This window comes from Argopecten irradians, chromosome 5, assembly GCF_041381155.1.
Source record: "Argopecten irradians isolate NY chromosome 5, Ai_NY, whole genome shotgun sequence".
In the NCBI taxonomy this organism is placed as follows: domain Eukaryota; kingdom Metazoa; phylum Mollusca; class Bivalvia; order Pectinida; family Pectinidae; genus Argopecten; species Argopecten irradians.
The window spans coordinates 43,638,913-43,927,270 of NC_091138.1; the positions used below are offsets into that span (position 1 = coordinate 43,638,913).

The following is a 288,358-nucleotide window of genomic DNA, read 5'->3' on the forward strand; positions in this document are numbered from 1 at the left end:
AACACCTTATGTTGTATAGATTGTGTTTGTTGGTAAACTAACACTGGGAAACATAACACATGAAAGAATTTTACCAGACAGACAGGGAAGCACTGGATATTTTTCTATATGACAACCGTATCAATTTTTTTTCAAATGCCCCTAAAAAATGACATGAAATCGATGATAAAAATTGCCTCGATTTCATACCTCCTTCTTGTGTTTAATGATTATTTTTATCAAGAAAATTAAATTACCGGATACGAGCAATTGGCTTTCTTTTTGGCATGTATGTGAGTGTAAACACTGGGCTACCAATGTTTCAATTAATGGCACGTATATCCAATACTTGTGCATTTATAGATGAAATATGAATGTGGTAAATGTATAAAATTAAGTTACTTTATCCAGACAGCAACCGCCAGTTTACAATCGAGACGTGCGATGACAAGTGTTATAGCTAATATGAAGTCTTTGTAGAATTTATACCTAACATGCAAAGTTGACAAATTTGCATTCAACAAGATACCTATAGCGATAATCTATGTTAGGTTACAAAAGTACGTCATGTTCACGTTGGAATTTTGAAGGCAACAGCATATCGTGTGTCGAGTAAACCCTGTATACATCATGGATTCTAAGAGCCCTGAAACAGAAACACATTGAAACAATTACTAGGTTTTCGTGTTAGTCCTCAACCATACATTTAAAAGTGTTTATTCGATAATGCTCACAAATTATAGGGGCGCGTTCGATAGGACAACCACATTTTGTCGCTTGACGAATTATCTCAATTGCGCTAGCAATGTGTTGGTGTGAATCGAATAAACGTATGGAACACGTAATACTCTGATCCTGTGTTTAAGTACGAGTGATTTCTCAAGGAAAACGACTGAATAAATCGCTAACATGTCCCCTAAACATCAGTTTACTGCTTTTTGTAATCAAACGAAGCCCATTCAATTAAACATGGAATAGAAATTCCATCATTTATCCTTTTTATATCCTTCCCGATACTTTTCCAATGCTTTATAGATAAAAACATTTTCCCTTTTCTCCACCGAAATCCCCTCAAGCACGTTTGTATTTGTTTTCGCCGCTGGCTTAATCATACGGCGAAGAAGTAAACTAGCTCTCTAATGAATTGACAAACACATTTTCAAATGTTGTTTTGTGCAGAGATTAAGGAACATTATCGACTGGGAACAGAGTTACATGCAAATCTGCAAAATTATCCAACCTTGTTAATCTAATATTGAACGTAAAACCACGCTAATTGATTACATGCTGAAACTATTCAAGTGAGCGTCATTACAAATTGTCAGGCAAAATTTCGCTACGGACTTCCTTGTGCAACACATGCTATTTACTTGTAGTGTTATTGGTGTGAAACCGTAGGAGATTTTATCATTAAATCTATTCATTTCACCAGAATAATCGCATGGCGTAGCCATTTGCTTTTTATCAGATCTCTTAAAAGATGCACGGAGATGCAGCAACTCGTTTCTGAAGGGCTCAAGATAAATCGGACACTGAAAATGTATTATATTAAAAAAAGTAAAATGCAATGGAATGATGGTTTTGATATCAATATCATTACTAATGCATGATTTTTTTCTCTTATGTGAATAATTTTCTTTTAAAATGGACATTAAGAAGTGGCGTGTAAGCTCTCGTGTAGAATTCGAAAGATTTAATGCAGCGTGTTATTTTATGCGTCTTCAAAGTGTTTCTCTCTCTGTCTCTCTACACAATAATCTCATTCAAAAAGATATAATGACTACTCGTTTAGGCGGTAAAGAATAAAAGATAATGACAAAGTCTGTCATGTTCCATCCTACCCTCTTCTCTTTCCCTGATATTGCCTTAGTTTTACTTAAGCATCCACCAACATGATATGGACTGCGTTTATTCACAATACTTTTGTTTTATTTTTCGTAAATAATTTGGCGCCAACGGGCTTCGTTATAATCACTTTATGGCTTTTATATTTCACTTCCCATTTTCTCATTACATGTTCATGAGGTCTCAGTGACCAAGTAGTTGAGGAGTTCAGACACACTACCAATGGTCAAACCTCTGGGTCACGAGTTTAAAACAAGGGTGTCATGGGGCAGTTATTTGGATCTGACCATAGGTCGACTTTTATTTATTTGTACTCCGTCTTTCCTCAATCACCCAATCTGACACGTTCTTAAATATATGTGGCTGAAAAAAAGAAGAAAATAAAAAATATTTCCCTACATTCCAAAATTTTTTAAGTATAATTCACAAACAAAAATTTAACTAGAAAGTATAGTTTTTCTTCCAGTTAATTAATCAATAATTATTCAACCAATCAATCAACAAGTCAAGCATCTAATTAATTAATCAATCAGTCTATCAACAAGAGAAGACATTCTCAGAAAACAGAACAATTAGAGATCAAGACATTTCCTCTTTCTAATGTGATACAGATGGTTTGGTAAACATTAAGGCTTGATCGATGAAAACAACAGCTTAAAGAGCTGTATTGCTTATTGAATGCACGTACATATGTAGTTAAGTATCATTAGGGGTGTAAACGCACAAGAACCTGACTCTAATGAGAAAGAGACTCGCCAAGTCTCGATCATTTGGAATTATTGATGGATTCATTGTTATTGAATGTTAGTCTCAAATCTGATCACGACACCGGATGACATATAACAAATGTATACACAAGGCGTACAAGAGCACGTGATCTGGGTAGGTAATTGGAAATCAATCTGCCCACTTCCGGTCGTCTGCGATTCAGTGGATAAATCGACAAAAACGTATTTGTTAGGTTTTTTCCCCCTTATCTTTCTAAAATCTTTATACAATCTTAGCCCTCGGTGTTTAGGGGCGCCTCCTTTTACTACCAATCAATGAGCTTCCTCTCATTTAAGGGTCCGGTAATCTCGTTATCAGACACGATATTTCAGGAATGAACGGGACATAAATTGGCTTCAATGTCGTAAAATCCGTCATCATCTTTATCTACAAAAATGTTCCGATTCGTCAAGTCCATAAACTCGTTTGTGATAGATTGTATCGGAGGGTATTGATTTTCTTCCGGCTCGGCGCATGCGTCTGATTTCAAATTTAGCAACAGGAATTAGATGACCAATCCATGCGGGAACTTCTAAACGGATCTCATTACCAGAGATATTACAGCATCCCCTTCAGAATACGCGCGTTAACGCCGAGTTAACTAGTGTTTTTAATCAGTCACTGCGTTCAGATGGGCCGAAAATAGCAAACACTGATATTGCTTGTCAAGACCGCATGCATGCTGTAATTAACTTATATTATATAATTCATAATCGCTTTTCTTATATGGATTACATTTTTGTGCATCCGAGCATGCATGTTTGCAAATTTGAAAATATCAAGTTAATTTGTGGTCTTCTAACGTATGTAATGACAATATCCATGAACGTCATAAAAGTTTGGTGAATTTATTTTCATATCTCAAAACGGTATTTTGTCTGAATGAATCAGCAACGAGCTCAATATCACACATTGGTAATCGGAACTTGATATCACTGGTTGATTTCGTAGACATTTCGGAATACCCTCGGGACGTACCATACTGGATTGTGTGACTTGATCTGTTTATTTCACACTGCTAGTTTGCGGCATGGCGGCAAATTAGAATTTCATTTCGGAATTGGAAAACAAATTGAGTTAAGGATACTGCTGAAAAAGCGTCATTACTATCACAGAAAAGCAAATGACAGACAACACTTTTATACAGTAATGGGCTCATGTTGGCGGGGCTTCATTTCCATTTCCAACGAAAGTTTAGTAATTGGCGGGAAACATTAGGGTTTACTTTAAGAGTCAACGGTAAAATGTACAATGATTCGTTTTGATAATAAAAAAATCTTTGCGCTTTATTTACTTATGAAGAATACTATACAGTAGTAAAGTAATTTTTAGTAGATAATTCTTTTTTTTTTTAATTTTTCTCGAATTTCCCCTTTGTTGACCCCTTATATAGTTGTTTATTTGTATAAACCAACATTGCATGAGACCATCTGAGGGCTAACGCATTAACGCAATGGGCACGAGATTCCGGATTTTTTCCCCAGAGAGACAGAACATAAACCACCGAAGACATAACGTACAGGACGACTTGTTCTCCCGTTGTCAGTATAATGTGACCGGGTGGGATGTGTTGCTTGATGCCTTCGGCAGTATATGCTTCAGTGATATAGCACTATAAAATGGGCAAGAGTTCCACTATATAAGAAGACACAACAGTAGCATACTGCAGTCTTCCAAAACACACACGCTACACACTGCATACCTGGGAGGCCGTCCTAACATTGACCTGGCTGCTATTATGACGTTTCCATAGGAAATTAAACTTCGTTAGCATTAATAGAAATTGAGAAAGCATTTTAATATCAAAGACCAAAAAGGTTCCAGCTAATTCTGACGACCTGAAACGAACCAAGAGCCCACAACATTAAAAAGAACCCACAAAATAGTGCGATTCGTCTGGATTTGCTTATTCAGATTGATGGCCCTGCAGGGAGTAGGACGACTGGTTCGCCCGTTGCAACAGTTCCACTATACAAGATGACACAACAAGGAGACACTACACTCCGCATACATCAGACGCATTATCTTGGCTGTTCATAGGACGTTAATTAATCAAAACAAACAAAAATTATTCAAATTGGAAAAAAAACCACCAGGCAATCCATGTGCAGACGAAACCTCCCCAACAAAGATACGTCATACACAGATCAGCGTCCCTTCGACTTGTTCAGATCTAAAAACTTCATCCAATACGTCGACTAATTTATGGTTGATGCTAAGCTTCCCAAGAAAGATACGTCAGGCCCAAATTAGTGTGTTCCTTTATCGATTAGAAAGCATGTTCTTGTCTATTCATTGCCAAGAAAATCGTGAAGACTTGATAAGAGGAAATGAAATTGAAAGTCTTCTTAACTGAAGCTAAACATATCGTTGTATACAGTGATTGTTCGGTACGGAACGACACTTATCGGGTATCTTTCTACAAACAACTTATAAATCGCTAGAATTACGCCTCGTAATCTAGTATGTAAATCTTTCTTGCTTCACAAAAGTGTCCCCTTATTCTTCATCTTTAATCTCTTAATCTTTACTTTATTTATGTGAAAGAACGCTGATCGATTGGTTAGCTTTAAATCATAAATCATTGTGTTCATAACCATGTTAGAGCCATCATTTGATTTTTTTATAATTATCTACAGAGGCATTATTGTCTTGGCCATTAACCACAGGATTAAATTCAAAGATGAGTAAAAGTTGATTTATTATTTCCTGCGCAGCACAAATTCTTATCAAAATTCCCAATTAATCATGCGTCTCTCCTGAATGCATCGTGCTTGCAAGTGTTGGGCGCTTGCTTACTTCGGGAGAGAATAGTTCTCTTAAAGATACTCCATCGCCGATATAGCATAAACGATATCCATTATTTGAAAAATAACAGATGTTTAATCATGTAAATATGTGTCTAATCAACATAAGAAATACATATAAAATAGTTTGTTTTGCTTTTGTTGTTTCGCGTATTCATTCCATTTATAGCATAGTGCCATGGATTTTTTTCGGAACTTATTTTTATATCTAAAATAACACAAGAAGCTCAAATTTTTCATTGTTGGTAATGGTGTAAAGTAAGTAACTTTTGTGACTGATGAAAAATACTAATTTGTCTGCTCCTGTTGTCCTAGAGAAAAATGCCATTCGTCAGCGCTGGAGCATATTTAAGGAAAAATAGGACAGGGTAACCTTTCTACAAGTTATATCCGTGAAATAATATATTCCATTTATATGGTAACTTGGCAAACTTTATAAAATATACTTAATTGGTTTTCATATCCCGATACTTGTAAATGATAAATACTGTAATGAAACACTTTAAGGCAAAAATTTACAGAAACTACGCAGTGAAGCAAACCCAATTGTAACGTCGTGTAGGACAAAACACAGTGCCCTAGAATACGATGGTTGTCTTTGTTCCTGTTTTTTTTTATTATTCCCAAATATTTGTCAGATGAAAAGGTTGTCTTGTTTAAGGTTGATAATATTAGATGTTACACAATGCAAATAACAAAAAAGTAATCTTTACAAACCTTAGTCCAAAATCGATAACACACAAAGAAAAACTAAGCAGACACCATACCCCAGAGAAAGTATATTCAGGTCTGTGGGTTACACGAAGAAATTCCATAAGCCCTAGTTTATTATCAACTCCCCATTATTTGTACATTTTTTATAACATCTTTTCAGACATCAGACAAGATACTATTCCCGGAGCTCAAATCCTTCCATTCTCTCTATAAAACGGATCAGGTTGCCAAGGAGAAATATGACGCTAAAGCAGATACAATTCAACACGGCTTGTTACGTTGTAGCTAAACTGGAATATAGGAAATTGCTAAGCACTGTGATTCTGACACGTTTCTACATTTTATGTTGTATTGATGCTTTTTTAACCCAAGACTTGTGAACATAGATAATACCGGCATTGATTTTAGATATTTCTAGATCAAGAATTCCAATCCGCTACTATATACAGTGCAAGAAAGCGTTATTTGGTAATGCTTACATACCATCTTACACAAAATGTCCGCTATAAAAGCTGTGATTTGTTAATAATCTTGTTGTGTACATTTACTTCTATTAACATCATTTAAGGATGGCCTCCCGAGTGTGCAGTGGGTTGTGTTGGAGACTGCGTTATATTCACGCTTTGTCTTGTAATCGAGGAATTAAAGATGCTGCATCGCTGAAAGAGCATAAACGAAACCCATCATTTGCACAATAACTGATGTTTAATCGAGTATGCAAGTGTCTAATTAACACAAAATACATATAAAAATTATTTTGATACATGCGCAATCAGTACTTCATTCCATATAGGGCATTATTCGGTTTGTTTGTTTAATTAATTAACACAAAACCTTAATATTTTTCCTGTCAATAATTTGTTTTATGTGCTTGACAAATCTTAAAATCAATACTGAAAAGCTAGCTAGAAATAACTGTATTTGTTTGATTAATTAACGTCCTATTAACAGCTATGGTCATGTAAGGATGGCCTCCCATGTATACAGTGTGTTGCGTGTATGTTGTGCGAGGTGCATGTTTTGGGAGACCGTGGTATATTCATGTTGTGTCTTCTTGTGGAACTGTTGCCCTTTTTATAGTGCTATATCACTGAAGCATGCCGCCGAAGACATCGGTACCGACGGAGTGAATAGAAGGGATATATCAGAATGATAAGTCTGAAAAGGAATTTTCTATATCCTAAAATTAATATCATTCATTTTTCTTGCTTTCACAGTAAATCGGTTTTTTCTGATTGGCAAATTCTTTTTTCCATACCACTTAAAATCTGAAAATGGCGCGAAAATCCGCCGTTATCGTGATGTCACAATAGAAACATTGACGTTGCGTATTGATTTCGAAAAATAATCAACGGAATCGTATATGGTATATGTATTTTATCTTTAAAGGGACAATTCAGTCTAAGAGAACATTAAAATTTGTACATATATCGGAAAAACCAGTTCTTATGGAAATTAAATCATCAGTCGGTTTTACTGTGATATGCCTGAAAAGCCCATGGCTGTGACATGTGTGTAGATGTTCAAACTCGCTCGCTGTCCGCCATTACACATTGTGGTCAAACTTCTTGTATGCCGAACCCTGTCCCTTGCTCGTAGAGTAATGCAACTTTTGTCTTGAACTGCTCAAATCGCTCAAACAGTAGTGTGTTTACCTTATTAGGTGAATTGTCTTGCCTAAAAATCATTTTATCACCTTCTAAGTGGTTATGTAGTTTATTTGTTTAACGTGCGTGACTTTGGCTCGGGTATGGGTACAGCGTCCATGTTGTACCTGCTTAATGGTATTGATCAACGATTTGATATTTCAACGATATTAATTAAAATACTAAACAATGACGTGAAGTTTGTCAATATTTTATGTTATATGTTTCATAAGAAATGTAGAACAAATATATTTATGCCATATTTTGCTTCTTGGTTATGTAAAAGTGTATTTTATCTTTAATAATAAAATATGGAAAATTAAGTATAAGCATTGATACCACTCATTTTTTAAAATTAACACAGTTTGTAAACACAATCTTATTCACACCCGATGAAATTAAAAAATAGTGACATCAATGCTTAAATATGTGTGCGTAATCTCTGTTTCTCGAACAGTTGGTATAGTCATACCGTGGCCTATAGACAGAATAAAGCTATTTCTAAAGTAATCATCCCTTAATCAGGATGAAACCGCATTGGATATTTTTCTCGTTAAATGGAAATGTTTAGTTGACTGGAAGCTAACTTATGTAACTGATTTTGTTGCACTAACACTGATTGGATGTAACAGAAAGAAATATTTATTCTGGTGTCAAATTATTGAGGTCTTCCGAAATGTTGCTCCGAGAGAATTCTCATTATCATGCCCCATGTAATGATAACACCTAAGAAATAAGTAAATAATTAACGGCAGGGAAAAAGTCGTCTGATTTCGATCATGCTGACAGTATTCCGTCTTTTTTCAAGGTTATACAATTGCTAAAATGGATTTCGCCTAAATCTCTCACAAATTGTATCAAGAAGCGAGGCTGAATAGATTAATGGAAAACGCTTTGTTTCTTTCAGGTGTACATTGATTAACAACATTTTCACTTTCGCGATAATTTTGCTACAGAAACTAAACCACGAGTTTGCCTGTTCAATTTAAAGATTTATAAAATGTCGTCAATAAGTCCAAGTATGTTCATGCATTTGAATAAAATTCACATTTTTTTTTAGATTTTCGCATATGAACATAGTCATCCAAAATTTTATAGCTGATAAAATCTGGAAACGATAACCTTTGAATGCAATGACTCCCATTTGCAGTGTTTACATTAACACATAGACTGCAGGCGCTTGGATGCCCTCAAAGGACACACCGTCTAGACAAAGGGTACTTATAATGTAGATGACCAGGGATACTTGTCAAATTTGTCCGTGATCGAGTAGTCTGTGTCAAGGACATCATCATATTTGTTCGGACATTATATCTCGCACCGGGCACAAAGGCATTATTACTGTGTTAAATTCTGATCGTGGCGATTTTATCTATCCATACTGTGATGTATTCGTCAAATACACTTTGGTTTGATTTGCCATTAGAGCTAAGGCGATTTCAAACATCTATATATGCAGCCGTTTTGTGTATTTAGTATGTATGTCTGGCTTAAATATTTGTTCATTGTTTCCATCTATGTACCAATACGATTCAGTTAATCCAAATTAACCCATTCAGTTGTTGTTTTAAAGAACAAAAACCGATATTCCATATTGAATTTATAGCAACCTAAAATAGCTGTACTTGGTGTCATCATCAATTTGAAACGAAAAACATCGGTGAAGATTTCGGTTGTTTTGTCTTGTACGGCTTCTCATAATTACACACTGTCTTCTGTAATAAGCAGAGAGCTCTCTGTTAATGCTGATACAAACCTGGTTCTTTTGCTTGAGTGGGATTTCTTCAGTTTTGTTTAAAACTCTTCCAGTATTGCATTTCTGAATAAAACTTCTCATTTGGTACAAGTACATGTCATGAACAAATGAGCAAATGTATTTGAAACTTACGTGATACACAGCGTCTTGTAGGCTTAATCTCCTAAGACTTGAAATTTTATTTACCCCCGGTAATATATTACCATCGTTGTCGTCTGACTACATTCAGTTTGGTATATGCAGACATCAATTACCGATTCCAATGTTCCTGTTTTCGTAAACAACTAATACAAGTACATTGAACTAAGGTCAAGCGTCCCCATGACCCAAGTAACGGTACACGCAAAACCTGTCCATGTACGTTAATTATACTCATTATATAACCACGAGAAACGGATTTAATTAATCAAACTGAAAGCGTCCGTCACATCTACTTCGGGATCGATTTATTACTCCGGATTAGGTATAAAACCCAACAAACCATTTTCTTGCTGCGCGGCTGGCCTGATCAGCTCCAATTCTTATCACGAATAAACCGGAAATGACTCAATTTGAAATTTTATTATTCGATTTTAACGAAATGGCGGTCTCATCGATTAAACGTCAGTCCTGATTTCCCATGGTACCGCTGTCACCATTTATGGCGAGGACATGAGCAGACCTGCGATTAGGGAGATTGGCTTGTTTTTATACTATTTTTTTGGGGAACAAATACACCTAATTATTTTGATTAACATTTTTTTTCAGAGACATTGTTGTGGACTGTCATAAATGATACAACAAATACATACAACACAGAACATCTTTAATGAACATAAATATGTTTCGGTATAAGCTAGGTCTCTGAAAAGGGAAAACAACGGTCAAAATGTGGAATGACAGAGAGCCTCAGAGGGCAGGAAATAATAAGGCAAATACAAATTGAGAAAACTGCTTGGTTTGATTACAATGGTATGATATGGATATTGAGGTTGGTTGGATATGGCATTTATTTCACGCGAATAAGTTATGGTTTGAAAGTTACAAAAGAAACAAGCTTTAAGTTTAAAAGAACTTGCTAGTGTGAAATAATCTGATATCAATTATTACACACATTGTTTAGAACATCCCTGAAACAAATGTACGTCAATTTCATGATGTCAATAGCGTAGAACTACATTTGACGTCGTTTTCAATGATGTCAGCCATACACGTAGATATTTTGTTGACATCGTCTGCTGGTGGTAATTACACCGTCATTTTCAACATGTTAAAATGGATAAACCAACAGGGCTAGCGGATACGGAGCTTAATGGAATTTTAGCTTTCTTTGAATTTTCTTCCGGCGACGTTTCTCCAAGAAAAGCTAAATAAGAAATGGATATGGAATTGAAAGACTTCAACTTTCAGTTCCAGGGTCTATCGAAATGTTTTTTTTCAAAACAATAATTCAGTTTTACAAGATATAGAACAAAACAGACAGGTCGAGGCAACAAAAGAAAAATACTGATGAGAGTTTTTCAAGGTAATTGTTGTAATATTTCAACATTTCCAATTAAAATTTATCAAATTTAAAAGAAAATTCCGATAGCATGATTTGAATACACTGATCAGGAATCAAACCTGGATCCCTCGGACATTATGATCGAGAACTCTGCCTTGAGCTATCTGTGTATGAATTCAAATATAAACACTCGAAATTTCTAAAGAACGTTTTAATGCATGGAAAAATCTATTCTAGGCAAAAATCTTAAAAATCTTTCTGTATGTTTTTTTTAATTTATTCTTTTTTAAAAGCGTGGAGCATCAAGATGTACATTTTGTATGACGAAGAAACGAATTTCGGCATGAAATTTAGACAGTAGTGCTTTAAACGAGAAAATGAGGGTATCATATATGCAGGAGCAACGCCTAAAATCCATAGAAACAAGAAAAAGAAATGAGACCTGTTCATGCCAAGGAGTACCATAAAAATAAGAGCATAAGAGGAAACCTTGACAGATACATGGAAGATTTAAAAAGGGATGTAGACATTGTACCTGAAATATTCTGCAAACGGTCGACAAACAACATAATGGAAAATCAAAACAAAATGTAGTCGCATAATACGCAACATCAAACCATTATCGACAATCGCAACATTATTAACATTGCCACTTAACTTCATCATTATCTTGATCCTTAGATATTGAATGTGGTGCGACCTATGGGTTATAGAATTTTATTTGCAGATAACCTTGAAGTCTTTCCAATTCCACAATGATGTATAATTAAATGAATATTTGAATCTTGTTTTATGAAGTTGTTATATAGTGGATCGTAGAGTTGTCGTTGAAATGATGATTGACTCTGATGTTTATGTCGACAGTTTATACTTTAGTACTTTATATGTTACAGAGTCATGGTTGACATGTGGCCCAAAATGGGACCACACACAAGGTGTGCTCCAGGATAGCTCCCTCTCTCTTTAGCCCTGTCTAGCTGTCTCCCCGTGATATATCACTGGTCAGCTCTATTTATAATAGTTAGTACATGTAACAAGATCTAGAGAGCAGGTAGGTTTACACATCAGTATTTGGCCATGATATCTAATACCTGATATCTACTACCGCAACAGCCCACACAATGTATCCATTCCGTGTTATACAAGACTAATCAGGGATTATGATATGACCAACATGTGTGCAGATAACTGACCGTATACATGTACATACACGAGTAGCTTTAAGTCTGACACTGGCTGAATAGCCTATTTTATGAATTCAAATAAAACTTATTACATGTATATTATATTTCGTCCCCTTGTTAATAATTATTTAAAATTAGTTATAATTTGAAATAATAATAATAAATTTAAAATAAAACTTATTATATTCTGCCATGTTTCTAACACACAAACTGAATTGATACGTAAAATTGATATAAACTTAATAATTATAGATAATGTACAATGTAAATTGACTTGAAGAACGTACAGAAACTTATTCTGTATTGGAAGCTGGAGTTTGTATTGGTAAAATATAAAATAACAATTGACATGACTGCGATATATTCATGATTATGCTGTTGTTCTATAATTTTTCATATGGAAGTTCTTTTTACATTTAATATTGTGACATTAATACACATGATATTCATATATACTTAAACATGTAATGTAAGATATACATTTAACTATAATAATGTGGGGAATGCCCAATGCAGTTTTATGCTGGGTTCACATAAGTTGAAATATATTCCTCTTGCGTTATTTACACTACTTTGCTACATTTGTAACTTTCACAACAACAAAGAACTTCCTGTGCATTGTATCATCACATCAATTTTTTATCAGTCTTAGTCTAATTTAAGACGAGGCATCGTGCTAGTGTTTTAAAACGATATGACGTTGACGTCGCATTTAATTTGCTTTCATGTTCATTTTTATTCTTTTAACAGCATACCTCTCATGAATATATCGCAGTCATGTCAATTTTTATTTTATATTTTACCAATACAAACTCCAGCTTCCAATACAAATATAATATAATAAGTTTTATTTGAATTCATAAAATAAAACTTCTTATATTATAGATGTTCAGATGTTTACGACCATGGATATGACATTGTTGCGTGAAACCAAACACAAACACCGCCAGGGTGGTCCATCTAGTGATGATTCAACAACCGATGAAAGATGTATGCAACAATACATGTCCACAGGTACACAAAAAAAACACAATTTATCTTCAAAAATGCCTGTTGTTCTGATACGTTCACCGCCCATAGTTTACCAGCCATTTCAAACCCAGAGAAGGTTACGTTAAACTTCGTCATATAAGGTATAATATTGGTCACCGGAACGAAAGCTCGATCAGAAGCTACAGTCAAGAATTTCCACAATCCAAAAAAGTACATTCACCAATACTTTGTCATCAATAATCGATTCGGTGATTGAAGAAAACCATCCTCTCTAAAGTACATAATAACATGAAAAGCGTTGGCCATAGATTGCCACCCTGAAGAGCTCAAGATTAGGGCAATTCAGTTAAAAAAATATATTAACTCTATATTGTTTCTAAAAATGGAAACACCGAGTTAATATGCTATATATTGAACGTCACGTGACCATGTATCAGTCATTGTGAAATCAGAGATTATCTGATGTATACAATTTTGTTTGTTTGTTTGTTTGATTAATTAACGTCCTATTAACAGTCAGGGTCATGTAAGGACGGCCTCCCATGTATGCTGTGTGTTGCGTGTATGTTGTGCGAGGTGCGTGTTTTGGGAGACTGCGGTATATTCATGTAGTGTCTTCTTGTATAGTGGAACTTTTGCCCTTTTTAGAGTGCTATATCACTGAAGCATGCCGCCGAAGACACCAAGCAACACACCCCACCCGGTCACATTATACTGACAACGGGCGAACCAGTCGTCCCACTCCCTGTATGCTGAACGCTAAGCGGGAGCAGAAACTACCACTTTTATAGACTTTGGTGTGTCTCGGCCAGGGGACAGAATCCAGAGCCTTCCTCACAGGGGCGAACGCTCAACTCTAGGCCAAATGTGAGGCGGTGCCAAGGGAGGCATTAGGAAAGATAAAGTCGGTTAGGAAGAAGCGAAAAGATAAGATCCTAAATTTAGTCGCCTTTTACGATCATGCAATAGGGGCAGCAGGTACAATTCTAACGCCCTACCTGCAGGGCCACAGATGTATACAAATAAGCTGTAGTGATATATCCTACGCAAAAAAGCGTTCACTAATATCCAAATCTCTTCATTGCATAAAATGTATTAATAACAAATCATTTTAATTACATGCATTCCTCCTTACTGAGCGTCTGTTGGAATCTTTTTGATTTATATAGGTACTTGAACAATAACTTTATTGTTGTTGAAAGACATGCGGACATGCATGTTTACGGCAAAGTGAAATCTACTGCAATTTCCATCAAATAATCATCAACCATTGTAACCAAGTTCAAGCCCGACCTACATATTGTAGGTGCGTTAATGCTACCAAAATATTCAGAGCGGTAGTCTTTACGTAAAATATACCACTAACTAAAAGATAATAATGATTTTTAAAGTTTGTTTAGGCTTCCAACGAGAAAAAACATGAAGGATTCCGACGCCGTCACACATCCGGTTTTAAAAGCATGACGTCATTCGATTATTAATGACTAACAATTGGCGACGTGACAATAAGAAAACTAGTTTGGATAAACCTTTAAAATCTAAACCAATCAAAAGACCGGAAGGTGGAATATCAATATCTTTTATCTAACACCCATCACGTTTATGCAATGGTCTGCGAGTGGAATAACACGACGTATTGTGATACAAATTTTGTAACACAAATTGTACATAGACGTGTATACTTTATATATTTATATGAATGCATTTTGTTTACACCGGATACCTGGGTTCAATTCCTGGTCATGGCACTCGACAAGAGTATTTTCCCTGTTCTCCTACATGTTCTTTAACCGACCTGATTGTCAGTTGCTCTTATATTGTGATAATTAAAAGATCGATATTGAACAGACAGGTATATGACATAGTGAATGTCATTGTGTCATCGGTTTGTTGTCTGATAAACCATTGCAGAAGTTTGATTTGTTTTCCCTCTGGAAACTATACAGAATTTCCATTAGTTTTAGCATATCCCTCTCGAGTTATAATCAAATAGATGTAACGTCGATCGCATGTATTTTCATTCTGATTTCACTCAGAATTGCCATGACAGCGATACGTGACCACACAATTCTGATAGACAATTTCTCGCGAAGACACAGCATGTTGCTTAGCCAGGTCATTAAATGATATTTTCATTCAATGGAAGCCACAACAATAGCCGGCGCCATCAATCCCATAGCCGCACAGCATGCTGGGAAATATCATTTCCGGTTCTGTCATTTCCTCGTCAATGCTTCAATGGAGTTCTTCCAAAAGTTCAAAAGCGTCACGTCCCTGTCGTCTGCTTATTGAGTCTTGTAAACGAAGTGGCGTTGTATGCTACATAGAGGTATGACAATGTACTTTATTAACCCATAACATGACTGACTATTAGATTGGAAGTACAGATACATGTATATCTGAAAGATGACCAGGGTGTGTATACATGATGCGACATCAAGCAAGCATTAGAGATTTCAGAGATGTTTAACTTCTACTTCCATGCAAAAAAAAGCCATCATGGTGTTTTAGAAGACGATTAAACTTAGATTCCACCATTTGTCTGCTTCATAATAATAATGATATATAGTATATAAAATATGCTTACAAAGAATTATTTGCTGTAACGGTTGACCTACTCATACTCCATCATTGGTGTGCAATATGTGTACTGCGAAATGTTTATAATGGAGTATTTTTGTTGATCCCCAGACGTTCATTATAACCTTTGTTTTACAAGTTAAGTACTAATTATCCTTCTCCTAACGTCTTTTTTGAAAGCGCCATTACTTTGACCTTGTTTGTGTGTTTCATTAATTAACGTCCTATTAACAGCTATGGTAATGTAAGGACGGCCTCCCATGTATGCTGTGTGTTGCGTGTATGTTGTGCAATGTGCATGTTTTAGGAGACTGCGGTATATTCATGTGTATCTTCTTGTATGGTGGAACTATTGCCCCTTTTATAGTGCTATATCACTGAAGAATGCCGCCGAAGATACCAAGAAATACACTCCATCCGTTCACATTATACTGACGACGGGCGAACCAGTCGTCCCACTCCCTGTATGCTGAGTGCTAAGCAGGAGCAGAAACTACCACTTTTATAGACTTTGTGTCTCGGCCAGGTGACAGAACCCAGAGGTTTCCTCACAGTGGCGAATGCTCAACTCGAGGCCAAAACTGAGGTGGTGCCAAGGGAGACATTAGGGAGATAAAATATGTTAAGGAGAAGAGAAAAGATAAGATCCTAAATTTAGTCGCCTTTTACGATCATGAAATAGGGGCAGCAGGTATAATTCTAACGTCCTACCTGCAGGGCAGATATTTTTGGCCATAATTTGTCAAAGAGTGTTTTTCGAGGTGATTTGTATTTAGCAATCCTTGTGGAGATTCCAACATTTTGCAGTTGTATGAACTTTTATCGTAATCGATTGCGGTAGTTTCTGTTAGATGTCTATCGGAGAAATTCATTAGAGAACGAGTTTTGTTAATATACCGCACTCTAACAAAATACATACACTCGACATTGCTCAGTGTCCTCTTTCCACTACAAAACTGTCCTCTATTTACATGTCTTCATTCAAGGTATTTATCTGTTATTTTTATGAACGTTAATCATGTTTTTATTCTTGTTCATTAAATATCCCCGCTAAATTGAAAGAAAGTATGCAAGTAACTTTCTGTAGTTTGTGAAGGAACCAATCAATGATAGGATGTCTCCCCTCTTACTGGAAATCTTTTGCAGCAGCAATTGTTTTAATATGTTTTTCAGTGATCATAAGATTCTGTCTTCAGATTAACACAAGTATTTATGAAATAGTTTTTTCCTTTAGATAGGCGAGTTTTAATGTGATCAAAGATGGAGCTAAAACTTTTAAAACATATGGCGTCTCGACCAGTGGACAGAACCCATAGCCGTCATTTCATTGGCGGAAGCTGATCTCTTAGGAAGAGATTTTAGGAAATGTCGCCGTTAATGATCATGCAACGCACAATAACTGGTACAAATATAACGTTCAACAGAGCATTAACATTGTCTTACGAGAAAATTGATATACATGTATATGTTATCTTACTTGAGTGTTCCTTTCATGAGATTTCATACAACGAGTCTTAAGAAGTTATAATAATTTTTTTTGTGAACCCCGGCGAGCGAAATTCCAAACATTTTGACGAGTTTTATAAAACATCCTAAGAAATAAAGGTTTCCAAAAACACGTTCCTATAAAGCAACTACAATAATTTGCAATTTGAAAACAATGTTGCCATATTGTAATATGTATATGATAAAATAGATATTGAAATACAATATCAAAGCGGACGTAGATGATGATGCGACTCCTTGCTTATGCGTTCTAACTGATCTAAAGGGGTTATGTGACTCATGCTCGTGATGACTGCTTCCAAAATTAGTGTATATGACTTTTTCAAGTGTATATTACTTAGATGAAATTGACACCAGAAATAATTTTCTCCATAATGACGGTTTTGTTTTGGGTATACTATAGTAATCCGACTTGTCGACTAATTAGTTCAAAATTACCATTTTTGCTGCTTGAATCACATGAACTTTGCGTTACCAGTTGTTGTCTTGTCTGTGTATAGTAATTGAACTAATTAACAATTGCTGTAACATTGTATAGCTACTTCTTATTCATTCGCCGCCGGCGTTGTCGCGGCTATGAATCAACTTCTCAGATGGCACTCAAAACAAGTTCAGTATATCTCAGTTTCTTATGTCTTATATCAACAATATTTAATAGTACATTTTTTTTCCGTTTTTCGCCAAAACAATTTTTTAGTAAAAACACGCGATGGAATCTCTTTTTTAAATAAAAATGTGCTAGAAAACTATTCAATTAATTAAATTATAATTAGAGTGTTTCGATGACCATATTGTTCGTGATATTCACCCAACCTCTGTTTTACTACAGCCGTTCTAAACACGGATTTGGAAATGCAAATTTCGAAATTGTATTGGATTTGCATTTAAGACAGTGCACTTAATGCCTAGAGCTGTCAATTACAAAGCATATCTCTCTCACAAATTACTGTCCCGCTGGGTTGCTGTTTGTCGAGGCGTTGAATAAGGACACGTTCAGACAATTCTGGAACGTGACAGGACTTAAAAGTGTGTCTGGTTAGCTTAACGTCGGAATATCTCACAATTAATTTGCAAGATCTCGCAAGAAAGACGTAAGCGATGGTACCTAAACTTAGTTTACTTTGAAATTGACATTTTTATACTATGTAAAGACTCTCAGTTGATCACTTTATATTCCTTAAAACACCTATTAGCATGCAGGTTTCTCAAACATTTGTGCTAAAGTGTTTGATCTGTTACTCTGGTTTGCGTAGTATCAACAGCTGTCATTTGATTTAATTAATCCATTGCAAGAATTTAGTACGTGTGTTTTGGAATACTGCTTTTGTGAGTCTGAATTTTGTTCATTTTATGTTTAAATGTCCCAATAGTATCATTTCAACCTTAATAACGGAGTTTTGTGTGTGAGTGTCGTTATTTGTAAGGGACTGTCATATGAAAAATAACATTAAAACAGAAATTACATATACTTTTATGATTCCGTAAAATTATGCTCTACATTTCTTTAATGTACATTAATAGCTTATTAAACACAAATTCTGTACTGTAAAAAAATCCATTGGAGAATTTTAACTTTTCATAAGAGTATATTCTTGCCTGTAGAACCAAATCTCATCAAAGAGACAATGCGTATATACTTGTACCGTAGTTTCATAAAACATAGAAAATCACACACGCAAACAGGGGAGGATTTTGCTCAGTTTTCTGGACTAGAATGATAGTAATCCTTACTCCTAGACAAATCTCAGTATTCTGGACTGGGGCTACTAGTCGAAGTGATATGTCCCTCTCAGGACTTTTATGGCCTAAAACGAATGTGTTTGGCACTTCCAAGGTCAACGTTGTTAATTCAAAGCAGAAAATCTCAGAAAGGTATCTCTTATAAAGTTTTTAAAGGTTTGGTGTCACTTACTCAATACGAAATCTACTGAACGGGATAAAATTTTGGTATTGAGTGCGAATTTTGTTGGAATTTGCTCATAACGGAAGTACATAAAAGCCACACCGATAAGGAAAATATTAGTGCACGAGTACGCTAGCACTGAAAAGGATCCGTCTGGAATCGACATATAATGGATAGTATAAAAAGGAATCATCTTTAAATCATAGTGTTGCTTGGTGTCTTCGGCGGCATGCTTCAGTGATATAGCACTATAAAAAGGGCAATAGTTCCACTATACAAGAAGACACAACATGAATATACCACAGTCTCCCCAAACACTCAACTCGCACTACATACACGCAACACACCGCATACATGGGAGGTCGTCCTTACATGATCATAGCTGTTAATAGGACGTTAATAAATCAAACAAACAAAAAATAAATGATAATTTCGGTTAATATCGTAAAAGACAAAAATTCAGGAATGAATATCGGCGGTATTCTCATGTGGATATTTAACTGATGTAAAGTAGATAACTTGTTATTATGAAAAGCAATCAATAACAGCCCACTGTTATTTTTACCCATTTAACCATGACGTCATGGACAATTTCAGGAACAGTTGATGGATAGGATGGCGTACCTTTTGTTATTTTGTTATACCAGCACGGTATATGGTCATTTAGCGGCTAGAATGTGCCAGGCACGGTCATTTATCCTACCTAAACAGTTTTTACAGACGTGACGGCTAGTGCTTCCACCGGCTAATTAGGTCTGCTGTCTGAAGCAAGGATCATATGAATCAACATAATGCTGATTAAAATGTAGTTTTGTCTGTATGTAACGATGTATGCAATATGTTAGGGGAAACGAAGGATTTGTATAGTTATGTCAGTGGTATACTTGAAAAGGCGGCCAAATTTGGGCAACATTTTATCCCTACACTGTGACCTGGTTCAAGGTCGTTTAATTCAATAAATTTTGTAGAGCTTCTCACAAGCATAATGCTGTACCAATTTCATGTCTCTGTTAATGGCTGTTGCGAAGACGGCGAAAATTACAGTTCTGTAAAATAGTCTATAAAAGTGGTAGATTCCGCTCCTGCTTCGCGCTCAGCATAAACTTCAAATGCCTCTGAAGAAAAGAGGCTTCCGTCAAATGAAAGGACTTTGCAGCTACTTGGAGCAGGGACATTTGTGAAATTTATTGTGTTGTCAGAGGAGGCATTGGATACACTTGTCACTATCGTCAGGAACAAATAAGCTAGACATCTGCAATAAGAATGTTCCCCTTTCAAAATTAACGTCCTATTAACAGTCAGGGTCATGTAAGAGCAGCCTATCATGTATGCAGTTTATTGCTTGTATGAAGAGCATAGTGAGTGTTTATGGAGACTGCAGTATATTTGTGTTGTGTCTTCTGTTATAGTGGAGCTCTTACCAATGTAAAGTGTTATATTACTAAAACAAGCTTCCGAAGACACTAAGCAACAAACTCCACCCGGTTACATACTGACAACGGGCGAACAGTCGTCCAACATCTGGTATGCTGAGGGCTAAGCAGGAGCAGAAACTACAAAAATTTTATCTGGTCTGATTTGTTTTGAAGTTCGAATCACAATTTTTACTTTAACAACATAGTAACTGTTTTGTAAATATTTGGACATCAATAGCTCAATCTAAACTACTATACATTCAGAATAATGGCATTTTCAGATACCAGCTATATTCCACTGATATGGAGACAAGAGTTTATCAGACTGAATTTATTGCATAATCGTTGCGATGGAGAAAATATTTTGTTTGCGTATGACAAAATGAGTATATGTATGTTACATAACAAATTGTAGATTGATTGTGATTACATTCATGATTCGTGAGATAAATTCTACATCCAATCAATACAAAAACCGAAATAGAATCAGAGGTTTATGTTTCAGCCAGACGTCGCTTCCTTAGTTTATATTTCATTTACGACCTTTTTACAACTCTAATCCTCTGGGTTAATTAAAAGACATCGTGTAATTTGGGGTTATTGAAATATCATTAATCGTAGTGCTTCTAATTAATTACTTGACATCCATTTATTTTGAAAGGTTTCTCAAATTTAATTAAAATAAGATATTAGTAAATTGATCGGAAGTACCGTCCGACGCCACTTTGACTGTTACAAGTTTAACTATGCGAGGTTAATGTCGAGTGTATAGTCTGTTAATGTGGATTGATAAAATTATTAGAGAAGAATATTCAAATACTTAATATTTAAATGGGTGTTCAATTTCAAATTCCGAATGTTTTATTGACAAAAAAGATGTTAAAGGGACAATTCAGTCTAAGAGAACATTAAAATTTGTACATATATCAGAAAAAATCCAGTTCTAATGGAAATCAGATCAGTCAGTTTTACTGTGATATGCCAGAAAAGCCCATGGTGGTAAAATGCGTGTGAAATGTTCAAACACGCTCGCTGTCCGCCATTACACATTGTGGTCAAACATCTTGTATGCCGATCCCTGTCCCTTGCTCGTAGAGTAATGCTACTTTTGTCTAGAACTGCTCAAATCGCTCTGACAGTAGTGTGTTTACCGTGTTAGGTTTATTGTCTTGCCTAAAAATAATTTATCAGCTCCACAGTGGTTATGTAGTCCATTCGTTTAACGTGCGTGACTTTGGCTCGGATATGGGTACAGCGTACATATTGTACCTGCTTAATCGTATTGATCAACGATTTGTGATTACAACGGTATCAATTATAATACTTAACAAAGACGTGGAATTTGTCAATATTTTGTGTTATATGTTTCATAAGAAATATAGAACAATACATTTATGCAATATTTTGCTTCTTGGTTATGTAAAAGAATTAGTCGAAGTGAATTGTCCCTTTAAGTGTCAACAGGATTAGATATCAGGTATAACCTGTCTTAGTCTTCTCCTGAAATTGGTGGTACAAACAAACAATTATGTTAAACATATATACATGGTGAGGTTTATGGAGATAAGGGGAGGTAACTCCTTGATGAAGAACGATCTAATTGTTAATCATATTTATTATCACAACATAAATAAGCATATTTTAATTTTGATTTTTAAAGTAATAACCTAAATTATTGTGACATGATTCTAAATATACTTGATAGTATGTCTATTTGGTGATATTGTTTCTATGTATTGGTGTATAGCTTGCATTTTGTTATTCAATGTAACAGTATCAAATGACAAATAATACTGAAACATAATACAATTAACAAATAGTAGGAACAAAAATATTAAGTGAACCTGAAGGAGGATAGGCAAAATAATGTAGAGAAAAATGAAGACAAACCAAAAATTTGGTCTGCTCAATTTTAATTATTAATGAGGGCTTTCTATGAATGCGCGATAAATCTGTGTATTCTGAAAGTGTAGTTTCACTTGTTATTCATAGTCTGATTTATCCACTTATGCTTTTTGTTTGTTTGTTTGATTCAATTTACGCCCTATTAACAGCCAGGGTCAGGTATAGATGGCCTCCCCATGTATCCATATTTTTTTGTGTTGCGTATATAAATTACGTGGTGCGTGTTTGGGAGACTGCGGTATGTTCGTGTTGTGTCTTGTACAGTGAAACTCTTGTCCTTTCCAGGGTCATGCATGGATGGCCTCCCATGGTCAAGTGTGTTGCGTATATAAGTTATATTTTTGTTTGTTTGTTTGATTAATTAACGTCCTACTTTAACAGCTATGGTCATGTAAGGACGGGCCTCCCATTTGTAATGCGTGTGTGTTGCGTGTATGTTGTGCTAGGTGCGTGTTTTGGGAGACTGCGGTATATTCGTGTTGTGTCTTCTTGTATAGGTGGAAAACTGTTGCCCTTTTTATAGTGCTATATCACTGAAGCATGCCGCCGAAGACACGCAGGCAACACACCCCACCCGGTCATATAATACTGGACAACGGGCGAACCAGTCGTCCCACTCCCTGTGGTGCTGAACGCTAAGCACAGGAGTAACAGAGAACTACCGCACTTTTATAGACCTTTGGTGTGTCTCGGCCAGGGACAGAACCCAGAGCCTTCCTCACAGGGCGAACGCTCACTCAAGGCCAAAAGTGAGGCTGTGCCAAAGGTTAGGCATTAGGAAAGATAAAGTCAGTTAGGAAGAAGAGAAAAGATTAAGATCCTAAATTTAGTCGCCTTTTTCGATCATGCAATAGGGGCAGCAGGTACAATATCTAACGCCCTACCTGCATGAGGCTATAGTTTTATATGATGTGTGTTTTGGGATACTGCGGTATGTTCGTGTTGTGTCTTCTTGTACAGTGGAACTCTTGTCCTTTTTAGAGAACGATATCACTGAAGCATACTTAGTTAAAATAAATCCAACATCATCATATACTTACAACGGTCAAATCAGCATATACGCACGAGATACGATTGTTTAAATGATGGACAGGGGTCAGTATCCAGACATTCCACTCAGCTTAAATCTTGTTAAGAATAAAAATAGTCGCCTTTAACTATATGGTACAATACACAGTTTTAATATGCAGAACTTCGGTTTGTTATACTTGCATCCAATAAATAGCTCCCAAAAAGGTGGACGTAATACGAAGTTACCGAATATAATATGCCCCCTTTCCCCCATAAAAAGGTTATCAATAATTGAATAATTTCCTTGCATGCAATATTTTTTCTAACAATGTGAATATGAAACATTGATTGGATGTAAATGCAGTAAATCTAGGGAAACACTGCACTTTTTTACATTAAATTAAGATGACGTAATATTCATCTTAACTTCAGGTACTTTAAATTTTCCTAACGACATTAAGACATGTTATATATTTATTAACAGCCATGGCCATTTAAGCACGGTCTCCCGTATGTTTTGGGAGACTGCGTAAAATTCGTATAAAAATATTGAGTTTTTTATAACAAGAAAGAACATTGACCTGTGATGACGTTTTTATTCTAAATCCTCATTTTTCAGCATTGATTTGAATTCTTTCTGTAATGTGAGGCTCATTGAGAACACGGACCATATATGTTGTTGATGGAATTATACATCGTCCGTACTTCAATTGTGCTAATACGATCAATTTAGGGGTTTAATGTTCATGTCGCCATTTCATTACTGGCCATCCTTCCTAGAACTTTTGATTGGCAGTCGCTACTTCATTATATTATCCCCAAGGTCAAGCTTCTACAATAGCTTTGTCCTCAAGTAGACCCTTCCACTTATGGACTATTTCCTTGGTATTAACACATGGCCATGATAATGGATGGTGATCTGACTTTGTTTTTACGTCAATAATAACTTCGTATTGTTTTGTCCTTGGTATAAGTGTTTGAATTTACCGATGTCACAATATATTTTTGTCAGTTTCCATTAATTTTCAAGTTGTACAAATTCTGTAACATTTTAGTATTGGCAAAAATTAAAGTCGTCCTGGCATATTCCTTTCCGAGACATATAGCCAAACCGTCAAATATGAAAAAAACCATTTAAAGTAATGCTTCAATTCCTGATCCCTGTCTAACCCTACAACTTTAAGATGCAAGGATTCAGAGAATTTTTTCCCCAAAATATTATAGATACTATGAAGCAATGATAGTGCTTTCAAATGTTTGTTAAGATTTTGCTAGTTTGTTTGATTAATTAATTAATGTCCTATTAACAGTCAGGGCCATTTAAGGAAGGCCTCCCATGTATGTGGTGTGTAGCGTGCATAAAGTGCCAGTGTGTGTTTAGGGAGACTGCAGTATTGTTCATATTGTGTGTCGTTCTTGTTGTAGTAGAACCGTTTTATTAATTATAGGCCTGTACTGACGCATATCACTGTTAATTAATGCCGCTGTTAATACTGTTCCTCGACATGCCATAGTTTTTAATCATACGCTAATCTCTGTAAGTTCATGTTATCCACTTTTTATAATAAGATGGTCAGTACGCCCCAATTGGGGTACATATGATTTCAATGAATGAGCTACAGATCAATCTTATCTGACCCTTCCAGATCCATGTCGAAAAGGGATTTAAGAATGTATTGGTATTATATCTTGTACATATTTTATCCATAACTGAATCATACTAGGCCAGAGTTGTACCAACTTTTGTTTAGTTTTGCTTATATAGGGAATTACAACCTACGTTACAAAGTCTATAATGTCCTATTAGCGTGTATAAAGGGACAAGTACTATCTCACTGACGGTCATTCACTGTACGTGTCTTCCCACTCTTTGTAAGTTATACACGGCTTCACCGGGTGTATAAGCCCCAAATCATGCGAAAAAACCGACTCATCTCTTCCAGAAGGCAAGAACTAAATCATCTAAATTATTGTTTGTTTTGCTTGATTAATAATGTCCTGTATGAAGTGCGTATGGTGCGAGGTGTTTTCGGGAGACTACGGTATGTTCGAAGTTGTGTCTTCTTGTATATTGGAACTGTATGGCCCTTTTTATATTGCTATATCACTGAAGCATGCCGCCGAATACACCAATCGACACACCCCACCGGGGTAACATTATAACGACACCGGGCGAATCAGTCGTCATACTCCCCTGTATGCTGAGCGTTACAGAAGCAGGAGCAGAAACTTCCACTTTTATAGACTTTGGTGCGTCTCGGCCAGGGGGGACAGAACCCAGAGCCTGCCTCACATGGGCGATCGCTTCACAACAGGCCAAAAGTGAGGAGGAGTGTAAAGGGAGACGTTTAGGAAGAATAAAATCAGTTAGGAAGAAGAGAAAAAGATCCTAAATTTTAGTCGCCTTTTACAATCATGCAATTAGGGGCAGCAGGTACAATTCTAACGCCCTACCCGCAGGGCTGAATTTATAGTGCCTTATCACTGAAGCTTGCTACTGTGACACCAAGCAACACATCCCACCCGGTTACATTATACCCCGACAACCCGCCCTAAACCAGTCCGTCCTCACTTTCTCCCTTGTATGCCGATAGACAAACACTGACTGACGAACACTAAAGTTCTAATCTGCTAACTCTTAATAGTGCAGGAGACCAGTTCGAGAAATAAATTGTCAAACTAAAAAACATTTTTTATAAGATATGAAACTAATTGGTGTTTTACCATTTACATACATTGTATTAATGTCACAGACCAGGCTTGCGTAATCTTATTTACGGCCTATGTAAATCTCGCAACATCGGTAGACATATCACTGATTATTTAATCACCCTGGCTCAGTCGGCTTCTTTTCCTGTTTCATCAAGGACGACACTGGTAGATTCGCCCTGATTGGTCCTCGACATTTTATATGTTGGTGTTGTTTTGTTTCTGTTATATGGCAGTGAGTTCACTTGTAGACAGCTTAACGTCCTGATGTACTAACGTATCGTGTATACCTTGAGAGAATTAATCGTCGCGTTAGTAAAACTGTTATCCTGGATTTAATGGGCTATCACCACGATGCCACATGTGAAGGGAAACACATGACCAATTTGACATACGTTGTGATGTATCTATAGAATTATCTTCTTAGTAGTTCATGCGGCGGGGACTCATGCCCTTTCAAAATCTTCGAGGTTCAATATAGAATTGTAGAATAAAATCGTTACTGCCACTCAAATGTTTTAAAATTCAACAAAATCAATTATCAAGTAATATATATTACAGTATGTTTGAAAATTCCAACAAAGTTGTTATTACATATATATATATTGCGCAGCAAAAGTAAACAAACAAACAAATCCTGGCAATAAATAACATTAGTTTTCTTTTTTATGTATTATATATACATGTATACATTAACAGCCATATAAGAAATTTCACCTTCATACTAAGATTTGTAATGTGTTGCATTAATAGCACGTCCACGAAAGTGGGATACTCCTGACTGACCACACGACTATACCATCGTGTTTCAAATCATGTCAAACCGATTCCTAGCTGTACTTTCAAAATGAACAATTACAGAAAACGACGACTTCATACAATTACGTTACAGCAGCGAGGAGTAGTGCTAGAAATATGAATTTACACTCAAGGACAGAGAAATGTGTGACCACCACCACCAATTCATCAATGCCGCCTGACAGACCAACCGTTGGAGAGACCTCGAGTGGGAACGGCGTTTTCCTCTTTAATTGCTGTTTGCTAAAATGATTTTAATTTGCACGCCGAGTTGTCAATATTGCAGTTCGGTTATTGAAGTCCAAGTATCATATACGTGGAATAACAAGACAGCTATACACAGATACATTAAAGGCATAAATAAAAGCGTACTAACTGTTTGCCTCAATTTACACCACTCACGTTAACGGTGTGATCTTAATGGACTAGTCGGTGTTTATAGCCGGGTGAATCGCTGTTTATGGGTCGTACATTTTTCGTCGCTGTGTGCGTAAGACTACCACAGACTTTTGCCTTCACGTCTTATTTCCATGTCTCAACCATCTCTCACATCTTTATGGCTTAGAATGCGATCAGTAATATCCATTTAACTGTTCTATAAGAAGGAAGTTTCGAAATGCTTTTGTATTTACTTCTTTAAAAAGCTCTGAGATATTGTGATTTTACGTCAGCATTAGTAACATAAGGAAAAGTTTAAAAGGTTACGAAAGCAGCCTGAAATGGTCGATGTTTTCATTAATCGTTCACATTCATTTCTTAAAATGTACAAGCGAATTGGAGGGCGGTTTGTGGGCATATAACACTTGAAAAGTAATATTTCAGATATTAATTATTTAATTTATTTTTTTCATTAAAACATCGTTTGACCAAATTATCAAATTACATTAAATTTTTTTATTTTGCCATTTATAAATACGAAAACTTTGCGGCTAATATTATTATACTGACTGCGTAAACAAACCATTGGCGACCGAAAAGTAAAAGCATGTTTTAAGTATATCCAACCATCGTGAACTAAACATTTATACGTTACGTTATTTAATTTATTTAAACATAATTGAAATGTAAATGCCTTAAGTAATTTGTTTTAGTTGAATGATTTTTTATGGTGACAATTTGGAGTTAGAAATCCACGACTGCAGAAACGATCTGCATCAATGACGAATATCTTTGCCGATTCATGTAAAAAATGACAAGCTAGTACGAAGCACTAAAACGTTTCAACGTGTTGATGTGAAATTGTTCATTATCATCCCATAAATTAAATCGCCCGTGAATTAACTTGAATTTAAATTGCGAAAAATACAGGTTACACGGGGTTATACAATAGGTAAGTGAATAATCAAAACAGTCCAGCAAAAATATTACCCTGACTGACCGGTAGACAGAACGACCGGTGGGCTGACCGACTGGTATACTGACTGACCGGTTCAGAATCTCCAAGTGCTATAGGGGTGCTTTAAATAATTAAATGTTTCTGTTGACAGTTTAGACATTTCTAAAATAACAGTGAGATTCACTCCGTACTGTGAAAATTCAAACTTATGAAAATCTACCCCTGTTGAATTTTGTACTTTTGCATTTTTCTTGTTGGTAAATTAACGGTGCCAAAAATGTCATGTGGTGATTTTGTGGTCAGGGTTGACTGATCGTGATACTTACTGAACAAAAGTACTTTTGCAGTTTAAGCAAAGTTTGTTTTGGAGATTAAGTCCTTCTATATATACAATTTTATAATGGGAATTCACCTGAAAAAGATTTGAAATGATAATGTGTTCTATTATGGTATGTTTTCTCTGATTAAATAATCGAGTTGATATATGGAGTGCTCTGATATTAGAATATTACATTCGATAGTTGAAACATTGTTGCTTATAATATTCCCTGTAAATACTTCTCCACATAATTGATATTTATTTATTCATTTATTTATTTATTTATTATTTATTTATTTATTTGAACACTTTTGTGACCAAGATTTATTCCCTGTACATACATCTCCACATAATTGATTATTTATTTATTTATTTATTTATTTATTTATTTATTTATTTGAACACTTTTGTGACCAAGATTTATTCCCTGTAAATACTTCTCCACATAATTGATATTTATTTATTTATTTATTTATTTATTTAAACACTTTTGTGACCAAGATTTATTCCCTGTACATACATCTCCACATAATTGATATTTATTTATTTATTTATTTATTTATTTATTTAAACACTTTTGTGACCAAGATTTATTCCCTGTAAATACTTCTCCTTATATTTATTTATTTAGTTATTTATTTATTTATTTATTTATTTATTTATTTATTTAAACACTTTTGTGACCAAGATTTATTCCCTGTATATACGTCAACATGTAATTAGGGCCCCGCATCGAGATGCGGGTGCCCTATAGTAATCAGGTTGTCCGTCTGTCTGTCCGTCCGTCCGTCTGTCCGTTTTTTTTTCTTTTGCACATTAATGATGGAAGGGAGTGGAGTATTTTCCCCATATTTTACATGATGATTCCCCATCCATCCTAGATCTGCTTGGTAATTTTTCAGGCTGAAATTAAATTAAAAAATCGGCCATCTTGGATTTTAACATTTAAAAAAAATCACAATGTTGTTGCTCTTAACCGATAAACATTTTGTTATAACATTATGATGCAAAGTTGTTCAGAATTAAACAAGAGTTGACTGCTGCCAAAGGTATAGGTCATTGGGCCAAGGTTAATAAGTCAAAGGTCAAGTGACAAAGATTTATTCTTGTAAATACTTCTCCATATTTACATATGTAATTGAAATTTACAAATAATTAGAATTTGTGGCTTTGTGACTAAGATTTTTGTCAGCAGACGGTAGCGGGGCCCTTTCTGACGTGTCAGTGTTCTAGTTGATATTTATTTATTATTTTGCAATATAGCTAGTCAAAGATTTTATTCTTGTTAAATACTTCTCCAAGACGGTCATTTTGACTAAGATTTCATATATATAGCTAGATTCCATTTACATGTAATCAAGGACTTCTAGATAAGATCATATCTGTATGAAATGGAGTTTACATTAGAGACCACTTTGCTTGTATTTGTTGGCTCCTGATGGTTTTAGAGTATTATGTATGTTTAGACCCTGAGGAAGGAACGTAAACGTTTGAAGATGAGTGCAGCCTCAGGCTGTTGTCTTCTGTAAAATTGTGTCTTATGTTAACGTGAAAATAGATAGAGAGATGATATGGATCTTACTATATCTCAAACTTTTATATAACAAATGAAACAGATAATGCTGTCATTCTGAATTGACTTAGGGTCAAGGGTCATTAGCTTGTCATGACCTCATTTCTTAATATTCCCTTATTTGATCATGAGGAAATCCAATAATTGAAATCTTAATTAACAAAATTATGTTACTTGATATTTTGGTATTGTATAATTATTCAAAGGTAATTAAAACATTATTTTTCATTACATATGTGAATGATTTAATGATTAAACTGTTCTGTGTAATTTTGGTAAACTATAAGATTTTGTTTTCATTATGATTAAATTGAATGTATTTTGAGTAAAATATTGTGATTTTATGGAATTTAAATGATCATTTCATTAAAGTGATTTCATTGAATTTGAATTGGATCTGGGATTTCATTAAATTAGACACTTCATTGAATTTGTGATATTTAGTTAATTTGGAATCTGTTATTTCATTGTATAAGAAATTTGATTGAATTTATGATTTGCTAGTTTTGATGAATTTGAGATTTGATTGACATACTTTACTTAATTGAATTCAAGATTACAATTAATGAATCTGTTATTTCATTGAATTTGAAATTCCATATAACAAATCATTTTTAACAAATGATTTTATTTACATGTTATTTAATGAGCTTATATTAATAGTTTTTCTCCCTGAAAATTTCATTTTTCATTGTAATTTTATTTCTTGTGTGATATCAAGTTCTCGATGACTTCAACAAAGTTAAATTTCAAGAAAATTTGCAAATTTGCATGACTTTTCAGTCTTCAATGATTTTTATTTGGTACATTTGGGGCTGAATAAAGGAGAAATTTTGCTGTATTTTCCCAATTTTATCTAAATATTTTCCCAAATAAGGAGAATTACTCTAAAATAAACATATTTCAAGAAACATATGCAATATAAAAGTGTTTTCCCATATGAAAAGGTACAGGCCCCTGAAATTAACGATTAAGAAAATCAATTCTCTTTCGAGTATACATATTTTCAGCAAATAATGAAATACTTTTAAAACATAATTAAAGCAAACCAAGAACAAAATTGTTTTAAAACAAAATTCTTTTGAAGCTAATTTACAAAATATTCTCACAATTGAATACTTGCCTTTAAAAAAAAATGTAAAACCTATCTTAGCAATGATGGCCACTTCTGTATATTTATGACCAGCTGCTTTGTGAGACCAGATAATTTTAGTATAAAGGGGCTGGAGGTAGGACCTTACTCCTGTTTTTTTCATGAGTTTAGTATATCTAAACACATTAAAATTGTACAAATGTACATGAGGATAAAGACTTTTGTTTGTCGTTTGCCACCATTTGTTTCATGTCCGTATTGTTATCAGATGTTCTTTTCTATTTGGTTACAGGAACCCTCCAGGATTTGCGTTTCTCGTGTATAAATATTCCGACGATGCTGAAAGAGCTGTAAGAAAACTGCATGGCAGGTTGGTGCTTAAGCTTTTCAGTTGATTTGCTTTCATTATAAGTCTCGGGGAACATATTTGCTCTGACACCAACGAATGAGCAGGTTTAAAGTAACTTATATTTAATAAGACTTATTCTGTCTTTGCATATTACAGAGTTAGCTCCCTTGCGGGTAGGTATCAGTTGTTACGTACGTCATTATTTTGTGAACGCAATTCACGTCATTTTCTCCTAAATGTATGATGTTACGCTCACAAACACATGACGTCACAATCAATACCTACCTGCAAGGGCAGATAACTCTGTAATATGCAAATACAGAATATTGCATAGTGTGAAAATCATCCCACCCTGAACAGTTCGAAACCGACTTATATCATTCACATGTAAAAATTTATTTAGAGGAAACTATTCACATATAAACAATTTGGTTTCATTTGTCCCATTAACATGCAGCCACTAGGCCATTTAAGGATGTGCCCGGAGAAAAACCACAGACCCGCGGTCAGTTGGCCACTGCTCCACATGGGATTCAAACTTGTGACCCAAAGTGGTAACATGCCGGAACACCTTAACCACTTAGCCACGGTGGCCTTTCCACATTACAGTAACTCTGATGATATATCTTGAGGAGATGAAAATATATTTTATAAAAATTTCATTATCAAACATTTTACTTAATATATGAAAATATGTGATAGATAAAGAAAGAGAAACATATTAAATCAATGACTCATTCATTAACTTGATTAGATACAGTCTGATATTGTTTTACCTTTTAAGTAAAAAATCGGGATCAACTGTAAGAAACTGTTTGACTCAATAGATTTGATTTTTCTTTAAATTCAAAGTGACATTCCACATATTGTGTTTGTATACATGTATAAAAGTATAATTTGCTGCACATCTGGAAACAAAAAATAGTGATGCCTGATATATCCAGAAATTGATTAATTAGACTGCTGGTCATATCGCCAGACCTTGTGCAACAGCTGAACGGATCCTTAACAAGGATGATACCTTAAATCTTGATCAGCAAATGTTTGTGGTCGTGTTAATATTAGTCCTATACCATCGCATCCTGTTTGAACACCAGGTTGGCTGCCATGTTTGTTCTTTGCCTCTGGTATCTAAATATTGGCTACAAACAAAACAACAAAACACTCAAAGTCAAAGGAAGCTTTAGAAGATTGTTGACTATCCCCTCCTGAAGATTATAACATTAAATGTATTGTCATCAAAATGTGTGTAACTCACGTAAAATCGTTGTCTATATTGACTAAAGAAAGGTTTGTATTTCGACAGCTTGGACAGTAATGTCTTCTTCAATAGGACGGTTTGGTGACTTTCCCTTAGATATTTTGTAAAAAGGTTTCAAACAAGGTTGAAGATTAATTGGCGGGATTGAGTTAACGTAGTTCTTTTAGGAGGAGAATAATCAAATCTATTGTATGATACCTGATGTCGCAGCAGATTCAGTATTAATATGACGTCACCAGTTTAATGGCCGGTGTCCTGACAAACACTCGTATTGATGTCCTGAAAATAATTTTCCATTGTATCGAATCAGCCTCCTCATGCATTAATATGCAAGGTCAACAGAAGATATAACAAAAGTGAATGAATGAGAGAGAAATAATCATCCATACCCATACATAGTGATTAAAGGGACAATTCAGTCTAAGAGATCATTAAAATCTGTACATATATCGGGGAAAAAACCCAGTTCTAATGGAAATTAGATCAGTCGGTTTTACTGTGATATATGCCAAAAAAGCTCATGGTGGTGAAATGCGTGTGAAATGTTCAAACTCGCACGCTGTCCGTCATTACACATTGTGGTCAAACATCTTGTATGCCGAACCCTGTCCCTTGCTCGTAGAGTAAAGCATCTTTTGTCTAGAACTGCTCAAATTGCTCTGATAGTAGTGTGTTTACCTTATTAGGTGAACGGTCTTGCCTAAAAAATCATTTTATCACCTTCTCAGTGGTTATGTAGTTCATTTGTTTAACATGCGTGACTTTGGCTCGGGTACAACATACATATTTTACCTGCTTAATTGTATTGATCAACGATTTGTAATTACAACGGTACCGATTAAAATACTAAACAATGACGTGGAATTCATCAATATTTTATGTTATATGTTACATAAGAAATGTAAAACAATACATTTATGCCAATTTTGCTTCGTGTTTTAGTGAACTTTTAAAAAACCCTTTGGACAAAAATAGGTTCTGTTTCAGTATATATATAATTAAAAGCTATAGGTTTTGAACAAGAGTCATTATAGTTTTCGTTCATACACTAAATGAGGGGAAAATATTGCACCATATCATCATAATATGTTTTATTCATTCACCCCTAAAATTTCATAATAGACTGGTCTAGTCTTTGATTTAGAAGAGTCTAAATGTGTCTTAAGGGGTGTATGTGTTAAATGACCACTAAAATATTACAAATTTGAAATCTGTGATATTCATAACTTGTACAGAAATTTTTTTCTAGATGATTTCATTTCAAGAAATAATTTTTTGATTAAAACAGTGTAATCTTTTATTTTCTTACTGTTTGAGAAAGGTTGAAGCTGGTTTACTCCAGATCGATTTTGTCCTGAAGACGTACGTTAGTGTTCAGGGTTTCATCCGGTAGAGTGACTTTTACAACTTGAATAACCATGATTGATCTCTATGATGAGATCAATATACTTATTAAAGGCCAGTGTTGATTCGGTTTTCACAAATACTGTATACACAAGAACATTACAACCAGGGTCATAAATCAATATTAGGGTTTCCCAGCAAATTCCACTTGTGTAATTTATATGTTTTCTGCAAAAAGTCTTCGCGTGTACTTACATGCGACTAAATTTTTTATGAGCACGGTAGTAAAGAATCCACGGTTCAAAGTACGGCTCTGATGAGTTTGGGCTCCCTAGATACACATGATAATGAACAATTTCCATGATATTCATCGTGTGTTGTATGTGGAGCTAAATAAAAAGTAGCTACGCTGATGACTTTGCCATTTATGCTATCTGTATTTTACCACACCTTAACGAGATATTGAAAAGGTGCAAAAGAAAGATCTATGTATTATTTATTATCCAATATATCTGGGTAATGATGATGTACTATACATTCACTAGGTAACTAGGTCTATACGAATACACAGCAGGTGTGTGTATCATTTCCTTACAAGAACATTTGACCTTTGTCTATTTCTACAAATGGTTTTATATTTGATGCGTAGCATATAAGGGCAAAAACATTATTTATCCAATTTGTACATTTCATGCATTGTTAAAACATTTAATTTGAGAACATTTATATTTCATTTGCCCTTTCACCTAACTATTTCACTATATTTAAATACCGTTGAAATATACCACAGGCTTATTGTACTAACCGTATTCAACCCAATAATCGCCCATGCCCCTATAAGCTCTCCTCCCTTTTTTGGGGCTTCATTCATTTCAATTGCCCGGGCATAATACCCAAACTATCAAAACTGTATAGGTTTGCAATAATTTTTGTCTTATTAAGCAACTTTTCATTTTTTCAATATTTTCAAAGCCCTGGGCATTTTTGGGTCAAATACGGTACTTAGGTTTCCTGAAACTGATAGATGAATACAAAATGTAAAATTTTTTTTTTTACTTTATTTCATCTGAAATAAAAGTCCAAGCCATATATCAATTAAGTTGTTCAGAAATGTCACATGCAATATAACTTAATTATTGCAAGAAAATGCCATTATTTCTCTGCATGTGTGTGGAAATTTAATTACTTCATTAAATTTATTGAAAATTAGTCAAAATGCATAAAATTTATTGCAGGGAAATCAAGCATTTAAATACACATGTGTCATGCATTAAGATTTAACGTCCTCTAATAAGGTATATTAGATCGTCGACTCGAATTTCAAAGATTTGTCATCACATGGCTACGTGACAACAAGCTGACCATAGAATTGCACACCAATTTACTCACAGATCATTGATAATATCGATAGAGTCATTTGGATATGAATTCTTTTCCTGTTTACATTTTATCAGGAGACAATCTTGTCCATATATAGTTAGATGTATTACTGGTACTGGTATATGAAGGTGATATGTTAATTACGATTGTTTGGCACACTCTGTTTGTATTAATTGGTTATTTGAGCTTAACGAGTCTTTGTATAAATCAAAACAAAGTACGTTACCTGCATTTATCACATAACTCTCACCCATTTAACCATAGATGTCAGGATGTATCAAATTTTGTCATTTAGTATTCCGTAATTAAAAACATGTGTAATAGTATTAATTATGACATCACAGTAGGTATTTGCATGTTGCATGTGAACATCTTAATAAAAAAAAAAAAAAAAAATTAAAAATATTTTATCACCCTGACAATATCAATATGAGTTTCCTCTGACCCTCACATCATGTTAAGACATTCTAATCCTACATGGTGATGATTTTGAGGTAAAATTTAAGTGATGAAATTTATAAATGATTAAATTGATAATTTTTTATATTATATGATAATTGGTTAAAAGATATGGATTGCTATTATAGAATTAAGTAGAGTACCAGGCATAATGGAAAAATTCCAAAATCTTAAGTTCTATCTTACCTGGTTTATTATTAGAATAGCTGTACTATCCAAACACTGCATTGACCTTGATTATGTATAAGGACTATCGTACACTTGAATAATGTTGACTTCAAGTAAAGGGAATAGACGAAATATGAGTTTCATTTTGGGTTTGTTCAACAAAATTATGTTTCTGAATATTTGCAACAAATCTACAATAACAATCTGTTTCAATGGAAATTTTCAGATGTTAAATCAGTCATCAAATTGACTTTTGGTCGATTTAATCGTTATTTCGGATTATCTTTACACCATTCTATAATATTCATTTGACTGCTGATAAAGGTATTTTGCATATGAGAAAATTAGAAGAAATAGATAATTTGGTTATTCAAAAAGGTGAATAGTCAGGCAAAGAAAACCAGTATAAATGTGTTAATTGGCCTACCAAAAGTCCTTACAAATTATCAAAACATCGGTCAAATTCTGCTTACTTTGCTCTGTTTTGACATATGAAATGGTGGAGAATCCCTGTGTAAATTTAACACAGCTCTAAAATCAAATTTATCTAACTCTTTGAGAATGAGGCTGCGTGGAAATGTCAACACGTACATATATAGCCAGCTGGGAAGACGTTTTAGGATTCCTATAGTATAGATAAATTTCCTTGCATGCAGAGTGATTTTAAGGGAATTATGATTTTTCTATTTCATTAGAAATCATACTGGATATATTTATACCATTTTTACCAAATTTAGCCTGCCATTGCCAGACTATATTCATTTTAAACTTAAGATGTATTTTCCCTCGAGCTGTTCTAATGAATATATAGTAACAAAATGTAAATATCTATCATCTAATTTATCAAATTTAAGTCCCACTACCTTTCCGGAGCAAAAAATAAAGGTTTCTCAAAAGCATTATTAACATCAGAAAATATACATTAATGGATAAAGATGAGGTTACAACACTGAACATATGCAAGATTTCCAGGATATTCAAGATAAGTGAAAATAGTGGAGAGTCATTTCGCTGTTTTGTCATCTTGTGCAGTGATAGTGGACTACCGAGGAGTACTTAGGATGACAGCGGAAACCATAAGACAACCCGCGTTATGAAAATTAATATTTTATTTATTTTAATTAAATTGTTCAGAAGGTGATGATAAATGTAGTATTAACGTTAAGTTAATAACTTTTGCAACTCAATAAACAGAAAGTATCGATCTCGTTTTACATTCACATTTAAAAAAAATAATGGCCGTTTCAGAAAGGTAGTGTACATGTGCCTTTAAAAAAGATAACGCTTCAAATTGTATATGGTAATTTGGCTATGAAGAGTTTATTTTTTCAAATAGTCTGTTTTCACATTGACAGTAATTTCAAATTTGTATGTAGTTACATAACCTAATAAAACTGCATTAAGTTAGCAAGTTTATAGGCCATGCATGCTGTCACTGAAAATTTCAGTTTTTATGTGTAAATTACATCATTCCCATCACCAAACTTTACAAAGAAATCATATCATCTGCAACAATTGTGTAAGAATTCTCGAGAATTTGTCGACAACAAAAAAAATATTATGGAAATCCCGTAGAGATAGTGACTGACTGAAGTCTGGATGCATGATCATGATTGTATAATCTTTTTCACAAGCAGTATCTAAATTTTACATATTTAATGTAAAAATTATACCTGTGTGTGTCAATTAAGAAAATGCTTGCTTATGGAACAAATGTTTGTGAAGGCGATTTGCATATCATTAAATTAAATTGGATACAAGAGGAAAGTACTCTTATACATATATAAAAATATTATCTTTAATTTATGTTCTCATGTGGTATATATATATAGTCAACTGTAAAAGAATGGGTTATTGTGGCTTAGTGGTTAGGCTGTCACAACGTATCCGGCTTAAATTTTAAACCTTAGCGGATTCTCAAATTTTTTGCAAACATAATTTCTTTCATATCTTGATGAAATTAAAAAAGAAGTGACATCAATATGCTTAAATGATTGCCACCGACTTATGATTGCCATTGACTTATGATTGCTACTGACTTATGATTGTCTCTGACTTATGATTATCACTGTCTTATGATTGCTGCCGATTTATGATTGCCACCCACTTATGATTGCCACCCACTTATGATTGCCACCAATTTATGATAACCACTGATTTATGATTGCCAAACTAAATGCAACAAAAACCTTTTGTACTGTCACCATCTCAAGATCCACCTCAATAGACAATTTGAATCATCACCTGTCTTTTGATATCATATATTTATGTTCAAGACTATCTTTTGACATCAGTAATATAGCATAGCTGTCTCTAGGATACCTACACATACATGTTTGAGATCCACATTAATGATCTAAAGTACAAAACTGGGTCATACTAGCAAAGTCACTCCGGCGTAGGGAAGTGATAGCATAACGAGAAACATCAGATAGAAATCTTCTGCAATCGTATTGCCAACTGTAAGATAAATCCTAATCTTTATTATTGGAAGGTTTTTATCAAACTGGTCAATTTGAAAAGGGATATGTGTGAAAAAATGTTTTGGCAGGATATATAGATATATTAGAAGATACTATTATAATGGCTACCAACACTATCTTAAACTTTTACATATGGAAAAATTTGAAACATATACCTGTACAATCGTATAAATACATAACTATTTGTGGTCTGTTATATTTTTTATGGGTTTATGTTGGCTCTAGTGATAATACAGTGTCTGGCGTAAGTTTGGTCAACAGTCCTATAGATGGTATACCTCTGACGAATGGTATTATTTCCCTATTTAAAACAGTAGCAGACAGATTCTTATCTTTCTTCTGTATTATTTCCCTGTTTAAAACAGTAGCAGACAGATTCGTATCTTTCTTCTGTATTATTTCCCTGTTTAAAACAGTAGCAGACAGATTCGTATCTTTCTTCTGTTACAAAAATTACTTTCTTTACACCATTAAAAAGCTTCTTATTTTACTTCAAGATAAAAATTTAAAAAACAAATAATTGCGTCCCAAAAAAAATCCATGGTATTATGTCCTATATGGAATAAAGTACGGATTGCGGATCCACCAAAAGCAAGGCAAGTTATTTTATATTATTTTTGGTGTTAATAGACATTCCTTTACATGTGTAAACACATTGTTCAGAAGACGAGTATTGTTTATGCTCTGTCAGTGCTGGAGCACTTTAATTAAGGATATTTAAAAATTTTACATGGAGACACAACATTATCATGAAACAGCTTACCAGGGGAGGCGGTCCTTAAATGACTGACTTTTTTAAAACAAAATGTTAAACTAATCCAAAGCTACCCGAATTCCTAAACAAAATTTTGCAATTATTGTGAAAGAATTAAAATATTAAGGAAACTATCCTATATTCTGTATTGTATAATGCTTTCCTATAGACGTTGAGTCTTGATGTTCTTGGTACAAATGTACTCACCTGTACATAGCGGGCCAAGTTGACCTTTTTTGGTAAATGATCGAAGATCAGCTATATATCACCATTTCCTTTACCAGCTTGTTCTTCTCAATCAAACCATGTTGGTTTCTTCTAATTAAATGACAATTATTGTGTTGTTTACTCATTTACCCCTAAAGACACATTTAGACTCTTCTAAATCAAAGACTAGATCGGTCCATTATGAAATTTCAGAGGGTGAATGAGTTAATTGGATGTAAACAATAAACAAAACAATCAAAACCGATCAAATTTTTATTATGTGTATGATTTCTACAGTCAAATCTGTCTATAAAGACCACCCAAGAGACAGAAAAAATGGTCATTATAGGCAGGTGGTCTTTATACACAGGTTGAATTGTGTTGAAATTGTTCATTTGGGACCCAAGAAAAGTTGTCTTAATAAGCAGGTGGTCTGTGTACAGAGGTGGTTGCTTAGATAGGTTTTATGGTTTATATTTTGATCTACAAATTTGTTTCTACAATATTAAGATTATGGTCAAGTTTAAAAAAAAAAAAATTTGTCATATTATTAACACAAATAATTAATTTTCAACAGGCTAGTTTGTGGGCGGAGAGTGCGAGTGGAGCATGCGATTCCCTACGAAGAAAGAGCCGCAGCACAAGCCATGCGTATCAGTAGACACAGCGGTAACTACCGACACAACAGGTGAGTATTTCTATTCCGCACTTATTTAGGGTTGCATCTTTCATCGACAGTTATCTGCCCTTATGACACTGGTGACGCCAGGGTGTTGTGAGTAAAAAATATGAGCTAGTTTTACTAAAATGCACTGGATGTAAAGTGCATTAATTTTAAGCTTTAAACTTTCTTCCTATGGAATATATGGTCTATATGGCACATTATGAAATGATTGTCTTTAAAACTCTGGCATCTATATATAGACCATTGAGAGATTCCATAAAAAGGTAGTTTAATGCTTTTATATTTACATTATCAACTCATTTTGGGTCTCTGCATTAAGATTGTTGAAGTTAGACTAAGATAACTGTTTATATACTTCACAAGATAGAACAGGCATTTGGAAGGTGATGGTTGATGTTACTATGTCAACACTAGTAAGGTCATAATGGTCACGTTTTGGGTGTCACTTACAAGTGAATGCAAATATTTACAGAGAAAAAAAAAGACATTTCAACTTATGATACCAGACATATCCATATTATATGGTTGTTTAGTTTATCCTGTTAACAGCCAGGGTCATTTAAGGACATGTCAGGTTTGTTGGTGGAGAAAAACCAGAGTACCCGGAAAAAACCCACCAACCAGCAGTCATTAACTGGCAACTACCACACATGGGATTCAAACTTATGATCCAAAGGTGGAGGGCTTGTGATAACATGTTAGACATCTTAACCACTGCTGCCCCTATAAATGTTAAAACAGCCATAACCAACGTTAACCCCTAAGGACCGACAGAATTAATTCATTAAAAGCAAATTTTGTTATAGAGACATATAACAAAAAGGAAATAGGACCTTGGTGGGGAATGAAAATGTTTTGTTGCAAATTGTTATAACCATGTTCATCATAAACATGTTTTACTTGATATGCTTCTTTTTATGATAAAAAAGGGGGGCGGGTTGGGGGGCGAGTGGTGAACATGTCCCAACATATCACCATATTTAGACATTAGAATCCTACGTGGATGAGAATAAGATGACTTTGAGGTAAAATTTAAGTGAATCTGTTAAATTGATAATTGGTACATTATATGATTATTGGATAATAGGGGCTGCGGTTTCCGATTGGTTAAGATGTCTTGAACTATTACAACAAGCCAGCCACCTTTAGGTCGCAAGTCCTATTCCCATGTGGGGCAGTTGCCAGGTACTGACCCCTGGTTGGTGGTTTTACCCTAAATACTCAGGCCTTCCTCCACCAACAATCTTGGCATGTCCTTATATGACCCTGGCAGTCAATAGGACGTCAAAACAAATAAAAAATTAAAATTTATGATAATGACGATTTCAGTTGATAGTATTATCGTAATTTCAGGTTGAGTAAAATTGACATTATTTGCATGTAGGAATTTAGTCAAATTGACCTTGATATCAAAATGTTAAATACTTGAACCAGCAACTATATATTCAGTCTATTACACCCACTTCAAATGCTAAAACCATTTACACATATACCATCTTATTATATATATAATTGTCAATATGTGTAAAACAAATCTTAATTATTTGACGTTCATCACAAATCATAAATGTAGATATAGTGGAAAAATATATATATATATTTTATGTAGAGATTATAACACATTTTGTTCTTTAAAAGTGATTCAACTTTATTATAGAATAAAAGATTTAGAAAAATAACACCTATCGATGAAAGACGCTACTTAACAATGACAAAGTATTTCGCAATATATCCCTCTATCATATTGTAATGTGTTGTGTACGTGAGTGTGTGTGTGTGTGTGGAATTTCCATTTTTTTCCATAGTGGTTTTATGTCACGAAGTGTACCCCTTGAAAGCCTGTAATTATTTAACAAGGCCACACCTTTGACTATCAAATGATCTTGGCTCTGCACCTTCGTATAAAGAGGGATTTGTTTTTATAGACGGGCGCATAAAAGCCTAAAACAGTATGGTGATGCCTTTGTTCGAACAAACCTAAAAACGTGTGGGCTCAGAGTCCCAGAGCGGGTTTTAACGACCTGTTCTCCGTAAATACCTTTTGTTGACTCTCCATCTATGTCAACAGGTACCTATAGTGGGTTTATCAATCCTGAGAACTAATGATTTAAAAAAAAACCCAACCTGACAAGGTGATCAACCTTATTCTACCGTTTGTATAAATTTATAAAGAAATGAGTTTTGATTGAAAATCATGAATGGACATCTGAGCCGCGTCGGAATACCCGGTAATAATGATATATCACTCTTACTGTGCACGGCTGGTGAGAGAGCGCGACTATAAAGTGCATATAATGGAATTGTTTAATACTGGATGTCAGTTCTGGAAGACAAAGTTCAGCATTTAGAGATATTTGCTTACATAAGAATGTACTAATTGGCTTCCACAGAGATATGATTATTCAGTGCTGTGATACTGTTATCACACATTTTAGTGGTAAAATAACCTTAGTGCTTGTTATATATGTCGTTAGATTACCGTAATACCTACCGTAATACCTACCGTAATACCTACTGGGGTTTAGCCCACTGGAATTTTCTATGAATTTGTTAAGTACATTCTAGATACCCAGCAATTTCAGATTGCCCGTGGGTTATTATATCCATTGATACAATCCTTGATTTGCAACAGAATTTTTTTTATCTGAAATTCGAATATTTAGAAGAAAAAAAAAATACAGTTAACCAGAGACAGAATTTATTTTACCTCATCCCTGCAACAAAGTTCTAATGGATTGTCCGTCTGTCCATCCCTCTGTAGATCTAGACACAACGATTGGCCAACTACTTTACCTGAACTACTGGAGGGATTTCAATAAAATTTGTTGGCAATATTAGTGAATCTTTACGCAATGTAGTTATGCATAATTTATGTTTGAACATGATACATTCAATTTTGTCAGTTTTATTACTAAAAGATTGAACTGCTACTACTCCTAAACTTTTAAAGGGATTTCAATAAAACTTGATGGCAATATTAGTGAATCTTTATGCAGTGTAGTTATTCATGATTTATGTTTGAACAAGATACCTTCACTTTTGTCAGAGTTATGCCTTTCTTACAAAAAGATTGAACTTCTACTCCTCCTAAACTACCAAAGGGATTTCAATAAAACTTGGTGGCAATAATCCTTATATAATGAAGATGTAGGTAATATATATTTGAATAGTACGAGGGAGGAATTATGAGTTGACTTCTGGATGACACTTCTATTTTAAGTGTCCTATGCTCGTTAAAATAACCAGAACAAGGATGTTAATCTCCATCGAATCGATCTATAAATCTGGTTTGTTATTTCATCTATCATCCCCAGCAGCAAGCATACAGCGTATTGTACGACGGACATTATAACACAAGCTGTCGACATTCATACATGGCTAAACAAGTTTGTCCAACAACATCTGTGTTAAGCCAAGTATGCATTAAAAGCTTTAAATCAATCAAAAATAAATTCAACAATGCGTCCACAGGATTAGCGTTGTTCATACACAACGACAAAACAAGGGGTTAAGTTGTTCAACACAATATTTACATCAATGTTTTACTATGGGTTTAGTACCTAGACCCCGTAAAACTTTCATCCTCGAAGTCATTTCAGAATCCATTAGTCTATGACGGCTGTCAAATTATATATTTTATTTTAAATGCTTGCTGATCATTTAAAAGTGATATGTATCTGGAAATGGGAAGAAACATATATATCAAAAAGTTTATCTCTGATATTAATGTAAGCTCGGAAAATGCAATTGACCGTAAAAAAATCTCGACTCTATAGATGAAACATGCCAGGATATGAATTAACTCTACTTAGCAAGGACTTAAAAGGAGGTGAACCCTAGTTAGCAGAGACCTAGATTTGGAGATGAAGACTATCATTATTTGATAAATCTTATACATTTTTGCTGGAGTATTGATATATACATAGTACAGTATAGTGCCTTAAGAAATTAAGGTGTTTGCTTCCATGAATGAATAAATATAAAGAAGTTTAGTTGGATCGCTTCCATCAATGGATATAAATTGAAGTACTCAGATGTCGATCTTGGAAAGCGTTCCACCCCCGCAGTGTCCTGAAAGTATCATTAGTTAACATGAAATAATGACTGACTTTTTATTGGTGCGAATGTACCATTCCCTTGGTATCTTTGAGAATTTGATTAAACATGTACATAAAATTTAAAGTAAGAAAAGCTTGTGTCGCTGCAATTTTGCAGTTAAATATAAAAAAATAACACTTTTGTTGAGGTTCCCATGGTTATGAAATAAAGAGACTCTTATTGTCATGGTGATAGAATTAAGAGAGACTCTGGTTGTCATGGTGATAGAATTTAGAGAGACTCTGGCTCCCATGGTGATAGAATTAAGAAAGACTGGTTGTCATGGTGATAGAATTTAGAGACTGGTTACCATGGTGATAGAATTAAGAGAGACTGGTTGCCTTGGTGATAGAATTTAAGAAAGACTGGCTGCCATGGTGATAGAATTTAGAGAGACTCTGGTTACCATGGTGATATAATTTAGATAGATTTTGCATGGTTACCATGGTACCATAACTACATATATATCATAAAATTTTCTTTGTTCTTTCAGACACTCCTATTCCAAATCTCGTTCAAAATCACGGTCCAGACATCGTTCATCGTCACGGAAACGAAGGCGACGCTCACGCTCACTTTCTAAAGAAAACAGGTATGGATGGAGCGAACAGATATTGTTTTATATTCATTTTAGAAATTGTGTCTGTTTTTTTAATTGCCCACTACAATCAGGCAGTTATGTGTCTCTCTATAGAGACTCTGAGACTTACTCGTTAGGTTCATAGGTCAAAGGTCAGCTATATAAGTCAAAGGTCAAAGTCATCGTTGCTGAAAGTAGAAAAATACATTTTGTGAAATAACCTGTGTTACCTAATGATCCAAAGTTGTGGATGAAAAATGTCAACCATAATTTAATTCTTTCTGTTCTCATGGTATATTAATCTGTTACAATAAACATGCATAGGTCTTTTATCCATTGAGACACATTATTATGTTGTGATTCATATGTGAAAGATTCTCAAGTTCAATATATATTGGATACAAAGCTGATGATAGAGGCATCACATGTAATAAAACATCGTTAAATCCATGGGATATGGCTGTTTCTACAACTTCACCTCCCTCTGTTGATAAGGGGAGGGGCTCTAATTACGGTGAATATGGAAATATAATCACCTTATTGAACATTGATGTGTATACAGTCAAACCTGCTCTAACGACCGCCTGTCAATAACGACCGGTTTTTAGACTCCCCGTGCATTTTTACTATATAATGGCACTGTGCATAACGACCACCTGTCTAATGTGGCTAACGACCGGTCGTTTTAGCCCCGTCAAAGTTGTATAACGACTGGTCGCTGAGATTGACTTTTTGAGTACCGAGTACAGTGTGTGTGTAGTAGCGTCCCTTTGACCTACTTCCGGTAATTAACTCCCTTTGTAAGCAAATGGCAGCCATTACTGAAGCCCAAGCTATGAATTGTTTATACAGTACTGTTTGATTTATAACCTAGCAGTCGTAACATTTGAGGTACAAATATGGTTGCCAACTTAAGGATAGAAGTTTTAACGACAGTTTATGCCTATCAAAGACTGAAATTATGTTTGGTCGCGAACACCATGTGCACGAAAAGATCACACTCGTAAAGCATGATTTTGAAGCCACAACTCGGATGATACGGTAGACAAAATAAAACATGCTGATTTATTTAATGTGTTCCGTTATTCATTGTCGATATTTAGCATTGTTTTATTACTAAGAAATGGCTGTACTTAAGCTATTTCAAATTAGGCCTATAAATTTACGTTCTTCTTTACGATTAGAGTCAGTCGGATTATCGCCCGATGTAACCCGGGTATTCTCGATGTGTTTATAAATAAAATACGGTCCCATTTCTTGGTAGAAATGTTACTGAAAGTTAATATGTGTACCTGCATTGTGATTTTAATAGTTTTGAAGCTGTATATTGTGAGAAAACACCTCCAAATCGATCTTTTATGTTTCGAGATTAGTCCATCAATACTAGTTACACGACAACATTACATACGACTTGCCAGCGAGAATGTGTTGTGAAAAAATATTACAAGCATACATTGTCTGAAAATAATCGTTCATAGATAATTCAAGGCCATGTGAAGTCAGTAATTAGGTAATGATTATGTTCATAGCTAAAAAAATCTACTATGTAACAAAACGAGGTGATTTTGTTATGATCGAAATTTCCGATTGCATCAAAATAAAACGAACACAAATCACGGAAATATATTGACACAATTATTTCTTAAATAATGCACGGCAATAAATATATAAACATCCAGTAGCAGGTCTGTTTTGTATTAATACAATTCTGTTTTATTTACTGGCTCGTTGGTTGGCACGAAAGACCCAACCTGTCTATAAAGGCAACCTGTCTATAGTGACCATTTTTTCTGTCTCCCCTTCAGTGGTCATTATAGACAGGTTTGACTGTATTTATATATTTACGGCTGCTCTTCAGCGGTATATATATATGTGTATACATAACATTCACCGACTTTTATTGAATGACCGAGTATATATCAAATCGATATAAAAAATGACTATTTAATGTATTTTACCCTTTTGGATGCCAGCAAAGTTCATTTAACTGATTTGTTTTCAGATAGATTTTGTAATTGACTTTAACACTACGGCTGAATGAGCACAGACTGGATTAAGTGTTTGCCTAAAGAATTACTTGTGGTTGTTGACAAATGGTCGTAGTCATTTTAAACTGATACCAGCTTAAAATTTACATTCATTGAAGATCATCAATGGTAAACTCAAGCTAATGCCTATTTCTAAAAATCTGTATGACTCGGTTAATATAGTCTAAGGAGCTAGCTGTGACCGACATTTTGAACTGCAGGTGGTCAGACAAAATGAGGTGTTAATCCCGACGTATATATTTGGACACTTGAATTTAACCCCTCAGGCTGTGATTTTATAGATACACCCTCAAGAAAGAGAGAGAATTGGTTGCCATGGTAACAAAATGGAGGCTTCTGATTTGTTGGAACTTTGAAATTTTTGATGAAAATCGGCATACAGGGATAACATAAGGGATTACAAACACTATGATATGAAGGTGTGCTTGTTTGGGCATTTGCAATACTTCCCATTATAATCAGTACTAATGTTATAACCAGTCTTTTGCTACATTGCCTTCTTACCAACTAATCATGGCATATTGAAAATAAGTATCCCATATCAGGGATTTATCCCTATTTATACCCATATAAGGGATTTATACCCATAAAAGGGATATATACCCATATCAGGGATTTATATCCATAAAAGGAATATATACCATTTATACCCATATAAGGGATTTATACCATTTATACCCATATAAGGGATTTATACCATTTACACCCATATAAGGTATTTATACCTATTTATACTCATATTAAGAAATATACCATTTATACCCATATAAGGAATTAATACCTTTTTATATCCATATAAGGGATTTATACCATTTATACCCATATAAGGAATTCATACCTATTTATACCCATATAAGGAATTTACACAATTTCTACCCATATAAGGGATTAACACCCATGTCAGGGCTTTTTATCATTTATACCCATATAAGGGATTTATAAACACTACAATAAGACACTACCAGACAAAAAAATATATTTAAAAAAAAAAATCAATATTTTATGGAGTACAAACCTATAGACTGTGGAGTGGTTATGAAAATCTTGGCCCAGTTTAACGAACATTCGTTAACTTAAAAGATACTCTTTCACCGACAGAGCATAAATAATTTCCATCATTTGCATCATAATCTATGTATAATCTTGTATACATATGTCTAATTAACACAAAAATACATAAAATCATTTGTTTTGCTTTTGTTGTCTGTTGTCAATTAGTACAGGGCATAGTGTCATGGACGGGATGCAATTAATTATTTTAAATACTTTTTTGTTGAAGTAAATTAAGAAGCTTTTCAAACTTTTCAATGGTGGTAATGATGTTAAGCAAGTAACTTTTGTAACAGAAGAAAAATACTAATTCATCTGCTCCTGTTTTGATAGGTGAAAAAATACCATTCGTCGGCAACGTAGCATCTTTATGCCATAACTTAGAATTGAAATATCACATAGGAAAGCATTACAGAAGTTAAACCGGCGAGGAAACATTACAATTTTTCTCATGTGAATCAATCATGATGTAATAATGCAAAACATCGTCTGATTTTTTGTTTTCGTCAACGTGTAAGTCTCACTGGTGTATTAGTCGCACTCACAATTTTCAGGGTAAAAAGTAGCGACTTACATATACTCCAGAAAATACCCTAATGAAAATCATAAATTTATGAGCCTTCCTTTTAAAAAATCAATAATGATTTTCTGTCTGGAGCATTTTAAAAGTTAAGGAATTCATTAAAGTTAAGAATTGTTTGTGAGACTGGGGCCTGATCCAGTTTGTTTTTTTGTTTGCAGGTATAAAAGGAGCAGAAAGTCAAGGTCATACTCAAGGTCACATTCAAGGTCAAGGTAATTAAGTGCTTCTAGCTTGTTGGGTATTTTTAAAAGTTTTGATCTATACATTGTATATACAAATAATTCTCTTTAATAAACCACATTGGTGTTAATTTATTTTTATTTGAATTTTTATTTGATTTTTCTTTTTGTTTCATTTTTTCATAATATTAAATCATTATTATCAAAGTTTAATGATTTTTGGTTGAAATGATGCATTTTGTTACGACATTTTGAACCAGAATAGTGAAATTAATATTTTATAAAGGGAGAAATTAATTTCTGAGTTTAGGTAAAAGGAGTTTGTTGCTACTTTAATCATATTTAATCATGTTAACTTTTGGTAAGGTTAACATATTCAGAATCGTATTTAATCTTATAACATCTTTTATCCAAAAACATATGTTCAAGCTTTGGAACGATTGCTTATCTTGGAATTTGATAATTGAAGTTTCTGATCACTTTTTGCACTGAAACTACCGAGGGAAATTTCTGTCAAACATTTTAGGTTCCCCTAGTGCCCTCTAAGCATATTACATTTTTAGACCAAATTTAGATTTAAATGGCCTACAGGCAACCATCATGGATTTTGACAATTAAAGTTTGTTAATGCTATTTTTCAAACAGTTGTAGGTTTCCTTTGGTGCCTATAGTTTTGTGGCCTGTATGTTTTTAGCTGACCTAGCAACGTCTGTCATCCGTTGTCCGTCGTCAGTTGTCTGTCGCCCGTCCGTCAGCATTTCCTTTAAATCGCTACTAGTCCTAGAGTTCTGCATGGATTGTAACAAAATTTGGCCATAAACATCTTTGGGGGAAGGGGAACAGAACTTGTATAAATTTTGGCTCTGACCCCCGGAGGCAGGAGGGGTGGGGCCCAATAGGGGAATAAGAGGTAAATCTTATAAATTGCTACTTGTTCTAGAGTTCTGCATGGATTGTAACCAAATTTGGCCACAAACATCCATTAGGAAAGAAGAACAGAACTTGTATAAATTTTGGCTCTGACGCCCTGGAGGCAGGAGGGGTGGGGCCCAGTAGGGGAATTAGAGGTAATTATTCAAATTCCTTCAGAAAAGAAACAATGAGCCTGTATTCAGAAAATATTGCTTGGTATTGCAAACCAGGTGAGTGATACAGGCCCTCTGGGCCTCTCGTTTTTATTAACTCATAATTCATCATGAAAGTATGAATATAAATTTTTAAGACCTACCTTATGTTACACAGAAACTTATAATTAAGCAATTAACATTCTAACGAAGAAATATTTTTCTGAAATTATATAATGCTCGAATCACTCTGTACAAGTAAGCACTATTTGTGTTGAATAATATCACCAAAGTGGAGAGATATATGGAAATACTACTGTGCCTCAAATTGTATAATATCTACTCTGCACATCTCTGTGTTGGTGAGAAAAATGTGTAGGTACAGCTCATAAATGACTTCATCGTTAGGTATTTAACGATTTACTTTGTCTGTGTAGTGATATAAAGACATAATTAACAACAGTGCATTGATGGGTTCTGAAAGATAATTATGTAATTGGCCCATATGCTACAGAAAGTCCAAGGTATTTAAACGTGAACTAACAAATGCCAGTCTTATTGTCGGACTGTATCTATACTATAAGTTCCCCATGCTTATTTCATGTGTTGAAAACGTGTTGATTAAAAATGCCTTTTTTGTGTAGTAAGATTTCGTAGGGGAATAACAGCGAGCTGTATTCATTTCTGCATTTAAATGTAAGGGGTAATTCAAAAGTGATCACTCAACCTAAAAATTTAATAAACTCCAACCAGCTAGTCATGAAAATATCCCAGCATGTTTCACCCTGGGATAATTTTTCAGTATCTCGTAAAATATATAAGATATAAAACTCTAAACAAGCTACAGATAAAGTATCGGTTTGACCTGGTTAAGTCTCTCTAATCTGTTGATAATGCATTGTGTTTGGCCAAATGATAGAGATTTTCTATCACACTGGTATTAGTTTGATGTGTTTGACTAAATTAAAAAGACTTTCTCTCACACTTCTGACCTAGTTATACAGATTTTCTCTCACTCTGATGTCCTAGTTATACAGACATTCTCTCACACTGATGACCTAGTTACACAGACATTCTCTCACACTGATGACCTAGTTATACAGACATTCTCTCACACTGATGACCTAGTTATACAGACATTCTCTCACACTGATAACTTAGTTATACAGACATTCTCTCACACTGATGACCTAGTTACACAGACATTCTCTCACACTGATGACCTAGTTATGCAGACATTCTCTCACACTGATGACCTAGTTATGCTGACTTTCTCTTACACTGATGACCTAGTTGATTATGCATGCAGACGTTCTTTTACTCTGATGACCTAGTTATACAGACATTCTCTTACACTGATGACCTAGTTATACAGACATTCTCTCATGCTTGTGACCTAGTTTTACAGACATTCTTTCCACCAGTCCAATATCTTTAACTAGACTGTAACTCCAGAGCCATTTAACTTAGCTTCAAAATACCTTCTGTATATTGCTTTTTAGTATATAGTGCCCTAGTTGTGCTTTTTTCTATTTCAGACTTTTTTGTATTTTTGTTCTATTACCATGGACACAAGTACCAAATAACTGTTTATATTCTTTTCAAAACTTTTCAGTTCAACTCCAAGAAAATCTGTCAATATATAATAAGTCAGTGTCCTTATTCTGGCTATAATTATCAGCAAAATTGAAATTCTTAAGTTTCACTGTTGTCATGGAAATTCAATTATTATCTACAAAATGGTTTTTTAACTACTCTGGGGAGTGGAAATATTACGATGCTTTATTTTGATTGGTAACTGCTAATTATCCTTTGAAAATTTGAAGGTATATTTCTTTCTTTGCTGGTAATTTGTACTTCGCTGGTTCAAAGAAATACCCTCTCACAAACTGTAAAATTAAGAAGTATATAGGTGCTCATTTAATCTTGTAGATAATTCTTTGTGTTACCTGATATGTTCTTTGAAGAACATTAAACAGTTCTCTTATGAAATTTTAGCATTTAAAAGGATTTGGCATCAATAGAGAATGTATATAGAGGCCGTTCAGTTTTGTAAGGAAAACCTTCATGAGAATTAAGTTTACAAAGCTGTGTATTTAAAATACCTTTATATTGGACAAGATGTGTGCAGGTGTGTATACTTATTTACATTTTGTGATTTATACCGAATTTAAACCGTCATGAAAGATGTATAACTAGCTTCTTGGTTTTATTATTGAACCTTTTTAAGAATTTAGACATGATCATTCCAAAGAGAAATTAAATTATGCCATACAAAACTGAACGACCTCAATATATAGAATCTTACTTTTCCAAAACAATCAGGAAAAAAGACCCAGTTGTGCTTTATTATGACATGTTAATTTAGAATAACAACCCATAAATTGGTACCAAATTATAATGTCTTATGTCTAGCCCAAGAAAGAAAGATTTCTGAATAACCTGGTCTGTGACATGCGAGGTCAAAAACGGGGGTCATATCAGATAAAATAAATTGCCTGGTAAATTATTTCTTCTAGATTTTTTAGATGCCAGTCGAGACCTGTGCTATTGAGCACAATTACAAATATCACTAAACTGTTTTTAACAAAAAAGAAGGATTTTACCTCATTCACCACTTAAATTTCATTTGAACTGGTCTAATCTTTGATTTAGAAGACACTAAGTGTATTTTCAGGGGGAAGGAGTTTTAAAATATGGCAAAGAGTGAAATAGTGAATTTTTTGAAGATGTAAATTTTATTGATATGCTAAATCTGGCTTAATGGTAGCATGTAAGCTGATTCCCCGACTAGATTTGTTGTATAACATCTTACAATAATTAGATTCAGCGACCATCATGGATTTCAACAACAAAAAAATGATGTTTGGTAGCTAACTGACAAACATTATGTGATACATTTGTTACATTAAACAAACAAAAAAGGATTTGACTGAAAGGGATCAAGTTTAAGGTCATAGGTTACTTGTGGTGGGTTGACCATCAGTCATAAACATGTAATGGGCCCTCCCTGACTTGTGGTAGAGTCTGATACCCTGATGGGTCGGTTATTTAGTGGGGCCCTCCCTGACTTGTGGTAGAGTCTGATACCCTGGTAGGTCGGTTATTTAGTGGGGTCCTCCCTGACTTGTGGTAGAGTCTGATACCCTGGTGGCGTGGCCCTTTCTGACTTATGGTAGAGTCTGATACCCTGGTGGGTCAATCATATAGCGTGGCCCTTTCTGACTTGTGGTAGAGTCTGATACCCTGGTGGGTCAATCATATAGCGTTATAGCGTGGCCCTTTCTGACTTGTGGTAGAGTCTGATACCCTGGTGGGTCAATCATATAGCGTGGCCCTTTCTGACTTGTGGTAGAGTCTGATACCCTGGTGGGTCGGTTATTTAGTGGGGCCCTCCCTGACTTGTGGTAGAGTCTGATACCCTGGTGGGTCAGTTATATAGTGGGGCCAATTCTGAAAGTGTTCCAGTTGTCCCATCATTTTGTTTTCTGCTCTTTCATTAAAATCTATATCTAAATCTATATCTGTTTGATCTACTTAGTTTTAATAATCTCAGGTAGGATTAACATATTAAACATCAGTCGGCAAGTTTATGTCATTAAACGAACATTAAACTTTTATTTAAAGCAACAAGAGATATATCTTACAGGATCTATGTCATGTTCCGGGTAATTTAGGATATAATTAGGGAACTTTTTGCACTTACAAAGAAATGCATTGTGTAATCTGTAGATTTTATGTATGCGGAAAACTTGTATGTTTTAGGTCCCCCATGAGTAAGAGATCCAAGAACAGAAAGAGGTTGTCATCACACACAAGAAAACACAAGTAGGTTAATACTATCACACATTAACATCCACAAATATTAACCTGGTATACAATGATTAAGCTGAATTATATAAGCTCATGCAAGATTTATATGACACCACCATAGATTGGGGTGGAGGGGGGTATGTGAGAGGGGGCAGGTTGTGATGAGAGGAGGGGGAAAGGGTGTAGTAAGAGAGGGGAACAGTGAGAGGGAGCAGGTTGTGGTTAGAGGGGATGAGGTTATGGTGAGAAGTGGGAGTAGTTAAAGGGTAAGGAAGGTTGTGGTTAGAGGGGGAGGATGTGGTTAGAGGGGGAGGATGTGGTTAGAGGGGGAGAATGTGGTTAGAGGGGGAGGATGTGGTGAGAGGGGGAGGTTGTGGTGAGAGGGGGAGGATGAGGTGAGAGGGGGATGTTGTTGTGTGAGGGGAGGATGTAGTGAGAGGGGGAGGTTGTGGTGAGAGGGAGAGGATGTGGGTGAGAGGGGGAGGTTGTTGTGTGAGGGGAGGATGTAGTGAGAGGGGGAGGTTGTGGTGGTGAGAGGGAGAGGATGTGGTGAGAGGGGGAGGTTGTTGTGTGAGGGGGGAGGATGTGGTGAGAGGGGGAGGTTGTTGTGTGAGGGGGGAGGATGAGGTGAGAGGGGGAGGTTGTTGTGTGAGGGGAGGATGTAGTGAGAGGGGGAGGTTGTGGTGAGAGGGAGAGGATGTGGTGAGAGGGGGAGGTTGTGGTGAGAGGGAGAGGATGTGGTGAGAGGGGGAGGTTGTGGTGAGAGGGAGAGGATGTGGTGAGAGGGGGAGGTTGTTGTGTGAGGGGAGGATGTAGTGAGAGGGGGAGGTTGTTGTGAGAGGGGGGAGGTTGTGGTGAGAGGGAGAGGATGTGGTGAGAGGGGGAGGTTGTTGTGTGAGGGGGGGAGGATGTGGTGAGAGGGGGAGGTTGTTGTGAGAGGGGGAGGTTGTTGTGAGAGGGGGAGGTTGTGAGAGGGGGAGGTTGTTGTGTGAGGGGGAAGGATGTGGTGAGAGGGGGAGGTTGTGGTGAGAGGTGGAGAGTTTGTGGTGAGAGGGGGGAGGATGTGGTGAGAGGTTAGTGTAGTGAGAGAGGGAAATTTGTAGTGAGAGGGGGGAGGTTGTGGTGAGAGGGGGGGAGGTTGTGGTGAGAGGGGAGAGGATTTGGTGAAAGGGGGAGGTTGTGGTTAGAGGAGGGGATGTTGTGGTGAGAGGGGGGAGGATGTAGCTAGAGGGGGGAGGACGTGATGAGAGGGGGGTTATTGTGGTGTGAGAGGGAGGTTGTGGTGAGAGGGGGAGGATGTGGTGAAAGGAAGGAGGATGTGGTGAGAGGCTAGTGTAGTGAAGGAGGGAAATTTGTAGTGAGAGGGGGGAGGATGTGGTGAGAGGGGGGGAGGTTGTGGTGAGAGGTGGGAGGATGTGATGAGAGGTTAGTGTAGTGAGAGAGGGAAATTTGTAGTGAGAGGGGGAGGATGTGGTGAGGGGGGGGAGGTTGTGGTGAGAGGGGGAGGTTGTGGTTAGAGGAGGGGAGGTTGAGGTGAGAGGGGGGGAGGATGTGGCTAGAGGGGGAGGACGTGATGAGAGGGGGGAGGATGTGGTAAGAGGGGAGGTTGTGGTGAGAGAGGGGAGGATGTGAAGAGAGGGGGAGGATGTGGTGAGAGGGGGGAGGATGTGGTGAGAGGGGGGAGGATGTGGTGAGAGGGGGGAGGATGTGGTTTGAGGCTAGTGTAGTGAAGGAGGGAAATTTGTAATGAGAGGGGGGAGGATGTGGTGAGAGGGGGAGGTTGTTGTGAGAGGGGGGAGGATGTGGTAAGAGGGGAGGTTGTGGTGAGAGGGGGGAGTTTGTGGTGGAGAAAGGGATGTTGTGGTGTGAGAGGGAGGTTGTGGTGAGAGGGGGAAGATGTGATGAGAGGGGGGAGGATGTGGTGAGGGGGGGATGCTGTGGTGTGAGAGGGAGGTTGTGGTGAAAAGGGGAGGATATGGTGAGAGGGGGAGAGGAGGTAAGAGGAGGGGGAGGTTGTGGTGAGAGGGGGGAGGATGTGGTGAGAGGGGGATGCTGTGGTGTGAGAGGGAGGTTGTGGTGAGAGGGGGAAGATGTGGTGAGAGGGGGGGTTATGGTGAGAGGGGGAGGTAGTGGTGAGAGGGTGGAGGATGTGGTGAGAGGGGGAGGATGTGGTGAGAGGTTAGTGTTGTGAGAGGGAAATTTGTAGTGAGAGGCGGGAGGATGTGTTGAGAGGGGGGAGGTTGTAGTGAGAGGGGTAAGGTTGTGGTGAGAGGGGTGAGGTTGTGGTGAGAGGTGGGAGGATGTTGTGAGAGAGGGGAGGTTGTGGTGAGAGGGGTGAGGTTGTGATGAGAGGTGGAGGATGTGGTGAGAGGTGGAGGATGTGTGGTGAGAGGGGGGAGGTTGTGGTGAGAGGGGGGAAGTTGTGAGAGGGGGGAGGATGTGGTGAGAGGGGGAGAATGTTGTGAGAGGGGGGAGGTTGTGGTGAGAGGGGGAGGTTGTGGTGAGACATGGTTCGTACAGAAGATGAAAAGTCTTGGAATTTGGGGACAGTGCTGGAAAAGTGCTTGAATTTTGGGTCAGTGCTGGAAAAGTGCTGGAATTTTTCTTTAAATCCTTGAAAAGTGCTGGAATTGAAACTTCATGCTCCCAGAACACTGACAAAAGCTCTGTTGTCAATCAATTTATCATAATTTCAGTAATCAGACATTACTTGGGATGACTTTGTTGTTTGATAAGAATGTGTAATTGAATCTAATTACTCTGACAAAATTGTACTAACAAATTGCTTGCAAAATTGTAGGCATGTTTTCTGAAAATTCTGATTTCGAGTCCAATGTAGAAGAAAAAGGTAGTGCTTGAAAATCTAGAAAAGGTGCTGGAAAAGTGCTTGAAAAGTGCTGGAATTTTGGTTTGAAAATCTGTACGAACCATGTGAGAGGGGGGAGGATGTGGTGAGAGGGGGGAGGTTGTGGTGAGAGGGGGAGGTTGTGGTGAGAGGGGGAGGACGTGGTTAGAGGAGGGGGGTTGTGGTGAGAGGGGGGAGGATATGGCTAGAGGGGGAGGTTGTGGTGAGAGGGGGAGGATGTGGTGAGGGGGAGGATGTGGTGAGGGGGGAGGATGTGGTGAGAGGGGGATTGTATGAGAAGGGGAGGTTTTGGCGAGATTGGGATGGTTGTAGTGAAAGGTTAGTGTAATAAGAGAGGGAAGGTTGTGGTGAGAGGGGGGGGATGTGATGAGAGGGGGAGGATGTGATGAGAGGGGGGAGGATGTGGTGAGAGGGAATGGTTGTAGTGAGAGGTTAGTGTAGTAAGAGAGGAAAGGTGTAGTAGAGGGGGGGGATGATGTGGTGAGAGGGGGGAGGATGTGATGAGAGGGGGGAGGATGTGATGAGAGGGGGGAGGAGGTGTGGTGAGAGGGGGAGGATGTGATGAGAGGGGGGAGGATGTGGTAAGAGGCTAGTGTATTGAAGGAGGGAAATTTGTAGTGAGAGGGGGAGGATGTGGTGAGAGGGGGGGATCTGGAGAGAGGGGGGATGTGGTGAGAGGGGGTGAGGTTGTGAGAGGGGGATTGTATTGAGAGGGGGAGGTTTTGGTGAGATTGGGATGGTTGTAGTGAAAGGTTAGTGTAATAAGAGAGGGAAAGTTGTGGTGAGAGGGGGGAGGATGTGATGAGAGGGGGAGGATGTGATGAGAGGGGGGAGGATGTGGTGAGAGGGGAATGGTTGTATGTGAGAGGTTAGTGTAGTAAGAGAGGGAAAGTTGTAGTAAGAGGGGGGAGGATGTGGTGAGAGGGGGGAGGATGTGATGAGAGGGGGGGGAGGTGTGATGAGAGGGGGGAGGATGTGGTGAGAGGGGGGAGGATGTGATGAGAGGGGGGAGGATGTGGTAAGAGGCTAGTGTATTGAAGGAGGGAAATTTGTAGTGAGAGGGGGAGGATGTGGTGAGAGGGGGGGGATCTGGAGAGAGGGGGGATGTGGTGAGAGGGGTGAGGTTGTGAGAGGGGGATTGTATTGAGAGGGGGAGGTTTTGGTGAGATTGGGATGGTTGTAGTGAAAGGTTAGTGTAGTAAGAGAGGGAAAGTTGTAGTGAGAGGGGGAGGATGTGATGAGAGGGGGGAGGATGTGGTGAGAGGTGAGTTTAGTGAGAGAGGGAAAGTTGTAGTAGAGGGGGGGGATGTGGTGAGAGGGGGGAGGATGTGGTTGAGAGGGGGGAGGATGTGGTGAGAGGTGAGTTTAGTGAGAGAGGGAAAGTTGTAGTAAGAGGGGGGGATGTGGTGAGAGGGGGGAGGATATGGTGAGAGGGGGGGAGGATGTGATGATGAGAGGGGGGAGGATGTGGTAAGAGGGGGAGGATGTGGTAAGAGAGAGGGGTTGTAGTGAGAGAGGGGGGGTTGTAGTGAGAGAGGGAGAGCGGAGATTGTGGTGAGAGGGGGGGAGGTTGTGGTGAGACAGGGGGGGAGGTTGTGGTGAGAGAGGGGGGAGGTTGTGGTGAGAGGGGGGGAGGTTGTGTGGTGAGAGAGAGGGGGAGGTTGTGGTGAGAGGGGGGCGGAGCTTTGTGGTGACAGGGGGGGGGGAAGGATATGGTGAGAGGGGGTGTTTTGGAAGTTGTGTTCAGAGTTGGGGGTACGTATATCCATCCCTGCATATTTCAGTTTCATATAGATGTGAAAGCATTCATGTCTTGTAGATATTTTAAAGCTCCAGTCACCTATAGCACCAGATACCTGTGGAATTGATGATTATTATCTTTGCATATCGTATTTGACCTAATATTATAAGTAACCCCAACACCACTCCCCCCAGCCCCACCCCAAATGCCCCTTGTGCCCCTTTTCAATCCTTTTTCCTCCAGTACCTTGGATTTAAATCTTTAATATATTCAAACCAAAAATACAAATATTTCATATTTCATGGGATAATGTTAATGATAGTTCTATCAGGAATTATTTTTGTTCTGGTTTTAAATTGTTCGTTTGATTTTTTTTTTTTTTCAATTTTTCCCTCCGCATAGAGGACTTCATTTGACTTTCACAACTACAGCATCAATATCAAGAACATGCAGTTTTGGTACCTAAACCATCATTTTTATAACCAAGAATTTATTCAGTGACTCCAGGCTTCTTGAATACAAATTTTCTGTCTTTTCATTAAATGGGTATATACCTTCATATGTAGCTAAAAAAATTGCATACTTAAAGCGAACTGTAAGCAAATTTATTATTATTCCTAGTTGTATGCGTATAATGCTGTCACGGCACATTACTCTATTTATTATTGCACATTATCTAAAGGTTTGGGGTTAGAGGCCGAACATTACATGTTTAAATGGAGTTTTTATCAAGGTCAAGGTGATATTATAGCAATAATTTCAAGATGTGAAACCATTGGCGAAGGATTTCATAAAGCACCTTGTAGATGTGTTGGTGATCATTTTGAATAGCACTTGTATCGCGTTACAACATTCTCATACCTAATGTAATCTAAGCATTGATATCATTTTTTTTTCATTTCATCAGGTAATGAAATAAATTTTGTTTAAAAACTTTTTTGAGAATCCGCTATCCAGATTCACACAGTTTGCAATGAAATTTCTTTCATTCTCCGATGAAATGGAAAAAATAGTGACATCAATGGTTATGATTAATTTGCCAGATGACTTAATTTTCAAATTTCTTACACAATTCGCTGTTTCTCTTCCCATCAGCTTAATGAATAAATACTTGTACAGCATCTATCTATCACGACTACTAAATTTCCTGATTTTTCATTTCAAAACAAGATTTCAAAGATTTCTACTAGTAGATTTTAAAATTGAATGGAAATTCATAACATTTTAAAGGATGTTGTTTCAATTTCGCAGAGATAACCTTTTGCAAATCTACATGAATGGGCGACGATCACAATTTCCTAGAATATAACATTGTACGTGAAAGTTTTCTGATAATTAGTAATAAGGAATAGAAATATTTTAGGAATTTAAAAAAAAAAATATTTAGCTGTTTACTTAAGGTATATTTCTTTGATAAAACATTAAAAGTATGTATTGTGCATTTAAAGGATCAAATTTATAGTACATTAAATTGATTAATGAACCTTATTTCAGAATATTTTATTGTCTTATGATTTGACAACTGGTACTCAGTTAAACGGAATCTTCCTTTTTTATCACCTTTTTGACTCAAAGATGGTTTTAGTACCATTTGTATATGAAGGAAAGTTGAAATATACTGGTATATAAAGTTGCATGAGACTTAGACTAGCCACCAGTCTCTAGAATATTGACCCAATCACCCCTGAAGACATATTTGGGCTTTTCTGCATCAAAGGCTGGAATAGGTCATTATGAATTTGCAGGGGTGGATCTGTTAAAACATCCCTGAAATTTGGCTAGATGATTTATGTCTGGTTAAATTTCAAACTTGGGGGAGATAATCTAGTTTTAGAATTCTGCTGAGAAAATTTTGCCGCAATGGCGGAGTGTTGAAGATGTCACGGCATGTTCATGTTTGAATCCCATATGGAGCAGTTGCCAGAAACTGACTGCTAGTCGGTGGTTTTTTCTGGATACTCCGGCTTTCCTCCACCAACAAACCTGGCACATCCTTACATGACCCTGGCTGTTAATAGGACGTTAAACTATTAAAACCAAAATCTAACCAAAACTAATCAACAACTTATCGTCTGGTGGCTAGCCTTCAACAATTGAGACTCCACAATTGGTTTTTTGAATTGGAGGTCACTGTTTTGAACATTATGCTTATTTCAGTTATAAGATATTACCTCATTTACCCTGGAAACACATTTAGGCTCTCCTATATCAAAGGCTGGACCATTCCATTATGAAATTTCAGGGGTGTGAGAACAGTACCTTTAGCTAGAATCCATCATCTACTCTTTTTAGCCCACCATCATCAGATGGTGGGCTATTCAAATCGCCTTTCGTCCGTGGTCCGTCGTCCGTCCGTCCGTCCTTCCGTCCGTCCGTCCGTCCGTTCCGTCCGTCCGTCCGTCCGTTAACAATTCTTGTTACCGCTATTTCTCAGAAAGTACTGAAGGGATCTTTCTCAAATTTGATATGTAGGTTCCCCTAGGACCCTAGTTGTGCATATTGCATTTTGCGACCGATCGGTCAACAAGATGGCCGACAGGCGGCCATCTTGGATTTTGATAGTTAAAGGTTGTTACCGCTATTTCTCAAAAAGTGCTGAAGGGATCTTTCTCAAATTTCATATGTAGGTGCCCCTAGGACCCTAGTTGTGCATATTGCATTTCGGGACCAATCGGTCAACAAGATGGCCGACAGGCGGCCATCTTGGATTTTGTTAGTTAAAGGTTGTTACCGCTATTTCTCAAAAAGTACTGAAGGGATCTTTCTCAAATTTCATATACAGGTTCCCCCAGGACCCTAGTTGTGCATATTGCATTTTTGGACCGATCAGTCAACAAGATGGCCGACAGGCGGCCATCTTGGATTTTGATAGTTAAAAGTTTGTTACCGCTATTTCTCAAAAAGAACTGAAGGGATCTTTCTCAAATTTCATATGTAGGTTCACCTAGGACCCTAGTTGTGCATATTGCATTTTGGGACCGATCAGTCAACAAGATGGCCGACAGGCGGCCATCTTGGATTTTGATAGTTAAAGTTTGTTACAGCTATTTCTCAAAAAGAACTGAAGGGATCTTTCTCAAATTTCATATGTAGGTTCACCTAGGACTCTAGTTGTGCATATTGCATTTTGGGACGACATCGGTGAACAAGATGGCCGACAGGCGGCCATCTTGGATTTTGATAGTTTAAGTTTGTTACTGCTATTTCTCAAAAAGTACTGAAGAGATCTTTCTCAAATTTCATATATAGGTTCCCTAGGGCCCTAGTTGTGTATGTTGCATTTTGGGACCGATCGGTGAACAAAATGGCCGACAGGCGGCCATCTTGGATTTTGATAGTTTAAGTTTGTTACCGCTATTTCTCAAAAAGTACTGAAGGGATCTTTCTCAAATTTCATATGTAGGTTCCCCTAGAACCCTAGTTGTGCATATTGCATTTAAGGACTGCTCCATAATGCTTTTTGGGACTGATCGGTAAAAAAAAAAGGCCAACCGGCCGCCATCTTAGATTTCATTGTTGAAGTTTGTTACCACTTTTTCTTAGAAAGTACTATAGCGATCTGTCTCAAATTTTATATGTAGTGTGTTTGAAAAAGTTTGAAAAGCAGGGAAAAGATCCTCTTTCCATTGTCAGACATAAATCATTCTTTGGTGGGCGCCAAGATCCCTCTGGGATCTCTTGTTTTTATAGTCAGTAGTTGTCTTGAGAAAGTTAAGACCTTTGACCTACTTCTGCCTTATGACTATTTAACCAGAGTGTTCAATGGTGTATGTTATACATGATGTAGTTTACATAGCTATGAATCGTGTTTCTGTAACTCACCGCATCAACATCGTGAATCTATAACTCATATTTTTGTAAGAGATATCACCTGTAGTGGAAATACGAGAAGAAGATCGTGCGTAGGATTATAACATTATTTAGCACGTAGGTTTTCGTATCAATGGAAATTTAAACAACAGCATGAGACGACAGATTTTTAAAGTTTTGTAATTTAATCATTTCTTCATCACATGCGTTCAAACAAACTGTTTTTATCATTAAATCTTAATTTACATATCACAGCTGTAAGATACCAGAGCCATGCAGTTACAAATCTATAATCAAATACATCAATACTGTTATGGGTCAGTGGTGGCCAAGTTGTTAAAATATCCTGACATATTTATTTCTACCAGCCTTATTCACAAGTTTGAATCCCATGTGGGGCCGTTATCAGGTACTGAACGTTGGTCCGATGTGTTTTCTTTGGGTACTCTGGCTTTCCTTTGCAATCTTAACCTGTAACGTCCTTAAATGACCCTAACTGTTCAAAGGACATAAAAACTAATCAGGCCATACCAGACAGACTCAGGGGAATTTGAAGCCATTTATTTGCAAAATAGATTTAACAAAACCTACGTATAATTGTACAAGATAATTGTTTGATCGTGGCACAAATCGATGGATTAATTGTCGTAGGTTTTCAAAAATTTCTACAGACAATGATACAGATACCCATTGTATACACAGATGAAGCTTATAATGTCCATTTAAAGTGTAAATTTAATCCTTATTTGATCTGAAAACACCCCGGTATGTCGTCTGGATGTGTTTGAACAACTGGTTACCTGATTGTCCTTTTAAATTTGATAATTTTTATTGCAATACGTTAACTCTACTTCTTTACACAAAAGTCTATCGCTTTTAAGGCCAATCTTGAAAAAGCTGCTTCTATGCCAATATCTTCCAATTTTGTAACATATTAGATTTGAAAAATTGGCTTTGGCGAAGCCGGAATATTTACAAAACATTTTATCTTGAAAATCAACAGCAACCCAAATAGCTTATCGATATTGTTTTGATTTTATTGTAAATGGTTCTCTGCTATTACAAAATGTACTACCAGTTTTCAGGTGTAAATCTGATTTTTTATCAATCTAGCACAGGTTTTCCATGATGCAAGTTTTAAAGGACGCCTAAGATAAATTATTGGTGTCTCGAGGAAAAGTATTTAAAATGCAAATTTAATTTACTTGCAAATCAATTGAACTACAAGCATTTCAATCATCATTTTAACCACCCCACCACCCCCCCACCCCAAATGATATAACGCCATTATAACTGCAAAAGATACACAAATCCAAATTTTAGGAGTCCCGGGGATCACAAAAATCCAAACAAGAGGGAAAACGCTGAATCTAGTAATTTTGATATTATGCCTGACAGGTTAATCTGCATCTAAACATCATACTGATTTTACATGAGTTAAACAAGACCAAAAATAAGTATTAAATCTGAATAGATAACAATCTGTTTTTCTTGATATGTACATATGAAGATTAGAAATATTTCAGTGAATTTAGAAACTCCTTCAATATCGTTACAGGTCCAGGTCATATTCAAAGTCAAGGTCAAGGTCAAGTTCGGTGTCAAGGTCATACAAAAGAAAGAAAAGCAGACGGTCAAGCAGTTCCTCTCGAGAAAGAAAGAAACCATGTGTAAGGTATGTCTTGACGCAATTGCTGCTTTGCAAACGTTTATATTTAATGTCAACAAGATGTCGACACAAACATTTTAAAACTTAACTACCGTATTCGACCCAATAAATATTTATGCATGGGCAATTAAAATTCAAAAAAGGGGAGGGGCGCTCATAGGGACATGGGGGCTTATTGGGTCGAATACGGTAAGTTAAATAATCAACAATCTGAGTAAAAAGTAAAGTATTCAAGATGGAGCTAACAAGGCTCAACTGCACATTGTTTTGAAAACTTTTTTGTTCTTTTTATTCTGTTTTTGATTGTTCAAATCATTTGAATTTGAGGAAGTTTACATTTTCACAGTTTATTCAAAGAAGCTTGTTGGCTTTATTGTGTTCAGAAAATAAACGTGAATTAATTTGAAGTCGTTTCACTGAATAGATAAATATTAGATGTTGTTGTTAAATCTTTCTATTCTAATGTTAAATATGCCAGTGTTAAATGTCTGTGTTTGGTTTATTTGTTGTCAAAATCCCCAAATAGAAAATTACAAGATCAAAGCTAAATGTCTAAAAAGGATGAGAAAATTATACTAAATGCCAGACTACTCGTTGGTATTTGTTTGTAGATTTAACTCCTAATTACTTCACCGTGTAAATAATAAAGATAAACAAGTTATTGATAGCACAGGTGTATAACATGCTCCTAGAGCGTGCTTCAGTTTGGCTATTCATGTGTGAATCGACGATGCATATCTTTATGCGAATTCTATACATACAAACGCCCTTATTATGTCTCCTCATTGATGCGTAAAATGAACACTTCAAAACCTTCGTTTGCAATCAGAAAATCAACAACTAAATAACTTCTGGTATATCTTAAGTGTGTCTGCTTTTCAGTAGTTTTCTTTCAAAATGATGAATAAAACATATGATAATTTTGTCAAACAGTCTGGTGACTATATGGAAAGCTTATTAACTTATTTTGATTTAAAAACAAAAAAATTAAAATCTGTTTTACATAGTATTATTAATTTTATAATTTTCAGGTCTGGGTCTAGACAGAAAACACATTCCCGATCTAAATCTCCTGTTCAACTAGTGAATGGCAAATCCCTTTCCCGACAGAATTCTTCAAAGTCGCAAGAAAGCAACCCCAAAGACAGGGACTCACGGTCTCCTTCACTACCACGGAAGTCCGAGGGCCGGACTAAAGATTCCAAGGCCAGATCCTTGTCACCACGGAGACAAAGGGAGGAAATGTCTCCAGAGAAACCATCAAAGTCCTGTAAGGATGAATTGACCTCATCACCAAGGCAACCACATTCCAATGAAAGGTCACCACAGAGGTCAACTAAGTCATATGAGAATCGGCAGATATCATCACCAAGGAGAGAGCATGACAACGAAAGATCACATCAAAGGTCACCAAAACCGTCTGAAGACCAATCCTTATCACCAGGAAAGCAGCATCACGATGGAAATTCCCCGCAGAGGTCATCCAGGTCGTTTGATGACCGACCGTTGTCACCTAGGGAACAGCGTCAAAATTCACCCAACTCTAGTCAGCAAGAATCGGTGCTAGATATTAGTCACACAGACTCGAGGTCAGATTCAAGGTCAAGGTCAAGGTCAAGATCAAGGTCGTTTTCTCCTGTCACTTTAAAGCATGACAACTTGATGAATGACACTGGTTCCGACTCCTTGGGATTTCAGTCATGTAACGACCAATTAAAGTAAGGAATTGGTACTGTGATGTCAATAATGTGTTGTAATTATCTAGGCTATGACATAAATCTTAAGCTTATTATTTTCACCTGTCATCATTTTTGACACCTGTCGTTATAACAAGATTGCATACATGGTATAAAGCAACCTTTAAAAAATTGATGCAAACAATAGTAGTATTAGGGGTGCACCTTTTAAAAGTCTATCTTTATAACTAAAAAGGCATGAAATATTTTTTAAGAATTTAAAAGTCCTTTCTCTTCTCTGATAATCACCAGTCTTTTTCCTGGTTGGATCTAGACAAACACCGTTATTACATTACATTAGGTGCATGTATATGAAGTCATGCAGAAGAAAAAAGGTTGAAAATTTCAAATTCTTACCGAAACACAGATTTGTTTCCCTTATTAGTAAAAAAATGAGAAATATAACCAAAACAACTATTTTATTTTTTAGTGTTTGAAATATTCCATGTATAAGGTACAACAGAGATTATTCTAAACTCTAGTGTGATGTTCATGAAAAAAGGGAAGGATGTAAGGGCAGATAACCTATATTTTTGATATCGCTGTTGTAAGGGGAGATAACTATAACTCTAGCGTAATGTGAAGGATGTAAGGGCAGATAACCGATATTCTGATATCGCTGTTGTAAGGGGAGATAACTATAACTCTAGTGTGATGTTAATGATAAAAGGGCAGATAACCTATATTCTGATATTGATGTTGTAAGGGGAGATAACTATAACTGTAGCGTAATGTGAATGATGTAAGGGGAAATAACTATAACTCTAGCGTAATGTGAAGGATGTAAGGGCAGATAACCTATATTTTGATATTAATGTTGTAAGGGGAGATAAATAAAAAACTCTAGTTTCATGTTTATGATAGAAGGGGAGATAACTTTAAATGTTAGTGTGATGTGAATGATGTAAGGGGAGATTACTATAACTCTAGTGTGATGTTAATGACGAAAGGGGAGATAATTCATATTGTGATATTAATGTTGTAAGGGGAGTTAACTATAAACTCAGGTTTGATGCAAGGGGAGATAACCATAAACTCTAGTTTGTTGTTAATGGTGTACGGGTAGATAACTTAAATCGCGATATTAATGTCATAAGGGGAGATAACTGTAAACCCTAGTGTGGTGTAAGGGGGAATAATTAGTGAAAAACCAAAGAAACTGGAAATAGTCAGCATATATACAAATGCATATATATATTGGATTTAGATATTTTTTGTATAGATTTTGAAAGCCCTTGATATTGTCTGTTATTTGTACTTATTTTGTACTTATTTTGTACTTACAGGCACAGTGTCCCACCAGAAGAAGCTCGATACGACAGCGACGACAGGTAACTGTTTGGTGATAGTGTTATACAGGGCTGGAATTTCACTCATTCATCCCTGAAAATTCATAATGAACCATTCCAACCTTTGAAACAGAAGAGTCCAAATGGTTTTTTCAGGGGAGAATGAGTTAAAGAAAGATAGGTTCCTGCGTCTTTGCATTCAATTCATGTTCTTGGTAAACATGATTTATTTATTTGTGCATTTTCTGCGTTGTATAATTTATAAGCATATCGTTAATGCCAAAGTTGTAAAGTAACTTTCAGTATAAGTAATTAACTATTTTGTATTAATTACAGCTTTTTTGCAAAAATTCTTAGTAAGAATATATAAGAGTATATCTTTTATTTTAAGTTACTAGATATATATTTAGTTTTAAATAATAGCTTATAACTTATACGCCAATGCAAAATACAAAGAAATGAAATGTGTTTTCAATGAAAGAAAATTGAGATCAAATATGCAGGGACTTCTCCTTTATAGATGGTCATCAAAGTTTGTAATATAGATAAGATAGCAGGGATAGTACACAAAGCGAGATCACTGGTAGTGATGCCGGTATACAGAGGGTATCTGTATGTGTATAGAGGTAACTATTTAGTCGGTATACAGAGGTTGTCAATATATAGAGCTAAATGTTGTACTATCACAGCATGATCAATACTGCTTGTTGAGAAAAAAAAATGCAAATTGATTTTGTGTTTGTAATTTTTGCTTATATTTCTAATATATATGCAATTTGCAAATTTACAAACACAAGACCATGAATAAGTAGCTACTGAAACACTTCATGTCAAATCTTTAGTACAATTTTTGGCGAAGATGTGCTTGTATGCTCATGCTTAGGTAACTGATATTGTAGAGAAATGGTGTGGGCAAGCTAGAGTTATCTACCTTGTTGTGTTTTTTTTGTCCCTTGTCACCACTCCCCTCCTCACATCCATGTTTTGTGTTGTCGAAATCTAGTGACATACCATGGAAAAGAAAATCTTGATATAACACAAACTACCAACCACTCAAAAGGATGAAACACAGAGAACATCTCTCAACTACTCAAACAGCTGCTACACAGCAAGAGATGTTAATCAACTACCAATACATCAACTACACACAAGGGAGACAACTCCAACAACTAAAAATATGTCACCTACTCAATAGAAACAGTCACAGCACCAAAGTGATAAGGGGAGATAATAACCAAGGGAGATAACTCACCTACTGAAGATAGCCATCATCCACTCAGGGGAGATAACTCAGACTGTTGGTCAACTCGGAAGATACCAATTAAGCCACCAGCTACTACTTAAACACTCAATCTCCCAAACCTGTGCTTGGCTGCTTATCCACTACATGTAGGTCACTGCAGTGGTCACTATGACCGTCCCGAATCGGTCACTCACGAACCCAGTTGATGAACTTTGAGGAAGTGAGTAAAATTGTAACATAAAAAGAAAATCTAACCATTATCTTGTTACCGTGCACATTAACCTTGCAACAAATACTAAACTTTGGTCCTTTTTATATCTGGTTTTTTTTTTCAAAAAAGAAAAATATTAAGTTCTTATGGGATTACAAAGGTATATGGAATTAAAGCCCTATTGGCATATTATAGGTTCATTTTCATATAAGCATAAGGATATGAAAAAAATTTGTTTGTAAACTTTGTGAATCCTCACAATAGTTTGTTTGTTATTAAAAGATAGTGACATCAATTCTTACATAATTTTTTAGATTATTTGATAAAATGAAAAATGTTTTAATGTACGATTTCATTGGTTTTTGAAGGGATTCTTTTTCCAAATCAATATGCAACATCATTGTTTCTATTGTGACATCACAATAACGTCAGGTTTTCATGTCATTTTCAAAAAATTTTTCATAGTGCTATGCAAAAAAAGAAAAATCATAATAATTGGCCAATCAAAAAGCCAGATTTAGTATGAAAACTAAGAAAAAATAATCATTAATATGTATACTATTATTTAGCATGTCCATTCTGTGAAGTAACACCAAATCACTTGATATTTCTGTACTTTGTTGTTTTGTTGATTTCAGCGCACCTGCTTCACAAATAAACAAAAAAATAAACAAAAAAATAAACAAACTTAGGTCAATTTAGGTCAATGAAGGGGGGGGGGCTGATTTTTTTGGGTCTGATAATTAGATTAGTTTACCATTCTATTAACAGCCATAGTCATTTAAGGACGTGGTAGGTTTAGGAGGTGGAGGAGAAAAGTCTGAGTACTCGGAGAAAAAAACACCCACCTACATTCAGTTCCTGGCAACTGCCCCAAACTTACTACCCAAAGATAGCGGGTTTGTGATAATTGATGTATTGCCAGCTGTAAATCGGGCCGGCCAGGTACCGCATGTGACTTTGCATTTTGTACTTTGTATCTTACATTTGCTACGACATTGAATAGGTACATGTGCATTAGTGAGCATGAGTCGGGACTAAGTACTCCTTGGTAATCAGTCTATAATATTGAGACATCTTAACAACCCTGCCACCGAGACCCAAATCGGTGGAAAAAAATGAATGAAATATTGTTTTAGGTTTTTCGAATTGGTACACCAGGGTCACATCTCGTAATTATTTATCTTTTGTCGTAATTTTATCTTGTCCTTTCATCATATTAATCATTATAAAAATTAAGGGGCCATATTGTAATAGATAGGTTGGCTGGTGGTTTGAAAGTCTAAAAAAAAAAGAGAGTTCAAAATAATTTTTCTTTTAATACAATTTCAAATTTGATTTCAAATACATATCAATTAATTTGTGTAAAATACAAGAAATGTTTGAACTGGAATTTTCATTGCTGCATGTGGTTCTAAATAACTATTGTTGGTAAGCATAACACACTTATTCGTTTTACCTACACAAAAACATTTTATACATTTTACTCCTTATCTGTTACCTCGCCTTGTTTGGAAGATTTTCGTCACGGATATTTGGCCTGATATTTCACCCATAGCTTCACTGGTCGCGGATCTTAACAGATTGGGATCTATATGAAAAATCTGTGTACTACAATTTTTTTGTAGATCTTGTATATATATATACACCTATGGACCATCACAAACCCAGGATAAAAATTTCCTGTCAGCCACCGTACCTTCAGGAATACTGCATTTATATGGTTGAGATTGCTTCCACAAAGAAGAGCACAACCTCTCTATCAGGATTGCAGCTTGGATATATTCAGCAGATTTTTCTGTGGTTTACGATATATAAATACAACTCATCTGTAAGGTTGGAATCTTATAATTGCCATAGAAACCATCAAAATTATGTTATACCTAGGTTTTAACTCATTCATTCCTGAAATTTCATAATGGACTGGTCTAGACTTTGATTTAGATGAGTCGATATGCGTCTTCAGGGGTGAATATGTTAAATCAAGCATTTTTGATTCACCTATAAAGCATATATATATATATATATATATATACAGGTATTTTGGTTAAAGTATGATTTTCAATAGTCGAATATTTCTCTGTTAAAGATGAAACCTGATAAAAATAGAAAAATTCAAATCATTTTTGGGTTTGTTACCAATATTTAAGCAAAAAGTTTGATACAGCGAGAAATTTGATTCATCGAAGTTTGAACCATAGAAGTTTGTCTGTGTGTAATTTAACAATGTATTAACTATTGTATCTGTATTGTAAATATCATTATTAAATAACAAAGAAAACTTCTAATGAAAAGATAATATAAAGGGTACAATAAATTTTCAGCCAGTCTGTATTAGCGAAGACATTTTTACCATCTTGTTATACATTTTTAGCAAATCATTAGATGAGATGCTATTCATATTAATACTATATTTGCACAGTGGAAGTTTACAACATAGATTATTCATCTAAATCTTTGTAGCTTATCAGACGTGCTTTCAATTGTAGAAAATATATCAGAACATCTGTCTGTTGTATGTGAAGGGACTCTGGTTCAAGGAAGCATCCCATTTTTCCATGTTATGTACACAACAAACATCATGCGGCTGATCATGGGGGGGGGGGGGATATTTTCTGCCAGTTTTTATTAGTGAAGACATTTTTTTTGACCATCTTGTTGTACATTTTTAGCAAATCATTAGATGAGATGCTATTATTTTTGTATCTACGTGTACATGTACATATAAATACTATATTTGCACAGTGGAAGTTTTTCATGATAGCTTATTGATCTAAATCTTTGTAGCTTATCAGACGTGCTTTCAATTGTAGAAAAAAAAAGTTAAAAAAAGGATATTTTATTTCACTGTGAACCTACATTCCAGTAAGTTGTTAACTGTTAACATTTTCTCATTTACCGTTAAATAAACATTACGTTTTTGCAGACACAGTCACAGGTTAATCATATCGTAAGTCATTGTATAATTGTTCCTTGAATGAGGTCAAACGTGGTTTTAAATTTGACATGACATAGAAAATAACTTGAAATAACGGCATGAATTTTTCACGTTTTAATACATTTCAAATTAGGATTAAATAGCAGCAGGTCTTACTATAGAATAATGCTCTGACTGTAGAGAAATGATTTGAATATAAGAAAGGTCTTCCAGTATATTTAATCTGAACATCACTTGAACAAAACTCGAGAATGAAATGGATTTTAAACGTAATTTGCCCTACAGCGGAGATTGCCGAAATGAACTGTCAACACGCAATATTTAATCCTCTTGTTCATGTTCGCTGAACACTGTGACCATGTCATGACCATGTGTGTATGTCCACCCACTTGGCCCTAAATGACCATAGTTGTCGATGGGCCGTAAAACTCGAACAAACAAAAGTATGTCCCATCTCTGGGGTGTGGGGCTTTGTTGTTTTTACCAGTCCATGCTTTTGATTGTTTTGTGTTTTTATGTTTAATCTGTTGCCATGGTAATCCTTCTTACATAGTGAATTGGTTGTGGAATGAACTTTTTCCAATGGTGACATGTTGAACCCTTGCTTATACCAAATTAATACCTGATATAAAATTTTTGTCAGTAAATTACTGTATTTGACGCAATAAGCACTCATGTCCCTATAAGCACCCCTTCCCTTTTTAACATGTGGTACTAGAGAGCCACATGTGGTACCATGGCTACTGGATGATGTAGATGCTATCCTTACGAAAAAGCCTTTGTCTATTGGCTCAATTAATTATATATGTGATGATCTTCATTTCAGTTGCCTGGGCATAAGACCAAAATTATCAAAACTGTATATATAGTTTTCCAATAATTTCATCTTATTAAACATTTTATTCATTTTTTTTTCAATTTTTTTAAATGCCCGGGATGCTTATTGGATCAAATACAGTAATTAAAAGTTGATTTGCTATTGAGTGTAGATATCACAGTCACTTAAAGATAAAATACATTATTTGACAAATACCAAATGTAGATGGCAACCATTTAGCTCATTCAGTAGAGCAATGGACTAATATTCAGTGGTTCTAGGTTTGAATCCATGTTTTAATGTGCCTCGCTCCGTCTTCAGGTGTACTGTGATGTAGAGTTTAACATAAACTGGATGGAAATAATATACAGAGCCACATGTGGTACTAGAGAGCCACATGTGGTACTATGGCACCGCTACTGGATTGATCTTGGCTAATTAAGAGTGATTTGACATAGAACAATAGTATATGAATAGTTTCAATATTCATTCAATGGACTTTAAGTCGATAAATGGAGACATATCTAAACTTACCACTATTATTCTATAGCCATACAAAATCCTTCTATAAAGACAGGACATTTAAAAGTCATCTCTTAAGCATCAGATCTAATTCTTATTTACTTAACTTAATTGAATATACTTGTAAAAATCTCTGAAGTGGAAACATGTGACTAATAATCAGATTTGAATTTGCTTGTAAAAATCTCTTGATTGAATACACTTCTTTTGTAAAAATCTCTTGATTGAATACACTTCTTTTGTAAAAATCTCTTGATTGAATACACTTCTTTTGTAAAAATCTCTTGATTGAATACACTTCTTTTGTAAAAATCTTTTGATTGAATACACTTCTTTTGTAAAAATCTCTTGATTGAATACACTTCTTTTGTAAAAATCTCTTGATTGAATACACTTCTTTTGTAAAAATCTCTTGATTGAATACACTTCTTTTGTAAAAATTTCTGAATTGAATACACTTGTTTATAATGATATCTAAATTGAATGCACTTGTATTAATCTCTTGACAGAATACACTTGTAATAATCTTCTGAATTGATACCCCAGAACTCTTAATTGAAATACTTGTGTAATAATCTTATTTGAATTTACTTGTAATAATGTCAAAATTGAAATCACTTGTCTCAAAATTGAAATCACTTGTAATATTCTCTTGTAATGATCTCTAAATTGAAATCACTTGTAATAATCTTTTGTTATAATCTCTTAATTGAAATCACTTGTAATATTCTCTTGTAGTAATCTCTAAATTGAAATCACTCGTAATAATCTCTAAATTGAAATCACCTCTAAATTAATCTCTAATAATTCATACATTAGCTACATAATGTTATACCAATAGGATGAAGTTGTACACAATTAATGTCTATATTACTTTTGAAAACCTTAAAAAAAGTTTCAGTACTCTTGTTGATAACTTACGTTCAAGACATTCTTGATGCTCCGGGGGTTTTGATCCAACATTTTAGTTTTTAAAAGATTGAATGTGTTATCTTAACTGCTGAAGTATGTAGGATGCTTTCACGGTTATAGGGTACAAACTTTTTTGAAAAGTATTTCTCCATAACCCTTAATAGATCGGGTATTCATGACCTGGACATTTTTCTCTTTCAAGGTGTCATGGAGACGACGCTGTCAACACAACATCGGGGTCCTTCGATTCCACGACAAATTCTTCAGTCAGCGACGTAAACTCCAGCAACATCACCAAAGAATCCATAAATCTTACGAAGGAATCCATCAACGTTACAGGCACCTCCAGTGATATTACAAATGATGCCATTAACTTGACCGGTGACTCCATCAGCTTGACCAATGGCTCCATTAATTTGACCGGTGACTGTAGCATGCTGGATGTTGAAGGATGAGAAAGAAACTTGTTGCTAAGGAAGCTTTCCTCAAATACAGGAGGTTGCTATGGAAATCTGCCTCAATCCGATATTCTGAAAATTCTTGATGCAAATTGAAAATTTTATATATTTTTGTTGAAAATTAATTTATTGTAATACATGTATTATGAAATTTTAAAGAATTTTATTGATTGATTATTATATACGAGTTGAAATGATGTCTTCAGAGTCTATATTGTATTCTATATTTATGTTATATATTTGTTAGTAGCAATTTTGCTTTCAGGTAATTAATTACTATGATGTGGTGAATTATTTATCTATGATATTTGAACAGGGAGAAACATTTTTTAGTAAAAAAAAAATTGATATTTGTTAAAGATCACAGGGGTCAGACTAAACGGGGTTTTTGAGATCCCAAAACAAGGTGGGTAAAGTATGATTTAATGTTGATTACATAGTCCCACCTTCCGACGATTATTCAAACATGAATTTAATGATATCATTGTGGGATCTTGAAACCCCCACATATTGGATCGAAATACAGATCCTTATTTTCACTCCATTTTTATAGAGGATCTGACAACATCCATTTTGAGGTTACAATCTGGTGACCTTCGGATTGTCCAATCAAATAAGTGCCTCAGGAATCTTGAGAGAAATAATCTGAGATGACAAAATAATTTCCACTGTTTGCAGGAGTCTTTGTCAATCATTACACTTACTGGAAAGTGATAATAACTAGATACATGTTCATCTGAATCTTGTGATGAAGTTACGTTTTAAAAGTTGTGTAGTCAGAACTGAAAATAAAGGTAACCAGAATATCACCTCAAGTAAGAATGGTTTTCAGATCCTATAGGTAACGAAATGAGAAGAAGATTCTGAATTTTAATAAGGTTTAGTGGTCAAATACATTAATTAAAATATATTCAAATGACTCAAAATAATTCCGGTGAATAGCAAACATTATACCTTCAGTTTAAATTGGGCATTAAAAATCAATGCTAGTTACCAAGTTAATGTTGAACCAAGTTGGTTATTTTCATTATTAATTAAGAGTTACTTGACTTTATTTTACTGACGAAGGGAAACAAAGGGAAGTAAATCTAATAGATCTTATTGTATTATGATTTATCTTACCCGGTCAGCACAAAATGTCCGCTTGCCTAAGATCACCCAGTGAGTTTAGATACTTGTTTTTGTAACTTACATTCCTGTTACTGGAGTAGGGTCCAAATTTATTCTTGTTGGTACTGCAATCCAACTTATTTTCATGTACAACTGAATTTTGTGGTTTTCGTGAGTTATTAGAAATTTTCGAAATAGGTTAATAAAATAAGTTAAAATTGTGATATTAAACCCAATGAAAAGCCATTAGGCATAAAAACGAGAAATTTAAGTCACTCTAAAAAAAAGTTGGTTTAATGTAAATTGTCTCTTTAATAAGTTTGCTTATGGTCTAGCTTTCAAATTATTATAGCCTTTTATTTTCACAAGGATAATATTTCACGCAATTTCGCAGCAAATCGCTGTGATCGCAAAAATTTCATCCATGAGTAATTGAAAAGTGGTCCACCCATAATTTACCCTGAAAGCTGGATCACAAAAAATTTAATACAGATATAATATATAAATTTTCTTGTTTTTACATAAAATGAAGAAAAATTTTACCCCTGTAAATAACGGCTATGAAATAATTCCCTATAGATAGTGCTGCATGGCTGTTTTTCCTCACGAATTATTAGTGGTGCCTATTTCAGTCAGTGTTTAACTTATGAATTTAGAATCATGATTTATTTATCATTTTGTCTTAGACCCAATAAGCGCTCAGGAAATTGAGGGATCAAATTTAAAGACTTTTTACAGAATTATTGCATAAGGTTAACCACTAATCATTTGGCAAAAGAAACAAAGTGAAAAGTACTATTCCGTCTTTGCATATTACAGAGTTATCTCCCATGCGGGTAGGTATCGATTGTTCTCTCATTATTTTGTGAGTGCAATTCACATTGTTTTCTCCAAAAAGCATGACGTTACGCTCGCAAACACATGACATCACAATTAATACCTACCTGCATGGGCAGATAACTCTGTATGTACTTATTTCCACTCCCATCCAATAAAGATTATGAAATTCAAGGTAGATTTACTCAAGGCCTCAAAAAACAAGAGGGCGCTTATTGGGTCAAATACAGTTAATGATTGGCAACATCCTAGTCTATATGTAGATATACGGATTTGTTTGTTTCTATTGTTTTGTTATTGTCTGTAGGTTTGCTTGTTAACTTTAATATGTAGTTGGCTTATAAGTGTAGAAACTGATGTGCTTTAACTTATAACCTAATTTGTTATGCGAGGAGAAATCAATATCATGTGTTTTAATCAAGTTGATTCTTGAAGATTGTAATTAGATTCAGATCTTTCTCTAAATACCGTAATGCTGTATCCTATGAGGAATTTAAAGTAAAAAAGTAATTTCCTTTTTAAGATGGGAAACGTCTGCGAAACTGGGCCTCCGCAGATTAGAGTATAGAGTCGGGCATTCGTCTCTCAGAATGTCAGAACCTGGCAGGAGGGTCAGAGGAAACTGGGCTTACAGCATGCTTGTTAATGATTTGTTTAGTCATGCAGAATTAGCAGAGTTAATTAGTCATTTACATGATATCGTAGAATTGTGTATAAACATGTCATTGTTTTTAATGATCTCTTATCAGCAATATTTGTGACTATGCAATAATCATTTAATGAAATGTTTCATTGATTTTCATTGTAACATTATTCTTCATTGTGATGTTCTTAAAAGAAATTTGAGTTAACTTAAGATTAAATTTTATTAAATTTGATCAAACTTCTTTAACTCTAAGACTAGTAGTTAAGTAATTAAGGCATACTTGGTGAACAAGTTTACCAAGACCAACAAACTTTCAATAAAAAGTTTAAGTCAATATTTAACAGTTTAAATGTTATACCCAGTTTTAGCTTTGTTTAAACAGCAGATTTTTTGATAACTAGCAGCACAGGGACATGTAAAAAATTTCCAACCAAAGATATATATAATTTATATTATATATGTATCTATCATATACTGTAGGTTGGAAAGTTATGCCAAATCCCTGTGATCAGATAAGCAGAGAATGTGATTTTTGGTAAGACACTTCTTTTGATGAAATGTGCATTCTAATTATTGGATTTTTAAAGGAAAATCAAATACTGTATTAAGGAGGTTACTATTTGCGGGTTAATTTTTTTTTCAAATTCTCTCTGACAGTGCCTTAGCCATGGATAGACAGTTACAAGGGAGATAACTCATTAGTAACTTTTCACAAATATTGATAAACTTTGTGTTATTTAAAAACTGTGCTTTAATTATCAGCAAATGGATTTCATGTTTCTCTAGTAATCAGTGTCTGATACAACTATCATTTTGTTTATTGCAATTGGTCTTATGAATTTTTGATTTCTTTGATTTAGAAATAAATAGAGATTTACAATTGATGCTTATGTGTTGTGATATTTTTTTCACAAAAAAAAAAAAAAAAAAAAATATATTGAAATTTAAAGAAGATCTTCTGGTAAATCTGAATAACCTAGTCCATATTTTCATGGTTGTTTGAACGAAGTTATGTGGGGTTCCTAAAACAAGTATTGATAAGTGGGCGTTTATCCACAGGCGATTGACTCTATAAACATTTCCTTTCTATATATATAATACATGTACTTTCCTAGGTTGGGTAAATGGATGGTATTAACTGTTAAGTTTATTTTATACCAAACTTCATTCTTATGAAGCTGAAGTACAGTGGTTTTTGAGCTACCCATTAGAGTCCTGGTGTGTTTATCAGGACACCACAGAGTCCGACCAGTTGAACTCTGTTTTCCGATGTTTCTGGATACCTAGTGACATTGATATCTCATGATATATATTGTATTGTATACCTAATTAAAGATAAATTATCTGGCTTTCGATTGAAAGTATTCCCATTGTCACATCTTATACATTTTGTTAATAATCATACTTTTTCTGAAATAAGGTAGTGTTATATAGCCGACCGAGTTATAGACCTTGACACAGTATTACATATATATAGAGAGAAAAATGTCCTTAGAGCAAAACAGTTGTGGTTGGCCAAAGGGAAGTAACTCTGATAGATAAGAATGCAAGATGCATTACACTTACAGTAAAACATGGTTTTAATATAAACTCTTGACAACAAATTTGTGGTTATAATGTAATATTTTTCAATCATTATAAATGTTTCCTATCACTTATTTGTAATATGCGCACTAAACCATCCTTGAACCCAAAAGATTTAGTTAAGGGTGCAATTGAATTTTCAACACCTTAACAAATATGAATGGATTACTGGTAATTATATATAATAGCACAATTGATTTAGACACCAAAATACTTCATAAAAGAAATGATGTAATGAAAATTTTGTCGGTACGTGTGATCATTATTTTTTGTAAATCAACTTTCTTTTGCATGCTATTTACTTTCATGAAATATGCGATCAAAATAAATTTGTGAATCTTCCCGTTGAAATGACATTCACGCAGGATATCATCTTTTTTGATGTCATTCCATTGCCAATAGAAACAATAGTCGTGCACAAACATTATCTGGTATCATGTGGTACGTGAATTAGTCCTATTCAATAATAACATACACATAATTTCAGTTGACATTTTAATTTCCATATAATAGGAAGAAAATAATCATCATTAGCTCATGATGAAGATCATCGTTTAAAACACATTTACAACGACTTCGGAATGTAACATCTATTCATGGACAAAATTTGCTGCAAAATGCAACTGTACTCATTAATTCCCAAAACAATTAGACAATTTAAACCTAATTACTGTATAATTAATTTTAGATATTTTCATAATATATCCGACTTTCTGATTGGCAGATTCTTTAATTTTTCTTCATATACTATGAAGAAAAAATCAGAGAATGGGGCGAAAACTTGACGTTATCATGACGTCACAATAGAGACGTTGACGTTGCCTATTGATTTATACAAAATATTCGATTGGAAAATCAAAGGAATCGTACGTTTAAACTTATTTCATATTATCAAATATTCTGGAAAATTAATTATAAGCATTGATGTAACTATTTTATAACTTCATCGGGTTATGAAATAAATTTTGTTTGCAAACTTTTGTGAGAATCCGCGTAACGCATTCACACAGTTTGCAAACAAAATTTCTTTCAAAACCTGATGAAGTTAAAAAATAGTTACATCAATGCTAATTAATAACATCAGAATGAGCAGCTTTGTTTTTTCTTTCCAATAATTGAAATTTGCTTTGTAAATAAAATGACAGTAAAGATCCAAAAGTATAATTTTACAATTTAATTTTTATCATTTACAGGATACTTCAAACGGTCCATTGAATTGATATTGGTTTGAATCCACATTCTTAGATGAGATATTGAAATTTCTAGAATTAATTAGAGACAACGTTTTAACCTTAAAAAGCCATGTTCTCTCTATTTCACCATGAACTACACTATGGACATGGCACAACTTGATTACATTTGAGTAAAACTTTAAATAATGCACTTGCCGGGTATTACTTAAATAAATAAAAACTCAAATATTAAAAAAAGTCTTGAATTTATGAACTATTTTGTTTCACACAGATGAATAAAAAATGGATATAAATGCTCAAAGCAGCTGCCAACAGAAATATACATTCTTTGTAATAAAATGAAGAAAATTATTGGAATTCATATCAAGGCACAAAGGGATTTCATTGCAAGGAAAGGGGAGATTACTATGACGAGGCAGTAAATCTACTCAACACCAGACCCAAAACCATTGCACTATAGTATTGAGACCTTGGGGTGTCCTGGATAATAAATAATTATGTACAAATATGATACATTACCAACTGTATCGTAACTACTGGCATTCACATTTAACTTTCTACATTCTCAAACATACATTTTAACATACACAACTCAAATAAAATTAAAATTGTCTTAACTTTTGATAAAGAATATTTCCAATAAGCCATTACCAAAATTGATTAAAGGGAGACAACCCCTGTTATTGTTGATCATGAAGTCTTTGGAAAGGGGAAGAACTCTGTAGGGCTACTAAGACTCTTAATGAATGTGGTAATAGCCATCAGTATGGTGTCGGAGGTCTTTGGAATATTATGCCAAAACTTAGTAAGTATATTTTTGAACATTTGATAAAATGATAATAATAAAATCTGTGCCACTGATGTAGTACGATGTAATCATTCCAGGTTTAAATAAAACACACATGACATTGTCAATCACTTACATACAGACACACACCACTGGTTAAAACTGCCTATACCACACCCACCACTTGGTAATCGCCGTCAAACTGGAAGCTAAACGGCACTGGCGACTTCTCGCCGAGCCGCACTGCTTCATTCGCCAGCACGGTGTGGTTAGACGGATAAAATGGCGACTGGTTCTTTACCCGATCGGTGAGCAGGTTCTGGTCTCGGTGAACGTCCTTCATATTATTTAGCACTATTAGGTCAGATCGCTCGTAAAGGGAAGGATCTTTTAGACGACACTTGGCCATGTCCTGCACCGGGTGAAACTGTTTGGGGTTCCTGTCCCCAGACGACGAACTCTGATATTCCTCACTTCTCGCTGTATCTGCAATCCTGTTATTGTTTTGTTTTAAACCGTCATTGTATCCCGGTGAGCTAAAACCACTGTCACCTAGGTTTATATTTTTCGTCTGATCACACAGGTCTGTGATGCGTTTGTTGTTCCGGGTACGCGAGTCGATCACTGTGTCATAACTTTGTTCGCTTTCCTCGATAAAACTGTCGACATCGCCATCCATACCCTCATCCTCTTCCTGAACACTATACTGCACATATTCGTCAGGGGGAGAAACTTCTTCCGCTGGAGTTATCTCCCTTGCCTCGGGCGGCATACAGCTATTTATTTCTGCTACACACACGATTTCATTATTGACATTACTGTGTTTTTTCTCAGACGGTTTCCCATCCGAGTTATTTTGTTTTGGGTTACTCTTCTGCTTCCGTCCCTCAGAATGGCCTCTTTTAGAAACAAATTCTATTGGTGTTGAGCACCTGTCCTTGTCGTAACCTTTAGATTTTGTTTGACCTTGACCTAAGCCTATACAGTTCACACCACTGTCCCTAGACAAGGCCTTAATAGAGCTTTTCTTTGGTAGTTTTCCGTGGTATTCATAGCTGATATCATTCTTTGGGTAGTTACTGGGGAAAGCGATACTATGGCGATGTCTATGTCGACTAGATTTACTGGATTTTCTACTCCTGTGCCAACGTTCCGGTAACTTTTCGTTAAACAGTTCATCGACAGTGTTATTATGAACGGTCTCCCCCGGGTCTTTCTGAAGTCCCCGAGGTGTAGAACTGTAAAGTGGGTCACTTATGCCACGTTGAGAATGATATGGAAACGACGGCTGATTTAACGGAATTGTCTCGCCACTTTCGTGACTGTTACTATAGCACTGATCAGCCTGTACTAACAACTGTTTCCTGTCTCCTGAGTGACGACGAACTCTGGCCCTGTCACCAACCTCGTGTCGTCGGCGGTGACCATGACTCTCGGAATGCCTCCTGTGGATGTGATGGTTCTCTTCTGTATTTTGAGGTATCTGCACTTGCAATGTGGCTGCCTTGGAGGAATGTTTCTGACATCCTGGATTTAGTTCACTTTTCCTGTTCATACAGTTTCCGTCGTAATACCCTTCAGGCGGAAGTGTAGATGTACGAAGATTTCGTAAACTTTCCTCAAATCTTGGATCTATCTGACAGTAATGTTCCTCATCATGCTCAACAAAGGGACTTAGCTTTGATGGATTCGCCATCTTCTGGTGGCGTCGTGCAGCTTCGTACACCTGTTGCCGTGGAAACAGTTGCTGGGGAGATATATAATCGGAGGAACTTGACCCTTCCTGTTTGATAACCTCTGGATATGGTTGTCTCTGCTGATTCAGCCAGGAGTTTGTTCTCTCTTGTTTTTCTATCTGTTCCTGATACCATTGCCATTCAGGGGGCGGGAACTGAGCCGAGAATGTGGCGTACTCCCCACTATTAACTGTCGTTGCTTCCGGTGTTTCTGCCTTCCTTTCTTCTTGTTGCTGTTGTTTCTGTTGTTTCTCCGGCTTCTTTTTCTTTTTACGACCAAATAATTTTGACAGCAAAGACTTCTTCTCCCCTGCAAATTAGAAATGTAAAATAAGATCACAAAATCTGATCAAGAACTAGCTCACTTCTCATCCATACTATTCAAATCTTTCATGAAACCACTGATCAAGACTAGGTTAAGATTTAATTCACAGAAAAAGAAGACATACAATTTGAATAGCCTGTCTGTAAAGACAACCTATTCAGGATAACGAAAATTTATAGCAAAGTGGGTCAAAATATGCTGAAATAGGACCTCTTATTACAGTCTGGTCTTTATACAAAGCTATATGTGGCAGGTTTTATTGTAACATTAGGATATTGTGGAATCAGTTTGCCCAGGATTTCATAAATATATAAGCATTTTTCAAACATTGATTCTATTCATAACCAAAAACAAGATGACTCAAGATTCAGTACTATGACTGTTGTTGCCATTAACCTACCTTTGTCCTTGACCTTGTTTATGTTACTATTAGCAAGGTTAAGGTCACGATTTTCTCCATCTCGGCAGCCCCGCTCACCCCTCATCGATGAACACCTGCTGATTGACTTAGCACTGCCTCGTTCATCCTTATTTGTTTTTTCCTTAGCATGTCTCGCACTTGAACTACGACTGAGACGGGGCTTTTCATTGGCTACAGAATTAAGTACATCTATTCCATCTGAGTAGATCTCCTCCCGTGGTTTGGAAACCTCCGTCGGTGTGGAGGGTTGGATTTGAGTAGGTGGCGCCTGTGTCTGCAAACCTTGCGGAACATTTTGCGGCTGGTTCACTAAGCTGACTTGACAGGATATTGAGCGAGTCAGTAGGGATTTTTGTTGGTTTTGCAGGACCGGAATGTACATCGGATTATAATGCATCCAGCTTACGGGGTAGGTCTGCTGAGGATCGTCTGTCGGCAAGCGATAGGTATCCGGGGTCACCACAAAGTATCCGCTCCCTACAAAATATAAAACATCAAAATATTAATAGTTAATTCCAAAATAAATGTAGTAACATCACCTGCTGTTGGACTTAAAATATTTCAGGTATTTGCATTCTGATCTGTCAGAGTTACTTCCCTTCATTTTACTCTGTCACTGGTGGACTGAAACAAAGGGAAGTAACTCTGATGATCTTACATGATGATGTTAACTAAAATATCACAAATGTGATAAATCAATCTATAACTTGAGTGAGTTATTTATTAATTCCCATTGAGACAATTGATTGGAAATCCAAATCATGAATGGAAATCATTATCACTAACTTTTTGCTAAATAATAATTTCTGAAAAATTTCTCATTTAGTTTTACATTATCTATTAATTCTTTATAGGATTTTTGTCATAAAAAGCACCAAACTTTATCCTTGAGAACCTAATAATTTACTGAGGTCTAAAAATATTCAAGTCCCTGTGTTCTCATCTGTATTTAGATAAGGAAGATGTTGCACCATATCCCTGAGCCCTGGGAAGTTTATGTTACAAATTTACCTGTACCTGAGCCCGTAAGAGGATGTAGTTTGTCTAACATGCCTACCACTCTGGGAAGTCTTCAGATACCAGCGAATACCTGGGAGTAGATCCCCATCGTACACTCACTGACTCAGTCTGTGACTAATTGTCTGTTTGTCTGTATTTGATGTATACAGGTGGCTGTTTATATATATAGACTGTTCATTCGATTCATCTTCTCAGACTCATAACTTAAACTTTTAAATTACAGTAGGTTTTTTCTAAACAGGAATTCCGTAATTGACCCAATAAACTCTAGGATATAAGTCAAAGGTTTAGTCTGATACTGATCTACATCTTATTCACAGCTTATTTAGGCCATATTTTTGGACCCCTAAAAAAATATGTGTGGTGAATGTAAGAGTCCACAACTTAGATTTTGTTTCCCTAATAAGCACCATCTTCGTTACAATTTTTAAGTGCCCTGGGTGCTTATTATGGCAAATACATTCTCTGTGTGGTGAATTTATATGCAGAATGTTTGTACAATGGGATTATTGTGCTCAAGTATCATTAATTTACATTATGGTAATAATAAAGGATGTGGGAAGGTATATAATTAATTCATTATAATCAGAGTTAAGAGACATGTGCACATTTATGGACAAATATGGTAAACTTGTTGATCGTATATACAAAAAATAGATAAAACAAAAAAATTTTATTTAAGATTATAGTTTATAGGTGATTTTAAATCTAAACATTTTTTTTCCAAACTTGTCACAGCTTTAAAATCTAGGACCACACTTGGAGGTAGGGCAACTGAACACCTAGCTGTACAGGTGGTAGTTTGGTTATGTGACATTTATACAAATTGTATAAGAGGCTAGGCACAAGAATCTTTTATTGTTCACGTACATGTCATTACTATGCTACTATAGAATATGTAGATTAATTACTTGTTATTCCCAGAGAAATGCATCGTCACAGTAATTAAATCAGCTACATAATGCAAATGCTAATGAGGCTTTATTAATTAATACCAATATACATGCAGAAGAATACATTGTGCCTTGAAGGTCAGGTTCTTGTATAATTTACAACTTATGAATTATTTGACTTATGCATGGTACATAAAGAAACGGTATTATGTGAGTTTTTCATGAAATCTGTCAAAAATTGGTATATCATACCTCAATCAATTAACATAGAGTTTAACTACCTGGTACATATAAACATATTTCATCTTTTTCATGAAGTTTTTATAGTTAAGTATGTTTGTTGACTTTCTTTTACAATTCGGAATTAAAAAAAAAAAGTCTTTTATTATGTCATTTCTTTTATTTCTTTTCCCCCGGATCCTGAAAGTTTGCCCCTTTTCCGTGTGTAGTTGTTTACAGTGTAGTAAAATGCTATCTTTGCTATGTATCTCCTACATGTTGTGTAATTTAACGCCCTGCCTGTCAACAGCAATAAACTGCTCAGGTACATTAACTCAGTAAAATACCCGCTATCCATAAAACATGAGATCACATGTAAATATCGGTGTAAATTACAATCCGAGATAATCTATGATGTGGAGAAAAAAATAATTTTTAAACATAAATGCATAAGTATGTGTCACATGCAGAATTTTTTTTTTTTTAACGTAAATGCATAGGAAAGCGTCCTCATCGCTATGGAAACCGCATGTAGAACATTAAAAGTTTATTTTTATTGATGTACGATATAACATTTGAAATACCCAGATCAACTTAAAACGGTTGACAAAACAAACATCAGGTAATATCTATGAGTTATTCATCAGGGATAAAAAGTTAGTTTTATGATAAAACTTGTCAGCTGTAATAGTGTTCTATCTCTATATTGCTAACACACCGGGTATCTACGGTTTACATGTATATAAGTAACAAGTATATATCTATCAACATATAGGCCACACATGCATGTAGGTTTTAAGGCACCTGTGGTTAAAGGTAACAAACAAGATACGATAGTGTTATCAACAAACCTTTTTCAAATTCATTCACAAAACATTAATGAAATTTTCTGGTTTGGCTCATTGCCGGACATTGAAACGAAATGGTGTCCTGAGTGCCACGTAATACCTTAAGTCAAGTCCTATAATCAGGAACATTAATGCCAATTAAATGTAACAGAATAAAATGCCAGTACCTTTTGGCAAACATTTAGAAAAATCAACTGCACTACATGTAACAGTGTTTTGGGCTGTTTTTAAATTTTCTCAAAATTCATCTTACGCTGTCAAGTAAAGTGTATTATATAAAGTCAAGCCTGCCAATTTAAATTATCAAAGAAAATATGGTCTTTCATATATATATCCAAGAGGTCTTAAATATACATGCATTGAAATGGGCAATTTTGAACCCTGAGACAGTGAAACCTGCCTTAGTGACCACCTCTGTATAGAGAGCACCTGCTTATTACGACCAATTCCATAGGGTCCAAAATGGCCATTTATAACACAATTTGACAACTTTGCTGTATAGACCACTTCCCCTTGTTCTTTACAGAAAGGTTTGAATATATACATCGACACTGGTAGTAGATAATTGTCTGCATGTAAAACCCGAAAGTGTTCTCTGCTTAATGTATTCTCCCCCCCCCCCTAATTTTCATAATGAACTTGTCTCACCTTTGATTTAGAAGAGCCTAAATGTGTCTTTAGGGGTGAATGAGTTATTATACTTGAAAACCTAGAGAATTATCAAATTAACAGGACTGATATCATCAATTTTATCTTCCGTGTGTCCTGGCCAGGAGCGATGTTCTGATGACCCAGCCCTTCATGTTAATCCCGAACCATTTATACCCCTGGTTAAAACAGCGTAACATCAGTAATTATAGGTATAATCAATATAGGTATGATATAGATAAGGTCAGCTAGCCCAGGGTTACATGTCACGTCATTATAGAGACATGAGGTCATTATGATATCCAGGCTAGTCTAGGACTTCTACATCTAGAGAACCCCCCGCCGTAAGCTATAGATTGGATGTATTCACCATGTCAATACCAAAATAATTATCTATATAGGAATTTCATAGAAAACTTTGCTTGACATCATAGCTAAAGCAAGCATTATGAATTAAATCTTGATGAAATAGGTTTGTTTTGGGCAACTTCAATTTTGTAAGTTTAAAAATTAAAAAAAATTTGCTGAAGCGAAAATACACCTTTATTGAAAACTACATATGCAAATTGTGTAGATGAAATAAAAGGCCAGAAATTCCAAAAACAAACCATCTAAAACCCATCAAATAATATATAGCTGGTAAAATATAATAAGATACTGGTATCAGCCAGGGAGCAGCCTTATTCCTTCTTCACATATTACAGAGTTATCTCCCTTGTGGGTAGGTATATCTATTATGATATATAATTTTTTTTTTCCTGACATCAAAATTTTGCAAGCAAAAATCTTGTCTTTTTTTTCTTGAAACTCTGATGTTACATTTCCAAACATATCATATCGTATATCAGACAATAGCTACCTGTAAGGGCAGATAACTCTAATATGCAAATACAGAATATCAAAACCCTTCATTGCTGGTAATTACAATGAGATATTGGTATCAGGGTACAGTCTGATAGCAAACCCTTCAATGCTGGTAAGGTATATTGGTAAAAGTGAAGTGAAAGTCAAACACTTTAACTATTTACTATCTATAATCAATAATAATTCACCATAACGCGCCTATTAAGGGCCGTCTCAATACCAGAACAAATATAATTACGATGGATTCGGATAATATATTCACAAAGCCACAATCAAACATCAGTTTTATTCCATACAAGCAGTGAATTTGTACTTTACATGTGGGTTAAAATGAGAACAAAATTAATCTATATCAAACATCAGGAGACTGCAACAGGAAATGTGTAATAGTGCAGGAACTGGAGGGAAAAATTAATTCCTTGATATGAAATGTAAACCATAATATCTTGTAATTAGTTCATCATGTTCTTTTTCATTCAAACTGCAAGTTGACAGTGATAGAATTTTTAATGAAATTAATGCAAATGTTTTCTTCCAAAAGTATTTGTCAGGAACGACACCTGACCATCAAATGCAGTTAAAATTTCAAACACTTTAACTCATTCATCCCTGAAATTCCATAATGGACTGGTCTAGTCTTTGATTTAGAAGAGCCTAAATGTGTCTTCAGGGGTGAGTCATGAGTTGAAGTCCAACTACAGAGTTGAGGAATACCAAATGTTTTTAAAACGCCCTAAATGTCCTAGAGGTTCAACAATCTTTACCATAGACACCTTTAATACCTATATTTAAAGTTCCCTACAAAGACCCAAGGACTTAATCTAGCCCCTATCAGTTTGACCACAAAGTCTAGCTGACCATTGTGACCACTAAGTCACACCTGATTGTTGTCTATATCACCATGGTTACCGAGCTGGTATCAATAACCAAGGCCTTCAGCTATATTTCTCACTTAATTCATGTGCATATAAAAACCACAATTTATGCAAAACAGTGTAGTACTGCCGTCAAAAACACCCTCCCCTTGAAAGTGTTCTCTCTTTATTACTCGGGGCAAATCCACAATTATTCAATGAATACTGAAAAACATTATTATATTTTCCCTAAACTGGGAAAAACCAAATCGTCTAGTTACCATGAACACAATTAAATATTCACAATTATGTATTTATGTGACCGCGCAAACTCTGTAAATGTGGAAATCTCTGAAATTGTCTGATAATTTGTCTCATTTTGAGGTAGTATTTGCATCTAGAGAGTTCAGCAACAACAAAAAATATTAGAGAGTTCAGCAAAAAAAAAGAGCCAAAGGGTACTGGCCATCCATCACTATTAACTTTTTCACCCCTGAAATTTCAAAATGGACTGGTCTAGTCTTTGATTTAGAAGTGTCTAAATGTGTCTTCATGGGTGAATGAGTAAATGAATTCAGCAGACATCATTCCTAATTTGATAATTTACAGTAAAGTAGATGAAAATAACCCTTGTTAACTCATGTAAATTTTGAATGAAACCTTGTATATGTCAAAAGCAATTTTTTTAGATATCAATTTCTATTTTCCTAACATTTCATTGGCCATATGCATATCAATATTTAATAGGCATGATTCTGTATAACATAAAACATTAATTTGTAATTTTGGTTTGGAGTTTGTTCTTTAACCATTTTGCAGATAGAAATATTTGTGATATTAGCATAGAGCTGATCGATGCATGATATCCTATATAAACAAAATTTGGTGTATTTATATTCATGTTTTCACAGCAACCACGAAAACAACAAACATTTTTACACAATCAACATTTCATATTATACACTACAGTATACAAACACAATCAGATAGCTCGACTTAGACTTTTGTACATGTATATGTAACCATTTACCGTAAATCCAACATCAATGTTGAACTATAAAAACTGTTATATATGTAAAATGAAAATAACATGTTTATGAACACATCTGAAGAAACATGTCTTTAGTTTGGAAGTCTTTAAACTGTTTATGGTAAAGTACAGGGTCTATTGCATCAACAAGGACCGTTAATCCTGGCTGCAAAGATGTGTAAATTATTCTTTATATGTCTAGACCATCAACAACCACATTGGCTTTCAATAGCCGAGGATTCTATTGAAAGCTCCTTCCATTTGAAACCTATATAAAATACATTTCCACCACAGTGAACAGGGTACAAGCCATACTAAATACCTCATCATTGTGTTTTCATGCAAATGAAATTGACTTTTAATGACCTCCGGTTGTAAAGGACCTGAACTTTGATAGACTGACCATTCATCAAAGTCAGAGCCAACACTAAATAGTATAAATACCCACTCAGCTTCATTCAACTGCAACTCAAGTCAAATATATAAATATTTGAGGGTTTTGCTATACAATGTCAACCTGTTAACCCCGCGTTTGACCAAACTTGTCCAATCTGTTACGACCAAGGCCTCTATCCTGCCATTCGCTGGCTCATTTATAACCCCATATTGTCAAATTTTGTCTGAGGGTTCAATTGACCACAGAGGTACAGGTATTTGCCCCAGTGATTTTTGAATTGTCCTAAATATTACCACTCCCATGTAAACGCTTCTCTTCACACCCAATTAATCCTGTCATAGAGGGGCCAGTAGATAATACCCTAATGGTGGAGGACAAATTGTTGCCTTTTTCACACTCTCCTGGTATTTTCCTTTGGGATATCCTCCGAAATGACAGATGGAATCTACAAATGTTTTCACAGTTTTATAATGATCAATTTCTGACTTTCATTCTGGTGTAATCGCATGATCCCAAGGTCAAGGTCATTAATGTAATCAAAGGTCTCTTGGACCCCCTCTTACTTTTTTTTCTTTTAATATTTTCAAAGCATCATTTTTTTTTTTTTTTTTTCAAAGCATCATTTTTTTTTTTTGGCAAAATTCTTTTTTTATATTGAAGGTCAATGGTTTGTGTAGATCAACTTAATTTAAATTTATGTAAGGAAATACTTCCATAAAATTAATTTTTGAAGTATAATATTACAGAAAGCTCTATCTAACATTACAAATTGCCAAGCTATGCATTACCAAATGGATTAGCCTACACTAGATATATTATATCGTAATTATTTACCAACAAGTACCTATGTACCGCAGCTGTTGCAGAAATAGAATAACACAGAAATCATACAAAAAGCAGAACTATTCCCCGGTAACAGACACAGCTGGTAAATGTGCACTGGGATCCAATTTACTGGCTGCATTGTATGACTACAGTTTTGGTTTCATGTTTGTAATTGTTATTTTTGGCTTTCCATTGCAACAGGCTAAGCTATTCAAATACAAAATTGTAAAGAGAAATTGGGATCATGACAGGATGGGAAGGAGATGGTAACATTATGTATGTACGCTGTCCCTCCATTTCATGGCATGACAATTAAATAAAATGGACAGACAATATAAACAAACAGATCATTGATGTATTGAATATTTGACAGATGAATAGATCTAATTTTCTAGTTTTCTATAGGAAAAACAATTAAAACATTATTAATTATAAGGTACCAGTAATAAATTTATATTCGAAGAGTACAGTACTGAGAACCGCTTTATTTTTTAATAAAATTTTGTATCTTCAATATTTTCAACATATTTGCGGCATACATAACTTTTCCAAGACTTTTGAATTTGCACTTGAGCTTTCTTGCAAAATTACACTGAAATTTGTACCTCTTTTGCGATAATGAAGGGGTTTGCAGTAGTGTGACAAGATAGGCAAGCTAGCACACACTTTTATTTAGGAAGTGATAATACTGAAATCTCTATTATAGAAATAAAAGGTTCAGTCGTCTAAATAACTATAAAAGCTACCTGATAAACCACCTTTAAACTTAGTGACTTAATACCAAGACTTATTACTAAAGGCTTCACAATGCTACATTATGAAACATTGCATCAACCTTTTCACTACTTATCATACAGATATTGATGTAGAATTCACCCCTGGAGACATATTTAGACTCTTCTAAATCAAAGATTAGACCAGTCTATTATGAAATTTCAGGGGTGGATAAATTAAAGCTTTTATAACACCTGTCATCACCATTGGTCACTAAACCTTAACACTTGGATGTGGTATCATATACGACTGGGTTATAACACTACCTAAATGTGTCTGACAACTCAACAAAGAATATCTGTCCCTGCTATCTGCCATTGGGGAACCTTCAATGAAAGGGTCCCTGGTCCCGACACCTTTCACAAAACATCACTGTAGGCCTATCAGTCTGGTCAGTGTGGTCAAAACTGACCATTACCCACATAGCAAATGGTCAATAAGTGTCCAGTTGTCCGGAGCTGTGATGGATGGGTCTAAATTAGGTCTAAGGTGGTAACTCTCAGTCCATTAACATCATCAATACACCAATCCAAACAAAGATGGTACATATGGCTGGACTGACCACTGGTCATTTTATATCATTAGGTACAACACTACATAGTAGGATATGTCACAAGCATCATCTATTCTATACACTACTTGTACTATCTGGCTTGACCAGTTGGCTGGCCACCAGTCTCTGTAGAATATCAAAATTGTGATAAAAATTCTCTCAAGACATGAATCTGAAAATCGCCTTGGTGATCAGTGATATTTATATATATTCAAGGTTTCAATTTTCAAATTTGAACCGAGTCAGAAAACTCAAACTCAATATTTACAGCAACACATAGTAACACCGACATAGTAACGAATAGCTCGCTTGAACATCACAACCCGTAGCATTAATCTGATTTATACAAATAGTCAACTGGGCCATTGGTTAAAATCATGAATAATAGAATAAAAATGACACCTTTTGTCCAATTATAATGCTCATTAAAATGACGCCAAATATACAAATACTGAAATCGCTTCAGAATAATGCTTAACATTTAGCCGAGAGGAGAAAACAGTCATTTAGAAACCATCAATGCCATTTAAAACCTTGATAAATTGTATAGGAAGTGCCAGTTGGAAATTTAATCCGTTAAATTTTCACAAATCTTAAAAACATGGGAGTGCAACACAATAGGATCTGCCAGATTATCACCGTCAATGTTAATGGTGCACAATCAAATCTACAAATTGACTTGCAAGTGTACAAGAACTTGACAAAAGCTGTCTCCCCCGCTATACAAAACTTTGATACCCTCACCCTGAATGGACAAAAACAATTCCTCGACACTTCAATGTATTTGTCAGGTGACAATACCGAGAGACAAGAGACGATCGAGACACCTGAAATGAATCTGCCCGGAAATTAATGCGGAATTAAATACCCACTATTTGTTTATCTGATCGTTGTCTTTGTCGTGCTTTCACAATTTTGATCAGTTTAACTTTCATTATGACATCATATACTCGGCACTCTCCTTTGAAATCTTTCGTCTGTGCTATCTGTTTGTATTTGTGGGTTACTGGGTGGAAGGGCCCTTTAAACTTGTCAGATAAACGGCCATCTCCAGTTACATTGTATGTAATTTCCACCCAAATAAAGCTCCTGCCCTGTGCCCCTTTCCCTTCCAAACACGAGATACCCTCTATAATTTTCTTCTATAAACTATTACCAGGTCCTGGTACATTATAACTCATCAAACCAATTTTCCTGACTTAATCCAATAACAAGAAATTCATGAAATATCATATATCACAATTTGTTCAAAATATAACAGACTTTTGATCATGAGAGTTATTTAATTTTCAATAAACATAATTGCTGAAAGTACATTATGGTTACACACATGCATATAGACTCAGGTGTTATTTATAATTTTGAAAATCCATTCATTAACACATAACAATGGTTTTCAGGAGTATCTCAAATTAACTATAGGACCAGTTCATTTGTACTTGCTTTATTGATTATATATTAGGGTCTGAATAAAAGAGCTGTGCTCCATTTTCACTTTTCACTATATGGACGTCTTGTATTTGGCATTTTACCTGTAAAAAGGGTTTCAAGAATATATTTGGGAACATTATTAACACTTTATATATATATACTTACCTATAATGGAACATCTTGAATTTGAATATATAGGGGTAAAAGTTTTTGTATAGCATTCCAGTCTGGTACTTACCATTGTGAAAGACCTTGCGTTGGCGTATGAGAATACCGAGGGTATCATATAGAACTTGTACTCCGGGAGACTCAAGGTCGTTGAAACACTGAGTGAGGCGCGTGTGTATGACGTCAAGCGTGGCCACGACTTGTTTACTGTTCAAGTCGAGGATGACGAGACACAGAATCTCCGGGAGAGGAATAAACTGGGTTTGTGGGATCACTTGCATCTTAATGCTGCCGATATCACCTGAAAATACAACATGATAGGTTAGATTTTCATGTACATGTATCTTATCATAGAGATCCTCTAATGCTAAAAACACATCTTAACCATAGTGGTGACTTCTTGGTAAAAAATGTCGTGTATTAATTTTTGCTGCATGGAGGCTATTTGTTCTTTGAAATAAATTGTGAATATAGTGGAACCCCGATTATACGGGCGCTGATAGTCTGGAAAACTCGCAGTCCACAGTAAGGCAGAAACATACGGGAACTGATTACCATAATGCATGTTACAAATTAACTTATCAGAGAATTCAGAAATCCAGAAAATTTGTAATCCGGATGGTTTAAATTTGGATTGAAGTTTTCTTGATTATCGAGGGTTTAAATTCATTGTATAGCCAAATTTATACCCCGGCCCTCACCCCCAAAAAAAGGTCATTTCACAACTATATACATCTGCCATATATATTCTTCAATAAAAGATATCATATGATGCTGACGACTATAAATCTTATTAAGTTTAAATCATTCACCCCTAAAGACACATTTAGACTCTTCTAAATCAAAGACTAGACCAGTCCATTAGGAAATTTCAGGGGGTGAATGGAAGAATACAAAGTTTTGTGGTGGAAGAATACAAAGTTTATTGGTCCATTAAAACTGAACCCTGGCGTTGACAGCCTCAGTTTTTATGATCCTCTCATGACATTTCCCCAAGTTTATCTGTTATAGATCAGATACCCCTAATTATATACAATCAATCAAACATTAACTATAGGGAAGCAGGTAACATGAAACAGTAAAATTTGACCCTGTATCAAAATTTCAAACACACTTTTGAAAGCATTTAAAATCAATTAATGAACCATGAATATTGCTCTATGAACAGGTGTGTGTTCCATTTTTGTAATTATCAGTCTGACATACTAATAACCAACTGAAGTTCCAATTCAGTTGCTTATAATAATTATAGTTGTATCAATATCATAACGACCGACCCTTGTAAAAACCTAGTAGCTCGATTTCTGTATCTACTGTCATCAAAATATGAAAATGTATTTTTCACCATTCATCAGACGACTCAAAAGCAGAGATACATCAATAGATGTTTTTATCTTATTAATCAGCACTTTAATATTTTCATATCGCCGCAGAATAAAATTTAATTACTTTCTTTGAACATTATTGAATTTCTAGCCACGAGGTGAATATTATTGTTTGTACACTGCCGCCAAGCATGGAAGGGATGAAACGTGTCAGGACGGCTTTAAAACCATCAGACAGTTAGAGGAGAGGAAAATCAAATTACAACATTACAACCTATAATACAAATCAATACTGGAGATTTTATCAGATTTTTACTTTCAATATAGCCGACACAATTTATCAGGAAATTTTCTACACATTCCTGTAAGTTTTTTTTGGTATGCAAGTTAGAACCCTAAAGTGATTCAGGTTAGGGGTCGGGTTACCTGGCTCACCTCAGGTAAGGATAAAGATAAGTCAGTCTTACTCCAATCCAATTACCCCACAAATACCACAATACCTCTAACTAATTTCACGATAATGAAATTCATAATAGGAGATTTTAAAATCTATTATTCTTTTAAGTCCACCTGGCTTGGCGCTTTCCTATTTGTTCCCTCTGACAGATTAAACAGTCAGGTACCACCGCTTACTGATTGACGAGTCAAATTTTCACACACGGCTTTACTAGCTCGGTATATCTTTAATAGAAGGAGATTTTGATGCATTAAAGCCCGATATCAAATATTCAGTATGTGTAAGATTACATACTTCAGCTGGTTAAATCCCGGTAATCCTCTGATTTAAGTCTGGGTTACAGGAAATACCATGTCGCCTTGATACTGTCAAATAAGGATCGTATTATCGTGGCCCAATTTGTTTTTGTGTGAACCTTGACAGAGTTTTGTGTGGAGTTGGTGAATATTTATGGAGTACTTCAGTCTCATGATGTAATGTTTATGAAATACTTATACTGCAGAATATTTACCCAGTAGATGTTTTATATACACTTGTACCCAAACTGGTCCATGAATGTCGTTAGCGAAAGTCATTAAATAGTTTGGATTTTATTTTGTCTATTAAATCAAACACAGCAAACTTCTAAAGGCAAAAAATACTTTTTTTCATTGATCTTGTGCATAGAAGTTTTATTTGAAGATACTTGAATAAACTAGACATTTGTTTTGATAATAAAAATCTCCATATTTTGGTTTGAATAATGTATGACTAAAGGTATCACCTTGGCATCCATCCGACTTTGGTTGTTTGAAAGAATCAAATTAAAACATCATGATGAGAAATGATAACCTCTAAACTTCTAGTTTAAGTTTAATGTAAATGGAGTAAATGCTAATTAGTTAATTACAATGTATAATTTACTGGATAAATTAGGTATATAAATTTAAATATTTTCATGAAAATGTCTTATACAAACAGTTTTATCGAAGGAAACTGCAACCCTTTGCCTATTTTATATATACAAGTAACCTAAATGCCATACTTTATGAATGCACATTAATTAGCATATATATATATATATGCATTATGTAAGTGGTTCATGAAAACAGCCCAAACGATATTTTTAACAATTAATATTAAAATCTAGAGGGGACATTGAACAATAAAAACATTATACAATAATTGCCTGTCATGTTTTTTGTCCAGTTCAGCTATCTCTTTCGAATAGCATAATAAAAAGAACAAGAGTTACTCATCAGAATATTACAAGATGACACATTTGCAACACGATTATACCTCAGGCTCCCAAAACATGCACTGTAATCTCTTCATATATGCAACAAACTGCAATACATGGGAACTGGAGGCCACCCTTACATAAATTCAAAAAATATTCTTCGAAGGAGCTTTGAAATGTATGCTGTATTCTCTTTCTTTTCTCTTTTAATTCACAAGAGATATTCATTTTCTAATCACTTTTAAATTTGATACAAATTACTAACATAAGGAATGATCAATTAGCTTTAGGGGAAAGAGAAACTGACCTGCAGGATCGTTTATAGTGAGATATTGCCAACAACGATGTGTGTATCATTTCAGATTGTGTACACTTGACAGGACATGTATACAATTCAATACACTGTCCATAAATCAATGTATATTTTTGTATATGTATTTGTTGAATTCCCAATATAATCCTTATCAGAGTGCAGACTGTCAGTCAAGATGGGCCCAGATAGGATTGTATATGGACAGCGGTAAGATTGACTACATAAAAAAGATCAGTCCCTGATATCAACACCTGGTTTATACCTAGCTTAATGGCAAAACAGCTTAACGGTTCATAAACCTAAATATTCCATTTACATGTTTACAAACGGTAATTAAACAAATACCGAGATTCAATCGAAAATGATACAACTTTGATATTTTTGTACAGACTCCATATTTTCTTAGTTTTGTTCAGTTACTTTTTAATTTCTAAATTCTTCATGATCAGTTAAGGATATATCATGACTGACATGTTACATTTCGGTAGTGGAGAAAAGTTGGAGTACCCAGAGAAAAACCACTGCCAGTCACACACAATCTTTATTAGCTTGCACTACCCCGGGTCGGAGCCATTAGGTGGCTGAGTGATTTAGATGTTGATAGAATCTCATGTGGGTCTGAAGTTGCCAGGCATTGATCATTGTTCACAGTGATCCATGGTTTTTTTTTCTCTGAGTTCTCTGTCTTTTATTTCGCCTCCTAAACCGAAGGCGTCACCGGAGGCGTCTAAAATATTAAAATGATCATGACCTGGCTGTTATTTAGTAATACATATAGATTTCATTCGGATGCTACATTTATCGAACCAAATTTAAACCAAACCTTTGCTGAAGAGAATCTCATGTGGGTCAGAGAATGGATGCTAAAATTATGACGTTTGACCTCCACTTTGCAACAGTAGACTTGAAAGATATAATAAAGTTTCTTTCACATGCAATTTACTTTTGATGAATTTTGCAATCAAAGTAATTTTGCAAAAGTATATTCTTGTGAATTAATATTGATTATAACCAAGTATACATTGAAAGGTATTTTACATATCCGCGATATTGGTTACATGTGATATATATACCTTGAACACTGGTAGCAGGTACATATAGGTATTTTTAAAGTTACTGAAATGTGTTCGTTCTTACTGGGGGTATAACAATACCAAAGTCACCATCTGTCACACTGTCTTATTGACAGTATATTACAGGGGGATCAGTGGGAGGGACAAGATGTCAAGATTACTGTAACACTCTGATCTCTTAAATCAATCGATATCAAAATCATGGCAATTACCTTTATTTTCAGAATTTTTTTGTTTGTATTTAACATTCTTATAACAGCTTTGGTCATGATCAACTTGATTTACAATTATAGTTACAAAGCCGGAGTACTTGGAGAAAATCACCAACAATGAAAACCTGGCAAATGCAATACATGCATACATAATCCTTGAATATCAGATGTATATAAAAAAAGACTTTTAAGAAAGCGATAATGTGCATGCATTGCACTTGGCCACTATACAATAACATAATGGCAAACTTCATTTAGTTTGGTTAATTGTTTTGATATAGGTTTAACGTCCTATTGACAGACAGATGCCTCCCAGCACATTTTCAATACGTGGATCAATGTCTGTATGTTTTTGGAGGCTGCAGAACAAATTTTCATGTTCATTTAGAGGAATTCAAAGAGGTTTGCTGAGTGGAAAAGCAGTTTGTTCAATCTCTTTGAAATTGTTTTTGAAAACAAAAATATTACTCACAGAGAGTGAAGAAACTTAGTGATACAAACAGTTATGTTTTGATTCCACCATGACTTCGGACTATCAAAATATTTTCTTTACGGTAACCAAAGCTTGACTCAGTTCATGTCAGTGACTGCATTCCATGTGACTGGATTGGTTGCATGAGAGTCGTCAAGACATATCGTAAATGATTCATTTGAACTTCATTGCAGACATACTTGAGTTGTTTGGTTTTGTATTGTTTTAAGACAAATATTTATTTGATTTTTGTATGTACAAGAAGACTATTGGGATTTAAGAGCTGTACACTTGAATTTTTATGTTGGATCAGCTTGAACTCATGAAATTGTACAGCTTAGTATAATGTTATTACATTTCAAAAAACTTATTAGAAAAAGAAATTTGATCCTATATTAGACATTTTGTAAAAATTAAAGCAACTGTCTTTCTCATACATGCAAAATTACTTATTATTACATAAAACAAACACTTCGTGTAGACGATATATACATATATATTATCTGTCTATATAAGAATCAACATACTCATTTTTCAAAGCTTCGTTGCAAAAATTTAAGCTTGTACATGAAATATGTAGACTGCAGGTAGCTATAGGTTTGCACCTGTAAGATAGAAAGTTCATCGGAGGAAACTTTCACTAAAAGCATGTAAATGAGATGTATACACATTAACTCTCGATATTTACCAGCACAGATCAAACAACTCGAGATGACGCGACGACAAAGGTAAGGTTTGACGCGACGACAAAGGTAAGGTATGACGGACCCTACGATTGAATGTTTTTTATTACACATTACCAATATGTGTTGTCAGGGGACATCCGGCCCATATTTGAAATAGCAAAACAACAATATATAACCGGATAACTGTAGAGTTAATTTCAGTCGTCTGTATGGAATACAATGATGTATGATGAAGATTAAGCTGATGGCCACAAATTCAAATCTATATAGATTTAGACCAGTTGTCAGTACATCATCAAATCATAATAAAGTGCTTATAGGAATTTTTTTTTTCTCAGAGTGGGGGTTACGGTAGGAATCTTCCCATGAAAGTCTATAATTTAATACTATATACATATACATGTAATTCTTAAGAACATGCAGATATTATGAAGGAAAGAAAACTGCAATTCAGCTAGTATAGATGTCTTGACTCAATCGCTGCACAGAATTTTGTTATATTTGTCACTTTTCTATTTGTTCTTCACAGCTTGGTACTTTGGATTATAGCCCACCATAAGCCAGCTAACAGGACACAGCTGTCACATGCTAGGGTCTTTATACGACCTGGCACCAACATGTAGCGGACAGGAAGTACAGTAAAACGAAGGATTAAATCAAATTCACGCAGGAATAAAAGTAACGTGGACAAATATGACAATAAATTATATGGTCTTGTCCAGGTTTTGAAGTAGAACTTTATATGGCTGCCATGAATAATAATAAGAGCTAGTGAGTAATATTGGTTAAAGTGGTCTGTATCTAAATTAAATATAAGGAACTTGAAACCAATAAAAAAAAAGTGTTTAAAACATCAAATAAAACATGTATACCTTTATAGTTTATATCTTTGCTGAAATTTATATCTGTGCTAATAAATTATAATTTTTATTTTTTCAAATTTGCACTAAAATTTGACTTAAGTCATGCTAAAATAAGTAGATTGTCCATGGATATGTTTACAACACAAAAGCTTTCATTGATGAGGTTTTATTTGGTTTGATAATTTTAACGTTAACGATCAGTGTCACTAAAGACGTGCCAGGTTTATTGGTGGAAGAATCTAGCCGAAGTCCATGCGCCAACCAAAATATGTCGTAACTGGTTAATATTGGATTTGAACTCTTGGCGCAAAGCTGAAGGTGGAGGGTTTGCAATGGTGGTAATATCTTGGAACAGCTTACACTATAACCACTTGATCTGGCACCGAAGCCCAAAGATGATTATATTGATTCCCAACCTCCGTTGTTAAAAACAGGACAATATGACTTATTATTTTCTAACCAGGTTCAAATCAGACTTATGGAAGAAAATGTTTTACAAACTAGAAATCGTCCCAAAACAATTATATAGCAGAGGTATGAAATAAAAAGTCAATATATTAAGATTAATGCAAATATATAATGCACACCTCCAATAAATGTGTCCTTGAACAAGCCATATTGAAATTTTACAATGCTTTGAAGTAGCCTGGTCAATAATTTGATAATCAAAATAAAACAGCTAGACTTTGAAGAAGTCCATATTGGAGTTTTGTATGAAACAGTCTGTTAAATGTTTTTGTATATTGATTGACCGAATGACTGTAAGTATGACTATAAGCATGTTTTAGCCTGCATATACTGACCCTAACAATATTGATGGTAGCTAGATTTAACCTCTGAGTAATCTTTCTCATTCACAAACTGTTTACAACCCCCGAGAATAAAGGAATTCTTTTATGTGGAGTTTAATACTCCGGGGTTATCATAAAGGCTGGGAATCTATTTTACAATGTTGTTTATATTTGTGTTTATAGGTAAGCCCAACATTTTATCTGTATTCCTGAAAGAATAAGGATTTTTTTTTTTTTGAAAAATTTATGAAAGCATCTAGGGTCAATTATATTGTAGACTATAATTATTTTGTTTTTAAATTAGGCTTATTGAATCAAATTAATCATAACAAAAAAATTATACATACTTTATAACTGAATGGCACTTCAGTTTCCTCAAATCCGCTTAGAGAAATTAATACCGCGCTTGTCTTCAGACGTTTTATATTATAAAGCCACCTTAGTGAAATATACCAAAGACGTACCTATAATCCTGTAGGTATATAAATAGAAAGGACAGGTGTTCCGAGCAGGTGAAAACCTTCACTGTTCTCCAAGTTAGTTTTGATGAATGAATCACATAAGTAAAGTAAAAGACATAAAAATATACATCATACAATAGATGTTGTCACTTTTCTAAAATTCACCTGTTTCATTGGAATGTGCAAACGTCATATATACATATATGTGTTATATCCATACAAGAGGTATATATATGGATAGAACCAGACATAATTCGATGATAATTTTGAAGTCCTGTCCTTCAATCATCAAAAGCTCTTGGTTAACTTAACCCAAGTGGTGATGGCTTCCCGCCTGTTTTATATATATATGGTTTCACCCATGCATGGCCACCTGCCACTCCCCCTCCCCCCCCCCCCCCCCCACTAGCCCCAGTTTAATGGCTTCAGTGTGCTAAGGTATAAACATAGGTGACCATGTCTTCTAGCAAAAATTACCATATACAAATGTACTTATATCCCACCTATAAGCTTATAAAATATCTTATACAAATGATCATTGGAATATATAATCTCGGATCAACCCAAATGTCCCTATTTTCCTGACCTCCCCCCTCCAGGACCCCATAGAACAAAGACCTTTCATTTAATTATATCATCACCATCCCTTTAATTACATATGAACATGAATATATATATATAATCTTTTTATCCATTGATATTCACCAATCCTCCATCTTTACAAACAAATGTGAAATTATATAGAACTATATATATAAGCACATCAGAAATAGTGAGCACCCTGTCCATAGCGGACACCTGTCAATAACGGACAAATCTTTAATGTAGATTACTGGTATATAAATGTACATACCCTACTCTATAGTAATTAGAATGCATACACCTGGTTAAAAATACCAATACACCCGACAGCATTTAAAATTTGATACCTATACTTCTGTTATCAAGTGGACAAGACCACAAAGTTTTAAACCAAATCATATGCTTCAGAAGCTCAGAGTGCTTCAGTTGGGTTTTTTTTCTATAAGAAAGGTTATAACCTTGAAGACCATATTTCAATACTAGGCGATAAGGATCTCAAAATTTTAAATCCAAAGACTGGTATTTGTGGGTGGCAATATATTTTCTTATATACCAGCGTTTGGTGGTGTTTGGTGAGTGAACCAGACTTCACACCCATTTGATCTGATGATAGATCAACTGTATCAGAAATAAAAAGATCTTTTAAGATAATCTTTTAAGCCGACCTGAAGATACTCGTCACAAAGACTTCATCTAAACACCAAAAAATGCTCTGACATTGATTAATTAAATTCTTACCAAAAATAACTTTTCAAGTTAACGTTGTTAGCTTGAGATTGGTACAAAATTCTAATGTTTGGGAATTTTTTTTTTAGCTTGAATACTTGTAAGTGAATGGGTAAAATTTATTGCTTTCATAATAGACCATACACTATGTTAAAAGTTATCAAAATTGTTGGGTCAATAGGAGAAAAATTGAGTCGGAATATGAAGTGTATGTGAATTTTAGAGGTGATTGAGTAGGACCAATTTGCATAGTGGGGAATAAATAATTGAGACTTTATTGAAGAAGTGAGTTTTTTGTGGAGCCATTGGTCTCAACTCTATTGCATTCTACATGAAAGAACCTTGTAGTACATTGGGAATAAAACAGGTTGGTTGGCCACCAGACCCTAAGTTGTTTATAAGACTTTCTAAGCAGTTCTTTACTAGATTATCTCCCCCTAGTTAGAAACTTAGGCAGGCATGTAGTAGAGACAAAAATAATCAAGCCAAATTTCAGTGATTTTTTTTTTAAATATTCTAGAGACTGGTGGCCAGTCTAGCAATAATAAAGTGGTCATGGCATCAACATAGATTTTGCTTTTAAGCTTGAAAATTAGATACCAAATTACTATACGTAGTCAACTAATATGATAATATAAAATCAGGGGCGATATAAAACTCCATAAAATGTGAGAATGTGGAATGACTTAAAACTAGCTATACATATAATAGTTCCCAAAGTTTTCAATTATAATGTACTTCAAGCTTTATAATGATTTTTAATGCAGCTTTTAATTTGCTGAATCTTTATATCAACAAATTATTTACATACCAAATTATACTTTTAATATATAACATTCATGAATATATTGTTAATGTATAATGTTGATGTTTGTTGAGTACATCTATAGTACAAGTGTCTAAACAAATTTCCTTAAATGTAAGGAAAAGTGATTGCAATACATACATACATTTTGCAAATTTACATTACAAACATATGTACTGAAAGTTATTTAACATTAACACACATTCCGAAAAAATCTTTATACAAATACAATAGCTGTATAAATAAACACACTTTTTGTTTGTATATGTCAAAGCTTGAGATGACAGGAGTGTCATTAAAAAAGGAAAGCATGTGCTCAGTCTAACAGAGATTTGTAAGGCTAATGTAAACAAGAGATGTGTTGATAGTCCTGGCTGATATTCATTGGTGTCGTGGACATTCAGAGAGAGGCGTGCCATATATACACCCTTAAGTGAAGCATGTCATAAAGACTCATAATACGATATAACACCTACCATTAATGCCTATTACACCAGGCATTACCAAAGGTGCTGACATATATCACTATAAATTGTTGTTAAAACTTGCTTTATAGCTTGGGTAAATTAAAGGGAAACTAAGCGTATTTATAAATAATATTACAAGTGTTTAAATCTTACCGTTTTTGTTATGTAATTTTTTATCCTTTTTAATTTGTGTCAATAACTAGATCATATCTTATATATGACAATTACTTTGAAGAATATATTTAATAAATTATTAAGGGAAAAAATAATCACAAGCATATCTGATTATTTAATATTTTCCTAGTCATGATTTTTATCTGAATGTTTAAGAAATAAATATTTTGTATCTGATCTGTTTTATATATGAAAATTGATATCAATTGATTGAATATCCAGACAAATATTTACATGTTCTTGATTTTACAGACAACTTATTCATTATAATATATCTTTTAGACAAATAAACGATGGAATCAATATCTCTATTACTTAATTCATAGATCTAAAAGCATTCTTCTGATGCATATTTGTATGATTCACATATTGGAATTACGATCATTTATGTAAGCAACAACCCTGCATATTTGGTGTACATTCTTTCCATTCATAACAGGAATTAATCAAACTTGATATTCATCATTTTCTCCTTAATTTTATAATTAGAAACCATTTGAATTACAAACATCAAAAGTTCCATATGTAATAATGAATATGCATACATTGATTATATCCCTAGCTATGTACTCTGGTAAATTAACATAAACTGTGACAATATCATCTACATCTATACATGTAGTTAGCCTAGGGTGACAAGCCATGATCAGGAGATAGAGTAAGTATATAGATAAGGCTAATCATGACTGACCACTGGTCACTAATTACAGACTAGGAGTGACCACAAGCCAATGTCCAGTTAATTACATAATTAGAAGGTGTGTGTGTCTGGCCAGTGGCTATGCTACTGTAATGAGGGTGGGAGGGGGGTCCTTGCCCCATAATGAGGGTGGGAGGGGGGGTCCTCACCTCATAATGACAGTGGGAGGGGCAGTACATTGAAAGCTGACCTTGGCATATCTCCTATCAACCATGATCAATGACAGTTTTACAGTCACTGATCACCTCTCAATTCTATGGCAGATTTCATGATCTGATCAGCTACATTTACACATCTGGGCTGTCACTTACATTGACATTTGTTGGTTTTAAGTTTGTTTATTTAGTTGGTGTACAAACAAACAAAGAAATAGACAGGTGTCTTACAAAAACAACCAATATATCAATGTAAAACCCATGTTTTCTTCAGGTAAATGGTTACAATATCCATATATCTTTTTAATTTGATCACTTCAAAATTGAAATGAATTATCTACTTGGTAGAACAGGGTCATTTATATATGTTGTCCAACAATGACTAAGGTATTATTTAATTTCATAAATGATTGACCTACATATTTTTTACATTTTTGGCAAAAAAAAATATATTATTCAATGATATTTTAAAGTAAATAACTGATATACAATAACAAAATATTAATAGTTGTCTTTAAAATGTTCCATCTCTCTGAATGGTATTATTTATATCTGACTGTATACTTTAATTTCCTTGAGAAGAAAAGTAAACCAATTATCTATCTATTTTGTATTCAAATATTTCACCAATTTTGTCAAAACTTTCCTAATTGTTCACCAAATATTTATGTAAGAAATGAAGCTTTATTTACTTAATAAATCAAGTGATATGAAACATCAAAAGTTGAAAGATATACAGTCTGTCCAAACCTGTTGGACAGTCACTTAGGAAGATAAGAGGTGGTCAAGATCAAAAAACTAATTAAGCAGGTAATTGTACAAGTTGTTATATCCTGGGGCCGTACAGGTAGAACATGACAGGTGAACTGTACAGGTGAGCTTCAAAGGAGATGATCTTGTCATCGTCTCGTCAATTAATTCTCCAAACAGACAGAGGTAAATTATAAACAAAACAGGAAATGTGAGAGGTGTGTAAATCTTCAATAATGACAGATAGATTTCTTTATCTATCAATGTTTCTTTCAACAAATTCACAGGATGTTTAATTGAGGTTTACCTAGAAAATGGGGGCCTGGTTCAAATTCTTCAATTTTTGATCAAGACGAGAAATAATTGATGCCTTTGGATAGGCTAGAGAAACCATATTTGTAGTTATTTTGTAAAGCATAGCAGAGACATAGTATTTATATTAATTATCTATGTCTCTGTGCATAGAAAGAAAATAAAATTCTATTTTCATTGTAACATATTCTAGATTCAATTGCCAGGTTGAAATAATATATAGCTTAGTAAATATTTTAGCAACATTGTATATATACTGCAACAATGTATATATACAATGTATATAGCTCAATGTGACACTTTTGAAATAATATCTGAAAAAAGGGCTAACCAGTCGTGCAGTCAGCTCTCATGTTATGGGAGCACATTAACTACTGCAATTTATTTGATGTGGAAGCGACAGATCAATAAAATATTATGTTTTAAAAAATCTCAAAGTCTTATTTAAAACATTATAAGACTTGCTGTGCATCTTCTAGCATTCCTCTAAACATCAAATGTTCTCCATTGTATATTTAATGCGTCTTTGATTAGTAAACCTTGACTTTAATTAGTATTTTTTTTTTAAATCAATTTGATTTTTTTCCCCAAAGAAATAAGGCAAGATGTTTTCTACTTTAAATTCCTCTCACACAAATTAATTAAACTATTTGAAAATTCTTAGCGTCAAATGATACCCCAAACAATATGGACAGTTCAGGAAATAATTGCCCAAGGTTTTATGAATAAATTTTATGACAGGTACAGGAAATAAGTTGCCCAAGGTTTTTATAATTCTCACTTTCCCTTTAAATCCATCTTGATTTTTTAATTTGTTTTTTAGTAGAGTCACCGCCGACTGATTGTCAAATGCCAAGAAGGATAAATTTTTTTTAGATATCATAAACCCTTCAAGGCTATAAATACTGAACGAAATCAAACATGACTCATGTTAAACTTTCGCGTCGACAGTGGATTACAATTCTTTTTCACCTGAACAATATAATAGAAAGTGCATCGTGGCCATCAAATTTAAACCACCAAAGTCATTTAACTCGACTTAATTCTTATCATCTGATATGTTAGAAGTTCAATATTCGAAATTTTTACTACAATAAAAAAAATGTATTTTATTATAGGAACCTATAAATTTATGTTTACTATCTAAATCTCTCTGTTATATCATGACAATTAAATTTGGTGTTACCTATTCTCAACTCTTCTACTGTTTTACTTCTTAATTTTCATATGGTGACACATGCAACCCATCCAACGTTGTAAATATCCAATGTTACCCATTTTAAAAAGGTATACCGATTCATATTCAAACGGTTTATGGTTTTTTTTACGAAAGAAAGCTAACAATGCTTACCGATCTTTGTGATTCTGAAGTGAGCTGGGTCGTTTAGCACGCGTCTCCCCCAAGCAGTTCGCAGGTTTTCAAGATGTATTTCTTCCCCTCCAACGAGTAATGTATCCGGTTCAACGTATCCTTGATATTCCAAGTTTTGAATACTTTCCACAAGTGCCGGATTCCAATAACACGTTTTATTCCGAAGTTTGAAATCGTCCAATATCACTTTCCCCGATAAATCCGGCGGAGTCTTTCCAGACTCAGCTTCATCTGGCGATAACACAATAGCTAGACATTTTGGAGTCACAGATAACTTTTTTTGTGATTTTGAATCCACACGTTTACTGATTTTCGTTGACATTCTGAATATTAATAATTCACCGGTCGGTCCGCGCCGCCAAATTCAAACTCGCCCCGACGTTAGCATTTTGAACACTGTTGTCAATATCGCATTTGGCTCAGCGAGCACCTGTTGGTCTGCAGTGTCGATCCTAGCGGCGGGTTAGAGATAAGGGGAGACTACTCGCTAGCAGACGATTTCACCGGTTAACACTTGTACTATCCAAGATAAATAATTCCAGGTAATAATTTCTACAATTATTTTTTATATGATATTAATTAAACAGTTGGGGAACCGAACTGTTTGACCTAATCAATTATTTGATTAGACCAAGCTCATCAAGTCAATATTTAGTTAAAATACCAGCATAAAATCAAGGATTATAAGTTCGTCCTTATTAAAATATACAGCATTATATATTTTGATCATTATGTAAGCATCAATGTCTGAAATTATAAGCTGTCAATATATTTGCTTTCTGTTCTGAGCCAAAAATACAGCTTATAAATATTTTTAGACACTATAACTATGTACATTAGGTACATAATTTTATCAAAAAACATTCTGTGAATCATAACCTTTTTTTATGCAGACTTTTAATTGTATACTGCACCTATTAAATTCTAAATACAGTATACATATCCCTAACACAGGGACATGGCACATATTTTTTTAACCAACAGTATACATAAATATGTTATATAGTATCTTGATACTATATAATATATATATATGTATACTGATGGTTAAAACATTTGGTGCCAGGTCCCTGTGGTCCCTAACATGGGATGCTATTTATTCACACTTTGTATTCAAAGGTTTTCAACCCTTTTCTTCTAATTTGTCTTAAATTCGCAAGTTCCAATGACTTGCTTGCGATTCTTTAATCTTCCTTAATTCATTTTCACAATACTTTCAAGATATAAGCACTCAGGGGGGTGGAGGCGCAACATCATAGGATGTAGTCCGCTAAACCTGCCTATATTATTAGGCTTTTTAAAAAAAAATTTTGCCTAATATATATTAGGCAAAAAAAAAAAAAAAAAAAAGCCTAATAATATAGGCAGGTTTAGCGGACTACATAGGATGTTGAAGTCATAGACATTCTCCATAGAACCGGTCGTAGATCCAGGCGAACACCGAGGCCTCACTAAGAATCCAGGTATAAATCGTAAAGGAGCGAGTCCAAAACGACGGTTCTGTTCAAAAGGCCGAAACATGTAAACAACTCTCCTATCATCATTAAATCATCAGCTTTTTGAACAGAATCTTCATTTTGGACTCACTCCTTTACAATTTAATCCTTTCAAGAGTTTTTAACCATTGTTATATAACCATGATAAAAACATCAGCATGATAGTTTATAGTTTTGTTGCAGCATTCAGAATAATAATATTGTTGTCAACTTGTCAGGTCTTTGAATGTTATCTAATCGAAGAATAAATAGAAACTTGAAAATATCCAGTATTCTTAAGATTCATAAATGCTGATGATTTCTGCTAAGTGGTTGTAGTCAAACACTGGTAAAATTGGACACCCATCAGAAATTAGGTCCCTTAGCAGCAATACATGTAATTGTGACACACTTGCTTAAATTCTACTTGGTAAAGGTTCATCAATGAATTCCAAATTAAAGGAAAGCAAGGCTCCAACACCATAGAAAGTATCCTTTCTTTTTTCCTTCTGCAAACATCTACTAACTTGCTCAAAATCAATTTTGTGCGCAAAATGACTCCCACCAAATAAGATTTTTTTACAGTATGTTGAATATTTTTTATGAATAATAAAAACACAAACGAGAAGTCTGATGAAGTCATAATTGAATTTTTCATTTAGATTGACAGGCATACATATCACAAGTAATTTTCTGTACCTATGGGTACGACATCAATAACAGTATACATTTTCTCTCACATTCACCGCGGGAAGTCTTTGAGTGGGTAGGTCAATTTGGTAGGTCTTAATGCAAATCTCATAACAATTTTGACAGAACTTAACACATTTGAAATAAATTTCCATAAAGGAAACATCAACAGATGAAATTGACTTACTGGAATTGTTACTGTAAAGTACATCTTTTCGTAGTGTGAAAATTTACGCTTAATTTCGAATTTATAGAATCTCTGCGAATATACATATAGCATCTATCCACACGAAAACAATATCATCAAGTTTTAATTTTTTCATATGAACAATTTCACTATCAATGCATAGCATGAGAATTGTCACATTGCAAACAGATTCAAGGCTAAGTTAGCGTAAAAAATCCACATTTAAAGTACATTTGTATTTGAAAAGTTGCAGATGGACCAAAAAACTATAACTACGGTATGTTTAATGACAGGGAAAATCGCAACACTTCTACTTCATAAAGACATTGGTCCCCATGGAAACATATATAACAAACTCATTCCACGTTCCACACCAAACATTCTTAACATATAACAGCCATTTTACTAATAAAGCATCAAGCAATTACAAATTAAAATATAACTTACTATGTACATTTTTATACACAATACTGAAAATAATGACAATATTTTAGTGTATCAATCTCGCAGCCATTCAAATCTATTTATAAATCAAGTATATATTCATGTCAATAATGCATGCAGTGTAGATCATTGTATACTTCAATATCATGCTTTTATTAAATATCAATGATATTTTATTTATTTTCCATTTGCAATAATGGTTTAACATGTAGAATGATCAGAAAATTCTCAAAAGACACATTGCCCAAAATTGTTGTATGTTGACATACCATAACCGTACTTATGGGTCTAACAAGGCTGTATAGAACATCCCTACCGTACATTAAGAGAATAGAAGAATACCCTATAAATATTCTCATTTATCTAATGATCAAAATAAATATTCATTTTGTTTTCAATTTAATCAATAAATTCAATTCTGCACAAATTTTTTTGTCCATGCATGAAGTTCAGCTTCCTTATTAGATTATTAATAAAGAATTCATGCACAATGATTGACCTATTATATATCTAAGTAACTTTTGTCTGCATATTTTATCAACCTAAACAAAAACAGGACAGACTTATATTATCATCAAACTTTCATGGTTGAATAAACTTAAATGTCTAGAAAGAATTATGCTAATTAGATAGAGCACATTCAAAATGTTATGACAATTTTTCCATTGAAGCTTGACTGTAACAAAAACTCCCAGAGTACAAATAACGAATACTGACACTTGTCATATCCTGTATGTCACTTATAGTCTAGCTCACAATGACAAACAAAAAGACGTCATCAACTGAATTTTTTAAGGACATTTTTTTTTATAAAATACTGGGTTAGAAAATAAATAATTTGTTTCAATCACCAGTGTATTCTTAACCTACACCAAAATGTGAATAACAAAATACTGGACACAAATAATTCTCCTGATAAAATCATTTATCATACAATAAATTTTAACAAATGAACTGAAATTTGAAATGATTGATTACATAATGAACTGATGCAGAATATTGAAATTGAGATACATATAGAGTTTAATATTGAAATTCAAATTATCAGGTATACAACTGGATTTATTTTCATTGACCATCATGAAATTTCATCAGAGCTTAGTTAATTGAGAAATTTACACTAAATTGATGTATAGAGTGGCTTACTGTAACAAAGTTGTCACGATAGTTATGGAATATATATAGACAACTGAACAAACATATCTTAAATCTAAACTAATTGATCAATAATTTGTAATTGAAATGAAAAATGATATACAACAACCTAGACCAGTACTTTTATTTTGCATGGAACAATACAGTAACATTGACCATAAACTTTGTTTTGATAAATCCCCCAAAAATATTTTCCAATCATTTTATATTTTAAAGACAAATTGCAATAGTAATGCATGCATAAATATGTTCAGCAAATACAAATTGAATCAAGGGCGATAACTCTGTGCAGTACATGAGACAGGCTTTATATATAACAAAGATAACAAAGTGTAAGATGCCATGTATATTAAGATCTCCGATAATATAGAAGCAGTTAACACATGTTCAAAGATCAATAAAGTGCAGAAATTCTAATTAATTTAGAAAAGTGAATTTTTAGTGCACATACACTCTCTAACATATCAAAAGGCGCATTATATTAAATATTAAAGTTGCAGACATGTTTAAAACAGAGTGGAGAACTATGATAAAATGAGGATATACCCCTTTAATGCATGAAGATCATATGGTAATTTTCACTTATTTGCACTAAAATGCAGAATAATTTATTAATAAAGAGTATTCAATTCATTTTTAATGATAAATGATTTTTGTGAAACATTGAAAGTCATTTATTTGGGTACAAGCATAAAGTTAGTTCAATGTGCCATTTCTAGGACCACATTCTAGGACTGTGGCCCTTACTTTTCTTTGGTAGATTCCTCAGAAAATTGCACTGTATTGGAGCATCTTATAGAAATTCCTGTACTTGAACACCGATAATAAAATCTATCAATTGTGCTAGAATTAAGCCATGAAGAAATTTCCTTCCCAATTCGAAGTAAAATGTTCTTTCAGCAACGAATAATGATTAAATATCACACACACATCCTTGAGGCTGAATTAATTGTGTCTATTTTCACGTTTCAATTGGAGTAAACTATTTCTGTAGTCTATGCAGAGAAATCATCATTGGGCTTGCACGTACACCTGCATCTGCATGGCTGACTGAAGTAACATTTTAAGTCCAGGCATAAAGCTACTGATTTCAGAGAAGTTCCCCTGACTGACCATCTGTGTGTAAACCTGAATTCCAGCGTTGTAGTCGTACTGTTGTATCGCCTGGACGATCTGGTGCAGACCGAGTAGCACATTCTGGGATAACTGTAACAGAATTATCTCCCTTAGTTACATGGTAACAATTGGCAGAAATAGCCATAAACACTGTCATCTCAAAGTTAGTGGGTTTCAGTTATCCAAATATTGAAAATAGTTTGGATCAAACAGGTTCTTACATAATTGTCAGACATTTGATTATTTCAAACATATCTTACCACAAGTCATTACCAATCCATTAAATTTTGCATATTTTGTGGAACAAGTAGACGCTGTGAAAATAAATTGCCGCAACAAAGTGTCAGTCAAAAGGAACAATAGAATGTTAAGTATCTTAGCATAAAAAACCCCAAAATTAAGTCCCCTCGAAGACAAGTTAATTTTCAGTAGTCAGATATTTTTAATTGACTTACCATTTCAGCACGAAGTCTGTCATAAAGAATTTCTAATTTTTTGTTAACATCTTCTAATTTTCTCTTCATAGGCTGTGAAAAAAACAAGAGAGAACAACATATGACAAAGATCAGGAATGGATCATTACAGCAAGAAAACAAGGATTCACTGGAGAAAGAAAACACAGTATTTCTGGTCTTGCCTGAATATGTCTTCATCAAAATTCAAGACAAGTCTTCCTTGATAAGGATAAAAAAAAAAAAAACAATCAAAGGGTATTCTAAATCAACATTATAATAACATCATCTTTTGATATCAACTTTATCTGGAACATGCCTAATCAGAAATATGTGGCATATTTCGATTCTGCTACGCTTTTAAATAACATTTGGATGTGTTTTTATCAACATAAACAAAGACTAGATACATTAAGTTTAAAGTTTTATATGATTTACATACAATTTCAACCAGAGTTTTGTTGATATGTTTTTGATACTTACAGCGTTTGAGGCGACAGATGTACAATTTTTGACTAGAGAACCAAATATATCCTGCAGCACTTGGTGTTCCGAGGGGATAGGTTGTTTAGCTACTGGCTGAACTGGCTCAGGGACACTCGCACTTGGAGGAGGAGCCTAAAAAAACAAGAGGCCCATGGGCCTTAACGGTCACCTGAGTTAGAATATATAATGAAACAAATAATGAAATAAATTAAAGACATATAAACTCTATATGCTGGGCCTTGAAGTTGGTCAGTGATTTATAAATTTGACCTTTTTAGACTATGAAGAGTATTTGCTTCCATCAAACCTGTGAACTTAGAGGTATTTTTGAAATTTTAATCAATTCGACCCTGTTTGGTCCTGCCCCTCTGGTCCCCCAGGGGGTCATCGAGGACAGATATGGATGTTAAAATGCTATATCTTCGGCTAATAATTCTAATCAAGTTTGACTAATTTCCTACGAAAATTGGGCAAATAATGTTCACAAATATGTTTTTCCTATATAAACTAAAGTAAACTTGACCCCCCCCAGGGGGTAACGTGAGACCCCAAGATCATATAATTCACAGTTTTTATAAAACACCTGAAGACCTTTCCATCTATAATTATTTGATTCTACTATAGCCAGAATTTTAGAAGATTTTTGAAGTTTTAGCCTATTTGACCCTTTTTTAGCCCCCCCCCCCCCCCCCCCCTGCCCCCAGGGGGTCGGCCAGGACCAATGTGGATATGATATTAAAATGCTATCTCAGGCTAATAATTCTAACCAAGTTTGACTCATTTCCTATGAAAATTGAGCAAAAAATGCTCATTAATGTGCTTTTCCTATATAAACTATAGTAAACTTGACCCCCTCCCCAAGGGGAAACAGGAGACCCCAGGGTCATATAATTTACAATTTTTATAAACAAACTTTAAGACCTTTTCATATCTATAAAGTGTATTTGATTATACCATTTCCAGAATTTTAAAAGAATATTTTTGAAGTTTTAGCCTATTTGACCTTTTTTGGCCCCGCCCCTCTGCCCCCAGGGGGTCGGCCTGGACCAATATGGATATGATATTAAAATGCTATCTCAGGCTAATAATTCTAACCAAGTTTGACTCGTTTCCAATGAAAATTGAGCAAAAAATGCTCATGAATGTATTTTCCCTATATAAACTATAGTAAACTTGACCCCCTCCCCAAGGGGAAACAGGAGACCCCAGGGTCATATAATTTACAATTTTTATAAACAAACTTTAAGACCTTTTCATATCTATAAAGTGTATTTGATTATACCATTTCCAGAATTTTAAAAGAATATTTTTGAAGTTTTAGCCTATTTGACCTTTTTTGGCCCCGCCCCTCTGCCCCCAGGGGGTCGGCCTGGACCAATATGGATATGATATTAAAATGCTATCTCAGGCTAATAATTCTAACCAAGTTTGACTCGTTTCCAATGAAAATTGAGCAAAAAATGCTCATAAATGTGTTTTCCCTATATAAACTATAGTAAACTTGACCCCCTCCCCAAGGGGAAACAGGAGACCCCAGGGTCATATAATTCACAATTTTTGTAAAGGACCTTAAGACCTTTCTATTTATGAAAAGTATTTGATTCTACCATATCCAGAATTTCAGAAGATTTTTGAAGTTTTAGCCTATTTGACCCCTTTTGACCCCGCCTCTAAGGCCCCTGGGGGTCAGTTATAGAAAATTTGTTAATAGGATTAAATGGCCATCTCATACTGATAATTCTGACAACATTTGACTCATTTCCTATTACAAATGACCAAATAATGCGCAAAAATGTGTTTTCTCAATATAAAGTATAGTAAACTTAACCCCCTCCCCAGGGGGAAACTAGAGACCCCAGGGTCATGTAATTCACAATTTTTGTAAAGGACCTTAAGACCTTTCTATCTATGAAGAGTATTTGATTCTACCACATCTGTGAGTAGAGAAGAAGATTTTTGAAATTTTACTCAATTTTACCCCTTTTGGCCCCTCCCACTTGGAGGAGGAGCCTGAAATAAAATAATCTTATTCTTACAAACAATATTACAAAAACATTGGTAGGAAACAAAATTTTCTAAAGGTAAATATTTTCCTTTCATATGTAACCAAAATTACTGCATGCCAGCATTACTGATCGACCTTTGCAATGGATTGTGCTTTCATGATTTTAGTTCTTGCTTTACATTAGAAAAATGATTGTGTAGACAGATGGATATCTCCAATCATACCATATTCATCCAGAGACCACACCTAGAGAAAATTATCATATTAAACTATATATTGGTGTATCCCAATATGCATCTGTATCAGAGCTGAGGTCCAGAGTTCAATTCCTGGCAGAGACAGTGATTTTAATGAAATTTTTTACACAAATTATGCTTTACTGTGGTGAATTTATTCCACTGCCTACCCTTAGATCACACCCAAGACCTCTGACTTAATAGCCCAACACCCAACACATCCAGTTAAAGATCTTTCCAAGCAAAATTAATTGTTAATTTATTATTTTATTAATATATTGCGTCTCATATTCTGACACCATTAATTTATCTTATTACGGGGCTTTCTGTCCGCTTACCTGAACCTCTGGCTGGTGCTGTTGAGGATTGTAGAGGTTGGAGTAGTTCATTGGTGCCCCTGGGGGACCCTGATCTGACGGCATGGCGGGCTGGTTGTTGGCCTCCGGTGTCATGCCGTACAGAGGGGAGGTAAGCGGGGCCTGACTGTGGCTTTCTGACTGCAAAATTCAAATCGTTTGAAAAATATTAATTTAGTAACATGACAAAGATAGGTTATCAAAATTGATGATTTAAATAAAGATTTTTTTTTATATGATGAATGATCCAGAAGGCAAATTAGCAAAAATTCTCTGAGCTGTATCAAAAACAGCTGTTTCCAACCTGACCATTTCAAAAATTCATTAACATCTTTTTCAAGTAGACAGCTTTGTAAACACTCTGTATGGCCTTCATTTAAACTCACATCACCAAAAGGTTGAAAGCATAGTTGCCATGGAATTGATTCTCTGATAAATTTTTTTATGGAATTCTTTTTATGTTCCTCATTTAAATTAATATCACCAAAACACTGGAAGCATATATAGTTGCCTGTGAAATGATTTTTTTGAGAAAACTTTTTGTGTAGTTTAGAAGTTCTACCTTTGGTTTCCTGTCTTTGACCAGTGGCGGGTCGTTCCAGGCTGTGGCTGGTTTGTGGTCCATAAAGGAGGACTGGGATGGTAGCGTGCTACTAGCTCCTACATGCTGAGGTGTGCCTATTGATAGAAAACCACTGTTTAGTGATGTCATCATTTAATGGTATTCTTTTCAAAATTAAAATATCTCAGATTTTATAAATATAATGCAGAAAATCTGATATCAAATTAAAGAAAACATATGAAATAATACTTTACAGACTCAGAAAAGGTTTCAAAAACACCTTCAAAACTATGATTATAAACTCAGCATCACACAAAAACCATAATTCATAGATACATTATCTATTACCATTATGTAATTTCAAAATGATAAGTCAATTTGTTTTCGAGACAATCTCTGGATTGTCAGACCATCACAATGATTACTAGTCAGTTTTTCGCCTACATCTCTAGTGCCCTTCAGATGTGGGGTCCTAATTTAGAACGATTTTATGAATGTTTCTCTCAACATAGAGAATATTAATAAACTGAGTTATTCTATAACCATAAAATTATTTTCTCTCTTCTACGTCGCCACAACAGTGATGTTGTTTCCAAGGTGACCAACATTCGTGATTAGGAACCGGAGAACCAGTGTATACATACTCGTCATGGCATTGTTGGATGGGTTATAGATGTTGGAAGGCTGTGGTGCTACCATCTGTGACCCCGCTGGGTTTGCCCCCGAATCTCTGTAATGTAACAAGAATTAAACAATCAGAACTGCTTTTAACACCTCACTTGAGGACATTCTTAATTGCATATTACAGAGTTATCTGCCCTTGCGGCCGGGTAGGTATTGATTATAACGTCATCCTTTTCGGAGAAAATGTCATGAATTGCGCTCACAAAATAATGACAGAACAATCGATTCCTACCCACAAGGAAGCTAACTCTGTTTTATGCAAAAACGGAATACTGCAAACCACTATTTTCGCGTACACAATTTTCCCCAATCTTCATTATAATTGTTCTGGTATCTTGAAACCAATGTATCTTAGGAAGGACATTGTTTTAGACTGATTCAGCCCATCAACCTCCTAATACCTAGTTGAGGATCTGTGAAGGACAGTCTTACCCGTAGTAGTTGACATTTGATGGTACCGACTGGTTACCGTAACCAGGTGTTTGGTACGGCTGCTGACCATAGCTGCCAGATCCATACTGATTGGAGTCATAGCTAGGCTGTGGGTACGAGGGATACTTGTGTGACAGGGGACCTGAAATACAAACAAATGTCAAAACTTTTAGTGACAACATTGATAAAACGCAAAAACGCAACAATGTGCAACAGTTTTTCACATTTTCAACTGTTTTGCATATTAATAAATCATGATAATGGAATCTTTAGTACCAAAACCTCAGATGATGTTCTACCTACCCTTGGATGGAGCACTGGCCCCTGACGCAGCAGTTGATCCAGTTGCAGATGACATTGCGTTAGGGTTGTAGAACTGTCCTCCGTAAATCTGACCTTGTCCCTGTCCGGGCGTGGTAGAAGCCTGGCCGTTCATCGCCCCGTAGGGAGTAGTTGAGGGGTACTGGTTAGGGGCCTGATAACCTTTGCTGCCTGTCGTAGTGGTGTTGAAGGTTGTACCTGCCTGTGCCTGGTACATACGTGAGGGGTTCTGTGGCTGGACCGATGGGGCCGTTCTGTGAGTGGGGCTCTGTACGGGGGTCACCCCCTGGGGTACTACATTCACCTTGTTGAAGGGGAAGGGAGGGGCCTGAACGCCGTAACTGCTTTGTCCCAGGGCATGGAACAAACGGTCCTTTAATATGGCTAAGTTTACCTGAAATGAAGTTAAATGCTTTAAATATGACTTCCACTAAAATGAATTCTCAGTTTTATTTTCATGATAATTTTCAGTATTTCAGAATTCAGTTTTTTTCTTACCATAAAATTCCGTGGAAACATTCTTCATGCTGACTTTTAAAGAATTTCTAGCTAATACAAATCAAGAAATATCTTTGACTATCAAAAAACAAACGTTACTAAAACTATTTTCAAAAGAATAGTTCATGTACTTCAAGGGATCTGGTGTAGTTTCCCGAGTATGACTGACCTCTGTTGAATTGCCGAGGTATCTCATGGCCGTATCCATGCTTCCTTGAGCGGCGAGCAGATTGGCGTAGCCGTTGAGTTTATTGGCTAGTAGTCCACTACTGACATCCTCTTCTTGACCACGTGACAAAGCTACAGCCTTCCTCAGTACCATCACTTTCTCTACCAAGTCCTGTGGGCATTTTATATGTAAGCATTATTATATGACATTATCATTGCCTTCAATTTTTGTCATTACATGTAAACTTGCCCTTTGTTCTAATCTGAAGAATGTTTTTTACTATTGACAACATTTTAATGATAAAGGAATATTCATTTCTGTGAACTCCTTTTTCAAAATTCATTGATTCATGAAACTTTCCCAACTTGATAGATAGAGTAAAACGATGCCTGACGTCCTATATGGTTCACTCAAGGCCCCATGGAAAACTTGTTTGGTACAGTGTGTTCCAGGGTGGATTCAGTACCATAAAAGTACTATTAACCTGTGTCTGTAACCCTCCTACCTAAAACTATATATAGTAACGTACCTGGAGTCCCATTGGAGTATTATTAGCCTGTGTGTTGCGGTGCCAGTTTTCCACCAGTTTGTCGACGTTCCCGGAGCAGATGTAACAAAGGCTAGCATACATTGACAGGTTACCGCCTTGCTCTGATTCCAAGCGAGTCGCCAGGGTATCTGTCCAAAAGGTTTACAATATGTTAGTGATCCAATTAGACCTGCATTGTCTGGCATCTAAGCAAATTAACCATCAAAATAAATTTCTGTATCTAGAAATTATTCAAGGAATTCAATGGAAATTAAATTTGCTCTGAAATTTTCCAAGCTGAATCATAATATCTTAATAAATTTATTATTGTTGTTTTCTTTGAATTTTCATTTGCATTGAAGTAAACTATATCTATATATAATTTTTTTTTAAACAAACATCTTTGAATGTAAAACATGTTTTTGTATAGTTTTGAAATATTGTCTAAAAGTCTTTATAAATACTCACCACATAGAGAAACAAATTCGTCCTGAGATGCGTAGGTGAGTATGAGAGCTAATGCCTCCTTCCAATTGTCGAGATTACACGTCTGAACAATGTGTGACCAGTTGTGCGTGACCACTGAGGATATTAACTGTAACCAGGACAATAGTTCTATCATTATTTTACTCTTTGGTCCTACAAATTACTGTATGGTTGCTAATATTTGTGAGGTTTTTAATTTTGCTAATTTCACAGTTAAACACTAACTCACTAAAAATTTAAAAATCTTGCGCAATTGCTCAGAAATCATAGTTTTTTTTATATATATCACATCATATCAAGTGAATGACTCTTTCAAATTTAAGGCTACAACGGTAATTCGTGATAATAAACAACTGCAAATGATTGGAAACCGTAAACCATGAAATTTTATATCCACGAAATTTAAAAACTATACAATAAACCAGGTTCTTATATCGGTATGCCACATAAAAATTTCGACTGCTTTTTGGTAAAAATTACTCTTTATAGCGATGATGCATGAAACAGTTAATACTGAATTTATACTTATGTCTTCTCAAAAAACAACAAAAATTGTAACCAATATTTTATAAGAATTTTCTAAAATCCATTTTTAAGAATCCTGAATTAATTTCATTTAAGAATTTGAATAATTGTGAAATATATCAAACAAGAAACTGGTGATCACCAAATGTTGTTGTAGAATAACTAAACAAATTAATATAAATACATACTCTGCCTAGACTGCTTTTATTTTTCCTGAAGTACGTTTTCTGTGTACGACTGAGAAGATCTGGACCACCAGCGATAGCCAGGAGAATGGCCTCGGCCATCTTGTCTTCACTCAGACAGATGTCTACTGCGGCTTCAAAGTTTCCCATCAGTAGCGCCTGACTCAGCAGACCATCTGCATCTAGAATCCAAGTCATTTACACGTTTAAAATAAATTTCAGGACATAAAAGGTTCAATATGTATAATGCTGATCTAATATTCTGTAAATTTACTACAAGTTTGTTTCAGATGTTTTCCTGTTAGCAGAAATAGCTAGAGTTGGAGAACGTGCATTGCCATAACCACATAGAAAGTGCGTACTGTTTTATTAAGTTTAAGGTGTGTTAAAGACTTGACTACCAAAGTAATTGTAAAAATTAATAAACGTAGTAAGTTAAAACTTTGATATAAACTTGCTAGTCAAGTCTTAATACCTACAGAGCTGAGCTGCCATATCGCAAGTCTGAGACATTCACATAGACCAATGGGACTAAATCATGTACCACACGATACCCCATGAAGTTTGTGTGGGACTAGTATCTACAGTACTAGTGATAATGGAACAGAAGTCTATGAAATCTTGCCACTGAAATGATGGACTATAATCTTTAGCATCATTCCATCACCAATAGAAACAATAGCCTCACACAAACCTGATCAGGTATTATGTGTCATGCGAATTAGTCTCATTATTTGGATTAAATCATTTTAATGCACATCTTAAAACATAAAGTTCATCTATTCTAATTCTAAAGTGAATGTAATCTACATAACTATAAATCCAATGTAATCTCCCCTACTAGATTTAATGTTGACTTACCTTCATCTGTAGGTATACTAAGTGGTGACTGTGGTCGCTCCTTCGCCTTTTGCTGTGCAGCTATATCATCAAAGGCAGACAACTCATCTACACTGCCTGGAGTCTGATCAACGGAAAGAATTAAAACCTTATTTTAACCTTATACATTCATCGAAAAAAATTGAACATGTAATGCAAATACATGAAAAGATTTTCTTGAAAATTTCTCAATAGAATCTGAAACATTGCTTGATATTTCCCTTATCTTATTATTGAAATGCCAAAATTAATGTAAATAATTGAAACATGTATTTAAATTTGCTATCCAAACTGAAAAGTCGTTTTGAATTTTAAAGCATGTTCAGTGTATTCCAAAGACAATTAAAATCTATCATAAAATTTTCTTATTCTTTTTCCTATCAAAAACTGACATTTGTTTGAAGAAACCGTTTTTTTAACAACAGCATATACACTAATAAAGAGGTGCAGATATTTAATATAAATATTTGAAGACATGCAAGCACAGTGAGGATTAAATGTACATACAAAAGCTCATGCAATCACCACCATATACAAGCTAAAGATTTAAACCTTAAACTACTGTTCAACAGCAAAAGCCACACTCAGTAACAGAGTTAGTATTTCTGGAGACTTTTTTTTTAAATGAATAACCCTTTTTCAGATTTTTGATCCTAACAAGAAATGATACCGAAAGAAAAATTTCCACTGAAATTGAAAGAATGTTACCAGTGCTCTGACCCACCTTCTTATATAGGGCCGCTATGTCATCAAATACTGAGGATGCTGACGAGTTGAACTCATCTCTACTAATGGGTGTCTACATCGCAGAAATAAAATAGTATGTAGCTAAATAATCACTATTTACTACAACAAAACTAAAACCAAGCTATTACAGGAAGAACAGTTAAAGTGTTTTCTATTTGTGTATATCAGTCATGCATGTAGGTACACGTATATAAGGATTACAGAATACATGATACTGTAAGACATGAAATGTTTGCTGCATTATTTTTTTATATCAATGTTTCTTTAAAATTTTTAAAATAAATTACTACGTAAATACATATGTATTATATTTCATTTGTAAAATGAGGTCAATACGACATGTATACTGCCTTAATGGTCCGACATTTTTGAGAGCGAAGTCTTATATTTCATTTGTAAAAAGAGGCCATGGGATCCAACTTATTTCTCGAGTTCCAACCCTATGACCCTTTTGGTTCTCCCCATTCAACACTGGGAGAGCCAGTTGTAATTAGGATCAAGCAGTATGAGTGGACTCTAAGCGAACCACCAGATACTGATATTTAACTCTTTCATCCCTATGTAACTTTAGTAGACTTTACCATCCATTGACCTGGATGAGTCCATTATGGCCTACAGTGGTGAAAGGGTTAACTCATTCACCCCTGAAGACACATTTGAACTGTTCCATTACAACTGATGGAACAGTTCATTATGAAGTTTTAGGGATAAATCAGTTAATTAAAAAGAGTGCAGTAGGATAGGTTCAAAATGATCAAAGTAGATGAAATATTTGTTTTCTTGTATCAAATTTTTGTCCTTGTATATATGTATGTTATATCCTTTTCACTGTCCATTCCTGAGTATTCATCTCTAATCATTTAAGCATTGATGTCACTATTTTTTTAACTTCATGGGGTTATTCAAAGGTGTCAATAATGTTCAAATTGTGATTTTCCTACGAGTACTAGTCAACTAAAATATCTAGGTAACCAACAAAACCACAAACATGTCATGTTTTATAGTATCATTAGTTAAGAATTAGGATTTTAAACAATTCCGACACCACATAAAAACATATCTGAGCATAACCAGCATATGGTATATAGTGTATAACAAGCATATTATATTCAGCATCACAACAATCACATAACATTCAGGAAATTATAAATCATATGATTAAGAAATATATATTTTCATTTCTGAATTAAAATAATAATTGGTTGAATTTCTCACAAGGATAATTCATTGAAGATTTGTTTTTTTCCACAATTTTCAATTGAATATTGATTTTCTTGCCTGAATACAAGTGCTGTACATTGTTAATGGCAGAAGGTGCAAACCATATAACACTAATAAATACACTTGTGGGTTAGCAGTCGTACAATTTTTATCAGCCTTTTTTTTTTTTTTAAACAGCTGTAATAAGAATAAATTCATGGAAATCATGAAAATAATGTTACTTTAAAGAAATTGTATAACCCATTGTTTGTTAAATCTACCACAACCAACTAGCTAATGTATAGCACAAACACACACAATCACTTAGGCTATACTCAGTACAGTAACTATATAGTAACCTACCTTAGAGCCAACACTTGGGGATGCCTGCCCAGAACCTGATATGCTTCTCTGTAAATCCTGTAACAAAGAAATTGAATAATATCTACCTCTTCTTCTTCTTCTTCTTTATTTTTGAAAACTAGAAATGTCTGAAAGATAGAGATTACCATTCCACAATACATCAAAGCATGTCATGTTGTGAAGGAACAGTATATATGTTCCTTGGCTTACCCATTGGGGGTAATGAAAATGCTACTAGAAAGCAGTGATAGCAAACATTAAAAATAATACTAGGTTGCAATTTAAGCTATTTTAATTTCTAAATGTTTTACTGACAAAAATATCCTACTAATTTATATGTAGTTGACAGACTTACCACAGTATCTAGTAAAGACATTTTTTGTGCCAGCTCTGTAGCATCAACACCTTGTCCAACACTCTGATCTTCACCAGACGCATGTTGTGCAACCTATCCAAGAAAAAGTTACATTTACTGTAAAATTATGACAATTCTGAATACCATAAGAACAAACTATTACAAGTTGTTTCTGTTTATTTTTTTGTGAAATTGGACTGCACCTAGCTTAAAATGTCATAGTCCATTTCCCATTTTGAAATTAGTGTTTGCTTACAAGTTGGTTTGCTCAAATTACCGTCCTAACAGCCAGGACTCATTTAAAGATGGCCTCCTATGTATGTGTTGTGTAGCTAGTGAGTGGAGCAGATTTTGAAATGTATCTAAATCTACTTTTTGAAAGAAAAAGAATTTGTTGAAACTGAAAAATGACAAATGATTACTGAAGAAAATATTCAAGCTTTACAAAATATAATCATATTACTTATTTACCCAAGAAAGAAAAATAAAGTTTCAAGAATTTAGCCTCCACAAAGTGTACCTTTTTAGCCAGGTCTGTTTTGTCGTATCCTAGCAACTGGATGTAGTGTTCCCGTGGTTCTTTTTCAAAATTCACCTGAAATATGAGAAAATATTTATGAAGCCAGGGAAGAAATAATATATCTTGTAATTCAACAAAGATATTCAAAATTTCAGTAAAGGAGATATAAAAAAGTTTTGCAAATGCAAAAACATTTGTATTAAATAATATCTTTTAAACTTTAGAAGATAAATAAAAGCAGATACAAACCCTTAAAAAGTTCCATATACTTTCTTGCATGGTATCTTGACAGTTTGCGGCCTTCATGGCACAGAATTCAACATACTGGCCATTCATCAGGGCCTGTTCTAGCTGTGACGAGGATGTAATCAGATCTGTTTCCGTGACGACTTGGCTGATATTCACCTCCCTTGGTGATGCTGGCTGCTGCGGCATGGTCTTGGCTCCCTCAAACGACACCAGTTTGCCACCAAACTGCAGAAACAAAAGAAAATACTCTCTAGTTCGAAAATTAAATAACAAGGAACTATTGTACTAACCATATGAAAACTAATAGTATTTCTAGTGTTGATCTAACAGTGAAGTAAGCATCTGTTTTTATCATAATATCAAAAACATCAAAATGTGAATCTTTTTTGATGCGTAGGTTTCGAAATCCCAAAACCATGCGGGCAAAGTATGATTTATCTTCATTTAGTCCGACCTCAAGGTGATCATGACGTCATATTTTGATGTAATTTTGTGACATCACAATTAATCGAAAGTTTTACTAAATTACACTTTACCCACATCGTTTTAGGTACTAGAAACTGACATTTTGATATGTACTTAATCTTATCAATAAATTGCCAACTGTCGTGAAAAATAACATCACATTATATACTTACAGCAAACGATGCTCCACAAGGCCTCCTGAGCCATTTTGGAGGTTTTTGTAATGGCATCACATCTCCTTGTTGCGACTGCTGACTGGCAGCTCCTTGGGCAAATGGGTCATTTGTATTGAAAGAATCAGCCACCTAAAAAATCAAACAACACATTAATATAAAAAACAACTTTAAAATTGTGCTTTTAACCAGGTCATTGATCAAAAGACCATTTTCTCGATTATTTCGACCAAAATTATTGAAATCTTCAAAATTTGTTTATGTTACAAAATAAGTAGAATTCTGAATTTCTAAATTCATGTCAAAATGTGTGACTGAACACAATTTACTGAATATGCAACTGATTGACTAATGACTATAGATGTCATTACTCTCTGATATTATTGATCTCTGTCAATCTCTGAATTTATAATAGATAATAATAGATAAAGACCTGAACAAAATAAACCTATCATTGATAATTAAACTGGTCCAATTTCTAAAAACAAAAAATACTGACGTTACTGCCAACTTGTGTCAAGATTTTTTACTTAAAGATGCGCCGACAGATCATAAATGATACTCATCATTTGAAAAATATGTGATGTTTGATCGTGTATAATTCACACAAAAGTACATATAAAATTATTTCTTTTGCTCTTAGTGCATCTGCAATCAGTACTTCATTCCATATGCTATGGATTTTTGTTCAGATGCAATTACCATATTCGACCCAATAAGCGCCCATGTCCCTATAAGCGCCCCTCCCCCTTTTTGAGGCCTCAATTTCAATTGCCCAGGCATAAATAAGGACCAAAACTACATAAAACGGTATAAATTTGCAATAATTTTGACTTTATTAGCACCTTTTCATTTTTATCCATTTTTTAAGCGCCCTGGGCGCTTATTGGGTCGAATACGGTAATTATTTTTGATATTTTTGCCTTAAAGGAAAATAAGAAGCTCAAACTTTTCGATGGTGTAGAGTAAGAAACTATTGTAACTGAAGAAAAATACTAATTCTTCTACTCTTGTTTTTGATAGCGAAAAATTACCCTTCGTCAGCGCTGTAGCATCGTTAAGTGCATTTTCACTTAAGTTTGTTTAGAGAAAGCAGGGCCTGAAGCTACAGCCAATAGTAAACCTTGATACAGACCTTGTTACATTGATGTACTGGATGACCTCCACCCATCAGGGAGTACATGGTCACATGACCGTCGAAGGATGAACTGGATATAATGCCTGGATTCCTAGGGCACCATTGGACGTCAAAACTCCACTGAGTACTTGTTGGTACCTCGTATACAACCTATAGCCAAGAATAACAAAGTGTTAAAAGAAGATATAGACAGTTTCATTTTCTGGAGAGTAGGGTAAGTGCTGATAAATATGTAGATACAATAAGTGTTCAATCTGAGCAATCAGTCTGTTTACCACATTAGTCTTTATTTTCAGGAGATATAAATGTCGCGTACTTTCGCTGGAGAGCTTGAATCGCAATTCAAATGTTTTGCGAATAATTGTAAAAACTTTTTAGATTGTGATTATGTATTTGCAAATATGTTGAAAACAGTGGAGGTGCAAAATAGCTGACTACTCATGTTACTACTACATATATTGTAAAAGCTGCTCTTTGAATAATTAATCAAAAGTTTTAACAAGAGATCCCAGAGGGATCTTGGCGCCCACCAAAGAATGATCTATGACTGACAATGGAAAGAGGGATCTTTTCCCTGCTTTTCAAACTTTTTCAAACACACTACATATAAAATTTGAGACAGATCGCTATAGTACTTTCTAAGAAATAGTGGTAACAATCTTCAACAATGAAATCTAAGATGGCGACCGGTTGGCCATCTTGTTTACCGATCAGTCCCGAAAGGCATTATGGATCAGTCCTTAAAGGTACTATGCACAACTAGGGTACAAGGGGAACTATGCATGGAATTTAAGAAAGATCCCTTCAGTACTTTCTGAGAAATAGCGATAACAAACTTTAACTATCAAAATCCAAGATGGCGGTCGGTCGGTCATCTTGTTTACCGATCGGTCCCAAAATACAATATGCACAACTAGGGTCCTAGGGGAACCTACATATGAAATTTGAGAAAGATCCCTTCAGTACTTTTGAGAAATAGTGGTAACAAACTTTAACTATCAAAATCCAAGATGGCCGCCTGTCAGCCATCTTATTTACCGATCGGTCCCAAAATGCAACATGCACAACAAGTGGCCCTAGAAGAACCTATATATGAAATTTGAGAGATACCTTCAGTACTTTTTAGAAATAGCGGTAAAAACTTTAACTATCAAAATCCAAGATGGCCTGACCGATCGGTATCATGCACAACAGGCCCTCTTATATATTAGAGATATCTTCAGTCTTTTGACCGTAACAAACTTAACTATCAAAATCCAAGGCCTCTATCGCCATCCCAATCGTCCCAAAATGCAATATGCACAACTAGAGTCCTAGGGGAACCTGTATATGAAATTTGAGAAAGATTCCTTCAGCACTTTTTGAGAAATAGCGGTAACAAACTTTAACTATCAAAATCCAAGATGGCTGCCTGTCGGCCATCTTGTTGACCGATCGGTCCCAAAATGCAATATGCACAACTAGGGTCCTAGGGGAACCGACATATGAAATTTGAGAAAGATCCCTTCAGTACTTTCTGAGAAATAGCGGTAACAAGAATTGTTAACAGACGGACGGACGGAAGGACGACGAACCACTGACGAAAGGCGATTTGAATAGCCCACCATCATCAGATGGTGGGCTAAAAATTTGCATATTACAGAATTATCTGCCCCTGCCAGTAGGTATTGATTGTGATGTCAAGTGTTAGTGAGCAAATGTAGTGTCTCACTGTTAAAAGAAAATGATGTGAACTTCACTATAAAATAATGACGTCACAGTGGATACCTACCCGCAAGGGAGGCAACTCTATAACATGCAACGACGGAATAATTAATCAGGAATTAATGTTAATCAGAATATCAGCACACCAACCTCTCCATCTGGTTTGCTACTGTTAGGATTCCAACAGAGAATTCTGTTATCTTTGCCACAGCTGAGAAGTAGGTCGGAATCCTGGGCGCACCATGCAATATCTAACACACCACTGAAAATTAAATTAGGTCAACTCAAATCATATTGCTTTATGAAAATCAATTTGTCTCAATGTTGTACATGTACATCAATCAAACTACAAGAAACTTTACTGTGAATCCATAAAGAAACGTTGTAATCTTCAAAATTAGTATCTATAAGGTCATGGAAAGACTTTAAGTTAAAGATTTCTAGTAAACAGAGAATGTTTACCATCACGTGATTTACATAACTGTATCACCCTCTTTCACAATATGTTTATACATACCGTTTGTGATTCTCTAATACTTTGACAGGAGATGTGGCGTAACGGAGATCCCACAGCTGTATAACGGGCGTATGGTCGTCCTCCGAGGACAGACACAGTTGTGTGGCTACTTCTGGGTGCCAAGCTACTGACTTACTCTTCATCTACAACAAAAAGACATTGGTATTGTATATATTACCGCGCTACAACTTAGTAACTTAATAATTATTAACTAAGTAATTAGTGTGACTATCAAAACATATCAACAAAGGGCAAATCACTTATCTTTATTTGATGAATCTATAATTGACCGATCACCAAGCAGAACTCGTGCTCGTAAATGCATGTGTTCCTATTCAATATCATAACCTACAGAATACATAGCACAAAATCATGACATTTTGATTGACAGCTGGTGATCTGTCAAATATTCACAATACTCCAAAATCTATGGATTATTTTTCACTAATAAAACCATAGAAAGACCTACCCTAGACATGCTTTCACTGATCTTGATGATAGGCTCATTTTTACGTAGGTCCCAGACAACACAGCGGGCTGTGAATGTAGAGGCAAGAATGTGTTGTACTTGTTGGTTCCAGGCTACACAGGCCACCTCCTCTGGGGGCTGAAACAAATATACAAATTCATAATCAAGTACCGATACAAATCCTTGATTAACTAAACAGGCTTCTTACTGTTTTCAATAAGGTTCTACCAATTGACTAAATTTTAAAAGTTGTTCTTAAAATCAAGCAAGTAATATATGTGATAATCGTTCAAATGATTTATACTAATATATATGTGTTTTACATCATTTTCAATTTCATTTTAGATTCATGTTTGAAAACATCAGAAATATATTCAACTTTTTTTTTTGTATTCTTTGAATTCACAGACATGTTTCTTTCAGTTCAAACCAAAGATTGTTCTATTGAAATTATTGTATTTGTATTTTGTTTGTTGATTGTTTGTTAAAGTTACACAGAGATTGCTCACCACAACTTTTTATCATGTTGTTTATTTTTAATATTTCATTATTTGATTAGTTTTGTGTATTTTGTAAAAATGTAATATTTACTACTCCCCAATTTCTCCAACTTTCCATTCACCTTGCGCCCTAGCTACCACGATCCTCATGGAATTCAATCACCAAATATAAAGAGGTGCTCTTTTCTTTTTAGTTTGATCATTATTACCCAATGTAGTATAATCATTTAGAAATAATCAAGGGCAATTAACTCTTTAAACAACTAATATATACCATATAGCCAGTTATTTTCATGATTAAAAACTTTTTCCCCATATATGAAAAATAGAACATTTTTCGAGATTTGGTAAACGGGAAAACCCAAATTTTATCAGTTTTAAATTTTCACCATATGACTTTGAGGGTATATGATGCAACCATTTCTTAACATCAGGCAGAACAAATTTTCGCGATCATAGCAATGTTTCGTGAAATAGTGAAAATTGAATTCCCACAACAATAACCGACTATACAGTACATGTATAAAAATATGAAGTCCACAAATAGTAATTGATAGTATGTCCAGGCTTGACCAGTTCTTTGTAAAGTTGAATAAATAACTAGCACTACTGCTAATATATCATTAACATTTATATTCTTTCTCCCGATATCAAATTTGATATGCATGTTGTTGTACATATTTTCATATTTCAATAATATGATGTCAATAGCTTGCATAGTATTAACAATGCTACATTGGATTATACTGTTTAAATTCCATATTCATATCCCCATAAATTTACAGTGACAAAACATTATTCTCTTTCAAGTTTATATGTCTTTGACAGCTGTTCAGCTTTATTTCATCGTTTCACACAACAGCTTGCAAGTGTTTTTTTTTATTTTTTATTTGTACTAGGTACACTACCATATATGTTAAATGTGCAAAGTACACACCACTCAAAAATATTTCAAAGTTTTTTGTTAAAATGGTTTAAAATCAAAGTCCAATCCTGATAATTAAACAAAAAAGATATAATGATATATATACAACATATTCTCCATATCTCTGCTTCGAGACAAATACACAAAGATCTAGCGATAATAAAGCCAGTCAGCAAAAACCCTCCACAATCATGCACCATCGGCCAAAGCTACTCACCGTCGTCAAATCTAACTCACTGGCCTATACCAAAGAGGAATTTTATCATACAGGCATGTCATAACAACCTAGGCATCGTTACACAAACTTAATACTACGGGTACATACATTATTTATATTAGCATTTAAGATATCTTTAAAATCACATTTATAAGGCTTATTCACTATATTTGACCCAATAACCACCCCTATTCCTTAAAGTGGCCCATCCCCTCATCGAGGTCTCAATTTCTTTTCTCTCAGATTGAAATCTTTTTTAAATTATTAAATGCCGACTGAAAATATGAATTATGGAGTTAATCTTTATTTCATATTAACCTTGTAGCTTAAATACAGCTATTTTCTGCATTCCACATCTGATCACAGAATCTCATGAAAGTAAATATTACTTTCCAGCTTATTTACTGAAAGGCCTAGGTAAATTTAATCTGATTTTCATCCCCTAAGCTTTCTCCGTTTTCAAAGCATCTTGGGCATTTATTGGGTCAAATACATTACATATAAACAATACAGGGCTATCAAAATATAAATACTAATTTATGTAACTTTTCCATCAACTTTCCATGGCATAATGCGCTTCCAAGATATTTACTTTTTTCATGAATGTGAATCAGATCTAGAACAACCAATATTCTGAACTTCTCCGTAAATACTGTAATTATCTATCATTCTCTATACAGATTTAGTCAATGAAAGGTAAAACCTTTGCTACTTCCCGCTACATGAGTATATTAGATATAAGAGGCAATAAATAATTCCAAGCAAAAACTGTCTATGTAAGCTTTTGTAAAAAGACAGCGCCATGCATCTAGTCTGAGATTTGATAGCAAGAAGGAATGCCAAACACTCACTCCCCCCTGTTAGTAATTAGTGTTACTTTAAAAAAAAACACCTGTTCATTAACATGAAACATATTAACGAGCTAATAAGTAACTTACCTGTGATTTAGCACCTGGCGTCATTGGGCTGTCAGGTTTGTTTAAATCCCAAATGTGGATCTCCGAATCTGAGGCACCTGTAGCTAACAAGTTTGTCTGCAAATAGAATTTTCATTCTTCTTATGTGAATAGAAGAAACAAGCATATCAATTCAATGTAAAGCATGTTCATAATTAGATTTCCATCATGCTTGCATGAAATGTCTAATTCTAATATTATTCATGAAATTAAATGCCTAACATCAGGTATAATTTGTCATTTCATATTGGTGTCACTGTAAAGGATACATTGGACTGTATTCCTACTTTTCCCCGCCTAATTTTCTTGAGAATGAAGCACAGATGATTTAAAAGTTATCTAAATGTGGCTCCCTATATGAGATGTTGTGTAAGATTCTCTATGCATCGAAATAAGAAAATACTGTAGGTTAAATCATATTTTCATACAAATCAGCATCAGAAATATGTAACTAAAAGTAGATGTATTAGATAAAATAACTTAAAACATAAAAATAATCATGGAGGCTTTAAAAACCATTTTGCACTAACAAAATTCACTTTTTAAAGATTTTGGAAGAGTAATCAATGAAAAGTTCAATAAAGTTGGTACAGAAATCTCAGAAGAAAGTTGCACAGTACCTGAAATGGGTTGAAATCGAGAGCTTTGACAGCTCCTGTGTGTTTGTCCTGTTTGAACTGAAGACAATCTTTATCTCCTTTTATCATCTTACTGGCGTTGTAGCAGTAAATTCCTCCGTTATCTGTTCCGCCGACGATAAACCCCGAACCTCCAGCCTCTGTGGACATGCCATGGGAACCCCAAACAAGCTTGTGAAATCTGAAAATTAACACATAGTATCATAATTCTATAGGCTGTTTATAAAGCATATTGAATTATTTCGTCAATATCGTCATAATACCAAACTGATGATGCATGTAAGTAATTTCCCAAAATCACACGCAAAGAAAATGATTTTTAAATATAATGATTTTTTTTCAATAATGAGGAAAATCCATACTTAGAAATAAACAATTTGGGCATTCTATTAGCCCTGATATTTTAATGATCTTTTTTTGTGAGCTTTGTGTTTTCCCTACATACCTATACGCTAGATCCTAGACTAAATGGGCTTTTATTGGGTTTGCACTTGATTATCTATAAATTTCTCTCTCAAATATTATGAGGTACTTTACCTGCAGTCGGATGGGATAGTAGATACCAGTGGCATATTGAGTGTGGGATCAGCCAAGTTGAGACTGTACACCTCCAAAGCTGCAGATGTGCTGTATTAAATAATTTATATCATGAATTAAAAAGCGTCTAAGACATTGATGCATATGTGATTTTTAGCATACATTCAAAGTTTGAAATCATTTGAAGAATGTTTATGTCATTTTCAAATGAACCAGATTTGTAATAAAACTATCAATTCAATGATTTTAATAGAATGAACATATGTTAAGAACATTTTGATTTTCAGAATTTGTAGTTTTTTTCTCTTTCTGCATAATACCCAAACATAAATATTACCTGAATGTGGCATCAAGCTGCTGTGCCGCCGTCCCGGCCACCATGTAGATAGGGTACTGTGTGGTAGGCGACCATGCCACATTGGCCGTCCGCTCTATCTCTTTTACTCTCATCCTGGATGTCTATCACCTTTGTAAATGATCCCAGACGTTTGTTTTTTGGTACACCTGAAAGTCAATAACTTTTTATTATTTCCATAACCACTTCTTGGCAAGCAGGGTACAAATCACATATGCAATAGTCTGTTGAAGACCATATTGTTTGATCCCAGGACCTCCAAACACTAGCCAGACACTCTATTGATATTTACAACTGAACCTTCCAGCTGGTAACTGCACATGTTAATTAACCCGATCTTCTGGTTTACTACATGCCTCTATCAAAATTGATGCCCTAAAAGATAAACACTATACCATCACTACAGGTATTTATGCTTATATTAATTATCTTGTTTTTTTCCAATCTATAACAGGTGAGGAAATAATGAAGCAGACAAGCGTTTAAATCCGGGACTTAATTAATCATATTATATTACTCTACCAAATTTGATATGGAGATAATAAAATGACATGAATAAAAGTACAATTAACTGTCAATACCAGGGATTCGAGATCCCAAAACCACATGGTTAAGTACAATTTGTTCAATAAGTCCCCCTTCTGGTGATAACGATGTCAAAATATTAGTCAAATGATGACGTCATAATTACTGGACGGTGGAAATAATCAACAGTAAAATGTACTCTACCCCTGTCATTTTGCGATCTCAAAACCCTGTATATGTATTAGTCCCACGTACTCCCATAACATGAGAGTCGACTGGTCAGCCGTTTTTTTATCGGACGTTACTATGCTGACTGTCGACTCTCATTTTCGAAGGCCTTTTTCTTTGATGCAGCTCAGACGTCGGAAGGAAAAATGCAATCATATCAATATTTATAGCTCTAGCAGATCAAGCGTTTTGGGGACCTTGCGATTCGTTTTTTCTATTTACCGGCCGGATTGCTATCAACATGAAGTCTTGTCTGGGTAATATAATGAAAGTTTACGTTAGAAGATGTAAATATTTGTTTTGGATTGATTTTCCGGTTTATTTTGTCAAAATACTTGTTAATCTATGAAAAAGAGGTAGGTGTTTAACATTGATGACTATTTAAATATGATTTAAACGTTTTATATCTTCACAATCCAAACTTTGAAAATGTTACCCCTAACATCGGGTAAATAGCCTATCGGCCTGACATCACATGTGAGACTATAGCTTATCAACAGTGAATTATACTTTTACCCACATTACATCATTTTAGTATCTCGAAACCCCGTATTGAGCTATCAGCATGGTCACAAGTCACCACCGCAGTTTAGTCACAAGTGCATAGCTAATCAAAGACCAGTTTGAAACAGGCTACCTATGATGATTTTTTTGTTTTTTGCAATCAATTCATTTTACTTAGCGAGATTATAACAATATAGCATTCAATAGTAAGAGTGTATCACAACTGAACGGAAATCTTGCGGGTGAACGTTACTGAACGGAGACCTAACGTTAAAGACAGATTTCTTGATGTGCAGATTTAAAACAACACCCCCCCCCCCCCCCCCCCCTCACTTCTATCCATACATTAAAATAGACAACACGACGTCTATTAGTATTAACTATTGCTCACGTAATATCTGTAAACATTATATACATTACCTCAATCAATATATATTGTATGCAATAAGTTTTAGCGTCTCTTTGCAGCGAAAATGCGTTGTCTATTCACAGTTTTGACATTTGTCGGCCATGATGAATTCGGTCTGTCGAAGATAATGCCGGTATTTGCGGCGTAAAGGAAGCCGTTCTAATAAAACCATTCAATCTTCGAATTAAAAAATGTTAAGAGTAAGCAGATCTTTATACCTATGATATATTTGGTTGATACTTGGGACTTACCACGTAGCCAATTCCACAAATAAATCTTCCACGTTTTCCTTTGCTCAACGTGGCATAACTTCTCGACTTCCGGTTTACGGGAATTCGACCTTGACCGCCAGACTGCAACATTATTTTCCAAAGGCGGGAGAATTTGAACTCGCTTGCTCCTTAGGATATTTAAAATCGGGATGGAGCTACCTTACGTAAAGGCTCGAGGCAAAGGACTTGAGCGACAAAAAGAAGATATCAATCGGTCTGAGTCTCATAATAATAGAACTATACACTATTAATCTTAGATAGAGCAGAAACATATATTAGAGAGATTGGCAACTCCGCCATTTTCACGACCGGCAGATGTAGTTACCCCAGTAGTTGCTCAGGGGTTTTTAGATAAACTCTCGGCAAACATGCCTTTCCCTCCCTTTTCGCCGACTGAAATGTTCTAAAATGCACATTTGAAAGAAAAAAGGGTCCTCCTGCACATTTTTAGTACTTCATTTTAGAAAATTTTCCACTGCGCATCGCTTTTCCTAAAACGTTCATGAATGCACATAATGTTCAAACCTTTAACAGTAAAAATTTAATACACAGAACTAGACTAAAATGTCAATCAAGGGATTCCACGTACTATTTAAAAAAATCTCTTTTAATTAAAAGATCAATTTTTTTATATGTCCAAGGATTTATAAGTCCTTATACGTCCTTGATATGTCTTAGCAAGACAATTAATTCATTATTTTTTTAATATGGTGTGAAGCCGATGTGTTCAGATAGAGCAGAGCTGCATAATGATATGACGACATTAACAATTATCATTTCTAAATGCAGGTAACTTTGAATAAAACAATTACCATGTTAATACCGCTTTAAAATCGTTTAATTACATTGTAAAACTCATCTCAGCCATTCTAAATCGTAATATTTTTACCCGTGGGAGACCCCCGGACCCCTCAAACATCAAATTCTCGCGCCTTCGGCGCTCGCAAATTCATCAAAATGCATCGTAAAACTCATTTCAGCTATTCTAAATCGAAATATTAGAGGAGAACCGAGACATCAAAAACTTGCGCCTTCTGCGCTCGCAAGGCAATTTGCGTATTCATTAATTTTCTTTTAGCAAAGCCACTGTCTATAAATGTGTACAAGGATTATATTGAATGATATATGAAAAAGTTTATAGAGTATATATGGTTGTGTGTTGAATTAAATCATTAATATCCTCCTTTGGGTGCGGGACGAGAGGGGTTACAAAATATTGAGGACCTTTTAACACACACACACACACACACCTCCCCCAATACGTGTCATCTTCCTACGCCACTGATGTTCCGAACTTTGCGTTCGAGCAGAGCATTTTCAATATGGACGCCATCGTACAGGCTGTTTTATTGGGAGAGATAGCAGATGATTCAGATATAACTTGGACGAGGTCGTTCCTCATTATTCCGGAATAGAGTTTAGAAACTATTTCCGTATGACATTTAGTCATTTTATTTTTTATTTTTTTTTATTAATTAACGTCCTATTAACAGCTTTGGTAATGTAAAGACAGCCTCCCATGTATGCGGTGTGTTGCGTGTATTATGCGCTAGGTGTGTGTTTTGGGAGACTGCGGTATATTCATGTTATGTCTTCTTGAGTGCTATATCACTGAAGCATACCGCCGAAGATACCAAGCAACACACCCCACCCGGTCACATTATACTGACATCGGGAGAACCAGTCGTCCGACTCCCTGTATGCTGAGCGCTAAGCTGGAGCAGAAACTACCACTTTTATAGACTTTGGTGTGTCTCGGCCAGGGGATAGAACCTAGAGCATTCCTCACAGGCGCGAACGCTCAACTCAACGCCAAAAGTAAGATGGTGCCAAGGGAGGCATTAGGAAAGATAAAGTGGGTTAGGAAGAAGAGAAAAGATAAGATCCTTTTAGTCGCCTTTTACGATCATGCAATAGGGGCAGCAGGTACAATTTTAACGCCCTACCTGCAGGGCAGACATTTAGTCATCATTTGAGGTACGTATAATTATAATATATAGTCTACGTAAACTTTGATATTTACATAATGATTTCCTATATGTAGGTTAGGCCTCTATTTGTGTTATGATGTTAAATGTTATACACATTGACTCAAAACAATGCATTTACGTCACGAATTCTTGATGTGATGTCACTCCGGTCAAACAGCACATTTTAACAGTCGCTCGACGGAACATTTCATTTATTGGCATTTTTGCCAATAGAGTTTATATAGAAACGATTGTATAGGGGGTATAACAACATCGTGTGATGGTAACCTTCGATTAAACTAAGTCATCGTAATGTATTGTATTACTCTGAGCATAATGAATAAATGGGGAATGCACGTGCTAGCCTGCTGATATCCGTCGGGATAAAGATAATTGCTATTTCTATGCATATGGAATTCCATGGAATACTTTCCTAGTGAAACAATAGAACGTTTGGAACATAAAAGCAATGATCTTGTTTTCACTTCTTGTTATTTTACTTTTATATCACAGATTCATTGATTATGGTCATCATCTGAAACTGTAGCTAACTCTCAAATCAAAATAAAGGATATAGACAAAAATGAATCTGTACTGATAAGAGCCACGAAAAGTCTACAAAGCATGAAAGAACTAACATACCAAGAACGACTATAGAAACTGAAATTGCCAACTGTAACATATCATTATTTGCATATTACAGAGTTATCTGCACTTTCGGGTAGGTATTGATTGTGACGTCATGTGTTTGCGAGCGCAGCGTCATACTTTTCGGAGAAAACGACGTGAAGTTGGGCTCACAAAATAATGACGTAACAATCGATACCTACCCGGAAGGGAGCTAACTCTGTAATATGCAAAAACGGAATAGGAGGATTCTAGGAGACATGCTAGAACTGTTTAAAACCACAAATAGCCTTTATGACAATTTTTTCATGCAATTTTTTGAAACTTTGGAAGGATGTTGAATGCAGACAGTACGGTCGAGGTCACACCAAAATGATCTTCCCACAACACTACAAGACCAACAGAAGAGGAAACAGATTTAAAATACGAACTGTCAAATGGTGGAATAGGTCAACAGATGACATTGTATCAGCTCCAAAAATGAACACATTTAAAAACAGACTTGATAAATTCTTGTGTAAACATGATGTTATATATATATATATATATATATATTCAGATCAACCATACCATAACCGGAAAATGATCTATAATGTAATTAACTGCAATTTTATTGAGTCCAGTGTAGAGGAACATAATGTGTTCCTGTACTGGAAAACAACTATACTATACCATACTATAAGTCAAGATTTTCCAGTTAATGCAAGTCAACCTGTAGTCGGTATTCTCAGACCCTGGGCCCGTATTCATGAAACCGTTCTTATGCTCATACTCAACTTTTATACTCATGCCCAAAACTGTGCTCCGGTGAGAACGTACTCAAAACTCTTATTCACGAAACTTTCTGAGAACGTTCTCAGTGGAGAACGGTAACTAAGAGAACTCTCTAATGTTTGGGGTTCGATTTTTTAAATTACGCGCCAATCCGCGCACCGTAAACAAGAGGCCCAGAGGGCCTGTATCGCTCACCTGGTTTTTTTTGTTAGTAATTATTACAAGACTCTGACAATTAGAAAAAATAAGCAAAATGACTCCCAAAGTTTAATTTTGAATCACAACCATACAATGGTGCTATTGATACCATACAAATATGCTATCCAATACATAGGTTCAGAGACAAAGTAATTAATATGAAAGTAGTAGCCTAATTGACCTTTTTGACCTCGCATCTATTGCCGTCTAAGGCCCCGGGGGGTCAGCCCTATCATTTGTACAATTTCAAATCCCAACTCTATAAGGATGCTACCATTGCATCATATAAGTGCTCTTTCGTAATCGTTTATATGGAAATAGCTAAATTAACCCCTTTTGACCCCACCCTTCAGGCCCCCGGGGGGTCAGCCCCATCATTTGCAAAATTTTGAATCCAAACCCTATAAGGATGTAACCATTGCATTATGAGCGTAATCCCATGTTAAGTTGCAGAGAAAAAGTCATTTATATGGAAATTGACCACTTTTTGACCCCGCCCCTCAGGCCCCCGGGGTCAGCCCTATCATTTGCACAATAATGGAATCCCCACCCTATAAGGATGCTACCATTGCATTATGGGTGCTATACCATGCTTAGTTTCAGAGAAGAAGTCGTTTATATGGAAATAGCCAAATTGGCCCCTTTTTGACCCCGCCCCTCAGGCCCCCGGGAAGTCAGCCCCATCATTTGTACAATTTTGAATCCACACCCTATAAGGATGCTACCATTGCATTATGGGTGCTATCCCATGCTTGGTTTCAGAGAAGAAGTCGTTTATATGGAAATAGCCAAATTGACCCCTTTTGACCCCCCCCCCCCTCAGGCCCCCGGGGGTCAGCCCCATCATTTGTACAATTTTGAATCCCAACCCTATAACGATACTACCATTGCATTATGAGTGCAATCTCTTGCTTAGTTTCAGAGAAGAAGTCGTTTTTATGGAAATAGCCAAATTGACCCCGCCCCTCAGGCCCCCCGGAGGTCAGCCCCATCAATTTGTACAATTTTGAATCACCACCCTATAAGGATGCTACCATTGCATTATGGGTGCTATCCCATGCTTGGTTTCAGAGAAGAAGTCGTTTATATGGAAATAGCCAAATTGACCCCTTTTGGCCCCGCCCATCAGGCCCCCTGGGGATCAGCCCCATCATTTGTACAAATTTCAGTAAGTAGCTCATAAGGATGCTACCAGTCAAATTTTGTTGAAATCCGACCTGCGGTTATGGAGAAGAAGTCGATTGTTGACGGATGACGGACGCCGGACGCTGCGGTATCCCATAAGCTCACCTCGGTCCTTCGGACCATGTGAGCTAATAAGCAGACGACAAAATATGGCTGACAACAACAGACAAGGCTGCCAGGAACGAAAGAAAAAGACTGTGTGGACTGCGGAGGATTTGTTTGTTTGTTTGATTATTTTAACGTCCTATTAACAGCTATGGTCATGTAAGGACGGCCTCCCATGTATGCGGTGTGTTGCGTGTATGTTGTGCGAGGTGAGTGTACTGGGAGACTGCGGTATGTTCGTGATGTGTCTTCTGGTATAGTGGAACTGTTGCCCTTTTTATAGTGCTATATCACTGAAGCATGCCGCCGAAGACACAGCCAAGCAACACACCCCACCCGGTCACATTATACTGACAACGGGCGAACCAGTCGTCCCCCACTCCCCTGTATGCTGAACGCAAAGCAGGAGCAGAAACTACCACTTTTATAGACTTTGGTGTGTCTCGGCCAGGGGACAGAACCCAGAGCCTTCCTCACGAGGGCGGAGGAGAGGCAGCCCTTGATCCAAGCAGTACATTCTAACGAAAATGCACTGTTTGGATCATGTCTGGGCCCGGCAGTACCAAATTTAAAACAGCTAAGAGAAAAGAGACATGGGACAACATCACCCAGGTCCTAATTGAGAACGTGCTCAAGATTCTGAGCATAGATTTTTTCATGAATATGACCTGAGCATGAGTACGAAAACGGTGAGTACAATATTTGAATTTGGAGCACAAAATCTTGAGTTTGAGCATGAGAACGGTTTCATGAATACGGGCCCTGTACTTGTGTCCTCGTGACGACGTGATGGTCCCCGATACGTGTGTAAATGGTAGCACTAATACTGTACATCCTTTCACGGATTCATCGATCTTTTTTTTGACATTCATCTTTCGAACAACGCTTGTAGAATACCTACGTGAACGGCACTCATGGATGTTAATGCCTTCCTTCAAGAAAGAAAAACTCAACTGCAAGTTGCAGCGGACGGACACTCTTTACTACATGTATTTGGCAATCCACTCAGAACTAAACATACTGTGACGAATGTCGTCCCTTGTCCAGCCAGTCGTCAAAGGTAACGTTGTTTTCGTCAATGTAGTCACAGACAAACTACAACCTAGAGTGTCGTCACCTTGCTCATAGGTCATAGGTCTAAGCCTTGCAAACCTGTGTCCAAAATTTTCAGAACTTTCTACCCGAGAGACTATTGCTTCTCAATAGTTTCTTAAGTAGCTCGAGACGAACAAGAATAAAGTGCAATGCATATAATTTAATATATGTTAAATTGATTGTTTGTTTGTTTGATTAATTAACGTGTTCCTATTAAAGCTATGGTCATGTAAGGACGGCCTCCCAATGCATGCGGTGTTATGCGTGTATGTTGTGCGAGGTGAGTGTACTGGGAGACTGCGGTATTAAATTGATACAAAGCGAGTTTACAAAGTACGCACAGAATCATATAAGTCTCCATTATTATAACACTTGGAAAGTGATCTGGCACCGATTTCTCGAAACAAACTTAAGTCAAAACTGACTTAAGTCTAAAGTTTTCATATAAGTTACATAAGGAGAAAAAAGTTCAATTTTGACTTTAGTCTGCACTTTCGTTTCGAGAAATCGGAGCCAGAACCCGAAAGAATGTGTATTTTCTATCGCCTTTTAATAATAAAGAAACAAACAGTATTTATTATCTTGTGGTTTGTAATGAAACTTAGTAACTAGAGAAATCTAGAATAAAATAATTTGATAATTCAATATCAAACCAAATGATTCTTTTTCGGATACACTAGATTAACTTATATAACATAATCCGCCTGATATCCAGTGATTTAGCCCGTGTAATATTTTTGCGTTTGACACTAATGACCTGGAGCGAAATTCATTGTGACGTCAGACAGAAACAATAAAGTCAGGAAAAACTATGTGACGTCAGAATTACGATAACGGCGGACAAAATGGCGGTCTCTGCTAGATTTTCGGATTACATTTTGACATGAAATTCTTTGTTATGTAGGTACACAAGTGTATTTGTAGTTATGTGATAAAAAGTATCTTAAATTTTTGTTCATTTCATATGAGACTTTATGAAACATGAGTCTAAATTTTTATTTTTGCGAGCCTTAAAACCTCGTATGAAATGAACATTCATGAAAGATCCTATATGCAAGTAAATAGACACGATTTGCATGCGCGACCGCCTTTTCAAAAACAATCACTTTGGCGTCATATATAAAGGGGAAGGGGCACTATGTATTAACAATCGTCATGACTTAATATTTTGTTATACCCCTATATAAGAATAGTTTCTATATAAACTCTATTGACAAAATTGCCAACAAATGAATTGTTCCGTCGAGTGGTCCTTTGTTTGATTAATTAACGTCCTATTAACAACTATGGTCATGTAAAGACGGCCTCCCATGCCAGCGGTGTGTTGCGTGTATGTTGTGCCAGGTGCGCGTTTTGGGAGACTGCGGTATATTCATATTGTGTCTTCTTGTATAGTGGAACTATTGCCCCGTTTATAGTGCTATATCACTGAAGAATGCCGCCGAAGACACCAAGCAACACACCCCACCTGGTCACATTATACTGACAACGAGCGAACCAGTCGTCCCACTCCGTGTATGCTGAGCGCTAAGCAGGAGCAGAAACTATCACTTTTATAGACTTTGTGGTGTCTCGGTCAGGGGACAGAACCCAGAGCCTTCCTCACAGGTGCGAACGCTCAACTGAAGGCCTAAAGGTAGGCTTTCAGGAAAGAAAAAGTCAGTTAGGGAAAATAGAAAAGATAAGATCCTAAACTTAGCCGCCTTTTTTAGGTAGGACGTAAGCATTGTACCTGCTGCGCCTATTGCATGATCGTTACAGGCAAATTTGGTTGAAATTGGAAAGGATCCGTCTGTATTGACGATTTTAAAGTCCCGTAACTTTTGCAAATATTTACAGATTTTGACCAATATATCGAACTCATCCGAGATCTCATTGATATAAAATAACATAAAATTTGGTTGAAATTGGACAATAAATATGAAACTTATCGAGCGGAAACCATGGATTTATCTGTTAATAGGACGTTAATTAATCAAACAAACAAACAAACAAACATTATCTGTTTTGACGATACTAAGGTCCCATAACTCTTGCAAATATTAACTGATTTTGACCATTATCGAACTCAACCGATATTTCATTGATATAAAGCAATATACCAAATTTGGTTGAAATCCGACAATAAATATTTAAGTTATCACACGGAAACTTTTTCCTGGACGCCGACGACACCATAGTGATACTTTAGTGTTGCCCTTACGGTGCAGGGGACACAAAAACGATTTTTACCTCGTCGCCAAAATGCCTTTTACGAGTTTCCAAGTTTCTGTATGAGCGGAGAATGTCAGATAGACTGACATCGTCATTGACGTCTATATATCTTGATGCCTTCTTCGCAGTGAGGTTACACGTACCAGACCACAACCAAATTACTAGAGACCACAGAACCAAATGACTTCCCTATATACGATATGTTAAGGTTTGCCACTATCTAGGTTAAATGGAGTTTTTAAAGTCTGGTCAACTGTCACTAATTTTGAAGAAAGGCATCTCGCACACATGTGAATAAATGAAATTAAGACCTACAACCTTGCTAAACTTTAGCTGTAAATAGGACGTTAATTAATCAAACAAACAAACAAACAAATGTGGGGGTGCCATCTTCTGTTGAATTCCGCACCAAAAATTGACCAAAATATTTATGAAATTCTAATATTGATTTCCTCCCCCTGTCAAAAACACACTTGACAGAATTTTAAAATTTCTTTATTACATATTTTACATCTATATGTATTGCCCAACCCATACATTAATCATTTGAAACTGATGCATCCTGCATACCCAATCAGCAGGCTCCGAAACATTCACCTCTCTATGAAATCTTGTGCCCAAAAGGAGATTTCAAGGAATCTATTTTTGGTTTGATTCTGCGGTTCCTATAAGTTTACTGGGTCGTGTTTTCTGACGATGTCATCGAGTCATCCTACTACGTGTTCCACAATTTGTGGTTTTTCCTGGGTGAATGGTATATACAATAGATTTCTCGATTGATGAGGTGGTTTTTTCCCCAAACTTCACAGGGATATCCTGTGGTTGCTAGGGAAAAGGCATCTCTATCTTACACAGTTGGGTGTAAGACCACACGCGCTAGACAATAACGTGATGTCAGCAATACATGCGGCGTAACTGTGGCGTCATCAATTTTGACTCATAACGACGTTCCTGCGATAAAGGCGCGATGAAAGAGCTGGAAACCAAGTGGAATTATCATATTTTCTAAGAAAAGATATTAATCGCTATGAGGCTAGTCACAAGACACAAGCAGTGAAGATTTATTTTTTCTCTTCAAAATTCAAATCATCAGGATAAGATGTATTACATGTTTTTTTTATTCAATTGACGTCCTATTAACACCTAGGGTCACGTAAGGACTACCTCCTATGTATGCCGTTTATGTAACTGTTTGTTTGTTTGTTTGATTAATTAACAGCTATGGTCATGTCAGGACGGCCTCCCCGTGTATGCGGTGTGTTGTATAGTGCTATATCACTGAAGCATGCCGCCGAAGACACCAAGCAACACACCCCACCCGCTCATATTATACTGACAACGGGCGAACCAGTCGTCCCACTCCCGTTTTGCTTTGACATTTGATATGTGTAATAAACCAAATCAATTTTACAAAGTTGTCGATCTTTCCATCCACCTCGCAAAGCTACAAAAGTAAAAATACAACAATTGGTGGCAGCGGAAACTATTATTTATTTTTATCGGATATTTTTACTAGAGAGTATACATTGTAGTTAAATTTTTGTAAAAAGGCAGTCAAATTTATTCGGAAAATTTTTGATATTTGGAAAACGTCTAGAGTTGATTTTGGTAAATTTTTATTGGTGTTAGTATTTCAAACTTGAAAGGATGCATCTTAGGTAAATGGGAGGGGAGATGTGGCTTTTCGTAGAGGGGCAAACGAATCCGATTCCTCGCGAAGCAATGCGTTACATGAATCTCCAAGGCCGAGCGTCATAGGGGAGGCACTCCTCCTAGTAGATATGAAGTTCAAGAGGACAGGGATGTTACCAGGTCGTCACCAGATAACCAAAACCACTGTCGTCGGAGTCTTGCTGATGAATTTCAGAATACAACAGTTGGTGCCAGGTCTAGACACGGGTCAAGCGGGACAACTCGTACTGAAAGGTAAACATTTTACCGGTAGATTTTTCATTAGGGATTTTATGTATAACCGTTACAATGGTCCTGAATTGGATAGTGTACGGAAAATAGAGATTTTGTTTTTTTGTTTGATTTATTAACGTCCTATTAACAGCTATGGTCATGTAAGGACGGCCTCCCGCGTATGTGTTGTGTTGCGTGTATGTTGTGCGAGGTGAGTGTACTGGGAGACTGCGGCATGTTCGTGTTGTGTCTACTTGTATAGTGGAACTGTTGCCCTGCTGCCCCTATTGCATGATCGTAAAAGGCGACTAAATTTAGGATCTTATCTTTTCTCTTCTTCCTAACTGACTTTATCTTTCCTAATGCCTCCCTTGGCACCGCCTCACTTTTGGCCTTGAGTTGAGCGTTCGCCCCTGTGAGGAAGGCTCTGGGTTCTGTCCCCTGGCCGAGACACACCAAAGTCTATAAAAGTGGTAGTTTCTGCTCCTGCTTAGCGTTCAGCATACAGGGAGTGGGACGACTGGTTCGCCCGTTGTCAGTATAATGTGACCGGGTGGGGTGTGTTGCTTGGTGTCTTCGGCGGCATGCTTCAGTGATATAGCACTATAAAAAGGGCAACAGTTCCACTATACAAGAAGACACAACACGAACATACCGCAGTCTCCCAGTACACTCACCTTGCACAACATACACGCAACACACCGCATACATGGGAGGCCGTCCTTACATGACCATAGCTGTTAATAGGACGTTAATAAATCAAACAAACAAACAAAAATATCACTGAAGAATGCCGCCGAAGACACCAAGCAACATACCCCACCCAATAATCATATTTATAACCTGTGTCGGATCTTGAATAAGATTGTCACAGGATAACATTTGTATTGCATTAGGGCTTAGTATAAATAATTCATTATAACCTGTGTCGACCGTGAATTCGGTGAGCAGAAAACTTTCAACGCATAGGGTTTTGTATAAATAAATGTAAGCGTTAAGCTATTTATTTTGCTGTTAACGTTAAATTGTTGCTTTTATCTTATTTGTTGTCTAGCTAATGTAATTAGTCAGACCTCCTGTAATATCATAAATTACGGGCCAACTCCTAACTTTGGTGATACATATTGACTTGCTGAAACTATTGACGCTACTATTTGTTGTTTTATTCAGCGGTTTAAACGATTTATTAATTGTATTGTTCACCGTTTCTGTAATATATAATTCATATGTGATAAAATATGATGTATCTTATACATGTTGTTTAGTTAAAACCTAACACCAAAGTATCGTGGAAACACGAAACGAGTATTTTATAACACTGGTTAAAACGAACAGAGGATGAAAAGTATTTTTTAGAAGCAAGAACACCTTACATAATCAAAATAGGGAAAGACGAAGCGTCAGATATACAGATAGTGGAAGTTGAGAGCAAGAGCCAGGGAGAGCCAAAGACAGGAAGAGTAACGGAGACAGAGACGAAACTGAAGAGGAAGAGAGCAAGAGAGAACGAAAGATTTGGGAAGTATATAGAGAGATTGGAGAGGAAGGTGGAGCCCAAGAGTGAGTGTGTATTGTATTGGTTTGATGATATGTGGAACGAGTTTGAGAGAAAGTAATTTTATGGGAAAGGGGGAGGTTTCATTATTAAGTTATCTATATCCAAGTTGTTTTCTTGAGAAGTTACTGAATTGGTATAGACCAGAATCAGTTCTATTGTACAATTTTTAAATACAAAATAATTGTGATTCTTATATCTGATAAATGTTATCAGAGTGGTTCTTTTCCAGTGTAGAATGATCATTATAATTGTTTCAATTAACGTTACTCATGTGAATGAATTTCAGAGGGAATTCAGTTTTGTCAGAATTACCATATGAGATGTATATAGACACATTTATATATAGCTAAGACTTATATATATCTAGTTGAATAGTTTATTGAATAATATGGAAAGCTTTGTTGTACCTTTCGGGGACGAAAGGGTCCAGAGGGGGGAATGTGTGGTGAAAATGGATTTCACTAGGCTTTGTTAATTTGTAATTGTTATGTAAAATGCTAGACTAATTACGTCTGTTTACGTGTGAATATTATCAGTTACAAGCTAGACTTACGTCAGTGTACGTGTGTATACTGGACAGATTATACATTGTAAATTTCATCAGTTATAATTATATGTAAACTAGATTAATATATGTAATAATAGTATTATCGTGTATTTGGAATTTCTAGATATTGTCTTCATTATGTGAGGATGGCTATCGTACGCGATTACGTTTGTTAAACATTCCCGTAAACTGTTGTCAGTTTGTATATTTACTTGATGACGTCATACTTCCGGTTGTTATCGGGAGTTATTTTTAGTATTATAAGTTGCTAAGGATTGTGCTTTTGTAAATAGTAGTTATTTTGGAAATGGTAAATTATTACATAGGAATATGTACAGTTAAATCTTTATATTGCATTTGTTGTTGTTGCTATTGTGGCACGTGAATTCTACTATAACAAGAGGCCCATGGGCCTTAACGGTCACCTGAGTTAGAATATATAATGAAACAAATTAAAGACATATAAACACTATATGCTGGCCTTGAAGTTGGTCAGTGATTTATAAATTTGACCTTTTTAGACTATGAAGAGTATTTGCTTCCATCAAACCTGTGAACTTAGAGGTATTTTTGAAATTTTAATCAATTTGACCCTGTTTGGTCCTGCCCCTCTGGTCCCCTAGGGGGTCATCGAGGACGGATATGGATGTTAAAATGCTATATCTTCGGCTAATAATTCTAATCAAGTTTGACTAATTTTCCTACGAAAATTGGGCAAATAATGTTCACAAATATGTTTTTCCTATATAAACTAAACTTGACCCCTCCCCAGGGGGTAACGTGAGACCCCAAGATCATATAATTCACAGTTTTTATAAAACACCTGAAGACCTTTCCATCTATAATTATTTGATTCTACTATATCCAGAATTTTAGAAGATTTTTGAAGTTTTAGCCTATTTGACCCTTTTTTAGCCCCCCCCCCCCCTGCCCCCAGGGGGTCGGCCAGAACCGATGTGGATATGATATTAAAATGCTATCTCAGGCTAATAATTCTAACCAAGTTTGACTCATTTCCTATGAAAATTGAGCAAAAAATGCTCATTAATGTGTTTTTCCTATATAAACTATAGTAAACTTGACCCCCTCCCCAAGGGGAAACAGGTGACCCCAGGGTCATATAATTCACAATTTTTGTAAAGGACCTTAAGACCTTTCTATTTATGAAAAGTATTTGTTTCTACCATTTCCAGAATTTCAGAAGAAGATTTTTTGAAGTTTTAGCCTATTTGACCCCTTTTTTAGCCCCGCCCCTCTGCCTCCAGGGGGTCGGCCAGAACCAATGTGGATATGATATTAAAATGCTATCTCAGGCTAATAATTCTAACCAAGTTTGACTCGTTTCCAATGAAAATTGAGCAAAAAATGCTCATAAATGTGTTTTCCCTATATAAACTATAGTAAACTTGACCCCCTCCCCAGGGGGAAACGTGAGACCCCAGGGTCCATATAATTCACAATTTTCGTAAAGGACCTTACAGATCATTCCTATTTGATGAAAAGTATTTGATTCTACCATATCCAGAAATTTCAGAAGGAAGATTTTTGAAGTTTTACGCCTTTTTTGAACGCCCGCTCTAAGGCCCCTGGGAGGGTCAGTTATTAGAAAAATTGTTAATAGGAATTAAATGGCCATCTCATACTGATAATTCTGACAACAATTGACTCATTACCTATTTACAAATGGACCAAATAATAGCGCAAAAATGTGTTTTCCTCCTATATAATCGTATAGTAAAACTTTAACCCCCGTGCCTCCCCAGGAGGAAACTAGGAGACACCAGGGTCATATAATTCACGAATTTTTTGGTAAAGGACCTTAAGGACCTTTCTATCTATGAAGAGTGATTTGATTCTACCACATCTGTGAGTAGAGAAGAAGATTTTTGAAATTTTACTCAATTTTTACCCCTTTTGGCCCCTCCCACAGCCCCCTGGGGGGTGGGGACCATATAATTCACAATTTTTTGATTGGCCTTATGCCTTAGAAGGTTTGTGCAAAAATTTCATTGAAATTGCTTCAGCAGTTTTGGAGAAGAAGTCGAAAAATGTAAATTGTTTACGGACATACGACGGACGACGCACGACACAACGACGCACGACGACGGACAAAAGGCGATTAGAATAGGTCACTTGAGACTTCGTCTCAGGTGACCTAAAAAGCAGATGTAAAGGTTTTCGAGGTTCAGAACAGCATACAGCGTAAGAAAGGTAACTTTAGGCATTTTTTCATAAGTACTTCGGTACAATTTTATTAGTATATTTCGAGTTGCTGATTAGTTAATAAGCTTTAAGCATTTGTTAGAAATCATTAGATATATATTTAGGTTTAATTTAGCTAGGATAAATGTGTGAAATACGAAAGGTATAAGCACATATGATAGTTTTCGGATAGGTTAGGAATATAGGAGCGCTCAACAGAAGGCCAAAAGTGAGGCGTGTCAAGGAAGATGTTAGGAAGAATAAAGTCAATTAGGAAGAAGAGAAAAGTTTAGTCGCCTGTTACGATCACATGCAATAAGGAGAGCAGGTAGGCCTACAGTTCTAACTCCCTACCTGCAGAACCTACGTATTTTCGATCCAAAAAGTACACTCTATTTAATCAACCAAACGAATAAATTGACGTATTTTCGATTCAAAAAGTATATGGAGGGTAAGGCATAGTCTGGAAAGATTGAAAGAATGAGTGGGTGAATTTACATTAATTTACCAGAATGACATCATACGATATCGAAGACCTATATTGCGGTGTCGTCTTTTTCTTGGCTCATGACAAAGGTGTGCATTGTGAATAATTCCTTGTTGGGGTCAGATGGTAGTATCATTATATCAAGTACATTCATCGGACACCGTTTTATTGGGACACAAAGATCAAATAATGAAAGCCCAGTCTCAATAGGCCATACAGTAAAAAATGACGCAAATTTGTATACTTGGTTATACAAAAGTATATACATTGTGATGTCACGTTATCACGTTATTTGTGACGTCATTGACTTATTCTTTAAAAAATTAAGCATTTCTGAAGAGCCATAAAGACATGGCGGCGAAAGCACAAGTTTGTTTGTTTGATTAAGTAACGTCCTATTAACAGCAAAGGTCATGTAAGGACGGCCTCCCATGCATGCAGAGTGTAGCGCGTATGAAGTGCGTGGTGCGTGTTTTGGGAGACCGCAGTATGTTCGTGTTGTGTCTTCTTTTGTATAATGGAACTGTTGCCCTTTTATAGTGCTATAACACTGAAGCATGCCGCCGAAGACACCAAGCAACACACCCCACCCGGTCACATTATACTGACAACGGGCGAACCAGTCGTCCCACTCCCTGTATGCTGAGCGCTAAGCTGGAACAGAAACTACCACTTTTATAGACTTTGGTGTGTCTCGGCCAGGGACAGAACCCAGTGCCTTCATCACAAGGGCGAACGCTCAACTCAAGACCAAAAGAGAGGCGGTGCCAAGGGAGGCATTAGGAAAGATAAAGTCAGTTAGGAAGAAGAGAAAAGATAAGATCCTAAATTTAGTCGCCTTTTACGATCATGCAATAGGGGCAGCAATTCTAACGCCCTACCTGCAGGGCATGGCGCAAATTGATATACTTGGTTATACAAAAGTATATACATTGTGATATCACGTTGTCACTTTATTTGTGACGTCATTGACTTGTTCTTTAAAAAATAAAGCTTTTCTAAAGAGCCATGAAGACATGGCGAAAGCACAAGTTTGTTTGTTTGATTAAGTAAGGTCCTTTTATCAGAAAAGATCATGTAAGGACGGACTCCCATTCATACGGAGTGTAGCGCGTATGAAGTGCTAGGTGCGTGTTTTGGGAGACTGGTATGTTCGTGTTGTGTCTTTTGTATAGTGGAACTGTTGCCCTTTTTATAGTGCTATATCACTGAAGCATGTCGCCGAAGACACCAAGCAACACACCCCAGGAGTTGGAGCAGAAACTACCACTTTTATAGACTTTGGTTTGTCTCGGCCAGGGGACAGAACCCGTAGCCTTCCTCATAGGGGCGAACGCTCAACTCAAGGCCAAAGTGAGGCGGTGCCAATGAAAGCATTAGGAAAGACGATAATATTCTAAATTTAGTCGCCTTTTACGATCATGCAATCGGGGCAGCAGGTACAATTCTAATGGAACGCGTCTAGTATAGCGGACCCCATTTTTTCCTTGAGTTTATTGACGGCGACCTGTAATAGTGTATACCGCGTGAGCGCGCGGTCAAAAAAAAAAAAATATGTGTTTTTATGCAAAAAATGTTAAAATTTGAGCTTACCGTGTCCTTTTTTGGTTAAAAACTGAAGTTTTCAACAAAGTTTTTAACTAGGGATCATGCGGAAAAACATTGTAGACTGTACGAGAAAAAAAAATCGGGATTTCGTTTTGGTTGTTAGCCGAGCACGCGCTGAACATACGCAATAAAATATTTTACGGACTTCGATTTTATTTGTAAACACAAGTACACACAAGTGTAGTTTACGATGGTGGCGATTCGAATGAAAGATATATGACAAAAATAAAAAAATAAAAACGTGGAAATATCCATCCACTGGCTTATTGAAATTGAATCATTATTCAGTTGTCAGGTAAGTATTGCTCAAAAGAAGAAAATTTGGCGTGGAAAAGACAGCGACTCAGTGTTCACATGTGCTGGCCATGGTCCAAACATTATCGAAGATCACACTGAGGCCAAAGTTCCTTTCAAACGTCCTAGAATTGTTTTTAAATATTTCAAATGCTACAAAAACAGGTAAGATGAGTTACAGATGTAAAATTGAGTTGTTTTTATTTTTCTCGGGGGTTTTACCCTCCCCCGTCGGCTCTTCGAAGCGGTGATTCAAAATGGCGGCATGTTTACATGACCCGTTGCAACCTCTGACATGCGCACTGATTATGTTTCTAAACTTCCGGGGTCCGCTATACTAGAAACTTCCCATTCTAATGCCCTACCTGCAGGGCTGAAAAATAGTTGGCGCCCCGCGAATATTCATGAGATTGATTTAACTCCTCTTTGGAGACAGTGAATCTCACTACTCCTCTACGTATACCAATTTACTCAACTACAAGTATGAATGTAGATGAAGAGGTTAAGGACTAAATACTTGGCATTTTTACGTCATTTGACCCGAAGGGTCAGGATGACCTATAGTCGTCATGTTTCGTCCGTCGTCGTCCGCCGAGCGCCGTCCATTAACTTTTCACATTTTGAACTTCTCAAGTTCAACGAGAGCGATTAAGCTGAAACTCACATGAAATGATCCTGACATATTCCCGAAAAAATGGTGTTAATTTTTCGGGTCGATCGGAAATCGAAGAGTGCCGCCTCAACCGCCATCTTGAAAACACATTTTGAACTTCTTCTCAAGTTTTACCGCTGCAATTTGGCTGAAACTTGCATGAAATGATACTGACATGGTCCCGACAAAGTTTTGTTATTTTTCGAGTCGATCCGAAATTTGTCCTGCAGGTAGGCGTTAAAATTGTACCTGCTGCCCCTATTGCATGATTGTAAAAGGCGACTGAATTTAGTATCTTATCTTTTCTCTTCTTCCTAACTGACTTTATCCTTCCTAATGCCTCCCTTGGCACCGCCTCACTTTTGGCCTTGAGTTGAGCGTTCGCCCCTGTGCGGAAGGCTCTGGGTTCTGTCCTCTGGCCGAGACACATCAAAGTCTATAAAAGTGATAGTTTCTGCTCCTGCTTAGTGCTCAGCAAACAGGGAGTGGGGCGACTAGTTCGCCCGTTGTCGATATAATGTGATCGGGTGGGGTGTGTTGCTTGGTGTCTTCGGCGGCATGCATCAGTGATATAGCATTATAAAAAGGGCAACAGTTCCACTATACAAGAAGACACGAACATACCGCAGTCTCCCAAGACACGCACCTCGCACAACATACACGCAGCACACCGCATACATGGGAGGCCGTCCTTACATGACCATAGCTGTTAATAGGACGTTAATTAATCAAACAAACAAACAAAATCGATCCGAAATCCAAGATGGCCGGCCACAGTCCCCATCTTGAAAACATATTTTGAACTTCTTCTCAAGTTCTACCGGTGTCATTTGGCTGAAATTTGCAAGAAATGATCCTTACATGGTCCCAACAAAGTGTTGTTACATCTCTGGTTGATCCCAAATCGAAGATTGCTACCATGCCTCTATGATTATTGCCAAGGTAGTGAGATGACCGTTAAGGTCATCGGGCCTCTTGTTGTAAAAGATGTGTTTGTTTGTTTGATTAATTTACGTCCTAATAACAGCAAGGGTCATGTAAGGACGGCCTCCCATGTATGCTGTAGGTTGCGCGTATAAGTGCGGGTATGTGTTTTGGAAGACGGCGGTATATTCTTGTTGTGTCTTCTAGTATAGTTGGAATCTTGCCTTTTTTTACAGTGGTATATCACTGAAGCATGCCACAAAAAGCATCAAGCAACACACCTCACGAGGTCATATCATTCTGGCAAAAGGGCGAAACAGACCCACAGTTTGTTTGTTTGTTTGAGTGATTAATTAATGTCCTATTAACAGCTAACAGGACGGCCTGCCATGTATGTGGTGTGTTGCGTATATTGTTGTGCGAGGTGCACGGGCGAAAACTCCCTGCAGAGCTAAGCAGGAGCAGAAATACCACTTTATACACTTTTTGTAATCCACAGGGACAGAACCAGAGCCTTCCCCACAGAAAAGATTTATATAATACTACACATCATCATGAAATTGCGTTCAAATGTTTATAAGTAATCTTGCTGATGAGTGATGAAAATTTATACACAAATAAGTCAATCGTGTAAATTTAATATACATTGTTTTATTATAAAAGGTTATAACTGTAATTATCTAAAACAACAAAGCTTTGATTATTTAACGACATAATAACAGTCAGGGTCATATCAGATCCGTCTCCAATAGATGCAGTGTGTAGCATGTGTGTAGTTTTGGGAGACAGGGAAATATTCGTGTTGTGAAATGAATGTTAGTAATATATCGACCGCACAAGTAAATGTATGACAAGCGCCACCTATGCGGAATGAGAACGCCTATGTGTAGCGGTTAACGTTGAAGCCGCCTCGCTGTTCAAGTTAAAGTAGACAATATCCGGTTGGTTTTACTTGTCACCAGCAGTCAGTTATTATCATCGGTTGATAGTAGTGTTGTGTCCTTTTGCCTTATTTAGTTCTATATCACTGAAGCATGCCGTCGAAGATAACAAGCAACACATTCCCATCCGGTCACATTTTACTGACAACGGCCGAACCAGTCTTCATTCTCCCGGTATGCTGAGCGCTAAGCAGGAGGAAAAACTACAGGCCTGTTTACACGATGTGTTTTTTTTTTGTCATATGTGGTCAAATCAGATATGCATTGACCACATGTGGCAAGAGTGTTTATATGGTGTGCAAACTTATATATGCATTATCACTATGTGTACATTTCTAAGCCCTTACTAATAAGTAAAATAAAAGAGACATGAAAGATTAATTTATAAGTTACTTGATAAAAGGAAATGATGAGCGTTTTGATTAAATCTTAATATAGACTGCAAAATAGTATGGTAAAAAATCTAAAATTAAGAAATAAAAATGCGACCATAAAGCTCATCAAACATTTTTTTATTTTTTTTTTTTTGGCATGATTTTGAAATAATAATTTCTCTAGATGGATGGTTAGATGTACTTATTTGTTATTTTAAAAATAAAATGGAAAAAAAATTGTACAAATAAAGTAATTATATATATGCATGTATATTGTATAAATCATTATGATGTAAATAGTGGGTGTTCAACAAAATAAAAATGTTCGGTTGTTTGTTTGATTAATTAACGTCCTATTAACAGCCAGGGTCTTGTAAGGACGGCCTCCCATGTATGCGATGTGTTGCGTGTATGCGTTTGTTTGTTTGTTTGATTTATTAACGTCCTATTAACAGCTATGGTCATGTAAGGACGGCCTCCCATGTATGCGGTGTGTTGCGTGTATGTTGTGCGAGGTGAGTGTACATGTAGACTGCGGTATGTTAGTGTTGTATCTTCTTGTATAGTGGAACTAATAGAACTAATAACTTTAGTACTAGGTTATTAGAGAAGAAACTATACGACGCTTTGGAAACTAAACATGGTAGAGATTATTGCATTATGATTGAAGACAGTTTTTTTAAGATTTCTTGATGACTGTTTTATCAGATGAACGTAGATGATTTTTTCAATGACCTTAATTCCTTACATCCTTCCATTTGTTATACAATGGAATCTAATGAATATTCATTGCCTTTTTTTTTTAGATGTTCTTGTTATTTTGAAAGACATTATTTCTACTGATATATACGCTAAACCTACCGATTCTCTTAATTATCTCAACTTTTATTCCAGTCATTCCAAACATATTAAAGTTAACATTCCGTATAATTTGGCATCACGATTCGTCACTTTAGTAAGCGACGGAAAATAACATTAAGAAAAGATTTGAAGAACTTTCTATTCATCTGAAATCACAAGGATATGCACCTCAATTGAGAACGGTATACGTATTGCAGTAGAAAAGGAACCTTTTACATCCCGTATTCGAGTGATTGACAAAACAATCGCGTAACAATTATATCTACAAATTATGCTGGTAATTCTAATATGTTTCCTGTCATTTGTAAAAGGGTGAAAAGAGGTAGTGATCGTATGAGAAAAGTTCTAAATAGTACTGTTTTAATCAATAGTAAACGACAACCTAAAAATCTGAAACGAATCCTAACTTGTTCTAAATTCGGCAGTTCGCCTAATGGTTGTGTTTCTAAGTGTCATACTCCTCATTGCGGGATTTGTGAGTACACTGTAGAAGGAAGTGAAATAACATTAAAAACTGGTTTCACTTTCAAAGTAAAAAAGAATATGAATTGTAGATCTAGTAACGTAATATATGTAATGATTTGTGGTAATTGTTCCGAATTCTATATCGGTCAAACGGGTACAGAGTTACATATGTACGTACAAGATTGACAGTGTACAGACAGCAAATACGGACTGTTCATTTACGATTTTTATCTGTAAGCATATGCATGAATGTTCTAAATGAGAGTTCAAAATTTCCCCTTTATATCAGATGAATGATGCGTATGTTGTCAACGCGAGGCTAAGGAATCTGACTTAATCAGACTTCTCAAACCTAGTTTTTGCTCATTCAAACTATTGCTGAATTATTTTAGTTGTATGTAACATATTTAGTTGGATGTTGACTTCATGGTACTTTTTTTTTGGAAGGTTATGATATGTGTAGATGTAGCTCAATCGGTTAATGGCCTTGACGGGGAAAACAATCTTTCATTCTTGAAAAAAACCACCGGCCCAGTCTTTTGCTTAGCACATGGCGTGTTTGAATCCTGTGGAGCACATGAAATATTTTTATATTTTGTCTTTTATTTAATCCGACATTGTATTCTTCCTCATTGATTGTTGATATATTGTCTCTAAGCAAATGACGTCATTATACGTCTTCAACAAACAGTCTGAAGAGCTCCCTTGAACGGGACGAAAGCGCTCACTAGTCAGTCGTTATTATTTTAATGACGTCATTGTGTATTGCTTACTATGACGTCATCAATCCTTGTTATTTGTGTTGTTGCCTAATGCACATCAATAAACATCTGAAGAACAGCGGCAGCTGGGAAAACGTTAGATTGATCGCAGATTTGTTTTAGTTGTTTATATATATATATTTATATATAGCAAAAAACAAGGTACCTTGCGAAGCTATGTTTATAAACATACTCAATTCTTTATTAATGCAAAATATGTTATGTTGAATGTATATTGTGTCATCTCCTGACTTTGTTTTATGACATATTATTTCGATCTGTATGAATATCAGAACATCTGTGAATAATTATTAACTAGAAAATACTAGGAAACGTAATTCAACCATTGGTAACTATATACCTGTTCTTAAATGCATCGTAATCGGCCAATATTTAGATAAGCCGGAATTGACGTAGTACGCAAGTATAGCAGAGTTTCGGATGTAAGTACAGTACGTATGCGAGTTATAACTAATTTTGTAGGTTAGGGTGTGTTTACTTATTACGTATAATACAAATGTTCCAAATAGTGTACGCAACCTTTTCCAACAAGATTTTGTTTGACCAGCAATAGAATAATCTCGCGTGGTTACTATAGTTTTTAAGCAAGGTTCCGTTACTTCGGGGTTGGGATTTCATTTCTACTTTGGGAGTCAAGGTGTGAGTACGTCTAGTGAGGTTTCTCTGTGAACCTTTCCGCTAGGGATGTAAGAGGTGTTTCCTCGATCCCGATTCGGTTGTCTTGTCATTGTATTGTGAAAGTGTACATGTGTACGTGTTAAATGTGAGGAATTTTCCGGTATTTTTATAGGATTTTCGTAACTAGGAAACTTAAGATTATATTCTGTCAATATTTGGGAATGAATTGCATCGGCAATACTCTATAGAATCATTTTAGGGAAATAATAATTATTATTATTGTTCAGTGTGGAGACTGCTGGAGTTATTGTAAATTATTAGTAGGAAATATTGTATTGTAACCATAGATTACCTACAGTGAGAGTGTGTTGAGAAAGTAATAGATCTTCAGGATTGTATCATTGTTTATTGTAATATGCTTCAAACATAATTAAATTATTTAACTCTTGGTTGTATTTGATTAGGTTTGTTTGTTTGTTTGTTTGATTAATTAACGTCCTATTAACAGCTATGGTCATGTAAGGACGGCCTCCCATGCATGCGGTGTGTTGCGTGTATGTTGTGCGAGGTGCGTGTTTTGGGAGACTGCGGTATATTTATGTTGTGTCTTCTTGTATAGTGGAATTGTTGCCCTTTTTTATAGTGCTATATCACTGAAGAATGCCGCCGAAGACACCAAGCAAACACACCCCACCTGGTCACATTATACTGACAACGAGCGAACAAGTCGTCCCACTCCGTGTATGCTGAGCGCTAAGCAGGAGCAGAAACTATCACTTTTATAGACTTTGGTGTGTCTCGGTCAGGGGACAGAACCCAGAGCCTTCCTCACAGGTGCGAACGCTCAACTGAAGGCCTAAAGGTAGGCTTTCAGGAAAGAAAAAGTCAGTTAGGGAAAATAGAAAAGATAAGATCCTAAACTTAGCCGCCTTTTTTTAGGCAGGACGTAAGAATTGTACCTGCTGCGCCTATTGCATGATCGTAACAGGCAAATTTGGTTGAAATTGGAAAGGATCCGTCTGTATTGACGATTTTAAAGTCCCGTAACTTTTGCAAATATTTACAGATTTTGACCAATATCGAACTCATCCGAGATCTCATTGATATAAAATAACATAAAATTTGGTTGAAATTGGACAATAAATATTAAACTTATCGAGCGGAAACCATGGATTTATCTGTTAATAGGACGTTAATTAATCAAACAAACAAACAAACATTATCTGTTTTGACGATACTAAGGTCCCATAACTCTTGCAAATATTAACTGATTTTGACCATTATCGAACTCCACCGATATTTCATTGATATAAAGCAATATACCAAATTTGGTTGAAATCCGACAATAAATATTTAAGTTATCACACGGAAACTTTTTCATGGTCGCCGACGACACCATAGTGATACTTTAGTGTTGCCCTTACGGTGCAGGGGACACAAAACGATTTTTACCTCGTCGCCAAAATGCCTTTTACGAATTTCCAAGTTTCTGTATGAGCGGAGAATGTCAGATAGACTGACATCGTCATTGACGTCTATATATCTTGATGCCTTCTTCGCAGTGAGGTTACACGTACCAGACCACAACCAAATTACTAGAGACCACAGAACCAAATGACTTCCCTATATACGATATGTTAAGGTTTGCCACTATCTAGGTTAAATGGAGTTTTTAAAGTCTGGTCAACTGTCACTAATTTTGAAGAAAGGCATCTCGCACACCTGTGAATAAAAAGAAATTAAGACCTACAACCTTGCTAAACTTTTATGTCGGGGTGCCATCTTCTGTTGAATTCCGCACCTAAAATTGACCAAAATATTTATGAAATTCCAATATTGATTTCCTCCCCCTGTCAAAAACACACTTGACAGAATTTTAAAATTTCTTTACATATTTTACATCTACATGTATTGCCCAACCCATACATTAATCATTTGAAACTGATGCATCCTGCATATCCAATCAGCAGGCTCCGAAACATTCACCTCTCTATGAAATCTTGTGCCCTAAAGGAGATTTCAAGGAATCTATTTTTGGTTTGATTCTGCGGTTCCTATAAGTTTACTGGGTCGTGTTTTCTGACGATGTCATCGAGTCATCCTACTACGTGTTCGACAATTTGTGGTTTTTCCTGGGTGAATGGTATATACAATAGATTTCTCGATGGATGAGATGGTTTTTTTCCCAAACTTCACAGGGATATCCTGTGGTTGCTAGGGAAAAGGCATCTCTATCTTACACAGTTGGGTGTAAGACCACACGCGCTAGACAACAACATGATGTCAGCAATACATGCGGCGTAACTGTGGCGCGCATTGCAGATGGCGTCATCAATTTTGACTCATAACGACGTTCCTGCGATAAAGGCGCGATGAAAGAGCTGGAAACCAAGTGGAATTATCATATTTTCTAAGAAAAGATATTAATCGCTATGAGGCTAGTCACAAGACACAAGCAGTGAAGATTTCTTTTTTCTCTTCAAAATTTAAATCATCAGGATAAGATGTATTACATGTTTTTTTGATTCAATTGACGTCCTATTAACAGCTAGGGTCACGTAAGGACCACCTCCTATGTATGCCGTTTATGTAACTGTTTGTTTGTTTGATTAATTAACGTCCTATTAACAGCTATGGTCATGTCAGGACGGCCTCCCCGTGTATGCGGTGTGTTGTATAGTGCTATATCACTGAAGCATGCCGCCGAAGACACCAAGCAACACACCCCACCCGCTCATATTATACTGACAACGGGCGAACCAGTCGTCCCACTCCCGTTTTGCTTTGACATTTGATATGTGTAATAAACCAAATCAATTTTACAAAGTTGTCGATCTTTCCATCCACCTCGCAAAGCTACAAAAGTAAAAATACAACAATTGGTGGCAGCGGAAACTATTATTTATTTTTATCGGATATTTTTACTAGAGAATATACATTGTAGTTAAATTTTTGTAATAAGCAGTCAAATTTATTCGGAAAATTTTTGATATTTGGAAAACGTCTAGAGTTGATTTTGGTAAATTTTTATTGGTGTTAGTATTTCAAAATTGAAAGTATGCATCTTAGGTATAGGAAATTACCGACTCCTGTAATAAATGGGAGGGGAGATGTGGCTTTTCGTAGAGGGGCAAACGAATCCGATTCCTCGCGAAGCAATGCGTTACATGAATCTCCAAGGCCGAGCGTCATAGGGAAGGCACTCCTCCTAGTAGATATGAAGTTCAAGAGGACAGGAATGTTACCAGGTCGTCACCAGGAAACCAAAACCACTTGTCGAAGTCTTGCTGATGAATTTCAGAATACAACAGTTGGTGCCAGGTCTAGACACGGGTCAAGCGGGACAACTCGTACTGAAAGGTAAACTTTTTACCGGTAGATTTTTCATTAGGGATTTTATGTATAACCGTTACAATGGTCCTGAATTGGATAGTGTACGGAAAATAGAGTATTTTGTTTTTTTTGTTTGATTTATTAACGTCTCCTATTAACAGCTATGGTCATGTAAGGACGGCCTCCCGCGTATGTGTTGTGTTGCGTGTATGTTGTGCGAGGTGAGTGTACTGGGAGACTGCGGCATGTTCGTGTTGTGTCTACTTGTATAGTGGAACTGTTGCCCTGCTGCCCCTATTGCATGATCGTAAAAGGCGACTAAATTTAGGATCTTATCTTTTCTCTTCTTCCTAACTGACTTTAATCTTTCCTAATGCCTCCCTTGGCACCGCCTCACTTTTGGCCTTGAGTTGAGCGTTCGCCCCTGTGAGGAAGGCTCTGGGTTCTGTCCCCTGGCCGAGACACACCAAAGTCTATAAAAGTGGTAATAATCAGCATCATATTTGATAACCTGTGTCGGATCTTGACTGAATAAGATTGTCATATTTATAACCTGTGTCGGATCTTGAATAAGATTGTCACAGGAAAACATTTGTATTGCATTAGGGCTTAGTATAAATAATTCATTATAACCTGTGTCGACCGTGAATTCGGTGAGCAGGAAAACTTTCAACGCATAGGGTTTTGTATAAATAAATGTAAGCATTAAGCTATTTATTTTGCTGTTAACGTTAAATTGTTGCTTTTATCTTATTTGTTATCTAGCTAATGTAATTAGTCAGACCTCCTGTAATATCATAAATTACGGGCCAACTCCTAACTTTGGTGATACATCTTGACTTGCTGAAACTATTGACGCTACTATTTGTTTGTTTTATTCAGCGGTTAAACGATTTATTAATTGTATTGTTCACCGTTTCTGTAATATATAATTCATATGTGATAAAATATGATGTATCTTATATACGTTGTTTAGTTAAAACGTAACACCAAAGTAAACCTAACACCAAAGTATCGTGGAAACACGAAACGAGTATTTTATAACACTGGTTAAAACGAACAGAGGATGAAAAGTATTTTTTAGAAGCAAGAACACCTTACATAATCAAAATATGGAAAGACGAAGCGTCAGATATACAGATAGTGGAAGTTGACAGCAAGAGCCAGGGAGAGCCAAAGACAGGAAGAGTGACGGAGACAGAGATGAAACTGAAGAGGAAGAGAGCAAGAGAGAACGAAAGATTTGGGAAGTATATAGAGAGATTGGAGAGGAAGGTGGAGCCCAAGAGTGAGTGTGTATTGTATGAGTTTGATGGGATGTGGAACGAGTTTGAGAGCAAGTAATTTTATGGGAAAGGGGGAGGTTTCATTATTAAGTTATCTATATCCAAGTTGTTTTCTTGAGAAGTTACTGAATTGGTATAGACCAGAATCAGTTCTATTGTACAATTCTTAAATACAAAATAATTGTGATTCTTATATCTGATAAATGTTATCAGAGTGGTTCTTTTCCAGTGTAGAATATTCATTATAATTGTTTCAATTAACGTTACTCATGTGAATGAATTTCAGAGGGAATTCAGTTTTGTCAGAATTACCCTATGAGATGTATATAGACACATTTATATATAGCTAAGACTTATATATATCTAGTTGAATAGTTTATTGAATAATACGGAAAGCTTTGTTGTACCTTTCGGGGACGAAAGGGTCCAGAGGGGGGAATGTGTGGTGAAAATGGATTTCACTAGGCTTTGTTAATTTGTAATTGTTATGTAAAATGCTAGACTAATTACGTCTGTTTACGTGTGGATATTATCAGTTACAAGCTAGACTTACGTCAGTGTACGTGTGTATACTGGACAGATTATACATTGTAAATCTCATCAGTTATAATTACATGTAAACTAGATTAATATATGTAATAATAGTATTATCGTGTATTTGGAATTTCTAGATATTGTCTTCATTATGTGAGGATGGCTATCGTACGCGATATTACGTTTGTTAAACATTCCCGTAAACTGTTGTCAGTTTGTATATTTACTTGATGACGTCATACTTCCGGTTGTTATCGGGAGTTATTTTTAGTATTATAAGTTGCTAAGGATTGTGCTTTTGTAAATAGTAGTTATTTTGGAAATGGTAAATTATTACATAGGAATATGTACAGTTAAATCTTTATATTGCATATGTTGTTGTTGCTATTGTGGCACGTGAATTCTACTATAACAAGAGGCCCATGGGCCTTAACGGTCACCTGAGTTAGAATATATAATGAAACAAATTAAAGACATATAAACACTATATGCTGGGCCTTGAAGTTGGTCAGTGATTTATAAATTTGACCTTTTTAGACTATGAAGAGTATTTGCTTCCATCAAACCTGTGAACTTAGAGGTATTTTTGAAATTTTAATCAATTTGACCCTGTTTGGTCCTGCCCCTCTGGTCCCCTAGGGGGTCATCGAGGACGGATATGGATGTTAAAATGCTATATCTTCGGCTAATAATTCTAATCAAGTTTGACTAATTTCCTACGAAAATTGGGCAAATAATGTTCACAAATATGTTTTTCCTATATAAACTAAACTTGACCCCTCCCCAGGGGGTAACGTGAGACCCCAAGATCATATAATTCACAGTTTTTATAAAACACCTGAAGACCTTTCCATCTATAATTATTTGATTCTACTATATCCAGAATTTTAGAAGATTTTTGAAGTTTTAGCCTATTTGACCCTTTTTTAAGCCCCCCCCCCCTGCCCCCAGGGGGTCGGCCAGAACCGATGTGGATATGATATTAAAATGCTATCTCAGGCTAATAATTCTAACCAAGTTTGACTCATTTCCTATGAAAATTGAGCAAAAAATGCTCATTAATGTGTTTTTCCTATATAAAACTATAGTAAACTTGACCCCCTCCCCAAGGGGAAAACAGGTGACCCCAGGGTCATATAATTCACAATTTTTGTAAAGGACCTTAAGACCTTTCTATTTATGAAAAGTATTTGTTTCTACCATTTCCAGAATTTCAGAAGAAGATTTTTGAAGTTTTAGCCTATTTGACCCCTTTTTTAGCCCCGCCCTCTGCCTCCAGGGGGTCGGCCAGAACCAATGTGGATATGATATTAAAATGCTATCTCAGGCTAATAATTCTAACCAAGTTTGACTCGTTTTCCAATGAAAATTGAGCAAAAAATGCTCATAAATGTGTTTTCCCTATATAAACTATAGTAAACTTGACCCCCTCCCCAGGGGGAAACGTGAGACCCCAGGGTCATATAATTCACAATTTTCGTAAAGGACCTTAAGATCTTTCTATTTATGAAAAGTATTTGATTCTACCATATCCAGAATTTCAGAAGAAGATTTTTGAAGTTTTAGCCTTTTTGACCCCGCCTCTAAGGCCCCTGGGGGTCAGTTATAGAAAATTTGTTAATAGGATTAAATGGCCAATCTCATACTGATAATTCTGACAACATTTTGACTCATTACCTATTACAAATGACCAAATAATGCGCAAAAATGTGTTTTCTCTATATAAAGTATAGTAAACTTAACCCCCTCCCCAGGAGGAAACTAGAGACCCCAGGGTCATATAATTCACAATTTTTGTAAAGGACTTAAGACCTTTCTATCTATGAAGAGTATTTGATTCTACCACATTCTGTGAGTAGAGAAGAAGATTTTTGAAATTTTACTCAATTTTACGCCTTTTGGCCCCTCCCACAGCCCCCTGGGGGGTGGGGACCATATAATTCACAATTTTGATTGGCCTTATGCCTTAGAAGGTTTGTGCAAAATTTCATTAAAATTGCTTCAGCAGTTTTGGAGAAGAAGTCGAAAATGTAAATTGTTTACGGACATACGACGGACGACGCACGACACACGACGCACGACGACGGACAAAAGGCGATTAGAATAGGTCACTTGAGACTTCGTCTCAGGTGACCTAAAAAGCAGATGTAAAGGTTTTCGAGGTTCAGAACAGCATAACAGCGTAAGAAAGGTAACTTTAGGCATTTTTTCATAAGTACTTCGGTACAATTTTATTAGTATATTTCGAGTTGCTGATTAGTAAATAAGCTTTAAGCATTTGTTAGAAATCATTAGATATATATTTAGGTTTAATTTAGCTAGGATAAATGTGTGAAATACGAAAGGTATAAGCACATATGTAGGTTAGGAATATAGGAGCGCTCAACAGAAGGCCAAAAGTGAGGCGTGTCAAGGAAGATGTTAGGAAGAATAAAGTCAATTAGGAAGAAGAGAAAAGTTTAGTCGCCTGTTACGATCACATGCAATAGGGAGAGCAGGTAGGCCTACAATTCTAACTCCCTACCTGCAGGGCCTACGTATTTTCGATCCAAAAAGTACACTGTATTTAATTAACCAAACGAATAAATTGACGTATTTTCGATTCAAAAAGTATATGGAGGGAAAGTCATAGTCTGGAAAGATAGAAAGAATGAGTGGGTGAATTTACATTAATTTACCAGAATGACATCATACGATATCGAAGACCTATATTGCGGTGTCGTCTTTTTCTTGGCTCATGACAAAGGTGTGCATTGTGAATAATTCCTTGTTGGGGTCAGATGGTAGTATCATTATATCAAGTACATTCATCGGACACCGTTTTATTGGGACACAAAGATCAAATAATGAAAGCCCAGTCTCAATAGGCCATACAGTAAAAAATGACGCAAATTTTTATACTTGGTTATACAAAAGTATATACATTGTGATGTCACGTTATCACGTTATTTGTGACGTCATTGACTTAATTCTTTAAAAAAATAAGCATTTCTTAAGAGCCATAAAGACATAAAAAGCACAAGTTTGTTTGTTTGATTAAGTAACGTCCTATTAACAGCAAAGGTCATGTAAGGACGGCCTCCCATGCATGCAGAGTGTAGCGCGTATGAAGTGCGTGGTGCGTGTTTTGGGAGACCGCAGTATGTTCGTGTTGTGTCTTGTATAGTGGAACTGTTGCCCTTTTATAGTGCTATAACACTGAAGCATGCCGCCGAAGACGCCAACCAACACACCTCACCCGGTCACATTATACTGACAACGGGCGAACCAGTCGTCCCACTCCCTGTATGCTGAGCGCTAAGCTGGAGCAGAAACTACCACTTTTATAGACTTTGGTGTGTCTCGGCCAGGGACAGAACCCAGTGCCTTCATCACAAGGGCGAAAGCTCAACTCAAGACCAAAAGAGAGGCGGTGCCAAGGATGCATTAGGAAAGATAAAGTCAGTTAGAAAAGAGAAAGATAAGATCCTAAATTTAGTCGCCTTTTACGATCATGCAATAGGGGCAGCAGGTACAATTCTAACGCCCTACCTGCAGGGCATGGCGCAAATTGATATACTTGGTTATACAAAAGTATATACATTGTGATATCACGTTTATCACTTTATTTGTGACGTCATTGACTTGTTCTTTAAGAAATAAAGCATTTTCTTAAAGAGCCATGAAGACATGGCGAAAGCACAAGTTTGTTTGATTAAGTAAGGTTCCTTTTAATCAGAAAAGATCATCTAAGGACGGCCTCCCATTCATGTGGAGTGTAGCGCGTATGAAGTGCTAGGTGCGTGTTTTGGGAGACTGCGGTATGTTCGTGTTGTGTCTTTTGTATAGTGGAACTGTTGCCCTTTTTATAGCGCTATATCACTGAAGCATGTCGCCGAAGACACCAAGCAACACACCCCAGGAGTTGGAGCAGAAACTACCACTTTTATAGACTTTGGTTTGCCTCGGCCAGGGGACAGAACCCTTCCTCATAGGGGCGAACGCTCAACTCAAGGCCAAAAGTGAGGCGGTGCCAATGAAAGCATTAGGACAGACGATAATATTCTAAATTTAGTCACCTTTTACGATCATGCAATCGGGGCAACAGGTACAATTCTAATGGAACGCATCTAGTATAGCGGACCCCATTTTTTTCCGCGAGTTTATTGACGGCGACCTGTAATAGTGTATACCGCGTGAGCGCGCGGTCAAAAAAAAAAAAATACGTGTTTTTATGCAAAAAATGTTAAAATTTGAGCTTATCGTGTCCTTTTTTGGTTAAAAACTGAAGTTTTCAACAAAGTTTTTAACTAGGGATCATGCGGAAAACATTGTAGACTATACGAGAAAAAAAATCGGGATTTCGTTTTGGTTGTTAGCCGAGCATGCGCTGAACATACGCAATAAAAGATTTTACGGACTTCAATTTATTTGTAAACACAAGTACACACAAGTGTAGTTGACGATGGTGGCGATTCGAATGAAGGATATATGACAAAAATAATAAAAACGTGGAAATATCCATCCTCTGGCTTATTGAAATTGGATCATTATTCAGTTTGTCAGGTAAGTATTGCTCAAAAGAAGAAAATTTGGCGTGGAAAAGACAGCGACTCAGTGTTCACATGTGCTGGCCATGGTCCAAACATTATCGAAGATCACACTGGGTCCAAAGTTCCTTTTAAACGTCCTAAAATTGTTTTTAAATATTTCAAATGCTACAAAAACAGGTAAGATGAGTTACAGATGTAAAATAGAGTTGTTTTTATTTCTTTTCTCGGGGGTTTCACCATCCCCCGTCGGCTCTTCGAAGCGGTGATTCAAAATGGCGGCATGTTTACATGACCCGTTGCAACCTCTGACATGCGCACTGATTGTTATGTTTCTAAACTATCGGGGTCCGCTTTACTAGAAACTTCCCATTCTAACGCCCTACCTGCAGGGCTGAAAAATAGTTGGCGCCCGCGAATATTCATGAGATTGATTTAACTCCTCTTTGGAGACCGTGAATCTTACTACTCCTCTACGTATACCAATTTACTCAACTACAAGTATGAATGTAGATGAAGAGGTTAAGGACTAAATACTTGGCATTTTTACGTCATTTGACCCGAAGGGTCAGGATGACCTATAGTCGTCATGTTTCGTCCGTCGTCGTCCGCCGAGCGCCGTCCATTAACTTTTCACATTTTGAACTTCTCAAGTTCAACCAGTGCGATTAAGCTGAAACTCACATGAAATGATCCTGACATATTCCCGAAAAAGTGGTGTTAATTTTTCGGAAATCGAAGAGTGCCGCCACAGCCGCCATCTTGAAAACACATTTTGAACTTCTTCTCAAGTTCTACCGCTGCGATTTGGCTGAAACTTTCATGAAATGATACTGACATGGTCCCGACAAAGTTTTGTTATTTTTCGGGTCGATCCGTTTGGTTTATTAACGTCCTATTAACAGCTATGGTCATGTAAGGACGGCCTCCCATGTATGCGGTGTGTTGCGTGTACGTTGTGCGAGGTGAGTGTACTGGGAGACTGCGGTATGTTCGTGTTGTGTCTTCTTGTATAGTGGAACTGTTCTTTTTATAGTGCTATATCACTGAAGCATGCCGCCGAAGACACCAAGCAACACACCCCACCCGGTCACATTATACTGACAACGGGCGAACCAGTCGTCCCACTCCCTCTATGCTGAGCGCTATGCAGGAGCAGAAACTACCACTTTTATAGACTTTGGTGTGTCTCGGCAAGGGGACAGAACCTAGAGCCTTCCTCACAGGGGCGAACGCTCAACTCAAGGCCAAAAGTGAGGCGGTGCCAAGGGAGGCATTAGGAAGGATAAAGTCAGTTAGGAAGAAGAGAAAAGATAAGATCCTAAATTTAGTCGCCTTTTACGATCATGCAATAGGGTCAGCAGGTACAATTCTTACGCCCTACCTGCAGGGCCTAATCTTGCTGATGAGTGATGAAAATTTATACACAAATAAGTCAATCGTGTAAATTTAATATACATTGTTTTATTATAAAAGGTTATAACTGTAATTATCTAAAACAACAAAGCTCTGATTATTTAACGACATAATAACAGTCAGGGTCATATCAGATCCGTCTCCAATAGATGCGGTGTGTAGCATGTGTGTAGTTTTGGGAGACAGAGATATATTCTTGTTGTGGAACGAATCTGTTTGTCATATATCGACCGCACAAGTAAATGTCGTATGACAAGCGCCACCTATGCGGAATGAGAACGCCTATGTGTAGCGGTTAACGTTGAAGCCGCCTCGCTGTTCAAGTTAAAGTAGACAATATCCGGTTGGTTTTACTTGTCACCAGCAGTCAGTTATATCATCGGTTGATAGTAGTGTTGTGTCCTCTTGCCTTATTTAGTGCTATATCACTGAAGCATGCCGTCGAAGATACCAAGCAACACATCCCATCCGGTCACATTTTACTGACAACGGACGAACCAGTCTTCATTCTCCCGGTATGCTGAGTGCTAAGCAGGAGGAAAAACTACAGGCCTGTTTACACACGATGTGTTTTTTCTCCATATGTGGTCAAATCAGATATGCTTTGACCACATGTGGCAAGAATGTTTATATGGTATGCAAACTCGTATATGCATTATCACTATGTGCACATTTCTTAGCCCTTGCTAATAAGTAAAATAAAAGGGACATGGAAGATTAATTTATTAGTTACTTGATAAAAGGAAATGATTTTTGTTTGTTTGTTTGATTAATTTAACGTCCTATTAACAGCCTGCAAAATAGTATGGTAAAAAATCTAAAATTAAAAGATAACAAATAACAAGAGATCCCAGAGGGATCTTGGCGCCCACCAAAGAATGATTTTATGTCTGACAATGGAAGAGGATCTTTTCCTGCTTTTCAAACTTTTTCAAACACACTACATATAAATTTTGAGACAGATCGACTATAGTACTTTCTAAGAAAAAGTGGTAACAAAATTCAACAATGAAATCTAAGATGGCGGCCGGTTGGCCATCTTTTTTACCGATCAGTCCCAAAAAGCATTATGGAGCAGTCCTTAAAGGTACTATGCACAACTAGGGTACAAGGGGAAACTATGCTTGGAATTTGAGAAAGATCCCTTCAGTACTTTCTGAGAAATAGCGGATAACAAACTTTAACTATCAAAATCCAAGATGGCCGTCGGTCGGTCATCTTGTTCACCGATCGGTCCCAAAATGCAATATGCACAACTAGGGTTCTGGGGGAACCTATATATGAAATTTGAGAAAGATCTCTTCAGTACTTTTTGAGAAATAGCGGTAACAAACTTAAACTATCAAAATCCAAGATGGCCGCCTGTCGGCCATCTTGTTGACTGATCGGTCCCAAAAAATGCAATATGCACAACTAGGTGTCCCCTAGGTGTAACCTACATATAAATTTGAGAAAGGATCCCTTTTCAGTTCTTTTTTGAGAAATACGCGTAACTAACTTTTAACTTATCAAAATCCACGATGGCCCGCCAGTGTCCGGCCATCTTGGACCTGATCGGTCCCAAAATGCAATATGCACAACAGGGTCCTGGGGGAACCTGTATATGAAAATTGAGAAAGATCCCTTCAGCGCTTTTTGAGAAATAGCAGTAACAACCTTTAACTATCAAATTCCAAGATGGCCCGCCTGTCGGCCATCTTGGTTGTCCTGATTGGTCCCGAAATGCAAATGACACAACTAGGTCCTACGGGGAACCTAACATATGAAATTTGAGAAAGATCCCTTCAGCACTTTTTGAGAAATAGCGGTAACAAACTTTAACTATCAAAATCCAAGATGGCCGCCTGTCGGCCATCTTGTTGACCGATCGGTCGCAAAATGCAATATGCACAACTAGTGTCCTAGGGGAACCTACATATGAAATTTGAGAAAGATCCCTTCAATACTTTCTGAGAAATAGCGGTAACAAGAATTGTTAACGGACGGACGGAAGGACGGACGGACGGACGGACCACGGACGAAAGGCGATTTGAATAGCCCACCATCTGATGATGGTGGGCTAAAAAATGCGACCATAAAGCTCATCAAACATTTCTTGATTTTTTTTGCCTGATTTTGAAGTAATAATTTCTCTAGATGGAAGGTTAGATGTACTTATTTGTTATTTTGAAAATAAAATGGAAAAAAAATGTACAAATAAAGTAATTATATATGTGCATGTATATTGTATAAATCATTATGATGTAAATAGTGGGTGTTAAACAAAATAAAAATGTTTGTTTGTTTGTTTGATTAATTAACGTCCTATTAACAGCCAGGGTCTTGTAAGGACGGCCTCCCATGTATGCGATGTGTTGCGTGTATGCGTGCGAGGTGCGTGTTTTGTGAAACTCACATAATGTATTTATATAAAGTATACATCTCTGAAGCTGATGCTGTTGTAATTAACCTCTACACACTATCTTCTGATTGGTCAGTATCTTCTGATTGGTCAGTTCCGTCTGCTTACCACAAGTGGTCAAACCACACGTGGAAAAACACATGGTTTAAACTGGCCTTACCACTTTTTAGACGTTTGTGTGTCTTGGCCAACGCGAAATCTAAACTTGTGTCGTGTGACGTCGTTAGCTTATATACTGATATGCCACATGAAATTGGGCTGGAAGCCATAGATTTTTAGTTAAAGAACTGTCCTAATAAGATATACCAGCGTTTTAGTCGTAAATTCATTCTTGACGCTTTGAAAATTGTACTTAAAAACAACGTATTTTGTTTTAACGACATTTCTATCACCAGAAAAAAGGGTACTGCCATGGGTACCAAGATCGCACCTACATATGCAACTTTAGTACTAGGTTATTAGAGGAGAAACTATACGACGCTTTGGAAACTAAACATGGTAGAGATTATTGTATTATGACTGAAGAAAGTTTTTTTAAGATTTCTTGATGACTGTTTTATCAGATGAACGTAGATGATTTTTTCAATGACCTCAATTCCTTACATCCTTCCATTTGTTATACAATGGAATCTAATGAATATTCATTGCCTTTTTTTTTTAGATGTTCTTGTTATTTTGAAAGACATTATTTCTACTGATATATACGCTAAACCTACCGATTCTCTTAATTATCTCAACTTTTATTCCAGTCATTCCAAACATATTAAAGTTAACATTCCGTATAATTTGGCATCACGATTCGTCACTTTAGTAAGCGACGGAAAATAACATTAAGAAAAGATTTGAAGAACTTTCTATTCATCTGAAATCACAAGGATATGCACCTCAATTAATTGAGAACGGTATACGTATTGCAGTAGAAAAGGGACCTTTTACATCCCGTACTCGAGTGATTGACAAAACAATCGCGTAACAATTATATCTACAAATTATGCTGGTAATTCTAATATGTTTCCTGTCATTTGTAAAAGGGTGAAAAGAGGTAGTGATCGTATGAGAAAAGTTCTAAATAGTACTGTTTTAATCAATAGTAAACGACAACCTAAAAATCTGAAACGAATCCTAACTTGTTCTAAATTCGGCAGTTCGCCTAATGGTTGTGTTTCTAAGTGTCATACTCCTCATTGCGGGATTTGTGAGTACACTGTAGAAGGAAGTGAAATAACATTAAAAACTGGTTTCACTTTCAAAGTAAAAAAGAATATGAATTGTAGATCTAGTAACGTAATATATGTAATGATTTGTGGTAATTGTTCCGAATTCTATATCGGTCAAACGGGTACAGAGTTACATATGTACGTACAAGATTGACAGTGTACAGACAGCAAATATCCACTGTTCATTTACGATTTTTACCTGTAAGCATATGCATGAATGTTCTAAATGAGAGTTCAAAATTTCCCCTTTATATCAGATGAATGATGCGTATGTTGTCAACGCGAGGCTAAGGAATCTGACTTAATCAGACTTCTCAAACCTAGTTTTTGCTCATTCAAACTATTGCTGAATTATTTTAGTTGTATGTAACATATATAGTTGGATGTTGACTTCATGGTACTTTTTTTTTGGAAGGTTATGATATGTGTAGATGTAGCTCAATCGGTTAATGGCCTTGACGGGGAAAACAATTATTTTCATTCTTGAAAAATAACACCGGCCCCAGTCTTTTGCTTAGCACATGGCGTGTTCGAATCCTGTGGAGCACATGAAATATTTTATATTTTGTCTTTTATTTAATCCGACATTGTATTCTTCCTCATTGATTGTTGATATCTTGTCTCTAAGCAAATGACGTCATTATACGTCTTCAATAAACAGTTTGAAGAGCTCCCTTGAACGGGACGAAAGCGCTCACTAGTCAGTCGTTATTATTTTAATGACGTCATAGTGTATTGCTTACTATGACGTCATCAATCCTTGTTATTTGTGTTGTTGCCTAATGAACATCAATAAACATCTGAAGAACAGCGGCAGCTGGGAAAACGTTAGATTGATCGCAGATTTGTTTTAGTTGTTTTTATATATATATATTTATATATAGCAAAAAACAATGTATGTTTTAGTTGTTTTATATATATATTTATATATAGCAAAACAATGTACCTTGCGAAGCTATGTTTATAAACATACTCAATTCTTTATTAATGCAAAATATGTTATGTTGAATGTATATTGTGTCATCTCCTGACTTTGTTTTATGACATATATTATTTCGATCTGTATGAATATCAGTGATGTAAGTACAGTACGTATGCAAGTTATAACTAATTTTGTAGGTTAGGGTTTGTTTACTTATTACGTATAATACAAATGTTCCAAATAGTGTACGCAACCTTTTCCAACAAGAATCCAGCAATAGAATAATCTCGCGTGATTACTATAGTTTTTAAGCAAGGTTCCGTTACTTCGGGGTTGGGATTTCATTTCTGCTTTGGGAGTCAAGGTGTGAGTACGTCTAGTGAGGTTTCTCTCTGAACCTTTCCGCTAGGGATGTAAGAGGTGTTTCCTCGATCCCGATGTGGTTGTCTTGTCATTGTATTGTGAATGTGTACATGTGTACGTGTTAAATGTGAGGAATTTTCCGGTATTTTTATAGGATTTTCGTAACTAGGAAACTTAGATTATTCTGTCAATATTTGGAATGGATTGCATCGGCAATACTCGTATAGAAGAATCATTTTAGGGAAATTATAATTACCATTATTATTGTTTCAGTGTAGAGACTCTGGAGTTATTGTAAATTAATTAGTAGAAATATTGTATTGTAACCATAAAGATTAGCTACAGTGAGGGATTGTGTTGAGATTGCGAAGTATAGATCTTCAGGATTGTAATCATTGTTTTATTGTCAAATACTGCTTCAAACATAATTCGGGGTTTATTTAACTCTAGGTTGTTATTTGAGTGTAGGTTAGTGTTTGTTTGTTTGTTTTGATTAATTTAACGTCCTATTAACAGCTATGGTCATGTAAGGAGGTGCCTTCCCGATCCCGATGCGGTGTGATGCGTTGTATTGTATGTGCGAATGTGTGCGTGTTTTGGAACATGTGGGATATTTATGTTTGTGTCTTCCTTGTATAGTGGACTTCGTAACTAGCGAAAACTTAGCATTAAAGTGCCAATAGTATAAGAAATGGATTGCATTCAGCCGAAGAACACCAAGCAACACAATCATTTTACCCGAAATAATTATTATTATTGTTCAGTGTGGAGACTGCTGGAGTTATTGTAAATTATTAGTAGGAAATATTGTATTGTAACCATAGATTAGCTACAGTGAGAGTGTGTTGAGAAAGAAATAGATCTTCAGGATTGTATCATTGTTTATTGTAATATGCTTCAAACATAATTAAATTATTTAACTCTTGGTTGTATTTGATTAGGAATCAGTCTCGGTGACAGTGATTGTTTAGTATGAGAATCTTGAAATCTCATACCTATGTACAATTTAAGTTTTTTTTTTATAAAATATACATTGTATCTAATGGTCCAAGGGCAGACAACTCCAGGAAACAAAGTCATATGTTTGAAGACTGAAATGACTAATTGGTGCTGCAGATGCTGAGATGAAGAAGATCCCTGTGGAAGAAGATGCCTAACAAGAGACTTTTATGACTTATAAAAGATTTTTAATGAGATAGCCCTTGACCATTAAGTGAAGTCTTTTATGGACATGGTATCAACCAGTTTGATACCCAACCTATGTAACGGTCAGACACGCTACCTGAATTATAGTGGTTTTGGTCATACCACTTGGCCGTTACAATATGTTATGTTAAATTGGGTGTTTTCTTGACATTAGTTTTATGATTTTGTTTGTTTGATAAAATAACGTCCTATTAACAGATATCGTTGTGTAAGGACGGCCTCCCATGTATGCGATGTCAGGCGTGTATGGTGCGTATTTTGGGAGACTGCGGTATATTCATGCTGCGTCTTCTTGTATAGTGGTACTGTTGCCCTTTTTATAGTGGTATATCACTGAAGCATGCTGCTGAGGACACCAAGCAACACACCTCACCCGGTCACATCATACTGACAACGAGCGATTGTTTGTTTGATTATTTTAACGAACGTCCTATTAACAGCCAGGGTCATGTAAGGCCGGCCTCCCATGTATGCAGTGCGTTAAAATAATCAAACAAACAAATCTTCACAGGGGCAAAGGCTCAACTAAATGTCAAGGGTGAGGTGGTATCAAGGGAGATGTAAGGAAGAAAAGAGGTTAAAAAAGAAAATATCCTAAATGCCTTTTACGATCATCTCGTAGGTAAAATTCTAACGATCAGTATCTCGTAGGTGAAAACTTCTAACGAACCCATACTTGAGTTTGGAGTGAATGACCAAAGGATATATCGGGACAACTAATTTAATAAAGGATATGAATGCATACTAAATTAAAAAGTAATTTTATTAATTAAAAAGATTGAAATACTCCAACCCACGGTTCTAAAAAAAACGAAGAAAAAAGGGGACGAACAAACATGGCCCTTGGTTAAAAAATTTTTACATAAAAATTTCATGTGTAAAGTCTGTCGTGAAAAATGAAACGACCGGCGCGTTTTGTATCGGGACAAATAATTTTAAGCTGACAACTATAAAACAGCATGAGAACACCAATATTCATAATACGCTTTGAAATATCTGAGGCCAAAAACAGCGGAGGGGAAAACGAAAAAAAGCCAGGCAGCGCACTGCTTTATGTAGCGCGTAAAAAGCAGAATATGACAGACTTGTTATCAAGTTTAGGACAGCCCATTTTTCGTTTCTACAACAGGATGTGGAGGAAAAATAATTTGTCACTACAAGAACAGTTAATAGGGATTTTAAAAATATATCAGAAATAGATTGTAAAAAAATCATGACTGAAATAAATAACTTTTGCTTTACAACCAACAAAATATTCAAATTAATATATTTCCTTTGTTAATTTGTTTATCACTCTCTTTTTCAGCTCCTTCAAAATGTCCAGAAAAGCTACGATTCATCTTCTGATTCAAATTATGGCCATAATAGGAGTGAAGACGTTAATCTGATAATAAAATGAGTGAGAGGGAGGTTGATAACATGCTCTTTTTCTACCCCAGAGACTAAAACCATTAAAAACTGAAAATATCTACTGGCTGGCGACATGTTATCGTGAAAAAAATGCCGATTTTTCTCTATTTTTTTTCTAAACGTTGTATTTTAAATTTTAGATTTTTAGAGTTGTAAGTAATCTTTTAGTTTTCACAACACTTCAAATGAATAAGCTTTAAGTGAATTTATATAATATTTTACAATAAACACAGCCCTTTGGAAAAAGTCGGTCAAATAGGTTTTCGTGTCATTTTACTGAACATATTATCGTGATTTTTTTCAAAAAAATATTAAAAATAGTTACGTGTGATGGAATAATAAATTAAATTTGGTATCAACATAAAGATAAACATTTTGAACTATTTTTATAAAAAAATAAATTGATGTAAAAACTGCGTTGCAAAAGAGAGAAATTCGTGTATTGTTTATGACATGTCCAATCGTTAGATTACGCTGACACGGGAAAATGAAGAGGTCGCCATTTACCGATCTATTTCTGGTAAAATGACAAAAAATTCTCTCATTGTTTGTATAGATTATTAGCATTCTGAATAAATTTTAAAGATATTTGAATGATTTCTGGTGGTGATTAATTATGTAAACAATAAAAATAACAAATAAAATCGGCATTGTTTACTACCTTGTATTTTGTCGTCTGGTCAAAAGCGCTTGAGTGACCCGATCAGCGTTCTTTTCTAAATTGAATTACCTCCCTTACACCTTTTTTCGTTTTTTGAACGCTGTTGTCTATCATCAGAGGAAGCAGACGATATATAAATCGGAACTATTATCTAAGAATAAAGCCGATATCATGCACCCCCCTGACTAATGTTGTACTTGGGAGGTAAGATTTACTGAAAATTTGGTAATTTTATGTTAAAAATTAAATTTTCTTCTAAATTTATAGAGCGGTTTTTTACGTGTTTTTCCAAGGGTACGTGAGGGTAGATTTTTATTGTTTGTATAAGAGATAAAAATAACAATCTAAATGAAACTCCAAGGTTCCTCATATTCTTACAAAAAAAATTAAATACTTACAAAAGTATGAATACTATATCTTTTGTATAAATAGGGTTACAATACCTCCCGATTCCAGGTACCATTTTCCCCGTAGGGGTCCATATATCGCAATTTTTGATAAAACGATTTAAAATGTAGATATAAAAGTTATATTAAGTAAAAATATATCCATGCACTGTCATTTGATTATAAAATATCCATTAATTCAACACTGTGTGAAATCAGATACAAAAAACATCATTTAAACGACATTTTCTGTCAAGCCATAAAGTTTGATACCCCCACAGGAAGTTGTCGACCCTCCCAAGAACCGTACTGGAAAAAGGGTCGGACTTCCGATGTGGAATGGAATTTTTATTGTTTGAATATTGTTATGAAGATTATCTTTACTTTTTACTGATACTGTGCTGCTCATCTAATGTCATGATTGCCAAATTATTACTTGTCATCATAGAAATGGCGAAAAATAGACACCCGCTATACAGTGTTCGGCTTCATTTTAAACTTTTATTTTATGGATTTTTGCTTGAAATTTTCGGACCTGTAAAATTTTGATCGGGCCTACTGAATCCGGAGTTCGTAGGTCCATTAAAACTTTGTCGTGCAGACTGTGTAAGGTATTTTTTTCCTTATTTTTTACATTCCGTAAAAGGCTTATCTAATAAATAGTAAATTTATAAATCAAACCCACTATGTCACATACCGGCAAACCAGTCTCTACCACTCTTCTGCCAACCGCTAGGCCTATACAGAAGCTACCAGTTTTACATTGTAAGTCTATCTCGGGAAGGTTACATAACACAAAGCCTACCCAGCGATGAGCGCCCAACTTTGAAGTGAGACAGTATAAGTGACGTCAGAAAGGACAAAGCGAGTTTGGAAGAAAATGATAATATCCCAAATTTAGTCGCCTTCAATGATATCGCTCAATATCCCTGGGACAGCTGGCAACAAATTGCTCGAGATTCTTCAAAATGGCCATTCCTCAACTCCGTTCTTTCCTCATCTCTTGAGATTTATCTAAACTTTTGAGATGTTCCTCAATTTCTCTTGTTAAAACGTAAAAATCGCGTTTTTCCTCAAATATATTTTACTCAATATTTTGAGGGAAGTAGCATCTTAAGCCCTGCAGGTAGGGCGTTAGAATTGTACCTGCTGCCCCTATTGCATAAATAAACTTTTACAGTGGCAGTCACCTCCTCCCACAGTTTTTCTTTTGATTTGGAAGATACACTTCCACACCCTCCGCTCATAGTCAACTTCCCCATTAACACACTCTCTCTATCACGCTAGCTCTCCATTAAAACAACTTTCACCGTCTCTGTTCAGTTCGTACTCCCCACTTTCTTCCCCGACATGGCTGCTGGCAATGTATCGCAGACGACAGTGAATATCTTACCTTCGTTTCCTTGACGTACAGTGCTTTGACAGTTTGCGAGAATAAAGTCGCCATAAAGAGTTCTCGACCGAGCCGCTTATATCTTTGCAAAAACGTCTCAAACTTTTCCTCAGCTGAGAATACTCTTAAGTACCGAGAGGAAGTTTTATACAACCGAAATTTTAGGTAATATAGATTTTTTTTTATACAAACGGGCCAGTTACAATACTAACGCTCTAGCTGGAGGGCCAATACGAGATTCCAACTCTAAACACGGTGGTAATAGTCGAGTTAAACCTATCTTTAGGCCCTTATTCATGAAAGTGTTCTGATGCTCATCCTCAACTTTTGTACTCGTGTTTGTTTGTTCGATTATTTTAACGTCCTATCAACAGCCAGGGTCATCATACATGTAAGGACGGCATCCCATGCATGCGGTGTATAACATGTGTGAAGTACGAGGTGCGTGTTTTGGGAGACTGCGGTATGTTCGTGTTGTGTCTTTTTGTGTAGTGGAACTGTTGCCCTTTTTATAGTGCTATATCACTGAAGCATGCTGCCGAAGACACCAAGCAACACATCTCACCCGGTCTCATTATACTGACAATGGCGAACAAGTCGTTCCACTCCCTGTATTCTGAGCGCAAAGCAGGAGCAGAAACTACCAAATTTATAGACTATGGTGTGTCTCGGCCAGGGAGGGGACAGGACCCAGAGCCTTCCTCACAAGTGCGAGGGCTTAACTCAAGGAGGGCCTAAGTGAGGCGTGCCAAGGGAGGCATTAGGAAAGATAAAGTCAATTAGAAAGAAAGAGAAAAGATCCTTTTACGATCATGCAATAGGGGTAGCAGGTACAATTCTAACGCCCTACATGCAGTGCCAGCTCGACATTAACATTATTGTATGATCGTAAAAGGCGACTAAATTTAGGATCTTTTCTTTCTTCCTGACTTTCTTTTTCGCAACGTCTTCCTTGACACCGGCCATACTATTGGCCTTTATCAGTGTAGGACCGAAAATGTTGCATTGATGATTGTTTGTAGTTTCAGCTCATCTTCCTTACTAAGGTTCAAAGGTGGACCACAAGGTAAATGTCGTGTATTGTAGAGCTATGCAGACGGCAGTTTGTGTGGGAACCGCTCAAGCATGGCATTATATTTTCTATCACTGTCTGGGACAGGGTGCAGGCTTGTTTAATTCGTGCAAGTACCAGTCGACAACGCACCCAGGAGGCAAGCTTCTCCATGTAACATCCCTATCAAAATTTCGCTCATGGAGGCTAGTTTTAATCTTTTTGTACATATTTCTCGTCAGATGGAGAAAGCATGTTTGGTATGTAATGTGGAGGTCTACAGTTTTGGATATATTGGCCGCTGCCATCGGTCACGAGAGACTTGACACCGACAACATTGGCAGTTCGAACACTCTACAGGTTTTTCATGGTCAGTTCTCGTTCACTGGATGGCCCTGCAGGTAGGGCGTTAGAATTGTACCTGCTGCCCCTATTGCATGATCGTAAAAGGCGACTAAATTTAGGATCTTATCTTTTCTTTTCTTCCTAACTGACTTTATCTTTCCTAATGCCTTCCTTGGCACCGCCTCACTTTTGGCCTTGCGTTGAGCGTTCGCCCCTGTGAGGAAGGCTCTGGGTTCTGTCCCCTGGCCGAGACACACCGAAGTCTATAAAATTGGTAGTTTCTGCTCCTGCTTAGCGCTCAGCAAACGGGAAGTGGGACGACTGGTTCGCCCGTTGTCAGTATAATGTGACCGGGTGGGGTGTGTTGCTTGGTGTCTTCGGCGGCATGCTTCAGTGATATAGCACTATAAAAAGGGCAATAGTTCCACTATACAAGAAGACATAACATGAATTTACCGCAGTCTCCCAAAACACGCACCTCGCACAACATACACGCAACACACCGCATACATGGGAGGCCGTCCTTACATGACCATAGCTGTTAATAGGACGTTAATTAATCAAACAAACAAAGTTAGAATTGTACCTGCTGCCCCTATTGCATGATCGTAAAAGGCGACTAAATTTAGGATCTTATCATTTCTTTTCCTCCTAACTGACTTTATCTTTCCTAATGCCTCCCTTGGCACCGCCTCACTTTTGGTCTTGTGTTGAGCGTTCGCCCCTGTGAGGAAGGCTATGGGTTCTGTCCCCTGGTCGAGACACACCAAAGTCTATAATAGTGGTATTTTCTGCTCCTGCTTAGCGCTCAGCAAACAGGGAGTGGGGCGACTGGTTCGCCCGTTATCAGTACCGGGTGGGGTGTGGTACTTGGTTTCTTCGGCGGCATGCTTCAGTGATATAGCACTATAAAAAGGACAACAGTTCCACTATACAATTGTTTGTTTGTTTGATTAATTAACATTTATGGTCATGTAAGGACGGCCTCCCATGTATGCAGTGTGTTGCATGTATGTTGTGCGAGGTGCGTGTTTTGGGAGACTGCGGTATATTCATGTTGTATCTTCTTGTATAGTGGAACTGTTGCCCTTTTTATAGTGCTATATCACTGAAGCATGCAGCCGAAGACACCAAACAACACCCCACCGCTCACATTATTACGACATGCTGAGCAGAAGACAAAACACGAACATATCGCAGTCTCCCAAATCCCGCACCTCGCAGGCCGTCCTTAAAAGACCCTGGCTGTTAATAGGAAGTTAAATAATCAAACAAACTAATCGTTCACTGGAGGACATGGTCTAGTCTACACCATAAGTCCTAGAGTGAGCACCAGAGTGGTCACAGCTATGTTTCAAACATAATTTATTGGCTGTCTCCATTGTTAGTGCCCAGCTTGGAGCCTTTTGTTATATGCCATATCAGTCTCTACAGCACCAACAGGCCGTTTACCGAGCAGCTCTAGTCAATCTCTCACAAACTTCAGGTTTTGAACCATAGACGACTTGTTTATCTCGCACATCTTAATGTTGAGTTTGCTAAAAGTTTTCTGCGAGTATGTTTTACTCGGTGGCTTTTTTTGGCCCTGGTAAATTTTCATATTCGTCTTTTACACTTTTAGATGCAGCGGTCTTTGTTGCAAGGGTCTCTGACAGAGGAGTCAGGTGCTTTGCCAATGCTCGCCTCCTAGTTTTGAAGTCCAAGCTCCTCCATTTTTTCATAACACCCATTTTGGTTATGTTGTTTGTTATTAAATGTTTGTCATGTTTGTTATTGGTATAGGGCTTTAGAATTGTACCTGCTGCCCCTATTGCATGATCGTAAAAGGCGACTAAATTTAGGATCTTATCTTTTCTCTTCTTCATAACTGACTTTATCTTTCCTAATGCCTCCCTTGGCACCGCCTCACTTTTGGCCTTGAGTTGAGCGTTCTCCCCTGTGAGGAAGGCTCTGGGTTCTGTCCCCTGGCCGAGACAGACCAAAGTCTATAAAAGTGGTAGTTTCTACTCCTGCTTAGCGCTCAGCATACAGGGAGTGGGACGACTGGTTCGCCCGTTGTCAGTATAATGTGACCGGTTGGGGTGTGTTGCTTGGCGTCTTCGGCGGCATGCTTCAGTGATATAGCACTATAAAAAGGGCAACAGTTCCACTATACCAGAAGACACAACATGAATATACCACAGTCTCCAAAAACACGCAACACACGAAGACACCAAGCAACACACCCCACCCGGTCACATTATACTGACAACGGGCGAACCAGTCTTCCAACTCCCTGTATGCTGAGCGCTAAGCAGGAGTAGAAACTACCATTTTTATAGACTTTGGTGTGTCTCGGCCAGGGGACGGAACCCAAAGCCTTTCTCACAGGGGCGAATGCTCAACTCAAGGCCAAAAGTGAGGCGGTACCAAGGGAGGCATTAGGAAAGATTAAAATCAGTTAGGAATAAGAGAAAAAATAAGATCCTAAATTTATACGATCATGCAATAGGGACAGCAGGTACAATTCAAACGCCCTACCTGCAAGGCATATTTTGTTTAGCTTTATGTAAAATATGAGATCTGGTGATAAAAATAGGAATTCAAGCTGTCAAGGTTTGTGGACTGAACATCATTCGACGGATGACACTTTTTTTAAAATCCCAATATGCGTACATGTTAAGATACGAATAAAGGCCTATAGTTTCTTGTTTAGAAAAAAAAATATGCAAAAGAATACATGTTCGATAAAGAGGGAAAAAAATGCAAAACCTTTATTCAAAAAAAGCGAAAAAGTTTTAAAATTCTAATTAGGATCCCGATAAAAAAATAACTCTTTAATTTGCTGTAACAACACATCTTCAATTATAATCGAAATATGGGAAACAGCATTTTTACCTAAAATAACTCGGCTAGGTAAGTACACGTGACCACTATAAGGTGACCTGCTAATAACATATCTAGTGATTTGCTAAAAGCTATGCTTAAACACGTCTTTACTCTTTATTTCTTTCCGACAAAATGGATGTTGCTAAATTAGTAATGCTATTACATATATCTATTACATATATGTCGATAAAAGATCTCATTGCTTTAAAGATGCTCAACCGCTGACAAATGATATTTTTTCACTATCAAAAACAGGAGCAGACGATTTAGTATTTTTCTTCAGTTACAAAAGTTACGTGATTTACGCCATAACCACCATTGAAAAGTTTGAGCTTCTAATTTTACTTCTAGGTAAAAAAAAAATGAAAAATAATTAATTGTATCCCGAAAAAGTTCCGTGGCACTATATCATATATGGAATTAAGTACTGATTGCGCATGCACCAAAGGCAAAATAAATTATTTTATATTAGTTTTTGTGTTAATTAGATAGATATATACACGATTACACACCAATTATTGTTCAAATGATGAATATCATTTGTGCTCTGTCGGCGATGGACCATCTTTAACATGGAGATCAGTTGAGCTATAACTAAAACTCAGAAAAAAAGAGTGTAATCTCTAATTTAGCGTTTTGAATAAATTTCTGATGTTACATAAACATTATATATGGAAATGTTTAATAGCGAAAATTAAAACCTTAGCACTAGTCACATTTGTGAAATTTATTTTACTTTGAAAAATTAAACAAAATCATGGTTTCACGTATTATAACATGTATTATCAATGACGCTTTCAAATGTGACATAGATGATTCTCAAAGAGAAGTCCCCGCAAATATGTTCCAAACAGTAAATCATGAAACTTAACATGCACCCGCGAAATTTAATTGTATACAGTATATAAACGTTTTGAAGTTACAATAAACTGTAATTTGCTATTTTTGTTTGCATAGTAACAGATAAAATACCAAAAATAGAAGGTCACAAAGATAATTTCTTTGTATCTGTTCATTGATTGTCTGAATATTTGCCTTCTTTTCTCGTATCGATGCCAAGGCTGTGTGAATTTCGGTGAGGTCGTCATTTGATCTAAAATCCTCTTTTTTTCCTAACAGACGTGTTATGGCTCATTTGTTGCAAGTTCTGATGTTTTATAGCTTCGGTAGCTCCATTTGTCACGTTTGTCACAGCACCAATGTTCTGTTGAGATATGACGACACCTTGTACCTCGACATCTTAATTTGAACTGCCTTTGATGAGATGTACTAAATTCCAAGGCAAAAAAAGTAATCTTTCCGATAAAAAAAATATATATATCCTGTATTAAACTTTTTTTCATACTTTGCATGTAAATAGTTGATGCCATCCTTTAAAAAGTTAAAAAAAATTAGGGGGTTCATGAACTTAAAAAAAAAGGCAATTATCAAAAATGAGTTCCCTCCCTGTATGAAAATCCAGAAATATACAAATATGCAAATTAATGATATTAGAATACTATCAGAATACTAATAATTAAAAACTTATTTTAGCAAATGATTTAGTTTGTGTTATACAATGTCAATATCCTATATTTAAACCATTATTTCTTAAAAATAATATTTTATGCAATTTAAGCCAGATTATCTCCCTTTAAATAAATGCCATCTTTAGGTATACAACCTAACCTCATACAATCAAATAACGTTAAATGATATTTTAAAAAATTGATGCTGCTGTTTACATCTCAATTATTGTCTTAATTTAAGGGGAAAACAAACAAACAAAAAACATGGAATGCCAAATTGAAAAATGGAGATAATATTCTGTAAAAATGTCTTTACAGTTCTTCAAAGACATTTTACTTTAAAGATGCTCCACCGCCGACAGATCATAGATTATATTCATCATTTGAACAATAACTGGTGTTTAATCGTGTATATATATATATATGTGTATACCAAGAAAAAAGTACGTGTCCATGTAGAGTTGAATATATAAAAAATAAAAGTCAACGACTTTCCTCTTGTACATTCACCATATCATGATGGCTTTTCAGGAGTAGAAATGTTTATTTTTCAAAGAACAAATTAATGACGTCACAAGGTACACACGTTTACATAACAATATTATGAAGTTGCGCCATTTTCTATTATGGCCTATTGAGAGTTGGTTTTAATATTTTTATAAGTTGATTTTCTTTGTTTTCCAACAAAACAGAGTCTGAAGAATGTAATTGATATAAAGGTATAACATTAAATTGATCACCTGCACAATCATGAACATGCTTATTGACATTCAAATTACGTAGAGAATCCGTTCTTGTTTGTTGCCTATGAACAGTCATACGTGTTACTAGTTTGGCCGATGTAAAAATCACTACAACGAGAACAAATTATAGCATATATCACACACTTCGATTTGCAAATCATGTTTGCTTTTACAGTAAAATGCAAGCCATATATATATACATATACTAAAACTTTTAAAAGACGTTGTGCATCGGTATATATTAAGACTAAAAATATATCAACACGGCATTCTTTTTCGCTAACGTTTTCAGGCCTTTGAGGCCATCTTCAGGCAAATGATAACGTCATAATAGACAATACTCGCAGGGGAGGTAACGGTATTGTCAATAAATATAGGTACAGGTATCACTATATTATTAAATTATTGTAACTAATCAATAATGAACATATTAATGACCATTCAACAATGGTTTAAATAATTTTACAAACATATTTTCTTTGCAGAGTCTGTTTGTAATCCCAGCGTCTCCCATCATGTAAAATGGGAATATAGTAAAATAGCCTTTACCACATGTGTCGAGGTGTGCACTGAGTGGGATTTTCCGAGTTTCTGGTGAGCGTATTTGCTGCATATGAACTCGGACTATCTCACTCAGTGCATTTCCTGTTTGTCCTATGTAGAATTCTTTACAAGTGGGACATACAATCACGTAGATAAGGTTTTTGCTTTTGCAACTCGAATAATTATTAGGCGTTACTTTTTTCCCAGTCTTTAAAAGATTGGTCCCTTCGTGGATGTAATTGCAGGTCCCACATCGTGTGTCTCCACATTTCGTCACCAAGTAGGTGCATCCCTCTGAATCCTTTTCAAATTAGGCGGCTGTCGCATAGTTTGAAGGATTTCAGATTTCTTGACAAGTTGTTGCATCTTTTGGCTTTGATGTAAGATTGGAATTATGTCTTTTGCCGTTTCTACGATATTTTGATGACGGGTTATGTGTGACCACGAACGGTATATTTTGATTCTCGTGGGTGGACTTTACTTTCCGTAATTCATTAGTGGGTATGACTTTAGCCCGGTCAATACTGTTGTTTATTAATTCCATGGGATAATGTTGTTTTCTCAAGAAATATCGGAGTTCATTCAATCTCTTTTCTCGTTTGCCATAGTCGATCACAATTGCACATATACGTCTGGCGAGGCAGAAAGGTGTTACGCTTTGTGTGAGTTGGATGACATGACCGAAAATCTAAATATTGGTGCGTATCTGTTGGCTTGTAGTACACATCCGTTAAAGAGTCCGAGTTAATAAAGCAGCAAATGCGCTCACCAGAAACTCGGAAAATCCCACTCAGTGCACACCTCGACACATGTGGTAAAGGCTATTTTACTATATTCCCATTTTACATGATGGGAGACGCTGGGATTACAAACAGACTCTGCAAAGTAAATATATTTGTAAAATTATTTAAACCATTGTTGAATGGTCATTAATATGTTCAGTATTGATTAGTTTTATATATATATATATATATATACAGAAAAAAATAATCTTCACATTGTCCGGTGTAATAATATAGAAAAAAAATGCACAAACGACGAAGTCTTCGTTAAGCATTAGCGCTTTCACTTTATCTTCAGATGCTCAACTGTAGTTACATCGTAACAATAACAACAACAACACATGGTGACGTCATAGGTTTGTTGACGTCACAATATATTGCTGCGTAATAGGGGTCTAAAAAGACCTATTGAGGCGCCGCAGACAATAATAAGAGTTCGAATGAGATATGTCGTTCTGGGAGGAGGAAAGTAAACATTCGGTTTGTAAACAAAGTAGTTTCCTCGTCCCAGGTAGACGGATCCCGCAAATGAACAACAAAGAGTTGTAATAAATTTAACCTCACATTTATTAAATCATATATAAAATTAATACAAATATGATAAGTTAATGATTTTACAAACAATCATCACTAACCTCACTGGTCGGGGCTTTCCCCAAGAATGTTTGGGGCTACGTCACCCCAATTCGGGGCACCTGATTGGGGCAGAGCTCGGGGCTCTCCTCGGGGCTACTCGGGGCAACCCCTAGCAGACGCACTAATAATATTTTATAACTTAATAATAAAAACGTTTCCGATATAAATCATCGGTTTTACTAACGTGCCTGGTGCCGTTGAATAATAAATAAACAATTAAATAAATAAATTTGGAGTTTCCAGTATGGTAAAATTACCTTGGATCTGGAGCTACGAAAATACCAGCTTCACAGATGGATGGATGGAGGAAAACTCGCTGGAGCCTCAATACACAAATGCGCATCGAGGATCCAGCGTAGCGACGGCCCGACCAATGACGTAACGCGACATAAAAACTGACGGAGACAATAACCAATGAGGGCCTACATATCTATCTATATATATATTGTATTACACCTGATAAACAAAGATGTCAGCGCACAGGAGAGGACGTATTAAATTACTACTGACAGCATTACTGGATACATAGATGTAAATATGAATATGTAGAATATGTTAACGACTATTACGATTATAAGATAAAGTTATCTCAGGTATATTATTCTACTAAATAGAGCCAAAGATTTATGAATAATACATTTAAACGGCAATCGTAACTGACACAGCTGATTGCAATAATCTGACCTAGATAACGCAGATACATATTTTCGTAACAATATAAAGGGGAGGTAAATCTTAAATTAGACTATTTAGTTTAGGTTTAAATAATTTGATAAAATACTTTTCTTTCTAAAGCAGTGTCTGTGTACATTTTGTAAAATGGAAATATTTTAAAGTTCTTTTGTCCACATACATCAAGATGTTCACTTAGTTTGATTTTCCTATATTCAGGAGAATGTATATATGTTGTTTGTGAACGCGGACCCTGCCTCTTAATTGGTCTCCTGTTTCTCATTACTCAGTACTCATTACAACCTGGGCACGTAATTACATAAAGTACATTCTGTGTATTACATGTCATAGATGAATTAATTGTAAATGTTTTTTCTTTGAAGTTGTATGATTTGCCTTCTACCATATATATATATAATAAAAACAATAACGACTGACTAGTGAGCGCTTTCGCCCCATTCAAGGGAGCTCTTCAGACTGTTTATTGAAGACGTATTATGACGTCATTTGCTAAGAGACAAGATATAAACATTCAATGAGGAAGAATACAAAGAATACAATGTCGGATTAAATAAAAGACAAAACATGAAAATATAAAAATATTTCCGGTGCTCGGTAGGATTCGAACTCGCCATGTGCTGAGCAAAAGACAGAGCCATTAACCGAATGAGCTCCATCTACATATATAATACTGCTTCCGAAAAAAGTACCATCAAGTCAATATTCAACTATAATGTTACATACAACAAAAATAGTTCACTGTGAATGAGCACTGTTCAAACTAGGTTTTAGAAGTCTGATTAATTCAGATTCCTTAGACTTTGGTGTGTCTCGACCAGGGGACAGAGCCCAGAGCCTTCCTCACAGGGGCGAACGCTTAACTCAAGGCCAAAAGTGAGGCGGTGCCAAGGGAGGCATTAGGAAAGTTAGTCAGTTAGAAAGAAGAGAAAAGATAAGATCCTAAATTTAGTCGCCTTTTACGATCATGCAATAGGGACAGCAGGTACAATTCTAACGCCCTACCTGTGGAAGTTTCTGCTCCTGCTAAGCGCTCAGCATACAGGGAGTGGGACGACTGGTTCGCCTGTTGTCAGTATAATGTGACCGGGTGGGGTGTGTTGCTTGGTGTCTTCGGCGACATGCTTCAGTGGTATAGCAATATAAAAAGGGCAAAAGTTCCACTATACAAGAAGACACAACATGAATATACCGCAGTCTCCCAAAACACACACCTCGCACAACATACACGCAGCATATCGCATGCATTGGAGACCGTCCTTACATGACCATAGCTGTTAATAGGACGTTAATTAATCAATCAATAAAAGATTCCTTAGCCTCGCGTTTGACAACATCCGCATCATTCATCTGATATAAAGGGAAAATTTTGAACTCTCCTTTAGAACATTCATGTATGTTTACTTACAGGTAAAAATCGTAAATGATCAGTCCGTATTTGCTGTCTGTACACTGTCATTCTTGTACGTAATTCAGTACCCGTTTGACCGACATAAAATTCGGAGCATTTACCACAAATCATTACATATATTACGTTACTAGATCTGCAATTCATAATCTTTTTTACTTTGAAAGTAAAACCAGTTTTTAATGTTATATCGCTTCCTTCTACAATGTACTTACAAATCCCGCAACGAGGAGTGTGACACTTAGAAACACAACCATATGAACTTCCGAATTTAGAACAAGTTAGGATTCGTTTCAGATTTTTAGGTTGTCGTTTACTATTAATTAAAACAGTACTATTTAGAACTTTTCTCATACGATCACTACCTCTTTTCATGTCTTCGTATTTACTACGAATTATAGGAAACATATTAAAATTACGAGGATTATATGTAGATATAAATGGAATTACATTATTGTTTTTGTCAATATCTCGAGTACGGGATGTAAAAGGTCCCTTTTCTACTGCCAAACGTATACCGTTCTCAATTAATTGAGGTGCATATCCTTGTGATTTCAGATGAGTAGAAAGTTCTTCAAATCTTTTCTTAATGTTACTTTCGAAACTTACTAAAGTGACTATTCGTGATGCTAAATTATACGGAATGTTAACTTTAATATGTTTGGAATGACTGGAATAAAAGTTAAGATAATTATGAGAATCGGTAGGTTTAGCGAATATATCAGTAGAAATAATGTTATCTTTCAAAATAACAAGAACATCTAAAAAAAGGCAATGAATATTCATTAGATTCCATAGTATAACAAATGGAAGGATGTAAGGAATTAAGGTCATTGAAAAAATATATATATGTCTAAACCCAAAAATAATATAACCTTCGGTGCATCAGTACTTCATGCCATATAGAATATAGTGCCACGGATTTTTTTTTTTTTTTTTTTTTTTGGGGATGCAATTAATTATGTTTTATATTTTAGCCCACCATCATCAGTATGCAAATCGCTTTTTGTCCGTGGTCCGTCGTCCGTCCTTCCGTCCGTTAACAATTCTTGTTACTGCTAATTCTCAGAAAGCACTGAAGGAATCTCTCAAATTCCACATGTAGGTTCCCCTAGGGGTCTAGTTGTGCACATTGCATTTTGGGACCAATCTATCAACAAGATGGCCGACAGGCCGCCATCTTGGATTTTGAAAGTTAGTGATTTTTAGGTCATCTGACCCAAAGGGTCAGGATGACCTATAGTCATCATGCACCGTCCGTCGCCGTCCGCCGTGCGTAAACTTTTCATTCAAACAACTTCTTCTCAATAACCGTAAGGCCCAAAGTACTCATATTTGGCCTGTAGCATGCTGGGATGAAGGGCTATCAAAGTTGTGAAAATAAATGACCTTGACCTACTTTGAAGGTCACAGGGGTCAAATAGGCTAAAATCTTTGAATGACTTCTTCTAACTAACCAAAAGGTTCAGGGTACTCATATTTGGCCTGTAGTATGCTGGGATGAAGGGCTACAAAAGTTGTGAAAATTAATGACCTTGACAGTAGGTCAAATAGGCTAAAATCTTTGAACGACTTTTTCTAACTAACGGAAAGGTCTAGGATACTCATTTTTGGCCTGTAGCATGCTGGGATGAAGGGCTATTAAAGTTGTGAAAAGAAATGACCTTGACCTATTTTCAAGGTCACAGGGGTCAAATAGCCTAACTAAACAAAAGGTTCAGGGTATTCATATTTGGCCTGTAGCATGCTGGGATGAATGGCTACCAAAGTTGTGAAAATAAATAACCTTGACCTACTTTCAAGGTCACAGGGGTCAAATAGGCTAAAATCTTTGAACGACTTCCTAACTAAACAAAAGGTCCAGGGTACTCATATTTGGCCTGTAGCATGCTGGAATGAAGGGCTACCAAAGTTGTGAAAATGAATGACCTTGACCTACTTGACCTGAAAGTACCAAAGGCATGCTTCAGTGATATAGCACTATAAAAAGGGCAACAGTTCCACTATACAAGAAGACACAACACAAACATACCGCATTCTCCCAGTACACTCACCTCGCACAACATACACGCAACACACCGCATACATGGGAGGCCGTCCTTACATGACCATAGCTGTTAAAGGTAGGTTTCGCCCAACCAAATAAATATTTTTTTGTGAAATGCGATAAGCGGAAGAAAAGATGAAAAAACATATTAAAATATCTCAATTTAATTTCTTTATGTGTTTGAGATTGAACAAATGTGTCTTGAATACAAAATTGAAGGAAATCCTTGATTTATTACGGTGTCCGTCAGACAAAATAATATGCAAATGAAGCTGCGATGGATTGTGTTGGCGCATGCGCATTGTCACGCACTAAAAGTAAACAAAATGTCTGAACGAAAGTGTGTGCGATGAAAAAAATATATCTGAATCGGCAACAAAGTGGAGGAAATAATAATGGATTCGGTAGCACCCTAGGATATCTATAGGGAATTAAATTCAGAGATGGCATGTAGCAATAGAAGAAACAGAAGCCACATTTCAAGCGGAACTTGCTGGGATCTGTTGGGACTCGTGTAACGGCATTGCACGTGGTGAGTTAAATTTCAACACATATGCCAGCGCACAAACAACCGCAGACTAACTACATGTATATTTGGTGTACAAAGTTAGCGAGCGTATGCAAGTAACATGAAGTGTTTTAGATTATATGATATGTATAAACAGTCCCTCGCACTTCGATTTGTTGTTGTTATTTTTTTTTACTAAACATGCCGTGGCAAGACTGTCACTTCCGTTTGTTGCTGCGGCCTCGTTTTGGAAAAAATACGTCATGTTCTATGTAAAGCTTGACTTCGCTCTATTTTTAGAAGAGTATTTTCCTGGTCAAGCTAGGCAACTGACCACCCATATTGTTAGCTGTATGCATTGAAAATGATCTGAAGATTATATCTATGTATAGGATAAATTTCAATTTCGTAGTCTTTATATTTCATTGGGCGAAACCTACCTTTAATATGACGTTAATAAATCAAACAAACAAACAAACCAAAGGAATTCTCCTCAAATTTCATGTACAGGTTCCCCTAGGGCCATAGTTGTGCATATTGCATTTTGGGACCGATCAGTGAACAAGATGGCTCGAGAGGACGCCATCTTCGATTTTGACAATTGAAGGTTGTTACGGCTATTTCTCGGAAAGCACTTAAGGGACCTGTCTCAAATTGCATGTGTAGGTTCCCTTAGGGGCCTAATTGTGCATATTGTATTTTGGGACCGATTGGTGAACAAGATGGCCGACAGGAAGTTTGTTACCGCTATTTCTCAGAAAGTACTGTAGGAATTTTAATCTTTCTTATGCCTCCCTTGGCACCGCCTCACATTTGGCATTGAGTTGAGCGTTCGCCCTTGTGAGGAAGGCTTTGGGTTCTGTCCCCTGGCCGAGACACACCAAAGTCTATAAAAGTGGTAGTTTCTGCTCCTGCTTAGCGCTCAGCATACAGGGAGTGCAACGACTGGTTCGCCCGTTGTCAGTATAATGTGACCGTGTGGGGTGTTTTGCTTGGTGTCTTTGGCGGCATGCTTCAGTGATATAGCACTATAAAAAGGGCAAGAGTTCCACTATACAAGAAGATACAACATGAATATACCGCAGTCTCCCAAAACACGCACCTCGCACAACATTCATGCAACACACCGCATACATGGGAGACCGTCATTACATGACCATAGCTGTTAATAGGACGTTAATTAATCAAACAAATAAACTATAGGGATCTGTTTCAAATTTCATGTGCAGGTCCCTCTAGGTCCCTGGTTATGCATATTGCATTTTGAGACCGATTGGTTAAGAAGATGGCTGACAGGACTCCATCTTGGATTTTGACAATTGAAATTTGTTTCCACTGTATGTCTAAAAAGTACTGAATGGATCTGTCTCAAATTGCATGTGCAGGTTCCCCTAGGGTCTAGTTGTGTTTATTGCATCTTTGGACCGATCAATGAATAAGATGTGCATATTGCATCTTTGGACCGATCAGTGAATAAGATGGCCGACAGGTAGCCATCTTGGATTTTGATAATTGAAGTTTTTTACTGTTATATATCTCGGAAAGTACTCAAAGGATCGTTCTCAAATTTCATATGTAATAGTATGTTGTAAAAGTTTGAAAAGCAGAGAAAAGGTCCGTCTTTCATTTGTCAGACATAGATTATTCTTTGGTGGGCGCCAAGATCCCTCTAGGATCTCTTGTTAAAATTAAAATTAGAAGCTCAAAGTTTTCAATGGTGTTAACGGTGTAAATTAAGTAATTTTTGTAACAGAAAAATACGTCTGCTCCTGTTTTTTATAGTGAAAAATACCATAAGTCAGCGGTGTGGAACATCTTTAATAAAAATGCATTTCGACCACAATATGTGAATGCTCTAGATATCAAATAAATAATCACAGCCTTGGTTTATCAATTTGTTGAAACCAAACTAGACAAAAAAAGGCTCTTGTCTTTTGTAACTGTTTTTAACATAATTTGTGCGGTAAAACTTAAATTCCATAAACAATAACGACTCGTGGCATAACCCTATTGATCAAATCTAATGCAACAACATCTGCAAGGGCATCATGCGCCTTATAATACTTGCCTGTAATATCTTTAACAATACTTTCTTGTGAGTATGACTCTAACCCTGGTCTACCAATTTTGAAAAGAGGTTTTGTGTCAACGAAACTTTGAACTCCACAATATTCCATAAATCAATACTTTTTCCCACAGGTTTCTAGTATATTGAAAAGCAAAGGACAGTCAAATGTCTTGATGTTGTGTCCTGCAACAATAACTGGATTTTGTCTCTGAATAAAAGTGTGAAGAGAGCATCGATGACGTGTGATATTGACACAGCTTCGACTGTTTTGCCTTGGTGAAAAAGTTTCCCATTCCTCATTGTGAGACCTGTAATGTTGGACGCGACTGTACCAATAGGAACTTTCGGGGTCACAAAACAGCTCCATTTGTCATTTCCACAAACTGCCGCCATTTGAGTAATATACGAAGTGCAGTCTCCCAAAACAAGCACTTCGCACTTCATATACGCTACACACTGCATACATGGGAGGCCGTTTTTACATGTTAATAGGACGTTAAAATAATCAAACAACAAATTGTTGAACGCTCCCCCATGTGAGGTAGACGGAGTTCTGTCCCCTGGCCGAGACACACCAAAGTCTCTATAAAAGTGGTTGTCAGTATAATGTGACCGGATTGGGTGTGTTGCTTGGTGTCTTCGGCGGCATGCTCCAGTCATATAGCACTATAAAAAAAGTCAACAGTCGCACTTCACACACGCTACACACTGCATACATGGGAGGCTGGCCGTTCCTAACCCTGGCTGTTAATAGGACAATAAAGTAATCAATCAAACAAACAAAACATACGCAGATGTCCTTTTACGACCCGAGCTGTTAATAGACGTTATCGAACATCCGCTTTTTCAAATATCTATATACAACGCAAAATTAATTGAGTGGAGAACATGGAAGCGTGTCTTCTATATCCGAAACACCCTTGCAATGGTATTGCTGTGGCGTCGTTGTATCTCTGTTCAGCAGGACCCAGCTGAGTGTAAAAAGGATGTTAACAGCAAGGGTACCCCGAGTATCTCAGGAACACAACCTGCTCCCAGTTGCGGACATTTTAAAGTGCCTGCTCACCTAAAATACATTGAACTACCTGTATAAGTCAGACTGCACCAGACGTTAAAATTTAAATGCAACGGTTTTTAATGTTTAAGATATTATCAATATTTGCTCTATAAATATTTATTTTAAGGTAACATAATGATATATACCTATAGCTTCAAATCAAGTTAATACGTATTCAAAATATTTTAAAAAAATATGTGAAATGATTACAACCGATGTTTGAAAGATATGCGAGTTAAAGGAATATCCTGGCCATGCAGCATTCACATTTATGAACTTTCCTTCAAAAAATGAAAATGATATATTAATACAGTGGAACCGGGTTATATTAATATATAATTGCCTTCTTTTTAGGGCACTATGGTATAATTTCCAAGCTGGAGGCAAGGATACAATGGCATCACAAGACAACACTGTAAGACCATAGTGCCGTCTATTGAGCGTTCGTCCTTGTGAGGAAGGCTCTGGGTTCTGTCCCCTGGCCGAGACACACCAAAGTCTATAAAAGTGGTAGTTTCTACTCCTGCTTAGCGCTCAGCATACAGGGAGTGGGACGACTGGTTTGCCCGTTGTCAGTATAATGAGACCGGGTGGGGTGTGTTGCTTGGTGTCTTCGGCGGCATGCTTCAGTGATATAGCACTATAAAAAGGGCAACAGTTCCACTATACAAGACACAACATGAATATACCAGTCTCCCACAACACGCACCTCACACACATACACGAAACACACCGCATGCACGGGAGGCAGTCCTTACATGACGATAGCTGTTAATAGGACGTTAATTAATCAAACAAACAAACAAACAAACAAAAGCACTATAAAAAGGGCAACAGTTCCACTATACAAGAAGACATAACACGAATATAACGCAGGCTCCAAAAACACGCACCTCGCACAACATACACGCATCACACCGCATGCATGGGAGGCCGTCCTTAAATGACCATAGCTGTTAATAGGACGTTAATTAATCAAACAAACAAACAAAGCCCTCTAAATGAGGTAATAATGTTTCTAGTACATAATGAATTGAAGAAAATTAATAAATGATAGGACAAACAATAATTTACGATCAACAATAACAGTTTATTTAAACTGTAAAAAATTTTCCAGGCAGAACTCTTTGAAATTACTCATTGCGTATTTCGTTGCTTGTTCAGTTCTTTTGCTATTTTGGTCTTTTGTAAATTCGTCGGCATTCAAGTTTCCAAACCGTTACATTTGTGTTTTGCAAAACGTTGTGAAGAAGCGCGCAAAACTATAGTCTCGCTGGAAACCATAGTCTCGGGACTATGGCAAAATAGTGCCCGAGGACTGAGCCAATGAAAACGCGAGAAAAAGTCATATACTAATGAAGATTAGGGAATCGAAAATCTATTCAAATTATCCCGATTTTGATATACCCAAGGAAAAAGACAATGAATATGTTTGAACAGTGATCCTAATTCATTTCAAGTTACGCAGTATTGTCAATAATACCGATTTCAAATTAAGCTGGCTTTACTATATACATGCTGCATTGTGCATATTATACAATTATCGACCTATTTTCAGATGGATACGGTGAGTTATCAACTCGAGTAAGTGATATATCCCTACGCCGGAGGTTGAGGGTTATATCATTTTCGAGGGTCGATAGGTCGGTAACTGTTTTATTATATGACACTTACATGATATTAACCCGGCTCTTCAAAATGATGATATTTGCAAACTTTCTGTTTACAAAAGCAGTTACACGTAGTATATGGTAAATATCCAAATGCTTCTTGCTAATGGTGTAGACTGGTAGAACCGTAATATTATATCTACTGCAACCCGTCTGCGTCTGGCATTCTTGAACGTTTTCCATAAATTGAAGTTTGCAGTTGATTGCAGTAAACTTGCTGCCTTCTGTCATATATGTTGCCGACTATAATAATGACGTCACAATAGATTATCCCGACGTCACTGAATGAGGGGAAACTCCCGTTACGCTATATTTGGGTACGACTCGTCGGGGAGTTTACCTCGATCTATTTTTGACACAGGTTACTGGACTCGCGAGAGGTATCTGGACTGAGTCATGTAACCTCGCGTGCTTTTTGCCGCCGATTTCGGGGTTGATATCGCAGTTGATGAATACTTCAGAAAAAAACGTATTAGCCAATCAAAATACAGCGAAAGCACCAGTCATATAATAAAATATTATATATACTTAAATGTTCTTAATGCAAGGACCATTCAATTTTATCAAATATATATATCTTCATTCTATTCTAATTCTATTTTTGTAACATATTTTTTTATGATAATTCCCTATACATAAAAAAATCAAGACAATGCATGAATGACACCTACCCTCAGCGTAGCAGACACACCAACTGTACATTGATGCTGTGCAAGCCCTTCCTATTCACATAAGGGGATACATCGATGTGTGATCCCGGTGTCCTGAAATTGGTTCCATCCACAGCATCAGTTAAAGACGTGGTGAAGAATTGCGCCTTGGAACACCGGTCCTCTTCATCGGAAGATCATATTGTTCTGGTGGTCGCACTGCACACACAACATCTTCTCATACCCTATAATTGTAATTGACAGCAAGTAGTTTAGTTAAAAGTCAATGTCTTTATACTTAGAAAAACAACATGAAAATAAACAAATTAAGAAATAAAATACCCCTTCTACACGATTCAATATATATGTATTGCGTAATGGTTGTTATTTTTCATCGCAAGTTTTCGAGAATTACAGTGTTTACAAAATTCTGTGTTGTACAAAATTCGGTGTTGTACAGCCGATGAAATTGGCTTAAATGAGTGTGAATGGCTTGTGTTATAGATAATATCCTTATATATTTTATCATATAGGTTTAAATCACAATCAACTTCCACATGAATCTCCGTTTGGTCTTCATGTATACAAGCGAATCACACAAATCACCATCCCCTCGGAATGCAAGTAACTGTTGTTGCTTAAACCCGATTCTTATTTGCTCTGACCTATAAAAGAGGTTTTTGTTTCCGAAGGATGTTTTGCGTGACAGGGAGCATCCTAGTGTACATAAGTACCAATGATACTAAGTCTAACTCTTACCTCTCTTTATCTGCAACTGAGAGCATACAGGAGGATTCCGTGATCCGTCGTCCAAGTTAACTGTATTGGTATAGATGGTGAAAACACTTAAAACAAAAATCCACAAATAATCAATATTGACCAATTTCAATCAAACTTACCCTGTTGCTTCACCATCTGCAACTTGTAAGAAACTGCCACTGGCCAGAAATCTTAGTGTGCTTGTCAAGTCAGGGCGTGGTTCCTTTTTGCATCCTTCAAAATTGATGCGGGGCTGTCAATTTTCCATCAGTAAAGGCACCGTCTAAGACAGCTTGATTTCTATAAATGCACTATTTCTTCCGAGGAGCAACCAACCTGTCGGCTTTATTTGACGACTCGTTTAATCGAGGATTCTTGAATGATTGAAGAAAGCAATTGATTAAAAAGTCGTGATGTGTTTTTGAATAACAGTTAACGACAGTTTTGAACAACCCGGCTCATAATAACTTGCCATAGATTAGTGTGTTGCTTGCAACAGTTGTAACCTCGTTTTACACGAGTTATCTCTCTTTAACAAATGAAGCCAATCGGATGTGGATCATTTGTACAGATTTCCAATGGCATGTTTTGGTAATATTATATCATACTTTTCTCTGTTTAGGACGTCATAGATAATTATCAGTTTTGTAAAAAGGAACATTGGTGACAAGACCAACCTCACTACAGGGAACATATTAAGAAGTACGTCGGTTTTATTTTTGTAGATTTATGCCAACCTGTATTGTTATGAGATTATTTATATTCTTTAATACTTTTCCTCGCCAAAAAAAAATCTTAAGTGTTGTATTCCGAATTTGCATATTACAGAGTTATCTGCACTTGCGGGTAGGTACTGATTGTGACGTCATGTCTTTGCGAGCGTAACGCCATATGTTTCGGAGAAAACGACGTGAATTGCGCTCATAAAATAATGACGTAACAATAGATACCTACTTGCAAGGGAGCTAACTCTGTAATATGCAAAAACGGAATATGTGGTACCTTCAAAACTTCTTGTCTTGAGAGTGAACACAGTAAAACCAAGTAGCTATGCTCAAAAATTTCATTTCATCATTTTTAGCATCATTATATAATTGTTTGTTTGTTTTTTTGAGTAAATTAACGTCTTATTATATATTTCATATAAGGACAGCGTCATCACCTCACTTTTGGTTTTCTTGTTGAGCCCTTGCTCTTTTGTGGTATACTCTGGCCGCGGCACAAAAAAGTTTTTGAAAGTGGTAATTTGTGTTCCTGCTTAGCGCGCTAAGCATAAAGGGAATGGGATGACTGGTTTGTCCGTTGTCAGTATAACGTGACCGGGTGGAGTGTATTGTTTGTTGTCTTCGGCGGAATGTCTCAGTGATATAGCAATGTAAAGAAGGCCAGTGTTCCACTATACAAAAAGACACAACAGGAACATACTGCAGTCTCCAAAAACATACCACACACACTACATACATGGGAGGCCGTCCTTACATTATACTGGCTGTTAATAGGACGTTAATTAACAAATGTGAAACAATCTATCAGAACTGTTCTTGTGTGTTAATTCTTCGTTATCATTTTCATGATTGAAAGTGATTTTTGAATAATAAATATTTTCCATACTACAGGGAAGAGTTAATTTATTTATTTATTTAATTATTTATTTATCTATTTCGATTTGCATACAAGTATATGACTGCATTACTACTTGACGTACTCTATGTTTAATATATTTATTTATTTAAATCTTTCGTACATGTAGATTATCTACTATACATACTCTATATGTAATATAATAATATTACTGCTGCAAGTAATTAAATCTTTTCAATAATTTCAACAGTTCGACAACCTTTTAACTTACTAGAAAACTAAGAAAATGTATACATGTGTTGCTTCATATTTTGTATATATATTGATATAATTCCAGATTTTGAGGTAGGATATGGTACTGTCATTTATACTACGTAATTAACTTCCGGTATGAGATTATTGGAGGTTCGTGCATGTTTATATTTTATTATAACAGTATTACTGTATTGGTATTCTTTGAGGGTTAGTGTGCTGGTTAACAGTGTTCACGAGTATCTTGACCATATGTTTATTTGTTTTTAATATTATCTCTTTCTTTCTACACATCTTTCCTTTCCTATCTTTTCGAGTGTAGACATGTACTATCACACTTCAATTATTTCACTCCATACTATTTATAACAATGTATCATCATTGCTAAGGGCTATACACCAAAGCAAAGAGAGGCACATAAACTCCTTACAGCCGAACTGAAGACAAGAAAGGATTCTGGAGAAGATGTATACATCAGAGAATGTGAAATAGTCTGTAAGAAAACTGCCTCAAATCCTAATGCTAAGCGGCTACCACATAACCAGGAGGAGGTAGAAAAATCTAGGGAAAATAAGTCGCAAGGGAGAGTAAACTATAACACCGTTAAACACAACAAGATTGAGTCAGGTAACAGGAAAGTCCAAAATGTCTCACAAGGAGCAATAGGTGGGGACCCAAACCAAGAACCCCAGCTGAGGAATTTTAGTCTTAGCCAGGGTGACGTTCCTCACGGGGGCGAACGCTCAACTCATGGCCAAAAGTGAGGCGGTGCCAAAGGAGGCATTAGGAAAGATAAAGTCAGTTTGGAAGAAGAGAACCAGCAGCAAGGAGACAAGCTAATATAACACCTATATACAAGAAAGGGAATAAAAGATTAGCCAAGAACTATAGACCAGTGAGTCTAACAAGTGTAGCAGGAAAAATGTTAGAGTCCATCCTTAAAGACCACATTGTAAAACATTTTACTGAGAATAATCTAATTGTCAGTTCTCAATTTGGTTTTATGAAAGGAAAATCAACCGCCCTTCAAATTTGTGAGGTTCTGGACTTTCAAAAAGCGTTCGATAGTGTTCCCCACGAAAGGCTCCTAAAAGATAGAAAATATTGGTATCAGTAGGACACTGCTGAAATGAATAAAAGCTTTCCTATCGGACCGAAATTAAAGGGTAATCTTAAATGGATCGGCCTCCGATTGGGTCAATGTCAAGAGTGGAGTCCCCCAAGGCAGCGTACTGGGCCCGGTACTCTTTCAATATATTTATGACTTACCTGGGGAGGTCTCTTCTGACATCAAACTATTTGCCGATAATAGTAAGATCTATGGAAAAGGCAATACAGAAGCTGATGTCATTGTGATTCAAAATGATTTAACTAATCTTTCAGAATGGTCCAAAAGATGGCAGCTAAAATTTAATGCTGAAAAATGCAAGTCATTACATTTTGGACCTGGAAATCAAGAGAGCCTATACAAGATGAAAGAAGGAAATATGGAAAAAAATGGAAAATGTCACACAAGAAAAGGATTTAGGCATCCTCTTTGATAAGTCACTGAGATTTAGTTTGCATACAGCTGAGTGTGTTAAAAAGGCCAATAAAATGTCAGGACTAATAAGAAGGACCTTAACCTGTATAAGCAAATGTTTGTGTCACTCTATAAAGCCTTAATAACACCACATCTGGAGTATGCTGTAACAGTTTGGAAGGAGTTCAAAGAAGGGCGACAAAATTAGTGAAAGGGCTGAAAAACAAATATAGAGAAAGACTTCTGATCCTAGGCCTACCAACACTAGAATACAGAAGAAAAAGATCAGATGTCATACAGATGTATAGAATTATGTCTGGACTAGACCATCCGAGTCAGAGAGGGAGCAAAATGGTCAGGAGATCCAGAGAACTGAGGACGAGGGGTCACACAATGAAACTGGAGAAACAAAGGCCACGGCTCAACCTCAGAAAACACCATGCTGTTAGAGTTATCGACGACTGGAATAGTCTTCCAAACGACATAGTAAATTCGAAGACACTGAATAGTTTTAAGGCAGCTCTGAATAGGCATTGGAACAACATCAACAAAAAGTTCAGCCCAAACTGCTATGCCACCAACTGAACAGGCTATCAACCAAATAATCACCAATTACCATGCATTGATATACTAAAATAAGGCACTATGGGTGCATCGTCTGCAACTCTGCATATAAGTAAAATAAATTTTCTAAAACTAGACTATATACCAAAGTAAGATAAAAAAAAATCATGAATGTGAATCAATCTAAAGGATGCCAAAAAGCGAAGGCTTATGTAAGGCAGATACTGATATAACTGATATAATTTCCATTATGACAGATAATAATATTTCTATTATATCGGCAAATTGTCGTGGTTTAGGTGAAAAACTAAAACGCAAAGATCTTTTCTCATATTTTAGAGGTTTGAAAATACTAATATATGTTTACAGGACACACATTTCACAAAAAAATGAATATGTTATTAGAAATGAATGGGGTTATCAGTGTTTCTTTGATTCCTTTAAATCCATTTCCAGGGGTATGGCCATTTTGTTTGGGAACAATTAGTGAAAAAAAGGGGGAGAGCCTGATGGTAATTTTTCAGCAATTGAAATTCAATTAGAAACTCATTAAGTCACACTTATCAGCTTGTATGGTTCCAATGATAAGAATCCAGATTTTTATTTTATTTTGACTGAAACTAAGAAGAATTTGGAAATAACGATGTTATTGTCTGTGGAGATTTCAACTTGGTTTTAGATTCAGAAAAAGATTATGACAATAGCTATAAGAAATTTAATACATGTCATTATAAAGCCATAGATAAGGTATTGGAAATTATAGAGAATTTTGCACTTATTGATATTTATAGGAAACATCATGAAAACCTGAAAAGGTACACATGGAGAAAAAATAATCCTTTTAAACAGGCTCGTCTTGGCCTTTTCCTCATTTCAGATAATCTTCTCTCCAGTATAGTTAAGTCAAATACTATTGAGCCTGGCTACAGGTCAGACAAGAAGACATAACATGAATATACTGCAGTCTCCCAAAACACGCACCTCACACAACACACCGCATACATGGGAAGCCGTCCTTAAATGACCATAGCTGTTAATAGGTCGTTAATTAATCAAACAAACAAACAAAACAACTTTTTCCCTAGTATATCTCTAAAAGATTTTAAGGCAGGAAAAGGTGTTTGGAAATTCAACAATAGTGTATTACAAGATTTGAACTATCTAGAATTAGTAAAAGTTAGTAAAAGAGTGTATTACAGAGTATAAGACAATGTTTTGTCTTCCAATTTATAACTTCGATAACATCTACATAATAGAAGATAAGAATATTCAACTGTCTATTTCGATCCTACTTTTCTTGAAATTCTGCTTGCACACATTAGGGATAAAACAACATCATACTCATCTCACTTGGGGAAAAAATTTGAAACTTAGAAAATAGGAACTTCACTTTCACAATACCAAAACTTCAATTGATGATGGAAAGGTTATTACACAGCAAGAAGAATCTCTACATGAGGTTCAATTTTTTTATAAAAATCTCTATAGCCCTGATTGTGATTTGGAAGATATTGATTTGAATTATGTATTTAAATATTTTGATGTTTGCAAAATTAATAAAAATGACTCAGAAAAATTGGGAGGATTAATTACTTTACAAAAGCAGGGGTAACTCTGAAAAATATGAAAAATAACAAAAGTCCTGGTATTGATAGTTTTACAGTTAAATTTTTTTAATGTTTTTGGAAATTTTTAGGTAACTTTGTTGTTTGATCAATCGATTCTGGGTTTTTTATAATGGTGAATTTTCTATTTATCAACGACATGGAATTATAACTTGTATACCTAAGGGAGATAACCCAAGACTCTTCACCAAAAACTGGAGAGCTATCACTCTGCTCACTGGTGTCTATAAAATTGCCTTAACTCGTAGGATAAAAACTTAAATATCAAAAAAATATTAGATAAGATGATAGATGAAGATCAAACTGTTTTTCTTGCGGGACGTTTTATTGGGGGAAAACACAAGGTTGATTTATGATTTAATGCAATTCACAGAAGAAGAAAAAATATTCCTTGAATGCTTTTGTTAATTGATTTTGAGAAAGCTTTTGATTCAGTGTCTTGGACTTTCATTGAAAAGGTCTTAATTTTTTTGGTTTTGGCTCAGATATTATAACTTAGGTAAAAGTTTTAATCAGGGTGGAAATCTTTCAACTTTTTTAAGGTACAAAGAGGCTGTCGGCAGGGGGACCCTATTGCACCTTACATTTTCATCCCTTGTGTTGCAATTTTAGATTAAGACAATAGTAATATCAAAGGTATTGAAGTTAATTTTTTGTTTGTTTGATATATTAAAGTCCTATTAACAGCTATGGTCATGTAAGGACGGCCTCCCATGTATGCGGTGTGTTGCGTGTATGTTGTGCGAGGTGTGTGTACTGGGAGACTGCGGTATGTTCGTGTTGTGTCTTCTTGTATAGTGGAACTGTTGCCCTTTTTATAGTGCTATATCTCTTTGAAGTTAATAATTATCCTCTTCTGTCACAATATGTTGATGATTCTTCTCTTGCTTTTGATTGTTCAGAACAATCACTAAACAATTTTATTACTGAACTTCATTTTTATAAACGAATATCTGGTTTAAAAATGAATGTCTCTACAAATGTAATTTGGATTGGCACTAAGAAATTCTCTGATGACCCTTATCTCCCAGAGTTGAACTTACAGTGGGGCAAACAGAAATTTACTCTATTAGGTATTGACATTCATGTTAACTTACATGAGATGCCAAAGATAAACTATGACAAAAATTGGTAAAACTGCAGTCTTTGATAAAAACTTGGAAAAGAAGATCACTTACTTAGGACGAATTCAGATAATCAAATCCTTACTTATTTCACAATTTAATCATTTGTTTATGGCATTGCCAAATCCTGTTGAATCATTTATCTCAAAACTGAATACCACTATCTTTGAATTTTTACGGAACAGCAAGGTTGATAAAGTTAAAAGGGAAGTTGATTATTACAGATTTTTTAAATGGTGGCCTGAAAATGATTACTTTGAAAGCTTACTTGTGTTCTTTAAAACTTGGTTGGATTCGAAGATTTTTTCAAAGCTAAACAGCTAAATGGCAAATTGTTTTTAAGAGTTCGGGAAATGTAGATATTTAAGTAAATGGTGGAAATGAATATTTACAAATTTGCCATAAAAAATGTCTAATAAATTTTTGATTGAAGTTTTTTTAAAGCATGGAATACACTGATCACGATGAATGATTAGAAGACCGCTACAGAGGTATATATTCTGAAAACCCCTATTTGATTTAATAAAAATATAACTCTTGATAAGAGGTTATAAGAATAAGATGTTATTACAATTAATGATCAATTAAGAGACCATTAAGAGACAGTACTACAAAGAGTTTTTACACTCTCAATGAGTTTCTTCACAGGTACAATGTAAATACCAACTTTCTTCATTATCACAGTATCATATCGGCTGTTAAAAAGTTCTTATCATCGGCTGTAATTCCTCAATCAAAACTTCAGTATCCATTTGTACCAATTAGTGTTGAAAGGAAAGAAAAGGTACTAAAGATTTTTATGATATTTTAAAACATAACGAAGCTGTGCCTTCTGGTATAGTTAAGTGGAACAAAGACTTTGATCTTGATGATGCAACTTGGTCGCAAATTTACCAAATTCCATTCCATATTTCTTAGAACACAAAGTTACAGTGGCTACAGTTCAGAATAAATCACCACATCTTAACAACAAACACTTTTCTTTTTAAAGCACATCTTTCTGTTTCTCCTTATTGTATTTTATGTAATACTAAAAATCAAACAATAACTCATATTCTATGGGAGTGTAAAGAAGTACAAAATCTTTTAGATTGTTTTACAGCTCTACTTGATGTTTTATTCATTTCTTTTGGTTTCAATAAACAAACTTTCATTTTTGGTCTACATTCCTCCAACTCCATTTCCTTCAAAGCTGATAATGAAATTCTGCTAGTTATAAAACAGTATGGGTATAGAATGAGATGCCTCCATAAGTCTCTTAGTACTAATGGTCTTGTCAATTCTTTAAAAGGTTATTATAATACTCAGCAATATATAACTTACAGCCAAGGAGAAAGAGCAAAAATGAAATTTAAGAAAGACTGGAAAAAATAGCTAAACATTAACCTTTTATTTGTACTCTTCACCCTGAAATATTCACATATTTTTTATTATTATTATTATTATCTTTTCTTTTTTCTTTTTGCCGATATAATTTCCTGTTTCTTTGATATTTTTTGTTTGTTTGTTTGATTAATTAACGTCCTATTAACAGCTATGGTCATGTAAGGACGGCCTCCCATGTATGCGGTGTATTACGTGTATGTTATGCGAGGTGCGTGTTTTGGGAGACTGCGATATATTCATGTTGTCTTCTTGTATAGTGGAACTGTTGCCCTTTTTATAGTGCTATATCACTGAAGCATGCCGCCGAAGACACCAAGCAACACACCCCACCCGGTCACATTATACTATCTTCGCTTACTGTACGTGCTACTCTAAATACCATCTCTCTGTCTACTCGTCCCCCTTATCTATCTTATTTTTCCTCTCTCTCTTTCCTTTCTTTTTGTTTTTCTTCGGTTATTTTTTGTTTATCGTCTCTCTCTGTGTGTATTTGATTGTATAAGGTGTTTATCGTCTCTCTCTGTGTGTATTTGATTGTATAAGGTGTATGTGAAGAATGAAACGGTCCTTGTTTGTCATGTCAAATGTGTTACAAAATTAAAAAAAAAAAAAAAAAAAAAAAATGTTCTTGCAACGATTGTCACTCCTGTTTCAACCCCTTTGTATATGGATCACGTACTTAAATGACTTGTGACAAACCCGAACGAAATTATAGGTATTTCCAAACCAAACAGCTGGGAATCAAAGATTCAGTTTACGCAGTCATATTGACAATTGCCAAGTCAACAATTATGGTACCAGTCAGTTTAATGTGACCGGGTGGGGTGTGTTGCTTGGTGTCTTCGACGGCATTCTCCATTGATATAGCACTATAAAAAGGGCAATATTCATTTTTACAAGAAGACACAACATAAATAAACCGCAGTCTCCCAAACCACACACCTTGCACAACATACACGCAACGCCCTGCATACATGGGAGGTCATCCTGACATGACCATAGCTGTAAATAGAACGTCAATTAATCAAACAAACAAACCATATTTATGCTAACTATAGAATTGATTAAACGGACATGAACCTAGTGACAAGGTACTTATATATAACCACTAAATATTGCAATAAGGAACTACAAAGTAAACTCTATGAAGTATAGAAGTACGAGCAATAGATAAAAGATATAAAATGTACACTAAGGCTCAATACACTATTCTAGACTGATATAAACCCCATATTAAAACTAATGATATTATAAACGTAGTACAAATCCCAGTTCATCCACATTATTCTAAGAGTTGCCTCCCTTTACCTAAACATACCAGACAGCTATACGTTTTTCAATAAGCCTTACCCTATAAAATCCGTTAGCAATTGATTTCCAATTTCCCAATACTTTAGCTTTTTTTATTACATTTATGTCCTAAAAAGACAAATCCCTCCCTTGGCATCTCCTCACTTTTGACCTTGAGTTGAGCGTTCGCCCCTGTGAGGAAGGCTCTGGGTTCTTACCCTTGGCCGAGACAGATTGAAGGCTATAATAGTGGTAGTTTCTGTTCCTGCTTAGCGCTCATCGAACAGGGAGTGGAACGACTGGTTCGCCCGTTGTCAGTTTAATGTAACCGGCTGGGGTGTGTTGCTTGGTGTCTTCGGCGGCATACTTTAGTGATATAGCACTTTAAAAAGGGCAACCATTCCACATATACAAGACATAAGTCTCCCAAAACACGCACTTCACACACGCAACATACTGCATACATGGGATGCCGTCCTTACATGCCTCTGGCTGTTAATGGGACGTTAAAATAATCAAACAAACAAACAAGTATGTCACAGAAGACACCAAGCAACACACTACACCCGGTCACATTCTGACAGCTGGCAAACCAGACGTCCCACTCCAGGTATTCTGAGCGCTAAGCAGTAGCACAAACTACCACTTTTAAAGACTATATGTCTTGGTCAGGAGATAGAACTTAGAGACAAAGACCAAAAGTGAGTCGGTGTCAAGGGAGACGTTAGGAAGCATAAAGTCAATTATGACTAAGAGAAAATATAAGATACTAAATAAAGTCGCCTTTTTACGATAACGCAATATTCCAGCAATCTCCCCCCTACACCTATCCAATATAGTACAACTAAGCAACGCACAAGATCGTTGGGAAACAACCAATGATCGCAACGTAATACCCGTGGAACTTACAAAAGTCCTACAATCTCCATTGACACTTGTATGAGAAATAAGTATTTAAAAAATTACATGTATTGTATATCAACTGCACTCACAACTCTTCTACCGACATTTTCTCTGATCCGTAATTCAATATTTTCAATACACTCCGTACATCCAACGATCCCATATTCAAATACTTCAATACACATTGGATACACACACTCAAATGACCCCGAGACAATTAAAAAGGTAACAAAAGGGAGGTCGCTACAGTGAAAGCTCTGTGCAACTATCATAACTCTAGAATTTGAGATTCTTAAAAAAAATGATATTGCCGTTTATTATAACAATGCACATATAAAAATTGACAGAAAAGCAAAAATACACTTTTGACATTGTAAAGTTTTGAATAAACAGCAGGAAGGATAACTGTTGTTTGCTTGGTTCTGGTAGGTGGTTAGCAAACTGAGAAAATAGTTGTTAAGCGTTCAGCATCATAAGTCGGAAGAAAACCTTTACAGTCTAATTTCTGATTCTATGATCAAATTGATAGTACAGCTATCTTTTTTTACAAGGTGTAGTACATCTGCGGTTGATCAATCATGAATAATTAAAAGTGCTGCCGTCCTAACCTTAGATATCATTGTTGACTCGTAGATTGTTGTGTTGTTTCTAAATTTTGGCAAAAAATACAAAAAATTGTACATTTTTTGTTGCCACAAGTTCAGTACATATTTCTGTCACCAAATAACCATGCCATTATGTTTCCTAGTGTTTAGCATGTAGTAGTGGCATGGGTTTGACAGGGTTCACTTTTCATTTTCACCAAGTATGACAAATTTTGAAATATTAGTACAGATTAGAATAGATCGGAACAGTTCGGAGATTAACGAGCTATTTTGAACTTGTACACGTTAAAAATTAACATTTAAATTTAATTGATCGATACTTTTGCGAATACGAACTTTACAAAAGTCGGTAAATATGGAAAGTTTAAAACTAAGAGAGGCTTAGAAAATATGGCGAACACTTTAAATATATTTTCTATGCTAAAAATACAGGCACAGACCATACAACTTTAATAGGACGTAAATAAAATAAATCAACCTAATTAAGGGGGGGGGGTGGCTCTATATGATCATGCTTCTTTTTATAGTGCTACTTTACTGAAACATACTGCCAAAAATAACAAACAAAGCACCCCACCAAATTACATTATGATGACAACGCTCATTTTAGAGATATATTGAATATTCAAATTGAAAACAATATCTTAATTACATATGCATATTGAGGTTAAACATGGTTATTTCAAAACTTAATTCATTACATATTTTAATATAAAAAGGGTGAAGTTGTTTCCAAACCTTCATATTCAAACCGGGAGTGTTACATGCCCACAAACCGCCCATCCCATTCGCTTGTACTCTTTAAGAAGTGACTGCTGCTTTTAATGTGAATAACGATTAATGAAAACATCGACCATTTCAGGCTGCTTTCGTAACCTTTTAAACTTTTCCTTATGTTACTAATGCTGACGTAAAATCACAATATCTCAGAGCTTTTAAAGAAGTAAATACAAAAGCATTTCGAAACTTCCTTCTTATAGAACAGTTAAATGGATATTACTGATCGCATTCTAAGCCATAAAGATGTGAGAGATGGTTGAGACATGGAAATAAGACGTGAAGGCAAAGTATGTGGTAGTCTTACGCACACAGCGACGGAAATGTACGACCCATAAACAGCGATACCCGGCTATAAACACCGACTTGTCCATTAAGATCACACCGTTAACGTGAGTGGTGTAAATTGAGGCAAACAGTTAGTACGCTTTTATTTATGCCTTTAATGTATCTGTGTATAGCTGTCTTGTTATCCACGTATATGATACTTGGACTTCAATAACCGAACTGCAATATTGACAATTCGGCGTGCAAATTAAAATCATTTTAGCAAACAGCAATTAAAGAAGAAACGCCGTTCCCACTCGAGGTCTCTTCAACGGTTGGTCTGTCAGGCGGCGTTGATGAATTGGTTGGTGGTCACACATTTCTCTGTCCTTGAGTGTAAATTCATATTTCTAGCACTACTCCTCGCTGCTGTAACGTAATTGTATTAAGTCTTCGTTTTCTGTAATTGTTCATTTGAAAGTACAGCTAGGAATCGGTTTGACATGATTTGAAACACGATGGTATAGTCGTGTGGTCAGTCAGGAGTATCCCACTTTCGTGGACGTGCAATTAATGCCACATATTAGAAATTTTAGTAAGAAGGTGAAATTTCTTATATGGATGTTTATGTATAAATGTATATATAATACATAAAAAAGAAAACTAATGTTATTTATTGCCAGGATTTGTTTGTTTGTTTACTTTTGCTGCGCAATATATATATATGTAAAACAACTTTGTGGAATTTTCAAACATACTGTAATATATATTACTTGATAATTGATTTTGTTGAATTTTAAAACATAGTATCGATTAATTCTACAATTCTTATTGAACCTCGAAGATTTGAAAGGGCATGAGTCCCCGCCGCATGACTAAGAAGATAATTCTATAGATACATCACAACGTATGTCAATTGTTCATGTGTTTCCTTCACATGTGGCATCCGTGGTGATAGCCATTAAATCCAGGATAACAGTTTTACTAACGTGACGATAATTCTCTCAAGGTATACACGATACGTTAGTACATCAGGACGTAAAGCTGTCTACAAGTGAACTCACTGCCATATAACAGAAACAAAACAACACCAACATAAAAGTCGAGGACCAATCAGGGCGAATCTACCAGTGTCGTCTTGATGAAACAGGAAAAGAAGCCGACTGAGCCAGGGTGATTAAATTCAGTGATATGTCTACCGAGTGCGAGATTTATATAGGCCGTAAATAAGATTACGCAAGCATGTCTGTGACATTAATACAATTTATGAAATGGTAAAACACCAATAGTTCATATCTTACAAAAATGTTTTTAGTTTGAAATTTATTTCTCGAACTGGTCTCCTGCATTTTAAAGCAGATAGAACTATAGTGTTCGTCAGTCTGTCTATCGGCATACAGGGAGAAGGACTACTGGTTAGGCGGGTGTCAGTATAATGTAATCGGGTGGGATGTGTTGCTTGGTGTCATCAGCAGCAAGCTTCAGTGATATAGGCACTATAAATTCAGCCCTGCGGGTAGGGCGTTAGAATTGTACCTGCTGCCCCTATTGCATGATTGTAAAAGGCGACTAAATTTAGGATCTTTTCTCTTCTTCCTAACTGATTTTATTCTTCCTAACGTCTCCCTTTACACCTCCTCACTTTTGGCCTTTTGTGAAGCGATCGCCCATGTGAGGCAGGCTCTGGGTTCTGTCCCCTGGCCGAGACGCACCAACGTCTATAAAAGTGGAAGTTTCTGCTCCTGCTTAACGTTTAGCATACAGGGAGTATGACGACTGATTCGCCCGGTGTCGTTATAATGTTACCCGGTGGGGTGTGTCGATTGGTGTATTCGGCGGCATGCTTCAGTGATATAGCAATATAAAAAGGGCAACAGTTCCAATATACAAGAAGACACAACACGAACATACCGTAGTCTCCCGAAACACGCACCTCGCACTTCATACACGCTACACTTCGCATACATGGGAAGCCGTCCTTACATGACCTTGTCTATTAATATGACATTAATTAATCAAGCAAACAAACAAAATTTAGATATTAGTTCTTGCCTATCTGGAAGATTGATCTGTAGCTCATTCTAATATGAATTGGTGCTTAAAGAAAAAACCACACATCATAATTTTGTTTTAAACAAATATAAATATAATACATGTAACACCCACTGCCATCAAGAGTGGAGAACTTACAGTGATTTACACATTAATAACTATTGTACAGTAGGCGTCAGTGTGATATAGTACTATAAAACGGTTCTACTACACAAGAAGACACACAATACGAACATACTGCAGTCTCCCTAAGCACACACTGGCACTTTATGCACGCTACACACCACATACATGGGAGGCCTTCCTTAAATGGCCCTGACTGTTAATAGGACATTAATTAATTAATCAAACAAACTAGCAAAATCTTAACAAACATTTGAAAGCACTATCATTGCTTCATAGTATCTATAATATTTTGGGGAAAAAATTCTCTGAATCCTTGCATCTTAAAGTTGTAGGGTTAGACAGGGATCAGGAATTGAAGCATTACTTTAAATGGTTTTTTTTTCATATTTGACGGTTTGGCTATATGTCTCGGAAAGAATATGCCAGGACGACTTTAATTTTTGCCAATACTAAAATGTTACAGATTTTGTACAACTTGAAAATTAATGGAAACTGACAAAAATATATTGTGACATCGGTAAATTCAAACACTTATACCAAGGACAAAACAATACGAAGTTATTATTGACGTAAAAACAAAGTCAGATCACCATCCATTATCATGGCCATGTGTTAATACCAAGGAAATAGTCCATAAGTGGAAGGGTCTACTTGAGGACAAAGCTATTGTAGAAGCTTGACCTTGGGGATAATATAATGAAGTAGCGACTGCCAATCAAAAGTTCTAGGAAGGATGGCCAGTAATGAAATGGCGACATGAACATTAAACCCCTAAATTGATCGTATTAGCACAATTGAAGTACGGACGATGTATAATTCCATCAACAACATATATGGTCCGTATTCTCAATGAGCCTCACATTACAGAAGCAAATCAATGCTGAAGAGGATTTAGAATAAAACGTCATCACAGGTCAATGTTCTTTGTTATAAAAAACCTCAATATTTTTTTACGAATTTTAACGCAGTCTCCCAAAACATACGGGAGACCGTGCTTAAATGGCCATGGCTGTTAAATTAATGTCATGTTAGGAAAATTTTAAGTACTGAAGTTAAGATAATATTACGTCATCTTAATTTAATGTAAAAAAAGTGCAGTGTTTCCCTAGATTTACTGCATTTACATCCAATCAATGTTTCATATTCACATTGTTAGAAAAAATATTGCATGCAAGGAAATATTCAATTATTGATAACCTTTTTTTGGGGGGAAAGGGGGGCTTATTATATTCGGTAACTTCGTATTACGTCCACCTTTTGGGAGCTATTTATTGGATGCAAGTATAACAAACCGAAGTTCTGCATATTAAAACTGTGTATTGTGCCATATAGTTAAAGGCGACTATTTTCATTTTTTAACAAGATTTAAGCTGAGTGGAATGTCTGGATACTGACCCCTGTCCATCATTTAAACAATCGTATCTCGTGCGTATATGCTGATTTGACCGTTGTAAGTATATGATGATGTTGGATTTATTTTAACTAAGTATGCTTCAGTGATATCGTTCTCTAAAAAGGACAAGAGTTCCACTGTACAAGAAGACACAACACGAACATACCGCAGTCTCCCAAAACACACATCATATAACTATAGCCCTGCAGGTAGGGCGTTAGAATTGTACCTGCTGCCCCTATTGCATGATCGAAAAGGCGACTAAATTTAGGATCTTATCTTTTCTCTTCTTCCTAACTGACTTTAAATTCCTAATGCCTACCTTGGCACAGCCTCACTTTTGGCCTTGAGTTGAGCGTTCGCCCCTGTGAGGAAGGCTCTGGGTTCTGTCCCCTGGCCGAGACACACCAAAGTCTATAAAAGTGGTAGTCTCTGCTCCTGCTTAGCGTTCAGCACACAGGGAGTGGGACGACTGGTTCGCCCGTTGTCAGTATAATATGACAGGGTGGGGTGTGTTGCCTGGTGTCTTCGGCGGCATGCTTCAGTGATATAGCACTATAAAAAGGGCAACAGTTCCACTATACAAGAAGACACAACACGAATATACCGCAGTCTCCCAAAACACGCACCTCGCACAACATACACGCAACACACCGCATACATGGGAGGCCGTCCTTACATGACAATAGCTGTTTTAAAATAGGACGTTAATTAATCAAACAAACAAACAAAAATATAACTTATATACGCAACACACTTGACCATGGGAGGCCATCCATGCATGACCCTGGAAAGGACAAGAGTTTCACTGTACAAGACACAACACGAACATACCGCAGTCTCCCAAACACGCACCACGTAATTTATATACGCAACACAAAACATATGGATACATGGGGAGGCCATCTATACCTGACCCTGGCTGTTAATAGGGCGGGAATTGAATCAAACAAACAAACAAAAAGTATAAGTGGAGAAGTCAGACTATGAATAACAAGTGGGAACAACTACACTTTCAGAGTACGCAGATTTATCGCGCATTCATAGAAAGCCCTCATTAATAATTAAAATTGAGCAGACAAAATTTTTGGTTTGTCTTCATTTTTCTCTACATTATTTTGTCTATCCTCTTTCAAGTTCACTTAATATTTTTGTTCCTACTATTCGTTAATTGTATAATGTTTCAGTATTCTTTGTCATTTGACACTGTTACATTGAATAACAAAATGCAAGCTATTAATATTTTGTTGAAACACCAATACATAGAAACAATATCACCAAATAGACATACTATCAAGTATATTTAGAATCATGTCACAATAATTTAGGTTATTACTTTAAAAATCAAAATTAAAATATGCTTATTTATGTTTGTGATAATAAATATGATTAACAATTAAATTGTTCTTCATCAAGGAGTTACCTCCCCTTATCTTCATAAACCTCACCATGTATATATGTTTTATATTAATTGTTTGTACCACCAATTTCAGGAGAAGACTAAGACAGGCTATACCTGATGTCTATGACAAAAAAAACATTTGGAATTTGAAATTGAACACCCATTTAGAAATTAAGTATTTGAATATTCTTCTCTAATACTTTTATCAATCCACATTAACAGACTATACACTCGACATTAACCTCGCATAGTTAAACTTGAAACAGTCAAAGTGGCGTCGGACGGTACTTCCGATCAATTTACTAATATCTTATTTTAATTAAATTTGAGAAACCTTTCAAAATAAATTGATGTCAAGTAATTAATTAGAAGCACTACGATTAATGATATTTCAATAACCCCAAATTACACGATGTCTTTTAATTAACCCAGAGGATTAGAGTTGTAAAAAGGTCGTAAATGAAATATAAACGAAGGAAGCGACGTCTGGCTGAAACATAAACCTCTGATTCTATTTCGGTTTTTGTATTGATTGGATGTAGAATCAATCTCACGAATCGTGAGTGTAATCACAATCAATCTACGATTTGTTATGTAACATACATATACTCATTTTGTCATACTAAACAAAATATTTTCTCCATCGCAACGATAATGCATTAAATTCAGTCCGATAAAGTCTTGTCTGCCTGTGAGTGGAGTATAGCTGGTATCTGAAAATGCCATTAATATGAATGTATAGTAGTTTAGATTGAGCTATTGATGTCCAAATATTTACAAAACAGTTACTATGTTGTTAAAGTAAAAATTGTGATTCGAACTTCAAAACAAATCAGACCAGATAAAATTTTTGTAGTTTCTGCTCCTGCTTAGCCCTCAGCATACCAGGAGTTGGACGACTGTTCGCCCGTTGTCAATATGTGACCGGATGGACTTTGTTGCTTAGTGTCTTCGGTAACTTGTTTTAGTAATATAGCACAATACATTGGTAAGAGCTCCACTATAACAGAAGACACAACACAAATATACTCCAGTCTCCATAAACACTCACTATGCTCTTCATACAAGCAATAAACTGCATACATGATAGGCTGCTCTTACATGACCCTGACTGTTAATAGGACGTTAATTTTGAGGGGGAGGACATTCTTATTGCAGATGTCTAGCTTATTTGTTCCTGACGATTGTGACCAGTGTATCCAATGTCTCCTCTGACAACACAATAAATTTCACAAATGTGCCTGCTCCAAGTAGCTGCAAGGTCCTTTCATTTGACGGAAGCCTCTTTTCTTCAGAGGCATTTGAAGTTTATGCTGAGCGCGAAGCAGGAGCGGAATCTACCACTTTCATAGACTATTTTACAGAACTGTAATTTTCGCCGTCTTCGCAACAGCCATGAACAGAGACATGACATTGGTACAGCATCATGCTTGTGAGAAGCTCTACAAAATTTATTGAATTAAACGACCTTGAACCAGGTCACAGTGTAGGAATAAAATGTTGCCCAAATTTGGCCGCCTTTTCAAGTATACCACTGACATAACTATACAAATCCTTCGTTTCCCCTAACATATTGCATACATCGTTACATACAGACAAAACTACATTTTAATCAGCATTATGTTGATTCATATGATCCTTGCTTCAGACAGCAGAACTAATTAGCCGGTGGAAGCACTAGCCGTCACGTCTGTAAAAACTTGTTAGGTAGGATAAATGACCGTGCCTGGCACATTCTAGCCGCTAAATGACCATATACCGTGCTGGTATAACAAAATAACAAAAGGTACGCCATCCTATCCATCAACTGTTCCTGAAATTGTCCATGACGTCATGGTTAAATGGGTAAAAATAACAGTGGGCTGTTATTGATTGCTTTTCATAATAACAAGTTATCTACTTTACATCAGTTAAATATCCACATGAGAATACCGCCGATATTCATTCCTGAATTTTTGTCTTTTACGATATTAACCGAAATTATCATTTATTTTTTGTTTGTTTGATTTATTAACGTCCTATTAACAGCTATGATCATGTAAGGACGACCTCCCATGTATGCGGTGTGTTGCGTGTATGTAGTGCGAGTTGAGTGTTTTGGGAGACTGTGGTATATTCATGTTGTGTCTTCTTGTATAGTGGAAATATTGCCCTTTTTATAGTGCTATATCACTGAAGCATGCCGCCGAAGACACCAAGCAACACTATGATTTAAAGATGATTCCTTTTTATACTATCCATTATATGTCGATTCCAGACGGATCCTTTTCAGTGCTAGCGTACTCGTGCACTAATATTTTCCTTATCGGTGTGGCTTTTATGTACTTCCGTTATGAGCAAATTCCAACAAAATTCGCACTCAATACCAAAATTTTATCCCGTTCAGTAGATTTCGTATTGAGTAAGTGACACCAAACCTTTAAAAACTTTATAAGAGATACCTTTCTGAGATTTTCTGCTTTGAATTAACAACGTTGACCTTGGAAAGTGCCAACCACATTCGTTTTAGGCCATAAAAGTCCCTGAGAAAGACATATCACTTCGACTAGTAGCCCCAGTCCAGAATACTGAGATTTGTCTAGGAGTAAGGATTACTATCATTCTAGTCTCAGAAAACTGGAGCAAAATCCTCCCCTGTTTGCGTGTGTGATTTTCTATGTTTTATGAAACTACGGTACAAGTATATACGCATTGTCTCTTTGATGAGATTTGGTTCTACAGGCAAGAATATACTCTTATGAAAAGTTAAAATTCTCCAATGGATTTTTTTACAGTACAGAATTTGTGTTTAATAAGCTATTAATGTACATTAAAGAAATGTAGAGCATAATTTTACGGAATGATAAAAGTATATGTAATTTCTGTTTTAATGTTATTTTTCATATGACAGTTCCTTACAAATAATGACACTCACACACAAAACTCCGTTATTAAGGTTGAAATGATACTATTGGGACATTTAAACATAAAATGAACAAAATTCAGACTCACAAAAGCAGTATTCCAAAACACACGTACTTAATTCTTGCAATGGATTAATTAAATCAAATGACAGCTGTTGATACTACGCAAACCAGAGTAACAGATCAAACACTTTAGCACAAATGTTTGAGAAACCTGCATGCTAATAGGTGTTTTAAGGAATATAAAGTGATCAACTGAGAGTCTTTACATAGTATAAAAATGTCAATTTCAAAGTAAACTAAGTTTAGGTACCATCGCTTACGTCTTTTTTGCGAGATCTTGCAAATTAATTGTGAGATATTCCGACGTTAAGCTAACCAGACACACTTTTAAGTCCTGTCACGTTCCAGAATTGTCTGAACGTGTCCTTATTCAACGCCTCGACAAACAGCAACCCAGCGGGACAGTAATTTGTGAGAGAGATATGCTTTGTAATTGACAGCTCTAGGCATTAAGTGCACTGTCTTAAATGCAAATCCAATACAATTTCGAAATTTGCATTTCCAAATCCGTGTTTAGAACGGCTGTAGTAAAACAGAGGTTGGGTGAATATCACGAACAATATGGTCATCGAAACACTCTAATTATAATTTAATTAATTGAATAGTTTTCTAGCACATTTTTATTTAAAAAAGAGATTCCATCGCGTGTTTTTACTAAAAAATTGTTTTGGCGAAAAACGGAAAAAAAATGTACTATTAAATATTGTTGATATAAGACATAAGAAACTGAGATATACTGAACTTGTTTTGAGTGCCATCTGAGAAGTTGATTCATAGCCGCGACAACGCCGGCGGCGAATGAATAAGAAGTAGCTATACAATGTTACAGCAATTGTTAATTAGTTCAATTACTGTACACAGACAAGACAACAACTGGTAACGCAAAGTTCATGTGATTCAAGCAGCAAAAATGGTAATGTTGAACTAATTAGTCGACGAGTCGGATTACTATAGTATACCAAAACAAAACCGTTATTATGGAGAAAATTATTTTTGGTGTCAATTTCATCTAAGTAATATACACTTGAAAAAGTCATATACACTAATTTTGGAAGCAGTTATCACGAGCATGAGTCACATAACCCCTTTAGATAAGTTAGAACGCATAAGCAAGGAGCCGCATCATCATCTACGTCCGCTTTGATATTGTATTTCAATATCTATTTTATCATATACATATTACAATATGGCAACATTGTTTTCAAATTGCAAATTATTGTAGTTGCTTTATAGGAACGTGTTTTGGAAACCTTTATTAACATTTCTTATGATGTTTTATAAAACTCGTTCTAAATGTTTGGAATTTCTCTCGCCGAGGTTCGCAAAAAAATTATTATAACTTCTCAAGACTCGTTGAATGAAACCTCATGAGATGAACACTCAAGTAAGATAACATATACATGTATATCAACTTTCTAGTAAGACAATGTTAGATTTGTAGCAGTTATTGTGCGTTGCATGATCATTAAAAGCGACTTTTCCTAAAATCTCTACCTAAAAAAAGGCTTCCGCCTATGAAATGAAGGCTATGGGTTCTGTCCACTGGTCGAGACGCCATATGTTTTAAAAATTTTAGCTTCATCTTTGATCACATTAACACTCGCCTATCTAAAGGAAAAAAACTATTTCATAAATACTTGTGTTAATCTGAAGACAGAATCTTATGATCACTTAAAAACATTTTAAAACAATTTTCACGACTGCTGCAAAAGATTTCCGGTAAGAGGGGAGACATCTTATTATTAATTGGTTCCTTCACAAACTACCGAAAGTTGCTTTGGTCATATTTTCTTACAATTTAGCGGGGATAAAGAATAAAAACATGATTAATGTTCATAAAAAATAACAGATAAATACCTTGAATGAAGACATGTTAATAGAGGACAGTTTTGTGGTGGAAAGAGGGCACTGAGCAATGTCGAGTGAATGTTTTTTGTTAGAGTGCGGTATATTAACAAAACTCGTTCTCTAAATTAATTTCTCCGACAGACATCTAACAGAAACTACCGCAATCGATTACGATAAAAGTTCATACAACTGCAAAATGTTGGAATCTCCACAAGGATTGCTAAATACAAATCCCTCGAAAAACACTCTTTGACAAATTATGGCCAAAAATATCTACCCTGCAGGTAGGACGTTAGAATTATACCTGCTGCCCCTATTGCATGATCGTAAAAGGCGACTAAATTTAGGATCTTATCTTTTCTCTTCTTCCTAACTGACTTTATCTTTCCTAATGCCTCCCTTGGCACCGCCTCACTTTTGGCCTTGAGTTGAGCGTTCGCCCTTGTGAGGAAGGCTCTGGGTTCTGTCCCCTGGCCGAGACACAGCAAAGTCTATAAAAGTGGAAGTTACTGCTCCTGCTTAAAGCTCAGCATACAGGGAGTGGGACGACTGGTTCGTCCGTTGTCAGTATAATGTGACCGGATGGGGTGTGTTGCTTGGTGTCTTCGGCGGCATGCTTCAGTGATATAGCACTATAAAAAGGGCAACAGTTCCACTATACAAGAAGACACAACACGAACATACCGCAGTCTCCCAGTACACTCACCTCGCACAACATACATGCAACACACCGCATACATGGGAGGCCGTCCTTACATGGCCATAGCTGTTAATAGGACGTTAATAAATCAAACAAAAAAACAAAAATTATATTTTGTCTCTAAATAGTAAAATTAATGAAATCAATCTTCACATCTTTTTGATGACAGATGTTTTTCTATGACTTACCTCCCTTGAGTTCCGATGAGTTTTGACGTCATCTAGCGGACAATCAACTAGCGGAAGCCGGTGTGCCGATCGCGGAACTGTCAACATGCATGTTGATTTAAGCCACATGTCTTAGGTCTTACACACGGAGAAAAATATGATATATTCCGACTTATTGGGTAGCATGTTTATCCCCTACATAATATGACACATTATTGACGTCATAACCTATAATTTGTTTGATTAGTTAACGTCCTATTAACAGCCAGGGTCATGTAAGGACGGCCTCCCATGTATTCAGTGTGATGCGTGTATGTTATGCGAGGTGCGTGTTTTGGGAGACTGCGGTATATTCATGTAGTGTCCTCTTGTATAGTGGAACTTTTGCCCTTTTTATAGTGCTATATCACTGAAGCATGCCGCCGAAGACACCAAGCAACACACCCCACCCGGTCACATTATACTGACAACGGACGAACCAGTCGTCCCACTCCCTGTATGCTGAGCGCTAAGCAGGAGCAGAAACTACCACTTTTATAGACTTTGGTGTGTCTCGGCCAGGGGACAGAATCCAGAGCCTTCCTCAGAGGGGCGAACGTTCAACTCAAGGCCAAAAGTGAGGCGGTGCCAAGGGAGGCATTAGGAAGGATAAAGTCAGTTAGGAAGAAGAGAAAAAATAAGATCCTAAATTTAGTCCCTTTTTACGATCATGCAATAGGGGCAGCAGGTACAATTCTTACGCCCTACCTGCAGGGAAACCTATAAAATGACGTCACTATATGTAAATGATGATGTCATTAATGTCGAGTACATATCATGTAGAGTATCATGTGGAGTATCATGTGGGGGTTAAACATATTCAGTCCTATTCAGTCCACCCTGGAGTAATACGACTGTGCATGAATGTAATTTATAGTTTACACATAAAATTAACCGGGGAGTTTTGATATACATACTGGTAATTTTAAGTGCAAAATAAGATTGTAGTGAAAATGGACAATTATTGCGGCCCACCTCCTTAGACCTACGTTTTGATGAAAAAAATCATCTGTTACAAACATGCGCGCATGATAAAAGAAAAAACAAAGGGTCCTCCTGCACAGTTTTCATACTTCCTTTTAGAGATTCTACTACATGTATTTAAAAAAATGTGTATAAGTCTTAGCAAGACAATTAATTCATTATTAAATTTCTTTGTACATGTACTTTGAGTTACACAACAATGTACCGATGGTGTGAAGCCGGTATATTCAGATCGAGCAGGGTTGCATAATGATATGACGACATTCACAATATTATCAATATATAAATGCAGGTAATTTAAAATCGAAAAATTACAATGTTAAGAACGCTTTAAAATCATCATAATACATCGTAAAACTCGTCACAGCCATTGTAAATAGAATGCTCGCCAATTTCGCCCGCAATTTGCGTACTGATTAATTTCCTGTTATATTCTTCATAGTACACTTGCGTATATGTAGAATACGATTTTTACCGATTTTTTTATCTAGACCCCTAAATCGTCTCATAATGGTCAATAGGCTATCTAGCGTGTCCATATTGATACAAACTAATTCTCAAATCCCTGTGGACTGTTCGTATACTTTTGAAATTTTCCAAAACTGCGCACGGTTATATAATACAATGAAGCGGTCTTGTAAATGATTTGTCTTTTATAAGAAATAGGTTGTTTCATGGCCCTGTGTTAGTTGAACTATTAAACGTGCATATCTTGTCCACGAGTACATGTCATGCATATTTGGCCATTGTATCTAGTATCTATGTTTTGTCCTGTCTTTTTTTATCGGTCGTGCGTGCATTATTACTACTGTACATGTTATTCTATTTTCGTACACGGAAAGCCCCGAAATTTTGTCGAATAGATCCGTAAAACTTATTACAGAACTTTAAAAAATAAATAAGCCTAATCCTTTCTGTGCGGTGTTCTGAAGGGTTTCCAAATAGGAAATAGAGGTATGTAGTACATACATACATGAGGCGGGAAGGGGGCACGTTTGTCGCGGTATGATAGGGTTTTAGAAAGGGTATGTAGGATGTCGGGGTCTACTTTTATAAATATGCATTATATATATGTACATGTAGCATATGTAGTGTCATTTTTGTTTTGGTCCATTTTCTTGTAAACTTTAATTTCTTCTTGTTGATATTAACTTTAAAGTGTATTTTTAGAGTTTTAATTTACAGACAAAAGTCAACCGCAACCTCCTCGAACCTGAGTTGACACACACGGACACGATGTCAAATGACTTTTGACCTAAAGAACATAACAATTTTATAGCCCAGAATATAACGATTAGAATGAGTAAACGATCGTTTTTATTATATCAGGGTATGTTATAGATTGTATACTATATATATATATATATATACGGATACATTTCCACTTATCAATATAGCATCTACACGTAGCGCGACTGTTTTATATATTTATAATCGCCAATACCGCAACACTGTCCCATTGAATTTCCCGGCTCTTGTCACAGCTGTTGGTCTCAGATGACGTCACGAATCTGCGGCCACCTGGTGATATCAGGGGCGATAAGCGATGCGATCGTTCTAGACAAGGGTGTTTATGGACTACGTTTCAAGCACATTTTATTGAAATTACGTCAAATACAACCTGTATTTTTTGTTGGAAATCATCAAGTGCATCACAATAAACAAATATCAACACAAAAATAGCATATTTAAAATCTGTTTTATCACCTTTAACAGACTTTATCTCCCTAATGTCTCCCTTGGCACCACCTCAGTTTTGGCCTCGAGTTGAGCATTCGCCACTGTGAGGAAACCTCTGGGTTCTGTCACCTGGCCGAGACACAAAGTCTATAAAAGTGGTAGTTTCTGCTCCTGCTTAGCACTCAGCATACAGGGAGTGGGACGACTGGTTCGCCCGTCGTCAGTATAATGTGAAAGGGCAACAGTTCCACTATACAAGAAGACACAACATAATATACCGCAATCTACCAAAACACGCACCTCGCACAACATACACGCAACACACCGCATTCACGGGAGGCCGTCCTTACATGACCATAGCTGTTAATAGGACGTTAATTAATGAAACACACAAACAAGGTCAAAGTAATGGCGCTTTCAAAAAAGACGTTAGGAGAAGGATAATTAGTACTTAACTTGTAAAACAAGGTTATAATGAACGTCTGGGGATCAACAAATATACTTCGTTATAAACATTTCGCAGTACACATATTGCACACCGTGATGGAGTATGAAATGGTCTACCGTTACAGCAAATAATTCTTTGTAAGCATATTTTATATACTATTTATCTATTATGGCCTGGTTGAGAGGGCACTATTGCCTCATAGTATTGTCGAGGGATGGAATAGTGCCCGAGCCGAAGGCGAGGGCACTATCCCATCTCGAGACAATACTATGAGGCAATAGTGCCCTCTCAAACAGGTCATAATGGGTTTAGTACATCACCCTCACATGAGACCCGTTTTCATGTCATCGTAACAGAATCACGTCAAGCCAGACATGAAGCGACACCTTGCAACGCTATCTTCATTTCCACACCACTTTTTTACATTAAAAGTGCAAGATATGAATTGTCGTAGAAATCTGTATTTCTTTTAAACGGGATTCAGCTTTATGAAGATTAAAAGTAGATCAGAAGAAAATGAGTGCTCTGTAGAAAAGCAACATTTGCTTCCATCCCCGCACACAACAGCCTGTCCGCCATCTTGACGTCTTGGTCGAAGCGCAACGTTATAATGACGTCAATTAATGATGACGTCACAATACATTCACGTTCAATATCGCGCCACTTCAATAGTGCCCGCCTGCCCGGGCACTATTGCAAATAGTACCCATGTGTGTAGCCAATCAGAATCCTGTATTCTGTCACGTGATGTACTAAATATCATTATTATTATGAAGCAGACAAATGGTGGAATCTAAGTTTAATCGTCTTCTAAAACACCATGATGGCTTTTTTTTGCATGGAAGTAGAAGTTAAACATCTCTGAAATCTCTAATGCTTGCTTGATGTCGCATCATGTATACACACCCTGGTCATCTTTCAGATATATATGTATCTGTACTTCCAATCTAATAGTCAGTCATGTTATTGGTTAATAAAGTACATAGTCATACCTCTACGTAGCATACAACGCCACTTCGTTTACAAGACTCAATAAGCAGACGACAGGGACGTGACGCTTTTGAACTTTTGGAAGAACTCCATTGAAGCATTGACGAGGAAATGACAGAACCGGAAATGATATTTCCCAGCATGCTGTGCGGCTATGGGATTGATGGCGCCGGCTATTGTTGTGGCTTCCATTGAATGAAAATATCATTTAATGACCTGGCTAAGCAACATGCTGTGTCTTCGCGAGAAATTGTCTATCAGAATTGTGTGGTCACGTATCGCTGTCATGGCAATTCTGAGTGAAATCAGAATGAAAATACATGCGATCGACGTTACATCTATTTGATTATAACTCGAGAGGGATATGCTAAAACTAATGGAAATTCTGTATAGTTTCCAGAGGGAAAACAAATCAAACTTCTACACTGGTTTATCAGACAACAAACCGATGACACAATGACATTCACTATGTCATATACCTGTCTGTTCAATATCGATCTTTTAATTATCACAATATAAGAGCAACTGACAATCAGGTCGGTTAAAGAACATGTAGGAGAACAGGGAAAATACTCTTGTCGAGTGCCATGACCAGGAATTGAACCCAGGTCTCCGGTGTAAACAAAATGCATTCATATATAAATATATATAGAAGTCTTGATGCGGTTTGTTGATCCTTTCACAGAGAACAACGTCGACGTTTGTTCAATCGGTTGAGCCTCAGACTAGTAACCCAGAGGTCTTGAGTTCAAATCCTGGCATTTAGGCAGTTATTATGTTTATATTAAATCATGTTCTCTGTTAAAAATTGCGCCCATGAAGGGACTGGTGAGGAAAAATACTCGGCCATGCCTCACAAGTATCACTGTTAACCCCTGGAAACCTGAGGACAAGTTATTTCCTTGAGGGGGAGTATGTAACCCTGGTCAATACTAGCCGCAATGTATCACTAGGCTAGGGAGAACTTCTCTTTAGCTTGATTGGTTGAGCGTCAGACTAGTAACCCAGACGTCCCGAGTGCAAATCCTTGCAAAGACGTGATAATGTATATTATAACAAATCATGTGCACTGCTACATATTGAAAACATGCAGGTCATATTACAATTGTATGTCTTATTTGCAGTCCAATGTTTCCGAAGGTGATTGCAATCCCCCGCTTGTGTAAACGTCATCTGAACCAGTTTTTGAAGCACCATATTTGTCAGTGTTCGAGTGCTCCCACTTCATCTGTACCTCATGTATGTATTGTTGGAAGTGGCCCTGCAGGATTCTATACAGCTCAACAACTTCTAAAGGTAACTTAACTGATAGAAAATAAATGAAAGCTTATTGGTTTCATATCATCATAATGATTTTAGGAAACTGTAAGTGAATTTGATAAATTTTCTGTTTAGTTTGATTTTATTTTTATGTCTATACAATTTGGAGTAATAGTTCTGGAGCAAGTCAGCTCTTAAAATAGTAAAGCATCTGGATGTATAATGTTTTAGCTGCAGGCTCCAGGATCACAAAATAATCTTAAATAATTTTTCATAAGTCTTTGTGAAATCATTTAAAAATCATGTAACTTTTTATCATGTCATCTGTGATAAGCAAAGTCTAAACTTATAAGACTGTTTTGGACTTGATTGTTTCATGATCTGAAGACCTGGATTCGAATTCTTGTCTGGCTGTTCTCTTTTCTGTTCCTACTATAACCTGTCAAAATGAAGAAATATATATCTATTAGATTATACATGTAACGGGGTGAGAAATAGGAATAGTGTGCCATCAGCCAGGTTTTAATTAACCCACGACCCCGCAGACATACTGGTCCTGTCTAACGGCTGAGCTTTAGAGAAATTAAACCCATCTTGAAGCTAAAAAGTCGTTGTATCATTATTTATGACTAAATCCTACTACATACATACTTATAATGTTATGACATATTTTATGTTCTTGCAGGGAAATCAGAATGTGATCGTAGATATCTATGAGAAGTTACCTGTTCCCTTTGGTCTAGTACGCTTTGGCGTTGCCCCTGATCACCCTGAAGTTAAGGTAACAGGCACATTTCTTTTTTTAAAGCCTTTTTCTTCTTCGTTTGATCCATTTAAAGATACTCCTCCACTGACAAATGGTATTTTTACTCCATCAAAACCAGGAGCATGCAGACACATAAGTATTTTTCTTCAGTTAGAAAAGTTTACTACTTTACACCATTACCATCATTGAAAAGTTTGAGCTTCTTATTTTACGTCAAGCTAAACATGTTAAAAATAATTAATTGCATCCCGAAAAAAATTATGTGGCACTATATGTCCGATATGGAATGAAGTACTGATTTTGCATGCACCAGAGGAAAACTAAGTTATTTTTTGTTGTGTTAATTAGACACATACCCGTATATACATGATTAAACACCAATTATTGTTCAAATAACGATTATCGTTTATGCCCTGTTGGCAGTGGAGCATCTTTAAAAATTGCAAAATTAAGCATTTGGTAAGATGTCAATTGAAAATATAGGCAATGTACCAGAATCATGCAGAAACTTAGATGGTTCAACTGATGATGTAAGGTAACTAATTTTATTCTAATCTACAAGAGTTAGTTCCCTTCATTTTCGAGTGAAACAAGGGGAAGTAACTCTTTCCACTTGACAATCCAATCTTGTTAACTGTCAGCAGAACTATGGGTACACATGTACATCCACGGATGATTATGTGATGACATTTTGATGTTCTAGGTTGTAGTCTAACATATATATAATTGACATATGCATTTCACATTGATGGCTTGAAAGTTCTACTTTTCTTTTCAAGCATAAAGGTGCAGACAGCGTAATTTTACCAGCAGTTAGGTATAGCTTCCATAGCTTTAAGTGTATTATTATTTGTTATATGGAAAATTTCACAGGAAATTAAGATATATAGAACTAAGTTAGCAAACTTTTTAAAATGTCTAACAGACATATTTCTGGTTTTGCTTTTCTTTGCAGAATGTTATCAACACCTTTACAAAGACAGCTCACTCTGAAAGGTGTTCATTTATAGGTAACGTGGAAGTAGGAAGGGACGTAACTCTAAAACAACTACAGACTGCATATTCAGCTGTGGTTCTGGTAAGTATGCACACAAGTTAATGATATAGGTTTTATTGTATCACAAATTTCTTCTTTGTATATTTCAGAGTTATTTCCCGCACTGGTAGGTATCAATTATGATGTCATGATGTTTTGAACACAAGTCTTGAAGTTATGTCGTATTCCACAAAAATACGATGCTGCACCCATAAAAACATACATAACTAACACTCGATGCCTATCCTCAGGGGCAGATAACTCTGTGATGTGCTATTATAGAATAACAAGCAGAAGATGAGACCTCGGAGATGAATTTTATCCGATATATCTGTTTTCTAATTTGAATTACAGTTTTCAAAACCATCTTAAATTTTAATTTAAATGCTGTAATCTAATTTGGTTAAAAGTTTCATTTTGGTCTCTACAAATTAGTGAAATGCTTAAGTTCATATACAGATCAATATAATTGTATGTTAAATCATTGTGTGTAAACTTGTATATGTAACAGACTTCAGTTTTTACATAAGTGTATAATCACTGCCTCCGCTAGGGATCAAACTTGTTACATTTGGCTAAGTATTACTCTCAATTGATTGAACTATAGGCAATTTCTCTATCCGAGAGGTATATTGCAGCTATAGTATAATGTAGTATCAAAATCACCAGGCCCAGGTTATAATATTATGCTGAAGTTTTGGTGTATTCTGACTTTGAATGTTATGGAGTTATCTGCAATGTGGCCAAATATAAGATGTAGTTGTGATATCATTAGATTGTTGGCTAATATCATGTTGATTTCTCTGTAAAATATTACATTACACTCGAAAACATGATGTAACAATACTTACTTACAAGGGCAGATAACTCTGTAATTCGAATATATCATGTCTTTTTTCTCATTTGTATCAATTTATAGAATGCATCTCGTTACTTGTGCGTTTTTGGTCACTAATTTCTTTTTTCAATATTTTAATAATGTGGAAAATAAAACCTTTAATTAATACAGAATTGAGTGGTAAATGGTATTTATACTTGTATGTCTATTCCAGGCTTATGGCGCTGATGATGACAGAACACTTGGTATCCCAGGGGAGGTAACTCAATTAATTTAAAAAAATAAAATGATAGGTTAGATTAAACATATTTTAGCCATATATATATATCAGTATAGCTAAAATAGGTTAGATTAAACATATTTTATTATTTTTACTCATATATATATCAATATAGCTAAAATGAAGCATTTTTTCAAGATATTGTTTCAGTTATATAGGTCAAGAAGTTTACAAAGCCCGTTTTCAATGACGCACTATACTAATATTTTATTGTCACTTAAATTTTCTATCTTGTCCATATAAACTTCCTTGTGATATACCAATATCACTGGTATCATTCTGATTATACATTAACATTATAAAAAAAATTGTCCAAGTTTTGCTAACTAGTCATTTGACTTTGCTAAGATGTTGTTCATTACATCTTAACAGGACTTAGACAATGTGGTCTCGGCACGATCTTTTGTGGGTTGGTTCAACGGTCTACCACAGGACAGAGATGTAAGTATGAAAGACTTTGTCACAGAGACTTTACAAGTCTGCATGACACAGAATGAAAAGTATATAACCTCTGTCTAAATCTGTATTTCTGACATTTCATAAATTATTGTGGCTTACCTGATCTTCATATAATTCATTCACCACGACAGACACTTTTAGGCTCTTCTAAATCAAGACTAGACAAGTCCATTACGAAATTTCAGAGATGAATGAGTTAAGATATCCATAAATTGTTACAATTTACAAAGATTCATTTAAAACCAATTAACTGTGTTTATGGAAATATAGTATACTGTATATGCTGTATATGGGGTACTGTTGTTTTTGTGGGTCAAAATTTTCATGATTTTGGACCTGAAACCAGAATATTTAAATTTTAGCTCATCAAACTTTTGCAATTTGACTTCATGGGTTATATCATTCAATAATTTATTTTTATTTCACAGATTAAATTTTTGCAAACTTGTCATTGTCTTGCACAAATACCAACCCCATTATAAAATTTCAGGGTAAAAAAACTGGTAACAGGATAGAGTGTCACTCATGTCCATCCCTCTTTGATGTATGCAGGTAGGTGATTCATTTCTTACAGACATTTATAATTTGATTATTTTTTATGGTGTAGTTGGAGGTGGATCTGAGTGCAGAGAGAGCAATAATACTCGGACATGGGAATGTGGCCCTGGATGTGGCTAGAATCCTGCTGACTCCTATTGATATACTCAAGGTAAGTTAAAGGTTTAATGTCCTATCAGCAGCTAAGGTCATTCAGGGGTCGCAATGGTTAAGATGTCCTACAAGCCCTCCACCTATGGGTTGCAAGTTTGAATCCCATTTTGGGCAGTTGCAGAACTCTGGGCTTTTTTCCACCAATGAACCTGCCACATCCTTAAACATTTCTGACTGTTAGAAAGGATATTAAGCTTTGTAAAACCGAATCCAATCCAATTAAAATTAGACTTGCAATGCCGTTCCACTATGATGCTGAAGTGACCCCAAACAGGGAGTTGTAAGATCTTGTATTTGAGCGTAATGTAGAGCATCGTAGTGGAGTGGAATTACATGTCTAATTTTAATTAGATTGAACCAAACCTAAAACCATTGAAGGACATGCTAGATGCAGGAGGTTGAGGAAGCCAGAGTACTCGAAGAAAAAACACTAACCAACTGCTCCTCTTGGGATTGAAACTTGAAACCTAGAGGTGGAGGGTTTGTAGTAATTAGGAAAAAAATTCAGAATTTAAATATTGTATACCTAGTCCTGTGAATAAGTTTGATGGAAGTTCCCTCTTATTTCAATGGTTATATCTTATATTGTCCTTTTGTTTATGAATTAAGATGTACTTAATGTTTATGCTAGCTAGTTCAGAGAGTAAGAGGCAAGACCTTATACTCAAATCATATATATAAATATGGAACATAGTGATGGTTTATGTTATTGTATCATGGAGCTGAGAAATAAATTGGTCTGCACTGATATGCTTAATCTATTAGATTCACAAGTACTCTTATAGCATAATATTGGCCAACCATATGCTGTTGATATGAAGGTCTGCTCAATTCCTCATATAAAGAAGTAAATTATACTGCAGAAGACCTATATTGGCAATGCCTAGTATCTAATCCCATTGACTTTTGTCAATATAATTGCATGAAATTGAATACACAAGTATTTAGTAAGATTGAAATAATTTTTTTTTACTTTTCAGAAAACAGACATATCACAACATGCCTTAGATGCTTTGTCCCAAAGCAAAGTCCGAGAAGTGTTATTGGTTGGCCGTCGGGGACCACTACAAGTTGCCTTTACTATAAAGGAACTGCGTGAAATGATCAAAATTCCTGAGAGTAAACCAAATCTTGACCAAAAAGACTATCAGGAACTCAAGGATCTTCTACCAGGTTGGAGGCTTACTCATTATTCAAATCTTGATATTTGAGCAATTTTCATGCATGACTGGAGTTAAAATAGTTTCTTAAATAAAAAAACAAAATGCCAGGAAGATATGTTTTATACAATGAATAATTTCGGAAGAAATAAAAACATAGGTTTAAATATATATACATGGAAAGTTTTGAAAGACTTAAAGACATATGTTTTATTTTATACCATGAATGGTCTCAGAAGACTTCAATGAATAAATCTGAGAGAGATATTACGTGCTGGCCTGAATTAGGTTGATGATTTTCTCGTGGTACTCTGGCTTTCATTCACCTATAATCTAGTAGGCTAGATGCTTTATTACCAGAACGATCATAGCTGTTAAAAGATATACAGCAAAAATCATTAGATTGAAGCTTTTAACTTTAATGGGTTTAATTGACGTACCATGTGATTCATGATGATAATGTTTTTGCGGGACTGGTATCTCCAGTGGTGATGAAACGTAACTATTTGTAATCTTCCCGCTGAAATGACATTAGCGTGGGATATTATCTTTTGTCGTCATTCCATCACCAATAGAAACAAATTAACAATATTTCTGCACAAAAGTTATCGGGTATCATATTGTATATGATTTATTCTCATTAAGTCAAACTTATTACATTTTAGATCTACCACGTCCCAGGAAACGACTGACAGAGCTAATGTATAAGACAGCACTGGAGCCCACTCCGACAGATACGAAACTATGGAGAGATGCCAAACGGGAATGGGGCCTTCACTTTCTGAAGAGTCCTGTACATATAAATGGGGACAGCGGCAAGGTCACAGGGGTTAAATTTGCCATCAATAGACTTGAGGTATATAATTCAGGTGATTTCAAAGCTTTCAATTTCAATTTCAACAAGTTTTATTTCAAATACCGGTACATATGAAATTAGGATCAAACAACAGGAAAAGCTTATACAAGTTTTCTCCCTAATTCTCAACACTTTTATGTCATTTAGTTGAATATCCACATTGTGGACAGATTTAAACCATGGTATTGGAGTTTAACTAGTTAGCACGCGGCCAGCCTAGTTCTGACCCAAATTTGCGAAATTGATCAAAGTCCTGGTTTTACTTATGCTAGTCAATAGGCACTTTTTGTAAGATACTGGTATACTCATTTTCGTCGGGAAACAGACAAACAAAATACGGAAAAAAAAATTGCTTGAAAATATTTTTATTTTAATTTTTATTAAAATTGTTACTTTAATTTATAATTGCGGAAAAAGATAATACAGTATTGCACGGAGCAAAATATAGTCTCAGAAAAAGCTGATGTATTTTATGCTTAATTAGACTCTTTTTGGAAGTTTGAGGTCTTAACTGGTTTGTGATAAATTATATAGATCTAATAAATAAAATCATTAAGATATCTAATTATTGTGTTTTCTTATACGCCAATAATATAATAAATATAGAAAATTAACAAGGGTCAATGTATGACATCAAACGTTGAAAAGTGCTTCGGATTTGCCTACTCTTAACGTTTTCAGGCTAAAATTAAAGGGTTATTAGAAAGCAAATCGGTCATATTTTGAAAAATAATGTGGTGAGGTATACTTTTTATTGGTTTTTCTTATTGCAAATAAGTTAATCTTCATGGAAATTATAAAAATTTGATTTTTCCTGAGATCATTTTTTCAGAGAAAAGCAGACAATGACTATTTTGATACAATTTTTCACTAAAATTGGGTCCGGATTTAATTTTAAAGATACCGGTAATGATATTTCGTTTTATTGTGGAAAACCCAGCTTATTTGATATAGGTTTGAATTCTATATAACCTAATGAAGGTATGAACATTTTACTTTTACGGACCTATTCTTTTATATGTTAAGGGCCCCGGATGTTACACAGAGGAAATATTATTTATTTAAAAATCCCTAAAATCCGGAATTTTATGTCATTAGTACATATCTTAAAGCAACCCTGGAAGAAAAATTAACCCGGTGACATATGACTTTCATAAGGTTTTTGTGATCAGGGTATACCTAAAATGAAAATATCAAAAAATGAACGAAATCCTTGAGAGGAAACCAGAAGGGATGGTCTACCTTAAGATAATTTGGGAAAATAAACATAGCGAATAATGACAAAACAGACTATCGCGAAATTTTACATTCCAAGAATTAACAACTATACAGTCGTTTAAAGATGCTCCATCGCCAACAGGGCATGAATGATATTCATTATTTGAAAAATAATTTGTGTTCAATCATGTGTATGTATGTCTAATCAACACAAAAATATCATATATATTTTCATTTTACCTTTGGTGCATGCGCAATCAGTACTTCATTCCATATAGGATATAGTGCATCGGAATTTTTTCGGGATGCAATTAATTATTTTTTATATTTTTTCAACTTGACGTAGAATTAGAAGCTCAAACTTTTCAATGGTGGTAATGGTTTAAAGTAAGTAACTTTTGTAACTGAAGAAAAATACTAAATCATCTTCTCCTGTTTTTGATAGTGAAAAAATACCATTTGTCAGTGGTTGAGCATCTTTAAGAATCCCGATATTCACAAAACTATATAAATGTTTTGCATCCTTCTTTGAATTAGTCTGAATTTAAAAGGGATATAGACAGTTATGGTTCTTACAGAGACAACGTAATATTTTATATTGACAGGGAGAGGACCCTGTCGACAGGAAAGCTGTGGCTACAGAGAAGACAGAAGATATTGACTGTGGTCTGGTAAGAAATCCTTTAAAATACTGGATATTGTATTTTGTTTCAATCAGAAATGTTTATTGCAAACTGGAGGTTGCAGTGGCCAAGTGGTTTGAAATTCCTTAACTATTCTCACCTGAATTTGTAAGTGTAAAAGATGTCACAATATTTTGTGTTCCAATTCATTACTTGTATGAGGCAATTATATACATGTACCAATCCTCAACATTCCAGAGGTTACTATTAGGTGCTGTCATATTATCCATCCCTGGATGTCATAGCTAAACTGTAGACTCTGTCTGCGACAACAGATGAATAACAATTGAATAACAAATGTGGTGAACTTTGTGGCTTTGAAGTTGTGTATCACTATATGAGATAGTTGCATGCCTCAGGATCGTCGAAAGAGTCTTAGATTAAAGTGTTGCTCAGCAATTGAATAACAAATGTGGTGAACTTTGTGGCTTTGAAGTTGTGTATCACTATATGAGATAGTTGCATGCCTCAGGATCGTCGAAAGAGTCTTAGATTAAAGTGTTGCTCAGCCAATCAAAAATGATGTAACTTTTTGTAAAGTCTTCTATGATTGGGTAAAGTCTAAACTTAAGACTGTTTTGGACTTAATATTGTTTCATGATCTTGATGTCAGGGGTTAGTATAATGACAGGGAGAGTAACCCCTAGCTGGAGTATCAAGAATGAAATGTACCATGTTTTTAAATAAATAAAACAAATTTGTGTTCAAAGTTATGTTGTTGATAAAATCATTTTCACCACTGCTCTCTGTTTTACCAGGTGCTAAGAAGTATCGGTTACCGCAGTGTTTCCATCGACAAGGACATTCCCTTTAACACACAGAAAGGAGTTGTCTCCCATACACATGGTAGAGTACAGGGACTTAATGGTGAGTATCTAGGATTCAAATGACCAATGGTCAAGCTGGTCTAAGTCCAAGCTCAGTCCTCCACTGGTGGTCACTTATGGCATGAAGTTTGGTTTATCTACAACAACTCAGAGACTGGGTTATTTTTAAAAAGACATTATTACTATGAATTATGACGGAAAATGCCATTAATGATGTTGAAATATACATATATCTGGATTATATAGGAACTGGTCTGGACAAGTAATAGTGTATTCTGTTCTCTTCTTCCTTAGCAACTTTCTTCCTAACTTCTCCCTTGACACTCCCTCACTTATGGTCTTAACGTTTATAGCGCCCACTCCTATGAGGAAGGTTCTGGATTTTGTCCCCTGGCCTAAACGTTTCTGCTCCTGCTTAGTGCTCAGTATAACGGGACGACTGCTTTGTCATTTGTCAGTATAATGTAAACCTTAGTTGATAACCAAGCAACCACTAACTATTGCTATCAAGTCAACTCAGTCACTCCTGATGACACACTTAGTCTTAGAACAAATATACGTACCCGGTCTGCTATACCTTTCAGCCGGGTATGAATTGGTCCCTATGTGTCCTAGTGGAGCGCTAGCTGCCTCTGAAAATCACTCGGGCACAGTTTTCTTTACTTTTTTGTAGGTTTCCAATTATTTTATGCGTATACATGCATTTACATATTATTTTTTGTCCAAAACAAACATAACTACCATTCTTAATATCTACCGTACCGCTCACATGATGTCATATTCACAATTTCTGGACTTGGCGTAAAAATCCCCTTCAGAAGACCTTCATATGTATTGCGTAAAAAAATAATGCCTCAGTGGGAATTTGATAATCTATGTGGTTCAGATGAAGTGCAAATAAACGTTTTATAATGGTTTGCATGATCATTACTTTGCTCCATTAGCAGTAATCGGCACCAATTTTAGCTCTAAAGACGACACCATTTTCTGTCTAAAAGTCTTTTGAGCTACAATATTGCAGCTAACTTAGTCTCACCTAAATCAAAGACTAGAGCAGTCCATTACAAGATTCCAGGGGTGAATAATTTAATAATAGACTTTCTGTCATTGTTCTTTATAGGGGTTTACTGTAGTGGCTGGGTGAATACAGGTCCTGTAGGAGTCATATTGACCACAATGACCAACGGCTTTGACGTAGGAAAGGCGGTCATCCAGGACCTATCTAATGGTGTATTGTCAGTGACTGGAAAACAGGGCAAGGATGGGATACTGTCTCAATTACAAAAATCAGGTAAATTATACAGCAGGGCAATGATGGCATACTGTATCAGCTACAGAAATCAGGTAAATCCGAGCAGGGCAAGGATGGCATACTGTCTCATCTACAGAAATTATGAAGTTATATAGCAGGACAAGGAAGGCATACTGTCTCAACTACAGAAATCATGTAAATTATATAGCAGGTGTGGCATACTGTCTCAGCTTTAGAAATCAGGTAAATCATATAGCAGGGCAAGGATGGCATACTGTCAAAATGGCTGAAATTGCATAAATGTTTCTCTCAATTCACAGATGTGATTGAATTAAATACCCTTCATAAATAGAAGGATCAAATTGATAAAATCAGTTACCGAAATTAACTTGTTTGATGTTTTGACACAGAGAGAGAAAGTAAACTTGTGTGATATTGTGATCTACTTATATAACTGATTCTTTTGTCTATATATCTATAACAGGTGTGCAGGTTGTGAGTTTTTCTGACTGGAAGAAGATTGACGAAGCAGAAATCCAGAAAGGGGAACACTGTGGGAAACCCAGAGAGAAAATAGTGGATATTGACTCTATGTTAAAAATCGCCTCCAAATGTGAATAGTATATTTGAATTCTAGTATTTGATGATCTCCCTTGGGTAAAACCCAATTATAAAAATGAAAATAATCTAAACTTCATGAAGAAAACTTAATTATGAACAGAAGACATAATTAAATTATGCATTAACAGAGAGAATAAGATGTGTAATTAAGTTCAAATTGTGGCAGATATTAAGATAGAGGATTAAAAATCCAGTTGATTAACAACTATAGACAATATGCAGGATGCTTATAAATAACTTATGCACCCCTGGAACTTCATAATGGACTGGTCTAGTCTTTGATTTGGAAGGTTCTAAATGTGTTTTCAGGGGTGAATGAGTTAATTAGCAAACTACATCTAGTATATATTTATACGAATAATATACTTTATTATAGTCTGGATATAAATTTAGATTTCAAAATTAATTCATTGGTAATTATTAACTTCATTTTAAATTGCCTTATACATATAATCAGACATAAATACGTTTTACGTATAATTATCATTGTAAAATAATTATATATATTTTAGCTTTGAAAAAATGAAAGTTACCGTTAAATTGATATATGATATTCCATTTTATTTTAAGTTATTGTGTGAAATGTATAGTGAATCAACTTGTTGATGGTTGTGAGTTGTGTATGGTTTTTGAAAATAAAGCATATATTTGAAAAAAGAAAACATTCTTAGCTGACTATTTGGAAAATTTGATATTTCGTGGGGATTTTATAACATAAGCAAAATAATATACCATGGAATGTACATTTTTTTTTTTTTTTTTATATATATGTTTTCTGTAATATACAATTAGAACAATCCTATATGGATCGATTCTATTTTTTATATTATTTGAAACATCACCTGACATAAGCAACACTTCACAATATTTGGTTACGTGAAACCTTTATTTACAAAGTTATTTCCCCTGAATTGTTTCCGAACGATTTTGAGGTATTCCGAACTAAGGCGCGTTGTTCAACAGAGTGAAACGTCTGCAAACTTGGTTTATTTCGCATCATTATCTATTCAAGATGTAAAAGATGAAGATATACATTAATAACTTATCAGGTGAGATGACTTAAGTAGCTTAAGATTGAATGGTGGTTTATAAAGTTTTTAATTTTGCCAGATGCATCGAGTGACCGAAAGACTCCAAGGAGACGTATGGTTACAGTAGCCAATTCAATATTTCCATAACTTTACAGACCCTAAAATCCGGAGTTTCACTTTTTTCTGATGTTTATATTCATGTTATTTTACTCTCTCATATTCAGGCATTGATCGACACTTAGGCCTTGAACTTTAACTCTTCGTAATTACTTCGAGCATGTTGGGAGTGGGCGGAGTTGGAACTCAAGATTCAGAAAGCTTCTAAAGTTTAGGAATTTGTACTTCCAGTAGTATAGGCATCCTACAGATAAATTAACAAACATGTGCTGGTCCGTGTTTGGTAATTAAAAAAAAAGACTCCGTATGTGTTGTTTCACCTCTAGCCTACAAGAAAGTCAAGAATTTTATCTCGAGTTGTCCCCCTTTACACACCCAACAAACTAAAACCAAAATTAAAATAGTAAACCAGATTTTGGTATGGACTGATCTACTGCTTAACTCTACTGTAAACAAGTTCCATCGTTGAAATTTTTAGAAGTTTAAGAAAATTAATAAGAGTATTGAATAATTTTTTTAGCTCACCATGCATGTCATCACGCATCAAAAGAGAGCTTCGCTCTTTATTACAAAGAAAAACCCCAAACTTAACAAATATTATTAACAGATAAGAATAGCTTTCTCTAGAAATATAGCTCTTGTAACTGTCAAGATCGGTACAATCGCTATCGATCTGTTAAAGATGCTCTACCGCTGACAAATGGTATTTTTTTTCACTATCAAAAACAGGAGCAGACGATTTAGTATTTTTCTTCTGTTGCAAACGTAACTTACTTTACACCATTACCACCATTGAAAAGTTTGAGCTTCTAATTTTATTTCAATTTTAAAATATGAAAAATAATTAATTGCATCCCGAAAAAATTCCGAGGCACTATATTCTATATGAAATGAAGTACTGATTGCGCATGCACCAACGGCGAAATCTATTATTTTATATTATCTTTTGTGTTAATTAGGTATATATATATACGATTAAACACAAATTATTGTTCGAATCATGAATATCATTTATGCTCTGTCGGCGGTGGAGCATCTTTAAAAAAACTCCGTCTGAATTTTCTTATGATTTTGTTATTGTATATATATTATACAATAATAACATATTGATAATTGGTTGAAAATTTTCGTGCCAGGTCCCTGTGTGTTTGACTAAAGAAAAATTATCGACTGAGTGGAGAACATTGAAATGGTAGGCCCCTTAAACTGAACAACAAAGGGTATTCATGATCATGATGGAGCTTGTTGGCCCAAGGTTGAGGCTACATGCTGAGATCCCATCAACAGGCCAGAAAGAAATTAGAAAGGCCAAGTCTAGAAAGGCCAAGTCTGAAGAGAACTTTCAGAGGTTATCTGAAATTAAAGACATATCGTATAACTTATTTTCCATCAACGAGTAAGAGAATTCATGGAAGGAGACAGTATTTACATAGACCAGGTGACAGTGTAACCAAAATCCATTCTTCCAAAATAACCAATATGCAAAACTGCACTCTTGTCAGTTCCAGCATTCCATTCATCTTTCCGTGTGTATTAACAATGCTTTCAGATCTATTAGACTAAATCAAACTACATCTTGAAATATAAATGTCAAAAATCAGCAATTTCAAAAGCCGTCGTGAACTCTGAACCAACCAAACCTGAAAGAGTACCAAAGATAATTTAATTTTAACAGTAGTCCAGAATTTGTTTGTTTGTTTGATTAATTAACATCCTATTAACAGCCAGGGTCATGTAAGGATGGCACCCATGTATGCGGTGTGTAGCCTGTATGTGTGCAAGGTGCGTGTTTTGGGAGACTGTGGTATATTCGTGTTGTGTCTTCTTGTGTAGTGGAACTGTTACCCTTTTTATTGCTATATCACTGAAGCATGCCGCTGAAGACACCAAGCGACACACCATATCCGGTCACATTATACTGACAACTGGCGAACCTGTCTTCCCATTCTCATTATGATGAGCGCTAAGCAGGAGCAGAAACTACCACTTTTATGGACTTTGGTCTCCGCCAGGGGACACAACCCAGACCCTACCTTAGTTACAGGGGCAAGCGTTCAACAGAAGGCCAAAAGTGAGGAAGTGTCAAGGGAGACGTTAGGAAGAACAAAGTTAGTTAAGAAGGAGAGAAAAGATTTATATGAGAAGGATAAGTCACACTGGGTTTTGGGAAAGTACAACGCTGGAGCTTTTGTGTTTGTGCTCTGACTGTGACGTTGAGCGAAGACTGATTTTCCTTTGATATCCGCAGATACAGCTTTTGATGTAGCTTGTGGGTGCGAGGGTTACCGTCTTACTTCCTGAAGCAGGTCGTCATTTCATGAGCTGTCGGGGTTTTTTTTAACAAAAATTTAAGACAATTTTTCTAAATATTCCGTCCTTAAAGCAAGTAATAAACATTGTGAAATTTCATAAACTTTACATTGGTGTTTCGTTTGACTTGATAAGATAAGTATTTGTTGAGAAAAATGGATTTTATGCCAGGTACATAGGCGTCTCGCATGGTATTTAGTAATGTAAAGGGACAGTGATGAATCCTTCTTACTTATATATCCTTGAAATAATCAAATAAATCGAGATTGATTGTACAAGTTATTATAATAACAGAGACATTTTTAAATTGAAAATTGTACAGTTAAAATCATGCTTACTAAGAATTTATATGTGTCATCTACATTCTTTTTCTTATTAATTGCTAAATTCCAAAATAAATTTCAACTTTTATGCAGAAGTCGGCTGTCGTAAAATTAATTTTGGAGCTGAGATCACATTCCCAAGAACATTTGAATATGAAAAAGAATCAAAGCATATTATACCATTCATTGTAGCCCAAGTACAAAACCTTCGTAATTGAACAATCGACACGTGCTTGCTAATGGAATTTTATTTACGTGGTGAGAAATCCACATGGCAATGTTTACAGTCGCTCTATAAATAACAACCAATCAGAGCGCGGCTTACAAACTGAGATGGGAAAATATTGATAATGGACCTGCAGGCTGGCGTCATCTACGATCTGGCACATGAGTTGTTGGTTGTGTCAGCGTTTGCGTACGTGTGTGGAAACTGATAAGTGTGTATAGTTGTGTAATGTTTTCTAAACAAGGTGAGGGATTTACTTATTGTGTATTGGTTATCCCATCATATACACAGAAGCGTACGCCAACCGTGACAGACTGTGGCCTCAAACACCGGTCATTCCAGATATAAAGCTAAGCCTTGTTGATGTTTGCCGAGGTCCAGAACATCCGATGCTATTCTGACCGTCAGTGAAAATGCGTATATTGGACAATTTGTAAGTTTAAATCCATGTTTTAAATCAAATCATTTCTTTTAATGATTTTAAAATGTCACGTACTTTATTGCTTTCAGTTTTAAAATGACCACGCCCCCTTTTTTACCTGACATTTCGCCGCCCCCGGGGCGGAACGTTAATACGTTTGAATCTCATTTTGAAAGTAAAATTGCCGTTAGTAATAAAACATCTTCATGTAGACAAGTCTGTGATGTATTTATAAAACTGAATCAAAAATTGATGTGTATCTCGTGTCATAATCTGACATCATACAATTATTAATGACATAAAATGATTACATGATTATTCATGTACGGGTATGTATGTATTGCATGTTTGTAATTTAAATCGTTGATACTACTTAGCTTCTTTGACTTATCATATAGTTTGTTAAAATTGAACTTGAACATCTTGAACAGTAAACATAAATTTTGTCAGATTTCATGTAGAGCGTGCATGCAGGGGCATTAATTTTGGGACATGTATATGTAGTATATGATATAATTGTAATAATTAAATTTTTAAAATTGGTAAGCATGATCTTTGAGTATAATTATCATCTATACATTTCATTACATCGAAGGAAAAAATGGAATAAAATATAAATTTTAAAAAGAAATAACTTTTGAAATTGCAATAGATGTTCTGGTGTTACCTTACCCCGGTACTGGGTGTATAATTATAGCCTTGCATGCACAACACCACTTGAAGGATGCTACAACATCCAGGAAGTGCTTGTTTTGTAACATAGTGTTGAGATTTGAATGTTTAGTTTGTAACATATCCCCAGGACTTGGAGGTAATGACTCACTGGAGTAAACTCAAAAGGCCTCCTGCTGGTAAATGTTCTAGGATGTTTAAATTCTCACTAGCTAGCTGTCAGTGTGTATCAAAGATATTGTGAAGAGGCACATGGTTACAAAAAAAAAAAAAATTAAAAAAATTGTGCCTTTGTGTAGACTTATTAATAGTGTAGATGTATAGGTGTATAGTTTGATGGCATGTGTACTAAATATAAACGTCATATAGAAACCAGTTTTCTTAATGTCGTTAAAAGCCATTGAATATATGAATCAAACTTCTGAATTGCCCTTCTGATAGTTCAAAATGGAGGCCCCAGGAAATCTATGACTAAATATCCTGACATGGGGCATGGAAATTCAGTTGGACGGTTTCTTTAGGCTTATCTATACTTTAGAGAAGATCATAAAAAATCAATACGATAACAACGCAATGGCACAGTGAATTAAGAAAAGTCTGTTGAAACTAAAATAATAGTCATTCTTTAATGTATTCTTATCCAATTTTAATAGAAAAATCAGCCGGTTGATATGCTATCAGATAATAGATTATTCCAATTAATCCAATTAACAATTTAAATCCCATTCCTATCACTTTGTATGCATTATTTCAATTAAGTTCAGTTTTGCTAGAACAGATAAAAAGAAGCATGATTATGAGGTATTGATGAACAAAATACTTGGAAGAAATATCAAGTAGAAAACTATTTGTTAGTGATTTCAACATGTAATTGTTGATAAATTTAAACACTTGCATATGGAAAGAAGGGAAGAATAATTTATGAGAATTTTTTTATTTTTACCTTTATTCTAAAAGACTTTTTACTTCACATCACTACTGAAGCATTCTCCCAAGAAAAGAATTAAAAATTTGACACTGTAGCATATTGTATTGAAAGTTTTTTATAAGGTTCGTTGAATAACTGTTTTATGTTATATTTGTACTGTTTGTTTCAGATTAAACAGGCGTAAGAAAAATAAAAACAAAAATGACCTTCCAACCGAGTTATCTGCTGAACAAAAAGAGTTCATGGAGCCGACCTATTTTGACAGGTAAGATTAAACATATTAAATGATTATGTGGTTACCTAACATTACATGTATGACACTTACAACCCACATGTGTTGAAGCATTTAAATGATGCATGGCCATTCATGACCAGAAAATGTTAAGTTGTAATCACTGTAACATGAGGACCTCCTACTACCATATTCGACAAATTAAGAGACCAGGTCCCAGGATCATGAAACAAAATAGTCTTAAGTTTAATCTTAGCCAATCAAAAACAACTTTACAAAAACTTATGTCATATTTAATTGGCTAAGTCTAAATTACTTAAATGTCTAAGATTGTTTTATAATCCTGAAACCTGGGCAGTAAAAACAAATTGAGGGGAAAAATTTGATAGGACTAAATTTGGACTGGTAACATAAAATGTCTTGAAAAGTAAAATTATAAAAAAAAATTGGACTAGATAACATTTCACAAAATCTTTGCATAGAAGTCATTAATCAATTTGCACAGAAATCAAATAGAAAAATTTACAGTTTTTGTAATTTTAGTCTGTATTTAATTTGAGTAGTGAAATTGAGGACTGTGAAAAATGGGGAAGGGAGGCGCTTTTAGGGAAATGGGCACTTATTGAATTGAAAACAGTATGCAATGAAATTGATCTTTGCTTATAATATTAGTATGTCTAATACAGTCTTTAGCCAGCTGCATTTCAATTTTGATAACTGTATGCAGTGTTTTAAAATGTAAACCTCAAAAAACAAATTTTCTCGTCAATTGCCTCAGTAACTAAGGTATCAGTCTGTTGTCATGATGCATCATTTCAGCTTTACAGAATTGTAAATCATGACATGGAGCTGGCATCACTGTCATGTTGTGTTCAAAACAAGTACTCCATTCTGCAGCTGTTTCTGTTGGGGCCTGCTGTGGAATTCCTTCATTTCTGATTAGTTACTGGATAAATTAACTACATATCTAGTATTGTCTGGGATTTTACTGGGGGAAAAAGACCAACATTGATATAAAATTGTACCTGCTAGAATTTCAAGTGGTTATAATTAACTGTAATGTACATTAGGATTGATAAAATTGTGTAGTAATGAGATACAATATACTTGTTATATTGTCCATAAATATGTCTTCATCACTAACCAAGCATGTAGGGTTAAATATGTACAATTATTATTTATAATCCGCCAATTACTTCTGATCATGATCATAAAAGAAGTATATAGACAGATCATAAAAACCCTGGCTACTAGGAAAGATAAAAAAAAACCAGGTGAATGGTTAATTGTGCCTACTGATTTTAATTTCATAAAGAAAAAAACCCGTTATTTATGAAATTAGCATCATGTAATTGCATTATTACTTCATGTTTGAAAATGATATTAATTTAAATGTGGAATTTGCGTCACCGTCATGGTTAGGTTTACAACTCAAACAATAACAGCCAATATTTGCTAATTAAAAACATTAATTATTTATAACAAACCTACAGGAAATTTATTTGCATATAATTAGATAAAATCTGTATTCTTGCATACATAAGGACCAGAATTGCATTGATTTGTTGAGCGGAACACATTTACTAATAAAATTGCTCAGGCATGTCGCCTGTCCTCATATATCCAAACCCTTTATGTGGCCTGGACAGGAATATATTTCAGGCCTTAGTGCACTAGGAAATGACCAGAACTGTTGTGTGGTGGGTTATAGACTTGCTGGGATAGTATTAGTCTGACTTTGTGGCTGGCTGGTGTTAATTGATCAATAAAATGCATTACACTGCACTGGCAAGCCAGACAAATCTAGTGTATGTGTAGGTCTGTTCATTATTACCCGGCTGGGGTAGAGAGGAGAGGGGGATATTGATGGTGATTCTGTGTAATTAACTAGGGGGAAAATGTGTTACAGCTGATTTCAGAGCGGTTTGATAAAAGTATATTTAGTCCAGATGGATGAGGCTTTCAACAAGTTCTGGTCATAATCCAGTCTATATATAGGACACTGCATGATGTGGTCCAACTTCTATAGATAGATTGGTCATTGTATGTGTATTTTTCTATTAATTACATGTATTTGGCTAGATATGATGCATTTATATGATATATGTTCTATTGTCTATTCTTTGTAGAAAATAGTGTCACCTAACTAGCTTCATTCCCTTTTACTAAAAGGAGTCTTCCCCTTATAATAAAAACATTTATTCCCGGGAGGGGGGGTTATTAGTTCCAGTAGAATATGGAAATTCTGAATTTTCAAGCCTATAAGTCATCTTGACTTCCAAAAATTGATGTTGGCACATTTATTATTGATGTTTTACATGCAACAAAATCTATCTGTCAATCACCCGCATTATTTAAAAAAGAATAACCATTTCAAGTTTTCTCTCATGCATTAAATAGAATATTGGTAAACACATTTCTCTTCCTCGCTCAGATTCTTCTGAAATGTGTCTTGTCTAATCCTTACTTCCAAACTTTAGCGATATTTTGATGGAACTTGCAGTATTCATTGCAAATGAAAGTCAATGCAATATGACAATAGATATCTGTGATACTATTTCCTTATACAGGTCATGCTATTTCTGTTGTAATTCACAATAATCTTGCCGAGGCAATGCAATATTAATACATATAATTATTATAAGCTTATTATATCATACTGGAAACACATAAATCAGATGTGCAGTGTTTCCTAATTAATACTAAGACAGGCCTAGCTATAGGGTTAGGCCTCATTTTTGCTGAAAAAAATGCATGGCCCAATGGGTCAATTTTCAAGATTTTGAAAATTAAATTCTTTAGGAACCATTAACAAAAGAAATGCATGTATAAAATATATCCTTAAAACATTAGAGGCCATTTTGAAAAACCAAAAAAAGTCCCTGCATTGAGGTTTTATTTTAGCATTGCATTGCCTGATCATGATATTAGATGTCAAGAAATATCTTGAATTTTTTTTAAATGTCAACTCATTTTCAAATGATAGATTTAATGAACTTTCTTTGTTCAAATACAATCTTCAGTCACATTTATGAATTTCCCTGTGAAATTCCATACATAGTACATGTATTTTAATTTTGTGTGCCTGGTTGGTATCCAAGCCTTAATGTAATTTATAAGTGTAAAGAAAACTTATTACTACTATTTTTGCCCCATATAATTATGTCAATACTGACTGTAGTTGGGATAGTTTAACAAATAAAAGCGTTGGCCTGCTAAGGTATTTGATTACATATAGGTATAATATAAGTATATAGGAAACACATTTGTCTATTGTTAAGTAGAAGTGTATAGATGAACTGTGTGGATATGACAGAACAATACATGTAGGTAATACCCTTGGAGCAACACAGGCAGAATAAATCAGTAAATCTCATGATAGCTGGGATAGCCGTGTGATAAATAACATGGTATGGTATATATACATACCTTTCCTACACAGTGTAATACCAATAATACCGTATTCGACCCAATAAGCGCCCATGTCCCTATAAGCGCCCCTCCCCCTTTTTGAGGCCTCAATTTCAATTGCCCAGGCATAAATAAGGACCAAAATTACATAAAACGGTATAGATTTGCAATAATTTTGACTTATTAGCACCTTTTCATTTTTATCAATTTTTAAGTGGCCTGGGCACTTATTGGGTCGAATACGGTAACTCATAATCAGGACTTGTCAAGATACAGTTATTCTCATACACTTGTATACCTACTGTGTGTGAATACACATATACAGTAATTATAGCCCACTCATACAACCTTGAAAATTCATAATGAACTGTTCATGCCAGTCTTTGAATCCAAAGAGTTCAAATATGTGTCTTCAGGAGAGAATGTGTTTTAAAAATGAATCTTGCATTTTAGAGAACAAATAATCATGTTTTAGTGAAAAATTGAATTTTAAAACAAGATTAAACATTCATGGTTCAGTTTTTAATGTCATCATCACCTTTTATTTTTAGGAAGTTAGGAACTGATCTTAATACATAACCTTAATGAAATTTTTTGAAGTCCAAAATGTCACTCCAAATGTCTCCAAACATCTATTAAACACGGTTGATCATCTTGATGATGTTGCAGCCATCGAAAGTTAAAAACCTTCACTATGTGCTGCGCGCCTTGCTATAAGTATCTCCCCTCGTCCTTTTATTAAGTTATATTATTTGTGAAGGTATGTTAAACCCTGAAAGTTAAAGTTACCTCAGAGGCAACACATGTACAAGAACACAATGATTTTGTACTGATAATCTCCATTTGCACTAACAAAGAATTCTGACAATCAGTTGGAATGTCCTAAATATAGATATATGCTTATAATTGGAACTCTTAGATTAGTTTGATAACTAAATCTACAAAAGATAATTGATTTATTTGAATTAAGATAGTTGAAGTTTTCATATCGTATCAATACTCAAAGTTTTTACCTAAATAAATGTGGGTTATGTTTACATTCTAATTGGTATAAGAAAATCAACTCCTGAGAGCTTTTACAAATTGCCGCCACTTTCATAAATATTTATTTTTTTCCTAAGTAGAAATGATAATTAGCTCATGGCCATGGATCAAAGACATGGACAAGGAAGATAGAGTGCTCTCCCTTTAATAGATATTATAAATGGTCACCAAATATATATATACCCATATGATCTACAGGAAATTATTTTGTCAGAGATGAGACTTAACATTGATAATGAAATGAAAATCAGATAATTTTCCTCCAAATATTGCTTCAAATTACTATCAGTATAAAAAAATCAACTTAATTAGAATTTGATACATTTATCATTACATGTACATGTAAATACATACATGTACCGTATTGTGTGTGTTTATAAGTCTTTGACTTATATATATATACACATATGTTGTTTATGGTTGACAATTTTCTTGTTTCTTGTTTGTTGTTATCATACATATAATAATAGATCAGCAAAACAAGATATGTATTACTGATGGGGTAGCAATTACACGTAATTATAAGAAAATTACAGCCAATTGAAAAATTATCTCTTTCAAATCATAATGTCATATATCGTACCAAAGTTTTCACAAGTACTGTCCTGGCATAAGTTATGTAAACGTATCATTGATACCAACACAATAGACCAGCTGATATCCATTGTATGGAGTTGTACAAGCATGTTAACATGTGACGCATAAGATATGTTGAGCTAATTGTAGTGATTGTTTAAATAGCATGTGTTTACCTTCAGGATTTGAAATGGTATTCAACAGGGCGTCGTAGTTGATCTACCATTTACATGTACAGAAATATTTGGGAAATTTGCTATGATTAATGCATACACTACAGGCAAAATGTTTGAATTTCAAGTCAAGTTTTGAAGTCAATGAAGAGGGAGATGCAAGAAAATTTCATAATCCAGGTATTTGAAGTGTAATTTTAAGTACCTATACCTATAGGATTTGCTTATATTGTACTGTTCAGATGTTGATGTAGAGCTAACCCTTTCACCACTATAGATAATAATGGACTTGTCCAGATCAATGCATGGTAGAGTTTAATAAAGTTACATAGGGGTGAAAGAGTTAAACCTGTGTATTATTAATTTTACAGATTTTTTGAATAATCATGTTTATTTATGTTCACAGAATGCCTAAAACAGACTATACCTACTCAAGGAGGTAAGTACTCTTATATCATTTCAGTATCGTTTTCGAAGAAGAAAAAAAACCACTAAGAACATAACAAAGTTAAACTGACTATCAGTCATAGCCCTTAGTAAAATTCATTTTATCAAGGTATTAGTTATTTGATTCTGAATCCGGGTTATCTCCCCCTTGTTTGAAACCAAAGTCAAAAGACAATACTGGTACAGTGGATATAGAGACTTCAACTTATTAAATTTCAGTCAGATTGGGAATGAGGTGGGGGAGGGGGATAAGTACAGCTAGACTTTATTTATATATTACTATAGAAATATAATTTTATGTATACCCTAACATTGTGAAGCAAATTATTCCCTTATAAAAGGTTATGAAAATAATATTGTGCAGATCTAGATAATTTCATTGCGGTCCAGGTCTAAAAATTTGTATTGTCTTTATGTCAAATGAAAGCAAATGGAAACAAATCATTAGATGGACTTTAAGCTTTAATTTACAGCAGCTGAAATAAGAATTTTAAATGTACGTACGTATACATGTAAACCAACTTGTTTTCATGTGTGACTATCTATATTGATTTTGTGTATTGATAGCGAAATTGGGCAGTGAAAACACACAGAATTTCAGAAAAAGTATTGGTGTATTGGTACCGTACGTCGTAATTAGTACCCAGGATGCTTAAATAATTGTTAAGCATGGTGGGGGGGGGGGGATGTTATTAATTATTAATTAACCAAAATGTGACTTGTGGATGAAAAAATATTTTAAATCTTTCTGTACTCATATGGTACATTAATCTGTTACAGATAACATGCATATGCCTTTTATCCTTAGAGACTCGTTATTATGTAGTGATTTCGCATATAAAAAAAACTCGCAAGTTCATGTAATATAGTATACAATTGCTGATGTTTAATTGAGGCATCACATGTTGGAAAACATTGTTAAATCCACGGGATCCATTTTATAGTTTATACAACTTCAACTATTCTCCAGAAAAGAGGAGAGGGGCTTCTAGTGGGAAGGGCCCTAAATACCGCGAATACAGTATAGTAGATAGTGAGATTTGCTGGTGCTTAATTTTTATCGCTCCAAAAGTGCGCGTGCTTTGAGGGTGATTTTGAGTTGCCTCTTAAGTCTCAACTTTTCCATTTAAAACCAGCTGCACTGCATTAGACAAAATTTCTTGTTATTATGTCTGCTATATACATTATGTAGCTTTCTTTATCCATAAGATAAACGATTCTGTGGTTTGTATTAGCCATTCCAAGTTAAATAGATATGTTTGTAGTGTAAACAGAAATATTTGTCTTTGAGAAGAACATAAGATCCAAGATACAGTCTTCATTATACCGTTTATGTGACACACTAGCTGTTCTTTTGATGAATGAAGTGTAAAGGCCTTTATTGGCCTATTGTATTTCTGGTACTAGTTATATAGTAAGTGCCTGATACCCTGTAACAGTCGTAACTAAACTTGTGTCACAGAGTCTGGGGGCGTAACTAAACTTGTTATGTCACAGGGTCTGGAGGCGTTATAATTGAGAGTTAACCACATAGTTTGTTATCAATAGGGCTTTTCCGGTCATGCATGGCCACCCATCACCGAGTATAGCACACTTTCCCTTGTACAAGTGGTTCTTACAGCTTGCAGGCATGTTACATGTACAGGGAAATATTTTAAATATAGACTTATAGCACACGTCATATTCCATCATAACTAGGCCTTCACTACTGCTGGAGTATATATATATGATTGTCTTGTTTTTACCGCCATGGGCAAGACCAACACTATTGGCTGTGAATCTGGGCCGGTATAAAAACATGTGCTGATCACAGTTTGTTAAATAGTTTGAAGGAGTTAATGTGTATCTACAGAGCTGTCAATACCCCAACTTTACTTGGCTGAAGGAATGTGACCTCTGTTTATAATACTGGAATGTATTTACTATATCTGTGAAACTTTTTTGGATACAGTTGAACTCAGCTGAGTTGTAAAGAGGCAGATGAGAGATATATATCTTATCTATTATGTTGTGATTGGAGTGAAAAGTTCATCATCCTCTTCTCAGCATTCTTGTGGTCTGGAGTAAGAGTTCACTTTTGTTGGATTCCCACATTTTGACCTTGCATCGGGAGTGTTGAGTGTGTATTGTTTATAAGGAGAACAGGTGCTCTGTATATGATACAGACATTTAGCCCAGCATGATGGATCATTCTGATCATATATAAACAATACACTTATATTTAGTTTTGGAACTTGAGGAGGCCACTTACCAGTCATTAAAAAGGTTTGGAAATTTAAAGTTTCATTTCACTGTGTACTTGTGGAATTAAAAGCACAATGAGGTTTATAGGATTAACTTAAAGGATTGTGCTTAACTTTGTGGGAATTATAAACACTGCTTCCAACTTCAGGTAATATAACTTGTACACTTACAATAACAGGTAAATTGTGCTGTCTTGATAGTATTCAACATTCAGGCACTAGTATCTGTTACATCCATCTTCTTTTTGTGTGATTTTTAAATTCTGTGTATCATTTTTGTAAACCCCCTGCAGTCATCAATGTGTATTTATAAAGCCTTTATGTGTTAGAATTTGATGCGTCCAGTCATCCACGACGGCAGATATTTTATGTCTCAACGTTTACATCAGGCGGCAAAATTGTGAATAGCGTAATATCACCTAGCTGTTATTGGTATGTTTCAGCCCGAGCTATAGCAGAAGGTATCTAGACAGGTCGTATAAAATCCCCAACATGTCGCGGCGACTGGTCAGGTCTCGTACCGGCCTGGTGGAGGAGGAATTTACGGAGGTTTATAGTTCTGAGGAGGAGGACGGATACATCTCCAGTCCTAGTACTGATATGTCCACGGAAACCTATGTGACAAGTAGAACAGGTGAGTCACATGTTACTTACAAACACAGGTGAGGGTAAAATTAATATTAGTTAAACCAAAACAGGTGAGGGTCACTTAAGCATTTGTCAGACCAAAACATTAGCATTGGTCAGATCAAAACAGTGAGGGTCAATTTAGCATTGGTCAGACCAAAACAGGTGTGGGTCAATTTAGTTTTGGTCAGACCAAAACAGGTGAGGGTCAATTTAGCCTTGATCAGACCAAAACAGGTGAGGGTCAGTTTAGTTTTGCTCTGACCAAAACAGGTGAGGGTCACTTTAGCATTGGTCAGACCAAACAGGTGAGGGTCAGTTTAGTTTTGGTCAGACCAAAACAGGCGAGGGTTACTTTGGTATTCATGGTCAGACAAAAAGTGAAAAACAGGGTTATTTTAGCATTGATCAGATACCTTAAAAATTCATATCTTGTATGTGTTGCACAAGATCAAAGGAATTTGACATTTTTGATGACCCAGAAAGAAATTTCTGACGCTAGAGACGTCCAACGTCGCAATTATCTATTATCATAAATGTAAATGGTGAATATGTTTAACCCTTAGGTAAAATATATATAAATCCTTTAGGGTCAGAATTGTTTATAATAGAAATAAAAAGAATGTCATTTAGTTGTCATATATAAGTTATCTGAAAAGGATACGTATATCCTATACTATATAATGTACCAGGTATGATGTTTTAGTAAGTGTCCTGTGTTGAGTCTGAGCTAATGTTAGGTTACTTATATACATCTAGCTATAGGCCTTATATCTGTGCCATGTTCATTACCCAATCAGTGTGTTAATTAGTGTATGACCAGGTAAGTTTTTTATGTGTCAATTGCAATAAAAATAGAAGAAGAGTTCAACACATTGTGTATATATTTTGTTATTTACAAAAAGTATATTTACAACGTACATCACCATAATACAAACATAGTCATATTATATACTACTGTTGTGTGTATCACTCATTCGGATTGGGGAACATTTATCGGTTAGAAAGAGGTTCAAATCTGGGACCTCCAAACACTAGTCAGATGGTCTACAGGCCGCCAATGATCAATCCAGTACAATACCGTTATACACTTGACTGTCTATAATATTAATATCATTGTTGTTCTTTAGGCAGCCTTAGATATTCCTAACATATAACAAATTGATCATGGCCTGAAAGAGTATATATATATTAGAATTAAATATTTACATGAAAGGAATCAATTATATACCTGCAGCAGCTGTATATATATATTCATACGACAATTAATCCTTCACCAAGTAATTTAAATGTATATAGCACATAATGATTCCTGTGTACAAATAACTGATAAATAGGGAAACTAATATATCATAATGTAGCTAGTCATGCAGTGTAATGTCTATTGTAACATTACCAATTGCTGATGGATATATTTTATAATAACATGAATGGTTCAATGATGGTTATGTTTTTGAAATATCAGCCTGTTATTTTAGCAGATCAAAATTTTGCAATTTGAACAAAAGACAAGGAAATTAGACTTTAGCTGTTTTCAAATTTCATGATCTGGCTTTAAGGGTATATATGAATCAACAATTTCACATTATTTCGAGAATCAAAGTTTCGTGATCAAATCAATGCCGCGTAAAATCTCGAAAATATAATCCCCGTGAAAATATCTGCCTATACTTTACATACATCCTCATATGTATAAACCAGTTGTTAGACTACTCCTCAGAAGTAATAATGTACGAGACTGGTACAGTAGACATCACTGAAGATAAGTTCAAATAATTGACAACACCCTGTTTTTCACTTGATACACTTACATATAACAGACCAGATATGGCCCCTGCTGTTTCTGACCAAACGATGCATGTCGCTTTATTGATTAGGATTGTGCAGCTAGATAGGATATGGCTGTCCATAATTAGGCAGGTGATGTCTGTTATCACGCATGACTGATGCCGTCTGCATTAACGCAGCAACTTTGGGAACAGATACTGATAGAAAAAAATCAACAAAAGTATCACAACTTAATAAGTTTTTAACCTGAATATTCCTATTGCTGTAGGTTTCTCTTGGGTCCTTGTAATGTCTATAGCTTTTGGCAAGATACATATATTTTACATTTCATTCTGAAAAAATACTTCTTCTTCTATGAATTTTCTATGCCAGGTCAAGCATGAGTTGAATGATTTAAGAAAATCCTAGTTTTTCTAAGTTAAAGTATGCAGTAAATACTTGTTAAATCATATTCCAAACACATTACGATGCTGACATGTAATTGTGATAAAGGTCTGAACTAGAAAATATACAATAAATCTGGCTATAAAAATGGCCATTTCCATGTATGACCCACAGGCTGTAATTATAACGCTATTTCATCTTGTTTAAATAGACAGACCATCATGTAATTAACATAACAGGATTGCCCTTCGAGTGTGTGCTGTGTCTATTCCCTGGGTGGAGGTTTGAAGGGGATGTCCTTACCTGTATACAGGTGGGCTGACTTGTCATACTGTGTTTGCCATAATTAGCACCCCTTGCCCTATAAGCACTCCTCTCCTAATTTGGAGAAGGAGTTAAAGTAACTTAAATAAATGTCCCCTCCCCTCCATCCTATATATGGATTTAACAATGTTTTACAGCTGTGTGATGCTCATGATCATAACATGTACATCAGCAATATAATCCGTTATTATATAAACTTGAGAGTTTTTCACTAAAGTCATGCAAGTCAGAGCGTAATAATGTATCTCAAAGGAAAGAAGGCGTATGCATGTTTACTACAACAGATGAATGTGCAATGATTATACAGAAAGAGTTTAAATACATGTATATGTATTGGCTGACTTTTTAGCTCACCTGGTCCGAAGGGCCGGTGAGCTTATGTCAGGGCGCGGCGTCCGTCGTCCGTCCGTCAACGTTTCTTTTAAATCGCTACTAGTCAAAGAGTTCTGCATGGATTGTAACCAAATTTGGCCACAAACACCCTTGGCGGAAGGAGAACAGAACTTGTACAAATTTTCTGACCCCCCGGGGGCAGGAGGGGCGGGGCTCAATAGAGGAAATAGAGGTAAATCCTATAAATCGCTACTTGTCCTGGAGTTCTCCATGGATTGTAACCAAAAGTTGGCCACAAACATCCATGGGGGAAGGAGAACAGAACTTGTATAAAGTTTGGCTCTGACCCTCCGGGGGCAGGAGCTCGAGGGGTGGGGCCAAATAGGGGAAATATAGGTAAATCCTATAAATCGCTAATTATCATAGAGTTCTGCATGGATTGTTATCAAATTTGGCCACAAACATCCTTTGGGGAAGGGGAACAGAATTTGTATAAAGTTTGGCTCTGACCCCCCCCCCCCCCCCCCCCCCCCGGGGCAGTAGGGGTGGGGCCCAATAGGGAAAATAGAGGTAAATCCTATAAATCGCTGCTTGTCCTAGAGTGCTGCATGGATTGTGACCAAATTTGGCCACAAACATCCTTGGGGGAAGAAGAACAGAACTTATATAAATATTGGCTCTGACCCCCCGGGGGCAGGAGGGATGGGGCCCAATACGACAATTAGAGGTTAATAGAATTCCTTCAGAAAAGAAACAAGGAACCTGTATTTAGAACATTACTTGGCATTACAAACCATGTGAGCGATACAGGCCCTCTGGGCCTCTTGTTTTAGAGGGTTTTTTTTGTCCCCAACTTACATTTTGGTTCATGCACTGTATCTAGATCTGCATGGTTACATCAGTCTTTTCAAAGTCCTCATTTGATCATTTGATAAATTTGAATCTTGTCCTTTTTTTAGCTCACCTGGTCCGAAGGGCCGGTGAACTTATGTCATGGCGCGGCGTCCGTCGTCCGTCCGTCAACATTTCCTTTAAATCGCTACTAGTCATAGAGTTCTGCATGGATTGTAACCAAATTTGGTCACAAACACCCTTGGGGAAAGGGGAACAGAACTTGTACAAATTTTCTGACACCCCCGGGTGCAGGAGGGGCGGGGCCCAATAGGGGAATTAGAGGTAAATCCTGTAAATCACTACTTGTCTTAGAATTCTACATGGATTGTGACCAAATTTGGCCACAAACATCCTTGGAGGAAGGGGAACGGAGTTTGTATGAATTTTTGGCTCTGACCCCCTGGGAGCAGGAAGGGTGGGACCCAATGGGGAATTAGAGGTAAATATTCAAATTCCTTCAGAAAAGAAACAATGAACCTGTATATATCCAGAACATTACTTGGCATTACAAACCTGGTATGCCATACAGGCCCTCTGGGCCTCTTGTTTTATTTAGGCCTCTGCATCGATAATACCACATGTCATCATATCAAGTCTGTCACAATGTTAATGTGTGTAATTTATAAATTATTCATTACAGGTCAATTTCAACTAAATACCATTGGTCGCTTTTGTTATTTTCAGTGGTTGAGGATGGAATGCTACTACGGTCCGGTAAAGGTATAAAAAACGCGAGAGAAATATTTGAAGAGCATGAAAGAAATACTAGGCGGAAGTCTACAGGTCGTGTTAATAGTGCCGTCACTTCTAGGTCACGTGGACGTTTGTCTTTGGCATCCGATATGGTAACAAATAGAAACATGTTGGAGAGCCAGCAAATAAGATCTAGTTCTAGATCAGGTGGACATTTGACAGTAGAATCAAATAAGGAAACAAATTCAAACATGTCAGAGAACCAGCAAGCAAAATCTAATTCTAGATCAGCTGGAGGTTTGTCATTGGCATCTGATATTGTAACAGATTCAAACATGTTGGAGAACCAGCAATCTCAGACTTCTTTGTCACAAAGATTACGGACCAAAGTGCGAAAAACTTTAGTGCGAGAATTCGAGGAAACAGAAATGGAAAAGGGAATGAAAGAAGCTGAAAATGAGAAGAGACAAATAAATCGAAGATCCTCAATACACAATCTTAGTCATCTATATGGTAAGTTTGCTGATAAAACAGATACATTGTAGCAAGTTTCAATCAACTTTGCAAATATTGTAAATGTACTAATTTTAGTGGTTGTTTTATTTTTGTGCAAATCGCGCTGTCTTTGATGTGCCAATTAATGTACAGTGCTAAATATTGTAAAAGAGAATTTCCTTTACTGAACCAATGAATTGTAATTCATATCCATGCTAAAAATTATGTTTCATATTATGTCAATGTCGCATTTGCACTTAAATCTGTTGGCGCTAAAATAAGTATGTTTGCATTTATACCATTTAATGCAGATAATACAAAATTGAATTGAATGTAAGGGAAACTGCAGAAATTCATTGATCTGTTACAACATGCATTTTCAACTTCTTTTCAATAACCATCAGGCCCAACGACTTAAATATGTTCTGATTTTATCCAAGAGATCCAGACCTGATATTTGGTCTGCTGTATATGTTGACATATATATTACATTGGGTGATAAGTTTGTTTAAATCATTAAACTTTAACATTTTGTAAGGTCACAGGGTTCAAATATTGCCGCTTAGTTCCTTCAGTAACTTCTTTTCAAAACTATATGGAGGCCTGGAGAAGTCATAATGATATAAAATGAAGGTTTATTTGAATGAAAGACCTTGCTCTTCTTTTATGACTTTTAAACAACCAAGACACCTAGAGATATGAGATATGTATAATGTGAGCAAAACATATCAAAATTATTATAGCAAAATATGGTAAATTTTGATATGTCCCTACATAGCAAACATGATCATGAGCAATTAGGTCAGTTTTAAATTACATTGTGGTTTATATTTATGTGATGAATTACGGTATACATAACTGGTATATATATTGACCGAGAACTTAAGGTTAGACTTGGCAGAAAAAGACTAAATTAAACTCATGAAGTATACATAGAACATAATTAATAAACTTATAATGGAAACAGTTTAAACATAAAGACTTTCCTAATATAAGCAAATGCATACAATACCCCACTGTCTATGTAAAACCACAAAAATGTAATTAGATACTGCTGATATTTTATAATGATTACAGTTATTAAAACTCGCTCTACTTAAGTATTTAAAGTCTAAATGGACACAATATTGAGGAAGTTGAAAGTTAACATATCGTAATATGAAACAGAGCACTTCTGTTTTCAACTAAGTGAAGAGCTGATACACTATATGGGTGTATATACAGTGATTTTTCAGGATATTTTGGGAAAAAAGTTTTTGTAACAAATTGGGAATATTTCATCGCAAAAAGAGCAGTTTATATTTAGGGAAAAAATAACCCATTACTGAACATGGTATTATTGGTGATTAAATATTGTAAAACAGTAAACTGTGTCAATTTATCAAAAGGGGACGACCATCACAACAGTTTCAGAGTAGTTTGTTTTTAGATTAAACAACGAGGGGAGAGATTTCCAAGTTTTATTTGTTTTTAAGCAATTTGATTTGGGAATTTTTCTTTGTAATTGGGAAAAATAAGGGGGGGTTGGCATTGGGAACGGGGTCGTTTACCGACCCCAATTATATAAAGAGAAAAATCACTGATACAGTAAAACCCCTCTAACTCGAACCCGGATTCCTCGAATACCCGCTATTCGTCAAACTCGTCGTACGGTCCCGACCGTCTCCCTATATAATCTATGTAACAAAACCCCGGATAGCTCGAACAGCTATTCGTCGAATACCCCTTATTCCTCGAACAGAATTATGTCCCCGTTTCATCAAATATATATTATTTACCCATGTATTCGTCGAACAGGTGTTCAGCCCTTGAGATTTTTTACCTGTGTCACACCTGACTGCACCGACCGACATGGATAATTGCTCACGATCTTGTGTTTATACAGTTGGCGTGTCGAGCCTTTAGGTAATTAAGAGATTAACGGTGTCATTATTACCTACCTACACGATCGCAAGTAGTTGTTTGATGCTAACTTTATTTGAATATTTCAGAAAAGGCATTAAGTTATTGATGTTTCTCTCGTAATAATCTTCGCTGTAAATACGAAAATACGGAAATTGTTGATCCATGTTAATAGAAAGTACACATTGTGAAATGACAAAAGAGGCGGAAGATATTGCTGACGTCCGCCTAATTATAAAAGTTTTTTTTTTAATTTCTTTGTTGGTTTCATTCGACAGGCTAACACAATGTTATTCATCGAAAGATGTAAACGATATCAAACGATATATGCAAAGAATGTTGAATGATAGGGTAATTAAAATGCCATTGTCGTGCATTGTTTGTCATAGTTTGAGACTGGACATTTTGACTGTTGATCATGACCAACCTCGGATGAGTCGAATACCCCGTATTCCTCGAACTATTGACCTGGTCCCCTGCTGTTCGAGTTATAGGGGTTTTACTGTATATGTGAATAGTATGGAGTTATTGCCATTAAAGATCAGAATTTATTATATAACTACTTATATAATTACATTTAACTAGTAACGTTTGGTTTAAAATTAATAATTATGCAAAACAAAGAGAAGGAGGTACATGTGATTGAAAGTTTGAGGTTAGTATGGCTTTTAACTCATTCTCCCCTCAATACACATATGAACCCTTCTTGCTCTATGGTTGGAACAGTTCATTATGAAATTCAGGGGTGGGGGGGGGGGGTATATGTAGAAGTTGGACAACTACAAATCATGTATAAAAAAGTAATATATGCACATAAATTATATATTTAATGACTTTATTATAACTTTAACCTAAATTTTAAATGCAAGTGACCATAAAGTTGTTCTCTAACAAATACTTCAACACTAATCTATTTTATTATGTGATGATCACAAAAATCTTCCAGATATATCTGATTATATATATTGATGCCAATGAAAATATTGTCGAAAAAAAAAAATCTTTTTAATTAGTGCATTATGATTTACATTGATACCATTTTCTTAAAGATTTTAAAAACTGTCAGTTACACTATTTTTACTTAAACTACAAATATAAGTACGTGTATGTAAATTATTAATTGTTCATGTACATGACATGCATATATATATATCATCTCTGTTTTTATTTTTCAAACTTTAGCCAGTCTTTAGAAATGATCATGTTTTATCATATCTGAGATCAGCTGATGTATGGGAAATACAGACATAAAGACACAATTTACATTTAGAAAGCACACTTGGGGTACAATGTTCTGAATATGATGATAATATATATTTTTTTCTTTTCAGGGCTAGACTCTGAGTTATCAGGTATGTTATGGAACTATTTTCTCAAGTCCCACTAATATATATATGAGGCCACAAATATGATAAACACACTAATTAACTATAAGCTAATCCTATAATTAACTGCCAATACACAAGCTACATAGGAGGAAAAGATTTTATTACTCTTTATTTCAAGGTGTGATATATTCTAAAAGTAGGTCACCGTGACCTATATGTTTTAAATGCTAATTGCTTCAGCAGTGCAAACTTCTTACTTGAGTTTTTTCATTTTAACTAACACTGGTACACAGCGGTATTCGAAATTTGTCCAGTTAAAGTAATAATAAAATATTTGTTATAACTATCAAATGAGTACTGGTACCATGTATCAAGAGTGACATATATGGGTATATGATTCATAACATTTATACTTTGTGGAATTGAAAATTGCTATCTTCAAATAGAAAAAAATATTTAAAAAAAAAAAGTTTAATTTTTAAAGAAAAGTAAGGAATGACCTTATGTATTCTAATTATATAACAACTTTTTTTCTTCATAAAAGAAAATTTGATTTTATAGGTCTTGAATCAGAGGAGGATTACACTGGTAAGTATAGCTACGGCACCTCTAGATCTTATTATCAGGCTATACTACAAAGACATTTTCTCTTGTTAATAATTTGATAAAAAACAAAAGTGTTGGTGATATTTAAAGGGACAATTCAGTCTAAGAGAACATTAATATTTGTATATATATCAGATAAAACAACTTCTAATGGAAATTACATCAGTCAGTGTTACTGTGATATGCCTGAAACGCCTATGGTGGTGACACGTGTGTGAAATATTCAAACTTGCTCGCTGTCTGCCATTACACACTGTGGTTGAACTTCTTGTATGCCAAACCCTGTCCCTTGCTCGTAAAGTAATGCAACTTTTGGCTAGAACTGCTCAAATCGCTCTGACAGTAGTGTGTTTACCTTATTAGGTGAATTGTCTTGCCTAAAAATCATTTTATCACCTTCTCAGTGGTTATGTAGTTCATTTGTTTAACGTGCGTGACTTTGGCTCGGGTATGGGTACAAAGTTAATATTGTACCTGCTTAATAGTATTGATCAACGATTTGATATTTCAACGATATTAATTAAAATACTTAACAATGTTGTGGAATTTGTCAATGTTTTACGTTATATGTTTCATAAGAAATGTAGAACAATACATTTATGCTATAGTTTGCTTATTGGTTATGTAAAAGAATTTGCCTGAGTGAATTGTCTCTTTTAATGATAAATCTATTTAGAATTGTCTACAAAATATTTAGATTTGTTCATTTTTGCATTCAAATAAAAAATGTAGATATCTATATTTAGAGTTGTTCTATCATTACCACTTAAATGTATTGAATTCTTTTCATTTAGATTCTTCACAGAAGAACTACAGTTTGAATGCATCCCGGAATTCGTCCCGTCGCAAGAGAACGGTACAAACAGACGAAGATCTGGAGGAGATTTCAACACTGACCACAATAACTACCACAGTGGTCACTACAGTTATAGGTAATACACTGACCACTGGTCACTACAGTTAAAGGTAATACATGTACACTGACCACTGGCCACTTCAGTTATAGGTAATACATTGACCACTGGTCATTACAGTTATAGTTTATACACTGATCACTTGTCACTACACGTATAGGTAATACACTGACTACTGGTCACTAAAGGTATAGGTAATACACTGACCACTGGTCACTACAGGTATAGGTAATACACTGACCACTGGTCACTACAGTTATATGTAATATATTGACCACTGGTCACTACAGTTATAGGTAATACACTGACCACTGGTCACTACAGTTATGGGTAATACATTGGCCAGTGGTAACTACAGGTAAAGGTAATACACTGACCACTGGTCACTACAGTTATAGGTAATACACTGACCACTGGTCACTACAGTTATAGGTAATACACTGACCACTGGTCACTACAGGTATAGATAATACACTGATCATAACCACTGGTCAATTTTTAATGAAAAGTAGGTTCTTATCAAATTGTTCAGACACAGAAAAAATTGTCACTACTATAAGTAGAAACATATACATACATAGAGATTGAAAAGCTATAAGCTTATGTAATCTGGAATATCTCTCCAGCTATCTAAGTCTTGATTCTGACTGCAAATGATATTTTTACAGAAAATGTATATCATCTAGGAATTTCTCACAGATTATTGAATGTGGTCACTAAGGACAATACTGTATGTTATTACAGAAAGAGTGTCTGCTGCGGCCAGTCCAGTGGTGACCCCAGTGTGGAATAAAGTTGGTAGTCCAGTGTGGAATGCTGTTGGACGACCGGTGTGGACATACCTATTCAAACCTACGTGGACATATTTAGGACGGCCAGCATGTAATGCTTTGTCCTCTGCCGTAATGACCACCATCACGGTCCTACAGTACCTTGTATCTAATGCTGTACTCTGGGATACCTGGATGCTCTCGAGGTATGTAGCTAGTACATGTATATCCCAATCTTATTTGACTCGTGAAAATAATATAAGTACAAAAATTCTCACATCTGTTCCATGACATCATGATCAACCTTCATAACATATTACACTGGTTATTTTCAAAACAAATTGATGATTTTAACTTCAGTCTTGAAAATTAATTACCGTAAAATTTCTCAATATAGTAGTTAGAGTACATGTACAAGTTATTTGAAGATAAAATAGTATTTTGTGGATGAAATTTTTGTGACCATACTAAAGTCCTTGTAAAATCACTAAAAAATCATACCTACATGAATTACCGTTTTTATAGTATTATGTACTGGGGAGGACGTTTAATATAATTAAATCATGTATTAGCACTATCGAGTATAGCATATTATATTAATCTCCATATTTCGTCACTTTATTTGACAGGAAGAAGAATTGGTGCTGTTTGTGTTTACCTTTGCTATTGTTATTACCGTTGTTGATGTTGTCCGGTAAGTCGTGTTATAAATCATTCTGTCATAATGTTGGTTAACAAGTGAATTTTATCGCAAAATCATTATAACTTAACTTCTCATTTTCTCTTGCTTCACATCAAGATGATTTTGCAATTAATATAGGATATCTTGAGATTTGACACAATGTGTTAAAAGCAATTTTTGATAAAGGTTTATGACGTGGATTTTAACATACAAATGTCTGGTTACTATGAAATTAATAGCTACAGTGGAACCTCCCAAAACCTAACCTTCTCAAAACCGATCACCTCTAGAAACCGAACATGGATGTCATGTACGGAATGAATTCCTCTTTATTAATAGTATATAAAACTTCCCAAAACCGATCCCTCCCAATTCCGAATACCGGACCGATTTTAAGATCGGAATAGTCAAATGTAACTAAAATACACTTCTGAAAACCGGCCTTACCTGAGCGACACCGATAGATTGCATTGAGGTCTGATCAACCGACCGTGAAATACACACGTACCTGTACCATAGTTGTCGCATGCCATGTCCTGGCACATGTATACAGGTGTAAAAGCTATAGGTATATGTACACGGTAATTATACCCGAGATGGTGGTGTAATTATTTAATCATGCCTATTGTTTAGATATCTAACGAAGGTCTACCATGTGCACGCGGTTTGTTTACTGTAGGAAAACAAGCAGAGCTAGTAATAAAGAGAAAGTTTCGTATTCAAATTACACGGGTTTTTTTATTTACATTTGTAGTTGTCGGATAACGTAAATTATCTGTATGAAGAAGCCGAAGCCATGTATTGTTTTAGAAAATGACTATGTCATATAATGACCGGCATCGACTGATCATCGTGTAATTAGACCATATAATTTGATTCTTGACGTAACCGGAAGCGATCGGTCGTATGTAGGTTGCAGACGAGAACATCCCCAAGAACATTCACGCAACTAACTAAACTACATTTATAAGCGGTAGCAATGATATTTTTTTTAACGAACACTAGGCATACATGCAGTGCACTAATGTAAAAAACGACTTCCGATCGATTAAATCCGGATCGTGATGATCGGTATTCGGTTCACTTCTCCAAACCGAACCCTCTCTAAACCGGCCGAAATTATATGCACCGACCATGATCGGTTTCGGGAGGTTCCACTGTACTAACATGCTGCTATGAAGGAGCCATGGTTTGTAATTAATTGATGTCAATTATTTGATTAAAGCAGTATACATATAGTAACTGTAATTTCATGATACATAATATGATTGTGAACTAGATATTGATTACTTTGAAAGGAGGAATGCATTCAAACTTTTGACACACTAAAATGTTTTTATTTCCTCTGTAGGTCTTGTGCCACATGTAGAGAATCTCAGTTCAGTGTTTAGTGCTCGTCAATATTTAGGAGACGGAATCTCAGTATCAGCTGTAAGTTAACACGATATCAGATTAAATTTGATACTAGAAATACAGTGTAATGAAGCTATTCCAGATGTATAATTCTAGTACATGTGTTTTGTAATATTACTGTATTAACTCATTCACACATGAAAATCCAAAATGGACTTTTCTGGCCTTTGAACTGGAAGAATCTAAATGCATCTTCAGAGGTAAATGGGTTCAGTGAATGTTTATTTTCTTATATGGGTCATTGAATGATGAGTTCAATTTTAGAAAAATAATTATAAAATTTATTTACATAAGTATTGTTTTCTCTATACAATATCAACACTAGAAAACAAAATACAATTCTATAAAGTCATATCATGATGCTTTAATTTCTCAACAGTTTCAGGATTTTACCTTGACAATAAACAAAATCTGAAATCATTTTCTGATTAACATGTACATACCCCTTAGGATCTTAATTATTATCAATTTCTCAAAAATATTGGCGATAAGGTTTGATGATCTGAAGGTTCATCATGCATGATTAAGAAGTCAAAGGTCATTCTAGGGGATCACTATAAACATACATATTTTAAAGGTTATCCTATTTTAGCGCTTCCCATCCTAGAAAGACTAAGCTATAATTCATTTGCTCTAAATAATTTCTTTACATTCGATCAATTATATAAGCATTATAGTGGTTGTGCAAAGTCATTATTCTGCTAACCTGTTTACTCATTCACCCCTGAAATTTCATAATAGACTGGTCTAGTCTTTGATTTGGAAGAGTCCAAATGTGTCTTTAGGGGTGAGTGAGTTAAAAATTGAATGATATTATGATTGTCATCCCACATTCACTTTGCTGTTCTCTGTTTGAAGGACCACGTGTTAGACACAGTCAACCTGAGAGAGGAGGTGAAGAGGATTGTCATACAGCTACAGAGTAATTCACAACAACAGCTAACAGAGGCGGACGTGGAGCGAATTGTTGCCGGCAAAATTGGGGCAGAGTTATCTGCCCTGAAACTAGATCTAGCCGAGAAAGAAAATCAGCAGGTGGCAGCAGAGGTAATCACTGATTAGTGGTGCTAAGGATTTCATGGCTGAGGGAATAAGAATATTTTGATATGTGTAGTCAAACCTGTCTATAAAGACCATCCAAGGGGTAGAGGAAAATGGTCTTTATACCCGGGAGTCTTTATGCACAGGTTACATTGTGTTGAAATTGGGCATTTGGCGGCCTAGAAAAGTGGTCTTTATTAAGCAGGTGTTCTTTATACAGAGGTGGTAGTTTTGGCAGTTTTTACTGTATTCTTTACATATTACATTTTGACCTTTTATTTACTTTTAAATTTCAAAGAACTGCTTCTCAATTATAAACCTAGTAATGAAATATATGCAAGTATATCATTTTCAGATAAATCATAATGGATATTTTTATGAAATATTTATATAGAATAATTGTGACTTTGATCTTCTTTCAATGTCATCTTCACAGGATGTGTTAAATTCTTCATTTTACGATGGAAAATAATACTTCAAGATGTCCATGCAATATAGCAAGTTATACAGAGGTCTTCTTATGATATGAAATGTCAAGAGGGAATCCAATGAATATAGAATTAAAACGTTTTGTTGATTTTCAGATGCACAAAAACAACGAGCAGGCAGTGAACCTACAACAACTCCACCTGAGTCTCCTAAGTAACATCTCAGTAAGTCTGAATCAAAGTTCAAAATATGATTTCAAAATATTTTGATAACAAAAAGACAACTTCATGGGTGATAGCTAAAATATCCCTAGTAATATATTTACCAGGTAAAAAGTTGACACCCAAAATAGAATCACTTTTAAAGGATAAACTTTAGGATTCAACACATTATCTTAAAGAAAAGGTCTGTGAACTAATTGACTATGACTGTTTGAATGAACTGTTCATAGATTAAATTTTTTTCACTAATATATCTTAAATTTGATGAGATGAAATGCCAGAATGTATATTTATTGTTTTTTCTCTCTTTCATTTTAGCTTGTGGAAGAGAAATTGAAGCTAGAAAAAGAAAATCTACAAGCGTAAGTATTTTTAGGGGGATTTCAGTGTTATCAGTTTAGTACCATTTAACAAAATCTTATGAACTGTAATTGCTCATATCTGATGCTAATGAATTGCACATCTTTGTCCTGGGAAGTTAGAAATGTTGATAAATTTTATTGCTAGGTACAAATTAGAGTTGGAGCAAATCACCTCTGTTTTATTGTAATAAATCAATTTCTGTGTGTTAGTTCTATACAAAACTTGGACTCTTGCTACGATAGATATTTTTCTGGAAATACTCTCCGTAAATAATGTTTAAACCTTGCTGCTGATCTTTTCCAGTATTGGGGTGGAGTATCAGAGTCAGTCGAGTGTCGTCCTGAACCAGCTCGGAGACGACCTTTTGGCACTTCAGGAGAAACTCCGAGGAGTAGAACTCTCCCAACAGATGCTGGAGCTACAGATGAAAAACTGTTGTCGTAACGACAGTTTCCTAGCAGCCTATATTCATGATCATATTAGCACAATATTAGCTCAGGTGCGTACCAATTTTGTGGATATCCAAACGACCAGCTGTATTAAATTATTTTCTGGACAATTATATTGGGTATATAGCAATCATTCTGAATATATGAAAGTTTATTTGGCCCAAATTTTGCAGTAGCAAAAAATTGAAATCTTAAAAACGCAAGAGGTACAAGTTTTTGTTTTGAAAAATTGAAGATAATATGTACTGCAGAAAAATCATAATAATACAAGTTCACTGTTAAAATAAATAAAAAAAAGTCTGACAGGCAGATTTGTAAGATGCTATTGATATATAAAATTTAAAACAAGAAATTATTTAACAAATCTATAATTTGATAATATTTGTATTACCAAGGTGATGGGAGGGAAGGAAAGTGGTAATGGGCCGCAGGATGCATTCATGGCCTGGTTACATAATAACTATGTCAGCCGTAAAGATCTTGAGGAACGCATGTCACTCATGGCTGCTGATATAACAAGACAGATTCTTGCCGAGCAGAGAAAGGCACCAGAACAATCCATCACCATCACCAACTCGGGTGGTGGCTCGGATATCTCTGAACAGGTAAGGGGAGGCTACTGGGAATCATAATTATTCAGACAAGCCCTATGTTTACTTGTGTTTATCGTTATTTAGATGTCCAAGGGGCTCCAAGGTTTGAGGTTTTAGAGTCCTGTACTAAAATGTTATTATTTTGATATAAGAAAACATTGCAAATATTGTATGCTCAGGTCATGGATATATCAAAATGTTTATCGTTTCTTCTAGTTAATTTAATTTGCATGTAACTTTTCATAATTAACACCTTTCACATTGAGTTACAAGGACTCAAACCATTTTGTTTTATTATTTTGTGTTGTCAGACACAGAAATCCTGATATAACTGCTATAGATGATAATGTGTTTTGTTCACACAGCTTATCAAGTCCATTGTCGATGACGCTCTACTTAAATACAGTGCAGATAAGATTGGTCTACCCGATTTTGCATTAGAATCCTCCGGTAAGTTTTACTTCACATTCATGCCTGCATGAACACTTTGTTCGTATTTATTTTTAATAAATTTTATTAAAGGCCCATTACCTTTCGGAACAAAATATAAAGGTTTCTTAAAAACATTAATGACATTCGAAAATTTATACCGATGACCTAAGATGAGATTACAACACCAAACATATTTAAGATTTCCTGTGTAATATATGAAAAACGTGGAGAGTCATTTCACTGGTTTACTTTCTGGCATAGTGAACGTCAACTACTGCGCGGTATTTAGGACGATGGCTGGTGGTTTTAGGACCGGACGGGAAACAGATGATGTGCGTTATGAAAATTTACAATTTTATTTATTGTTATTATAATTGTTCAGAAGATGATGATAAGTGTATTATTAACAGTAAGTTAATAACTTTTGTGACTTTACAAAATTATCGATCTCGTTTTACATTCTCATTTTGAAAATCAAAAGCTGTTTTGGAAGGGTAGTGGGCCTTAAATTTTTGGAAAATTTTGATCAAACAGTGGCAATAGAATTTCTGATTAGATAGAATTTCTTATGTTTCAATTTAACCTATTGGTATGGTGAATGATTTAATTTTGTAGGAGGAAGTGTTATAAGCACAAGATGTTCCGAGACCTACCACAAAAAGACAGCCCAGTACAGCATAATGGGTATACCACTATGGTACGCTTCAAACTCTCCACGGACAGTCATTCAGGTAATTTTACACATACATGTATAGTAGTGTTTACAAGGAACTTATTTGGGCAGTCTTAAAGTCATAACCACCATACATAGCAAACTGTCAAAGAATCACTGTACAAGTTAGTAAATCTAAGAAAATGTGGTAGTTAAGTCAGGACCAGATATCAAGGTGTAGAACAGAGGTTGGTGGTTTAACAGAAGTCACTGTAGTTTGTATTTACCGAGAAGCAAGGAAATGGGACAATCCGATATTGAATTGATGAAATAGCACCATTTGCAAGAATGTTCCCTGGCAAAAGAACTTAAGAATTTAAGAATACATTCTTTACTTCAAATTTGTACTATATCTCTGATGATTTCTTAAGTAGTGAAATTTGCCAATGAAAATTAAAAAGTCCAGTCTGATATATTACATGTTCTGTGTTTGATAGTTTCTCTGGAGAAACTTTAAACTTAAGTTCTTTGTTGCTTATATTCTTAACATGCTCTATGTAACTTTTTAAGATCAGTGAAATAGCCTAGTACATATTGATATGTTTTAAGTATTTGTCTGTATTATTCTGTACGACAGCCTGAGGTCCATCCAGGGTCATGCTGGGCTTTCCAGGGAAGTCGTGGCCAGCTTGTTGTGGAACTCTCAACCATCATAACACCCACAGGTTTCTCGGTGGAGCATATCCCCAAGTCTCTAGCACCCAACGGGAAAATTGATAGTGCTCCCAAGGAATTCCTTGTACAGGTATGATTTATATGGAATTATTTTAAAACTGTTATCTTATTTTGGTGTGTACACGAGTGATGAGAAACAAGGCAAAAATGATCTGAACACTGTTAAAGTACAACCAAGTTATTCTAAATTAGATTGTTTTGAAAAACATATTAGGCATTAAAACAAAATTCAGTCGCCATACACTCCATTTCAATCTTCATTCAGCTTGTCTTTCAGTTAAAATTATAACATACTTAGTGACGAAAACGATAGTCTTTTCTGTTTAGTGGAAAATATATAATATGTTCTAATATTATTTGATATTCTTAATTGTTTTTAAAATTACTGTTATTATTATAACTGTGATTTTGCCTACAGGAACTTAAACAGCTACTGTTTTAACAGAAAACACATGTTATACTTACTATTGTAGGGACTAACAGGTGAGAAGGACATATCAGGGAAGGTTTTAGGGAACTACACGTACAATGAAGATGGTCGACCTCTGCAGTTTTTCCCAGTACAGGTACAGTACCAAAGTTCATCCTGTTTAACTTTACATGTAATCTGGTTTTAATTTCTCAAAACAAACTCGAAATCTTCATACTATTAAAGTTTAATCAGGAAGAAGTCTGCACTTTTGTTTTGAGAAATCAGTTTCTCTTCCATATAATACACATTTTCTGTACCCATATTTTCCCGGTGATAAGGCATTCTCAAATAGTCATGTTTCTGTTATACATTTCAGGTGTCTGATCCAGGGTTGTTCAAGTTTGTGGAGCTTAAAATTCTCAGTAACCATGGTAACCCGGTGTTTACATGTCTGTACAGATTCCGTGTTCATGGTTCTCCATACACAGGATAAGGATGATATCTACAGAAAAAAATGGTTAAATAATCTACAGGTATTGTTAGACATTCATTCCTTCATGGCCATGAAAATCACCATTCATAATGAAATAGAGATTTTAACAGCCCAGGCAGTTGTGATGGACAAATTCCAATTATTCATCTTTATCGGATACTTGGATCAAAGAATTTTTACAGGACTCTGAAAATCAGCTGACATATATATTGGAAAGTGATTTCATACAATGTAGGATGGTCTTTCACAAGTCTTGATAAACAGGATGTGAACATCAATTGTGAAGCATAATTCTATAGTCAATGGTAAAATGTACATACCTAGTACCGGTATTTGTGTTCAGGACAATTTGTTTATACATTTATTACTTTGTACAAGGTGTATTTTGGGAACTATTTATACAAGAATCTCTGTTTAAAATCTGATTTACTGCAGCTGTTGTGAAGTGACTCAAAGAAATATGATTCTTATTGAACAATATGTTTACCATGACTGACTGTCATTTGTGTTCATGATGTAATGGATGACAAAAACTAGTTCGTCTTCATATTTGTGTTAGTGATCAACATGTCATGGACTTCAAAACGCTTTTACTTAATACTAGACAGAAGTGTAAATGCTGATTGTGGAATGCATTCTTGTGCCATCTTTAACACGACATTGTACAGTTAAAGAAGTGCTATATACAGATGAACACTAGCACTCGTTTCAAGTGTATGCTCATAGTTCACAATCTTAATTATTATCAGAGCAACTGAATTATTGAATTTGTTCTTAACACAAAAACTTTCATCTGTAGCCAAAGCCATTATCCAACACAAATACAGTTTTAATACTGCATCTAACAATTATGGACAAAGATTTGATTCATACAAGTGTATTATGTCGATGTATTTGCTTGCAATTGTCTATGAATGAAAGTCTTTGTGTGAATCTTAAAATTTATAGAAATTATGTATCGTGTTAAGTTATGTAAGGTGTAAAGTTAAAGTTTATAAATTATAATGTATTAAGAAGTGCTTTATATGTGTTGTGTATAGTAGTAATTGTGTAATTGGTAGAGGAATGAACGGAAGGATAAAGTGGTTTTACGTCGGCCAGATTGTGTGTAATGTGACCATGGCTATATCTATTTACAATATAAGGATATTATTTCCTTAATTTGTAAATATCAAAAAAATGCATAATTATAATGACCATATATAATGTTTTAAAATGTTATATAAAAATATAGACAAATATTGTTAGTAATTAATTAATATATGGGATTTGTAATCAGATTAAGAATTGGGTTTAAAATTTATTTTCTACATATGAAAGAAATATTTATCAAATTATTCATTGTTTTGTGCTTTTGGTTTAATTTGTATTTGATGTCACTGTTAGTGTTTTGTAGCTGTCTCTAAAAATGTATAAGTTTTGTTTTGCATTTATAAAGTCTAAACGCTCCCTGATGGTAAAAGAAAATGAACATTTTGGTACCAATAGCTGTAATAGCAGACTAATCAAAGGAATGGCTAAATTATATTAAGACGTTATCAATAATATTGGCTGCAATTTTATTTCTGGTACATGTATTTAGCAATTTTATTGACAGTTAGATATTGCCAAGCCTTGCCTGAGGTATTAACGTTTTGCAGATCAAGAATTTCCTAGTGCAATTTCATTTATTAATAGCTTATAATGCAGCTTCAACTGTTTTAAGTCCTCAAAAACCTGTTTCATTATTGTTGTCATCATAACTTAATTCATTATTATTTAGATGACATTTTACCATGACTAGCAAAGGATGACAATAGTGGAGTAAAGTTGATCTTATCCAGTTAAACATATTACACTAACTACTATGACCCAGTTAACAACAGATTCTCAATATCAATAATACAAGTTATGAGGTGACTATGACTCATTTGTTAAATTCAAGTATTTTCAAAATATTTATCTTATAATGCACATGTAAATAATACCTGATATATTATTAGGTCTCTTTCAATTGGTATATCCACATCACTTAATTCATATCATCAAAATATTATCAGATTTTTTTTTTAACTTTCAATTAATTTACAATAAAATAAATAGCATCACTGGATATTTGACTGGGTATATGACAAAATAACAGGAAAGGATGATGGTGCTAAGTAAATTATAAAAGAGATCTCTATCTTACATTCCACTCCATAACTCAACTGTAACCAGGATGGGTTACAAAACACAAATATTCTTCGTGTTAATAACTGTCTGACATTTTGCTTGAAGCACATGACCATTGTTCTTATTAGCTCGTTCTCATGGCCAAACCAATTGCAAATGTCTGTCTAATTTTTGAGGCTATACTAGAAACAAACTGACAGAAAATGGCTGAAACAAATTTCACAAAGAATTCTGATTTACAAAATATATTTTTCATTAAAACATTAAACACTTGAATTTTAATGAACATTTATTCTGAGCATAGATCCCCTGGCTGCTTGGGTTTTATAAGTTGATGTCTCAATGTACATTTATTGTATTTTATTTGTCCTATGCAATATCGTAATATGTTATATATATTTTCCTTTTCTTTTCATTCCATGCATTTTAGCTTACATAGGTGATTCCATGTCACATTTTTTGTAAGTGTTGATTTTTTTTCAATGTGATCTTATACATTTTATTGTGTTCGCATGGGTAGACTTGTATCTTGAAAAGCATAATTTGAATATTCATTTTGCCTGAGTGTAATTTTAATGCTTGTTGCTCATTCTGCTAGTGGCATTATGTATTTGTTTTATTTATTTTTGTTTATATATCTATTATAAATTGCGATATATGGCTGATTTTAACTGATAGTAGTACCATCCAACTGTGTGATTAAACTTTAATAATTGTATGGTTATAAATTAAAACAGAGATATATAATCAACTGTAGTTAATGAATTTTGAATGAAATGTTTTAACATGAAGCTAGAGAATTGTTTTAGATAAAATAATCAAAATGATCAAATTTTTCATTGTAGTTTTAATCATGATAGAATATCTGCAGAACATGTCCAAAATATTCTTCAAAAATTGAAGGTTTTCATTGATGTTTTAATGTTAGTTTTATGGATCTTGGTTTTAATATACTTTAGACAATGTATGTCATTTCTGTTTTAGAGCATTTTCCGCTGAAAGAAAGTATTGAGGTATTGTTTTACTATTTGGAGTGACCATAAATTTCTATAGTGATATGGTTGGAAGCACAAACTTATCATTGCGCTTACATGGAAAAGTTTTAATGATATGCTAAATTTTCATTACCCCATATAATGGAAGTGGATTGGCTGGCAATAAGTTTTCAACACATCATTCACTGATATGTATTTATGATATTCATGAGAACATACATTTCACATCTGAATTTATGTTATGATATACCACTGTAGGCCATAATGGACTCGTCCATATCAATTCATGGTAGAGTTTACTAAAGTAACATAGGTGTGAAAAGTTAAATAATATTTGATGATATAATGAATACAAGATTTATACATAATGTTAGGCTTATTACTTCTAGCAAAGGCATTCATATTTTAACAAAAAGTCGCTATCACCTGTAAGTTTGCCGAAGCAAAACTATTTCACTTGTTTTTGATAATGATTATGATGAAGATGTTAAACGCTTTGAAATTACACTAGGGAAGAACTCCATGTTAATTTATTGTTTATTGCTTTATTAATATATTTTCTACACGTCTATTTGTTCATAAAATGGTAAAAATTCATGAAGAAGTGTTTTCCAGAATCATTCAATATTCAGTTACACGTTTAGTACTTTCATTGGAAAAAATAGCAAAATGGACTCATCATACATACATATAATTTATCTTGTAACAGGATTTACTAATTATAATGTATGTTCTTTTCACTTCTTGATTGTCTAGTTTGATCATATCAAATTTAATTTTGAAATATAAGTGGAGTTTGTATTTAAACTTAAAAAAATTATATTGAATTATTTTGAATTTGGTTGTGTTTTATGCTAAAAGATAACAAGTGGTCGTCGTCAGAGAACCATGATCTCTTGACGATGACTTGTGGTAGGTCTGACCACAGGCGTTTGACTCTATATCTATACGAATACATCTATATATGTGTATTACTAGGTCGACACAGTATTATATATACGGTGTTCGTATATTTATGGAGTCAAAGGCCTGTGGTCGGACTGAGTAGGACACAGGTAAGTTAGTAGGCAATTGTTGTTATAGACAGGAGTTACCTGTCCGTGTTGTGTTGTATGTTTATAATATACATGTATGTTTCACGTTTACTGTGACAACTGTTAGGCAGCATCCTAAAATTAAATACATAAAACTATACACATTTTGTTTTATTTTCAACGTTTTTGACCACAATCTGTCAGAAAGTGTATGGCTTTTATCCACAGTTAGCTACAACTAGCATTTAGGAGATCCCGAAATAACAAGAATTAGTGTCGCGTTGTACGATTCTGCAAGGAACTGATGACATTAGTGATGTGAAACCTTTGACTTTTTCACCCCTGGAAACACATTTGAAATCTTCTTATTCTAGTAAGTCTACTGTGTTAAGGAAAGAGGTCACAACGACATAAGGTGTCTGAACAGATGGGGGTTTCCCACGGAGAGAGATTTGGAAATCAGACGACTCATTACCCAGTGTCTACAAGGAAAAAAAACTAAGATACAAAGAGCAATCTGGTACAAGATTGAAGAAGGTGAGATTCTGATTGGATCTTGCTTACCACACGATATGCCCAAAAGGTGAAAAAATTGATAAAATAATTGAATTGAAACAGTCCAGCTGATTTTCACACATTGAAAATAATATCACGTCCAAGGCATACGAGAACAACTGGAGTACGCATTAGATTGAAAAGAAAGACCCACCTTCACCATAGGAATTGACTTTGATATAAAGGACAAATTTAGGAGGATTCTTTTGTCTTCACACTAGCCAATGGAGGCTTCGTAGAAAGCTTACTCCTACAAATAGCGCATTGATGGATTTCAAGCGATGAACTGCCGTGCTGGTTTCGTTACAAGCTGGCGATGCCATAATTGGGTTCAGTGGTCTAATGCGCAACATGACAATGATTCGACGAAAGGTGGTGGGAGTGATATGGCTCACCGTCAGCTGTAGGAGAAGGGTTTTGAGGAAATTGGAACAAAAGAAGAGCATGCTGAAAAAGGGAGTTTGTAACAGCTACCGAATGCACATAAGGCAATTTGCATATGGTAAGGAGACAGGGAAACAGAAGTATATGAAATCGAGCTCAACTAGAAATTACGGATCAGATGAAACTTATTAGAGAACGTCAAACCTTACATCGCGGGTAGATATAATATTGTGAATATACTTTTAAAGATGCTCCACCGCCGACATAGCATAAATTATATTCATCATTTGAAAAATAGTTGGTGTTTAATCGTGTATATTTATGCCTAATTAACAAAAAAAAATATTTCGCCTTTGGTGCATGCGAAATTAGTACTTCACTTCATAAAGGATATAGTGCCACGGAATTTTTTCGGGATGCAATTTATTATTTTTGATATTTTTAACTGAAGTAAAATTAGAAGCTCAAACTTTTCAGGGTGGTAATGGTGTAAAGTAATTAATTTTGTGACTGAAGAAAAATACTAAATCGTCTGCTTCTGTTTTTGATTGTGAAAAAATACCATTTGTCAGCGGTGGAGCATCTTTAAGCAAAGACAATTTTCTCAAATATATTTTCGTTGTCTTGATTTGGTTAGCTAGTAAAAATGAAATGCTCAACTGGTATAATCGATACATGTTTGCGCGATATTTCAATTGGGCGAACGAGGATATATGTCACTTATCGTCTGTTGCTTATTAGTATTTACTTATATACAGACGTAACCGTAATTTTACAATCCATCCGCGACGGAGAATGGTATTTTAAATGAATCCCAACAAAAAGTTAAACATGTAAAATGGTGTTTTATTCACCACAGGACAAAACCAATGAACACAGAATGTATATGAAGTGAACAAATGTATTTGGTGAAAAGAACTACTCCTTAGAGTGTTGCCACTGGCATACCGGGAAGATTCTGAAAGTAGACACATTCGGTATAATAATATGATGCAAAATTTATCTATCGGATCACAGGTTTACGACGCACAAAAAAAAAAAAAAAATACTAAAAATACTGTATTATTAGGTTTGGGTTTTTTTTTTTTTTTTTTTTTTTTTTTGCGCGTCGTAAACCTGTGATCGGATGCTACCATTGTGGTATGCAATATATTCTCTGTCATCATTTTGCGGTAATCGCAAACATAATGCTCTAATTGTCACCATAACAAGTTAGCAAGTTAATATTTCACAGTCCAGAAGATGAGTATAATAGTTTACACGAGTTGTATGTCGGTTTCCCCAACTCTGAATTCCATATTTTTCATTGCAATTCATGCTTGTTAAAAGAAAGATTTGTTTCTTTTGCACCACTTATGAACTAAATCTGTATTGCTTCGTTGGTGAGAAGAGAAGAAATGTTTGTGCCACTGTTTTGTTTTGTTGTGAGAAGACCTATACACGTAATGCAATTGACTTTTTTGTGAATAATTTTTTTTGAAATTGAATTAATTAGAAATATTTAAAAGATTACTTACAGCTTTGATAAGTGGGACGTTATCACAGAAGGCTGGGGGCATAAAGACCAAAGGGTCCTTGATACCGGGGGTGATATTGCTGTATCCAAGAGACTGCATGTATCGCACTGCAATAACAAATGTCATCATTAACACTTGCGCCAACAAAACATCCTTATATAGGGAAATGTTGATATGGTATCGATAACATTACATCATCCGCTTCATCGGACGGTAGTTATCGAAATATGGACATTAGGTAATTATCTAAGGAATGAGATATTCTTGGAATTAATTCATTTAACATTTTGAAAAATTTCGATGTATTTCATTTGCAAATTTTTACACGTTTATTGACATACCGAGATAGTTAAGGATTTTCGGATATATACAGCGGAACTTGTTTGATACGAACTCGGATACTTCGACAACCCGGCTTCATACGAAGTACTTTGCCGGTCCCGGTCGAATTCCTTTTTTTATCTTTGTTTAAAATTGTCGTAAAATTCGAATTAAAAAAAACTCGAATAATACGAAGTAAATTTTTGGTCCAAATGACAAAAATCATACATAAAATGTAGATAAATATCAGATTTAAACTTGTTTCAAAATACATTTGTTTCTTGTTTATACCAGACGCTACTTTTGTAAATTATTGTACCAAAAAACTTATTGGAATTGCAATTGTCAGAGGAAAAATAAGATCATGGCTCATACGTTAAAAACCCTCGTTTACGAAATGGAAAATAAAACGAAATGCTCCATCTTAACTATTCTTATAACTTTCAGCTCATTTCTCTTATTTTAGAGAAAATCTCAATTAAAAGAATGAGAAATAAAACTTACCGCCATCATATTCGCCGTAAAGAACTTCCTGTACTGGTGCGCATGTGTCTCTCGTCATGGTGGAGTAGACCTGGAATCCGCTCTTGATGTAAGAGTAGGCGGTTACGTTGAGTGGGGTAAATGCACCATAGTAAGTATCGGCATCTTTATTGGCATCAGCTGTCAAACAGACATTTTTGTTTAAAATTATGAGAAAAAACTATGTTGAATTATCTTTAATAATATCTCTGAATTAAAAACTGCATGGTTTTGAAAATGGTCGCATAAATGAGCATTAATGTTACCCGGATAAAGCACTTCGAAAACATGACGGATTCGAAAATAGAATAGATTTTCATCTGTTTTTATGATGTGCTGATTAAAAAATCGGGGTATTCATTTCATTGAAAGATTACACAATTTCTTATTTCAACCTTGTGAATCAATGTGTAATATTGCATGTCAACAGATTATGAACAGAAAATTGTCAGACGGTCATCAATATTGACCCCTGAATGAATTGTTAGACCGTTCTAATTCAGAGGTAAGACAAGTACATTTGGGCATTCAGGGGGTGAATGAGTTTATTCATAATAACACAAACCTGGGATACAGCTTTCAAAGAAAGGTCCAAGTGTTGTCTTGGTACATCTTGGTCCCTGGACGGTGTACTGGATTCCCTGTTATAGAAAGAATTATACAGGATTAACACATCACAGCGATACTGTATGACATGGACTATCCATGGATTCGGTCTTTCGTTGTTTAAAGTTTTCAAAGTATTTCGTGGGAAGAAACGTTCGTGGTTAGCCTGTGGAGCGGCTATTCTAACTACCAAAAACGAATTTCGAGTTTTAACACGAAAGCAACAAAAAAAGGGAATTTGGACCCTCTGGTGGCCATGACCGGTAAGTTTTATTTCATTTACATAAACCTGGGGGATATGGGGTCATGACATGTTGTGAACGACAGATCCCTTTCGAAGTATTTGTCATGGAGTTAAAACAGAAAGTCCAGTTTTCTATTTGGTCCAAATTGACGAAGCCAAACGATATCATTGAATTATTTTTGTCAATCATAATGCATTGATAAGAAGATTAATAAATAATAAAAAAAAATACCTTCAGTTAAAAAGTAGGTCACGGTGACCTAATATTGTCAATTGCCAATTCACACCCTTCATTGTCATACCCAATTTGATAAAAACCCACCTTAAGCTGTCATTGATATCGCTTACGATACACAACGCCATATTCAACCAAAATATGGTATCATAGGATCAAATGTTTCCAAGAGTACCGCGTGGTCCCGTGAACATAATACCAAACGAGCCCATCGGATCCCCAAGGGAGCGGTATGCTATTCCATCAAACCATGGCGGCCACCATACTATGGAGATTAGATGGTTTTCTCTGAAGAGAGCTACTTACATTGGCGTAGTCGAGAATGACTCCGTTGGTGCTCGTGAAGTTGCTTGAACTTGTTGTTTCAATGGTGGCGATACGCTGATTGGTGGCATCATATGACATGAGGTAGGAGGTCTGTAAAACAATGCAAAACCAATGAACAGAAAGTTATCATCCATTGGTCTAAGCTAAAGCTGAAAACATCCCTCCTGTTTGAGTAGCTCGATGGTTACTTTGATGCGTTCGAACGGTGACATCGTGATGACATCATGGGTACAACTTTACTTTGCTTCCAGATCGTTAGCTATTTCTGTCCGTACGCGTACGCGTTCATGCATATATGGAGGCAAATATTGCAGCAGCAAGTCGTTAGTATTTCCCTGATTTCAGAATGGGGCACGGTAAGGATGAAGAAATCTAGTCTTGAAATAAATACCGGTGTGCAGACATTTGAATTGGGTGGGTTATAATTTGAGTGTGAACATACAATGAACTTTAACAAATGTAAATTGCATATCAATCCTTTTGACATTGACTATGTTTTTCGAGGTTAAAGTTTAAACTTATTACTGTGAGAAGTCATATTCTGGTGGTATGTTATATTACGAGGTTTCTGAACGCCTTCCTTTAGGTAATTTACAATTTGTATTTGCGTGAACCGTTTCCTGAACTACATTGATTGATCTATTTGACGTACCAAAATTTCATTACTCAAAAGTAAGTACTTTTTCTTTAATATCTATTACAACTTATTTCCATTTCAAGTTAAACGACATTCTGATGGCAACATGGTAAATTCCATGTAAGTTCTTAATATAAAATTATCAAATTTTATGTCCAGGTTCAACAAAACGCTTTGATCATATTCAGTTGTTATTAAAAAGTGATACCAACTGAAAATGAACATTTTAACAATTCAGAGGAATTAAGTTGAGAAGAGTAAAGCCGAAAACTTACCGACACAATCATTGGTGCCACAGCATTTGGACGGTTAATTGCCAGAACGTTTCCTTGGGTACCTTCCCATTGTTTTGGAACACAGCAGATTTGTGCGCTAGCCACAAAGGCTACAGAGCAAGCTACAAGGATCTGGAACATCGTGTGTGTCTGTGTGGCGGTGGTGGTAATGGTTGTCCGGCGATGTCTTCCCAAATACTGACTCCCGAAACCCAACAGATTGGTCTACTTTGGCCCTCGTACGTGACCTATCGCTCCTGTCCATCTGCCCTTATCAACAAGTTCTTATCGCCGAGGCCTAAGCTAGCTACACTGTGACATTGGCTTACTTAATACCATGGTGTTATCTTAGACAATTAGGACCTATCTGTCAGCAACTCAAGTTTGAGTATGCTGCAACTCTGAGCACTGAAACATAAATGTTCAAGAGATGGTGCGTTTCTTGCATTCATTCATAAATCAATAATGATGATTGAAGCCTTTTAGAGAGAGAAAAAATACTGTGTAAATATGAATCGTTCGTTTGCTTCTTAAAATTGTGAAATGGCATTCCTTGGTATAATCGAAAATGTTGAAGATATATATAGTGTAAATGTGAATCGTACGATTGCTTAATACAGTTTTGAAATGACATGACACAATATAATCCGAACTCTGAATTTTAGGACAAATCGAATTGGTTCAGTCAACGCCATGGATATACATGTAAAAAAATACTGTATGATTGTTAAATTTCGAGGAAAAATCACTATCTCCACATTGATACTACACTGTAATTTGCAGGAAGAATTCGAAAAGTTTGAGTATTTGTCAATTTCTAACAGTAATATGCTATAAAGATAAGCTTACTTATTATCTTCTTTTTTTTAAATTTTTTTTTGGTATTTAAATTATATAGGGCGAAATTTATTTCGCCGTGAATAAAAACTGCAATGCAGTAGTCATTTCAATGACTGTGCATTTAGAACTGGTCATTGAGCATATCAATGGTGTCCGGCGGGAAGTTTTCAATGAGCAATGACTTTCATGAAATCGGCATTTGAGGCAATTGATCAAAGTGGTACATCGCATAGACATTTCACCTTATTCTGAAACTACAAAACGAGGGATGGAGGTCCCATAGACTAGTATCCTGTCTGTCACATTTTTTTCGGTATAAAAATAAACAGTTGATTAACGTGGAAAAGGTCTTTATCATTCAGACTATTTATGAAAACCATAGTTGAGGATCAGAAAATAGGAGACAGAGAGTGGTCTTAGATGAATTCGAATCTACTTGGAAAACGATACAGTCAGGGGTACCGCAAGGATCTGCCCTGGGACCGTACTAATTCTAAATATAACCCTGATTAAACTTTTGAGATATCGCACTTTTATTAATATCTAACGATATAAGAATAATGATTAAAAATAAATAATTACAAACACCTATAGGTATATGTTTCACTTTTTGTTAACTCGTGACAATAACAAATAAGTCAACTCACTAAGTTATATCTATGCGAAGCGCGGGACATCGCACTAAACAGGTAAACATTTCCTGCCATGTTGATATATTTAATTCGATCAATTCGCGAGTATTCTAATCATCGTAGAGGATGAATGTGACATTTTTGAGAGGTTTATATATATATATATATATATATATAATTATAATTATAAGCATGTGTAATTAGAATCAGAAAAAAAGAGTTTCTTCTCTCTTCTGTTCGTTTTTTACATTGATACTTGTACATTACTAGTTCCATCATATTTTTATCATTTTTTATCGATGCATTATATAGTCTATAAATGATTTGCATGTACACACTGTACTATTAAAATGTAATACTATTGAGTATATAAACACTTTTTACTGAGAATCATTCAGAAGTAAAGTGGTAATAATGATGGACATTATTGTAACCTATAATTGTGAAAATATCTGTCATAATAAAAACCCAAGAAAAATGATTTGAGGGAACGTATCTCAAATGATCACGATTTTAGTAATTTAGAAATATTCATAAAAAGGTTACAACCACATTGTTTATAGTTGACATCTTAGTCACGCCCTGTTTACAGAGACATGGTACATTTTATAATAAATCTAATTGTAAAATTGGGAAACAAAAGTTCAACAGAACTTTGCCATATGATACACGTACACGTATATCAGTATACATTTGTATATACATAAGGCCAAAAAAGAGTTTGTTTAGGGTTACATTGGTGGAAAAAAAGGGGGGTCGGTAGGTCGGGAGGATTTTTTTTAGTATCTTTAGCTCTAAAAAATTGACCGGAACCGGAGTCTGCGATCAGATTCCGGACCTTTTATTTATTTATTTTTTCGTCGAAAAGTGGAACAAATAATTAGGGTCGGGAGTAAAACATTATTGTCGGTCGGGCAACCCTAAACAGACACATATTTTTTGGTCTTAGTGTCGTATGATATATCAGTATCTTACCAAATGAACATATGTTATATTAAGTTATATTAGCAATGATAGGAATACATTATGGATGGATATAGCCAATATGCACGATCTATCACTTTTACTCAGTATACCTGTAAATTTATACCATATATAAATCATTGCAGCGTGGAAGCGAATTAGAATTACAGAAGAAAGAATGAGATTTTAAAATTGTCTTTGTAATTTGTTATGATTATTGACTTAGGCCAAACAAAATATTTGTCTGTTTAGGGATACCCGACTGACCCTGATTTTTTACCCCCGACCCTATTTTCCCCCACTTTCCTACGACAGAAAAAAAATCATAAGTCCGGTTCCGGCCAATATTTTAGAGTGAAAGACACTTCCAAGAAAAAAATACTGACCAACCGATCCTATTTTTTTTCCTTTTGAACAGACATATATTTTTTGTGTTGCCTAATAAGAGCAAAGTTCTCTTTAATGCGCGATGACATGCATGGAGAGCTAAAAAAATTTAAATTCATCTTTAAAGGCCCACTATCTCTCCGAAACGGCTTTTAATTTCTAAAAAGGGAAAGTAAAGCGAGATCGACATTTTTGTATAGTCGCTAAAGTTATTAACTTACCGTTAAATACTACGTACACGTGTCATCACATTCTGAACAATTTGATTAAAAATAAATAAAATGTTTTAATTTTCTTAACGCGGGTCGTCTTATGTTATCCCGCCGTCGTCCTAAATACCGCGCGGTAGTTGACTATCACTGCGTCAGACGGCAAACACAGCGAAATAACTTCCACTGTTATCAAACATTACGCAGGAAATCTTGCATATTTTGGTGTTGTAACCTCATCTTAAAACTGGTTTACTATTTTCTGATGTTTAATATTTTTAAGAAACCTTTATTTTTTCCTGTGTAAAGGTAGGGGCCTTTAAATTTCATCGAGGGAACTTGTTACAGTTATACCAAAATCTTGTTTACTATTTTCATTTTCATTTTAGTTTGTTGGGTGTGTAAAGGGGGACAACTCGAGATAAAATTCTTATATTCTTGTGTGTTGTAGGTATTTATTCACGAAGTCCTTAAATAGTTATGATTATTAAATCGAAATAAAGATATACAAATATGTTAAATAAATGGATAAACTGTAATAAATTGAAATTGAAATAAATAAATAAATGAATAAATAAATAAATAAATAAATAAATAAATAAATAAATAAAATATATATATATATATATTAATAATTAAATAAAAAAAAACCTGAGAATTCTTTCAATCAGTACTCTGTACTATATCATTACATATAATATAAAATATATTTAGCCATACAAATGTCCACTAGTACAGTAGTACTGTACAATGTACATTATTGTACCTGTATCGCACACCGGGCAGGTGCGCCGCGTTGATTGACAGAACGGATAAGGGACGTAACTCCTTGTTGGTATGCGTTAAGGGGAGACAAATCCATTTTCCAATATGGCGAGCTCCAAGGTAAACAACAAGGTTGCGATGTTTAAATGAACGTACATCTACACACTATGGAGGGTAAATTGAAAACAAGAATGAATGGAAGTGTTCCAACAACTCTCGGGAGACCTGTTGGTGTTGTGGCAATAGACGATCCGCCTCCAAGAATGAGAAGAACATTAGCAAGGTTAGTTCAATATTGATGTGTGCTCCATGGCACTGCAACACCCGGTTGAATTTTGACACCATTAGGCCTACTAGTTGTAATGTGTCCTCAACGATGGCTTTGTTACTTTTAAAAATCCTGCTATGCAATGATGTTCATAAATACAATAGTGTACACTGTGTCCAACTCATGTATAATATATACAATTTTGAGAATCTGGATGAACTAAACACACAGTGCACTACTGCAGTAGGCCTAGTCTAAATTAGAAATGGTTTCTGATGAAAAATATGGTTTAAAAATATTTAGTCTCTACATGAAGCCTTTTTTCAGAACATAGCCACTTGTAAATGCAATCGTAATTCTACATGTGCATCTAACATTTAATCATATATATACATAATGTCACAAAGTTGTATTAATGATATTTTACATAATGTCACGAAGTTGTATTAATCATAGATATTGTACATAATGTCACGAAGTTGTATTAATCATAGATATTGTACATAATGTCACGAAGTTGTAATAATCATAGATATAGTACATAATGTCACGAAGTTGTATTAATCAAAGATATAGTACATAATGTCACGAAGTTGTATTAATCATAGATATAGTACATAATGTCACGAAGTTGTATTAATCAAAGATATAGTACATAAGTCACAAAGTTGTATCAAAGATGTAGCATAAATGATATTCATCATTCAGAACAATAATTTGTGTTTTTAATCGTGTATATATATGTCTAATTAACACAAAAAAGTAATATAAAATAAATTTATTTTGCCTTTGGTGCATGCGCAATCAGTACTATCATTTCATATAGAATATAGTAGCCACAGAATTTTTTCGGGATGCAATTAATTATTTTTCATATTTTTAACTTGAAGTAAAATTAGAAGCTTAAACTTTTCATGGTGGTAATGGTATAAAGTAAGAAACTTTTGTAACAGAAGAAAAATACTAAATTGTCCTGCTCCTGTTTTTTGATAGTGAAAAAATACCATTTTGTCAGCGGTGGAGCAATCTGTTTAATCATAGATATAGTACATAATGTCACAAAGTGTAGTATTAATCATAGATAAAGTACATAATGTCACGAAGTGTGTATTAATCAAATTGGATATAGTACATAATGTACGAACAAAGTTTAATTGTTTATATAATCATAGAGATATAGTTCATAATGTCAGCTCATGAAGTTGTATTGTTAATCACAAAGTTGTATATATTTACATAATGTCACACAAGTTGTATTAATCAAAGTATATTTTACATAATGTCACGAAGTAGTATTAATCATAGATAAAGTACATAATGTCACAAAGTTGTATTAATCATAGATATGGTACATAATGTCACGAAGTTGTATTAATCATAGATATGGTACATAATGTCACAAAGTTGTATTAAATCAAAGATATAGTACATAATGTCACAAAGTTGTATTAATCATAGATATAGTACATAATGTCACAAAATTGTATGATTGATATTGTGTCGACAGCTTCCGCCGTTGCCGTTATAACAAATATGTTGACACGTACTCGATATTTGTCACAATATATATGTATGTAATGTACATGTGTACATGTACATGTAGTCTATCAATATTTTCACAAAATTGATAGTGTGCATCATCTCAATACAGCACAGTATGCAGTTGTGTAAATAGGAGAGAAGAACATGAAGCAGCTAGACTGGAATTCGAACCTGGGACCCCAAACATTAGCTTAATGCTCTATTGACTTAGCTAACCTGGTCACCCATGATTGACCAAGTCCAATTCCACTACTGGCAGGCGACCAGTTCTCACAGAGTACCAATTCTCATCATCTCATGTGAATTGTATGATCGCACATAAATTTTCAGACAATTTTTTGTTGAAATCAGCATGAAAGTATCCTCTATCAGAAGATGACTTTATTGATGTAAAATTGTGTGTGAAAAATCATACTGGACAGATACACATACGATGGCAAGAATTGGTACTCAGCAAGAAACTGGTTCGTCTGCCAGTACAGGGTTACATATATATAATAATATTATATGGTATTATACATATATAGATGAACAAATGTATAAGTAAATGAAGTGGGTGCATGGAGCTTATTATTAACAGTGTCAGATATATTATAGTCAGTATTCTTTTATTTTCCAGTTCTGGTCAAAGCAGGCCAGTGATAGTGAGGCATGACATGGGTGCTGGTCCCAGCCCTCTGTCACAGAATAGATCCTGCCCGACCCAAGACCTTGCAGTCGGTAACCAAGACACTGCTTTAGATGTCAACTCTGAGTGTGATATACAAATCATAGATGTCCCTAAAAAGGGTCAGACTTTTAAAAAAACACAGCCGACCCTATAGGCGGCCGAATGTTTACTAATGATCTCGAGAGAGTCCCTAGGGGGCTAGGACCAACAAGTAAACTGGTGAAAAGGAACTCTGCTGGGAAGCTTACAGCTATAGAAAGTGGTACTTCTAGTGGAAGTAGAAGTGGTGCTTCTAACAGTATTATAGGTAAAAGCAGTTTTCCCGAGGACAATGCCAGAGGAGGTTCCTCTATAAATAGGAAAACTAGCACTAATGAAAGGACTAGTGGGGAGTAGCCAAAGTGGTGTCCCTAAAAGTGGTACTAGAATTGGTACCAGAAGTGGTGCTTCTGGTAGTAGAAGTGGTGCTTTGGATCAGCGGAGTGGTAGTAATGATAAAGATAGAACTGATATCCCAAGCAATTGGAATGGCCTAGCAGTGGTAGAAAAGCATCTGCTGGGAAATCCTAGTGCTGCACGGAGTGGTACTGAAAAGAAGTAGTGTTCCCCCGTGGAGTGTACTGAAAAGAAGTAAGTGTTCCCCGGAGTGGTAACTGAAAGAAGTATTGCGCCCCCCGAGAGGCGCTCCTAGCAGTGTAAGCGTCAGAGGAAGTGCGATCTAGCAGTGGAAGAAGTAGTGCTGTGAGCATCGCAAGAAGCGGTTATGTGAGACGTGTTGGAGGCAGAAATCAGTCAGAGCTCGGAGTTCTCATGAAGTTCCAAAACCATCCAGAGTTTTATAGACCCCCTAGCATGAGAATTGTAAGTATAGATATATAATTATATGACCAACAAAGCTTATAATCAAATCTTATAGATACATGTATAGATGTTTGTATCACCTAATCGTTTTAAAAAAAATCTTCTGGATTATAAAATTTTATAAATGAACCCGGTAATATAAATTAAAGCTTTTTACTAAAATTCATGTATACAGATATTTTCACAACCATTTTGGTACTTGATAGTAATGAAAAAACACTTCTTCGTAGATTAAAGATACTATATTTCAGTTATCCATCTGAAAATTAATTTGAGTTTAAAAAATAATGTCATTATGTATTTTGTTGACTGAAAGCAAGACATGTATAATATTAGTAAATGGAATTAATGACTTTCAATTTCAAAATAACTCTTGTTACTAGAGTTTAAAGGCCCACCTACCTTTCCGAAACGGCTTATGATTATTAAAATGGGAATGTAAAACGAGATGATAATTTTGAAGAGTCACAAAAGTTATTAACTCACTGTTAATACTACACGTATCATCACCTTCTAAACAATTTTATTAACGATAAATAAAAATGTTAATTTTCATAACGCGGGTTCGTTTTATGTTTCCCGCTGTTGTACCCTAAATACTGCGCGGTAGTTGACCTATCGCTGCGCCAGACGGCAAAACAGCGAAATGGCTCTCCTCTGTTACGGGAAAAACCATGCATATTTTTGTGTTGTTACCTCATCTTATGCCATCGATATATATTTTTTGATGTTATAAATGTTTTATCGAAACCTTTTATGTTTATACTGCGGAAAGGTAGTGGGCCTTTTAAAATCTGAATAAGGCATAAATATTATTTTTAATTTCAGCTTGAGCAGAATCAGGAAAGAGACTTTGAAAAAGTCTATGATATCAATCTCCATGGTGCAGAATTGACTGTCATCACCAACTTAGAAAAGGTGTGGGATAGAGATCTGACTGACTACCAGACTCTAGAATAGTAAAAACATCACTAAAAAATAGTGGAGAGGGGAATCTCTTAAATAGAAAGTAAAATGTATTATAGAAAATCTTATTGATAATATATCTAGTCTCCAGGTGGCTAGTCTACATAGATAAGGAACTGGCCACCAGTCTCTAGAATACAAAAAACATCACCAAAATTTAGCTTTTGCAATATCTTTTTTCCTCAATGAACATTGTTTCATTCCAAGCCAAACAAAGGGGAGATAATCTAGTATTGAAATTCTGCTGAAAAAATCTTTAATATCAATGATTTAGGGTCTAGGGGTAAGTCTTTATAGAGATATGTAATGATAGGTATATATATTTCTATCATTAGCTTTTGCATGTATTTTGCTAATCAGAGTATGTCACATTTACTACTGTATTTGAAAAATATAAAGTATGATTTAAAAATTTTCACAAATTTGCTAAAATCCAAACCATAATCATGTGTACATAACACTTTTTGAAAATGGAATTTGTAAAAATTCAAATAATTCTTACTTATATAGTATTTCTGGGAATGCTAGTATCGTTTTTGTCTCAATTATCAAATAATTTATAATACATGTAACTAATTTTATTCCAGTTCACTAAAGTCAGAGTATTAGACCTTTCATGCAACTATATAGAGAAAATAGAAAACTTGGAACCAAACTCGGTAAGTAAAAAAGATTAAATCTTATCTAATGTCAGATTAATATATCTTTTTATCAGATATAGGTTCACTATTACGCATTTGTTTTCCTCCAAAAAACGGAAAATTAGAGTGACATGAACAAGAGATATTTCAGTTTCCTAGATTACCCATATTCCGAATTTGCATATTACAGAGTTATCTGCACTTGCGGGTAGGTATTGATTGTGACGTCTTGTTTTTGCGAGCGTAACGTCATACTTTTCGGAGAAGATGACGTGTATTGCGCTCACAAAA

At 35.5% G+C, this 288,358-nt stretch overlaps 7 protein-coding genes and 1 pseudogene across 12 annotated transcripts; 5 read left to right on the plus strand and 3 right to left on the minus strand.

Moving 5' to 3' along the window:
• The first annotated feature begins 31,169 nt into the window (after positions 1-31,169).
• Positions 31,170-77,517, plus strand: LOC138324441 (serine/arginine-rich splicing factor 4-like). The gene is made up of 10 exons (XM_069269508.1): positions 31,170-31,177; positions 31,616-31,693; positions 40,306-40,416; positions 45,005-45,103; positions 48,931-48,984; positions 53,781-53,843; positions 63,804-63,920; positions 64,946-65,632; positions 66,937-66,981; positions 73,785-77,517. The coding sequence occupies exons 1-10, from the start codon at positions 31,170-31,172 to the stop codon at positions 74,035-74,037; spliced, it is 1,515 nt and encodes a 504-aa protein (XP_069125609.1). The 3' UTR covers positions 74,038-77,517.
• Positions 77,518-78,698: 1,181 nt separating this feature from the next.
• LOC138323965 (uncharacterized) lies at positions 78,699-107,556 on the minus strand. Its single transcript, XM_069268923.1, has 4 exons — positions 107,098-107,556; positions 93,274-93,504; positions 82,659-83,156; positions 78,699-82,243 (listed from the first exon to the last, which is right to left on the minus strand). Exons 1-4 carry the CDS (start codon positions 107,438-107,440, stop codon positions 80,364-80,366), a joined length of 2,952 nt encoding a protein of 983 aa, XP_069125024.1. The 5' UTR covers positions 107,441-107,556; the 3' UTR covers positions 78,699-80,363.
• A 3,839-nt stretch (positions 107,557-111,395) lies between these two features.
• LOC138323966 (protein transport protein Sec31A-like) lies at positions 111,396-135,079 on the minus strand. 3 transcript variants are annotated; one of them, XM_069268924.1, is made up of 28 exons: positions 134,936-135,079; positions 133,001-133,167; positions 132,664-132,753; positions 132,109-132,307; positions 131,471-131,566; positions 128,891-129,028; positions 128,422-128,564; positions 128,055-128,166; positions 126,198-126,350; positions 125,063-125,194; positions 124,425-124,649; positions 124,176-124,250; positions 123,656-123,748; positions 123,301-123,357; positions 121,715-121,789; positions 120,973-121,075; positions 120,115-120,293; positions 119,384-119,510; positions 118,916-119,064; positions 118,387-118,557; positions 117,702-118,113; positions 117,399-117,540; positions 116,927-117,012; positions 116,283-116,398; positions 115,703-115,861; positions 113,121-113,255; positions 112,641-112,712; positions 111,396-112,275 (listed from the first exon to the last, which is right to left on the minus strand). In XM_069268924.1, the coding sequence occupies exons 2-28, from the start codon at positions 133,111-133,113 to the stop codon at positions 112,081-112,083; spliced, it is 3,747 nt and encodes a 1,248-aa protein (XP_069125025.1). In that variant the 5' UTR covers positions 133,114-133,167; positions 134,936-135,079; the 3' UTR covers positions 111,396-112,080. The 3 variants fall into 3 exon arrangements, with proteins under 3 accessions (XP_069125025.1, XP_069125026.1, XP_069125027.1); XM_069268925.1 differs by lacking the exon at positions 134,936-135,079 and adding an exon at positions 134,696-134,806; XM_069268926.1 differs by lacking the exon at positions 121,715-121,789.
• Positions 135,080-144,905: 9,826 nt separating this feature from the next.
• On the plus strand, positions 144,906-162,019 carry LOC138324442 (uncharacterized). The gene is made up of 3 exons (XM_069269509.1): positions 144,906-145,050; positions 146,416-146,589; positions 161,796-162,019. Exons 1-3 carry the CDS (start codon positions 144,906-144,908, stop codon positions 162,017-162,019), a joined length of 543 nt encoding a protein of 180 aa, XP_069125610.1.
• Positions 162,020-204,647: 42,628 nt separating this feature from the next.
• LOC138324592 (uncharacterized) lies at positions 204,648-205,774 on the plus strand (annotated as a pseudogene).
• A 19,746-nt stretch (positions 205,775-225,520) lies between these two features.
• LOC138323967 (NADPH:adrenodoxin oxidoreductase, mitochondrial-like) lies at positions 225,521-237,044 on the plus strand. Its single transcript, XM_069268927.1, has 12 exons — positions 225,521-225,719; positions 226,369-226,464; positions 227,405-227,527; positions 228,538-228,582; positions 228,976-229,044; positions 229,670-229,771; positions 230,754-230,946; positions 231,599-231,789; positions 233,613-233,678; positions 234,449-234,557; positions 235,638-235,808; positions 236,254-237,044. Exons 1-12 carry the CDS (start codon positions 225,552-225,554, stop codon positions 236,388-236,390), a joined length of 1,470 nt encoding a protein of 489 aa, XP_069125028.1. The 5' UTR covers positions 225,521-225,551; the 3' UTR covers positions 236,391-237,044.
• Positions 237,045-237,306: 262 nt separating this feature from the next.
• On the plus strand, positions 237,307-273,860 carry LOC138323968 (SUN domain-containing protein 1-like). Of its 4 annotated transcripts, none has more exons than XM_069268929.1 (21): positions 237,307-237,439; positions 242,588-242,683; positions 248,261-248,293; positions 250,988-251,178; positions 255,579-256,100; positions 259,316-259,336; positions 259,874-259,900; positions 260,713-260,850; positions 261,577-261,808; positions 262,232-262,296; positions 263,636-263,715; positions 264,556-264,744; positions 265,323-265,391; positions 265,707-265,750; positions 266,055-266,250; positions 266,596-266,805; positions 267,159-267,243; positions 267,841-267,956; positions 268,515-268,682; positions 269,086-269,178; positions 269,401-273,860. In XM_069268929.1, exons 2-21 carry the CDS (start codon positions 242,661-242,663, stop codon positions 269,515-269,517), a joined length of 2,619 nt encoding a protein of 872 aa, XP_069125030.1. In that variant the 5' UTR covers positions 237,307-237,439; positions 242,588-242,660; the 3' UTR covers positions 269,518-273,860. The 4 variants fall into 4 exon arrangements, with proteins under 4 accessions (XP_069125030.1, XP_069125029.1, XP_069125031.1 ...); XM_069268928.1 differs by lacking the exon at positions 237,307-237,439 and adding an exon at positions 240,201-240,830; XM_069268930.1 differs by lacking the exons at positions 237,307-237,439; positions 242,588-242,683 and adding an exon at positions 247,836-248,034.
• Positions 273,861-275,464: 1,604 nt separating this feature from the next.
• LOC138324594 (ependymin-related protein 1-like) lies at positions 275,465-279,528 on the minus strand. Its single transcript, XM_069269644.1, has 6 exons — positions 279,324-279,528; positions 278,391-278,501; positions 277,565-277,640; positions 276,982-277,140; positions 276,157-276,263; positions 275,465-275,597 (listed from the first exon to the last, which is right to left on the minus strand). Exons 1-6 carry the CDS (start codon positions 279,462-279,464, stop codon positions 275,565-275,567), a joined length of 627 nt encoding a protein of 208 aa, XP_069125745.1. The 5' UTR covers positions 279,465-279,528; the 3' UTR covers positions 275,465-275,564.
• Positions 279,529-288,358: the final 8,830 nt, after the last annotated feature.

Coding starts and splice junctions, on each gene's coding strand:
- LOC138324441 (XM_069269508.1), top strand. Junction 45,104..48,930: donor TCACTTTCTAAAGAAAACAG/GTATGGATGGAG, acceptor TTTTGTTTGCAG/GTATAAAAGGAGCAGAAAGT. Junction 66,982..73,784: donor CGATACGACAGCGACGACAG/GTAACTGTTTGG, acceptor TTCTCTTTCAAG/GTGTCATGGAGACGACGCTG.
- LOC138323965 (XM_069268923.1), bottom strand. CDS start 107,440: ATGTCAACGAAAATCAGTAAACGTGTGGATTCAAAATCACAAAAAAAG. Junction 83,157..93,273: donor ACGCAAGGTCTTTCACAATG/GTAAGTACCAGA, acceptor TATATTTTGTAG/GGAGCGGATACTTTGTGGTG. Junction 82,244..82,658: donor AAACAAGGTCAAGGACAAAG/GTAGGTTAATGG, acceptor TCTAATTTGCAG/GGGAGAAGAAGTCTTTGCTG.
- LOC138323966 (XM_069268924.1), bottom strand. CDS start 133,113: ATGAGAGTAAAAGAGATAGAGCGGACGGCCAATGTGGCATGGTCGCCT. Junction 121,790..123,300: donor CCCCAAGTGTTGGCTCTAAG/GTAGGTTACTAT, acceptor TCTGCGATGTAG/ACACCCATTAGTAGAGATGA. Junction 118,114..118,386: donor ACCTCGGCAATTCAACAGAG/GTCAGTCATACT, acceptor ACTTCATTTCAG/GTAAACTTAGCCATATTAAA.
- LOC138324442 (XM_069269509.1), top strand. CDS start 144,906: ATGAAGTTCAAGAGGACAGGGATGTTACCAGGTCGTCACCAGATAACC. Junction 145,051..146,415: donor GGGACAACTCGTACTGAAAG/GTAAACATTTTA, acceptor TAATCAAAATAG/GGAAAGACGAAGCGTCAGAT. Junction 146,590..161,795: donor GAGGAAGGTGGAGCCCAAGA/GTGAGTGTGTAT, acceptor AAATATGGAAAG/ACGAAGCGTCAGATATACAG.
- LOC138323967 (XM_069268927.1), top strand. CDS start 225,552: ATGTTTCCGAAGGTGATTGCAATCCCCCGCTTGTGTAAACGTCATCTG. Junction 225,720..226,368: donor CAGCTCAACAACTTCTAAAG/GTAACTTAACTG, acceptor ATGTTCTTGCAG/GGAAATCAGAATGTGATCGT. Junction 229,045..229,669: donor GTCTACCACAGGACAGAGAT/GTAAGTATGAAA, acceptor TTTATGGTGTAG/TTGGAGGTGGATCTGAGTGC.
- LOC138323968 (XM_069268928.1), top strand. CDS start 240,811: ATGCGTATATTGGACAATTT. Junction 264,745..265,322: donor ATCAGCAGGTGGCAGCAGAG/GTAATCACTGAT, acceptor GTTGATTTTCAG/ATGCACAAAAACAACGAGCA. Junction 265,751..266,054: donor GAAAAAGAAAATCTACAAGC/GTAAGTATTTTT, acceptor GATCTTTTCCAG/TATTGGGGTGGAGTATCAGA.
- LOC138324594 (XM_069269644.1), bottom strand. CDS start 279,464: ATGTTCCAGATCCTTGTAGCTTGCTCTGTAGCCTTTGTGGCTAGCGCA. Junction 278,502..279,323: donor TGGCACCAATGATTGTGTCG/GTAAGTTTTCGG, acceptor ATTGTTTTACAG/ACCTCCTACCTCATGTCATA. Junction 277,141..277,564: donor CTTTGAAAGCTGTATCCCAG/GTTTGTGTTATT, acceptor TCTGTTTGACAG/CTGATGCCAATAAAGATGCC.